This window comes from Ischnura elegans, chromosome 8 (assembly GCF_921293095.1).
Source record: "Ischnura elegans chromosome 8, ioIscEleg1.1, whole genome shotgun sequence".
In the NCBI taxonomy this organism is placed as follows: Eukaryota; Metazoa; Arthropoda; class Insecta; order Odonata; family Coenagrionidae; genus Ischnura; species Ischnura elegans.
The window spans coordinates 27,007,170-27,295,527 of record NC_060253.1 but is presented as its reverse complement, the minus strand read 5'-3'; the positions used below and the strand labels follow the sequence as shown (position 1 = coordinate 27,295,527).

Here is a 288,358-nt window from a genome sequence, read left to right as displayed (position 1 = left end):
TTACCTTCCAAGTCTCCGTGCACGTAACACATCATGATGTCCACAAGGTTCGTGCCGATCTCAGATCCGATGGAATCCTGATTCACGTTCGTAGACACAAGGAAAAACACGAGCAAGAACTAGGCCATGGAGTACACACGATATTAATCATAAACTAGACGTTTGAGCTCAAGGCAGTAGAATAACACGACAACACAATGGCGGACCTAGCGGAAAGTGGAAGTGTCAGCTTATTTAATAGAATCGGAGGGAGAAGTTTACGAACCCATCTCTTAATATAAAGAGTTAATTGAAGGAAGAAAAAATATTATACACGCAGAAATATATAATTACGATTGAAATTATAATTCATTAACATATACATGACTTGATTTTTCAGGCCTCATGTGTGTGTGATCTTGAAGACCCCATGAAGTGTGAGGTCTTCAAGACTTCATGAAGTATGCGGTCTTAAAGACATCATTTATGTGACCTCATGAAGTGTGAGGTCTTAAAGGCCCTTTCATGTCTCTTAATGTGGAATCTCAAAGGAGTCCAACGTATGAGTTCATATAAGACCTCATTACGAATACTGTGTTGACTGGGGTAAGTTACCCTTATCCAGGGCATGGATGTTTGTGATTGTTAAATGTTATCAACCCCGATGTAAAGGCGGAACAGTGCTGTTTTTGGTGGCGTGTGAAATAAATAAAAATAAAATAAATGTGATGGTGGTTGGCGTAACATGGTGAAACTCCTTCATGATGCACAAAATAAAATAGCAAGGCAACCTGTAATCAAGCTTCCCACACAGCACACTCAATACTAATACAGTAAAACTTCGATTTTACGCACTTTGATTTTACATCAAGTCTCGTTTTTACGCAGCGACACTCAAGTCCGGCCGGAAAGCATAGGGAATTCCAATGGTGAAACTTCGATTTTACATCTTTTCTTAATTTTACGCAGTTTTTTCGATTTTGCGCAGCATAACCCTAGCCCCAAAGAGGCAGCTAATCTTGATTTTACGCAGTTGTCTTTCGACACGTTTTGAAAATCCCGACTGGAGCAATATGAAGTTAGGTTATTTATTCGTCTAAATGAGTTACAAAAATGAATACAAGAACGGTTGAAATGACGTCGCGCTGTTGATCGTGAAACTAAAAACATCGCGAATCTAATTATTGCTTCCCCCTACGACCTCTCATTAATATTTCAGGCTCCTTTACGAACGCGAATATCGCTCTTAGTTAAAATTTGCCGTAGAAGGATATCGAAACCTAAAATATACGGCAATCGCCGTGTAAGCGTGATCAAGACAAATGATCGCCGGAGATATTAACATTACCACCTTTCGTTTATTATTCGACTTATTGATCGACGCTTTTTATAACATACATATTGTAATTACAGTAGATGGTCGTTAATCCGGAATTATGAACTATGGAATATCTATCCCTAACGGAAGGTTTTCTAGAATTTTGCGAACGCTATGTTTTCCTTCGCCCCAGCGAAATATGACGGCGAAATTAGCCGTTAAAAATCCTCCCGTGCCAACATTTTGGCTTCCAAGGTGATCCAAAAAAGATAGTCGTACTTCTAGTATGGACGTAAGTCGATGGTGATTCAACACGATGGTAAAAGCATATGTTGTCTCATTCCGCGGGCTAACCCCACATCTGCGGGACGAATGGAGGCGAGGGAAAGTTGATTGCGCGGCGCGCTTATTAGAGCTGATTCAACTTGTATCTCATTTTCAGTGGGTTTAAATGAAACATGGTTGGAACTTCAATAGCTAATAGCTTAACTCCGCTAGGTGGCAAGCGTTTATTTTTAACGGAACGGGAGTTAATGCACTCGGGGAATAACTCGCGTCGTCAATCGTCATGCAATCATTGAAGTCAAATCAAGACGTGAGTGATAAGGCAGTCCCTTTAAACTCAGGAATGGCTTAGTACCATTAAATCGAAATACAAAAAGTGTCCGGTGTCGTTATCAGACAAGGGGAAGCAAAATATTACGTTAAGATGAGTCACACGGCTTGTGAGCCGAACATCCCGGCGCTGAATTCGCGGAAGAATTCCGACAGAGAAGCTATACCCGGTAGATTCTATCTACTTATGCTAAATTTTCATGGGAAAATGGTTTTTTAATATGTAAAAATTATAAAGAAGGAAGATTGTTCCGGACTATTAATAATTTTTGACGGTAGTTGCGCGGTTATTTAAATAGCTCACTTTAAAAAAGTGATCTAAACACCGGAAAAATCTGATTTTCCGAATATCCCGGGTCCTATGTGCTCCGTATTATTCTTGGTATGCTATTTGGAAGGAGGATACTGATAGCTGGGGTCATTAGTGCCATGAAGTAAGGGCTGGGGGAATAGGAACCCTATATTGGCATTAGCCAGGCTGTAATGATAGGCCTTAAAGGGCTTAACGTCCCATCTGCTGGACAGAGTGGTGCACTGGAAGTGTCCTCCACATTACTCTCAAGTAGGGATAGGGCCATCTCTGATAACAATTTCTCCATGTTTCCGGTGCAACCGCGTAGGTTTGTTGGTGATGGCAACAGTTTCGCTGGCACTGCTGCCAGCGTCCTCAGGTCGAAGATGAAGATGCCATCTCTGATAAGTTTCTGCTACTGCCAGGACTTGAACCCAGGCCCACAGGGTGTAAAGCCTTTGTGATGTATTAGCAAAATTTTGCTCCCTGTTAATGGGATTAATTTGGACGACTATCCTCAGATATCTCATTTCTTCAATCCCCAATCTTAGTTCGTTCGCAGGTGGTTAAACGGATTTCCTGAAAACTGCTTTTAATGAGAATATTTTCGAAAATTAGCTTCTCTGCGAGCATTTAGTATCACCATTGCAACATTTCTCCTGGGTAACAGAAGTAATCTTAGCGCCAGAAATACTAGCAACTCTACCATGTTATTCAACAATGGGAAACATTGTTCAGGAATGCAACGTTGTTTTCTCAAGGTAACACGTCATCTGTGGTGTTGCTTGTGAGTAAATAAGATTATTAGGCTTCATTTTCTTGCCCCCAAATGAGTAATTGAATCCAGGAAACATATATCTGATACAACTGAAAAGGATTTCATGCTCTTTTACCGTAAAGGCACACATATGAGACTTTTTCTGGATCCGGTTCTGGTTCAAATCAGAACTATACAAGTGTATGACTAAGGGTTCTAAAAATAATGAGCAAGAGTTATCCTGAAAACTATACTCCTCCTCATTACCAACTCTTGATTTTACACACTTTGATTTTACACAGTGCCCATATTTCGGTCCCTCCAACTGCGTAAAATCAAAGTTTTACTGTACTATAATAAAGTTGTATTAATGGATTCGCATAAATTGCGAATACTATTCTGTGATTCAGATGAGTATGATTAAATCGATAATCATTGGGCTTAACGAAATTTTGGGAATTAATACCGATGCTGTGCGATTGAAAGAGTTGGTATTGAGTTTGAAGAGGGCAGAGGAGGAGTTAGAAAAGTGGGCCGAAACTGGTCGGAGATTACCGATGCCATCAGCATCGGGGTATGGTTGTGAGTATACCTCAGAGGAAAGTGCCATGGAGGAAAACTTAAATGCTCTAGGTTCTACCCCAACGTTGAAGGAAAATAGAAAACTATTGCCTCCTTCGAAAAAATTTTGGCCTGCTCCATAGGTAGCAGAGAAGAGGTATTTGGAGAATGATAGCTTTTATGGATAGACAAATAGATTTAGAGCCTCGAAATTTATTTTTGTGACCAAGTTTAAAGCACCATATTTGATAAGCAGTTTTTTTTCAGGTAATGAAAGGAGCTCGGAGAAAAGGAAGGCAGATAGGTAAATTACCGATGATAAGTTCCATAAGTATAAACTCATACACATTACTAATCTGAAGTCTGTTTAATCTTCCCTTTGTGCCAAGTTGACTGCATTCTTGCCAAGACATCCTTTCAAATTCCCAGATGACAGCCCTGAGGAAAGGCCTGAACAGGGAAAAATTACAGGTAATGAGCACAATGATTCATATCAATGATAAATGAAGAGCAAAAGCCGAGCACCGTTGAATACATTCATATCAATGAATTACAGGGTCAATACATAGTTACATAGAGACTTTGATGTTAGATAGTATCATAGAATAAGTACCTATATACATGGAAATATATAGTATGATACGAATATTAGCAGACAAATTTTCAATGTACCTTGCAAAATTCCAAATTTTTTATTGAAAATATATGTAAAAAACGTTACAACGTTAAAACTGAGTTGAGAACAAATTAAGGTTCACCAGCATTGAAAAATGTACAATAAACATTTCCTGCAAGTTTCAACTAAATACTAAGAACAATCTGCCAGCAACTGGATTAGGAATATAAACTCGGAAAAGCCACCCCTATGAAAAAATTTTATAAACCTGTATAAAATTTGTATACATTCTTATACAATTGTCACGACAGGTTTATACAATTTTTTCAGTGGGGCAGTCCCAAGCTGAAATTCAAGGAAATATTTTTATAAACAATTGTTACGAAAAATCGACTAACTATGTATATTGTCATCACTAAATGTAGGGACCGTTTCTGCTTCAGAATATATTTAATAAACGCATGGTCAACAATTGTGGCCACAATATGTGGCCATACTGTGGTCATAGTGGGTTGGCATTAGGGCCGGCCTCATAATGGGTTTGACCCTTGACCATTGTGGGGCGTGGCATTATGTGGCTCAAGTATCGATAGCACACTTTCTTTGTTTCAATAGAATCAACCAACTTCCATTTTAATATATAACTCACCAACAAACATGTATCAATAGCAACCGTAATATACTTATGTTTACAAATGCTTGGTTTGCCAATCTTAGGCCTTCCTGAGACGATCCTAAGTGTGGCCATAGTTGCGCATGTGTTTGGCAAGCCAAAGCACAGCTTGCCGGATGGCACCCTCAGTCGGGACATAGTACGGCAAGCTGTGGCTAGCCATAGTTGCCACAGGTAAACCACAATTCGGCCACAATATGGCCATAATTGTTGTGTTTACTGGGATATTAATTTAAATTTTAATTTTGTTTGCTTAAGACGGTGTATCTTATGCTGTTAAAATAAGGCATCGTTGAAATCAAGTTAACTGCTCAATGCTGGTATTTGTGACTGTAAAATTTGTCAGTTTTGGAACTGGAGGGTGCAAAAGATTTCCAGGTTGGAGGGTGCACCGGGACACGTCCCAGTGTCCCGGCAGCCCAGCACGGGCCTGAGGTTGTCCTCCCGTCTCCTTCACTTTCGACCTTGCGTTGCTTTTTTCCTTTAGTTCACTTAGGAGGACCATCTTGTGTGTGGAAATATGTATCTGATTTGTTTCTCATCCCTTTCTGAACTTTGATTATAGGGTTGTTTCCTTGTATTTTTTATTGCCTAAATCGAAAGATTATTATTCCTGCAGTATGCATTTCACACTTTTAGATTTTTAAATGACGATATCTATTTTTCACGATTAAATGAAAAGTGAAAAATTTCAAGCGCGCAAAAATGCGATGGCTAAGTATGAATGCTGGGAAAAGCCAGTGTGATGTCATTCTGGTTTGGGGCGAGGACATGTGCACCGCTAGGCGCAGGCTGCTGATGCAGGCTGCTAGCAGGTAGCGCTTGGCTTAATTATGGATTATTAATACCTTATCAAACGAAGGAAAATTTCTGACCATAGCCAGTTTTAAAAGGTGATTATTAAGACATGTTTCCCTGAGCTCTGTGTCTCATGCATGCATTGGTAATCTCAGACGATGTAAAACTCCTATCTACTCATATAGAAACTAGGTCCCTGTGACGTCATGTGGAGTGGCATCGCATGGGTGCCAATCTGGCCTTTTTCAAATGCAGTTAAAATTTACCATTGCCATTCGCCTAAACTGGGATTTCTGAAACCAAATAATTAGTATAATATGAATGCACTTTTGGTGGGTAATGAATCGCATTCATAGCCATTCATTTTCTTTGATGAAGGAAACTACCCTATACTCTGTTTTGAGCACATTTCTCCTAGATAGTTGATGCCATCCATGGGTGAGTGAATGTGGGTGTGATTGTTTTCTGAGTAACTGTGTATGTACATCGACGCACAACCAGGCATCCTTAGCAGGGTCTTTCCTGTCCTGTGAAGAATCTCGAGTTGTAAACCAAGAAGCCTCAGCTTGGATCCTTACAGCCCTACAAAGGATCTTGTTTTGGTTCGATTGTCTGTGTGTACAAGTGTTGGCTATTCCGGTTGAGAGGCTGGGGTTTGGTCCCTGCAGTGATACTCTTCCCTTTCCCTGCTGGGTTCACTCATCCATGCTTTTCCAGCATTACCTGGTTGAGTCTAAAGATTTCCTCTAAAAAACCAGACAATTGTGTTATCATGAACTCCGGTGAAATCATTGTTGCGAATTTTATAGAGAATTTCAATGCTAAGCTAATGCTTCTTGGGTCGTCGCACTCTAAATTCACTGGAATCTTCCTAGTTAAAAAATTAGACACCAGAAATAGAAAGTGGTTATTTAAAGAGGTGCAGTGCAAAGCTTTAATGCTACCATTGAGTGACAGTGAGTTTTCAGAAAATCATAAGCACTATACTGCTGAATATCTTTATTAATGATTTCTTTTCCGAGGTAAGGTTTTAATTCTGATGGCATATTAATTTCTGTTTTCTTGATTCATGTGGAAAACATTGGTGAGTGATGACTTTCCTTCAAGGACCATTTATTTGTCACCAAAGGCAATTATATCTCTCATATTTTCAGGACTTGGTTTGTTGGTGAATGCTTGGACCAAGATGAGGGGATAATTTTTAACATTGGCCCAAGTAATTGGCTGGAGCTTGAGCGTGAGCAGGAGTTTGTGTTGTGGCCCAGTAGCAACAACATTGAAAAACTTATAAAGGAACGTAAAGCTCCAGATGAGTCTTGGGAATCTCATATTTTTTAAAAAGGAAAAAAAGATATTGAATGCTATGATGTGGCCAAACTTTTACGTTCAATCCATTTTACTTAATTTGATTTATATACTTATAGAATAGTGCAAGGATTAATAAAATATCCCTCAGAAAGCCATAAAACTCACCATTCTTAACCATTTTTTCTTAAAAAAATTTCTGGGGGAGAGCCCCCACTCCACCCACTTATCCTGGCAGGTATACCACACAACCCAGGTCAAGTTGTGCCTAAAACCCCCCCTAGCCTTAATTCCTAGCTGCACCCTTGGAGCAGGTTGACAGGGGGCAAAAAAGAGAGATGCCCTCTTGCTCGGGAACGTTTCACCTGAGGAAAAAGGGGCGTAAATGTTATGTCAGAAAACTCTGATTGGGACACTCAAGTGGATGTGCTTGGTTCGAAGGGTAAGTTCAACTTTACAAGCACCTTTCACCTTTATAGCATTACTTCTTATTGTTGCAGTCTTTTCCCCAAGGGTAAAATTCACTTTAGGATGCAGTGGCGTATCCAGGAATTTCGTTTGGGGGGAGGGGGGGGGGGTCCAAAACCAGGTGGGAAAATGTTTTACAAAGAGGGCACTAAGTAATGGGTTTTTAATTAATTTTAGCTCTTTTCACGATCAAAAAAACTTCGTATGTTAAAAAAATACTTTGTAAATTAATGATTTTTCAATATTTTGTTTCCTTTGGTGAAGGAAAATAACTGTGCTTTTATATTTCGGGGGAGGGGTCCGGACCCCCCGCACCTCCCCCTGGCTACGCCACTGTTAGGATAGCATAAAACATTTCTATTGCAAAGGCTCTGGACATTTATTTTGATCGACAAAGTTTCAGGTCTTATTGCATAGCAATTTCGGCATTACTATTTTATTGTATCACCATTAAACATGCTAAATTTAGATTGCTAAAAAAAGAAAAGTATTAATTATCTCTGGCAATTACCGTATGTCCATGTCATGGAAAGTGCTGTAAGTCAACATTGAATTGATGGGATAAAATTTGGATTTTTTTTGCATTTGAATGCAATTTCAATGAACAAAGAAATTACTAGCAAAAATTTTTATTGCAGTATTTTGAGTAGCTAACCTAAAAATTTATATTGCTAAGAAAGAGAAGTAATAATTAGCTCTCAAATATATTGTATGTCCATGTTGTGAAAAGTGCTACACATGTATCTCCATTGAAATAATGGAATTAAATTTTTGGATTTTTTTGCATTTGGATGCAATTTCAGTAAACAAATAAATTACAAACAACATTTTTATTACAGAATTTAGAGTAGCTAACCTGAAAATTTTAACTGCTTAAAAAGAAAAATAATTTCTCCTAAAAGAAAATATACTGCTGAAAGAACTTTCTCATTTTTTTTTGTTGCTACTTACCTATCCTAACGAAAACACCTGAGAATAAATTTAAGGCATATATTTCCTTTTAATTCTCGTTTTATGTAATGATGTTGTACCTATTACATGATATAATGAATTTGAAACTAATTAAAAAAATTTTAATGAAAGAATTTGTACAGTTCTTGTAATATTTAATGATGCATAAATTGTAAATGTAAATGCTAGTTGGTAAAGGAGAAAGTATGTATAATTCTTGTAATATTAAATGATGTTTAAAGTGTAATGGTAATTTTTAAATGAAAGAATTTATGTAATTTTTGTAATGTGTTTTTCTTGACATATGTATTTATGTATTGATGTATAAATTGTATATTAAATGATAATTTTTAAATGAAAGAATTTTGTTATGGATTTTTTTGTCTTTACTATATTCTTAATACGTATTAGGGATGCATTCCTTTCCCATGAAATTCAGGCTTCCCAGCATGACAGATTCACTTTAGTCAATAGTCAAGAAATACTAGTGTGGCATTTTTTAGTGAAACCCGCCCCAATAGGTAGGTAGGTAGATAGGTACCCCAGAGATCCCTCTGAAATCCTCCGAACTTATCGGCAGAACTTCTCCTACTAAGGACTTTTCACGCTAAGGTTCATTGCACCAAGGCCCTTCGACTCAAAGGCTGGGAGAGACTAAGTCTCGGAACACCTGTCTTCAAACTCTGCCCTTCGAACCAGCCCTCCGAACCAGCCCACCTGGAGATCAAGACTTATATAGCAAGAACGGGGGAGGAATACCTCCACCTGGCAATCCAGGGAAGTGGGTGCTGCAGCATAAGAATCCAGTCTGGAGTGAGAAGTACTCCACTTTGTCCTATCATAACTCTCTCTCCCTCCAAGACCTCATCCTACCATGTCATTCCCCTCCTTGACTTCCAATGGCTTGCCTGAATCGTACATCACACCAGTTGGGTGTGTCTCCAACCCAGAAGATAGAGGAGAGAAAACCCTGAGGTACACTCAACTCTCCCTCAACCTGTGGTTGGATGACGAGAAGTGTTCCAGAGGTTCCAGTCAAAACCGGTGCCTTCCAGGAGATTTCGACTGATGAGGCTGACTTGGACATCACAGTAATCCCCCACTCCACTGTTCCTGGTTCCGGTAGCTCTCTTGCCCACGGGTCTTCGTTGCTGTGGCATCAGTCAACTTGAGAGATTGATTCTAAAATCATTTTTGGTGCTGACAGGCAAACACAGCTTAGTACTTAGCTTTTCAAATTATTGGTAATTTCGTTATGAGATTATTAGTTATCATCGTTGAGTTTTGCAATACTTTTGATTTTGTATATGACTACTTGGAATACATTTTGATTGAACATTACTTGTAATTTAGTCACCATTGTTTCCCTGAATGCTGATGATTCTTGTTTTGTTGAGTCTTTCCCTCATCCAGTTATTGACAGATGATCGGAGTTCCCTGTGTCTGGGCTTATGTTACGAATCTCCAAGGTTTAAACACATAACACCACACTAAGATTCATTCATTCATTGCCCTACCCTCCACTCTTCCCTGTGCTAGAGTCCTCTCTGCTTGATAACTCTTCCTATGTCCTTTCCCTATATTTTATCCATGAACTTCATCATGGGTCTTCCATCGTGAACTGCTCTAATTTACCTTCTATCTTGTTCTTCACGCACACATTGTGCCTCAGGGTTTTTCCAATCCATTTGATTCCTCTCTGATATCCATACATGGTCCTCCTCTTCTACTACTCTATTAATTTCATGGTTTCTTATTCTGTCTGTTCATACTATCTTCTCTATGAAATTCGATCTTCAGGTTTTAAGGGCCATTATCACATTAAAATTAATTGTTTGAGGCGTAACTTGGTGAAAGCGATTCATAATTAAATTAAGAAAAAGGAACTTTGTACTTTCACATTAATATTTATTCATGATGATGATGATGATGATGACGTCTAACGTTGAAACCATGGTCGTGAATAAATATTAATGTGAAAGTACAAAGTTCCTTTTTCTTAATTTAATGGCCATTATCACGTTTTGGCTAGGGAAATTGAGGACCACAGCATTTGAAGTCACAAAGCTGCTATTTAGAGTAGCTATGGTAAGAGGATGTGTGATCAAGTGAAATTAGAATTACAGAATGTAAGTATGATTTAGTCAGATTAGTATTTTTTCTATTGACTTCCCCTATAAGTCAGAGAACATTCTTCTATTAATTTCACTCAGCAGCTAATATTAGAGGAATTTTAAGATGATTTTTAACTAGGGATGGACGGATTCAGGATTTTTTTCGGATCCGAATTCGGATCGGATCCTTGATTTTCGGAGCCGGTTCTTTCGGGTTGGATATTTTCGGATCCAAATGCATTTTCAAATTCCTGACATTGAGATTCCCCCGATGATTGTTCAATCTCTTGGGAAGAGTCACACTATGTGCCAGTCGTATTTGGCCTTTTTTATTCTCCACGGCTGAAATTCTCCTACGTAACCTCTGCGAGAGCTTTCAAACAAAACGGTTCATGAGTAGGACAAGAATCACATGCGACGGGGCATTTGAAGATAGAATCGGAACTCTTTCCACCCTTATTTCACGTTGCATTCACTGAAGCTATTATTTAAAATTTCGGATCCAGATCCGATGTCTTCTGCGACTTTGGATCCGATGTATCCGATGAAGGGCAATATCCACAGATATTTGGATCCGAGGTATCCGATCCGATCATCCCTATTTTTAAGATTTTGAATGTATTTTTTTAGATGATTATGAGCTCATCCTAATGAATGCTATTGAGCAAGAAACATAACCCTGGCCCGGTTGGAAACCTGAGAAGCTTTCATCCAACATAATTTAGATGTATCCATTCATAGGATATGCAGATGGAAATGCACTGTAATACAGCTGTATACATGTGTATACCCTTTGTATATTAGCTGTGTATGTAGTGTAATACACGTGTAAATCCCATGCATTTTCCAGAAAAATACAGCTGTATTACATGTGTATGGCAAGACTTTTTAGCTACTTTTACACGTAATAAACATCTGTATTACATATGAATACATCAGGCATACATCATGTACAATGCATGGAATATAGCTGTATTACAGGGTTATTACATTTTTTCCGCTACCTGGGTCATTGCTGGTTATTTCTGAAGGACAAAATTCTTCCTCTGTAAATCATGGTGTATCAGATATGATAAACCCCGTCATTATACCATGGAAGAAGGAGGAGGACTATGTGATTCATATTAAAAATTTTCCGTAAAAATAAAAAAATAGTGAAAAAAGTTTCAAATGTCTCCATTCTTCCGGAGCTATCATGGCGGTTGTTGGTTTAAGACAACAGTTACAACTTAAACCAACAACTAATGTGGTCGCACCGGAAGAATGAAGACATTGGAACCTCGACACTACGGAAACCTATGTAGTCACAGTGAAAAAGTTATTAAAATGTAGTCAATAAAGCATTTCTGGATATTTTTATAGAGAAATGTTTTTGCCACGTATTAGATATTAATTTAGTTAACGGCTAAGATGTCGTCTCAAAAACTCGTCAAATTCGAACCTTTTCCCGAGAATTTCGCATTTTTATAGGCATATAACAGCAATGCGATAGGTGTAAAATAGTATTGTCCTATTGTATTGAAGGACCTTGAAAATTTTCAAATTATTTGGGCAGCTAATTAATTTTGAACGAACGCCGTATGGTTTTCATTTCCGTGAGTCTTATGGTGCACCCACAAAACCCCATCAACTTCAGAAACTTCAATTGGAGTCCAAAATTATCCTTCTGAATATGCAACCTGACGAACAATTTTTTGTAATAAATTTTTACCGCTGTAAATCGAATTTCAGTCTTGAAATTCGGCAGATCAAAACCAAATTCGATGTGCTTAAACGAAAATATAAAAAAATCTAATGTTTTCACCTTCAAGCCCAAAAATAGTTCGAAGTATCGTTAAATTAGTTTTTGACGGCGCGCGCCTTGGGTTGTCGTCTGTTATTACCAGGCATGATATTCATTCCGATGTTCTCATGTTTTTGAGTTTTTTGTACGCCGCATTTAGGTGTAATGTAAAATTTCATTATTGATGCTGACCGTGCACCCGATAAAATCTCAGTAACTTCGGGCGTCACTTTGCGGAAGTCCAAACCATTTGAAAAAACAAACTTCGTGCTTCTCCACGATAATTTTATTTGCCCAACCATTTTCTGCACTATCTCAAGGGACTAACAATTCAGTGGGTAGAAAAAGGGGATGGAGAAGTGATTCATTGTTGGAGCGAACTTTTGATTTTCCTTTCCAACAATGAATGACCTATCGGAAACCCCCTCATTAATTTATTTAATACCCTCAGTTTATCCCGTTTAATTCCAGTGCACTTTATAAGGTTGGTCCTAAACTCTGAATGGTAAGTCCACCTTGTTTGAATAGTACCATGGTCTAAATTGTTTGAGAATGGCACAGGAGTACTGAAACAGGTTAGCCGAATGATATTATTGAGGAAAAGAAAATTGAAATTTATTTTACGTATTTAGCGAGAAAAGTATCCCTTTTATAAAAAAATTACAAAGGTTTACATGATTTGACAAAAAAAGACTTAAAAAAACATAGTTTCTCCTATGATATGAGTTACTAAAACATATATTTTATCAAATAAAATATTCACATTAGAATTCCAGAAAATTATTTGTAATACGTGAAAAATAGAATATGCAAACACAAAAATAAAACTGAGAGATTGGTGGCTCAAGTTTAGTTTATACTTTTAGTAGAGTACAAAGTTTATGTTTGATTTTTTACCCTATGTTTATTTACCCTCACTAGAGTTCATGGGAACAGGGTCCCGGCGCTCACTGGCCCCATATCGAAAAGCCTGATCGGAAGTCATTTTTTAAACTTTTTTGTCGAGGTATTTTTGAAAGTTCTATTCGTATTCTACACTATATGGTCTATGACATAGGCTAGTACAATGCCTATTTCATTGCTCGTTGTAGTCTGTGAAACTTGGCAAACATAGGTCTTTCGCGGCAGTGACGCAGCGAGGGTGGGGTTTTGGGGGATAAAACCCCCCCCTAGAGCTCAGAGAAATTTTTAAAGTTTAATCCATTTTACATAATTGGATTTATATTACTAAAGAATAGTGTAAGGACGAATAAACCATCCCTCAGAAAGCCGTAAAACTCACTATTTTGAACCATATATCTTTAAAATTCTGCAATTTATTAATCTCGCAACTACTGCTTATCCTGGTGGGTGTACTATACCCCCACACACCCCGGTATTAATTGCACCTAAACCCTCCCCCCAGCCTTAATTTTTAGCTGCGCCCCTGTTTCGCGGTAAAAACGCCTATTGAGTTAAATCGCGTATTTTCAGAGAAGTTCACCTTCATAAAAAAATAGCTTTCGGGCAATTTTGGTGGGACAGTCTGGAGGGAAGTCCGCGTTCTCTCAGAATACTGGCTACACATTCGCTTAAAATATTTCAAGTCGTTTTAAATAATATCCCTCGTCCCTTCTCGGATTTTCCCCGCTTCCGTTTTGAAACTTCGTGCGTGCTCGAATTCCAATCAGATGCCGGTCGCTGCCGCTGGATCTTTCCGACTGCGTCATCAAGAGAAGTAGGAGCATCAACGATGACGTCTTTGCCTCAAGGCGGAACCGGTTCCACGAGGAAGAAAACACGACTATCTTCTCCTGGCCCCGCATCAGCCAACGCATGTTGTCCGTGAGATCAAGATACGATTCACCTGATTCCCTTCGGCAAAAGATGGGGGCGCAGGATGGAGGGGGAGGGGGTATTGGGACTTCAGTCCCCAACCCATCCGAATTTTTTTTTCAGACTACACGCAATGCACCTTCTGAGGAGAGACCACTATCCTAGGAGCACCTATCCTTCGAAGGCCTTTTTACACTGTACGTTCACACACACGAGTTACTGTTTGTTTTCTAGGGATGGTAAGTGAAACGAAACGAAAATGTTTCTTTTCCACCCGGAGGGAAACGAAAATACGAAGCCAAGGTTTAGTTTCGTTCTCGTACGAAGTTAAAATCCTCAAGGAGTTTGGTTTCGACCCAGGACGAAACTTTACTCCCAGGAACGAATCTAAATTAATCGATACTCCGCTGCTCATAGTTACGTTTCGTTCCCAGAAGTTGAGGGGAGGGGGATATGAGGGATTAATTCGGCCCATTACGTTTGACATACGTGTAGAGAGGTCAAAACATTGAGCTTAAAAATCGAATGGACAGTTTGCGTTCACCGTTCTCCTGTTTGTCGTAAAAATATGGCCGCCCCGTACATTTAATGGCGGTAGGCCGAACTTCAACTTCATTCAACCATACATCGTACTCGGTATGTAGATCAAAACTAAACTGTTCTAAGGTGAAGCACGTGATCCCTCCGGTGCAAAACATTATCTGTGTTTCCTTTCGTCCCAGAGGTTTAGTTAAGTTTCAACCCAAAGTAGTTTTGATTCCGATTTCGTTTTGACGCTGAGTTTAGCTCCCTTAGGTTTAAATCCATTTCGTTTCGTTTCCACGTTACGCTCCCAGGAACGGAACTATTGAAATTTACTGATTCTGACTTTCGTTTAGTTTCAATTACCATCCCTGCTGTTGGCATGAACGATCTTTTGGACCGTAACTGAATATGTACGCATGCATGAAATAAATTAGAACAGGTTCTATTTTCTGTGCATGTATTCGCACAAGTTGAGTGGTTACACGGTACATTTCGTGTTCATTCGCACGGTTATTATTAGACATTATCTCGCACGGATACCGTGTAAACAGGCCTTTAAAGTTTTTATGTTTTTATTTTTCGAATTTTTCGTCTCAAACAGTTGTTTTTTACGTTGTTAATAAATTGCAATAAGTGCGCCCATAGTCACTCGACAAATGTCCGAAAGATACTCAACTTATGTCCAAGCATTAGTTGACATTAGGAGGAAAAAGAAATGAAATTTGTGTGTTTACGACTAGGTCAATTATTTTCCTGTTTTATTCGGTTATGGTATTGCATTTGGAGTAGGCGACCGACAGCTGAATTCATTTGCGCCATGAGGGAGGGGAATGGAAGGAAGGGTTTTTGACGAACCGCGAACTTTTCACTTTTCAGCATTCTGAACCACCGTGCAGAGTTGATGGACGCGTCTGTATTCCACACTAAAATATGTTTTATCTGGAAAAGGTTGCTTTGACGTAAGGATGGACTGGAATGGAGTAACCTTTTGATTTACTGCTCTCATACTTAGCATGCTATGGGCGTAATATTACGCCACGTGAAATATTTCGGTTTTTCTCCGAGCGTAATATTACGCCATCCGTCCTTTGAAAAATCGTAGTTTGTCATATTTTGACAAAATATTACTAACCTCTAAATAATCAAATGAAAAAACACAAAAGCCAAATTAATTTTTTTAATGATACCAAACACCTATTTCTCGCATCAAAGTTTGGTTGATAAGAAGGAACACATAAATGTATTATATTGGAACACTTATATGTATTGTATTGGAACAATTATAAGTATTGAAAATGGCCAGCGCCAGGGTACAGATCTTTAGTTCTCAGGTCAGCACGGTAAAGTAGCATGCGGTACCATGCGTAGGAGATGAAGTATACTCACTTGTCGATTTAAAAAATTAATTTTTGTTTCATTTATTAAATTAAGGAATCTCTACATTTTAAACGATTGAGCTGATGTACTTAGCGTATCGATTCTACTCCCCATTTCACACTTCTAGAGATCGACGTCGATAATCCGATATAAATGAAAAAATGAGCCACAGCCCACCGCCATATTCTATCATGTGTCCCCAGGTGTCACATTTCTACTTTAAGAGTGGCCAGAAACAAATGCACGTCTGGTTCCCCGAATTTTTTTTCGTGGAGGTAATACGAGACAAAGGAGAGGAAAATCCTGGATGCGCGAGGAGCAGGCGAATACACCGGTTGGTTCGGCTGTGGCGATCCGTCGTCCTTGAACTTCACAGCCTCCGTGAGATGAATGCCTGGAATCGCAAGACAGAATGGAAGCATGAAGGCACGAAGCAAGGAATTTGCTTCAGAGGGGGAGCTTGAGTAGCATGCGGGTTGTTGTTTTGATGGTTTTTTTGTCGATTCGATTCACATCAGGAAACCATACATTTAATGAAATCAGCTACATAGAGTGGAGGAAAATTGTGTGACGAAATTTTAAACCTGGATAGGTGATTCCAATATGAATCAAAATTACTAACGAAGTCGAAAAATACACAATTTTTAAACTGCAGGAAAATGAACCAAGCGCTTCGATTGGCCGTGAGTTTGTTGTCGGATGCTCTGGACAAGTCATAGCTTCGAATGATTTGTCCTTTGGGTCCTTTGCCTGCCGGGGATCGTGGGGTATCCAAGGCATCCGGCAATAGGGTAAACTCGCTGCTAATCAGAGCGTTTGGCTCAAAGTTTTTGTAGTTTAACACGTTTCGTACCGGGGTATTTAAATTCCTAGGAACGCCGATTCTGGGTGGAGGTGTTGAGATTGGAAATATGTGCCTATTAGGGCGTAATGCCTTTGGTTTAAACGTGGTTTAAAAGCTAATGTTTAGAATATAATTTTACCCAATCAAACGTTCTGATGCATCAATTCATTATGAATAACGAACAACAAATGAAAACGTACTAACGAATACGCATTGTACGCTTTAAAATTGTTTAGGTTGACGCGCCTAAATGACGAGAATCTTCGTCATCCGTCCGGAACGTTCGGGAAAAAATGACGAGAATTCTCGCCATCCGTACGAAAAAATGTCGCGTTTTCGACTTAAACATCATTGATAATTTTGATTTCTGTTACTTTTACCAAACAAGTTTGATAAATATTAAATGAAAATTAAACTATCATCCTCAGGCCACGCAGTGTGTTGAAACCACGGTAGTGATCCAATAAATATTTTATGTGGAAAAACGTAGATTAATTTTCAATCAATATGAATAAATGCCACAAAGTAACGCCTCAAACCATCAACTTCATTAAGTTTGATAAATGTAGTTTGATAAATATTATCAATATGGCACCCATCCGTTCGATAAAACAACTAAGATCAAACGCATAATAAACCCAATGTCGCGAGAGCATAGGAAAGATCAGGAAAGATTTTCCACCCAGAAAACAGTGTTCTGATTGAAAATCATAAAATTTTTAACTTCAATTTAGGTTTCCTCAAAATAAATACAAAGGAGCAGAGAAGAAATGTGCCTGCTTAGGGCATTGAAAACGGGCCCCCACGCGTAATAAAAAAGGCTCTATAGACCAGGCTAGTAAAGAACACGTTTATTAATTATTTTTCACATTAATCAACCAAATTTTGATACATGAATATGGCGACAAACATCTCCTTACAGCTTTAACATCCAATATAATGCGTAATAAAATCATCTGGTGAGTAGCAGATGACACGTCGCGTCGTCTCGTTCACCCCAAACATTTTGTATGAGTGAGTGAGTGGTTGTAACTGGTCTTTACAGTATATAGATATAGATTACTGATTATTTTAACTTTAAAAAATATAATTTTTAGTTCGTTTTTAATTTCCAAGATATACATTTTAAGAAATTTCTTTAATGTTTACGTCCATTTAGCGTTTTTCGCGGTATAAATTTAATTCTATAATCACACAGAAATTATTCCTCAAGAACTGTTACGACCGAACGGAGGGCGTCACACAGCTGTCACCCGGGATGTGAGCCGCAAGGGACTCGGAGGCTACGTCCTAGTATTAGGTTGCTTGAACTTTTAAGATCAGATATATTTCATAGGGGCGTGGAGATCATCATCACGGGACAATCACCTATATTTTTTATTGAAAAAGCAGTTGAGCGAGACATGGGCATATCTATCGGGGGGGAGGGAGGGGGCAGCTGCCCACCCCCTAGTAGTGAAAATAAATTTAGTGAAAAACGAAAGTTTCCAACAATTTTCTTTGAAAGAAAAATTATATAATTGTATAAGCCGGGGAAATAAAATAAAAATAATTATTTTTTTAAAAACAAATAATTATAAACACTAATAAATTGCTGTCATAATTTTCTTAAAATTTGGTTTCATTAGCCCTTTCTGTGCTAAACTGTTACAACTTGAACGACCACGGCTTGCCCCCCCAGTTTTGATCCTGGGTACGTTCTTGAAGTGAGAGAGTGGTTGAAAATTGCAGGTCAAGAGACTAAGACGGGAGTAAAGAAGACTGTACCCCCAGAACATTAGAGGGAGGTTTGGAACAGTGGCGTAAATGAGCATATGATTTGGGGGGAGGGGGGAATGGAATGGCCTGGGGTGGCAACACAACAGGCAAGGCAGCAGGGGCTCTAGGAAAATTTTTGAAAAACGACAATCCTGGGAATACATTTTATATAATTTTGGCGCTTAATATTTAACTCTAAGCAGATGCCGTTATTATATGTCGAAACTAAACTATGGAAGTAAATAATTTGTTCATTTGTGTGAGGCTTTGGAGGGGATCTATCCTCTCATCCCCCCCATAGTTACGCCACTGGTTTGGAACGCCATAAACCCCCACCCCCGCTCGCTACGTTAGGTATTTAGTTTGGGTATAAGAACATTAAGAAAAAATCGGGAAATTCCGTACAAATGTCGAGCACACGGATATACTCATTGCGAGGAGGGGGAGAGAGACTTCATCTCCCCTCTAATTGATGAAAATAAAGAAAATTTTCAATTAAATATGAAATCACTGTGATCTGAATTAGTTAAATGAATCAAACGGGAGGGCTGAAGCGCGTGACGTCATAAACGTGTCTGCGGAAAGATCACGGCCGTTGATTTTTCGCCGGAAATTACGAGCGAGAGAGAGATGACGGATGGGAAAACGGAAAAATACGTGTATCTTTATTTATTTTAAAACCCTGTCGACAGTTTAAAAAATTAATAAGTCCATTCAAGACTCAGAGATCCAAGCAGTAGGGCTATCAATGCTAGTTGAATAATTAGAATATGAATAATATCTTTTAATCGAAAAAATGCCAGTTTCTTATGCTCAATTTATGTATGAAACACTAAAAAATAGATGGAATTGGTGAATAAATATTTTTAAAGAATCTAAATTCTGAATCCATCAAATAGTAAAATACATAAACGGATTCTTCAGAATACATTTTTAAAACTCAATCAAAATCCGACACCAATAAAGAATTTATTACCCCGGAATACTACGAGAATCCATTGAACATGGCCGTACAACCGTTACCTTCGACCTCAAGAAACTATTGTCATCGCCGCAGCAACCGACGCGGTAGTAACCGGAAATCTACATCTACAAACTACTCCGCAAGTCGCCTAAAAAGTCGCCTTGCAGCTGGTTTTAGGACACCAACCGTTCACATATGAAAAGCAAATGCTCAAACAAAATTACGATTAGAATTTATAAAACTTGTATAACTTCTTAGTGCGGGGGTAAACTTCGAATACATGATTGAGAGTTACCATGGTCATCTTACGGAATTGTTTTTCCATTCTTTTACATTTTTATCCTGCTTTTTCCAGGACGTTCTCCTTGTTATTAATTATTGGAAAGATATAAGGGTTATAAAACATTTTTTACTATAATACGTACCGTTTTAATGAATTTTGACGTCAACTTTGCGGGATTATTGAGAAATCCTTCGTTGAGAAATTTTAAGGATGTGAGTGTTTGGGTGCATTATACTTATTTTATGCCATTTATGTTTTATAATTTTAAAACTAGACGTGATAATAGAGTTAATGGTTATTAAAACTTGAAATTGGAATATTATCTATACCCCGGTGAAAGTTGGGAAAGTGAAAAAATGTTGGTTCACAAATTTTGTCAATCACGAAAGTAGAGAATCCCGAATGATTTTTTCTTAGCGGACGCAAGTAAATATTCTTCTACATCTACATACTGCCCCGCAAGCCGCTTAAAAGGCGTGTGGCGGGGGGTTGTTAGGACACCAGACGTTTACACATAAAAAGGAAATGTGGAATCACGATAAGTATATTGAAGTCATTTATGGTTCGGGGAAAAAGGAATTTCCATATCTATCCGTTCGGCAAAATATCTCTCTCAGTTCATCACTTATGTCGGACCTGGAAATATAGTGATGTTATACAGTGGCGCAGCGAGGGGGGGTTTTGGGGAATAAAACCCCCCCAGAGCTCAGAAAATTTTTAAGTTTAATCCATTTCACTGAATTGGATTAATATTACTTATAGAAAACTGTAAACTTTAATAAAATATCCCTCAGAAGGCCGTAAAACTCACCATTTTCAACCATTTATCTGAAAATTTTTCGAGGGGAGGGCCCCCGCACCTCCCGCTTACCCTGGAGGGTATTCCACACCCTCAGACACCCCAGTGTTTTGCGCCTAACCCCCCCCCCCCCCCCCCCCTAGCCTTATTTCCTAGCTGCGCCCCTGGTGTTATAATATGATGGTCTCCGTTTCGTTCTAAAATATATGTATCTATTCTCAATTGCTAAGCAATCAAAGCCTAGCGAAATAAAGAATTTAATCTCACATCGCGGAAATCTCTGTTCTTATAAAGAATTTATGAACGAGCCCATGCCATAAATTAATGGCTCGAGATAATACATCCAGCAAAGTCGATCGGAGAAGAGGGAGGAAAAGAGACAGAGGAGTTGAAAAACTCGTATTTTTGAGAAAATTTCAAGGGAGATTGCGAGATGCTAGAAATGAATTCGATCGAGTCACGCATTCGCCAATTCGAAGGCCTCCGTTAAGTGGCCAGCCGACTCAAGCGCCGTATGCATGCCCACCTATTCACCACGGGGCATTTCCGTTTGCGCCATCGGGTTCGAGGCCATGCGATGATACACTTACTTTGTTGCGGCTGAGATTTTCGTGCATACAGGCGCGGGCGTTAATGCTAAAGGAAAGGCTATAAGAAAATGATGAGGCTAATTGCTACCTAGGTACCCAGGAGCTTCCGTGAAAGTTATTTTAGGACCAAGGTTTTTATCTTTAGATTGGTGCATACCCACACATATATTCGAAAGTAACGTTTTTATTGCGCTACCTACTATCAACTTGGCCGATTTTATGAAGGGCATAAGAGAAAGCCCCAAGGCCGTTATTGTTTACGTCGAACTTTGGGTTAACATGACAACATCAACGAACAGAAAGCATTTCGCTACCACCTCTATAATTAGGATTGTTTCCAATGAGCGCAAGTTTGTTGTAATCGGAGAAATTTTATCATATGATTTATAAAAAATTTTGATTTTTCTAAGGCCATATAATCAAAATATCAGTTATGATTAAAAAATCAGATTAGATAATATAATATTGCAGTTAAATTGAGCACCAATGCTAAAGTTGATGAGGGCACTAAATGTTTAAAATAAAATAAGTAGGACAAAAGTAATATATGATTATGATAATAATGTTTATTGCTTTACAAAAGCAGATTTCAAATTCCATCGATCTTTCCAACATGAGTAACTAACATGAGTAGGATAAGAGGACATGTATATGGTCTAAGATAAGTTCTTAATTAGTAATGCATTCTACTGCATATAAAACATAATTGGACATAAATAGGCACAAAAATTTACATAAATATATCAGTAAGTTCGCAGAATTAACAATATTAGCTTATATAGGTAAGGTAAGGAATCCTCTACACTTCCTGTATAGGTAGCAGACAAGAATGTACATTACTTGATATTCTATTCAGAGAATTAGTTAATTCATAAATCAGTCAATGAATTGAACACTTCAATTCGTGTAAATTAAAAGATCGTTTAAATGAAATAAGGTTTGTTTTCGGCAAGTTCACACGATTTTTTTAGGTTGAAGGGAGAAGGCCAATACGAAGATAACCCAGAATTTCCACTTATTATACAGAAACGCGGTAGGACATTTTAATGCCTCGATGGAAGCAACAGTAGTTGAAGAAAAAAAGAAAATAAATATTATTACGAAACTGCACGTTTTCAGAGTGGCTGATTAATATTTTTTGCTGAAATAGAAGCTGGATTTTAAAGAGTTCGAATATGCTTCACCAGAATGAAATGGAGTTATTACAGCGTGAATGGATGAAAAATTCAAAATTCAGTCAAATTCGTCATTCCGTACCAATTTCGTTAATTAAGATTCCGCAAGTTGCAAGAAGTACACAATCATTGTTATCATTAACATGCCTGGCGCACTTCTCTAAAAAAGAGATGATATCTAGCGCAAACATTTTTGCCTGACTTATCGGTCAAAATTTTCCTTTGTTGTCTAGTGAAACTGACTTAAATGCGCTTTATTTTCTTGAAAAGCAAATTGAATATTTATGCAGATTCATCGAGTCAGTGAGGTGATTTGTGTCACTTTTGACCTCATCACGTGCAGAAAAAATGACCTCAGTTTCCTCGAACGAGGGGAATCCAGGAAAAAATCTATTGCCTGTCATCTGTGACGCGAGCATCCGGTGATTTAAAAAATCAATGCGCCTACGTCTTCAAAATACGGTAATATGCTATCAAGAAAAATTAACAGAGGAATAGATGAGCATATTCATTATTTTAATCTGTCAGTAAGAGCGGGATTACCTATTACGAAAGATTCTATTGGGCTAAAAATGTTTTTTTTTTACATTTACATACTAACCAGTTGTGTCACAGTGCAGGCACTACTTACCAAAAAACATAATAATCAAGCAACACTTTTATCAATTTTGTTGCCTAAAAATTTCTAATACATACATTCGTAACCAAAACAAACAATTCTGTAATAAAATGTAAATAGTAACTTGTAATAAAAAAACTCTCTGTAATATTTCATCTTAAACAATTAAGGGAGGTGCGTTCCGGCACTGCTAATTTATCCATGACGCCACTGACACTAAACCCCAATAGACTCAAAACATTCGATCTACTCTGTGCAAAAATTGGTGATCGCTGTAGTTTATAGAATAGGAACAATGGGCCCAAAATATCGATTAACGACAATTAAAATATCAAAGAGAAATTCTTCTAAAATGCATCGAAATGTAAAATAGGTGTGTGTATGCTTAATTTTAACGATAAATCCTCCGCCATTTCACACTACGTTGTCTCGCAGTGTATTATTAACTATCTTCTTTCAGTCACTGACACTAAACCCCAATAGACTCAAAACATTCGATCTACTCTGTGCAAAAATCGGTGATCGCTGTAGTTTATAGAATTGGAACAATGGGCCCAAAATATCGATTAACGTTAGTTAAAATATCAAAGAGAAATTCTTCTAAAATGCATCGAAATGTAAAATAGGTGTGTATATGCTTAATTTTAACGATAAATCCTCCGCCATTTCACACTACGTTGTCTCGCAGTGTATTATTAACTATCTTCTTTCAGTCATCCAATCCGAAAGTTGGCTTGGTTAGGTGAAGGTAGATGTTGCACCTCCGGCTTGTCAACATAAATAAAACGTCGTAGATTAAAAATGGACTGTATTTTAGTTTTTTATATCGTTGTTACAGCTGTTTTGGAATCGTTAGTACATCCATGGAGTAGGCACCGTACACCGACCGTCGCTCTGTTGTGACTTTTGCTTGTCCCGTCATCTCTTCGAGTACCTTCACACACTATTGTCTCTTCTCCCTTCCCCTTCCGAAGCACCCTTAACAATGCAACCCCATGCCCGGGCAACTTAAACATGGTCCATCCCCTTCTGGGGTACCACTCAGTCACTCATGTCTCTCCAGGCATCTGTATGCCATCTTTCGCCCCAAAGACCAACTTTTTCATTGCCGTAACAGTAGAGCTCATCCCGAACTAAGGTTAAGGTGTGTGAATAACACGCATTCATTTCCCTAGGCCACCTCGCACTTCGAGGATTTGTTTCGGGGTATCCTAGGAGTTTACCCCAGGATCCTTCGGTTATCAGCCAAGCGCTCTACCCACTAGACTACTACGCCTCACGTCATGGTAGTACATGTGTCACAGAATAATGACTGAAAATATAACCTCGATATTAACTCAGACGCTAATATTTTATACTTGAAACCTTCGTTAAAATATGACTCCAGTCAGGCAAAATTATCCTCATCCACTGGAGTAAATTTTTGGTAGAACGTTCATTTTAATTCTTAAAGTATACATGTGAAAAAAAATTAATTATAATTGAGCTGTAACTGCAGTGACTAACGTGACTGAAGGTCTACTAAGGTCTACTCTCGATATGAATTTTTCAAGATAATAGCACAAGTTTAGTGAGGGAGTGATGGGTCTTCTCAAATTCATTTACAGAAGAAATTCCTCAAGTTTTCTCTCCGTCTTCGGGTATAGGAGATACCATGTGGTTTTTTTGAAGTCCGTTTCCAGTACAGAAGCCATGCTTGTTCATGGCGAATAACCAAACTTGTTATTCCAACTGCAGATTTCATCAAAACGTATCAGATTCTCTTACGCTGATGAGTCATGGAATTATATGAGTTTCCTGGAACTTCGCGCGAAACGAGACATTTATTTAGTCAAAGCCGCGGTCCGCCGGACAATAAGGTCAAGATGGAGAAGAATGGATTTTTAAGTAACTTCAGACGCTAATGAATCGTTTTATACAATACAAGGACACGTCTAAAATCTCTTCGAATGCTATTATTTCTCAAGGCTACTACTTCTCCGTAACCGTATACATTTTTTTGCTGGAATATAGACGAGGCTCTAAAGCGCTCTCAAATAGGGCGATGCCTCAACAAGTGATCATTTCAAGCGGCAGCGATTCGGAACATGGGTTCGCATATTCCTTTCCCGCACGAAAATTTAAATAAATTATTCTTCAGTTGGCCAGTTACCAGTGGTGGGAAAATTATTGAACAAATTGAGCTCAATTACGGTATCAGTATTAAAAGTAGTTGTAATCCTGGGGATTACAATTAATTTTACTTTTGCTTATGTATATGATGCAATTGCTGTCAATATTTTCTCCAGTACTAGCATGCAAGCCAGAGTTTTAATTATTATTTAATGCAATGGAATGGAAGGTGAGGTGAAAGGGATGAAAGAGTTTTATCACCTGGGAAGACGAATTACCAATGACGGACGAAGCAAGAAAGAAATAGTCAGCAGAATAGCGCAGGCGAAGAGGGCTTTCTACATAAAGAAGAATCTTCGTACAGCTGAGAATACAAGCGTAGAAGTGAGGAAACAATTCCTCAGATGATACATATCGATGGCTAAGTTCTAACAACACGTATCTCAAATTCGGCCGGTTTGAGACTGGTATCTTAAACAACGTGTAATAACATTTTAAAAAATAAAATACAATAAAAAAACTCTTTGTTTGCAAATGAATGCTTCTTTTTCAGTTTTATGAACTTTTGGTTTTTAATTTCAGTGTACAAGTAAAAAATATTAATCGTTTTTTTTTTTGTTGCTATTTTTGAGATACGTGTTGTTAGAACTTAGCCATCGATATGGATCGTGAAGCTATGGAAGCGAGGCTTGGACGTTGACAGCAGCAGAGAAGTCAAGAGTGGAGGCATTCGAAATGTGGTGCTACTGAAGAATGATGAAGATGAAAATGGATCGAACGAGGAAGTAATGAGGAAGTGCTAAGAAGAGTGGATAACAGGACTTCTGGGACAGACCCTGAAAAATAATTGAGGAGCATGATCAAATTTAAAAGGTTAAATGGGCTCTATAAATAGGTAAGTTTTAATAGTATTTGTTTCTTATTTCTGAGGCAATTAGGTAATTTATTTCATTAAACAAACCAAAAACCTATCTATTACGGCTTATACCCCGCCGTAAATGAGTTAACTGAGCCATAATGACTTCAATAAGGAAATCTCAATTTCCTAGGAAATCATACGTCAAGTTAACCTTATATGACATAACTCACAATAAAAGGCATTACTGCAATACCATGCATCTTATCCTGCGGACATGTTTTGCATCGCGAGAGATAGGCGGATTTCATCAACTGAACTCATTAGAAATGCGCCTTGAGAAACGTGTGGTAATTGTCCTTTACTGAAAATGCATGGGAGTGAATACTTTCCTTCGATGCGATCAGTATTATTTTTAATCATTAAGCCTCATGTTAAGGAAATAAAAGTTTTCAAACTCAGCACATTCCGGGAAGCTTAAAGGCTTGCAAAATCGACATAAAATGCGCAGGTGGTTGGACTTCCAATGACTGAAATTTTCAAACGATACGCGCCGAACTATTTCCTTGAAATAACGAAACCTTGATGACATCCTGTTCTTTATACCATTATTCTTCTCGCCAAACGATGACTGTAAAAATGGTTGGCTGTTCAAATAACCTCCGAATTTATTTTTTATGTAAAAAGGTATCCAAAATTGGGTCATTGTCAATAATATGCCTGACTGGGTGGCGGCAGGGTTAATTCCTTGCCAGCCAAACAAGAATTCGCGGGTTCGAATCCCGCCTGGATAGGTTACCCCTATCGAAGGCATACTATATTTTTTCATATTTTTACTACTAGCAGATGAACGGTGAACGCAAACTGGCCATTCGATTTTGAAGCTCAGCGTTTTAACCTCTCTAAACGTATGTCAAACGTAATGGGTCTAAACTATTCCCTCTTATCCCCCTCCACTCAACTTCTGGGATCGAAACTTAACTATGAGCAGCGGAGTTTCGATTTATTTAGTTTCGTTCCCGTGAGTAAAATTTCGTCCCGGGTCTAAACTAAACTTCTTGGTGATTTTAATTTCGTGCGGAAACGAAACTAAACCTAGGCCTTATATTTTCGTTTCGTTTCACTTGCCATCCCCGTCTAACCCTCGCCTCTTCGTCGTTCCCAAGGGTGGCCGCTTGCCACTGCGGTCACTTACAGTCTTTTTATAACTTTTTACTCAAAATTTTATAATCTGAGGTAGCGAAAGAACAGCATTTGACGAGCTGATAAAAATGGTCTTTGAATTAAATCTGTAAGCTTCCTCATAACATTGAGATATCTTTGGGGTATGTATCCTTCATAAACCTTCTCTCCCTTAGAAACCATGTAAACAAATACCCCTAAGAAAGTTTTTATATTCATTAGTTTTCGGAAAAACGGAGATCCCGCGGACTTTGGGATATGATGGTTAAATATGACAGGCACACAGTGTATTCTTCCCGAGGAGATGGATCTGCCATAGGAAGAAACTCAACGCCGTGCGATGGTAACTACCTATGTCGCTTATTTCCCAAAATCCGCTATCCCCCTCCCATCAGCCCATAGCCCACCTCTCTGACACTTTCCTTCTCTCCGAGACCGTCAATTTTTCGCTGTGATTAGCAGGAAAAGCAGGCGATGGATCTATAAAACGAAAGGCATTTAACAAAAATCTTAAGATCCATAAGGATGATAAATATAGCTCGAGAAGGAGAAAAATTACTCGCAAGCATGCACAAAGATATTCCAGAAATTATGATAAATCTACATTAAAATTCGAGCGACTAATGATACTTATTAGCTAACCTAACACCTTAAAGCATATAGATCCTATGAGGGAGCTTGAACTTAAACTAAAAACATACCAATTAGAGGAATATCTTCTGGGTGATTTTATGTAAAATGACTGCATGCATATGTTAATTTTTGTGTATGTGTATATTTCTATGAAACTGAAGGGATATTTTCATAAAATATACTGTCTATTTATTTTTCGAACTCCATCACAATCTACAATGTAAAAGAAATGGTGAAGGAGACCATTGGGTGATAAAGCCTGCACATCTAGTCCGAGGAATCTTAAGTTGAGGAAAAAGAAGGGGATGAGAAATGCATTTGGATATTGGTAGGCTACGAAAGAGCTAATGAAGGAACAAATGGGTTTGGGAGACGCAAAGATAGATAATAATATCGCTACCCTGTTCCCAGGATAGAAAATGCACCCTATCACATGAGCCATTAGACGACGGAAGGCATTTATCATAAATGTGCCACTCCTATCCCTATTTTTTTGGACAGAGCTCTCAATGACGACATACATACATGACAAACTACTTTCTCCACTCTCAGGCCTTGTCAATTATCCTGGGCACTCCGTGTTTCAACGAATCGGAAAATTTTATGAATTCTCTCCTTGTGCACAAGATGACATTAACAATGCTTACTGGTGATTGACTGATGCGTAACAGATATCGAATTTGCGAAAACTGGGCACATGGCTTTCATATTGAGATTTTACCGCTTTTTCAACCATAACTGATGTATTTTTACCTATAAATATTGTCTCTGTTACGGAAATAATGAATAACCATTTTAGAATAAAATAAAATTACTTTGTTCTATTACACACTTTATTTTAAATAGCACGACCCGGGTTTCAGCATCTAATGCTATCATCATGTGATAGCATTAGATGCTGAAACCCGGGCCGTGCTATTAAAAATAAAGTGTAGAATAGAACAAAGTAATTTTATTTTATTTTATTCTATGATGAAGCAGTTCCACAAAGTAACGCCTGAGACCGTGTTTTATAATAACCATTTTGTCATGATTTCGAATTTTTTGGGAAAAAATTATTTCAAAAGGGGTTGGTCAGTTTAGTTGATATTATTTTGAGGAATTTATTCAGGAGAAAATTATTTTATCTCCTTATTTATTATTTCATCTTTAGTAACGATTGGGTGAGGCAACTTTTGTTGAGTGTCACTATTCGTTCAGAGAAAAAACAAGGTACTTATTTGATAAAAATCTTGCGATCCATATGGATCATAAACATACCACGATAAAGAGAAATACTGCTAATAATATCGACAAAGATATTTAAACAATTGTGGTAAATATGTAGTAATAGTGCAGCTATCAATGCTACATATTGAATTGCCTAATACCTTTAAGCATTCAGAACCTATAAGGAAGCTAAACCTTTGACTAAAACATGCCTAATGATTATAAGAATATCTTCTGTGTGATTTAATGTAGAAATGACCATGTATAACATGTTTATTTTTTATATGTGCATATTTCTTTTATTCTGAAAGGATAATATAAAAAATTTGATATAATTTTTATTATCTGAATAAAATAATGTTTTTTGCATAAATTTAAGTTTGATGCATTGGAATTTTTTTATTTATTAGCATTGTAATCATAAACAAGTTTTGGTATGTGTAGTAATTCATTGGAACCTGCTGACAAGCAAACATGCTGGACCATCCGGGAGAAAATTAAAGAAAGAAATGATAGAAAAATATTTTAAGTTTCAACGGTGAAAATGTAATACCTATTATAGAGTTTATCGTATCGCATATATTATTTTAATAATTCTCTACATTAAATTGTTTTGAATGGAAGTCCTTTATTGCTCGGGGGGAAATCGAATTTTCACAGTACTTATCCTTTTAGCCAAATATTTCTCTTATTTTATCATTTCAGTCGGACCTGGAAATACAATGCACTTCAAAGATGATGTTATTCAAGTCGCTCATGATGATGATACATGCGATATAAATGCTAGGCAGAACTCAGTAGTCAAATATCTTAAATGCGCACGCCCTTCTCTTTCCTATTTATTTGCACGGTTGGTTACACCCCTGCCACACGCCTATTGTGGTGTCTTTCGGGGTAGTATGCAGGTATAAATTGTCTTTTCAACACATAATTATTATTTGGAAAAATTAATTCCAATCTCACTGAGAGATTTAAAGGACGAAGCAGCTAATATATTCTCTTTTTATTTTCTTGCTTTTCTTTTAGCATTTTAACATAATTTTAAAGGCGTCAGTGCATTGATTTTCTTTAATCACCGGAAGATCACGTCACCAATCGAAAGACCGTAGATTTTTTCCAGGATTCCCCTTGTTCGAGGAAACTGACGCCGTTTTTTTCTGCCGTGATGAGTATGCTTGAATTTCATGGGCAATTGAGAACATAAATCCTCCAGAGGGACACGGAAAACATCAGCTTAGATCACCACTCTTTTTACAGGTCCAACAGAAACCATAAAATAAGATATGTATTTGCCGAACGCATTCGGTTTTATCCCAAAAATGAAGAATTTATGATATCTTAATGACTGGGAGGGGAATATAACGGCATTTCACCTAAAAATTAAATATTAGGTGAAAATCCGCGGTTAAAACACTCTAACTGAAGTTTTATTTTTAAACGATTGGTGTACTAACACCCTCTGCCGCACGCCTACAATTAATATTCAAATTTGTGATGTTGCACAATCCTATTGCTGATACGCGCTGAAAGCTCTCGTTTAATTAAACTCAAATATTAATCGTAAAATATAATTATAATCACATATTTTCGTATTACCTTAATATTTAATGTCCTTAAAAAATCTAGAGTATTAAATAATATTTCGAAAAGGCTGGTTATCCAAGAAAAACCGTTTTCATGGTAACTGAAAAGTGCAACCAAAAAAACTTTTGCGTTGCCATTGCTCAGTAACTAAGGAGTTGTAGCCCATGTTTATGGATTAATATGTATAAAATTTTCTCCCCTACCACCTCCAAAAGTATTGCAGATTCCTCCTGAAACACCCTGTAAAGCCCGACCCGAAGTAGTTTTGACTACGATTTCTTTTTGATTCTCCCCGGGTTTAATCTATTTTATTTCGTATCTAAATTGCGCACCTTGGAATGAAACAATTGAAATATTACTGGTTTTGACTTTCGTTTAGTTTCTATTGCTATTCACGACGAAAAGTCGACGGCCATTAACTTTTTGCGTGTAAGTAGATGACGTCATGAACTAGTGCTGAGAGGGTCACCGCCTCTACGCATTACCTCCCTTCCTCGCATCGGTGTCGCGCGGTTCCTTGTAGATTGCTCCTGAAACATCCAGTAAAGCCCCTTCCGGGCACTTCTTTGAGCCAAATAATGGAGTGGAGGAGTAAATGTGAATAGTATTATAATGCCTTAATATCACAGTATTGTTGCATATCGAGTTGCATAAATATGGGCGTTTAAATGGCATTTAATATCGATAATATACCAATCAGTGGCGCAGCAAGGGGGGGTTTTGGGGGATAACCCCCCCCCCACCCCCCGAGCTCAGAATTTTTTTAAAGTTCAATCCATTTAACTTAATGGATTAGTATTACTTATAGAATAGTGTTAGGGTTAATCAAATATCTCTCATAAAGCGGTAAATCTAGTCATTTTGAACCATTAATATTAAAATTTTTCTGGTGGAGGGCCCTCATAACTCTCACTTACCCTGGCGGGTATGCAATACCACCATACCCCAAAGTATTAGTTGCGCCTAAAAACCCCCCTAGCCTTTGTTCCTAGCTGCGCCCTTGATACCAATAACTAAGATCCATTGGGTGCTTGACCAAACACTATTAATATCTTAAAGTTCCACTTTTCCATCACACTTCGAAATTTGAACGCGATCTGGTGCTGACACTTTGGTACTTACCCTTGTGAGGAGATTTTAACGGCCGTATCTGTGGCAACAGCGAGACTTGACGTAAGGACACGAGGCAGGGAAGGGATCCAGCGTGAGCAATAAAAGAGGAAATAATTGCGAGAGGGAGGTAAAAACTTGCTCGCTGGATCAACGCGCCACCTCTCCATGTTCAGGGAAAAAACGATTGTTACAAACTGCCAATTGAGAGAGCAACGATTGTCTGCGGCGGAGAAGGCCATCTTCAGAATCTGCTATCCAGATCAGCTTCGAAGAGTTTTGCTTCTCAACACAAGGCAGAAGCGCACCAATTGTGAAGTTCTCGATGAAATAAAAACATTGTACTTGGCCGGGATTAGAACCCGGATCTCCCGAGAGCTGATCAGGTATTCTACTAGTTGCACCTAATTTTCTCTCTATTTTTTCCGGCAAATACCTTACCTCATGCTATTAGAGTGCCTCATTTCAGCAATAAACGTACGCATGATTTAATTTCTCTCAATCTTGCTGACTGTACAAACATTAAAGGCCCTTGAATGAAGAATTAATTTGAGGAAATTACTATATGTTGCCAAATATGTTCGAAAATGCCAACCTATAAACCCGAAAGCATATTTACACTAGTGAATATATTATTAAATCGCATTCATAATATTTTTGTACATATCTTGCTATGAAGATTATAATTTTATGCTTGATAGCATAACATTTGGAGTAACTCATGATAAAGATATTATTGACAGAAATACGCCATTAATTGTTTCATCCTTAATAGATAACCCAAATAAATATAACTCTAACCCTGATGAAAAAACGATAGCATCCGTCTCTGGTTTCAGTTCATAGGCACTGAAATTAGTCAACTTACCGTTTAATTCGCCTCTGATTCGTGTTTTGCGATGTAATGACGATTAAATTATAATTGCATTGATATAAAACTAATAACTGTCGGTTTACTAGCTCCTTATCCTACCAAGTAATTTTCTTATTATCAATTGGCTAGCAATTTCCCATTCCACCTTCGAAGAATTACTGTTGCAATTGCTTTGGGGAGGTCTTATGTAACTTAAGTCAAGAAATTTGAACTCGGATTAGAATTGATCTCCATCTACTTAGCACCAAGTCTGAGAGTGAGATAACCGAAGAAATTTTCCACGAAAAATGTTCACCTCAGGCTTCTGAAGTTGTTAGGGCTGGTTTCCTAGGCAGGATATTGACAGCCTTAGCTGTTAGCACCAATCAACATAGGAAAGACGATTGGTAAGTATGATGCAAGGGAATGGGGAAAGAGAAGAGGGAAACCCGGTGTCATGGTTACCTACTCAATCAAATGCACCAACAGGAATACATGTTCTGTTCCAGGCATCACTTTGAATGATTCCTTTACATTTATATAGAACTACTTTTTTTAAGAAATAAGAATTTACTAGGACTAATCATCGTTATTGTACAATCCTAAGATTGGTATGGAGCAACTGCCCATTCCTCTCTCCTGTCCGCTAGCCTTTTCATAGCGACGTGTTTCTTTAATTTTACATTCTTAATAACCTGTCCTATGTATCTCATTCGGGGCCGTCCCTTGCCCTTCTTCCCTTCCACTTGTCCTTCTACGATTGTTTACGTCAGGCCACCATGCTTCATAATATGGCCAACTATGTTGTCACGTTTTCTCCTTAAGGTTTTTAGAAGGCTTCTCTTTTCTCCCATGTCGTCTTAGAATTTCCTCATTACTTACTCGGTCGATCCATTATATCTTCATCATTATACGGTATCACCAAATTTCTAATGCTTCCACTCTTGACTTATCTGCTGCTGCTAATGCCCAAACCTCGCTTTTTAGGATTACAAAAAAAAATACTTTGCTTCTACTCACTCATATTTTATGCACCAAGCATTCAGTTTAGTAACTGTTAATAATTTTCAGAATATCCGCTCAAAACGATTCAAATTCCTTAAAACTGATACTATATAAATGATTAATAAATAAAGAACAAAGCCTAGACAAGTATCCTTTCATACATAAAATTTGTGTTGATTAACGCATTTAAAAAAAATTTATTCTTAAACTCATTTCTTCCTGATACATTTTTTGAGCCATTCGGATCTAAACCTTGGCTTTTATTCCGGGAAGGTCGGGTCATTAGGTATGTGTTACCCTCAAAGTCACCCTTAATAAAGATTAAGGAATTTTTAAATCACGCCGACTGCTCTTCAGTTTTTCTTCTGTGAGATCATTCATCGATAATGAATCAGAAAGCAGTTATAGTAAGAGCAGAGTATAAGTTTCACGATTTTTAAGCTCGGAAAAAAACTATTATTGACTCTTTTGTCAAAATAAATTTTAGAATACCGGGACTAGCCACAGTGATATCTTTACGGAGCCACCCGCAATGCACAAATTGTGCGAGAAATCCACAGAGGATAAAATCATTCGCCTTGACCAGGATACGAACCCGGATCCCCCGATTTACGGTCGAGTGCTTTAGCCAGTTAAGCTACCGAGGCGTCATTCCCCTCTGTGGAAATATGAGGGCTATACCGGACAATGTGGTATGGACTGCTGAGCATAGTGGCGCAGCGAGGGGGGATGAGTATTGGGGGATAAAACCCCCCCAGAGCTGAGAGAAATTTTTAAATTTACTTATTTGGATTGATATTTCTAATAGAATACTGTAAGGGTTAATTAAATATCCCTCAGAAAGCCGTAAAACTCACCATTTTGAACCATTTATCTTAAAATTCCGCAATTTATTAATCTCGCACCTACCGCTTATCCTGGTGGGTATTCCAAACCGCACACACCCCGGTATTATTATTAAAACTAGTTTTCCATGTGGAAATTTAGTCAAACAACTAGAAATAATAAAAAATATCGATGAAACTTACATAAGAAGCAAGTTAAGAGAGAGCGTGTAAAAAGAGTCGAAATATAAAAATAAGTGGAAGAAGTTCTTCTCTCTATAATGTGGCTTTCATAAAGAGGAACAAAATAAAACAGATAAAACGGGAGCAACACGTCCTCTGTATAGTGACAACCACTCCAAGCCAATATCCATCAAAACCTTTCATCGGGGACTGCGATAGTCTTTTGTGCTGAAAGCAAGGGGTCTACATAGTGGCGGCCCCTGTCTGTTCCGTAGAAGTATGATTAATGTTCCCACCTGGGGGACGTTTTTATCGATTTTCAAAAATGTTCGCTGCGCTATCCCTTTTGTTTTCAATATTTTCAATAGATTATTTTCCCTTGCGAGGAAAAATAAAATTTATAAAAAAATTGATAGAATAATTTGTCATGAAGATCATTATGATAATCGTAATGCCAGTTTTAAGCCCTTTAATCCCTCCTGTAATAATAGCATAGATAATAAATTATATGTTCTTGAGATGAATAGTATTAAAAAGTTATTTTTTCAGTGGATTATATCATTAAGAATATGAATTTAACTAAACAGCCCAAATTATAAAAGATGTAATTTTCCGCCGTAATTCGGTGGAAATCCGTGATATTTAACATAAAGGAAGTAATTGTCTATTTCCACACTTTTTTCTTTCTACCGAACCAGGCACATAATGCCATTATCAATAGAGTATTTGCACTCACGAGAAAAAGTGAAGTTAAAAAATTTAGTCGTTCATATTTTCACAAATATCGTGATGAGAATCGCAATTTGAGTTTACAACCTCAATTATACCTTGAAAATGGCAATATACGCCGAAACTTGGGTCGATAGTAATAAAGAATTGTGCAAATAGAAAACGTTTTCATCATGTTAAGCCCAAATTATGGCTGAATATCCCGTGAAAGTCGGTTCGCTGTGCCGTTTGTGATGCGAGCGGTGGTTTATGTAAACGCACCTAGTGGCGGTCAGGAGAATCATCCATTGTAACAATCGTTGTTGCTAGCGAAAGAAAACTATCTCGTTTGGCGCGAGCGATGGGCGCCTTTGTCTCTACGGCCAGGTCCATTTCCTTGACCTCGGGTGGCTGGCCGATCTACTAAGGGCGCTCCACCCAAGCCGAAGTCTGCGAGATGAGTTAAGAAAGGAGTCGAAATAATAAGAAAAAAGAAATAAGCGGGATGGGTTCTCTAATGTACTGGGGCTTCCCCGGCAGGTCGAAAGGAACGAGGAAAAGACGAGTTCCCCTACTCGCACGAAAAGGAAGGATTGGATCCGCTTCCCCTCTTTTGAAGGAGCTGGAGGGTGGCGCAAACTTTGGTATATAAAGGCGGTCTCCACATCCTATCTTCACACTCCCTCAACTTCCAGTGAGACAGAGAAAGACGACGTAACGAAGCACCATGTTTGGACTCAAGGTGAGTTGAAAGCTTTTTCGTCCTCCTCCGATAAACCCTTTCGCCCTTGAACCTGACGAATTCAACTGTCATGGCTGAAGGATACGCCAGTTTGTTTATTTTTTCTCAAGGGCTCTGTTCCCTTGGCAACCGAGCTCACGATGAGGCTCTTACATTCTGAACCTTTTTCTCTATCGCGAAGATTACTTTCCTGAGCGATAAATATCCCCTAGATAGTTTTAGGACTAGTAAATATGTAAAATATGCTTATGTCTCATGGATAAACGCCCTCTTGAGAGGCATGATATCTACTACCCAAGCAAAGTTCAGATAGAGAAAGGATAACACATCTCTTAATATGGAACATAGCTATGGAATCCAAGTACACTCTACATATACTGTATTTCTTGTGCTAACCGGGTAATTGGATTCGCATTAGATAACTAGAAATTACGACTAGAAATCATGTGGTCATATAAAGGATTTTAGAGGCTCTTTTACAATAAAGCTACGGAAATAAACTTTAACATCGCAATTCTTTTTAGCGTAATGTTTTTCCATGATCTTTGCATTTATAATTTTTCTTCCGCTCGTCGCGACAAAACTATTTGCCAAATTAACCGATTACTTTGATATATCAAAAATTATATTTTCATATTTCACCTGGAGAGTTTACGATGAAACTCGAACGGCATAACGGCCAGTCATACCCGAAGCTGCGATGTACTTTAATATTCTCGTTTCCGTCTCAAACAAAATTTGTTATTTCTGAACGAGTTATGGAGCATTTAAATATTATTATAGTAAAGACAATCTTGAAAAAAAGTTTGGTTTATCATAAAAATGTATTCTTTCAGCCATTGCAAAGGTTGAAAGGCCGCTTCGAAGCTATATCATCCTTTTTAAATCTTACTGTGGCCCGCAAGGGATTGCATCCAATATATTTCAGTAAAAGTTAAGCATTTCGCATTCCTTTATTGCTACTTTTCGTTTGAATGGCAGAATAGAAAAAAATAATACCGTTTAAATAATTTGAAGCATTATTATGTGATATTGATGTGTGTTTATATCAAATTAATATTAAAATGAATAATAATTAGGGTAAACATTTAGATTTACTTTTACATATTGAAATATTACCGCGCACATTGCATATTGAAATAGTTTAATGAAAAGATTTGAAAGCATTCCTTAATATGGAGAATTACATATTGTCAACTGTATTTTTTCGTCATTTTACTGTGGAAGTTTTTTAAAGTTTCCGAATTGTCAAGTTTTACGGATACTGAAAGTGAAATAAACTTTTCCTTCAAATACCAAAAACACATTTTTGAGAATAAAATACGGCTATCACTTTAGAGACCGATATAAAAATCCTCTTTTAAGCCAGCTAAGTCCATTTTCTGCCTGTTATTCATTGACTTTATGGAGAAGACAAGAGGGCCTGGATGGCGTGAGTTCAAAGCGGGGAGGGAATGCTAAAATCCGTGTTTGAGGGAAGATTGTTGGGTTGGCGGCGGGGAAAGGAAAGGAACAGAATAGGATTTATTGATAGAATTAAAGGGAGTAGGCCTTGTTATGAATTTCTGCGGGAAGTCCGAACTAGAAGGGGTGTATAAATTGGATAATTTTCAAAATGCCGAATATAATCCTACCTATGACGCATTAAACCCTCTTTACTGGTCGTATTTTGTCTTTATAGGTAACACGTTTCTCTTCAAAAACTTCCAAGCATTAAGGAATTTTCAGGGAATACGTAGAAAACTCTTGTCAGCATTTGCCTACATGTTGAAAAATTTCATCTGAGAAAAAAAAACATTTTTTAGTTGATATTACCAACATTCAAATAATAATAATATTTAACGAGTGCAGATATTTTTGATTGCACATGCTATGTACATATTTTACGCACTGAAAGATAAACATTTTTAAAAACAAGGATGTGATGCAGAATTAAAAATCATTTTTACCGTGAAAATATTTACTCTCTTTCCTTGGTTCATTCGTAATGTTGAATTTTATTCTGCTCAGGCAGTAACAGAGGTTCAATTCAATTTAGTGTCTGCTATAGTTTTCAACTCAGCCATACATTAATGTTTCAACGTGTTTATATGTTTTTTTAAACACAGAACTTGTTTTGATGCATCATAAAAATCTAGATGGGATCGTTACCGTAAATCGTTTTCATCTCATGAATACAATATTTCGAAGCTCGACTTTCCTATACGGCACAAGGGAGTGATTGAAAATGGCATTAATTACGAATTACACTTTCCTGCCTCGGTCCGAAACTGTACGTAATGGGGTAATTTCGTGACTCACACGGTCGGTAACTTTGTCACAGCGGTCAGTTTTGAGTCTTGCAGGGCCCAGAACTTTACCATGACGGGTATTTTTACACCTTCAAGGCCCGTAAAAATACGTCGGTAAACTTTTCTCGAGATTCCCACCAGGTTAAAAACTCTAAAATGTTTGCCGACGTTCGGAACCCCGAGGCGGAGGTCGAAACGTCGGCAACATAGGAGTTTTTAACCCAGCGGAAATCCGGAGAAGTATTCACCCCCGTAATTCGCCTGGAAAACATAAAATCTTATTTCACCGTAATAATGCGCTTTGTTTCGCACCGGTTCACATCCCTGGTTCAATTTCCGGATTGTCCAAAAGATTTTTTCAATGAAAATTTCATATTTGGCGTAAATCAACATGTGGACAGAGTTGGTAAAAGTACTGAGCAAAAGTCGTCGTTTTGGTAGTACTCGAAGTTATCTGGAGGCTTAGGTAAATCAGTGAAATCAGTAAAGTAATCGTCGATTACGAACAAGTAACGATTGCAAAGAAAGTAACGGTTCCTCTTCCACCGTAAGGAGAAAATTACAATTAAAAATTAAATTTCGTAAACAGTTATCGTTTTTAGTAAAGATTACTGCAAAAGTAATCGTTACAAGTAGATACTACTGCAATAGTAGTCGTTGCATGTATAAATTACTTCAAAGATAATCGTTAAAAGTAAAAATTACTGAAAAAGTAATCAACACAAGAAGGGGCGGATCAAGGGATTTTTTTCTGGGGGGGGGGGGGCATAAGGATCTGACAGGTAAAAGTACTTATATACATATTTGAGGTTAAAAACAAAACACAACAATTAGGTACTGTAGAAAATTTCTCTTTACTTTGATGAAAAAAATTATTAGTATTGAATTTAATGATTAAGGCTCCGTAATACACAAAATAAAAACGAACGTAATGACAACTGTATTAGAAATATTGTCTAGTTTTTAGCGTCTGGGGGGTGGCACGTCCCCCCGTGCTTCCCCCCCTAAATCCGCCGATGAGCACAAGTAAAAATTACTGCAAAAGTAATTGTTACATTACATCCGATTACTTATACTATATTTCTTACCGACACTGCATATGGAAGTGCACGCTATGATTAACAAAAAAAAACTGAATTACCGTCTTTTGTTTTCAGCACTTGCTCATCCTAGTGGTGGCCGTCCTGGCCGTGGCCTACGCTGATCTGGAGACCGCCGAGGGCCGACACTACGGAGGAGGGTACGGCGGCTACGGCGGCGGAGGCTACGGCGGAGGCTACGGAGGCTACGGTGGACACGGAGGTTACGGAGGCTACGGAGGACATGGAGGTTATGGTGGAGGTTACGGAGGATATGGTGGATATGGCGGCGGTTATGGAGGACATCACGGACACCACTTCGGTTGATTCCCAACAAACTGCATCATCATTCCGGGACCAATGGAGACAACGCCGAAACCACCGCAAAAATGAAATTGGAGTCATAGAGAGAGAGAATGACACCCACCTGGTTCTCCTCGCACTGAAAACGACCGTCCACCGTGTCGAAATGAACGCATTCTGACGCGAGGAGAAGAGAATGCGATGTAAATTTTTTTTTAATGCTCAAAAAGGAAAAGTCAATAAAAAATTCACATAAAAGCCAATTTCCCTCTATTGTTTATTTTTTAAATTTAACCTCACCATTCACTCCCTAATGTCATTATAAGGACTTTGGCTGAATGCATAATATAAATTTAAATACGATCGTTACCGTGTGTCATGAACACAATATTTCGAAGTTCGAATTCTTCTATGCATCAAAAAAAGTGATTAAAAATGGTATTCATTACGGATTATTGCAGCGAAAATATTAATATAGGGAAAATTGTTTTTTTTCGCATGCGCAGGATTAAAAATGCAATGCCTCGTGATCTACTTTAATGTTGACATTGTATATAATCCTTAAGTATTCCCAGTGGAATAGCATTAAGTCTCGCGAGACACATCTATGATTTATGTTCGTCTTCCACAAAGTTTTATTGCTCTGTACGGACGTAGTTCGGATTGATGTATCAAAATTTTAACTAGGACCAAATCTTTAGCGAGGATTTTGTCCAGTAATTATTTTAATAGTAATATTATTATGGCGCATGAACGTATGAATGAAAGTAAATGATTATTGCCCTTAACAACAAAACAAATTATTATACCAATCCATGACAGTTACGACTGGTAGGATTTCTTGACTCCCACGATCACCTCATTCCGGAACCATGGAGACAATGCTGTACCGCCACAACTAAAATGGTAGTCAGAGAACGAAATGAAGAAAATTAGTTTTCTTCTTCCTGGGGGATTATTCTGCATTTCCAAAAATAGGGCCAAATTCGGATGAAGTCACAGAATAATCCAAATACAGGCATTGTTAGGAATTCCAATTAGTGACTGCCCACAGGAGTTTTTTTTTCAATATCACATTCATTTTAAATGTAAAATATAACTGCGGGTTTTTGTTTTAAATTATTTAACATTGAATTGTTTTCTGTCGTTGATTTGTGCCCCGAAAATATATTCCGAATACATCACCGATTCTAAGCTATTTCTTTGCATAGAGGATGATAGTACTGAAAAAAATCACAGCATAGGTCTAAAGCCTAAATCACACGATCATTTTTTTTCGTCGCGGAAGTGATCACTATCGCGATCACTAGGCGAAATGATCGTCGCCGGCAATTGTTTTTCGCGTTCGCGATCGCGATGAGGATTCCCATCGCGATTTTTCATCACTAGTCCGGTCGCTTTCTCCGTCGCTAAAACCGTCACTAAAACCCCATATCAGCCAATCGGAACGCATGCCCGTATGGAGCGATTGCAGCGCAACGTTTGACAATTGTGGGAACAACATAGATAAACAAACACGCTATATATTTTCGTGATGCGGGTCCTATGACAGCGAGGTGTGATATCGGAAATGATGCGAAAAGCGACGGCGAGAGTGACCGTGTGATTCAGAAAAATGATCACTAGAGCGATCGCTTTTCGCGCTGGAAAAGTGATCGCGATAGTGATTCCTTTCGCGACGAAAAAAAATGGTATTGTGTGATTCAGGCTTAAGACATTAACTTTATTTTCTTCCTTTAATAGAAATTTCGTGTCAGTCGAATTGAAAAAAGTAAACAGAATTCAGAGCATGATATTGATTCACTGATGTTTCAATAAAAAGTTTATTCGTTGTCATCGTCGTGTGCAGGATTTTTTCGCGTGGGATTTCAAAATGGACAATATTTCGCAATCGTATTGTTGGTACTCGCTCAAAGCTCTCTTTGATTAAGCCCAAAGATTGTTCCATAAAATTATAATGGCATATTTTCGTCTAACCTTAATTATTTAATATCCCTAAAAATCCAAAGTACTAAAATATGTCGAAAAGGCTGGATACCCAAGAAAAACCGTTTTCATGGTAACCATGGTAACTGTAAAGTGCATCCAAAACTGTTTGCGTTTCCATATCTCAGTAACTAAACAGTGGTGACCCCATGTTTATGGACGAAAAATCGTCTCCCTTAGCATCTCCTGGAGTATTGCGGATTCCTCCTCAGACATCCTGTATAGCCAATTTAATGAAATTGCTAGTTTTCCGATACGCTCGAATTGACAACGAAGTATTAGTATAGGCAATCCGCATATCACCCAAGCTCTCCCCGAAGCAGATGTCTGGCTACGCGCCTGACGCAAAATGTTGTCAGCAATTATATATATTTTTGGTCATACTTCCCACGGGTCTTACATTAATCCCGATCGAATTTCATTCAAACCAGGGAATGAAGAATTTAAAATGATGACTCAGCAAAATTTCCGCTCGATGACTATAGCGCCATTCATATAGCAGATGTGATTGGCACTTTTCATTACTATCGAAAGAAACCGGTCATTCTTCCTTATACCTACCCTAATAGATTGGCGGTTTTCTGCTCATCACTGACTTGTCTGGAAGCGGCAAAGGCAAAAAGTTATCCTGATTGATAACCCGAAATTTTGATCATTATTCAAAAGGGGCAAGACAACAATTTATTCAAAATGGATGCAGGGAAGATCTCTTTTTTTTCGAACTCAGGTACCAAGTGAAGCTGCAAACGAAAAATGATAACTTCAAGGCGATGGTCAGGGGAAAGGTTTTATGTTCCACAATCTAATGTACGAAAAATAAAACAAATAATCGATGCACTGCGTGATGGTATACTAATGGCAGTTACGATTAGGTATCATTCACTACTACTTTGCTCGAGCTATGTGCTCAACTATAAGTAGAAATGTTTACCCAATATATAATTAATACGAAGCTAGTTGAGGATTAATGTGATAAAGGTCATCTCAGTTTCCTGAGAATTCATTTCACCTGTTTGCTTGCAAGATTTAACATCCGAACACGATGACGATTTATCGAATAAAGCCACGAATACGTAGACTGGAATAAAGATCTACCCCGAAAGCCTCACGAATAGAGGTGTGGCAGGAGGTTTTAGGACATCAGTCGTAGGCAAATAAAAAGGAAATGCCCTAACGAAATTACGCCTTGAATAAGGTAGTTTCCTTCATCAAAGAAAACGAAAGGCATTGATTACGATTTGTCACCCACCATTAGTGTATTCATAGTATACATATTATTTGGTTTTAGAAATCCAAGTTTAGACGAATGGCAATGGTCAATTTTAACCTCATTTGAAAAAGGCCAGATTGGCGCAGACGATTCCACTCCACATGACGTCACAGGGACCTAGTTTCTATACGAGTAGAGAGGAGTTTTACATTGTCTGAGATTACCAATGCATGCATGAGGCACAGAGCTCAGGTCACCTCACACGGCGACAGCGGGAACCAGAATGACGTCACACGGGGTTTTCCCAGCATTTACTCTTTGCCGTCGCGTTTTCGCGCGCTTGAAAATTTTCTTTTATCATTTAATCGCGAAAAATAGATATCGTAATTTAAAAATCTAAAAGCGTGAAATGCGTACTCCAGGAGTAATAATCTTTCGATTTAGGCAATAAAAAAAATAGGAAACCACCCTATTTTTTAAATCCCATTATTGTTCGGGAGAAAAACGAATCCCCATACCTAACAGTTTGCCAAAATATCTCTCTCAATATATTCCTTCTGTCGGACCTGGAAATGTAGTGGTGTTTGAATATTATGTTCTCCATGTCGCTCTGTTCTGAAATGCTCAACTAATTTAAGCCTTGCGCGCAGCCTCCGTCTCTCTAGCGGCTCCCAGCCTGATTCGTTTAACATTTGTGCAATTCTATCTGTATCGGCCCTATTAGCTTCACCACTTTCACTCTTTTGCAAGCTTTATTTAAATCTTTTTTTAAGTAAATAAATTCGCAATGCATCACATCCATCGCACCAGTTGGTGCTTCATAATGCCGTTTGCAGAAAAAGAAAAGAAAGTGACTGTTGGTGTGATTTGAAAGCTTGAGTCCCAACTACCATTTATGTTAGTCCCTTATTGTTCGGTGGACTAATTCCTATGCCTGTGGCAGTGGCGTAGCCAGGAATTTCGTTCGGGGGGGGGGAGTCCAAAACCATGGGGGAAAATGTGTGAAAAACAGGGTACAAATTAAAGGTTTTTAAACTAGTTTTATCACTTTTAACAATCGAAAAAACTTCATTTGTTAATGAAATATGTTTAAATTCATTATTTTTCAATATTTAGTTTTCTTTAATGAAGAAAAATAATTGTGTTTTTAAATTTCGGGGGGGGGAGGGGTCCGGACCCCACGGAACACCCCCCTGGCTACGCTACTGACCTATGGGTTCGGAAAAATATCTCATTTTATCGTTTCTGTCGGACCCAGAAACTTAGTGAGAAATTAAGATGGTGTTCTCCGCTCCGCTCTATCCTTTCCCTTAATATCAAGTAGGTATTCTAAGCGTAGTACGTATCCTCCAAGACTCTAACGGCTCCCAGCCTAACTCCTTTAATATCTGCATAACGCTATGCGAACGCCTAACGCAGTTTTTGGCGAGGCTACCTCAGCATTCGCGATTTGTGGATGCATCCACTTCAACTGATGATTCCTTATATTGGCGAGTACTTTCAACACGATAAATTAGTTTTGTATTGTGGAGGCATTGTATATTGGCGTTTCTAGTGAGAGTTAGTAGGGGGCAGCTGACCCCCCCCCCCTAGAAGCAAAATTAAATTTAGTTAAAAGAAAGTTTTGAAAATTTTTCTTCAAATCCAAGAAATGTGATATAAGCATAAAACAAGTAATAAAAATAAAAATATTTTTTCCGAGCAAATTATTTTTTTAAATAATACAGCGCTGTTACAATTTTTTGAAATTTTGATTTCATAACCTTTTCTGTGTTACAACCTGAACGACCTCGCCTTGCCTCCCACTAGTTTTGATCCTGGATACGCCCTTGTGTCGAGATACTGTACATCTGAAACAAATGAGTACCGATTCCTTTGTAGCGATGACAGATGAATGGACATATACCTATATAAAATGAACACTGCCGGTTGAAATGAACTTTGCGAACGTTCTGAACGGAAGATGACACGTACCTTTTCGCAGATCGAATTGCGAGAGCAGGTTATATAACCCCCACTCTTCTCTGCGAAACGACGTCTCGCGGTCAGGTGGGCAATTTCCCAAACCCCACTCAAGGTTACATGATCTTCCAGCCCCTATAGTGACCGGGCGAAAAACATACAGAGCAGCGGTGGAAAAATTCCTACCACACAAACAAAAAGCGAGGGTATATTTTTTGAAAGACAAAATCAGCGATGTACAGGATCTTTGTAAAATATAGGACAATTGAAAAGATACCTACAGAAAAATACAACATAGTAATATATTTATCAAAGAAAACTGCTTTAATGTAACTCAAGAATAATCAATTATTTTCCTTTCTGTTAATTTAGTGTTTCCTTCTACTGAAATATTTAATTTGAAAAAAATAAACCCTGTACATTAATACACAAAGAAGGAGCACAGAGTATATTAAACTAACAATAAGTGAAAGACATACAGTTTTTTTGAGAGATCAATTTATCTGTCGTAGTTTTCTAAAGTTGGTGTGTACCGAGGAATTCGTTTCCCCGAAAGTACACATTGAATCTTTGATTTGGAAAAAGTGAAGAGGAAATCTCTCCGACTAAAATTTGTTATTCTCTAGATAAATCTTTCATTAAAACTGAGAAATTTTGTTTTCTTATTCATTACAAAATGGTCTCATCTGGGAACATACATCATTATAAATTTTAACATAAAAAAGGAATTAAAAAGACGTCGATTTTACTTTTTAGCGGCGAGAAATTCTTGCAATGCCTGTCCGAAAAGGGGAACCCGAAAAACACGCCGATCTAAGTTGTAAAGAAACCTGAGGTAGATTAAAATTGATCTTTTGTTGGATAGATCTTTTGTTTATCATAACTTACCGTATGAATATCTACTATTCTTTCAAATTTTTAAACAGGCTTCAAGGAAAATATTAGAGACACTATCGTAATTTTTAGCATCACGGTTTTTTTAAAAAAGAACAGTAATTTTGATGCAGTAGAATTTATTTTTATAATTAATTCACAAACGGTTTAAACGAGGTCAGTACCTGAATTATTATTTTGCGGTAAATTATAAAACTGTCTTCGTTGATGTGAAACCTGCACAACCCTCAAAAGCACTTAAAATACTGAACAGTAATAGCTTTAACCTTATAGGGATTAGGGAGGGATCAAATATGCCCACCACACTTCTAATTCAATATTTTAAGAACTTTTGAAGGGAATAAAGTTTTAAAATTCATTAAATCGCCAATTACTATTGTTGGTACTTGGAGGAGGTGTCCGACAGCCCACGTCATTTGTGCCAAGACGGAACTGTAGGGAAGGAATGATGGATGGAAACCCAGCGCCTGCATAAGCCTGTTATTTACAAAAGGTGACTAGGGGACCAAGTCAACGTCCCATCCGACGGACGGAGAGCTGAACGAGGTGTGTTCCGGTAATAAAGGGAACTAATTGTAAGTTTTTAAATTTCTCTCGAGTTAGGAGAGTCCGATCTCATTTTTTCTATTATGTTGGTATACATGCCCTTGAAGTATGAAGAAAATGTCAGCTACATTCATTGCTTACTTTGTCTGTGGCAGCTAAGGTTAGACGTGTTTTTGTAATGAGTTCAGCGATTTTCAGCTCACACTTCATTGCCTATTCGTGAATTTTTACCCAAAAACGATAGTGTAACGATGCCTCAACCTCCACATTTTCCAGAAAAGGCTCCGATTGATTTCTTCATTCTTCCACATATATGTATATTGAGGTGTTGTTTTACAACCATAGATGACATAAAAATAAATCGCTGACAGGGGTTGAGGCTATCACAAAGATCGAGTTTGAGAAGTGTTTAGAGGATTGGAAGAAGCGCTAGCTAAAGTGCATAATGTACAATGGGTGGTATTTTGAAGGCAAGATCATGGACGTAGACGAATAAATATTTTTTTTTTTCAAAAAACCAAAGCTCATGTTATTTTTTGCACACACCTCGTATTTTAAATGAGTGGTTTGGAAGCCAAGGGTTACAAGTGATTTCTTTCCTGGATATAGACAGTTACTTATATAGTTGGTATAAGTAACTGTCTATATCCAGGAAATAATGGAATACCACATAGTTAACCAAGAGTTAGTGAATTTTGTACAAGTGATTTCTTTTTTCTACACAGACATGGGCGTACCCAGCGGGTTAGGTGGGGGCAACTGCCCCCCCCCCCCCCCAGAAGCGAAAATAAGTTTAGTTCAAAACAGAAGTTATGAACAAATTTTCCTTTCGAAGAAAAAGGATATTAGTATAAGACACGGAACTAAAAAAAAAAACATTATTTTTTCAATCAAATAATTCTAAAAATTAAGAAATTGCTGTCATAATATCCTTAAAATTTTGGTTTCATCAACCTTTTCTGTGCAAAAAAGGTACAACTTGAACTAACGCAGCTATGTTTAGCCCCCCCTCTAGTTTTAATTCTTGGTACTCCAATGTATACAGTGTTAGGTACAGAAATTAGGTATAGAAATCAAACGAGATCAATTAGATACCTAGTAAAGCATTTGATTTTCCACTCGACGTCAGCACAGAACAGAGACTCACTCGTATCCATGGCAACCAATTTTTGTGTATTTATTATAACAATTAACTTTACCTAACTCTGTTGAGAAAAAAGTCACTTGTACCCCTTGGATTCTCACCCCCTCATATGCCCAAAGCACTCAAATAGGAATGGGGCAGTCTGTAAAAAAAATATTTCCACCGCCAGGATATGAACCCGTACCCACAGGATGGTAAGCCATTACTCTACCCATCATAGCAGCCCTATACCCACACTTGCAAACATACAATATTTAATTTTGGGGAATTTTATGCAGTTTTTTTGTTAATATATATATGGAAGGTGATTCGCGAGCGAAATCAAGTCACATTTTCGAGTCGATCCTTGGGATATCCGCCCGAGCACGGCCAACAGGACGTGATTTTCCGAAAAGACCTTGGCATTAGATAAGCTCCTCGTCTCTTCCATCCTATTCCGAGAGCAAAGCGATTCTTTTCCCCTCCCCGCAAAATTGCTGCGAACCGGTTTCACGATTTTCCACCAAACCTCGAGGGCTCTCCGAACCCACGGATCTAGCAAATTCTCATGCACCAGCAGGCAAACTATCATCTTGAAATTGACCTCTCCCAACCTCTCATAACGTCGAGACTCCAATTTACGGCATAATGAAGAACCGACTGCGGCGATCGACATTTTAAATTGTTCTCTGAGTCTATTTTCCGTCATAACCTGATCCAGGCGAGAGGAAATGAATCACCGATGTAAGTATTACCCGTATCCGGTAATGAGTAGTTTGGCCTTTGGCGTCCGTTGAGGACTTTCGCTGTTCGGTTGTGGTGGTATATTCATGTATTTCTGGTAACGAGACGCCGTAGAGTATATTCACGTACATGCTATACCGTAAACCGCATCCAAGGGGTTAGGGTAACAGCCATTTAAAGAAAAAAAAACTGCTCTTTGGAATAATTTGATTACTGATACAACCACAATTTATTTTTCGAGGAAGAAATTAATAAAGATCTGAGGTTTTCCCGGCGTATGATGATGTTGAAGTTGTTTCGGGTTTCCCACCGGGTGAGGTTCTCCATCTCTGCCGACGTTTCGATGGCCGTGTCTCATTGTCATATTCGAAGTCGCAATTAATAAATAGAAATCGATAGATGGAAGGTAAAAATAGCATACCTCGAATCGCAAATGAAAAATAAGTAAACACCAAAGTCATCGCTCGTTTTTCATGAGTTGGTGACGTCGTCAGAGTTTCAGATCGTGAAATCATTCACAGAGATAGAGTGAAAAAACAGCGAACTACTCGTGGATGACGCGCGAGGATGAAGAGTAGCTGAGAATCGGTGATCTCGCTCGGAGGGAGCTTGTGACGTCATCAACTTTTCTGCGAAAGGGAGAAAGGCGGATGATTTTTCGCTGCGAATTGCTCGGAACGGAAGAAACGGATCGAAAAACGGAAATCTTGTTGTTGTTCAATGTAAAATTATAATTTATATTTTCTTTATCAACACCTTAAATAACATGATAAAATGGGGACAGGAAGGCATTAGAAGCCAATGGAGACTTTTTACGGTCTCTTTTTCGGGCTGCCAAGTCCTCCATGAGAAAAATGTTGTTCAATGTCATATGAACGGGGCATGTGGACAAAATACCCGACATTGCGCCCAGTACACCTGAAAAGTTCCAAATTTTATCGCCCCAATTACCAGATCGACCATTCCCTTGAGTTCAACCCACGTTCGCCCGTCACCACTGAAATATATGTCCCCTCCCCATCTCTCCTTCAGTTCCCTTCTCATTCTGACCTTCAGAATGTATTCACATGTCTCTCCTCTCCACTTCCTACCTCTTATTTTCCGACTCTTCCTCATCATGCCAGACTTAAATCCGTGAACTAAATAAAATATAAAGGACACCTGCGTGATTCAACAAAAACTACTACGAGCGTACAGAGTGCACGAATTATGTTATTCGCCACTAGGGACTCGGAGAAGGGGCGCAGCTAAGAATTAAGGCTTGGGGGGGGGGGGTTTCTGGCGCAACTAATACTTAGGGGGGTTGGGGGTAAGCGGGATTTGCGGGGGCCGTCCTCCAGAAAATTTAAAGATTAATGGTTCAAAATGTCGAGTTTTACGTCTTTCTGAGGGATATTAGATTAATACTAATAGCATTCCATAAGTAATCCTAATACAATTGAATAAAATGGATTAAATTTATATATTTCTCGGAACTCCGGGGGTTGGGGGCGTTATCCCTCAAAACCCCCCCCCATCGCTGCGCCACTAACTCGGAGGCTTCGTGCCAGGCTTAGATAACATGGCATAGCTTAAGTTCCTTGAGCTAATAAGAACAGAAATATCTTTCAGAGAGATACAAAGAAAATTACTCAGAACCTCTCTGTATTTCTAGGCCCGACAGAAACGAAATAAAATTCACTAACTCTTGGTTAACCTTGTGGTATTCCATTATAAGTTTTTCCTGGATATACACAATTACTTATACAACTTTTTTATATTTATAGAAGAGCGCGACCCGGGTTTCAATTAATAATCATCATCATCAGGCGCTAATTAAAAAAATATTAAAATTATTATAGTATTATCATAATATTATTATTATTATTATATTATTATATAAATATAAAAAAGTGGTATAAGTGATTGTGCATATCCAGGAAAAACTGATAAGAAACGGTGAAGTCCATCGTAAAATGGGTTTTGTTAAAAGAATATTGGGAAAGTGCGACGACAAAGTGAAGGAAATTAGCTACTTTTCCCTCGTTAGACCACATTTAGAAAACGGTGCCAGTGTTTGGGACCCTCATGAAAAAGGCTTAATAACAGAGTTAGAACGCGTGCAAAGAAGAGCTGCGAGGTATGTGAGAGGTCGTTACGATAGTCTTGTTAGTGTAACTGACCTCTTAGATAAACTCGGATGGGAATCTCTGTCGGACCGTAGATTGAAAAATAGACTAAACCTTTTAGATAAATTCAAAAGCAGTGTCTTTTCTAACGAAGTTAACCATATCTTACGGAGGCCAACATACTATGGAAGATCAGATCATGAAAATAAAATAAGAGAGATAGATTCAGATAGAGACAGATTTAGAATGTCTTTTTTTCCACGATCAATAAGAGTTTACAACGGCAGCGATAAAACTTATATGTAGATTGCATGACTTGTGGTGTAGCCTACTAACCTGTGTAAGGCTTGATGCATGTTTCTTAATTTTTTTATTGTTCCTAACAGCATTTGGTAGTATAATTTATTAGTATACGTGACGTTTTTTGGACCGTGTGGTGTGCATGTGGGAGTCCAATTGCATGCTGCATGCTGGTGATTGATCACCCCCTGCCAAACACCCTAGAGGTGGCTCTAAGGGCATTATGTAGGTATAGATGATTACTTAAGAGAGATATTTTGCCAAACTGATAGGTGTAGGAATTAGTTTTTTCCCCGAAAAATGAAGTACTTCAACAGTGTTGCTAGCCGGACGCAGTTCTCCAGTGATTAAATCGTTGAATGCCATCACGGCGCTTTCTCCGGAGGTCACCAGTACTACCGACGGAGGCGAGGAATGGGCAAGATGGGGACGATGAGGTAACCGGGGGAACCAGAGGTTTTCGAGGATAAGGAGGTTTTTCGGAGCGGTGAGTCAAACATGACTGCCTGCGCCGAGTCCCAAGATCGCGTTATGATATAGATTCGACGTTTTTTCTGCAAACTGCGTATGCTAGACATAAAACCCTTTTGTATGCATATATTCATTTTCATAAAAAAAAATTAAAATAAATATTTACTGGCAAGAATAAATAAAAAAAGACATACTTCCAAAATTCACCTATGAAATTAAAGAATTGAAGCAAATTTTGACTCTATTTGTTTAGTTTTTCAGATTTTCCATGAATGAAATCTGTATTTGTATACCGATTATTTCTCAGTCTATCTCGATCAGCATAGGCATTGGAAAAGAGCCGTAACGACATCAAACAGTCACAACTAGCTTATGCCAATCACCACCAAAATTAACAAATGATAAAAACTTATTACTACTCATGACATCTCCCTATAGGGTGGTTTCCTATTATTTTTCATTGCCTAATACGAAAGATTATTACTCCTGGAGCACGTATTTCACGCTTTTCGATTTTTAAATGACGATATCTATTTTTCGCGACTAAATGAAAAGTGAAAAATTACAAGCGCGCGAAAACGCGACGGCTAAGTATGAATGCTGGGAAAAGCCCTTGTTAAGTCACTCTGGTTCCGGCTGCCGCCGTGTGAGGCCACCTTGGTGCGAGGCTTTGAGCGCTGATACGACGCAGGCTGCTAGCAGATAGCTGAGTACCCTACTGGCTGGTAGCGCTTGGCTTAAATAAGGATTATTAATACCTTATCAAACGAAGGAAACTTTCTGACCTTAGCCAATTTTAATAGGTGATTATTAAGAGATGTTTCCCTGAGCTCTGTGCCTCATGCATGCATTGGTAATCTCAGACGATGTATAACTCTTATCTACTCGTATAGCATCTAGGTTCCTGTGACGTAACGTGGAGTGGCATCGCATGGGCGCCAATTTGGACTTTTTCAAATGAGGTTAAAATTGACCATTAACATTCGTCTAAACTGGGATTTCTAAAACCAAATAATTTTTATATTAACAATATACTAATGGTGGGTAAGGAATCGCAATCAATGCCTTTCGTTTTCTTTGACGAAGGAAACTACCCTGAAATCCAAGCATACTCATCACGGCAGAAAAAACGGCGTCAGTTTCCTCGAACAAGGGGAATCCTGGAAAAATTCTTCGCGCCAATCAATGCGCTGACGCCTTTAAAAACTAATGGTAAAGTGCTAACTAAAAGAAAAGCAAGACAATAAAGAGAGAAGATATTAGCTGTGTCGTCACGTGGAGTGGCATCGCATGGGCGCCAATCTGGCCTTTTTCAAAAGAGGTTAAAATTGACCAATAACATTCGTCTAAACTGGGATTTCTAAAACCAAATAATTTATATATTTACTGAGCTATGGCAACGTAAAAATTTGCATACACCATGAAAGCGGTTTTCCTTGAGTATCTTGCCTTTTCAACATTTTATTTAATGCTCTGACTTTTAAGTACGTAAAATAATTAAGGCTGGACGAAAATTTGCGATTATTATTGGCTGAAAGAATGAATATTTGAGTTTAATTATACGAAGCATATTTTCATGCTTGCATGAAAATATGCTTCGTATAATTGCAGCAGCAAATAATGCTTGCAGCAAAATTAGGGGAATTTATCGATAGTTGATTAAAAACCGATCATTTTAAGTATAAAATTATTTAGTATGCAGTAAAGAACACTCCATTGAATAAATTCATCTGTTGAAACATAAGCAAAACCGCATCTCTTGTTCCGGCACGAAAAATCATACAACATCCTTGAGATTAGGCAACCATGCGTGCAAAACGAAGGCTATTGAGAAGCTTTTTTATTTTCTTAAAATCCCGATAACATGCAAATAATTCGCCGGGAAAGAAGCACGCCATTGAGAAGCTGTTCCAATTAACAGGCTGAGGGAACAAAATCTTTGAAACAAGTTACCTTTATCAATATCTCTATAATGTTAAAATACGTCGTAGTAGGACAAAAACAATTTGTATATTCAAAATATAATGTGTGCTGCACAAGAGTGGAATAAAGAAAAGAAAATTCAAGAATTATAAATTACAACCATGCAAATACAAAATAAATCATGAATTTAAAGAAGAAAAGAAAAAAAAACTAGAAAAACTTGTAAGAATAACAACTTTTAACAATGAAAATACGAAAGATTTAATTCACAATATTATTCGATTCGAGTGAACAAAAAAGGTTTATAAAAACTTTTTAAATTATTAAAATGTTTTTTTTTTCTCGATTTGCCCAACTCCAACTCTTTCCTACTCACTGTCAGTGAAGTAAAAAAATGAGTCAGCAGTCAATGCGACGCTGCAGCAATCAATCGCGTAAGACTTCAACTGCATTGTCGCACCGCGAATTCTCTCACAAGTGTTTTTGGGAGGACTGAAAATTATATAAAAAGAGAAAAAAATACTACGCTAAAGCTTATGAAAGTTTAAACGGAGTCAGAATACGGAATTATAAGCAATTTAAATTTTAAGGCAATAGGCAATCCTCTGCTTAGCCGACAACAGCAGCATCTAATTATCTGAAGAAACTTCCCTAAGCATAGAAATATCAATTCGTCAATATAGTAAGCTTAAAAAATTACATAGCCTTTTAAAATTGTGTTATTAATAGAGAGGTACTACATTCTTTATAATCCATGGAGGAAATGGCTTATAAAGAATGAGAAAAGAAAAAATGGAATCCTGGACACCGATGCACTATATTACAAATACCATCCTCCTGATGTTAGGAAAAACGTTAAGTGAAATATATAATGTATATAATGCTTGAATCGGAACTGACCGAGTATTTCAAAACAATAGACCGGACGTAGTCAAAATACAACGACACAGTACCCTAATAGACGTAACAATCCCATTAAACCATAATGTACAGAAAAATAACACTCCGCTAAAATTCATAGTTGCAAAACTTGCTGCAGAAATCAAAGGAATACGGAAAATGCGTTCAGTGGATGAATTCCCTAGAGTAATAACAACAACAATAGGAATCACACCATGTGAAATGTTCCATCAGTTAAAAAAACTAAACCTGGAAAGCATACTACCAAAAATACAAAAATCAGTCATCCTGGACACCTGTCACATTGTCCGTCGGTTCCTTTCCGTAAAATAACTGTACAAAACATAGTGTAATTTAACCTGGTTCGTTCAATGTGAAGAAAGCTTGCAAGATAGCAAGAGGGAAAAAGAGGATGATGACGATAATAATTATAGTAATAATAATAATAATACATACTTGTTACATAGCTGATATTGCTGTACCATTATCGCATAACATCGAAAATACAATAGCCGGAAAGATAAATAAGTACCAAGAATTGGCAACAGTGGCGCCGACTCCATGGGGCCTGAGGGGGCCCGAGCCCCCTCAAAGTTTCGTTAAGGGGGGCGGAGCCCCCTCAATAATTCATGATAATAATTAAGTTATATTTTGCTTGGTGAAATCACAAAAATATATTGGTATTTTTTATTTCCCATGTTTGACGATAGTGACCTTTTAAGATACATTCAACAATGTGCTAAAAGTAATAATTATAAGACAGTAAGCAGGTTAACTGAAAACAAGTGGTGTGAATTATGATAGTGTTACGGTGCTGCGACACACTTTGAATATAAACTCTTCCCGGGGCAAGACCCCCGATATGGGCCCCCCCAATATTTTTTATAAGTCGGCGCCCGTGATTGGCAACAGAAATATAAAAAATATGAAACAGGTTTTTCTAGCTCCAATTGTTATCTCTGCTACCGGAATCATCCCAAAACATATACAAAATAATTTCAAAATACTCAACCTTCATCTAAATACATTCATCAAATTGCAAAAGGCTGTAATAATTTCAACCTGCTATATCACGAGAAAATTTCTCAACGCAATGAAACTGTAAAGAGCTACCTTTGTGAAAACCCGTGCTCTTAACAAAAAAACAACTCAGTGAAAACTGATTAAAATTTAAGGAAAAAGATAATAATAAAAATAATAATAATTATAATAATAAAAACTTGTCACATCGTTGATATTGCTGTACGACTCTCACATAACATCGATATGACAATAGTCGAAAAAAAAATAAACGAGTACCAAGAAAATGTCAATAGAAATAAAAAGAATATGGAATGTAGAACATGTTTTATAGCGCCTATTGTCATCTCTGCCACCAGTATCATCCCAAAACAAATACAAAAAGGTTTTACAATACTCAATCTTAATCAAAATATGTACAGCGAACTGCAAAAGGCCATGATAAATTCAACTTGCCACATCACGAGAACATTTCTCAAATCTAAAAAACAGAGTTACTTAAGTGAGAACCCGTACTCTTTACAAAGAAAAATCTCGGTGAAAACTGAAAAAATTTCAATGAAAAAGATAAATCCAAATTGACGTTAACCATGATATTTCACTAGCTTAGTAAAAATTGATGAACAAAGTGCAAATAAGGTATGCCAAAATTCTTGTCTTTTCTTGGTCATTTATGTACAATAGAATTCTTTTTTATTTTATTATTGTAAAAAAAACATTGTAAAAATCAACCATGTTTTATTGTATTTATTGTAACATTATTCATACCCCTGATGAAGATATAATGTAATATCGAAACGTTGACAAACATTTTGGCATCTCATTTCCCTGACCTATACTAACAATAAGAGACTGTATTAAATACTATGGCAATAATAATAATGTTATGCTTTTAACGACCAATTCTTTTCTATAAAGAAATATCCAATTCTGGTCGCTGAAAACTTGTTCCGCTTCCTCATCCCGTGCATCAGAAGAGAAACGTGACGAGCTTTAAGCACCTCAAACTGGATCGCAGCAGATACAAAGTCAAGGTCGAGATCCATTTAAAAAAAACACCCCGAACCTTAACTTTGATTCCTATCCGCCCCACCCTTAAGACGGCAAGGTGAAATATTTCCGGCAGCGAAAAGTTAAAATTCATTGTCCCTTTGGAAACCATTTTAATTTTACGTATGATATAAAAACAGGGGGATATCGCCTGAACTATAAACTGCTTCCCTCTATCAGTGCCTGTTCCACAGCCAGATTGACTCTGCTGCGCTACTGGTCGTTCACTTGTCGCCTATCGCTGTGGCGCTGTTGCCCGTCATAGTGCTGCACCTGTTGCTGGTTACAGTGGCGTAACTAGGAAGATGCTTTGGGGGGGGGGCATGGGAGGAGGACCACCCCCCCAAGCAACGGAGGTTCCGGGAAAAGTTTTTGAAACATGACATGCCTGGAAATACATTTTACATGATTTTGGCACTTAAAATTTAATTTTAAACAGATGCAGTTATAATGCGTCAAAAATAGACAATAGTTTTAAGCATTTTTATTTTATTTGTCTGAGGCTTTGGGGGGGATCTATCCCCTCATAACCCCTATAGTTACACCACTGGGTGGTTGACAGTTTTGCAAAGGAGATCCACTACTGTGGAGAGACAGGAATGAATTTTTGGCTTGCCAATGTTTGTCTCCCGTTTTGTGGGCAGGCTGTTTTTGGTCCGTTTTTATCGCTACCCAGCAAGTTGACGCAATGTCGAGCAACAACGCTGGGATCAAGTCTATACAATGTGAGTGCTGAGATTCTGCGTCAAACGCACCAAACCCCATACCTGTAGCATTGAGATAGACCCTATAAAAACTGATTCCCACTTAGAATTAGTCAAAGGTTGGTAATATAATATATTTATTGCTCCTAAAAGAATTTTAACATTTAAACATCAAAACCAATTTTAGCGCTCAAGGAGACCCCGTAGACTGTTGCCTGTTGGAGGGATCGCCTTCAGAAATATTATACAATCGTAATAATGTCCATATGTTGGGTAACAAATAATGTCTTACAGGTGTAGGTACTTTTGACACATGAATAATAAGCAATAAAGATACACTTAAGAATAAACAATGGAATTGAAGTTAACATAACAAAATTCAGAAAGGAATATGGTTTGAAAAATGACATGCCTGGAAATACATTTTACATCATTTTGGCACTTAAAATTTAATTTTAAGCAGATGCAGTTATTATACGTCAATAATAGACAATAGTTTTAAATATTTTTGCCTGAGGTTTTGGGGAGATCTATCTCCTCATCCCCCCATGAGAAATCCCTACAATATTTTTGTTGCAAATTAACCAGGTTTTCTCATGCTTTGGGAAGGTATATATGTTGTAACTATCTTTCATTGTTTTTGGCGAACGGTTTTAAGTTTTTAGTTCGAAGATAAGAAGATAAGCTTCGTTTAAACAATATAACATTTGGTTTGGGTAATTGTTAAGAGGAGAAACGAATTCCATTACCTAGCCGTTCCGAAAAATATCTCTCTTATTTTATCGTTTCTTTCGGATTAGGAAAGATGTTTTGCAGGTTCTTAGATGATGTTCCCCGTATCTCTTTTAAAGATACAAAGTCTTGATTGCTTTAGCGATATAAGTTTAGCATGTAGCCTCCGAGTCTTCACGTCTATGCTGCCAAGTTTTGGAAACTTGTTACTAGACGACGTCACCAACTCATAAAAAGGTGGGCGGCAACTTTCGCGTAGTTTTTATAATTTAAACTTTAGATAAGAATCGCTTAATGAAGAAGACATTTTCATCTTAACACCTATCCCTGCCATCTACCTCAGTGGCGCAGCGAGGGTGGGGGGTGTTTGGGGGATAAACCCCCCAGAGCTCAAAGAAATTTTTAAGTTTAATGCATTTTACTTGATGGATTGATATTACTAATAGAATAGTGTAAGGATTAATAAAATATCCCTCAGAAAGCCGTAAAACTCACCATTTTCAACCATTCATCTTAAAATTCTGCAATTTATTAATCTCGCACCTACCGCTTATCCTGGTGGGTAATCATACCTCCACACACCATGGTATTAGTTACACCTAAACCCCCCCCCCCCCCCCAGCCTTAATGCCTAGCTGCGCCCCTGATCTACCTAATCATTTCTATTGATTGAGATATCTGTTCTTAATGAAGGACACTATTTTGCTACACCGCTTAACGAAATGGAGGTAGAAAAGAGTGAGTGTAGCGTAAGGGGACGTGGAAGCTTACATGGTTAGAGCGCTTGCTTGACGATCGAATCGGGTATGAATCTCGGGTGGAGACTTCGGACACCTTCTACAAACAAATTTCCTCGAAGTTCAAGGTGGAAAAGGGAAAACAAACTGGCTCCCACTACCCTGACCTATTCCAACTAACCTTGGAGATGAATCACTGATTGAATGTAATTAGAGTCACAAGGTCAAGACGATCAGAAATCACAGCACGTCATCAAAATGCAGGTGTAAAGGCCGTTTTAAACGGGTCACGTAAATGCGCAAGTTAGCAGGGGCGCAGCTAGGAATTAAGGCTAGGGGGGTTTTAGGCACAACTAAAACTGGGGGGATTGGGGGTATGGCATACCCGCCAGGGTAAGCGGAAGGTGCGGAGGCCTTCCGCCGAAATAAATTAGGATAAATGGTTCAAAATGGTGATTTTTACGGCCTCCTGAGGGATATTTTATTAATCCTCACACTATTCTATAAGCAATATTAATCCAATCAAGTAAAATAGATTTAACTTAAAAATTTATGTGAGCTCTGGAGGGGGGTTACTGCAAGTTAGAACTGCATTTATTACTCTTTGTCGCGTGAAATTGTGCGAATACGCGAAAGAAATAAGAACAGGGGCTACTTGTTATCCCCATCAAAGCATTCTCGCGAGCGTTCTAGAAATTCACCGCTTTAAGGCCGTTTTACACGGCACACTGAATTGCGCAATCTGACGCACGTGCGAAGGCGCAATCGAAATTGCGTCGTGTGAAGCGGTGAATTTCTAGAACACATGCGAGAATGCGTGGATGCCAGACGGCAAAATAGTCCCTGTTCCAATTTCGTTCATGCATTCGCGCAATTCCACGCCATTTTAGAAATAAATGCAGCTCTAACCTGCGCAATTCCGTGCCCCGTGTAAAACGACCTTTACACGACGCAGTTTTGACTGCGCCTTGGTGCAGACGTCAGATTGTGCTAGTACGCGCTTCGCGTAAAACGGCCTTTAGGGAAAGTCGTGAATAAAGCCTAGTCCATCAATCAGCATGAGTTGACAAAAACTCAACATTTGCCAATTGCACGGAAGATATGCCTAGTTATGCCCTACGAGACAGCCACCTTCACGTAGATATGAATGTGAAAACCGAAAACCATGGTCAGTAAAAGTGGGGAACGTGCAATGAAATATTCCTTGGTTCAACACAGTAAAGCCGCAAACTTTAAATTGGAACCACTGTATCAAGCAAGTAACTTTGTATGCAGTCACGCGCATGTGTGCAAAGATATATATACACCAAGCAAGAAATTCATTTAAATTAGCTGGGGTTCGAACCCGGATCTCCAGATCCATGACATTGTGAGATTCGCCTTAGAAGAAGATGGGTTTATGTTGTAATTGGAAGCACACTTGACCGGCAATCAAGAGATCCGGATTCGACTCCCGGCTAAGACACATGTTTTTTTATGTCGAATTTCATCTATGCTGTCAAATTGGAAGTTTTTTATCGCCAATTTTTCCACATCTTAAAACGTTTATGTTTTTAATGATTAATGGAAATAATATTGTCACCGAAACTTCACAGTAGTTCTCTACTCATCTTGAGGTATCTTCCACCGATATGCGTGAAAAATAAAAAATGCCAGTGGCGCCGACTCCATGGCGCCTGAGGGGGCCCGAGCCCCACCAAAAATTCGTTACAGATGTGAGGAAAAAATGTGTAAGGCTTGTCGATTTTCCCCGGAGTGTTCAGATATCGAGATTCGAGTGATCAGGGTTCCAATGTTGATCATATGACTCCTCTAAAATGCTAAAAAACTTAAAATTCACTACTTATAAAATTTACCGGGGCAAGGTCCCCGGTTTGGGCCCCCCCAATATTTTTTGTAAGTCGGCACTCCTGCACATGAAAACATCTGAACCAATACACACTTGAGGGTAGGTAAGCGGGGTTGAACTTATTAGCTGCACGAACTCCAACTGAATTGCAATTATGAAGTGGTTTATTTTCGAAAATTCCAATTTGAAGAGCTCACGTACCTATCTGCTGCTGACAGTCGTGCCTGGAACCCTGTAATAACAGCCCAGACCAGTCGGAAATCAGAAAAACCTCATCTCTGAGCGCGGTGAGTCATCTTATTCTTGGTGCAAAAGTCGATCACCTTGAACAAGAGGGTGGAAATTGTAGGAAATTCATCTCAGAAGCGATATGTTTTTTTTCCATCTCAAAACTCGACGCAAACCTCTCCTCCTCTATTAAAGTACTCGCCCAACTTGGGCCATGCCAAGTATCAAAGCAAGATTATTATGAGAGTGAATATAAAGGGTGGAGAAAAATTGCCAAGAAATTTGAATCCTGGTTACATACCGGTCGAAAACGCATCGTTTTTTAACTACAGAAACTTTGAGCCAAGCACTCCGATTGACTGATAGTTTGCTCATGACTCATGACTGAGTACTTTGCCTGAATTTGGCGATGTCCAGAGCATCCGGCAACAGGCCAAACTCGCGGCCAATCGGAGCACTTGGCTCTTAAGCTTCTGTAGTTTAAATATGGTGTATTTTCGATCTACACGTCATCAGTAATTTTGGTTCATATTGGCATAAGCTATCCAGGATTAAAATTTCGTGACTCAAGTTTTCTTCACACTGTACAATTGGCAGGCGAACGTAAGTATTTACTACGAGAATGTGCTTTTCGTCGCTAAAATAAAATGTTACTTCTCGGCATTAATTCAACAAATTATTACGAAAAGTTCAGGTGGTCAATGACTAAGCTTTTACACCTATACACATGTTGCTGTTAATGACGTGATTTCATGCGCGAATATTAATATTACCGTGATTTTATTCATTTCTGGTGATTATTACATAATTGCAATTACTGATTTCAGTTGCAGTGAAATCGAGAAATTTCCCTCGAAATTACGGCAGCAACCTTCTTGGTACTGCGAAGTAGGTAAATGGAATTTTCTTTTATGACCGTGGTAAACTATACTGGACGCGTTCACATGTAAAAATTGCCGATACGATAACCAAGGAATAAAATTAAACGAAAGAGGACACAGGAAAACTACTAGCGAATAAGCCCACGGAGTTCCGGCAAATTTTAAAAGACGGCGAAAAATCGAACCCTGCCCCAAGGAAGTTGATGACGTCAAAAACTCGTGCCAGGAAGGTCATTGCTCTTCCTCCACCACACACATCAGCCTCACTCGGTTCGTTATTGTACGTTCCCTGTCGTGATTTCCAAAACCGTGCAATTTTTCTATGACCCATATGGGTCATAGAAATATTGCACTTGCAATATATAATTTATAAAAACTTTGACATTTGAGGATTTTAATAACCTCTATTAATGGGTGCTTTCCAATCGCGTATCTGCGCTGATCTGTTTTAAACTGTTTAGCTCAGAGCGTGTTTCAATCGCAGGTGTGACGTCATCTGCGCTAAACAGATGGGAACACATCTTGCACCATTGTTCGTCTGCGCTAGTGTGTTTCAATCTGTTGCGATGTGAGCTAATCTGCGCAAGGTGATTGGAAAGCACCCAGTGTTGCCAAACGGGGCTGCACGGGGCTAGTGCCGGTTACCAGGAAGCAAAGTTTCGCACGCAAGACTTGGCAACGCAGCATTCGTTCGCTCCGGCGTATTTTTCTAATGCTCATGGATAATCTATACCAAATAAAAATAATGTATTTTCGAATCATGGAAAAATTGCAAATAAATTAAGAAGTGTTTCTATCAATTTTCTTTTTTATTTTGGGGTAAACTGTAGGACTCGATAATGTTTAAACATTTTCATTACTTTAAAACAAAATATGCGTTCCAAAAATACGCAAAAGCCATTTTATTAATATAAATCAATTTTTGCAACTTATTGTGGAAGATGAATGCTGTAGACGTAGTAGTTTTCCCTAGGCTGAGTTACAAAGTTCATGGAGTTGACAAAACGGCTAATTTTATGGTGCGCGGAGTCATTTGTTGCACTCGCGTCTCGAGTTTTGAATTTTTCATAGAAAATAATAAATCAGATTTTAGAATAAAATTGACTTTAAAATTACGCATAATTCATTATTATGGTATGTACTGAAGTCCAGGTATAATTTTTTTTAAATACAGCGGCACATCATTTTGACGCCGACAGCAGAAAGATGCAGTGACAATATTCAGAAAATAATAAATATTTAAATTCTCTATCACTAACAAAATGAATCAATGCATTTCAACTTCACGAAACTTAAAATAAAATGAAGGAATATAGTGCAGTGCAATTAATACTGAATTGTTATGATTTTGGAGATTTCTATGGTTGATCTTCAAACATTTTGAAGGATGAAGCAAGTCAGGAGCATCACTAAACATTTTCCAATGTTTAACTCCATCTTCCAGGATAACGCACTGCATTTCAAATTAGTCTTGAAAAATAGGTATTCACATGCGTCATTCTGAACATGGTTGTCCGAAGAGAGGATTTTCTGCCATTAGTCTCGGATTCAGAGGGAGCCTTAGAAGGGACCTAAAATGTTTTACTATAGCACACCGACCTCATGTGAAATCAAATTGTGGAAATCATCTTAACCCACGTTTACTAAATTAGAGGTCCAGCAACGTTAATATTTAACCATACAGCAAGACACATCAATCACTAAAGGATGATTTTTGATTGAAATGATAAAATTATTACTAAGAGCCATTGAATATTAACTCCAATGCAACTCAAGCAAAATCTTTGCATGAATTAGTTTTTAACACACCAAGCCTTGCTGAAATGAAATATTGGGGTTCGCATGCACACATAAGATATTCCCATGCGTCAGGGGCACAGCTAGGAATTAAGGCTGGGGGGGGGGGGGGTTTAGGTGCAACTAATACCGGGGTGCGTGAGAGTATGGAATACCCAACAGGATAGGCGGTATGTGCGAGATCAATAAATTGCAGAATCTTTAGATAAACGGTTCAAAATGTCGAGTTTTACGGCTTTCTGAGGGGTACTTTATTAATCCTGACACTATTATATTAGTAATACCAATGCAATTAATGAAAATGGATTAAATTTAAAAAATTCTCTGAGCTCTGGGGGGTGGGGGGTTTATCCCCCAAAACCCCCCCTCGCTGCGCCACTACCATGCGTAGGAGACTGGGGGTATCACCATAAGTGAAATCTACGAAAAAGGTAATTTCTCTACCTCCAATTATAATTTTCCTTGAAATTCCATTACTCTCCAGAAGTAAATTTGAATTTACCAAAATTCATGGTTTTACAGAATAGAGATCAGACGGCTAAGCCAGAACACACTTTTTTCATCATGATGTTAAGACCAGTATAAAAGACGATGCATTTGTCTGTCTGCTATACATTTTCACCCAGCATTACAGATTGCAACCAAGTACAAACGCAGACTTCATGCTCCCAAAGCTCATGGTGCTACTTCTGGTTGTGTCTGACATGTCCTTTTCTCTTTACCGTTCGTTTGATCACGTAATTCAACTTCCGTCATCGGACATCCTGCCTGGTAGGCAAACCTCTTGACGCGCTCAAAGGTACAACAAAACTCAAAGGATTCAATACTACTAGAAAACTATTAATCCTCTCAGTGCAAACCATTTTACTGAGGTAAGAGGTCACATGACACTTTTGGCCCATGCACGTGTGGACACACACAATGTTTAATGTTGCTGAGCGGGATAAAAGCTGATCCTGTTCGCGTTGAATGGAAAGATTTTTCCCTTGATTGCTCTTCCTAATGTATACCATCATCAGACCTGCTTTGTTCCTTCACTTAAAAAAAACCCTGCCATGTGACCATGAGCTCCAAGTTCTAAGTTTCCCACTTCTCAGGGTACATATCCTTCCTGAGCAATGCTGGGTGGCCTGCTGGTCAGTAATGAAGGGGTCCATAATAAATAATTACGGAGAATGGTGAATTCTCCTAAGGACTACATAAAACTTTGTACTCAGTTATGCACACAAGTACACAGTTATTCATGTGAATTTCATATTTAGTGAATATTATCTCCAAAGGAGTCGGATAAATAAAATTAGCACAGCAGAAAAATGCATTCACAAATGATTGAAAGTATTATGAAAAACCTTACTTTTTTGATTCCAACTGCCATAATTAAGACAAAAAATATGAAAATGATTGTCACCATGGGGAGTTACATAGTAGCAGGTAGCAGTGGTGCAGCGAGGGGGGTATTGGGGGATAAACACCCCCCCCCCCCCCAGAGCTCAGAAATTTTAAAAGTTCAATCCATTATACTTAATTGGATTAATATTACTTACAGAATAGTTTAAATGTTAAAAAAAAATACCCCTCCGAAGCCGTAAAACTCACAATTTTGAACCATTTATCTTGAAATTTTTCTGAAGGAGTGCCCCACACCTCCCGCTTACCCTGGTGGGTATTCCACACCCCCAGACACCACAATATTAGTTGTGCCTAAAACCCCCCCAGCCTTAATTCCTAGCTGTGCCCCTGGCAGGTACATAGTAATGAAGTTAATGATTTTTATCATGCGGGTCCTAATGAGTGCTTATATGAGCACCCTCCTTCCCTGAGAATGAAGTATTCTATGGAATACAAAATAAACATAAAAAACTAAACAAAATTTTCCGATAATTTTTTATGAAATTGAACTGCATGGCATAATGAATCAAGAAAATATCTTACCTTGGGTTTTCACAATGGAAAATTGTACACTGGACTGTTTGTTCCCTACACTAATTTTGAACCCCAAGAAGATTATATGATGCCCACTGTTGGTTAGACTGTGAAAGTAAGTCCAGAAAAAGCCCTAATGACCTCCAAAGTAATCAAAAATATTGTCAAGCAAAAGAAGGCACTCTGGAATGATCAAGATGTCTGATGAAAAACATTCATTTTGAGGTCTTCAACACCATTATCTAGACAATAAAAAATGATTTTCACTTTTATCTAAAAACTATTTTCTACAGGAGAAAATGCTTTCTACTTTCTATTTAGTAAGGTATTAAATTCGTGAGAGGATTGTGATATTTTTCATTAAATCATAACTGTAACTCTTTACACATTTGACTAGCAAGAAGACCATTCTACATCATTCCAAACATTATAAGGACAATTACAGCATGTTTCAATAACTGGTAGTCACCCAGTAGAAGTTATGCTTTAAGCTTCATTTAGCTGGATTGAACAAGTTAATGACATTACCTCTGCCAAATATGATAACATTATCAGCACATAATCATGAAAACCCATAAGCTAATAACATATTGCTTATCAATGGTATCAAGAAATGTTACTATTGCATGGCAAAGGTACATGTGTGATGTGTTCACACTATTTTTTTCCAGAAATTCAATGTATAAACTAGTAACCCTACACTAATATAAGCTTTCAGAGGCAAAGAACTAGCCTCAATGTTAAAAATAATGGCATATATAAATCAGGTGAAAATATTGGAACAATACATACAGAATAAAATGAAAGCCCAACTCTCCCAAATAATAAATTTGAGAATTGCATAATTAAATAAAGTATAAACAATATATGAATTTATGTTTATTCATACAATTTTGCTGGCTAAATGTAGGCTATGTGGCCTGAACCTACAGATATTACAATTCAAGACATAACTAGCATTTGTGTTTATGTATTCACTTAAATCAAATTACTTAGCTTGGACAACACAACTCTGTTGGAGTAATTAAACCCATAATCCCATACTAAAATTATACCAGCCTATTCCAAAGTACAAATTAATAATTATATCAACAGCACTGTCCAGTCAACTAATAGACTATAAAAAGTGCAGTTAGTGAAAAAAAACAACTCTTTGTTGGAGAAATTTAACCCATAATCCCATTCTAAAATTATACCAGCCTATTTCAAATTAATAATCATAGTAACAGCACAGTCCAGTAAACCACTAGGCTAAGAAAGCACAGTTAGTGAAAAAATATAAGTTTCAGACTCTCTTTTCCCTGATTACGAATAAGTGAAAATTCTGCTTAAGGTTTAGTATGCATCGAAAATAAATCTCAATCTACTTAGGTACTGTTTGTTTAAATCTCAATTTTAGAGAGCAGAAAAGTTCAATACTTTACATTCCATGAATGAATTGATTCTTTTCTGATGAACAAAAGATGGAAATGAGCCTCTGAAATGAATGAAGGTAGACATGGATCAGTTAAGGGAGCTTTTTTGCGTAGTGAAAGTCAAGTCAAAATCACCAAAGCCAAGGTGACATCATAATACGATGACATCAGATTGCTGTCACAAGGAAAGAACATAATGGTAAAGAAGAAAACAATGGGAGGATGTAGATGCATATGCACACACTTTCCTCCCTAATTACTTTCCTATGCCCTTTACAGAAAATCCAATTATCCATGTAGCTCCCATTCTAACTCACTTCAACGACCATCAGAAGTACATGGCTTATCACGATCACCATTGCACACAGAGAATAATTCATCAAATACAGCACTCAGGCCTTCTCTGAACAGTCACTGATGGTACCCCTAAGTTCATGGAAGAGCCCAGTACCATGACGGAAGTCAAACCCACACAGCACGAACAGAATAACTTAAAGTTAAACCTAACCAACTCTAACAAAGAATATTTTACACAAAAACTGATAACACTCCTCACAACATTGACAGAATGTAAGCTCTTAAAACTTCCGCAACTGGAAATTCTGGACAGGAGTAGTAATGACCAAATCCATAGAGAATAAAGCAACAACACTAATTTCCTTGCCTTAGATGACAGGATGTAAGTGGTAAATAATGATGCACAACCATTCCCATGAATGGCAGCATTCAAGGGTACTAGATATCAACCGACTACAAAGATTGATGACACAAACCTTTGATAACCTCATCTTAGTAGACATATCTTCCATCTTTGGTTTGCCCTCGAAGGTCTTCACCCTCAAGGCCACAAGCACAATACAGATGAACAAGATGATCTTGATAATTTTATCCATAGACTTCTCTCTTTACCCAGCCTCGAATTGCTTCACTACTTTTCAGAGACCTAATTTGTTGTCGCTTCCAATTTACATCACCTACCCAACAATTTAACCATCATCTGAACGATCCAAGTTAAACCACACACATTTCAGGGGCATTGTTAGGATCATGATCGTCTCATTAAAAGTCATGCCACCCAACAAAGCTTATCTCAACCATCTGGAGTGAGGTAAATTGTACATTTATAACAGAAATATAACTTCACAATTGATGAAAACTATTACAGAATGAGAAAAAGTTAGAAAAAAAAACAGACAAAAATTTTTGCTCAAGAAAAAGAACCGAAACCAGAGTGTTCCAGCATCCAATCTTTCTGACAATGTAATTTATTTGCAAAAAAATATATCATCGAAATAACATTAAAGACACAGCAGAAAGAATGGTACATTGGACCTGGACATCTGATAGAGAGCTGGCACTCGTAAACAAATTCCCAATATTAAGGCTTGCATAGCCACAAATATGATTCCACTAAGATTAGAAACTCATTCAAAATTCTTAAATGAGTAATATGCATCGTTTCCATTACTAACGCTTACACCATCAACCAATACCAGCAATTCAGAGGAAACGGATCGCTCACTTAACCCAGAAGCATCACTACGAAGATAATGCAGGAAATAGAAACACCTTAGCAGTAATGAATGGATTAGAATTTACCAATGCACGGTAATAAGAGTGCTAGAATAGTTCCATGCAACCCAGCGCTGACTTGAAGAGATTTTAGCAAAGAGAAATTCTCACTCACAAAAAGCCAAGTCATCCCATTATGTCATAGAATAAAATTTAAGGTTAGATGACTATTCTCTAGGTTAAAGGGAGGCGTGTTAAGGCACATTACTGCTGTTGATCCCCATTTTCTGTCGGGAGTGGTCACTGTTATTAAGGGGGCATTGGCTATGACCCATCTCCTGAGGAATGGATTTATTACCCAAAAAAATCTTTGGCTGAATCAAGAAACAATCACATAAGATATCACCCCATAAGTCCAATTTTTCCCCCAGACTTTATATCAATTGCATAGCACTCACATTCACAGTAACTTTACAGAAAAAATCAAAAAGGTACATTTTACTGCCGGAGAGTGACATTCCAGCCAAAATTCTGGAACTAAACAAAGCATAAAAGCAAAGCAGTTTCTGCTGAAAAATCGGAGAATATTAAAAATCACTCATATTATTAAAAAAAGAAACTCATTATTGAATTGACATTCAAGTAACAATCTGGTCTCAGTTTCCACTAGCTTCTCCAGCATTTTCCGTTGAAAACTGCCCTATTGGACTTCAGAAGAGCCAAATTTTATGCCAATCTTTGCCTTCTCTCTCTCTCTCTTTCTGAATGCAATACTCGAATGAATGAGCCTCGAATCTTTCCCTGACCAGAAACTAATTTCCCCGGCTGGTAAGAGCCCAGTTATTTACAAGAATGTTGAGCTCATTTTAAGTTTAAAAGTTGGTACCAATGAACATTCCTGGTAAATGACTCGATGGTAAGTTGAACATGCTTTTGAAAAAAGGAATGAGCTCCAAGTAAAATCATTAAACAAAGTTCCTACTTTCAGGATTCCCTCGGAAACCTAAAACCTATTTTTTTATGGGCAATACATTTTTTTCCTTTAGTATTCAAGAGTTTGCAATTTGGGTACGGATTTAGGTTTTCTAGACATTATCTTAGACATCAATAAAATCAATCAATAGATGCTGCACCATGTCAGATAACTATCTATATTTCTTCTCTCTGATCAATCACTAGGATACCAGGAATAATTTTAATTATTTAGATGTTAGAAATACCAAAAATGTAGCTTTCATTAAAAAAATTTATAACCCCATACATGAAAATAATTGACAAGGCTTCTAAAAATCTTATCTATCAGTGAATTCACGCTCTCTAAAAAAAATGGGAATACCTGACAGGACAAAGTAGGTAGGTAAACACAAATTCTTCCAACAATCCATTCCCAGAGCTACTACCACCTCCTCTAATATTCCTCCCTCTATCACCTACCACTGCTTTGTGTATCTGCAATACCAGTTATTTCAATGTTCACAAAATTGATCCGTTCACCAAAACACAAGGTTTCCATGTAGGGGATTACTAAATTACGCATATGACACTTGTGGTGGCTCTCCAGAACCTTTGCAGGTGTTTGGGCAAGGTAGCTTATATGTATTGCTTCAACAGCCATTTACCATGTGTCCGTGAGTGAGGATTAGGACAAAATTAAAAATCAAGAATGTCAAATGCTTCAATAAATAGGTGTTAGGATAGCTCAAGGGAGTAGAGGATTACCAAAATAGGATGGTAGGGAAAGTTATGGCAGACCCTGGCACAGGCAAAGAAGTTGATTAAACAGTTTTAAAGCATACGTTAAAGGAAAAGGTAAACTTTTGGTAACTTAAGACTTGAAAATGCATGGCTTTTTTTCTTTTCCAATCAAATTATGTACAAAAGCAGATGGTACAAAAAATGAGCTGGTAAAGGAAAAGTAGGCATTAATAATGAAACGTTAGTAATACTCTTTACTTTAACGTACATTAACTGACCCAGGCATTGACAGCAGTGAGACCTAGAAAATGGAGTATTGCCACCATGTTTAACTATGAATATTAGTGAATACAACGAAGTCAAGCCTGAAACCTTTTCTTAGATTAACAAATTAGTTAGATATGGACTCGCAAGCTATATTTGTGAGGCTGAATATTGACCATATCCTCAATGAGACTTTGAAGGTCATAATAATTCTCTTTAATGATATCCCATAAATAAAGCCGAATTTACCATTTAGCTTCATGTTTCACATTGCATGACCAGATAAATCTACATAAATATATTGCAACTTCTTCAAAACAACTATATAGTAGCTTAGAAGAAGTTCCAATGAAACACATGGTATTAACCACTGCCCCATGCACGAGCCATTTTTTTGTTTCCTCAACTAAATAATTGCATCCAGACCTGTTCCAAGGGTGAGTAAACTCCTGCTGAAAGGAACAGACCAAGTGGGTTTTCGCCCAACCCCATGCACTGTCAACTACAAATTCAGTAGCCTGAGGAGCCTTGTTCTGAGTGCATCTTGGAAAGTTTCTTGTTGTTTGCATTTTAAAAAGGTCTCTTAGTTTTTAAAGTAATGGCAGTAAACGTTGAAAAGTTTATTCTGCTTTCTCAGAAGCGGCCAGAGCTATACATACATGTCTCAAGGAATATGGAGATAAAAAAATTTGTGAGTGTTAGTGTGCGAGGAGTTACAGAAAACTAAATGGATCCACGGGATAAGTAAAGAATTAAAAAGGTTTTTCGCTGTCTCAAATTGTGCGCTAAAAAAGTAGCATCCACGAGATCCATTGTATACTGAGGTGAGAAGAGGCAACTACGTATTTAATTGCAGGTGTGCGGTAGCGAGTAACTCTTGGGTGAGTTAACAATTTAGTTGCCGGTAATTGCCAGTCCACGGGCACCCTAAACACTCATTGTTGCCGGGGTGACCATAGCTGATTTGACCCCACTTTCCCCAACGAGGATATCACGGCTCATTGAGTGCATGCCTTGAAGGGCCTGAGTGGATCTGAGACACTTCACACGACCCCTGCACCCTAATGTTAGGAAGTTTTTCAACACAGCACCAATTAATACAGAGAATTATTAGCAAGTATGACTGTTTCAGCAACTGCATATCATATCATTCCACAGACTTCCTGCCAATTCCTTTGTTTATGGGTATATGTTACTACATGGCAACAATAGGCGATAGGGCTATGAGCACAATTAAATGAGGATCAAAAGCTTAAATTCCTTGGAAGTCAGTAAGATGAACTTTTACCCACGTAGGATGACCCATGAGTACCCATCAGGCCATTATTCTCCAGACTTTAGCCTAAGTTCTTTCTCAATAATACAATTTTTACCATCTCCTAAGAATTGAATGGAGCAGAAATGAGAACATAAGATAAAAAGGTATGATAAATTACAAATTAATAACATGTAAGTGAGTGGGGGATTCCTATTTATCAATTTTAATAGCCATCCTGCCACAGGTATATGAAGTTGTTCAATAAACTGCCAGTAAGTGTGTCAAACTTTACACTGGAAAAATAATAAATTTCATGCAGAGTTATGAATTTCCCAAGCCAAGTCTAGAAAAATATTTATTGTTTTAATATTTTAGGTGACTGGTTAAAGAAAATTGAGCCATGGCCTTTAAAATAAAATAAGAGACCATAGCACTGTCTACATAGATAGGAAGAATTTCAACACAACCAACACAAATTTAGCTTCAGACAGAAAATAATTGAACAACAGCATAAAATCATCACAAATATGCACAATGGAAACAGCAATAAATTCCATTATAGTACATAGAAGAGAAAATGAATACACAGTAATAGTGATCATCGTTTCCCATACGTCACAAAATATGGATTTAATAGCCAAGAGAATTTAAACGATAAAGTTGAAGAAAAGCATAAAAAATGACCGAGACGAAACTAATTCAAATAAAAAATCAAACTAAAATTCTTCATGAAATGTGACACTCAAATGGCTGACAATAAAATTTCAAAAATATCAGCAAGTAAAACATTGTACTCTCGTTGAATTTGACGTAATTTTCCATCCCATGAAAAGAGCACTAAAAATAGATACCACTACATGGTATTCAAAAACGTACGGGTGCTATGAACTTCATAGCACATGGGAAATAGTACTTATTACTGTTTTGAGGCACATTTGTTTTCCAAAATTCAACTTAATATCTCAAGGAATAACCTAAAATAAATTGCCTCCAATCAAGATTAATACGGATAACGAATATGGTAGAAACTATGAATAATAGCTGCCTTTTTTCTACCATGCACTCTTCATCCCATCCAATGCCCCTTGATGGAATGATGATGGTTAAGTAATAATTACTTTGGGATTATTTGAAAAATGATGATATTGGAAGCTTGTCATTGTGTTAAAAAGATGCATATCACAGTTCATCCAATTACATGCTGATTCTTGAGATTATCAGCAGGAAATCAGACCTGTAAAGAAAAAGAAATATTTTTTTATAATATACGTCTGTAAGAAAACGCAAAGTGAATGATTACCATTAATGCCTGGCTTTCAAGAAACTAGAATGAAAGGCTGAATTACAATCCATGTACACCAACTTAGGATAAACTAACCGGCAATACTTGGTTGGTGCAAGTGTGAACAGTGGCCTACTTAATTTTGTACCACATCAAACAAATTTTATATAACTACAGAAAATTGTAAACCTTTGATGCTCCTTTCCAAATACAAGAATTTGATTGTCTTTTATCCATTTGCATTTTATCTCGACTTTAGCCATGCAATTGTTATTACTGCCAATGGTGAAATAAGTTTTCTGATATAATTATCGTGTATTAACTCAATTACGTCCCTGGGATGAGCTAAAAGACCATAATATACATACATATGTTCTCCACTGATTTGCCCGTCAACAAACTCTTATAAAAAATATAACACATTGCTGCATCGTGTCTGTATTACAATACATGTAGGCATCAAATATAGGAATACTACAGGCTACCAGCCATATTAGTTGATTTGAGGGTAACTTAGAGAATCATTGAATTTTCTGGTAGTTGCAGGAATGTGGAAATGTGATGAAGAATGAAATGTATCCATGAATACCTTCAATTTTGGTGTATTATATACATATTGAATTACATACCTCAGGACCTCAATTGAATCTCTAAAAGTTGAGACACACACAGCTCTAGATGCCGATAATTAACATACATATTGTAGCATTGTCAACAATCTAAGCTGGAAAATTACACATTATCATCTTATAGAGACATTATTTGAAAATGAGTATGTACATACAGGCTCACCTTATTCCACTTCTGTTCTTTAAAAATTCCTCCCTTTGGCCAAAGACCTGTTGCTCTGAGCTGAAGCACCTCTCTGGAGAAAGAAATATAATAATTATGATAAGAATAGCAACTAGCATCCAATTGAAAATAGGTTCAATAAACGAATGTAACAAAGGTTCTTGTGCACTGATATGTTGCAGAGTTCAAAAAAGAGAATCAAAAAACACTTTCCAAGCAAAAAAGAACATGGATTGTGGTGAATATGGACACCAATAAAACCACTGATGATATGATTGTTAACTAATTTATCTTAAAACCACGATTAAAATTGACAGGCTTCATTGATGGCAAAGTAAAGTCATCAACTACCAAATCTAGGGCTGCTCCTTCCCATTCAATTTTATCTAATAAAATTTTTCAAAACCACAAATTCTAGTAATTTGTTTTCCTTAGGTGCACTTTTTCTAATATATCATTCCTAATGCGTTCTTTCTAATTGTATTTCTTAGATAAATACATTTTTCTAATACCTACCTATACCTATTATTGAGTTATATATTCACATTTGTTATATCACAACAGAATAATTTAAAAAGAAAAGCTGATGAGCCCGATTCACATTCACCACAGATATGACAAATATGTTGCTATAGAAACTAAATTTGCAGCGAATAGTCTACATTAAAATATGAGAATAATACACAAGTTGGAGGTTGGAAGATATAAAGATGGCCATAATTTCTTTATAAAAGAGGAAATAATTCCCCAAGGGACCAAAAATAGTTTGCAATAAAGAGGATTTTGCATCATCTGAACATAACACATGGGGAAATTAACATTGGCAATCATAAGGAATTCCGGAAGACCAGGAACCCACCTCGCTATAGGCAGGATTTTGTTAGATGGGTAATCATTATAAATGAGTTTACTGTATTAGAAAAACTGAATCAGAAATTTTGATTTGGAACCAAGGTTGGTGCTAGTCCTCGGCCTCCCAGCATGGCACTTCTTAAGATTTGTAAGTCATGAAAAAAATTTCCTGCTTGCAGTTTTTTTCTGATTCTTCTGAAATATTTCTAATCCCCTGACTTTTCCCTGATTTCCAAGATCTGTAACTACCCAGTAATACCTAACCTTTATTGGTTCATAGAGAATGAAGTCTCAAAGCTAAAATTAGTTCAATTGGTTCATAATAAATAATGAAAATCATGAAGTAAGATAACTTTTAAGGGGCCACATGCTCCGGTTTGCCCAGGACAGTCCCAGATCAGACCACGTTTGAGAGCATCTCATCGGTTGCAAAAATTCTCCACAATGTCACAGTTTCGTGAAAAAATTATTGGAATTATATTTGTATAAAACAGTTTATAACAGAAAGCATAACACAATAGGGCAATAAGAGTTTCAAATAAAAAAGTTATCTCAGCAACTTCACTGTACCAGCAGCACACTCTCCCTTCCCATCTCTCAGACCCCCTCCCCACTCACTTCCCCTCCACATATCCTACCCTGTAATACATCTAATCTAAAAAGTTTGAATCTAAAGGCCTGCTTACACGGTACAATAACATGTACGGGTTAATGTCTGAATGCATGAACACGAGAATGAACACCAAAATGCATCGTGTAACCACCCAACTAGTGCGAATGCATGCACAGAAAATAGAACCTGTTCTAATTTGGTTCATGCATTCGTACATGCTCCGTTCCGGTCCACAAAAATCATTCACACAAACAGACATTAACTCATACGTGTTAGTGTATCGTGTAAACAGGCCTTTAGTTTTGATTTCCATGGAGTAAGGCTATAGGTTTTAGACTACACTGAGAACCTCCCCTGTTTTTCCTTCCCCTCCCCCCAGAACTAAGCATCCTGGCCTAGGCCGAAATATTTATGAAAACTTAGTTAACTTACAACTATGATATTTCAAAAATCACACAAAATCCTTTTAACTACACGTATTTTGAACCTTACATTTCAACAGAAAAGGAGACTTTTCCATTGTGAGGCTAATCATGAATGGTTTTATCACACAGAAATCCCCACCCCCAACAACAGAAACAAAACCCCCAGGCAACAGAAACCATATGAATGGAAAAGAAATGTGCACTTACGTTAACCCTTCCACGTCGTCCCTGAACCTGCCATTCCTCATCAAGGTACGTGAAGTTTCGGGCCCGGTCATCATCATCAAGAATGTTCTCACCAACTGCAAGACCCATGCGTGCAGCAAGCTTGGACTCTTTCACCTTCTGCTTGTACTCTTCCAAGTTGACTGTGCTGCCACCAGATTTGTTTGATGTATTATTATTTTGATTCCACCAATCTTGGGCTAGGGGAGACTTTTTGTCATTGTCGTTGAAGACTGCCTTTGGCTCAACTATTTTGCCACGTCCAGCGCCTCTAGCCACACCATCCCCGGCAGCATGATCTATCTGGCTGCTCTGGCCAATTGCACTGTGTGACGACACCACTTCTTCTTCACCCAAATGTGATGAATCTCCATCAGCCACTGACAAGGAAAAAAAAGAGGCACTCATGACTGCTACAAACTGCAAAACTGCTGACCATTAATATTATAATTGCTAAATACAACGAATGCTACATCAAAACTAGTTAACTGTGCGAATTAATCACATTGTTGACCGAAACATTTCAAATCCCTGAAAAGTTTGACATTACCATGCCTAAATATTTATTGAATGCAATTGAAGTAAGTCAAAAGTAAAAACTTCTCTGGTAACAAATTAGTTGAGAATCGAGAGGCAATTACCCTGGGATTTAGTTTGCGGCACAGAATGGAAAAATTAATAGCTTAACGATGTTCATTCCAAGTCTGTAGTTAAGAATTGCCCATTAATTGACTGTTAACAATGGCACAGAAGGTAACACTATGGAAGAAGATGGTAACACCCAAGGACTCTTGTATTTACAACTGTAATACAGTTATATTACAATAGAAATACAATTTGTAATTCAGCTTTGTATTACAATCATAACACATTTCTTTTCAAGGACTTTTGACTCAGCCATACAAATGTTATACAACATACTTCATTTTGAAAAACCTTTGTAATATGATTGTGTTAAAAATGTATTACCTAAATTGTGCTGATTGGGATGCTACATTTGGTTACTATCTCAATTATCTCCCCTTTTCTAGCGTATGAGTTGAATGCTTTGCCTAAAGATGGTCATAGGTTCCACTAGGTCACATAGCCCTGATGACAATGGATGACACCACCATTGAAACGTCAGCAGAGATGGAGAACCTCACCCGGTTGGAAACCCGAAACTACTTCAACATCATCTTATGTCGGGAAAACCTCAGATCGATCTTCAGGTCACCTTCGAGTCATTCCATGTGAATTCAACACACCACTCAACCGGACCACTTCAGATTTCTTTCAAATTTGGTGTATTCAATGGTACTGATAAGTACTGATAAGTGATGGAAAAATACCAGTTTGTAGAGGTAAATGATGATTTTGGCAAAAGTTACAGGCCTGCAAATGTTGGGAATTTGTCGAAATTTCAGCATGTCTCTCTAAAGGTAAATGATTATAATTCCGGTTCTATTCAAGGTAGAAAAATGAAACTTATGTGTTTGGAAAGGCAATATGTATGGCTTTACATTGATATGCAGCATGGCCTATTTATAAGAATTTCAATACTCGAGGTCATTGACCTTGACTTTTGACCTTGAATGTCTCTAAACACCCCACTTCAATTTTTTTTATAAAAATATATGTTATTGCTCATACGTTTTACCACACGCATGCAAAATATCAAGATGGCACACTTTGGGCATCATGCCCAAAAAATTATTTGTCTACAGAACTACACAAGCAAAATGCAAGAAGTACCACTTAAATATGTATGAAATTCCCATTGTTGAACGGTATAGGTCATGGCTATATCATTACAGTGTTACAGAAAACAATGTGATGGGTAGCTTTCAACTCACCTCATAAGTTTCCAATTAAATTTTTGATGTTCACCAGGTCTGATCCAGGGAGACTGTATGTCCCACCAGTTTGTGTCAAAGGATTAAGCCTTGTGAGAATGTCATGTCTTTTGGTGATATGATTGTCTGGTTTGGTAGGGAACACAAACGATGGAGATGGTCCAAGTAGGTGCAAGAATCGGGTCTATACTTCATCTGTCTGGGTATATGTGTTCGACATATGCAACCCACCAGTGATTATTGTATTAACAGGCAACGAATCCATGTATGTCTGTAAACAGCATTTCTCTCACCATAGCTGGCACTCACTCTTCTCTACACTCTGATGAGATGGAATATGCCTTTGTCTTCACTATACTTTTTTTAATAGGTATTACACAATGAAGTTTATGGGAACCTGGGATCGTCCTAGTATTCTCGAAACGTTGCTTTAGCTTGGCCATGCCTTCATTGTGATGGGAAGTCGGTGTATAGTTGAAGATACATGAAGGGATATTTACTTTGCTCCACTGAAACAACTCTCGTGCTGTCAACATATGGTTATCGATAGGTCTCTTGAGGCTTGCAAGTGTGGCTAGTCTTTTTACAGTCCCGACAATCCCATCACAAGGTCCTTTGCCATGAGCTGTTGTAAAAAAATTCCATTGTGCTGTGAAATCAAAGTCTTTCTGATGGTAGCTCAGATTGATGAAATTAAATCTGTTTTTGCATTGGGCAGCACATCCGTCCGAAAAATAATAAATGTGCTTCGGAGTTGAAAAGTGGGAGGAAATCGATGAAATTGCGCTGGAAACAATAAACACAAACAGTATCATGGTGAAGGCAGTCAGATATTTCTACATATGACACATGTTGTATTTTGTTAGATTTAACGTCTCAATAGTAAGCCAGAATGGATGAATTGTGGCCTGTGAGTTATTCCAGTGAAATCCTTGAACTTCATCTTGAATGATGAAGGAGTAATTCTCAGCAAAATCACAAACCACAAGATATTCATTCACTTTGAGTTCTTCTTTCATGGTTTTAAAGAATTGTGACTGCTGTTGTGTTATGAATGAATGTGGTATTAGCTGCTTTAAACTGGATGAAAATGCTTCTAGGAAATCATTCGTTGATTTTGCTTAAGTCTCTAAAACTTTTTCAATTTTTCTTTTGAGTAATTTTTCTCATTTTGAAGTCTCTTTTTTTTCACAGGAGATTCACCTAAACACTGAAGGCTACTACAGTAGAACCTCGGTTATACGACCCTCAGTTATACGATGACCTCACTTATACGCCGATTTTTTTTGGTCCGGTGAATAACCCCATATGAACCCATGTATTTCCAACCTCAGTTATGAAACTCTTCACCTATACGACGACCTCGGTTATGAAACGTATTTTTCCAGTCCAATGTGATAAAATACCTCACTTATACGACTTGTCAGAGAACTGATCTACGAGAAGATTGTGGTAGGCGCGCCGATTTTAGTCACAGGAGCGGGGGTAGTATGCGCTCATTACATAGATATGTCAATGAAGAATAATAAGTTTTAATTATGAGCGATGCTGTTTATTAGATATTAATTTTAACTGCAGTAGATGATCGTTAATCCGGAACATCTATCTCTAACGGAAGATTGTGTAGAATTTTCCAAGGTTATGCTTCCCGTCGCCCAGAGAAATAACACCTAAATGAGCCGTTAAAAATCCTCGCGTATCAAAATTTTGGCTTCCAAGGTCATCCAAAAAAGATTATCGACTTTGTAGTATGGACGTAAGCCATTGGTGATTCAACACGATGGCGAAAACAGCATGCGTGGACTCATTCCGCGGGCTAATCCCTCATCCGCGGGACGAATTGAGCCGGAGGAAAGTTGCTTACGCGGCGCGCAGAACTAAACTGACCCAACTTGTATCTGCGGGTTTAAATGAAATATAGTTTGACCTTGACTGCCTGGTGGCAAGCGTTTATTTTGTAACTGAACAAGAGTTAGTACGAAAGCCCTCGGAGAATAACTCGCGTCGTCAGTAGTAACGTAATCATTAAAGTCAAATTCAAAACGCGAGAGATAAGGCAGTTCCTTTCGACTCAGGAATGACTTATAAGCATTATATTGAAGTACAAAAACAGTCTGGTGTTGTTTTCAGATATGGGGAAGCAAAATATTACGTGAAGATGAGTCACACGGCTTGTGAGTCGAAGTTCCCGGTGCTGAATTCGCGGAAGAATGCCGGCAGAGAAGCTATACCTGGTAGATTCAATCTATTATTACTAAAATTTCATGGGAAAATTCTTTTTTAGTGCGTAAACATTATTGAGAGGGGAGATTTTTCCGGGCTCTTAATCTATTTTTGTCCATTCATCACTGACAGCAGTTGCGCGATTATTTCAAATGCTCACTTAAAAGTTTTCTAAGCACCGGAAAAGTGAACTTAGTCATGGAATATCCGGGGTACCAGTGGCGTAACTAGGAATATGCTTTGGGGGTGACGGTAGTACCTGGGGGGCGGCTTCACCCCCCACCCCTCGGAGGCAATGGGGATTCCCGTAAAATTTAAAAAAATGGCATGCCTGTAAATATGTTCTACATCATTTTGGCACATAAAATAACTTTAAGTAGATGCAGTTGCTGTTTATCAAAGCTAGACTTGTGTTTAAATTTTTTTTAAATTTCTCTGAGGCTTTGGAGTGGGATCCATCCCCTCATCCCCCAACCATAATTACGCCACTGCCAGGTGCTCCATATTATCTATGGCATGGTATTTAGAGGGAGAAAACTGACAGTTGGGGTCATTTGCGCCATGAGGTAAGAGAGGGAGTATAGAAACCCTGTGTTGGAATTAGCCAGGTTGTAACGATAGGCTTAACCAGGGCTTAATGTCCCATCTGCCGGACAGTGTGTTGCACTGGAAGTTCCGTCCACACTACTCTCAAGCAGGGATAGAGCCATCTCTGAAAACTTTCTGCCTCTGCCATTAACCCGGGTCCATAGGGTGTGAAGCCTTCGTGATGCATTAGTGAAATTTTGCTCCCTATACCATTTTTCCGAACTGACGGCGGCTGGGTGGAAAATAGAAACTAGCCAATGAGAAGCGCTGCCCCTTCCACCCCCCCATCCCCTTCCCTTTTCCCCTCCATCCGGCCGACCGGCATTGCCATCCTTGGGAATAACGGTACTTTTGGGGGCGGCGGAACGAGTGCTGTGCGATCTCCAAAGATTCGGCTTGGCAACACTGCTAGCTGGAGAGCGATGTGCACTGCTCGGAGTTCGGAGAGAGACTGCGGGCTTTTCCACACTTTCTCCTGTCGCTCTTCTGTGATTGGCTAGAAGTGTGGGTGGGTTTCGAGCACGCTCAAGGTCAGCCGCCGTCAGTTCAGAAAAATGGTATAATTACGGGGTTAATTTGGATGACTTTCCTCAGGTATTTCATTTCTTCAATCTCCAATCTGGGGTTTGCCTATAGGTGGTAAAATGAATTTCCTGAAAACCGCTTATTATGAGTCAACTTTTTTAAAAAATTGGCTTCTCTGTGAACATTTAGTGTTATCATTCCAAAATCTCTCCAGTGTGATAGCCTTGCAGCTTAGTACCAGAAATGCTAGTTGTTCAACCGTCGGTAAAGTTGTTCAGGAATGTAAAATTATATTTCTCTTAAAGTAACACATCATCTCGGGTGTTACTTTTGAGAAAATAAGATCATTAGGCTTCAATTTCTTGCCTCCAAATGAGTAATTGAATCCTGGAGACAAACCAGCCCCAATAGGAAAGGATTTCATGCTAAATACAGTGGAACTTGGTTAGTACGTTCCTCCTTAGTACGTTTTCCTCCTTAGTACGGCGATTTCCCTCGGTCCCGGTACCATCCGAACAAAATACAGGTAAAAGAATTTGGTTAGTACGTTTGAAAAAATTGCGCTTTCCTGGTTAGTACGCTCAATTGCTTGCCGTGACGCAACCCGCAATTCGTTCTCTAGTGTCTTCTTAAGGGTCGCAAACGTCTGAATTCATGATTTAATTTATTATCATTAGTCATTAACATTCTTCCATTCATTCCACATCTCTTTCTTCTACCGTAATTTATCCAAATGCATTTCTGAATTCTTGTGACGTGATGAAAAATAAAATGTGGCCATTTTTCGGGAATGTCTGACTATGAAAAACTACAACCAATAAGAAGCCCCAATTTTCCCCACCCCGAGCTCCTCACCTTCTGTTGCCTTTGGAGCGCTTGGGAGTGCCCACTGTTGCGCACAAAGTTCGTGAGTGAGCAATTGTTGCTATTGCACGAGTTATCATGATGAAGAAATGAGTCAGACAATTTCCACATTATCTAAAGCAGTACTGTTCCATAAACTCGACGTCGTGCGTATTTACTTGACTACTGTTGCGGGAGCAGGCGATCCTCAGGATCTCCACGCGAAGCTTAGCTTAAAAATGATTGATCTCGGAACGAAAGCAGACGACATTAGACAAATTTTGAAAGTAAATTTCAACTGTTTAATATAAAATTTTCTTGTAATTACGTTGTAATCTAATAATCTTGCGTGTCATCAGTCGATATATCGATCGATTTTACAATCGAAATGGTATCATTCCAGAAGCGAATGTCTACGGCTGTTGCCGTAATTTGAAAGTCAATATAATTTTGCCCAATTTTTATGATGTTTAAAAAACCAGTTGACTTACTACGGGTTGTTGTTATATTCTCCGAGTACGCTGTGAGAAAGAAAAATGACTTGTCTTCGCTTGTCTGAGCTTCACTCGTCCTCGTTCTGTAAATATATATAGGATAAATCACGGGAGATAGACGCCGTAATCATGAAATCGTCTCCGGGATGTCCATGAAAAATTGCGATTTTTATTCACATGGTATTGTTTTTCATGGTAGCGCTCATTTTCTTGATTTTAAATGTGAAAAGAGTTCAGGAAGGCGATCCTATGAGAACTACCGATAGTAATTGTAATTATGACGACTTTTTCACTGATTGCAATAACCCCGACTGCTATCATTTACTTTCCTCGTTAGTACGTTTTCCTGGTTAGTACATTCATTTTTCGTGGTCCCTTCAGAAACGTACTAACCAAGTTCCACTGTACCAAAAAACCTCACATATGAAACTTCCTCACTTATGAGACTTTTTTTGGTTTTCCGCTGAAAGTTTCATAAGTGAGGTTCTACTGTATTTAAATAATCCAGGGCAATAGCAGGTGCTATTTCATCTTCACTTACATCATCTTTGGAAGTCCCCGGCATAGCAGAGGCTACTTCAGCATGTTCTGATAAATTCTATGATAATTTTTTTCGGCATTTACTACAAATTTTCCCACCTATCAATACATTAGGTGTTTCATTTGCCATCCACTCCTGAACATCTCTCAAATTTTTCTTTACTCTTGCATGGCCTTCTTCTTTAAATGGAATGCAACAGTACATTTTTGACTTGAAAGCCATTTCTCACAAACTACTGCTTCGCATAAAAGAAATAGTGCTAAAAATCACTTATGCACATCACTGTAGTTCCAACTGAAGTCACATCCTGGGACAAGCAACAGATAATTAGCTTCAATGACTGTCTGATTCTCACTGATACACTTCATTGTAGTTCCAATTGAAGTGACATCCATGGGACAAGCAACAGATAAGTAGCTTAAATGAGTCTGATTCTCACTCTAAATTAAACTCTCTGAATCTAATCAGATTAGTCTCTCACAGCTTCATTCAATAATGTAAATATGTAATTAGGTTAACTGCAAATTAGTCTTAATTAGATTAACCCCTCAAGCATGACTTTATATGCCCATAGTCCCTCTCTCAGCGTTGGCAACGCACTGTATGTGTCTTCTAAATGCCGTGCCTAAAGCGTGCACGATACACCGAAGGTTTCCGAATCTTTCATTAAGAATTCCTACCTCTTAAGCTTCTATTTATGTACTTTTAGTGAGTATAAATGAGACATATCTGCCTGCTTGCATAGTTCTGTAGACAAATAATGTTTTGGGCATGATGCCTAAAGTGTGCCATCTTGATATTTTGCATGCGTGTAGTAAAACGCACGAGCAATAACATATTTTTATAAAAAAATTTAAGGGGGGCATTTAGAGTTATTCAAGGTCAAAAGTCAAGGTCAATGACCTCGAGTATTGAAATTCTTATAAATACACCATGTTGCATATCAATGTAAAGCCCTACATATTACCTTTCCAAAAACATAAGTTTCATTTTTCTACCTTGAATAGAACCGGTTGGGTTGAAAATGTCACTTTTTTGGGTTGAATAGACATGGAATTACCCCTTCGTCAAACCAAATGTTGTATCGATCCCCTTGAGCAATATTGCTGATCCAATATTAACCAAAAGATTTAAATGACAATCTCTCATCTGACTACTTTGCAGGAAATTTCAACCACCTAACAATCATAAGCAACAATAGGCTGTTTCCACTATTCTGTTGATGTGATATCAGAATAACTAAAACAGGCAGGGGGTGATGATGAATTAAGTAACTTATTTATACTGGGAATGAGAACCTTAATAAAAATAAATGCACTCACACTCACTTAATGTAACTTCTATGAAAGAAGGAGGGAATCCTTGTTTTACGCCAAACGTACAAGGAGTCAACCATAACAGTATGAAAATAGTATACAACTTACAGCTACATTTTGCCAATCTCAAAGCAATTGACTCTTGCTTTGGAGGGCGAAGAGGTCCTACTTCCACAGGAAGAGTACGACCAACCCCATCACCAACAAGCCGCTCCAAATCCATTTGGGTTTTGGCTGGACCTAAACCCTCCTGGCCCAATGGTTTTAGTCCTCGTCCACGCCCAAGAAACTTCCCATTAGCAATTGTCACACCCACAGCTGCAGCAGCTTCATCAGTATTCATGGGCCTGTGGATCGAAGGCAACAAAAGAAAAATATCAAAATAGACATTAACGCAACCATTCCATTTCCTTATAAAACAAGTGTTTGACAACTGGCATTTTTCAATTATGGTAAACAATGAGAAAGAACTTGAACCAACTCTCATCCAACTAAAACTAGACATGTTGGCTCAGTTTGAAAAAGTCCATGAAACCACTGCACTGAAATCTCGCAAATAGAGTGAGTGACAGCCCAACAGAAACCCCAAAAAATCACCATAAAAATGAAAATTGACTTCACAACTAACTCAAATACTATTATATATAAGTACATACATCATAAATGTATGAAATACCAATCTATCAATACTTACAAACCAGAGTGGAATTGTATCATTTTCATCCTCTCCACTTGACGAAAGGCCTTCCTCTCCGATTTGGTTGCTCCATGTTTTGTTCTTTAGGAAGAATTTGGAAATTAATACATTAAAACATTCCCAGATTTATAAAAAAACATTGGAATAAACTGACACTTATCGTACTACCTCAAAATTGGTTGATTTTCTAAGTGGGGTCTTGGATCGTAAGTATACGTTGGCTCAGATGGGTCATCCCAATTTTCTTCACATGGAGGCATATCCGGCAGCTTGTATGAGGATGCAGGCTCAGATGCTTCAGTTTCAACTACGACAGGACGAAAAAAAATTAATAGATAATAAAAATCAAGTAGTGTATCCCGCCATTAGGGTAGTTTCCTTCATCAAAGAAAATGAAAAGCATTGATTGCGATTCGTTGCCCAGCATTAGTGTATTCATAATATACAAATTATTTGGTTTTATAAATCAGTTTAGACGAATGGCAATGGTCAATTTTAACTGCATTTGAAAAAGGCCAGATTGGCGCCCATGCGATGCCACTCCTCGTGACGTTACAGGGACTTAGTTTCTATACAAGTAGATAGGAGTTTTACATCGTCTGAGATTACCAATGCATGCATAAGGCACAGACTTCAGGAAACATATCTTAATAATCACCTATTAAAACTGCCTAGAGTCGGAGAGTTTCCTTCGTTTGATAAGATATTAATAATCCTTATTTAAGCCAAGCGCTACCTGCTAGCAGCCTGCATCGTATCAGCGCTCAAAGCCTCGCCCCAAGGTCACCTCACAATTCGGCCGCGGGAAGCAGACTGACGTCACACGGGCTTTTCCTATCATTCATTCTTAGCCGTCGCGTTTTCAAGCGCTTGAAATTTTTCACTTTTCATTTAATCGCGAAAAATAAATATCGTCATTTAAAAATCTAAGAGCGTGAAATGCAAACTCCAGGAGTAATAATCTCTCGATTTAGGAAATTAAAAAATAATAGGAAACCACCCTATTACCTAGCCCATTGAGTACAAACGTTATCATGTAAACTTACTTAAATATCTTTCAGAGTCGACAATTTTTCGGTTGGGGCAAATTTTCATATGCTCAGCCAACTCTTCCTTATTCACATGATGGGTGGCATCCAAGGGGCAGATAACTTTCTCTTCCTCTGGTTTCTCCTGAAATAGTGATAAAATAATAAAATAAATCTGACGGTAAATGTATACAGTTGCCAACTCATACAGAGGTATATACACTTGGAATTGAGTAAAATCATTGAATGTCAAGGAGATCCACGAAGAGCTAAATATCTGTCCTCAGGAAGTAACGATAACATAATGGCTGAAGAGTAAATCAAAATAAAATGGAACACCTAACCCAAAAAAAAACCTTACATACCTTAAAATTTTTTCTACATTTCACTAAGTGATACTGCAGGCGAGCACGCAATATTCTGTGACTAGCATTGTATGGGCATGTGACATATAACGTCTCCGGATTCAAAGCATCCGTCTTCAATTTCCCAAATGAATCCATCCTTGTTCCCTGGGTAAAGAATTTTACAATTCAAAGGTAAAAGTTTTTACCCTAGGGCTTCTTTCAACGCAACACAGCTAACCAGACGACAAGCAACACCTATCAAGCACTTCCAAATTCCATAAACAAAACACAATCAAGACGACGACGGTGTTCGTGTTCTGCGCATGCTCCGTTGCTGCGACCAATCCGATCCATCGCAATACAACGGACTCGACAGATTTTCTAAAAAAAGAAAAAAATACGTTAACCTATATAATATATAATCATTTAATAAGAAATTTACTTTGTGAAAACATAGAAATAATTATTTTGTCATTAAAAAAATACAATTTCGTGTTTTTTCTTCCATAAATAAAAAGAAATATGGCATGCCCTCGTCTTTAAAATAAGCGCGCGAAGATCATAAAGACGCAATCCATGCAGTAGACATTGTATGCAACCGTCACTGAACATTTATTTCCCCGCTAAGGTGACTTAATTGATGATTGAGGTTTCTGAACTTACAGCACCATAAATTATTCTCAGAAGTTTAACTTAATTTTTTAGGGAGTGATGAGTGAGTGAGTTATAATTTAATTATCTACAAAGATACAGTATTTACCTAGAAAGAAATCAGAAATTAATTTAAAATACAATTAAGATTCTTGGAAATGTGTTTAAATACCCTAGTTAAAATTATCTTGACTTTGAATTTTTTTATTGAAAGAGTAGCAAGCAACTATTGCGATCAAACGCTTACATTGTGATCAATGTAAGCAAATAGGAATGGGAGGGTGGGAGACCAACTGAATACCCGTCATTTTTTGAAAGTTTATCGAGAAATTCAGTGAACAGTCAACTAATATGAAATTACATCAAGCAAAGATTTCCCCCGCTTCTAACAACCGCCTTAACTGGTGGCATTCAACATTTATCGATTTGCTCGCATGCAGCATATTGCCATTTTACATCGACATAGTACCAATATGCAAAATATTAGATAAATCAAAATGATACACAGCAATAAAATCATAGTAAAAATTCAAACATTATGTTTATTTTAAGTAGACAGGGGAGCACTAAGGAAAAGATCATTTGGGAAGTGAAATGTTTAATTTTTTTGGAAATGGGGAAATGCTAGCGCGATAAATAGTCTGGGGAAAGAATAAGTGGATCAATATTGTCAAGCGGAGAATCAAATCAGTCAGGCGGCAGTCAAGCGAGCACTTGACAAGGAATAATGTTGGAATAGGCCAAATTCGTTCCCAGGATCAAAACTAAAGGGGGGCAAGCCATGGTCGTTCACGTTGTAACACAGGAAAGGTTAATGGCCATGGCCTCCCTAACAAAGAAGGTCATGGATAGACGTAATAATTAATTAATGTAGATCTACAGGGAACTCTGAAATTAATTAGGAAAGGCAGTCCAAACTAGTAAATGAGAGAGTTCTATGCGGTTTTGTTAAATTTTAAGTCTGATTCTCCTCCTTGATGACTGAGGAAAGAAAAAGGATGACATCAAATCAGTAGACTTTTGGGGTAGTGAAAAACTAGCCGTGCCTGACAACTTTGGCGAAGACGCTACAGGCACGTCTAAACAGCAGTCTCTATTTTAGATGGTGCTATAGATATAAACTACAGAAGGAAGTGAGGTTTGTTGGAACTGCGATGGACCATATGGGAGATTATAGGCCTGTTATTGAAAGCAAGGCGGATCCAGGATTTTTTATGGGGGGGGGGGGGGGGGGGGGGGGGACAAGGGCCTGGCAGGCAAACGGTCTTCTCATATTTGAATTAAAAAACAACATGCAACCATTACTGTACGAAATATTCTCTATTTTAATATGAAACTTATTGATATGAAATTAAATGATTGAGGCTCCGTGGGAGTCTCATTCTGTACAGTTTTACGCAGGGGGTCCGACTAACAAGAAATATTGGGGGCCCCAAACCGGGGATCTTGCCCCGGGAAATTTTATAAGTAGTGAGTTGAAAGTTTTTTAAGCATTTTAGAAGAGTCATGTGATCAACATTAGAACCCTGATAACTCGACTCTCGCTATCTGGACACTCCTGGGAAAATCGACACATTTTTTCCTCACGCCCATTACGAATTTTTGAGGGGGATCGGGCCCCCTCAGACCCCATGGAGTCGGCGCCACTGGTTTTACGCTAGTTGCCTCACCACAATTGGCTATTTATTTACACATAGTTAATCATTTCAAGTACTTTGCCAGGGGCACATTGGAGAATGATTCTTCAATATACCAATACCAATGCATTCATGCGGCACAGAGCTCAAGGAAACATAATCACTGTTAAAACTGTCTAAGGTCGGAAAGTTTCCTTCGTTTGATAAGGTAGTAATAATCCATATTTAACAACACCACGTATTTACGACTCTACGATCTCTTTCCTAACCCTCACATACCCACTTGCTTTTAGCATACCTGTCAGCTGTGGTAAACGGATCGTTCTTACTAAGGATGCCAGTACCCCAACAACACACATTTGGATATACATATGTATATATATTGTATTTTCATGGGTCACATACATATATATTTTTGTTATGTATTACATCTGTAGTACATATGTATTATTGAATGTATTTCCTTTGTATTCATACATATGTAAAAGTGGCACTTGTTACACGATAAATACATTTGTATTTTTTGTGTATTTTGAAATTTGGATACTTATGTAAATGTGGTCAAAAATACACAAAAATACAAATGTATTTATCGTGTAACACGTACCACTTTTACAAATGTATGAATACAGAGGAAATACATATGTAAAAGTGGTCAAAAATACACAAAATATACATTATGTATATTTCCTGTAATACTTGGGAGGTAGATTTTCGTGGCGTCTTGCGAAACGTTCATAAACATTTTTTCCAGAGATAATATGTTCACAGCAAACGCCAGATTTCCCTATTTTAATGATCATTCATCCATTCGAATTTATACCCAGAAAGCTTAAAAATAAATCATATACTGGTCGATGTGAGCAAGGGTAGTAAATATGGCGGCTATTTATGTTAATTTGTAAATGCACGCGAAATACAGACGTATTACATATGTAAAATTCAGTTTCTATCCGCGAAATATACACATGGAAAAATGGTTCACAATACATGAAAAATACAAAACATAGTACTAGCACAGATCAAAAGTAAAAGCGAAGTTTGATTTTTTAAACAATATTTTAATGTAACTGTTTAGACAAAAAATTAAATTCTCAATTCCGCGGCTCACTGTCGCTAGGGAAGTGAGTGGGAGTGATACAGTTATAATCTCGTTGACAGTAAACCTCGGCCTCGGCATTTCGTTCGAGACTACGAGAACGTGCTGTAGGAGGAACTCCGGCATCTACGCTAATAAACAAAAGGAAATCCGTTATGAACTAGCTACTGATGTATAGTTAATTTTATATTTGTTTGTATTATTATACTTATTGGAAGAATTGACATAGTGTTTTAATCCTTGATAACCGGTGCGTGTGGATGGTGTGCTCAACCCGAAGCTATGTTTTGCTGGAAATGTGCTTCAATCCCACACGTTATTGCGATTCGTGCAAACCAGCTCCAGCAGTTTCCTGTCACTGGATTATTAAGGTAAGGTATGATTTATCTTTTATTGTATTGTACGCCTACATAGACTACATTAATTATGTTATTTGAGTATATTTGGATACAACTATTGGCGCAATGTGTTGACCACATTGCGCCAATAGAGGTAATTATTTTGTTTATGTTTGGCTATTGTTTTCCTTTTTTGTTGAGTTATGTATCGAGGAGACTGGTCTCTATTGAAGTTATATGGTAAAACATAGTAATGTCAATCTTGTACGTATAAATTAATAGATTATGCGTCGTATAGTAATTCCGTGCTTCGCTTTCGTTCACGTGTAAGTTGTTTTATCGCTGTTTATTACCACAACCTACTGTATTGTAGTTCTTGCATTCCTAGTTATCCTATGCTTTAGTCATAACATCTTTGACCGTAGACTTATCAGCGTAGCCTTGTCACTAATAGATTCCTCGAGGTTCCGAGCGGTTTTGCCCTCTACTTCTAATTATTTAACGAACAAGAAGTATTGATCGTGTAATATCGGTTCCCTTAAAGCAAAATGTAATATTTCTTTCATCTTGAAATGCAGTCAATCAAGGTGCATTTCGTCATTATTATTAACACAAGATAAATACGTAATTTTCATGCGAAAGTTTGTCATTATATGTAAGAAAAAAGTGCGTACGGGCCAAATTAATTAATTATAATTTTCTTTTCATGCTCTTTCGCGCATACCAGCAGGCGACGATGTAAATAGCTTGGCCTGGACAAGAGGAGAATGGATTACGGAAAAGACGACGTAGCGAAGCCAGAAGACCAGGTGGAATTGTTAATACCGAGGTAAGCTTTGAGGGAAATTTTTTTTTACCATAATGGAGAGGTTTCTTAAAGTTAAGCCTGAAACTATCGGTTATGTATGAAATTTATTTGTTTGAAAATTTGATATCACAAGTTTATATTTTTTCTGTGTGAGTCATCCGCTACTAAATCATGGTAGTAATATATTAGTATCATGTAATAAATAAGCATACCAATGGATTCACGTTTTCCTAGTTAATTTATATTTAAAAGTAGTCATATGATCTTTTCTCATATTTCTCATTCTTCTTAAGAAAAAGGCTATTAATTTTGTAAAATGAAAGCATATCCCCAAAATATATGATTTCTCAAAGGACAAGGTCAAATCTGTGCTAGTTGGGACCTCGACATAATTGGTAAATGAAAAAATTTAAAACTTATGTCTGGAATCTATCAGAAAAGCCAAACTTTCATTTGCATTCAGAATACAGAATTAGTACTAAAATTACAGACTTCACAGAATACTGACTGCCTATATGAATTGATAAAAATAAAATTGAAAGGCCTTGAGCTCCTATTCAGATCTTACAAAAAGATATATTTTTGCATGACTTTTAAACTTAACTTCTTCTTTTCTCCTTTCAGAAAGTGGCTAATTGTGCAGAGTTGGTTTCCTGAATTCAGGTTTCTTCTTGTGCAATGGGTTACAACGCTTGTTCGGTGCTAACATTTTTTTCTATTTTCCAACTCAAACCATTGTTTGTACTTGATTTATCTTTGTGCCATTTTTTTAAACTAAGTTTCACCTACTGTTTGCTGGCCCTTAATGCTTGTTAGCAATATTCATGGCCACACTTGTTATTTGTGTGTATTATTTTTATTTTTCTCTTTGAATAAATGTTTTATTATCTGTACGTTCTGGTTTCCTTATATTTATTCATCCGTTTGATCCATATTGATATTAAGTGGATGTGGGTCAGAAAATCAATATGTATAATTCGTGTACCAGGGCCTGCAGATACATATGTATATTACATGTAAGGATATTCAGATTTCCAATTTGTAATACGCATGTATACATACATCCTGAGGGACTTTTGAGCCACTTTTACGTGAAATATACAGACGTAATACGATTGTATTCCATTGTATACATATGTATAATTCATGTATGGGTATTCGGATTTCCAATTTGTAATACGCACGAATACATACATCCATAGGGACTTTTGAACCACTTCTACGTGAAATATACCGATGTAATACGATCGTATTCCATCTTATACATATGTATTTGGTCACGTTTTTTTTGTGTATTATTGATGTAATACAAATGCCGTGTTATCTGGGTATATCTTGGAATTGCAGACGCTTACAGAAATCATTGTATTTTCTGGACAACTTTATGGCAAAGTTTGTATGCATCTTTTAAGTTAAGGTCACAGTAAATTCCCGCTATAGCGTGAGTAAACGCTGATTTAATCTTGCTCGATACGTGAAGTTAAAAATATCAAACACAATCACAACTCGATGAAAACTCACCACCTGCCAAATATCCTTGTAGAGACACTTCAGCACTTTTGTAATTATAAATGTAGGACTACAATATTGTACAATTAGCTGAAATTAGTGTTTCAACATAAAAACGTAACATCATCTTGAAAAGCTCTTTATTTTTCAGGCACCTAAGGAAATACCCGGCGCGGCGCGCCGTTGCCCTGAATTACTGGAGTCCTCCCAATATTGCGTGAACGCAACACTTCGTTTATTCTTAAATAATTTGAGAACTACTTTATCAGATTTGCCCAATTTGTTGCAGAGACCAAAAATTCAAATACATAATTGCATTTGCAGAGAGATATAATCATAGAGTGCCTCAGATTTTGCATAATACTATGTAAACTTAGAAGATAACCTAAAATAACGACTTGCCAATAAATGATAAGGTCATAGTGAAAACAAAAGTTATCAATTTTTTTCTATAGAAAAATTCATAACATTTTATAAAACGGATCCCTCGATTTCCGGCCGAGTGCTTTAGCCAGTTAAGGTACCGAGGCGTCATTCATCCTTATGGAAATGACGCCTCGGTAGCTTAACTGGCTAAAGCACTCGGCCGGAAATCGAGGGATCCGGGTTCAAATCCCGGTCAAGGCGAATGATTTTTTCTCTGTGGATTTTTCGCACAAATGTGCATTGCGGGTGACTCCCGTAAAAGTTATCACTGTGGCTAGTCCCGGTATACTTAAATTTTATTAAACGTTATACTACCTATGTTAAACATATGAACTACGTATCAACAACAAATGTGGAGAAAAAAATCGCAAAGTTTGCGCGTTCACGCAACGTTGGCAACAAATGGGTTAAGGATGGATTATGATTGTATTATCTCTTTAGTGACTTTTTTCCTTGAAACTGCCACTGAAATCTGAAAAACCTTAGATTCCTAGATATCAAATATACTTTTCGAAAAAGCCTTCGCTTCTGTTACCTTCATTTTTCATTACAAAGAATGTGACCAATAGAAGGAGTTGAAATCGGAAAAGGTTCTACATCTACATAATACCCCGCAAGCTGCCTTAAAGGCGTGTGGCAGGGGGTGTTAGGACACCAGCCGTTTACAAATAAAAAGGAAGTGCTCTAAGGAAATTACGAATAGCATTTATTGAAGTAGTTTATGGTTCGGGGGAAAAACGAATTCCCATGTCTATCCGTTCAGAAAAACATCTCTCTTCATTTTTAGCTGCTGTCGGACCTGGAAATATAGTGGGGCTCTAATATTATGTTCTACGTGTCGCTCTTAAAGATTTCCATTTTCATTTGTTCAAGCAATCTAAGCCTAGCGCGCAGCCTCAGAGAATTGGGAATACCGGGAAGTTGGGCAAGGAAGGAGTTTATTTCATCACCTTTTGGGAAAAAGAACCGTCCAGTCTCCATTTTTTACTAGTTGCTTAACTCTAGAATCCTTCAAGCGGATATTCGATTCAACGGCTTAAACATTGTAGTGCCACATTGAATGGAATAATTACCACCTTGGGTTCGTAAACGTTTCATCTAATCAGAATTTCCCAGAGCATTTCGTAGAAAGGGAAGAATTGTTCTCAGAAGACTTTCATTGTCGCTTGAATTCTATTAGCAGGTTACATTTGACGCGTGAGACATTGTTGAGTCACATGTTCCAACGCTTGCTGTCCACAATTGTGTCAATTAATCGAAATCCACAATATGAAAAATTACCATGAAAACGCTGAATAACGTAATGTGGAGTGATGGGAGGGATCTATCAAGTTTATGCTGATTGTGCTTGAGATATGTTTCTTTCATTTTATGCCATCCGCAAAGGTAACGGTAGCAGGGGCGGTCTGGCCCGGTCGGCTAGTCGGCAATCGCCGAGGGCCCCGAGCTTCTACATCTACATAATACCCTGCGAGCCACCTCTAGGGTGTTTGGCAGGGGGTGACCAATCACCAACATGCACACCGCACGGTCATAGAAATATTATGTATACTAACAAAATATACATGCTTATTCATTAAAAAAACTTAGGTTAGGGGGGCCCCACAACGCTCGCGACTATCGTGAAGCGTACATGAAAGGTGTAATATAGAGGACTCAGATAAGTTAAACCAGTTTTTTGTTGTTATAAAATTCTATGTTTTCATTAGTACCTTTATTTACAGCATACTGAGTGTAAGAAGATCATAAGAAAAATAAATAAAATAATGTTGTTAGAAGATAAAAGAGAACCTGATGCTATTTCGAAAACGTTATTGGAAAAGGTTATTTTGGAGTTTTTTTTATATTTGAGCGCAGTTTCAAAGGATAAGTTCACTAAATAATATATGATAGAACCATAATACATTATTAAAGTTTATAAGATGTGAAATTCTGACTATTTATAGTATTTTTCTTACGAAATTGCAATTTATTATTAACTTTTATCTGGTTCTTAAGAGCAAGAATTACGTCAAAATACATTTCCGGGTTTGCAGTTTCCTAAAATTTTGCGGGGGAGGACCCTCGAATCCCTCGGTAAGGGGGACCTCATAATCGGCCTCAACCGAGGGCCCCCAATCACCTCAGACTGCCCCTGAATGATAGCTTATTTTTTCAATGGCCTCTGAATGATCGTAGGCATTTCAACTAACGCGGCAATTAGCTACAAGTATGGAAGATCGACGCTGGAGGCACTGAAGATGAATGAATTAACCGCAATGTTCGGGTTTACCGCATAGCACAAATAAGCAACCATTCGGATACCTTTCATCGCAGCACATAACGTTATTTTTTAAGTTTCTATGGTAACTACAGAGTACATCCAAACAAATGTTTGCGTTGCCATAGCTCAGTAACTGAGGAGTTACGACCCCATTTTTATAGTTAAAAAAATGTTTAAAATTTTCTCCCCTACCACATCCTGAAATTCCTCCTGAAAAGTCCTGTAAGTCGATAGGTTTTCAATATTAACCACGCATTTAATGTGGCAATTGTCAAAAATGAAGCCAAGAAGATATCCTGAAACATCAAAGCAAATCGATTTCAAAACTCTAGACGAAATTCGAGAGCATTGAGTCAGGAAGAAGTAGTTTTCATCACATTGGTTCCTCCTTACTTGTCTTTCAATTTATGGCACGGTCTGTATCTTGAATAATTTCCTGGAGACAATATATTTACTATTCACGGTCTGTAATATACCAGAAGACGTGGTAATAAATAAAATGTGCTGAAAGAGAGAGTTACTCGGCAACTTAAACATTTTTGGGCCACTTATTTTCAATCATGCCTCATTGCATCGTTTGAATCTGAAGTAAGTAATTATAAATTAAAATCTAATCGATAAGAATTACGTTCAACAACATAGAATTACGTTCTCATCCTTTCTCATTATTTTATTTATAAAAATATATTTTTGCTCACATCTTATGATTACCTTCCATTGATTACAATATTTTAACTGAAAGGTACCCCTCTGGGTGCTCCTTTCTTCAGATTGTGAGAATATGTATTTTATTTCATCACCTTTCATGCAACATATGTGGACCGCAATGAAACGCTTGCTGCTCACACAGAAGATTACGCGGGGGATGATATTGACTGTCGAATAAGGGCATGAGTTGAGAAGCCTAAAAGACACAAGGGGGTGGGGGGCAGAATTATATAAGGTGAATGGAAGATGGAGGACATAAAAATGGAAGCCAGAAGGTTGTTTTTAGATTCATTTGTTTTTGTGTATTTCTCATAATCATTTCGGCGGCGCCCATTTTTCTTAACCATGACGTCACTACCCAACCTACCGATATAAGTCAGTCCCAGTAAGATTGTTGTTAAGTATGTTTGTTTTTGTGCATTTTTCATCGATATCATTGTTGGGGATATGTGCATCCATTTACAAATGACATATACTTTCAGGGATGCCGACTTACAAAAAATATTGGGGGGGGGGGGCAAACAGGGGATCTTGCCCCGGGAAATTTTATAAGTTTTAAGTTTTTTAAGCATTTTTAGTAGAGTCATATGATCAAAATAAGAACCCTGATAACTCGAATATCGATATCTGGACACTCCGGGAAAAATCGACAAGCCTGGCACATTTTTCCTCACATCCATAACAAATTTTTGAGAGGGCTCGGGCCCCCTCAGGCCCCGTGGAGTCGGCGCCACTGTATACTTTTCCAGAAAATCTAAATATTGCTGTAAACTTAATAGTATCTTCACGAGCTGTAAGTTTTTATTTACTAGGTAATCCAAAACATCCGGCACAGGAGTTTCACTAATTCGCTCTGTTATGCGATCACCATATTTGTTCTGGTTGGACTAATTTATCGAGAAACGGAGAAACGCACGTGGCCGGTTCATTTTTCGACGCGACCTCTTTCGAAATCCTTTCCCGACAGTGAAGACTCCTAACGTCAAGGCGGGCGTGAGATGCCGTCCTTCCTATATAACGACTTGACAGCGCTCGACAACTTGGATGATATCAACGGGGCTCTTGGAAAAGGAAATTCCAGGCGGTGTCGCCTTTTGTCTCAAAAGAATCAAAGGATCGCTTTCAGCTGATAAGTTCAGGAAAAACGGCTATGTAAACATTACGGCTCCCATTTTTCCTAACCATGACGTCACTTCCCAAACCACCAATATAAATCAGTTCCAAACAGTGGCAGATTAAGGTGTATTTTCTGGAAGTATCGAAAATATGGTAATATTTTTGGTAGATCTCCGATGAAAGTTTTCATTTTACCACCTTAACAGTCAATATTTAAATTACTAATGAGTATCTAAAAGTCACTTCTCTGTGCCTGTCAGACCTCTTGAGACAGACCTCGAAAAAAAACGGAACGTTCTATGCGATTAAAACATTTGAAACAAAAGTTTTTTCCCTTTGGCTCGAAAATAACGGGATATAAATATTGTTTTCAATAACTTGACTGAAGGCACTTTTCATTGTACACTATCAATTTAGTACAATGAATCTAATTATCATATTTTTATTACCATTAATATGAAATTAGCTTCTTCCTTTAATTTCTTCACTAGTTTCTTACTAACGACTATGGGTAGTGGAGGATCCAGGATGGGGACAAAGGAGGGGCTAAGTGGGAGTTAAAATTCCAGCAGTAGAGGGGATCGGAAAAATTACCTTTCTATCTCGTGTTAATTGCATATCCAATCCGTCACTGACTATGGGCACAATTTGAGCGAGGAGGAGCCTGTCCCCCCTCCAACTTGGAGGTATTCCATAATCCCTAGACCTCAGGCAGAATTGCTGCAACCCCCCCCCCCCCCCCCAAACATAAAACTCAGAACGTCGCCCATAATAATGGCTCCAAATAATATACTGGTCGATAAGTGTTGAAATGTGATTTTAAAGACTCCATATATTTAATATGAAAATACGTTTCTTAAGAATTTCACATTTTATGTTTAAAACATGTTTTCTACATTTCTCCGGAATAGTATTTTTAAAATGGTTAGTGTACATGCCACTCAAGGTAAAAATTTAATAAAAGTTAGGAAAAAATGTCTAATAAAAAAGCAATAAAAATATTCCGAACATCTATACCAAAAGTTATTTTGTTACACATAGCAGCATAATGACTCAATTAATCATTAAGTTAATTTAGCATAGATTGACTGCATATTCGGCAATTGATGATTGATTTCGGCATATTCGGCAGATGATGAAAAGTAATTGAATTTTTATGTCTCGGGAAGGGGGGTCCTAAACCCCCAACCAACGCTACACCGCTGGTCGCCCCTGGTTCTATGCAAAAGCATGAAGAGGATTTACCCATAAGACTCAGTATAAAAATGAAAACTTGGAATGCACTACAGAGGATCGAAGAAAGGGTTCTTTTGTGACGTCTCCAGAAGGGATCATTTCCATCTGGAGGGAATGTGACAGGAGACGAAGTTCTTTGCTGGCTCTTTTTCCTCCGTTCGAGGGATGAGATGACGGACGTATAAACTCTAGCTCTCGGAGACCCGAGGAGGTTGATGGGTACAGGGCATCGTATCGTAAACAACTCCAGACATGATCGTCATCCGCGCTTTTTCAATTTCGTTGCTGCTGCTGGTGTTAGGGGTATCTACTTCAATTCTCGCGGCGGCGGAGGGTCCGAGTTCGGCTCCGCAGTGCGTGGAAGTTCCCGGAAAATCCTTCCGGCTCATCGTGGAGAGCAAGAGGAACCATTCGGGAGCCTGGGAGACCAAGTTCAGAGCCTTGAGGGACCAGTCAAATGCCTCTTCGTCCACGGATGCAGCCGTTTTAGATATCAAGCACTCCGTCGAGGACTGTGACGGTCGGCATGTGTTGCACATAAGCGGCCTCTTCGCTGGTAACGAGTTTTTCACCTTTTCACACGATTTTTCTCAACTTGCTTCAAAAGACGGATGGTTAGGGTGGAGAGTAGAGAGTTTGGTTTCCTTGGCTTATCTGTCCTATATTACCGAGGCAGTGTCGGCAGGAAGCGGTCGTTTAGGATAAGATAAAGCATTGGCGGTGACGCGGAGACAGAAGTGATACGTTTTTTCTCGCCTCTACCTTTGTAAAAAAAAAGACTTATGCGAGTGCTATCAGCTCTGTCTCATCGGAGCACATTTGATTTTCGTGATATTTTTCGGTGTCCGTTAAGATTGCGAGAAAATTTTATCAATATTTCATGACGGTTGCGACGGTTGTAGTAATGTTGCATTAGATATGGCATTGCATATGAAGAAGAGGTGCTTCTATCTCCCCAGCTAGTTAGGAAGCATACTACCTACTATTTTGGCGGCATCCCGTCGCAATTAATAATCAGCCACTATCAACATTAATGAAATTCCATGATTTTCCTTACTGCGATCCAAGCATGGTGCGATACGTGGCAGCTATGTTATGTGAATAATAAACAGATATGAAAAATGCGTAGTGATGAGATTCTGAAAAAAATAACTCCCCGCAACGTAGCCGTTTCATTCAAGATACACAATTAGAGACTGTAGAATCCGTAAAATGTCTCGGAGGAAGACTTACATCTACATCTACATAATACCCAGCGAGCAACCTCTAGGGTGTTTGGCAGGGGGTGATCAATCACCAGCATGCAACATGCGATTAGAACATGCATGCCGCACGGTCCAAAAAAAGGTTACGCATACTTAAAAATTATACTACCACATGCTGTTATAAATAATAATAAAATTAAGAAACATGCATTAAGTTCTCCATAGGTTAGAAGACTAAACTACAAGTCATCTAATCTATTTATGAGTTTTATCGCTGCCGTTATAATCCCTTAAAGCTTTGATAGCTTAAATCAATCGCGTACAGTGGAGGGACCTTACACTGGAGGGTGGCCAGATTCGTGAAGAGTTGTTACGATAAATAGTTCACCGTTTCCTGTATGTCACACGAATAAGGATTGGAATCACTACAGGAGCGTAGATTGCTGTATAGGCTAATATACTTGGTAAATTTGAAGAAGATATTTTATCAGACGACATAAAACATATCTCTCCCTTACCTCGTACTATGGTAGAAGTGATCACACTTACTGTTGATCTATCGTGGAATAAACGTATTCGGGAAAAAGGGGCCAAGCTAATCGTTAATTGGGGTTTGTTGAAAGAATAACAGTAAAGTGCGTCGACAATGTGAGAGAAATTAACTAATTCTCCCTCGCTAGACCTCTTTTGGAATACGCTGCCAGTGTTTGGTATCCTCATGAAATAGGCTTAAAAGCGCGTCAGAACTTGTACAGAGAAGAGCTGCCCGGTTCGTGAAAAGCCGTTACGTTAGTCATGTTTGTATTGCTGACCTATTAAAACAACTCGGATGGGAATCACAGTCAGGCTATAGATTGAAAACTAGACTAAACCTATTATGTAAATTCAAGAGCAGCTTATTTTCCGACGAAGCTAACCATGTCTTACGAAAGCCAACGTACTACGATAGATCAAATCATACAAATAAAATAAGAGGGATAGGCTGTAGAACAGATAGATTTAAATTTTCGTTTTTTTCCGCGGTCGATGAGAGACTATTATGGCAGTGCTAGGACTTAGAAATAGGTAGCTCACTAACTTATGGTTTCTTAATTTATGTTTCTGAATTTTCTTGGTATTCCCTACAGCATGTTCTAGCTTCATAGGCAGATTGCTTTCATAAGCAGGATATGGTAGCATAGACATGGGCTATAACGCGAGCAAAGAAGAGCTGCCAGGTACGTGAAAAATCGTTACGATAGCCTTGTTAGTGTAAGTGACCTGTTACATAAACTCGGATGGGAATCTAGTTCAGAATATAGATTGAAAAATAGACTAAACCATTAAGATAGATTCAAGAGCGGTGTCTTCTCTGACTAAGTTAACAATATCATACGAACGCCAACATACTACGGTAGATAAGATCATGCAAATAAAATAAGAGAGAAGGACTGTAGAACAGACAGATTCAGAATGTCTTTTTTCCGCGATCAATGAGATTATAACGGCAGCGTTAGAACTCGCAAATAAATTAGATGAATTTGTAGTGTAGCCTACTAACTTATGTATACTTTAATGGATGTTTCTTAATTTTATTATCATTTCTAAGAGCATGTGGTAGAATGATTTTTAAGTATGCGTAACCTTTTTTTGGACCGTGTGGCATGCATGTGGGAATCTAATTGCATGCTGCATGCTGGTGATTGATCGACCCCTGCCAAACATCCTAGAGGTGGCTCGCAGGGTATTATGTAAATGTGTGTGGTGCGCATATGGGGATTCTCTATCATGCTGTGTGCTGGTTATTGATCAATCCCTACCAAACACCGTAGAGGCGATTCGCAGGGTGTCATGTAGATGTAGATTTTATTTGTGTGCATTTAAAAAATTGTGCATGCAAAATTCAGAGCAAATCTTATTTTTTCTATGGACCAGGAAAACAGTTCGCAAGAATGCTTAAATAAGTAAAAGTACAAAATTAACTTTGTTTTTTTCCGACGTCCAGAAATAATGATTTAAAATTTTAAAATTCGATTCGTTCAAATTGTCTTATTGAAAAATAATTTGGCTGTCACTATTGTAAAAATAATGAATTTTGAAAAATTAAGAAAAATAAAAGGTTTAGAAAACTTGATATCGGAGTTGATATAAGCGGTCGGTATCATTCACATCGTCCATAGGTTTGACCGATAATCCTCTTGATAATGACGTCACTTTTTTCTACGAATGCTTATTCGACGTGTAAACATGCTTATCTCTAAATGTTGAAGTTGACCCACCATCCGAAAGCCGATGTATGCACTCGGTGGCTTTAAGCTTAACCGCCAGAAAAATATACCCATGCCGGGAATGAAACAGAATACTTCTGAGTGAAAGCTAGATACATAACCAGGATAATTTATGATGATACACCAAAAATGATATGTTTTTATTCTAGATTCTGCAGGGGAGAGTAACATTCCAGCCCTTAGATTTCATCCCAGGTGCGGATCAAACATAGCAATCACCAACGAAGGACGAACCGTTCAAAAACTCAAGTAAGACTTATAAGAAGTAAAATAATATCCTGTTGTACAATTCAGCTACCTAATACAATGTTCATCACCATTATCTGTTAATATTCTTCAAATTGGTTTGAAGCAGGTTATCAATTATTGTCTTTAGTCTAGTATTAATTATTTCTCCTCTCCGATGAATTTATTTGAATTTGATCATTTCGGGTCATACATTTACAGTTTTATTTCACGATTTTTCTTAACTTCTTTCGTCTGTTTCATCGATGGAATCTTGTGATTGAATGTTAAAATGTTTACCCACTTCTCGCTGTCGGATCGGCTTGAAATTTTGCGCAATTTGTTTGCTACTAAGGGGAACACAATATTCTATAATCAGACATTTGAATTGTATTTCGGTAGTGGTACTTTGGTGGGGCCAAGAAATATCCAGGTATACTGGATCGAAGGGCGACCCTTTTTCGAACCCTTTTTCGGGATATCAGAGATAATCCGGGTCCTCGGGAGACGGGTGTCATAGCATGCGGTAACCGCTGCTGATATGACCTGTCGTAGTGCATTTTTTAATTTACTAATTCCAATAATTAGAGGTAAATAAATACTCCTATCGTATTCATTGAGCGATTAAATGCGACGTTCATCGACGTTCCACGATGAGAAATAAGGATTTTTCGAAATGTGATCAAAGTTACGCTAATTGTCTCCACTGAATTGGCAGCGCCGGAAGGGGAGGGGGAAACGCAAAATCTTCTTTTTCTTCCCCCACTCCACTTTATAGCTTGTCCACGTGTATGGGTGTATCCGGCATTCTGGTGACGAGGTTTCGCAAAGGTGTTTGGCAGGGTGTGAGTTTTCACTGACCTTTACTACGCTTTCGCTACGCCCGTCTCCCGAGGACCCGCATACTGTTTTGATACTGTTTTGCCTACTCTTTCTATATCTGCTTTTACAAATTTAATGCAAAAATCCGAATTAAAACTAATACATAGAAATCTAAACTCTGCTATAGACTGTCCCGATCTCATCTCCAATTTAACCTTTAAACTTCTATGCAGAGTGCAGACCCACTCGAACGCATTCGCTCCTCCATATGCCCATTCCCAGATGGTCAATGACCAAACGCTCCATCCTCTCCCGCCTCTCTTCCCTCTCCACTTCCAGATCACATTGACCCCATTCTATTTTCCTAAACACACTTTCACGAACCGCGCTCTTTCCTATCGTAATTCTTCTTCTTCTAAGTAGTCAACCGTTGGGTTGGTTTGCAGCAGTCATCCATCTCCGTTTGTCCTCCGCCAGCCTCTTCAGTTCCAGGTAGCTGTTGCAGCCCCTGTCCTTCATTACTTGTATAATGTAACTCAACCTCGGCCTTCCTCTGCCGCTCTTCCCCTCCACGGTGCCCTCTAAAACTGCCTTTACCAATCCATCATGTCTCAGTAAATGACCAACCCATTTATTTCTCCTTGCAGTTAAAATATTCCACAGGTCTGCTTTCACTCCCAGTGTGTCCAGTATTTCTTCATTCGTAACCCGGTCTACCCATGAGACTTTTAACATTCTACGGTAGCACCATAGTTCAAAAGCATCAATTCTTTTTTTCTCTGCTGCTCCTATTGTCCAAGTTTCACTACCATAAAGCATTATGCTCCATACAAAAGTTTTGAGTAGATTCATCCTAATCTTGATACTCATGTTTTTTGAAACGTATATCTTTCTATTCTTGTTGAAAGCTATTTTTGCCTGTTGTATTCTACTGCTAATTTCCCTTTTGCTTCTGGCATCCGTGGTGATCTTGCTTCCTAAATACGTGAATTCTTCTACATTGTTCAGCTGTGTATTACCCAAGGTTATATGTGCTGGTATTCCTGTTTTGCTTACAACGAGTGTCTTGGTTTTGGTCCTGCTTAACTTTAGATTGTATCTAGCCAGCGTGACTTCCATCTCCCTAAGCACTTCTTGTAGTTGGTCTTCACTTTCTGCCAAGACTGCTAAGTCGTCCGCAAAACATAGCTTATATATCCTCTGCCCATGGACCTTAATTCCTGCTTCCGGTAACTTGCTCTCTGCCTCGTCCAGTGCTCTTTGTAGGTTTAAGTTAAATAGCGCTGGTGACCTATCTTAATAGAAACTCTAAAATGGAAAGCTCAATATGACTACATTCAACGCGTTGTTATTTATTTAAATTTATTATGTTTTAATATGTTTGTACTCTTTATGTTTGTTATACTGTGCCACTGTAAACTGGCAAATATGCTGTATGTGAACAAATTGATAAATAAATATATATGAACCCGGACTCATCACTATAGCCAGGGGCGGATCAAGGATTTCTTTCTGGGGGGGGGGGGGACACAAGCAAGGCTGTAACCAGGATTTTATTCTGGGGGGGGGGGGGGGGCCAAGGATACCTCATAATACAAAATGAATGCAATCATAATGGGACCGTATTAAAAATCATGCACATTTTTAAGGGTCTGGGGGGGAGCACGTGCCCCCGTGCCCCCCCCCCCCCCCTAGATCCGCCTATTACAATAGCACTCTAGTCGCGAGGCTCCCACACTAGGCCGGCGCTTATTTTTTCAAAATGGACCGATTTAAATTTCGTGGTCTCAAAATGTGCGAAACGGTGAGAGTAAAATTATAAAAAAGTTTCAGGTTCGTGCGACGTCGCATAGCATTGCCTGAGGCGCCAATAAGGCCTTAATGTAGTTATTTTGAATGTTGAGTTTTTCGACCCGGATGAAACGTTTTCTTAAGTAAACACGATATCATATAGTTCTTTGGGCAAATATTCCAACCGTTTAGTCTTATTTCGATCCCTTCATGCCGAAACACTCCATTTTAAGGTTCTCGCCGCACGCCCCCGCCTCCCTGCTGCGAGGCGAACAAAATTTGTTGGTGGTTAATGGCCATGCCGAGCGAGGCGTAAAACTCTTGACATGAAAAGTAACGAGATCTCATACACAGTGGCGGCTTGCACATAAGGACTCTCGGACGCCGCCCCTCCCGAAGATTTGAAAATGGAAAAAAATTAAATGCCCATGTAATTATATTTATACATCTAATTAACCAAAGTGTTTTTTTCAATCGAAAACGTAGGAAAAACACGCAAAAATAGCGCTAGAAGTCCGCATTTGTAGCCACGGCGACGCTGGCCAGAACGTCCCAATCCATCGCCATGCAGTTATATGAACAGCGGTAGTGGTGGGGGCCAGTGGGGCAGCGAGTGGGGGTTTTTTGGGGGATAAAGCCCCCCCAGAGGCAGTGCTCTAGAGGGAAATGGATATGGGGGGGTTTTGGGGGGTAAACCCCCCCCCCAGAGCTCAGAAAATTTTTAAAAGTTTAAGCCATTTTACTTAATTGGATTGAAATTAATAATAGAATAGTGTAAGGATTAATTAAATATCCCTCAGAAAGCCGTAAAACTCACCATTTTGAACCATTTATCTTAAAATTCCGCAATTTATTAATCTCGCACCTGCCGCTTATCCTGGTGGGTATTCCATACCCCCACACACCCCGGTATTAGTTACACCTGGTTACACCTAAACCCCCCCAGCCTTGATTCCCAGCTGCGCCCCTGGTGGGGGCTACTGGTGCTATGACGCCTTTAAGCTTGTGCCTTATGGAAGTCTTGGAACGCCGCCCGAGCATGCGCAGAGCGACGTATCTAGTGAGATGACATCGCCGCTACGGCTGGCGGCATTATAATTTGGTGATTACTTGGTGCTGCAGGGTTGCAGAGCACCTTGTTTTGGTTTAAATTTTATTATTATAAAATTTTAAATTGTATTGATTGAAATTAAACAAATTTAATACCTTGATAGCCTTAAAAACTCACTAAATTACACAAAATATAAAAAACTTTGACCCCCCGGTGAAGTGTGACCGCCCAGCATTTGACTCACGACCCGCCACTGCTCATACAATTATTTCAACGTATTTACCTCGTGAAAATCCTAGTTTTCCTACTTGCCTCCACCCAATAGGGTTGTTTCCTAATTTTTTTAAATTGCCTAAATGGATTTCACGCTTTTAGATTTTTAAATGACGATATCTATTTTCCGCGATTAAATGAAAAGTGAAAATTTTCAAGCGCGCGAAAACGGGACGGCTAAGTATGAATGCTGTGAAAATCCCGTGTGACGTCATTCTGGTTCCGGCTGCCGCTGTGTGAGGCCACCTAGGTGTGAGAATAGGGACCTTGCATATATTTCAGATATAATCAAGAGCCCCAAAATTATATAAAAATATATGTTTGCATACCACGGTGAAAGTTATTTTATTATTTTATGACGTGGTTTGCGATATTTAATGCATCAAAGTTCGCGAGAATTTTCAAATACAAGTGATGATCGAAAACGCCCGATGATTGGCAGGTAGATAAGTGACGTCATTATTCAGTACGAGGAGGCACGGCCATAGTAGAGGTTGCATACTTGAATACAAGCGACGGCGTGGTTATGATTCATTTATTGAAGTGCAGACGTATCGGAGTCGTTCATTGTGACTTCAGGGCTATTATTTGATCTATTTCTCCTCCATTGAAAGCGATAGATTGCGTAAAGATGAAGGAATATGGTTATTCTTAGGCTGATCCTAGCAAGCTTCCTGTTACTAATTCCATCATGATACCAGGGTATTTTAGTGAAACTGTAGACTTCGTCGGCGCCGGAAGCCAATGCCGAGAAATGGAAAGGTAGCTGATGTGCATCTGAAATGTTTTATAGTTCACAACAAAGTGAGACTTACATGAAATCGGCGAAAGCGTATACTCATGTGAAATGTGTATTCTCTTGGTAGTCCGGTAGAGAGTCTTATGGTGAACTTATTTTCCACCTCGAAGCTGTCGATGATACTTTCAACTTAAAAATACCTTGCCTGGAAGGCGACAGGAAGCTCTTCAAGACTGGAATCTGAGGAAGCCAGACTATTAATTGTTTTAATTTAGTAGCGGTAATATGTACGAATTTCCAACACTATTTGGTTTTAACTGGGGAAAGAGCAACATATGAGAGAACTGCACATTCTTTGGGCAACTTTGGGTTTGACTTTCCCTCAAACATCCCATTTCCCCTGTGGTGCACATCAGTCCTATCTTTATACGATGACCTGACAACCTTTACATGGATCCTTGGTTTATCCTGACAACCAACTAAATGGAAATTGCTGATCCACACATGTCTTCTTCTTATCTCCACAGTTTCCTAATCAAGGGCCGCGGAACATTCCTCTTGTGACTCAACTTTTTCTGAAAAGCAAGCAACAGCGTAGAATAAAATCAAAGAATGCTGCGATTCATTTTTTGTGACCACCTCCATAGTGGATTCCATTCTTTTTCCATCTACTACTTCCTTTATAATGCGTCTCCTATACCCCTATACATTCTCACAGCAGCTGCTTGTTTACCCGGCGCGGCCCCGTTTGGCAACATAGCGTTAAAGATATTTGAGTTCATTTGGAGTTGATTAACATTCACAAATATCAATATTTTTATAGATTATGGATCATAGAGAAATTACAAATAAATTGAAAGTGTTACTATTAGTTTTATTTTACCTTTCGGGGTAAACCATGGGAGAAGTTAATGTTTAAATATTTTCATAAATTTATTACAAAACATAAGTTCTAAAAATACCCAAAAGCCATTTTATTAATCCGCACTGATGAGTGTAAATTATTGTGGAAGATGAATGCTGTAGACGTAGTAGTTTTCCCTAGGTTGAGTTACAAAGCTCATGAAGTTGACAAAACGGCAAATTTTTCGGTGCGCGGAGTCATTTATTGCACTGGTTTGTCTACATTTTTGAATTTTTTGTAATAAAATACATCAGAATATAGGATAAAATTTCCTTTAAAATTACGTATAGTTCATTATTATAGCATGCAGTGAAGCCAGTATATAAATTTGCAAAGAACAGTGGCACATCATTTTGACCCCGACAGTAGAAGAAAACAGTCTTTTTGGCTTGCACTCGAATGCATGAGGATCAACGTTGCTCTATATTTTCATTTTCCCTCTTAATTTTAAACATCATGGAATTTTCTATGCCCTTCCGTAACTGAAATGGAACAAGTGCCATAAATAATTCAGGTCTATCGTACCCATCGAGAAACAAGTATCTCGCTTTTCGGTGAGAAGTTGAGTTTTTATTCTACGGCGGCCGAATTATAGAAAAATCTCAGTTTCAAGTTATTCTGTCATGTTAAATATGGAAATATTATTTATATTAAACTTATCATCGCTCACATAGCACACGGGTTTATCATTCCGTTTATTATACTCTTATTTGTCCTAAACGCTCATCCCGACAGACGGCATGCATCGAGGCTTATCTTCTAATTTCCTCCGTGGGAATGCAGACGAAATTTTTTCTGCGGTGTTATTGAACAGAGGAACAATGCACCACTTGCAATTTTTCCTTATTTCAACCATGTTCTCCGTTAAACACAACGTGGCTCTTCCAAACCTGCAGCTACTGGGCTTGGATCTTGGACTCCTAGTGAATTATGACGTCACGGCATAAGATTAGTGGGGGCGGTATTTTTTTGCCCGCGAAACTCGGGAGACTTTTGGGAGTCATTTTCTAGTGTATAAACTGAATTTTAAGCGGAAAAAAGTATATTGCGGTACTAAATGTTTACTGTAGTATATCAGCATACTGTTTATAAAAAGTATGCAATTTCCCTATATGAGCGCCGCTACGATGCAGGCTGCTAGCAGGTAGCGCTTGGCTTAAATAAGGATTATTAATACCTTATTAAACGAAGGAAACTTTCCGACTTTAGGCAATTTTAATACGTGATTATTAAGACATGTTTCCCTGAGGTCTGTGCCTCACGCATGCATTGGTAATCTCAGACGATGTAAAACTCCTACCTACTCGTATAGGAACTAGGTCCCTGTGACGTCACGTGGAGTGGCATCGCATGGGCGCCAATGTGGCCTTTTTCAAATGCGGTTAAAATTGACCATTAACATTCGTCTAAACTGGGATTTCTACAACCAAATAATTTCTATATCATGACTACACTAATGGTGGGTAACGAATCGCAATCAATTCCTTTCGTTTTCTTTGATGAACGAAACTACCCTATCATGTGCAAAAAGCTACTCATGATTTTTGTTAGAGCAAATCAATTAAAGATAAAACTGTTTTATTTCAGTGCGGAAGATAAAATTAATGCGGTTTCATTGACAAACCGTCCACTGAGGCCGAACGAAATCTTCGAAGTGAAGCTGGACAAGAAGGTTCACAAAGAAGGATATTTCATGGGAATTGGCCTGACCACATTGTCTCCCGATTCAGATACCATACCGGCACATCTAAATGGTTTAAAGTAAGTACCTAACACATAATGATTCCACTAGCATTCCAGGATTCACTATGGAATTAATCATAAATGTATAGATGTATAGGCCCTTCACCCGTCTGGCTGGTAGAAAACTTGAGTGAATGAGTTTTTTAACTATTTACGGGCATATACCTAATACGCCAATAGAGCGTACAATCTTGCCCGTAAATAATGTAATTATCAAATGTAAAATAAAATTAGAAAAAAACTTTGAATCACGAATCAAAAACTATCTATCACAAGCCAAATCAGCTCCAAACAATAAATGTAAAAGCACACACCACATTAAATACAATATCAAAATGAACTCAATGGATCACAACTTTGTCACTTCATTATATAATTTTAATCATTAAAAATAGAGTAATGGAAAATAAACAATGCTTGTATGAACTTAAGTGCTATATTGTAACTTTTATACCCATTCCGTTCTCATTAATACACATAAAGTTAGCTGTACAAAACAATATAAAAATAATTTCAAATATTTTATGAAAATGCTTCCATTTATATTTTCCAGAGCTGGGACGTGGATGTACTACCACAACCACATTTTCAACAACGGGTCGTATTTGGTAAAAGCATACACGAGGAGTTTGGATCAAACTCAGGTAAATTCATAATCAGAGTTATTGAGAAAAAGTGACTCAGTTTCCGGTAACGACTACACTTTAGGCATAATTACTTGTCATCGTAACGTTTGAAAAAATGCAACAATTACTTCTCGTAATTTACTCATCGTTTTCTGTAAGTAATTGTTACTTTCCCATCATGACTGCTCCAACAGGCGTGAGCCAAGAACTTAGTCTGAAGTTCAGACTCAGAACAGAGAAATTCCTACGCGCGTAACTCTGCCAAAATATCAACTAAAATCAAAATGCTGAACTTATATTTTAAGGAAATATTCAATAGATCCTCCTGTATGAATATCGCAGTCAGTTTTCAAAAAGTTTTAAGAAAAGTGACAGTGACTTTACCTAGTAAAAGCCGAATCTATTGTAATGAAACACTGACTTGCAATTTTCCACAAAAATAAAATTTAATTCGACTCGAGTTTCGATGTTACTACATCATTTTCAAGGTACAACTGAGAGAGGAGAAATGGGGTGGAAAGTGCTCAAGGAGGTAGCTGGAATGGGTAGAAGTGCAAGGCGTGGGGGGGGGGGGGGAGGGGAGAGTGGAAAAACCAGAGGAGGTAAAAAGGTTGGAAATTAAAGGTTTTTTTTCCAGGGTTAACAAACTTTGAACTTAGAAATGCACGCATTTGAATATACGTGGCGGTCTTCTTATCTTCGGGTGTTGTTTCCGAGGGCCATCGGTGAATGGTGTGGAAGGGGGGGGGGGGGGGGGGGAAAGACGTCTTCTGTGCCCGTAGGCTGCCGTGCGGATTAGTAGGGTCCTCGAAGACGCGTTCTTCTGAGGGTGCGTAAGTGGGGGTGGGGAGCGGGGGGTCGGCGGTTAACATTCATTGTATGGTTCTTGTGGAATCTCATTCACGTCGAGTGGGCGACAGGAGGGGGGGGGGAGAAGGGATTGTAACACTTCTGGGAAACGCACTATTGGAACTCAATGGAAAGCAAGGGCGATTTTGAAAGGTAGAGGTTGTCGTTGAGAAGGTAAACCTGGGAATGTTTACGTTGGTGGATCTCTAATTGTTCCAAGGCGTCTAATTTCCTCCCTTTATGGAGAACTTTGGTTGTGAAGTTTGGATTGTGGCCACTCTCAATGATGTGTTTGGCCACCATCGAAGTTGGGTTACTATGGGCGATGCACTTCCTATGTTCATTGAATCTCGTGTTGAAATTTCTTCCTGTCTGACCTATATATTGCGCATGGCACTCGCAACACTTAATCTCGTAGACCGCCACGTATATTTAAAAGCTTTCATTTCTATGTTCAAAGTTTGTTAACCGTGTAAAAAACCCTTTAATTTCCAACCTTTTTACCTCCTCTGGTTTTTCCACTCTCCTCTCCCCCCCCCCCCCACGCCTTGCACTTCTACCCATTCCAGCTACCTCCTTGAGCACTTTCCACCCCATTTCTCCTCTCTCAGTTGTACCTTGAAAATGATGTAGTAACATCGAAACTCGAGTCGAATTAAATTTTATTTTTGTGGAAAATTGCAAGTCAGTGTTTCATTATGAATCAATTCCACTCCATCTCGCTTGATTCTTCGAATTTTACACCAAATCTATTGAATCCAAAGTGACTGTGACTTTACCTGCAACTGCAAATTAGTAATTAGGAGGGCTGGGCAAAATACAGGCTGAGGAGTGTAAAATATTTTGGTATAAAATATTTTAGCTGAGGATTGCAAGGTATTTAGTATTTTGCCTTTTAAATTCAAAATACAAAATACCTTGGACTTCGGTACTTGAAAAAGAACTAAAAAGTGTAGTATGAATACCTTTTAAAATACATTTGTATGGGAAGTATGAGATATTAAAATAATATTACCTGCATTGGCATGTTATGGATAGTTGCAAACATGAAGAGAAAACGAAGTAATCTCTGAAGTATAATATTACAGAAGTGTTAACAGAGCTACCGTGTATTTGAAATATCAAATATAAATTACAAATGTATTTCAAAAAGTATTTTAAAACACTTGCATTTGAAATACTGCCAGGCCATGATAATTAGTTTTTGATAGTGTAACGAAAATAACTTCAACAGAGCCCAGTTACTTTTTTGGCACTTGAATTATCTCCGCTCGTTGTGTAATAACGAAGTAACATATGCCAGAATTCGAACGGTAAATGCAGTCTGACCACTTGACATAGGTCTCATTTATAATGAAATAACATTCCGAAATCATTCACCAAGATTGTTTAATGCGGCTATCTTTCGTAGAAATATGAAGTAGGAACACAAAATTGGTCCATTCCACACGGACTATATCCGATAATGCTATTGATACTCGTAGCCATCACGTTGATAACCAAGGAAGTACCCAGGATCATAACTGGGGGGGGGGGTTAAGCCATGGTTTGAGAGGGGGGCAAGCCATGGTCTAGAGGGGGAGGGCAAGCCAAGTTGTGACATTATAGCATGCAAAAGGTGAATGAAACCAATATTTTAAGAAAATTATGACAGCGCTTTATTAGTTTATGAGATTATTTCTTTAAAAAAATAGTTTTATTTTAATTACATATCTTAAACTAATGCATATTATTTTTCGTGGGTTTAAAGAAAATTTTTTGAAAACTTCGTTTCGATTCAGTACTGATTTTGCTGAAAGACTTATGCGATTTTTGCTTCTAGAGGGGAGGGGGCAGCTACGCTCGCTGGGTACGCCCATGTTGACAACAACATAATTGTGTCGAAAATATGGTCGAATTTGAAGACGACCGACAGGTTTTCATTACAGGGGAAGTATTCACATTAACAGCTGGATGTTTCAAGCCAATGTGTCTCTTCAAGTTAGATATTGACCCAGAATAGCTCAACTCTTTCCCGCTTAAATCGCACTTAGCTTTTCTTAAATTTTGGTCAAAATCTGAAAAATAGCACCACAAATCACTAGGGCGTTATCTTTTACTCATCATGACTCGGCGAAACTTGAACTAAGGACAAAATGCCCTGTGGAAGAACACAACTCCAAGGAATGGAAATATACTTTTGGCAATACGGGCGGCCCCCTTTGCGGGGCCGCCCGTATTTGCCAAACATTGCAGAACCACAATTATAACTTTTTTTTATATCATAAAATGACATTGTCTGGCATGTGTTTATAATCTCTAAAATCAAAATTTTCTTAAACTCTGCATGTGACATGATTATTTTTTGTTACGATAAAAGTATGATTATAAAAATATACAAAAGTATGATTTGCCGGCCTCGTTGGCGGCGGCGTAACGTTCTCACCTGCCAAACAAGAGGTCGCGGGTTCGAATACCGCCTGGGTAATTTTCCCCGGTCCAGGGCATGGCTGTTTGTGTACGTTTACTTGTTACATTTGTTGAATACCCCGGTATAAAATGGCCAATAAGAACAGTATCCGGTGGTTTGAGAATAAAAAAAAGTAAAGGCAACTCAAAATGTCTTTTGCGCCCCCCTTGAGTTTTTTCTGTATCAGCTACTGCCTCACGGTCAAGTTTGATACACACTGCTCAGTTAAAAGGAATTTGCTAAGACCTCTTTCCCGAGGGGTTAGTGCAGGGGTGTGGGTGTGGGCCTTGTTATTGCTTGGGACCCGAATGACGAAAGCTCTCCTATTGCTGCGAACTTGAAAGGGCCGACACCCACACTCACTTCCCTGCACCCACCTCTCCGAGATGCTGCCATAGTGAAGTTATAATCCTTGGCAGCGAAGTGTTACGAAGGGGGGAAACGTCCTTTTTTTGTTGACAAACGAAGTCTCCTTCTAGGCACGAGCCAATAGCTGGTTTTGCACGGTCTCCATTCCCCAGCCCCCCGTAACTATTTAAAGGACTGCCGACAAGGGTCGTTTTATGGCACTGCGGTACTCCCAGGTGGTTTTTTGCTGATATTTTCGCAGACATATTCTCTTTTTTCTAACAAAATGCGGAGAAGGACTTGGATCTGTAGAAATGCACATCCGCAATTCGCATTTGTTGGAAGAATAGAGAATATGCCAGCGAAAATATCGGCAAAAAAACCACACGGGAGTTCCGCAGTTCCATAAAACGACCCTTGTCGGCAGTCCTTTAAATCGGTACGGGGGGCTGAGGAGTGGAGACCATGCAACACCAGCTGATGGCTCGTGCTTAGAAGTGGTCCAGTGGACCAATTTTTGGTCATAACTCGTTAATACATTAAAATAACTTACCGAGCACTTAACCTGGCTGGTTTCCAGGAAGTCTCGTGCCTTTCTCCCTTACCCCTCAAAAAACTTGGCCCTGCCTTTCAGTTGCAAAGGTGTTTGAAATGAACTTCTACACCACATCAACCCGATCCTCTTGGAAAAAGTGTCTCTGTAGAATGTACCAAGTTGACTTAATTTTTCTAACGAAGAAATAATTTTCAAATGAAAAAAATGTCAGACTTCCCTTTTCAGAACTCACAGCGAGTTTTACTTTGCATATTATTCAGGTTGGCGAAAGAATCGGCGTGATGAGAAGCGACATGGGTACCCTGCACTATTTCCACAATGGCGTTGACCTGGGCCCAGCTGCTTCCAACCTACCTCCCAATCTTTATGCAGGACTCGAACTGTACGGAGACATGGCGCAAATGACGATCACGAAGTGATTTGTCCGTCATATCCATTCTCTACCCACATATGACAATTATCGAATGCCGGAAGATTAAAATATCATGATGAGTTTCTTTTCATAGTGACGAAGAAATCTTCCATCCTCTATATCTATCTATACTCAAACAAGGCAAATGTCATATATATGTGAAAATAAGAAAAATATACTCTTCAAAACGGTAATTTGTATTACTATTTAAATATCATTCCCTGTATAACCCGATGTATATATAACCCGACGCCTAACAGCAAAAGGGGAAAGAGAAAGAAGAGGAAGATTCAAATATCATTCCATTGTTTAGTGCAGTGGTGTATACAGATACATACTGATTTCGGGTTGGAGAGGGGAGGGCTGGCCCCTCCCATACATTAATCCCTGGGGAAACAGCAATTCTTAAGATTGGCGTCTCCCCAATTTAGACGGTTACCTGGGTGACGACAGGCGATGGATGTCATTGGCTGACTACGACGATAGTGTTTGTTTTCATGCTGTTTATTTTCATTGGACATTTTATTTCCAATGAAGGAATGAGAACCCCCATGAAAAAATGGTACAAACCTGTATAAAATACTTTCCCCTATGAAATAATTGTATAAACCTGTATAAAATTTGTATACATTCTTATATAATCGTAAAAGAAAGGTGCTATTTCGCACTCGTCCGACCGCACCTTAAATATGCAGCGAGCGTATGGGATCCGGTGCAGAAACACTTAATCCGAGAAAAGAAAGAAAATACAAAGGAAGGCTGCGCGGTTCTTCAAAAACTGCTACGGGCGTACAGAGGGCGTTACCCAGATGTTAAACGAATTAGGCTGGGAGCCGCTGGCGACTCGGAGGCTGCGCGATAGGCTTAGATTGCCTGAACAATTGAGAATGGATATCTTAAAGAGCGACACGGAGAACAAAATATTAGAGCCACACTATTTTTCCAGGTCCGATAGAAACGATAAATTAAGAGAAATGCTTTACCGAACGGATAGATATGGGAATTCGTTTTTCCCCCGAACCATAAAGGACTTAGTAAATGCCAGTCCTAACTTCGTTAGAGAACTTCATTTTTATGTGTAAACGGCTGGTGTACTAACACCCCCTGCCACACCTCTTTTAGGCGGCTTGCGGGGTATTATGTAGATGCAGATGTAGAAGTGTCTGACAGGCTATCAATCTTCTCATACTTGAGATTAAAGACAAGATACAAAGATTATTGTGCGAAATATTCTCTTTGTTTTTCAACATGAAAGTTATTGCTATGGAATTAAATGATAGGAGCACCGTAATACTCAAAACTATACGAACATAATGATAACAGTATAAAAAAAATAGTATATTATTTAAGCATATGGGGAGGGGCACATGCCCCCCCCCTCCCCTAAATCCGCCCATGGTTACAGATTTTAAACGAATTAGGCTGGGAACCGCTATAGACTCATAATCTGCGCACTGGGCCTAGATTGCTTGAGGAATTGAAAATCGATATCTTTCAGGGCATCTTGTATGATGTTGGGCAGGATATGGTGGAAGTTCTTAATATTAGTAAAATAAGACATTGCAATATTTCCACTAAGTTTTATTATGACACTACGCACTACATTATTATGACCCCTATTCACACCATAGAAGAGCAATAGAAGGACACGGGGTCAACTACCCAAGAGAAGAAGATCATCTGGACAAGGATTCCATCCGGACCACAACGCGAAAGAAGACAGTGAAGGCGTGCGTGGTACCATCACCCATCCTGGAACCTTTCTTTCCTCCCCCCCCCCCCGCCCTGCTCCTCTTCCGAGACCCTAAAAAACGACCCTTCTCCCCCACAACGTTCAATATCCCCACTTCTCGTCACCCAAACCCCATCCTCCACCTTACCCCCTCCCTTCAAGCACCAAGACATACATAAGGAGGCAGGGGCGCAGCTAGGAATTAAGGCTGGGGGCAGTGGCGCCGACTCCATGGGGCCTGAGGTGGCCCGAGCCCCCTCAAAGTTTCGTTTGGGGGGGGGGGGTGCAGAGCCCCCTCATTAATTCAAGATAATAATTAAGTTATATTATGCTTTGTGAAATCACATTTTACTTACATAAATTATTTTTTATTTCCCATGTTTGACGATAGGTACCTTTTAAAATACATTCAACAATGTGTTAAAACAATAGTTATAAGGTAGTAAGCAGGTTAACTGAAAACAAGTGGTGTGAATTATGATAGTGTTACGGTGCTAATACACACTTTGAATTTAACCTCTTTCCGGGGCAAGACCCCCGATATGGGCCCCCCAATATTTTTTATAAGTCGGCGCCCCTGGCTGGGGGGGGGGGGTTAAGGTGCAACTAATACTGGGGTGTGTGGGGGTATGGAATACCCACCAGGATAAGCGGTAGGCACGAGATTACTAAATTGCGGAATTTTAAGATAAATGGTTCAAAATGGTCAGTTTTTTTACGGGTTTCTGAGGGATATTTCATTAATCCTTACACTATTCTATTAGTAATATCAATCCAATTAAGTAAAATGGATTAAACTTAAAATTTCCCTGAGCTCTGGGGGGGGGGTTTATCCCCCGAAACCCCCCCCCCTCACTACGCCACTGTAAGGAGGAACTCTTTAAGACTTGTTACACTTGATAGTGTTGTTTGTAACGACGAAACGCGTAGCGCCATAATAAAACTCAGTGAAAATATTCTGTCTTATTTGACTAAAATCTTACAGGGCGACGCGGAGAGCATCATATTATAACCCCACTATATTTCCAGATCTGACAGAAACGATAAATTAAGAGAGATATTTTGCCGAACGGATATTAATAGGAATTCGTCTTCCCCCAAACAATAATGGACTTTCAACTTCGTAAGACCATTTTCTCTTTAATAGTAAACGTCTGGTGTCCTAGCACCCCCCCACCAAACGCCTATCGATGCAGCTTGCGGGGTAGTATGAATATATGGATGAATACTAGGAATAATAAATAACGTAAATGGAATTGGATACAAATGGAATCTGAGGAATTGTCAGTGGGAGTAGATACAGCTAAGAATCGCGAGCATGAAGTAATCAGTACTCGATATTGAAATTTACCAGGATCTGCTACTTGCATTCGATGCCGGGAAATAATCTTTTAGCTCACTTCTAACTTGGTCCCTTTCTTTCATTGCCTTCAATTTCAACGATTTAAGGAACGATTCATTATTATAATCCAGGTCGCATGGCTCGAATCACCGAAATGAAACGGGAAAGCCACTCTTGCTTCTCACCACATGCCCGACCCCAGTCTTGTCCATACCACACTATACGATCCCGAAAGAGCAACAGCTGTCATCGATTTATATCTCGCCTCCCCTCGACTTCCCCGCCATTATCGCCGCTGTGATAAGGACATATCTTAAGCTGTGGAGGCGGTTGATGTCTTCTAGGGTACTGCTGAGTCGTGTGTTTTTGTTCTTTCGTCTACGTGGCAGGTGACATCATCAAGGCACGCACGTAGCCAGATAATTGCCTTGGGGGGAGCTTGGGTGGTCTGAAATAGTGTTGGGCACTGTACGAGTGAGTCAGCTCAAATGTGCGACTCTGCAGATAGAGCTGTGAGGCAGTGGCGTAGCCAGGAGGGGTCCAGGGGGTCTGGACCCCCCCCCCCCCCCCGAAATAAAAAAAACAACACTTATTTCACTTCGTAAAAGAAAACAAAATATAGAAAATCATGAATTTACAAAATATTTCTTTAACAAATGAAGTTTTTTTGAAAAGTTTTCAAATTAGTTTAAAAGCCATTACATAATACCCTGTCTTTCAAAAATTTCCCCCCTGGTTTTGGAACCCCCTCCCCCAGAACGAAATTCCTGGCTACGCCACTGCTGTGAGGCGAGAGAGTCTTATTTGGTGAGTCGCGACTAGTGATGGCCTAAACGACTCTTTTAGTGGAGCTGCCTCACCGCTCATAGCACACTCCAGAGAGCCGCTCGCACAGTGCCAATTAACAAAGCGTTTCTGAGTTGAGGGGAGGGGGGAGTGGAATAAAGGGGAAGAGGGGATGGTGGTGAGGAGAGGATTTCTGAACGAACATTTAAAATGCAACATTTCCTGGATCACAATTTGAAAATTTCATTTCAAATCAATCACGTATTGCGTAGTCACAATGTTTAACAGGTGATATAACTAAGGAACCATTTCTGCCGATACGTTATATCTTTCATGGAAGACGGAAAATGTATTCCGTCTCCTGTGCCTAGAGATGACGACAATTTAAAAAATTCTGTTGTAACAAAATATTCTCTCCGAAACTACGTGATCATGTCAAACATTCATAATTATTTTTTCCTCGATTAATCTTAGTTGTTAGTGTTAGAATAAATTTTCATTTTTGTCTCGTATTATTTTCATAAATTTGCCGTTGCCGAAAAGAATAAAATAAAATGGTAAACTTACACACAAGAGTGGAAGTTTACCATTTTATTTTATTCTCATGGATATAAAACATTTCCTCCAGATATCGCCGGACACTGTGAATTATGTACGTTGCCGAAAACTTTTACATGAGCAGATTTCACCATTTTTCTTTCACGATGCATGGAACGTGCAGGAGAGAGAATTACGATAAGGGTCACGTGAGATTCTTTAGAGTAATACCCACAAAATGAATCAGGAGAATCTTCCATGCGGCGTGAAAAGGTGAGCAGTGGGCTACCCGCGATAAGTGCCATGTGCTCCCTTTGACCCGCCGAACGAGCGATTAGCCTCATACGGAAAATGTTTGTGGAAGGAGTAGTGTGTGCATGGTGTGGCATTTTTTAGTGTACCCCCCCCCCAAAATTTCTGGTACCCCCCAGAAATTCCTCCGAACTTGGCGCGAAAAGTTCTGAACGGTTTTTTCGCGCAAAGGATTTTTGCCAAAGGACCTTCGACTCAAAGGGGAGGAGACTCTAAGGGCCGTATTCATAGTCGCGTCTTGATTGTTTACTTGAGACCGTCTTCATGAAGACCGCCTTATTGGTCAAGGCGAGCTTATTTGGTTGCCGCTTTCATAGTCAACAAATAAGCTCGCCTTGACGAAGCTGGTCTTGATCAAGCTCGCCTTATTTGAAACAAGGCGATCTTCATCAAGCAAATGCTCAAGACGCGACTATGAATACGGGCCTAAGTCTCGGAACTCTTGTCTCCCAACTCTGCCATCCGCTGGAGATCAAGACTTATATAGGTAGTACGGCGGAGGAATACCTATTCCTGGCAATCAAGGGGAAATGGGTGGTGAGGCATAAGAATGCAGTTTGGAGTGAGAAGTACTCTACTTTGTCCTATCACAACTCTATCTCCCTCCAACACCTCATCCTACCATGTCTTTCCCCTCCTTGAATTCCAATGGCTTGCCTCTACCAGCTATCACACCACTGGCCATGTCTCCAACCCAGGAGATAGAGGATAGGAAACCCGGCGGTACGCTGTTCCCCCCCAAACTCGGCTTGGATGACGAGACGTTTTCCAGAGGTTCCAGTCAACACGGGCGCCTACCGGGAGATTTAAATAGATGCAGCTAACTTGGACATCGCTGTATTCCCCCCCACTCCTTTACAAAATCCTCCCCTCCACTATGGCACTGCTCGTGGGTCGGTCAGTCATCTTTCTTCTCGGCGCTCGCAGAAAACACATCGGTCGGCTGAGAGAGTGATTTCTTAATTTTCATTTTTGGTGCTGGCAGGCAAACACAGCTTTGTACCTAGTTTTTGGTAATGTTTATTATGAGATTATTAGTTATCATCGTAGTTTTCTGTAATAATTTTGATTTTGAATATTTCTACTTGTATTAGATTTTGATTGAAAATGACTCGTAATTTTCTGGCAATAGGGTGGTTTCCTATTATTTTTTATTGCCTAAATCGAAAGATTATTACACCTGGAGTACGTATTTCACGCTTTTAGATTTTTAAATGACGATATCTATTTTTCGCGATTAAATGAAAAGTGAAAATTTTCAAGCGCGCGAAAACGCGACGCGTAAGTATGAATGCCGGGAAATCTTTCCGTGTGGCGTATTTCTGGTTCCCGCTGCCGCCCTGTGAGGTGACCTTGAGGCGAGTTGAGCGCTGATACGACGCAGGCTGCTAGCGGGTAGCTGAGTACCCTGCTGGCTGGTAGCGCTTGGCTTAAATAAGGATTATTAATACCTTATCAAATGAAGAAAACTTTCCGACCTTAGCCAGTTTTAATAAGTGATTATTAAGACATGTTTCCCTGAGCTCTGTGCCTCTTGCATGCATTGGTAATCTCAGACGATGTAAAACTCCTATTTACTCATATAGAAACTAGGTCCCTGTGACGTCACGTGGAGTGGCATCGCATGGGCGCCAATCTGGATCTTTTCAAATGAGGATAAAAATGGACCATTGCCATTCGTCTAAACCGGTATTTCTAAAACGAAATAATTTGTATATCATGAATACAGTAATGGTGGGTAACGAATCGCAATAAATGCCTTTCGTTTTCTTTGATGAAGGAAACTACCCTATTGTTTCTTTGATTGCTGATTATTCTTGTTTGTGGAGTCTTTCCTTCATCCAGCTAGTGACAGACGATCGGAGTTTCCTGTGTCTTGACATCGCCCTGCGCAATTCCAGCGCACAGTGTGCGCGAAAGAAGTCGTGTGCGCATGGAGTCTGAATCCCACCGCACCGCACACGACTGCAACGCGCACATAGTGCGCTGAGGGAGTCGTGAGCGCTGGAAGTCTTGACTTCGCCACTTCGCCTCGCACAATTCCAGCGCACACTGTGCGCGAAGGGAGTCGTTTGCGCATGGAGCCAACTTATGCTCACGACCAGGGGCGCAGCTAGGAATTATGGCTAGGGGGGGTTTCAGGCGCAACTAACTACTGGGGGGCTAGGGGAATTGCATACCCGCCAGGGTGAGCGGGAGGTGCGGAGAGGCCTTCCGCCGGAAAAAATTCAGATAAATGGTTCTTAAAGGTGATTTTTACGGCCTTCTGAGGGATATTTTATTAATCCGCACACTATTCTTTAAACAATATTAATCCAATTAAGTAAAATAGATTAAACTTAAAAATTTATGTGAGCTCCGGGGTGGGGGTTTATCCCCCAAAACCCCCCCTTGCTGTGCCACTGCTCACGACTCCATCACGCGCAGTGTGCGCGGAGGGAGTCATGTGCTGACTGCAGAGGGAGGAGAGTCCCAACTCACCAAATAAGACTCCGATCTCTGCATTTCTTCAGGGTTTTCTTCCGCATCAGCTTGTTTATAGACAACAATTTCGCTGGCTATCCTGCCCAGTGGCACAGCGAGGGGGGGGGGGGGTTTGGGGGTTAAAATCCCCAGAGTTCAGATAAATTTTTCAGTTTAATCCATTTTACTTCATTGGATTGATATTACTAATAGAATAGTGTAAGAATTAATAAAATATCCCTCAGAAAGCCGTAAAACTCACCATTTTGAACCGTGTATCTTAAAATTCCGCAATTTATTAATCTCGCACCTACCGCTTATCCTGGTGGATATTCCACACCCCGGTAATAGTTGCACCTAGACGTCCCCCAGACTTAATTCCTAGCTGTGCCCCTGATCCTGCCAGCGTCTTCAGGTCGGAGGTGTTGGCTGCCTTGCTTGTATACCGTAGGCTGGATGGGAGCTGCTCTGTGATTGGCTGTCTGACTGGGCACTTCTCTCTGATTGGCTCTCTCTTTGATGACTCTTTCCCAGGCACTGTGAAGGAAATATCCATCTTCTCTTATGAAATTCAACGGCATTTGTTTAATTTCTATTGCTTCCCTGATTTGTCTGGGGAAGTATTGACACTCCTTAACTAAAAGTTTCTTTTCCTAAAATAGGATGTCATGGCCAGATTCCGACCATGCATGTTCGGTGATGGCGGAGAGTTGAAACTGTTTGTTCTAGGTTGCTCTTTGTGTTCTTTAATCCTTACATGCATGGAGCAGCAAGTTTCCCCAAGGTAGGATTTTCCGCAGGAGCAAGGCACCTTGTATACCCCCTCATGTAGTTCTTGAGGAATGATGTCCTTGAGCCTGGGGAGGAAGTCCCTTATCTTGGTCACACAGTTCTATCTGGTGACCATGTCATGTTTTTTTAATATTCTAGTGATCCTATCTGACGTTCCAGCAATGAAAGGGATGGTGACGTAAAGCTTCCTTGACGATTCTGCCTCTCCATCGTCATCACTGTGGTTTTCTATGGGGGCCTTACCTTACTTTTCCTCTTCCTTCATCACCACGGAATCCTACTTTCTAACAAATAAGACTCTCTCGCCTCATAGCTCAATCTGATGTGCGACCCTCCAGGTAGAGCTGTGAGGCGAGAGTCTTATTTGGTGAGTCCCGACTCCCTCTGCACCAGGGATGGCAACTGCAAAAAATCGAAAATGTTTCGTATCGACCCAGGCGAAACGAAAATACAAGACCTAGGTTTAGTTTCGTTCCCGCACGAGAGAGGTTAAAACATTGACCTTAAAAATCGAATGGCCAGTTTGCGTTCTCCGTTCTTCTGTTAGTGGTAAAAATATGAGTGCCCCACTGCATCTTATGGCAGTAGGCCGTAGTGGCGGCTCATGAGTCAAATGCTGGGAGGGGCACACTCTACCGGGGGTTCAAAATTTTTGAATATTTTTTGTATTTTAGTGAGTTTTTCAAGCAATCAAGAGACCACTAATGCACAAAACTATGTGCGAAAGTTCCACAGAGAAAAAATCATTCGCCTTGACCGGGATTCAAACCCGGATCCCCCGATTTCCGATCGAGTGCTTTAGCCAGTTAAGCTACCAAGCTTGTGCATTGCAGGTGACTCCCATAAAAGTTATCACCGCAGCTAGTCCCGGTATACTTTAAACACAAAACTATCACTAAAATTAAAACACTAACAATACTAATTCGATTAACTCAATTACAACTAGGCGTAATCAGTGGCGGCTGGTGGTAATTTATCTAGGGTGTGCATTAGAGCAGATATAGGATGATTTAATTATATTATGTTAATCCTAATCCATGAGCGTCATATTTCGTCGTAATAGAATACATAGCAAGCAAAACATATCACTGGTACACTCTACCCTTAAAATTGCATGAACAGAAATAATATTAGCATGTATGAAAATAATTATTCTCAACACACCTTTACAAGTGACGGTAGTTGAAATTCATTTTCTTTTCCTTACACCCTATGAGACAGTAGTGTAGAAAACGGCTATACAGATGGCTCTGTAGACGGACTAGGATCCTGGGCGCAGGTAGTGTAGGTGGCGGCTACACCACTACACTACCTGCTAGTCAGTCACCAAAAACATGCGCGTGCGCATTCGCATGGTTTTGAGTCTGCTCCCATCGCCCCTTTGAACAGCACATACCCCCCCGCTTACCTCGTCCCGCCAGAGCTCCCTCAAGCGATCGCACAGACCGAAAATGCGCCCGGCATGATGCCACGGGATCGCACAATAGTAGAGCGGTGAATTCGAAAGGGAGATAGCTGTAGCGTTCGGAGGCTCATGTTTCTTGCATATGCAGACGTACTTTTATCCTTCGCGTTGCAAAGGAATAGTTTTCTTATATAATTTATTCATCTTTGGGTGTGCACTTGCTAACATGCGTATGCGCACGCGCCGCCACTGGGCGTAATTACTTGAAAACAATTTACACATTAGAAGCCAACTGGTCACCAAAACAAGGTATTCTGCAACAAAGCAACGCCAAGATTATATGGCTGCCGGCCGGCGCGGTGATGTCATCTCACTAGATACGTCACTCTCCGCATGCTCGGGCAGCATCCCAAGACTTCCATAAGGCACAAGCTTGGAAGCGTCACATCACCAGCAGCCCCCACCACTACCACTCTCCATATAACTGCATAGTGATGGATTGGGACGTTCTGGCCAGCACCCCGCAGCTACAAATGCGAACTTCTCGCGCTATTTTTGTGTGTTTTACCTACATTGTCGATGTATGCGATTGAAAAAACATCTTGGTTAATAGATGTATAATTACAATTGAATGGGTATTTAATTTTTTCTCCTTTTTCAAATCTTTGGGAGGGGTGGCGTCCGAGAGTCCTTATGGGCAAGCCGCCACTCGTAGGCCAATTCTCTACTTCATTCAACCATACTTCGTACTCGGTGTGTGGGTCGAAACTAAACTGTTTGAAGGTGAAGCACAGTAATGTAAAAATTGTCATTGGCGAGTTTGCCTCCGTTACTCACCGTAGAGTTGACATTTCACACTTTCAGCAATAGATGTTGCCTCTCATTTTTCCAAGTGCAGCATTCACATTATTGATTTTAATCTCAAGATGCAGAGTTCCAGGGACAAACATATATCACTTCAGATACAGAATAAATTCTTTAATTAAACAGTACAACTTGACTACTTTGTTTGTATCAGTTTTAAAAACAGTCACTTTAATTATATATAATATAAAACATAGAAATGCAACTTTATAAAAATATGACAGTATGTGTGTAAAAAATATGATAATGGAATGAGGAGAAAGATTAGTGTGAATGAAATGTTTCTCTATACTGCTCCAATGCACATTTTATGATTATGTCAATTATTATGCATTCCATAATTCTTTTCGTGAGCCTTATTCTTACCCCTTATCACATAAGCAACTGGCCTCTCTTCATTCTTAATAACAGAGAAGTTTTACCTTCAATCCCATCACGTAAATCATTCAAACACTTTCCATATGCCAATCGAAGCCACAATAATGACAACAATGTCCTTTCCTTCCCCTCTAAATGTGCGCTGATGATTAATAAATAGGTAGGTTCGTCCAACAACCTTTTAACAGTTCCCTATGCATGAATCAGACTGGATTGTCTTGAGCCACATAAGAATGTGTAATTTAATAAGTGTCTTTTATGAAAAGTCTTATCCTCCAAACCATGAGAACTAGTTGATCTTCTTCTCAAGATGAATGTCATCACTCGTCTTGCTTGACCAAGATCTTCCATAAGAAGAGAACATTTTTCCATACTCAGGCAAGTGACTGACGCAGCTTCTGAACTCCTCTGCAAAGGAAAAGGTATTGGTCTTATCAGTACAAGGATATAAAACTTTTAATTTCAATGAGTGATCACTGAAAAAACTTAATTGAAGAAGAATCTCAAATGAAAACTCCAGAAAAATGGTGAATTGTTGGCAAGCCAATCCAACTTAGATGGAAGGTATTGTGGAATTAAGAAAAATAAATAATATTTTCAAATAATAAATCAGTTTTAGGTTGGCTGTAGTGGGTTCGCTCACTAAGACATGAACTCTAGATTCCTTAAAGGAATTTGGATGGTGGAAGAGAAAGACAAGCAGAGATTGGGAGGAACTGAGTATAAGTAATCCAGTAACGATTGAGTTTTAGGCATATTTTACTATCAATGGTTACATTTGAGTACATATTACTATTACTTGTAATCTACTCATTGCTTTCTTAAAGTAATCTTCACTTTCCCAAAATAACAGCACCAACTAGTGCTCGCCAAAAACTGTGTGTGAAGTTAAACAATCCCATCCATGTAGCACTGGTAGAGAACCAGCCAAAAGCAAAGTGTTAAATAAATTAAGGATTACGATACGTCCATTCATCATAATTTTAAAGCAATAACTGAAGCGTTCTGCTAAATACCTATTGTATGCTTTACAATTGTTTCACTTAACATGCCAAAATGATGATAATCTTTGTTATTCGTTAGGAAAAAAATGACGAGAATTCTCGCCATCCATATGCAACATGTTAAACTAATTTTAAAACTTTTCATAATAAAGAAAAAACCTCATTTGCCAAATAAATCTTTAGACAAATCATAATTTTTCAATACATATTTTTTTTTCTTTAATGAAACAAATTATGTACTTGTGTTTTTATATTTTGGGGGGGTCGGGGATTTTAAAGTAATTGGGTGTTTATATTTTGGGGGACCCCCCAGACCTTTCCCCTGGCTACGCCACTGCTGGGAGTTAAGCTTTAGCATCCACGGCTAATGCCTAAAAAATGCATCTGCATTCTTGGTATTGAGCTTTTACAGAGACTGTGTTCAAAATAATCTATTAAAATTTTTACATACCATAAGTGACGAATCCTTTCCCCCTCGCATCAGCCATTTGAAATAATCGCATTGCCTCATGCCTTGGGAAGCAGAGAGACATGGCTGACGTGGCATCTTCAACTGATATACCTCCTCTGTGATCTCGGAACACCTAGAATGTTACAAATGAATAGAATTTGCTCAGCAAAAAATTCTATGGTTGGCATGATACATAAATCTAAGCCGTAAGAGTCAAATGAACAAGATGTTAAGCCATAGCTGAACAACTTAGGCTCCGTTCTAGTATTCATTTCATATTTGTAAATTTATAAAATGTTGGTCCAATTTTTTATCCTAGATACTGTGAAAATTGCACTCATTATTGCAAGAATCTTGGAATGTTTCTTGAAGATAACCGAAAAATGATTCCAATTTCAATGAAAGGGAATCTTATTCAATGTAAATTGAAGTAAAAATACCATGATTCCATGAAAACCATGACACAATTTCCTGTAATACTGTGAGATTTGAAGTCATTGGACCAGCTTGTCCTGGCTTAATTTGAACATCTGGCAGCACAAATAATTTCAAATAACAAACAAACATTTTGAACCACTCACCTGAAAGGCCAGCTGTACTATATCCTCTGCTGTACTGGCTTTTGAAATAGCAAGAACTCCTAGTAAATATTCTCGGAGATCTATTTTTCCAGTAGACTCCTGAAATGATGGGAGTAATCATACATTCGTTTTATCAGTGAAGAGATTATAGCTATCACAGATGAAAACTAATTCGAGTAAACTTTGGACTTCTGAGAAAATCGACTTTTGGATGCACATCCATAGGCAGATTTAGAGAGGGGGGCACAAGCCCCACCAGATGCTTAATAAATAAACAAGTTTTTTAATACGGTTATCATTACATTCAATTTATTTTGCGTATTTCGGAGCCTCAATCATTTAATTTAATATTAATAACTTTCATATCAAAACAAAGAGAACATTTTCTACAGTAATTGTTGTCCTTTTTTTTTACTGGCCGAGTACCTCGTGTTTGCTTTTCTTGAATGGCCTTGTGTATTCTTACAATTTCATTTTGACTGTCTATGCAGTGAGTTTTTAAAGCACAAAGTATTGTAACAAATTTTTTTTAGGTCGCCAAGAAGAATCCGACACCCATGGCATATAAATTAACACTTTCGCTGCGGCGGACGCACCGGTGCGTCCTGCGCAAACTATTATGCTGAGCGGAGGACGCACCCGTGCGTCCTGCTTCGACCCGTTTTCAAATGCCCATAGAATCAGCCGAGAACGTCTTGGGCGCTCCAAATTACCTCTCGCTGCTCTATTACATTCCGTACTATTCAGTGTTGGCCGTCGTTTCTAGGAATCACCTTTCATTATTTAGGTAAATACTTTTTCATCTTTTTTCCATTTTTTTCGTAATTTTTATGATATTTTAATTTTTCTGAACTTAATTGTCTCGGAACCGGAGATAAATGGGTTTCGTATGCATTATAAACTCTTCTAAATATTATTTATGTCCAATAAAGTTTTATATTCAGTTTATCCGAATATGTGGAAATGTGTCGATATATCCGAAGATTGCAAAAATATGTGAACACATTGGTTTGGACAATTGTCATGGCTGCTTCTTTTGTACATAAAAGATATTACGTTTAGCTATAATAAATCCTTTGAAAAAGTAATACGCGTGATTGAGCCAGGTTCGATGCCAGAATTTTCTATACATGTCCCTTTATCGTGCATAACGTGGAAAAAGTTAGCTCTAAGAAATTATCACCATAAGGCATATCGAGGGACATTATAACATTATGTGTATTTTATTCCTTGTTATATATTATTTATTATCTTATTATTGCGCCACTGTAAATTGGCAATAATTGCTGTACAGGCATCCCCCGAGTTACGTAAGAGATGCGTTCCGGCAGACTCTGCGTAAGTCGAAATTTACGTAAGTCGAACCTTTGCGTAAGTGCTTCAGAGATTGCGATCGGCGCGGTGAAATTCTCAGCGGAGAAATGCGCGGTAAATTCTCGGTGAAGTTTCATTCAATTCACTGCGATATTCATGAACTCTACCGCGTATTCTTACGTTATTAGATACAAAATCGATAAACATTAATATAGTCTGGGAGTTGCATCTCGAGCATTGCCAATCAAAATGCTTAATATTATTCCCAGAGTTGACCGATCGCGTGGATTTGGGAAAATTAACGTAATCATTTGAAATACGGTTATCGCTTACGTAAGTACGGATTTACGTAAGTCGAGACATACGTAACTCGGGGGATGCCTGTATGTGGGCTTTTGAAATAAATAAATAAATTATGTAATACCATTCGATAATAATGAATTATAATCCATTGCACTCTTCTTTTATTATTCCATATAGCCTATTGATTATGTAAACATGCCGTAATGTTGCCGAATTTTGCTATAATATAAAGAAAATTTGTTGAACATTCAATCACTTGTTCCACAAAACCCCGAAACACAATATTATAAACAAGTGTCTCGTTATATTACGGTTCAATCGCAAAGGCTATGTACTTTGTTAAACTGACAGATAGGTATATAATTACCACTCTGCGTATACATTACACACGGAACTGAAATCGACCACCATTTCAAGATAAAATATTTTACACAGGATCCATTAGCATTGACCTTGAGAATGAAATTCAATGCCGGTATGACGGAAATGTCACACCGGGAATTCCAAGACGATCACGATAATGTGTGAAATAAAAGGGTAATATTTCGTTTCATTTCATGCGGATATCGTTTCGTATGGCCTATAAAAACAAAGTCGTCGAGGCATTCCTTTCACTCTCATCCCTCCACGCCCTCTGGCCGAAATATCATTGCAAGTACGACGCTGCCACAGGAAAGTACTAGGTGCTCGGGGCCTTCGGAATAGATTGATATGCTCGATTTTCGGAGATATCTATCCTCTGAAGTATCATTGAAGGTGTCACCGGTTACCTGAATATCTTGATTTTTTCCCATTACATTAGATGGCTGAGGAGCCAGTGGCATCAACGTCTGGTTCAGCGGGAACGCGATGAAAAAAGAGATGAATATCCTTAGAGAATTTTGAAGAAAAAGACTAATTAAGAGTTTATGGATATCCTTATGCAGTTTGATGAGGAGATGGACAGCAAGGAAGATAATGCATCCCAGGAAGGAATTCCAGAGGAGTCGTCCAAAGAGAGTCAGGAAGAAAACGCCCATGCTTCTTCATCAAAACTGTTCCGAAAGCACTCAAATAACTTCGATTTATGGTACAAAGATGAACTCCAAGTAACAGATATCCTTTTTTCTGGCACCTCAGGACAAAAATTAAATGTTCCCAGCGGGAATCCTTACGACTTACGACTCATTGCCAATGATGTTTTTTGAGTTGCAACAGAAACGAATATCAATGCTGAATATGTGGTTCGAAATAATGCTTCTCCAAATTCGAATATCGTCTTGGAATAAGTCTTGAGTCGAAGATAATTGGAAACTTTTTTGACCTTCTATTTCCGATGGGTTTTATTTCTCTTAGTAGATTATAATATTATTGGAAAAAATCTGAAATACATTATCTCCCTGTTTTTTCCATATACATGTCTCGAGATAGCTTTTGAAAATACAGTGTGTCCTCGTTTAACGTCGTCCCGTTTAACGTTGTTTCACGATAACGTTGTCCAAAAATTGAAACCCTTGATCATTTAACGTCGTTATTGCTTCGCGATAACGTTGTTCAAATTATGCGCGACGAAAAAAAATGAATGGCGAATAGGACGCAAGCGCATCTGATGTATAGTAAATATTACTATCATTACTATATTAATGCGATTGGTAATTTTCGTTCGACAGAAAAGGTTGGCGTGGGTAGCGTATGTTAAATATGCATCTAAGCGAATAATTATCGCTTAATTTACCCATTATCCGCATATTTTTCTGATGCCAACCGAAAAAAATGCCCACGAAGAAGTGTGGCTATCCTGGTGGTTCTTCAGACGTGACGAAAAAACGGCGATATTAGAACAAAAACTAGGTATTATTAAAAGAATTGAAGAAGGTGCAACTGCTGGAGAGATCGGTCAAGTTTTAAGTTTGCAGGTCGAATTATTACAATTAAAATTTCATCTGTTACTGAAAATATCGATGTTTCGCCATTAAAATACTTTCTTTTTAGTTTTTATATTTCATTTAATAATGCCTACTTCCCAACCTTTTCGTTATGGAAATTCGTTTCGTTTCGAATGAATCGTAATCATGCTGAAGTGAATAATCGGTAATGAATATTTCTCGCGATTTCCGCCGTGTTAAAGAATTCATATCATCACGAAAATTGACTCGCCCTTCATCCTCGTGCTTCCGAGTGTCAGATTCAGATTTTTTTCATTTTGGCCTGATTCAGGTGTCTCCCGATTGGTCACGAAGTCTGCTTAAAGTTACGGCTCCGATAATTGGCCTCCTTGGATTCTCGCCCGGGAAATTCTGGATTCTTTACGAAGAAATGGATTGCTAGGAACCAATTTAAATTTTTTACATTGTTTCTTATGGGAAACACTGCATCGTTTAACGTTGTTTCGCTTAACGTCGAGTTTTTCAGGAACGAATCAACAACGTTAAACGAGGACTCACTGTATTGCGCGCTATGCACTAAGATAGAAATGTGGTTGAATGCGAACACTTACCCAGTGATCCATTTTACAATATATGACCCTTGCATGATACATTCTATGCAAGTATGAGTGAATTGTACCACGTGGAAAGGGCTGTGAGTCTAGAAGAATCCATGGTTCTATGGAGTTGACGTTATCCACAGTTACTATTAAAACAAGTCATTCCTTACAAACGTCACAAATATGAAATAAAATTGTACATGATCACTGAACCACGCGGTTTGGATATGGATTGCTTGATATATTGTGGCACCGAGGGTAAAAAAGTGGGGGGAGCATGGAACGCAGAGAAAGTCACTCATAAATTGTTGGCAAATTTAAAAAATAAGGGGCACGCTGTGTACAGGGATAACTTTTACGACAGCGTGAACCTTTTCCATTGTCTGCAAAAACATGCTGTACAGAGAAAACATACTGTACAGTCATTCTGATAATGAAGAGATGTGAAGATGATTTCCTCCGAGTATGGACACGATTTTGCGGGCAGGCGGGGAAGGGTTTCAACTAAGCCCAGTATGGTGGACGATTACAATAAACATTTTGGAGGCAAAGACAAGACCGATCAATTGTTGTCATATTATCTTTACGAAACAAAAACTCGCCGTTGGTACCTAAAGCTGAGAATATACTTAACTCAGATAATAATGATTCATTCTTTCATTCTATACCAAAGATTTAGTGGGAAACGTGTAAATTTGTTAGAATACCGCGATGAATTAATAAACTATACTATAAACATTGCTAAATGTCCAACCTGAGGTAATGCCTTCAATGAGTTCCCCTAAACATGGTCACTCACCACATAATTTGGAAATGAAAAGAAAAGGAAGAAAGAAGTGCCGAGTATGAGCCAAAAATAGAGTGAGGAAATATGTTAGCACTTACAATCCAGGCTGCCCGTAAAAACACGGTTTTATGCTTTAGGATATTTTCTAACATCTTATATTTAAATAGCACTCTTCATTCTAGTGTTTTTTTCAGGATGATTCTTGAAAGTTATCCCAAAACCATGAGTAAATTATGAGTTTGTAATTATTTTACGAGAAAATTATATTTTCATTAAAAACATTATCATTTTCGAATACTCCAAATTTTTAAAACATCTATTTATTTGCAAAATCAGTCGAATAATAAGAACGTTAGATGAGAATTAAGGGAGATAAAAATATTTGTGTAGCGGGTTACATAACGCATGTGACACGGGTTGCATAGCTTTGGCAATGCTGTGAGCGGCAGACGCACCGGTGCGTCCTTCGTTTTATTTGTTTAAAACAATCATAGGATTTTTATTATTATTTTTTACGGTATCCATAGAGACATATCTACTTGGTTATGCAGAAAAACCACTGCCGCTCACAGCGATATTTTTCATCAAAATGGCCAGCAGCGAAAGTGTTAAGCTGCGCAACAGGCCGTGTACCACCTGTGTACCTTTATATCTGTATCGCCAATAAATGTACAAGCTTTAACTAATTTCTAGAAATAAAGATAAATTTGAACAAAAATTGAGTGTTATCATATAAATGCATATATCGTGGACAAAGTGCTGTGTACGCCCGGTCATGTAAAAATATCAGGCATGCCTGCTCGAAGGTTAATTAGGTAGATTAGTATTTTTTCTTCTGATGGGGCATAAAATTGGGTAAAAATTTTTTAAAATAACAATTTCTATGATTAATATTTATTATTTCTGAGGGAGGGCTTCTCTCCACTGGGAGGTATTCCATACCCCCAAGAGCTCTGGTAGCCCGTCCCCCAAAAAGTTTTACTGCAGTCGATGCCAATGTTTGATACTAACCTTGTCAAATAGGTGAAAAAGTTGGTGGACGGCTGAGTCAGAAGGAGACACATTGAGGTAGCTTGCAAACCCATTGATGTCCACGCGCCAAGCAGAAGAATCATATGACATACCATTAAGGCTTTTTATCAAATCTTCGGTGCCATTCTGGAGTCTGAAATGATAATACATACAGTAATTTAACAACTTCTTTCATATTTGTGAAATTCAGAGGAAGGAGCCTAAGTGTGGGTTTACAGCTCCCCATTACACCCTTAGATTTAGGGAACTTGAAGGCTCCAGAACCAACTATTTGAACCAAAAAATATTGTAATAAGTTTATCCAAGGATTGAAAAAACCACAGGATAAGAGAATTAAAAAAAAAAAGTATAGAATCAACATGATATTCATCAAGACTTCTCCCTCAATTACTCCAATTTATGGAATTTTAGCCTTGCTATATGTGCCTTAGTAAAGCCTGAATCACACGATCATTTTTTTTCTTCGCGAAAGTGATCACTATCACGATCACTAGAAATGATCATCGCCGGCAATTGTTTTTCGCGTTCGCGATCGCGATAAGGATTCCCATCGCTATTTTTCATCACTAGTCCGGTTGCTTTTTCCGTCGCTAAAACCGTCACTAAAACCCCATAACAGCCTATCAGAACGCATGCCCGTATGGAGCGATTGCAGTGCAACGTTTGACAATTGTGGGAACGACATAGATAAACAAACATGCTATACATTTTTGTGATGCGGGTCCTATGATAACGAGCTGTGATATTGGAAATGATGCGAAAAGTGACGGCGGGACTGACCGTGTGATTCAGAAATATGATCACTCGAGCGATCACTTTTTGCGACGGGAAAAGTGATCGCGATAGTGATTACTTTCGCGACGAAAAAAAAATGATCGTGTGATTCAGGCTTAAGTTATAATGTAATAACATGATGAATATATTTACCCAAGCCGATGCCGTAGCCTCTGTATCTCTACCAAGAGACCCCCGACGTAATTTGGGATAAGCATCCTTCGTGCCCTTCTCATGAGACGGCAGTCATCATACGTGTAATCAGACACAGGAACACCAAGGGCCCTGAAGTATCATAAAAAAATTGTAAATTAAATCAAGGGCCAGTGGCATAGCCAGGGAGGCGGGGGGTTCCGACCGCCCCCCCCCCCCCAAAACATAGAAACACAACTATTTTCATTGATGAAAGAAAAAAATATTGAAAAATCATGAATTTACAAAATATTTAATCACCAATGATTTTTTTTCGAATATAGAAAGTGTTAAAATTAGTTGAAAACCCTCTACTTGGTACCCTGCTTTTAAAAAATTTTCTCCCTGTTTTTTGACCCCCCCAAACGAAATTCCTGGCTATGCCACAGTCAAGGGCAGAGAAATTTGAGATGCTATGCTTCAGAAGAATTAAATTAATCAAATGGATTGACTAAGTGAGTAATGATGAAGTCCTGAGTCCTGGAATAGGTAGGAGAGTAGAGGAGGCTGATTCATTAGAGAAGATAGGTCTTTATTCCAGGATTGACCACAAACTGGCAAGTAGTGTACCTTTTCGGAGTCACCATAATTGCACATATGGTGCAAAAATTCCACAGAGGAAAAATCATTCGCCTTAACCGGCATTCAAACCCTAGCGTTTCAAGTACCTGAAAACTATGCAGGGGAAGAACATGCCTTCTATAAGTAGATAATGTATAAGTAGTGATAGAGATAGATAAAGTGGTGAAACACCTAACGAGAATTCAGGAGATATTGTTAAAAATTCTGGTCAAGGCAAATGATTTTTCCTCTTTGGAATTTTCATAGTTATAGGTCAAGTCTCACCTGGGTAGATAGTCAGAATCCAGAGCATGCATGTTAGCGGTAGCCCATTATATATTATTTGCTTTAATCTTCAGCATAATATTAAATGCTCTATTGTACTGTTTTCTGGGCAATTGGATCAGGGAAAAGAACTTACTTTGCCATTACCATCCGGACGTTGTTTGCATACAGCTTAGGATCAGCCTTCTCTGCTGGACTTGGGTGGTAGACGGGAAGGAACTCAATTTCACATGTGCTCTGGATCTGAGTCAATGTCAGCCACAGCAACTTCAAGCTGAAAAGGACAGAGCGATGAAGATGCTTATTCAAGCCACTGCTTATGATACAAGAGGAATTCAGATGGATGTCCAAGTTAATTGCAAAGAAAACTTCATAATTAATAGTCAACACAAATTATTGTGACAACATTTTTCCATCACTTTAGATGGGATAGACTTGGGACAGACTATTTAGAGCCATAGAATGAAATGAAATCATGGGCAAGTTTTTTTTTAAATGAGCAAGATGTTCATGATATTCAAAATAATGAATGAAATAATCCACTAAATTGTCTTTACCATTGTACCACAATTTTACTAATATGTATTGAAATGTGTTAAAATACTATCAAAATATAGTTATGCGATAAATTGTGAATCATCCTTAACTCCATATCATTTTCATTCACCACTTCTGAACTCCTTGTGCCAGTGGAAAAAAACTGTCCTTGCCGTTCAGTGGTGGTGTGATCTTAACCCTTTCGCTGCAGCTCAATTTCCGAAAACCTACTCATCACATGTGACGAAAGTGCTGAGCTCATGGCAGGGAGGAAGAAAAGGTACATTCACATGCAGCCTGGCGTGCGAACGTACCAGGTACTTTCACAGCAGTGAAAGGGTTAACTAGTTTAAAGTATAGCGGGACTAGCCATGGTGATAACTTATACGGGAGTCACCTGCAATGCACAATCGTGTGAAAGATCCACATAGAAAAAATCATCCGCCTTGACCGGGATTCGGACCCGGATCCCCCGATTACTGGTCGATTGCTTTAGCCAGTTATCACCGTGGCAAGTGCCGGTATACTTTAAACTAGTCAAGAGCGAACACCTCTACGTGGTCTATGTCCTGGCTCTCCAGCTGTGGCGCTGTGGGCACGATATGGACTGCTTGTGGCATCATATGCTCAGCAGTCCAGCAACACCCTGTCCGGTAGTGTCCAAAAATATCCACAGGGAAGAATGATGCCTTGGAGCTTAACTGGCTAAAGCACTCGACTGGAAATCAGGGGATTCGGGTTCAAATCCCGGTCAAGGCGAATGATTTTTTCTCTGTGGATCTTTTGCACATGGGTTAACTGTCCTATTATGCCCCTCAAGTGTTAAAAAGCAAAGAAAATTTTTGGAATAATCAAGCACACGATTATCTTCCTCATCTCTTGTCTCCCAAATTGCATTACTTCCCTTTGGGAAGGTCCCAGCCAGCACAGCTGCCGTCACTATGTGCTCTCGCCATCTTGCCAAGAGTAGCCCCATGGCAGAAAATGGATGGAGAGTGCAGAACTTTGGAAGCTAATAAAATATTAGCTTCTTCGCACATGAAAATTCAAATTTGTGCTCTTGTTACCAAATACATGCTACCATCCCACCACGGGCGCAGCTAGGAATTAAGGCTGGGGGAGGTTTAGGTGCAACTAATACCGGTGTGTGTGGGGGTATGGTATACCCACCAGGATAAGAGGTTGGTGCGAGAATAATAAATAGCGGAATTTTAAGATAGATTGTTGAAAATTGTGAGTTTTATGGCTTTCTGAGGATTATTTTAATAATCCTTACACTATTTTATCAGTAATATCAATCCAATTAAGTGAAATGGATTAAACTTAATCATTTTTCTGAGCTCTGTGGGGGGTTTTATCCCCCAAACCACTGAATAGCCACTTAGGGCCGTATTTATAGTCCGCTTCTGGGAGCCTTCTATCGATAGAACGCTTCCACATGTCTTCCAAGTACGAAATCGGTATTTATAGACGCATAGTAACCTTCTGGAATACACCCATTGTCACAACAAGCTGGGTGAGGATTCAAGCTTGCCCTGCGACATAATCGCGAAGTGGTGGAAGCAGGAACTACATTAGTTTGAGATGAAGAAGAATCTCTGTGTTATTGTGTAATGTTTTTCAGGCTCAGTTGCTTCTGTAGTGCTCTCTTGAAGTTATGTATACTTATTTATACCTTATTAGCTATTATTATGATTCATATGATATCATATACTTAAGTATTCCTGCGATATAGTTTAAATGTTAATAGTAGTTTCTTCACGGTGTAAAAATTATTCTGTTTCTATCTTTAGGATGCAGATATATTCCCGCTCATGAAATCGGTCACCAAACAATTCCAGAAACCTCCGTTTACACTCTTTTGATACTCTTCAGGACGATGCAGTGTCGACGGAAGAATTTATTAGTTGTGTTGAGGGAATGAGTTGTGTCTTTACGCAGGATTGCAAGTTTATTTCCTTCTTGATGCTCATAATCCTTCCGAATTTATTCGTACGAGTTGTGATCACAAGTTTATGTAAAGGTACTAGTTTTCAACAGAAAATTTCGGTGGAATCGTGTTTGAAATAGTGCTACGTATCATGACTTTGGTGCATTAACGCATAGCAAGAACTACCCGACATCGCGAGTGTTATCTGTTATGAATTATTGACAGATTTAATAATAAATGGTGATAAAATACATGGCGAAAGTGTTTTCTTGTTTCTAATGACTACTATTTACGTTTGTTCTGTCAATTTGAATATATTGATTCACATTATTAAGTAATATGACATAAATCACAGCATCGAAGGCTTTGCATAAATCAAAAAAATATTCCCATTACCTTATTTTCACTATTCATCTCCTGTATAACATTGTCAATGGCATTAATTAAAGCCAACCCTGTTGATTTTCCATGCCGAAAACCGCATTGGTGAAGTGCTAATATGTTTTGTCTATAAAGTTGGTCAATGAGCCTTTTGCAGAATATACACTCCAATAATTTGCCAAATTGTGGTGGTATAGAAATGTACTGCGGTTTTGCAGGTTATTTCTGTCACCTTTATTCTTGCATACTGGGACAACCTTGGATGTCTTCAAGGAATCTGGATACATACCTTCCTCCAGGGACTGATAGTAAAGGTCTTAAATATGAGGGTCCCACATTCTTTAATTGTATTTCCCATTATTCCATCAAGTTCAGCAAAGTTTTTCTTGCTGGTAAAATAGGAGCACAGTTCACTCTCTAAGCACAGTTGAAGTACATGGGGCAACATATCTTTTGGTTTACCTGAGTAGCTCTTATTTGGGTGGAATGGGCTGCCTTGTAAAGGTGCAAGAACATGCAATTAAATGCATTGGATAGCACAACTGGGTTTGTTGTAGTTTTCTCTTGATTATCAGTGACTTGGTCAGGCAGTATGACGGTGTAATATGGGCAATAGTGTACTTTACAGCAGCACATTCAAAGAACAGTTAAGAATTTAGGTTTTTCACCAAATGTGACATGTTACTAAACACTGCTGAACATTTTACACCTATAAATATGCCATTACGATGATCCTTCCAACGAAAGGAATCACCAATAACATAGCCTGGTATTGTTATGGCTATTTCTTTCATCCAATGTTCACTTACACAGATAAATTCAGGTTTCTCCATCTCTGCTAGTACTTTTAATTCAATTAGCTTACTACTAAGGCACTCAATTTTTGAAACTAGTTTTTTAAGCTCTGAACGTCACTTTGAATGATTCGTGTCAATAGACCCTAGGTTGTGGACTAGTCAAGATTCATAAGTATCAATGGTTGCATCACTACTTCCTACAATATTTGACTTATTAACCACATTACCAAAGGTAAATCTCTCTAAACCTGTATCATCAGCCCATAAGGTTACATCATACAATTTATCTAAGGGCCACCTCAATTTTAAAAGAAGCAAACATATATTAACTTTGTTCATCGTGGGTCTATTTTTGAATGAAATTTTAATTATCTGACATAGGATCTCATTCATTGTATTAGGATGAATATGGGCCACATAATAATTTGCATGAATATGATAATATAATATAGGCAAAATAGCCACTTCACTCCCCCATAAATATTTACATTTTACCACCATTATCATGTCAATGATTTCCAAACTTATTGTTAGTGTCCTCATTATTTCACATAAGATATCCTCTGAATTGATGGAATAGGCAACCACAAATATTTAAATAATAGTTTATTGGAAAAAATGTGATATAAGAAAATAAATCAGGTATAGAATTCTCCCAACAGAAATATGAATTTGTGCTTTATCAAGCTCCTCACGCTTCTCGAATTTCTCTTGCTGCTGATTCCAATGTACTTGCTTTTGCACATGAGAATTCTGGATTGTCATTTCATTCAGTGAAAAGTTTCTCTTCTTCATTTAAGATAATCAGCATGTAAATTTGTATTGTGTCTTCCCTAATTTAGACCTTTCTTCCTAAACATTTCAGGCTGAAAATATCAGAAATGGATGAATATTAACACTGTTTATATAATAAGCAGCAAGCAATTAATCCTAAACCAAAATCGCATATTTCGATTGCTTTATTAATTCATACTCTTGCATTTACTATTAAAAAATTTAATTTCTTGCTTAATTTGGTAATTGCATCTTTATCATTTATTAATTTCCTTTTCAATTACTACACATTAAGCTGAAGGCTCAGTACATTAATGATGTAGATAGAATGCTAATTTACCTTACCTTCATGATTGGCATTCCATTCCAGATTATTATTAATGCTATCATGAACTTTTTTTCTCTCATGAATATTATTTATTCGCAAGGAAAATTTTTCATACAGAACAGGGTAGGCCAGTTATCGACTGTCCGTCAGAAGTGGCACTATTAAAAGCGATAGGGCCCTGATCGACATGAAATTGGTTGAGAAATATTTAACTAAAACGAAGATTTTGACTTGAGAATATTCCCGAATTTTGAAGGATTACAAGTTATAATGACTGGCATTTAAATCTACCACTTAATATTGACGTATGTCAAATAAAGAACTACTTAAGAGAAATAATAAATAAAAAACAAGCAGCTGACCATTGACTGTAATAGATTGGTATGTTGGAACATAAAATCAACAAGTAACGTGGTTCCAAATGACATTTCGATTCCTCACTCCTTAACTATCTCCCAGGGTTTATTCGCCAGTTGCTTTTTTCAGCACGCGAAACCACGTCGGTAATTTTTGTTGACACTACAATAAAATCAATACCGTAAAATGCTAACGAAATTGACGAATACATAATACCTACAAATATTTCCGCGATGTTTAACGAACAATAATATATTCGCTGCATATCTATTCAACTCAATCAATCACATTTCTCTTACCTTTATTTCAATTTATCCTTTATCGGCAATGATTTTCATCATGAAAAGAAACTTCGCGACTTCGCTGATTCAGTTGAATTTATTTCCCAAAACTATAATCGGATTTATTTTTCCTCGTGATACTGCTTCTTTCAAATATTTCCTGCAATTTTCCTGTGATCTCAAACAGTTTTCACCCACATCTAGTGAACTATTCTTTTCTATTTCCGAAAATAAACAACATTCGTTTGGCCATTTCCAGCGGTTGAGCTAGAAACAACCCCAATGAAAAAATTGTATAAACCTGTTTCAAAATTTTATACAATTTATACAATTACCATGGTAATTGTATAAATTGTATAAAATTTTGAAACAGGTTTATACAATTTTTTCATAGGGGAATGGAACGGCGAAAAACAAATCTCTATCCTGTCGTTGCCAACGTTGCCACGTATAACACCCACAAGCCACCCAGTCGGAAGTCTTCCAAAAGAGGTTTATAAATACCGATGTCGAGAAGTCGTCTGGAAGCCATCCGGATGGAAGACTTGTGGAAGTCTTCCATGGAAACGACTATAAATACGGCCCTTAATCCCACTAATTTTGATCAAAATCTACGGAGTACCCCTCGGGCGTGTCCCTTTTGAGTCATAGGGTGACTGACTTCGTTTTCTGCATAAAAACATTTTTTGAGTTGACCCGCGTTTCAAAGTAAGACTTTTATCTTGAGGAGGACAGATGGAAGTATCCAAAGATGAAGTCCTACTTTCAATCTCTGTGTCATTTCAATAATGGTTATTTGAGCGTAACAACAAAGTCAGTTTTACCAGTTACGTAATTTCAAAACTGTAAAAAATCATACTTAGAATTTATCATAGGTTAGGATTAGCATTTTTACAATAATTTTTGAATGACTTGAAACGTTGTTTTAAATGATTAAAAGAATATGCTGATTATGAGATTTTGCTCCTTGAGCAAGTATCCAAATTTTAAATTTTAGATCATAGCTTTTGAGTACAGAATTAAAATTCCACTTCCTATGATATTAGTGTACAAAATACGAAATCTGAAAAATACTAACGCTCCTGGTCCTTCCCATGTCCAGGTGACTGTGTCTAGCCTGTTTGGATAACGAATACACACAGGTTGGACTGGCACTCCAGGACAAAATGCTCCATGCTTGAAAGTGATGAGACATGTTCGATTGGTACATGTCCCCTCTGGGAAGATGAGTACCTGCAAATAAAATATTTATTAGTTAATGAAGAGGGATTGTGGATACCTTCCTGGCAAATAGAATGTGTGAACAGCTTTGGAGACTTCCATCGGGTCAAAAGCTGGAATGCTACCATTGTTTCGATGTCTGAGACAATGGAAAAGTAGGACATCAAAATATTGGCAGCGTTCCAGCTTCTGAACTGGTTGTAGTCCCCAGAGCTTTTCTCACAGATTATTATTTATGGGCATCTATCGAAAGCATGATTTTTATTTATGCGAGACTATAATAATCAGTTAATAAAATCTTTGTGGTAATTCCACAGAGTTAGGTTCACCCTTTTCACCAATATTTGATGCACAACTTGCAAATCTCCTTGTTACCGACCAATCATGGCATCAACTCTTGCACTGGAATAGGGATTATCTTATAAGCACTAAACAGCCTACCAAGATGACATGCTCCTGAAGACTATACACGAATTGTGAGTCAAAATATTGGTGAAAATGATTCTAACATGGTAGAAATCCTGATAAGATTTTATTATCATCTTGTTCTTTAAAATCACTAAATCATAATTGGATGAATATTATTGGATGATTAGCAATGGATCCTTGTATTTTAAAGCAATCAGTTGTTTCCTAAAGATGTGAGGGATAACATTGATTCAATTAAATGGACTTGGGAGGTTAAATAATCTCGCTTTCTAAGCATCGCACATATTGTCAGGTATGAGACTTAAAAATCTTCTATGAACCTCAGTGGAGAAGTTTAATAGTTTTCTGAGAGACTGAGAGGTACATAAATGATTTCAGCATAGCATCGATTCGGTGTATAAGATAAAACATACATTTTATTTTTCCGAGAATTTGGGGAAAAAATAAAATTTTTCACAAATTTACAAGGAGTGTTTTCTATGTTGACCAAGATGGCATTGAATGTGGGCCAGATGGGACTAACATCATTTGAATCCAGGCAACAGTGCCTGCTCACCCAGCACTGTCCAATTGCGGGCTGCCATTGCTTTTCCCATATTTACATTCAAAATGAGAGCCAATATTATTATAAAAGAGGCTACAGGGCTAGAATATCGCCTTAGATCCTTTCAGCTTCTCCAACGATCAACCTTTAGTTTCAAAAGAATGGTCATGAGTTAATAAACAATATTTGATAATATTACCATGTAATATGGAACCTATACTTGCCTGTGGCCAGTTAACTGACGAAGTGGTCCTCTGAACTATTTCCCGAATTGTTTCCTGCCTTGACTCTGGATCTAGCCTCCAAACATATATTGGCTGGGTATAGTTTATGAGTTCTAAGGGTAAAAAAAAGCAATGTAAATGAAATAATTTTATCAGAGGCAATTGTATGTAGTACATATTTCAAATCTGGTGCATGAACAGCAGGGAAATTCACATGAATTGCCAAAAGAAAAAAGTACTCTGGACTTGGGATTGAACCAGGGATCTTTGGATTTCAAGAAAATAAAATTATTATGGGAATCAAGGAACCTTGATGGTGTAGTGCTCTGCACAGAGGCGTAGAAAGATAAAGGTCTATGACTCGAGCGAGGGATTTTAGACATATAGAACACTAAATGTGGAAGATAATAAATAAAGGGCTACCGTGAAGACCACTTTCATTTAACATGGTGAAAGTAAGTACTCGTCTGTTTCCACACTTGCGAAATGCGAAAAGCGGAAGGCTGCATATGCATATAGCGTGCCAAAACAAACAGCTGCAATGCGTATAAAGGGTCTATGCCGTACCGATTGGCACGGAGAGGTGAAAAACCACTTGCGCTGAGCCTGTCAGATCCATTGCGCCCGACGTTAGGTTAACCAGTGACGTGCAATGCTTGTTACACTACCAGTGACGTGCGGTTTGGGAGACCGCAATAAATCAAAAATTCATAAAATATTGCTACGCCATTTTTATTGTTTTGTTTAATTTTTCTTTGAATGCTTGACTATTTTAAAACTTATATTAAAATTTTTACACTCCCAATATGAACCAATCATAAAAAATTGTGATTTGAAGTAGGATCAAAAAACTGATGCCAAAAACACTGGAGTTATAATTATTATATTTATGTATCAATATTTCGCCAGATTCAAAAAAGGCCTTAAATGTTAAAGTTGGAAGGCTAAGTAGTAAGTAGCCATGAAATTCATCCCGCTTATTCCTTTTCTTGATGCATTCTTAGTAAGTGACGTGCGGTCTCACAGACCGCTAATCGAGTTCAATTGCAAATTTACGTAAATTAATAAAAGGAACGTTAAATTTTAAGAGTGGGATGTCCTTGTTATGCAAAAATATGAAGCTAACGAGAATTATAGATATTTTGAAATGTTAATTTTGAAAATATTCATAACTTTAGAAACGCAGCGGTCTCTCAGACCACACGTCACCGGTTAAGGGTTAAAGCTTAACAATATGGCTATAAACAATAATTCTGATTAGTCTAAGTGTAATGGGCATTGTTTATGTTAATGTTTATTGTTAATCAATAATATTAGAAACTGATCAACAATCGTTGCTCTCAACAATCAAATCAAATATCCTCCTGGAATACATAGATGCAAAAGGCAGAAAGCAGTTATTCGTATTTTTGACCCCGTTCCACCGATTTTAAAAATCTGAAAAAAATTTAGGGAAGGGGTAACAACATATTTTTTTCGGCATGTCTTTTGTTTTCTAAATTTTTAAATTTAATTTTGAAAATTTCAAACTTATGTTAAAGTTTAGTTTTCGGTTCAAAAATTTTGAAAAAAATTAGGACGGTAGACCATAATAGTACACACAATTTAAAATCAAGAAAACGATTTTATAAAAATAAAAACTGAAGATATGGTCAAAAAACTAAAAATCGTGTTTCAAAATTTTCTGGGGTTATTTTCCATTGTTGAGGTTTGAAACTTTGGGAAAACACATAATTTTGGATGCACTTTAAGTGTATATTTTTTTTCTCAAAATATCGGGGGGCACTTTTCACCATCTTAACCTGCTATACCCTTTGGTTGAAAATTGAAGTGTGGAAATACAAGGGCATACCCAGGATCATAATTAGGGGGGGGGGGCAAGCCATTGTCTAGAGGGGGGCAAGCCATGGTCTACGAGGGAGCAAACCAAGCTGTGACATTAGTTTATGAGATATTTCGTTGAAAAAATAGTTTTATTTTACAAGGATCAAGAACTTTGCTATTTCCACATAATATTTTATTAGCACCGACAATGGTTTCGTTACAGAGTAACATTATCAAGGTGAAGATTGAGGTAGACTTGCCCTAATTGCGTTGCTGGCGCACTTAATATAATTATGGATTTCCACCAAGTTATGCCCTCTACGATTAATTATAAGTTTTATTTTAGTTACATATCTTATACTAATACATATCATTTTTCGTGGGTTTAAAGAAAATTTGTTGAATGCTTTCGTTTCAATTCTTTGACTTTTGCGATTTTTGCTTCTAGGAGGGGGCGGCTGCCCCCCCTGCCCCTCGCTTGGTACGCCCATGTGGAAATAGACAAATACCTTCTTTAATTACGTTAAACATCAAAGATTTTCACCTAATTACACCGGTAACTGTATCTTTTAATCACTTTCATTGCTATACTTTTCAATGTACCAGCCTTTCAAAGTTCAAAGTTCTTACTTCCGATGAAAGGGTTGAGTCCACTCTCTCGTCGCACGATGATCGATGGGTATCCGGTGAAGTAGACGATGACGGCGTCCAGGAACGTGGAGTGTGGCGCTATGACGAGGATTGGCGCCTCGGCGCGCGTCGCCTGGCGCCCTTTGAGCGTCACCTTCATCCCACCCACGCGATACGTCGTCTTGCTCACCAAACACAGCACCTTCGTCAGGGACCTGCCGGCCAAAGAATGAATAGGGTCATGACCAGAAAATACACCTACATACTAACCCCAAAGTAGCCTCAATGCAAGGGCGTACCCTGGATCATTTTAGCCATCATGCTCACCAAACACAGCACCTTCGTCAGGGATCTGCCGACCAAAGAATGAACAGGGTCAAGACCAGAAAATACACCTACATACTAACCCCAAAGTAGCCTCAATACAAGGGCGTAACCAGGATCATTTTAGCACAGGGAAGGATAATGAAACCAAAATTTTAAGAAAATTATGACAGCAGTTTATTAGTTATTATTATTATTTACTTGGATAAATACTGATTTTTATTTTAGATGTAGAAAGGAAAATACTCATTTACTCAATACTCAATACTAGGGATGGTCGGATCGGATACCTCGGATCCAAATATCCGCGGATACTGCCCTTCATCGGATACATCGGATCCAAAGTCGCGGAAGACATCGGATCTGGATCCGAAATTTTAAACAATAGCTTCAGTGAATGCGACGCCCCACAAGGGTGGAAAGAGTTCCGATTCTCTCTTCGAATGTGCCGTCGCATGCGATTCTTGTCATACGCCACTGGTCAGTGGTTTATCCGAAGATTTTTCCTATTTTCATTTCTAAACCCAAGCATAACAGTTAAGGTCCTGCGCATGTAAAGATGTTTATGAAAACAACTTGAAAGCCTATAAAAATGATTTTTAATTTTTAAAAATATTAAAATGTGTATGAAAGTATCAAAAGCATTCCTTCGATTGTACGCACCCATAATAAACTTGAATAATTAATTCGTTTAATAGCAGGAATTTGAAAATGCATTTGGATCCGAAAATATTCGAATCGAAAGATCCGGCTCCGAAAATCAAGGACCCGATCCGAATCCGGATCCGAAAAAAATCCTGGATCCGTTCATCCCTACTCAATACTGATTTTTATTTTAGATGTAGAAAGGAAAATTCTCTAATGGCCGTATAATTCTCCCACTGCTCGTCCACCTTGCAAGTCAGAAATGTTACTGCGTTGGTGTGCGGGAAGGGGGAGAAATTCCCCGCAGGGACCAAACACCAGCCTCTCAACCGGAAAGCCCAAAACTCTCACACACACATTCACTCACAACAAACATACACAACAAGATCCTTTGTGGGGGCTGTAGGCACCTCCACTAAGGATTCTCGCTCCGCAAAAAACCGGGAATCTTCACAACATGGGCCTGCTAGGGATAGCCAGTGATTTTGGAAACACACGTACTCAATAAGCAGTCACTCACACATTCACTCACCTGCTGATGGCTTCAATCTTCCGGGAGAAAAAAAATACAGTTCCGAGGCCGTAGAAGCTCAACCCCCATTTATGCATTTATTTTAGATCTCTGTCTTAAACTTATAATATTTTTCTTCACAAGAAAATTAGGTCAAAACTTTCGTTTTGAACTAAAATTATTTTCGCTTCTTAGGGGTGGAGGGGGCAGCTGCCCCCTCCTGCCCCCCCCCGCTGGGTACGCCCATGCCTCAATATGTGTGCTAGGACACCGGGCATGATAAATAAAAAAAGTGCGCGCATGAAAAATTTCGCTACTGAGTTCCACCCAGCATTGATTAAAGTTCTTTATTGTTTGGTGTAAAAACTAATTCCCATACCTATCCCACTGCCCTTTCAGAAAAATACCGCTCTTATCGTTTCAGTCGGACCCAGAAAAATAGTTATATTCTGAGCTGATGTTCGGTGTTCCCGTATTCACTTAAAGCCTGAATAACATGATCACTTTTTTCGTCCCTCTGAGTGATAGCTTCAGCGATAGGTTTTCAGGTAGGTACCAAAGAAATTATCAATTTAAGGTCGAACGATAATTGATAATTTCTTTGGTACCGGAAAACCTATCGCTGAAGCTATCACTCAGAGGGACGGAAAAAATGATCATGTTATTCACGCTTAAGCGAATACGGGAACAATGAGCATAAGCTCATTATCTAACTATTTTTCTGGGTCCGACAGAAACGATAAGAGCGATCTGAATCACTCGGTCATTTCCGCTGTCCCTTTTTCCATTGTTACTCCCGTCACTTGGCGTATTTAAACTGTCGTTCAATTAAAAACCAATCGTGGCGTTACAATCGCAGCTGGCGGCCGTGCGTTTTGAGTGGCTGAAGGACGTTGGCAGCGACGGTTTCAGCGACGGAAAAAGGGATGTGCCGAGTGATGAAAAAAGGGATTGGATTTCCATCAGTGGTGTCATTGTGCTGGAACGCCGTTCCGGTACTGCTTGACAAAAGACGTGAGAGTCAAATAACATTTTTATCAATTTTGTTGCCAAAAAATTTCCATTACAGGTGAAGTTGGATTATTCGAACTTCTTTAATTCGAATACTTCTCTTTCTCCCTCGCATTTTGTATTCAAACAATGCTAAAAAATCGTAGACATTTTGAATTTTATCTTGGATAATTCGAATTTTTACTTTGTCAAATTAACGTATAAACAGTGGCGTCGACTCCATTGGGCCTGAGGGGGCCCGAGACCCCTCGAAAATTCGTCATGGGTGTGAGGAAAAAATGTGTCAGGCTTGTCCATATTCCCCGGAGTGTCCAGATACTGAGATTCGAGTTATCAGGGTTCTAATGTTGATCACATGACTCTTATAAAATGCTTAACAAACTTAAAACTCACTACTTATAAAATTTCCCGGGGCTAGATCCCCGGTATGGGCCCCCCCAATATTTTTTGCAAGTCGGCATCCCTGGGTATAAATTATAATCTGCGACTCTAAATAGTTGTGGATCCATCGGAAAATACGCTTTACTAAAGCTATTGTCAAAAGTTATGTGTTAAACAAAATGCATGCCAGCGTAGAGTTTGATTGTGCGAAAAATCCACAGACGAAAAATCATTCGCCTTGACCGGGATTCGAACCCGGATCCCTCGATTTCGCACCATTTGTGCATTGCGGGTGACTCCGTAAAAGTTATCACCGTGGCTAGTCGCGATATACTTTAATAAGAAGAGTTTGATGACTCACCCTTCTCCTCCAACCCGCCGCGCCGACCGTTCGAGGAAACAGGGAAAAATATCATCCTTTTTTGAAAAAGCAGTAGGTTTTGTTTAATAGTTACCATCCCAGGAGATTTATGTTTATTTTTCAATATTCTGTTAGCCAATAAAGTACGTATTCAACGTTTTTAATCTCTTTGGTTATTATGATTTTATTGCAGTGTATTACGCTATGACATCTTGTCTAAACGTATACGATTACGAGATAAGTTAGTAGTGCACAGCAGTTCAGGTGTTTCAGAGGACATTTTAAGGTTAGAATAAAAATTTTACTTCACTTTATTTTGAAGTTTGGTTAAATAAATATTTCTATTTTAAGGTTACTTTAATCTTGTTAATAGGCGTTAGTCAAAGTGTTTATACTTCAAGAGCGGCAATTTAATAAAGAGTTTTGATTGGAAATATGAATTTTATTGTTTTGGACCTATTTATTAAGGACTTCTTCCCAATTTTTGGATAGTTCGAAGTTTTTAACCGGTCCCTTGATATTCGAATTATCCATGTTCCACTGTATATACATACATTGGTAACCAAAACAAAAGAAATTATAATAAAATGTGAATAATAACTTGAAAAAAAACACAACGAGCAGTATTTCACTTCTAAAAAAACTTTAAAAAAGTACGTTCCGGCACTGCTAACCTTTTCCATGACGTCACTGAATTTCCCATCCCTCTAGCCATCGCGTAAAATGATCGCGAGATCAGAGATAATGTTTTCCGCCATCCTCGGAGCGATCGTTTGAGCTGTCCCTCGCAAAGGATCGAAATATATGACCTAGTGATTCAGCCTTGAGGTCATTTCAGGGAAAGGTAGGGTGGAGAAAACCCCGGCGTTGGAATTAGCCTGCTAGAATGAATGAATTAGAATGCGGACACAGCGAACATCAACTTAGACCTTCAGGCTTAAACAGTGGTGTCACATTTGTTGTCACACTCACACTTGTTAACAAAAGACATAATAGTCATTCAGCCATAAGACAAAATAATCAATCATAATAGACAACTTTTATTAATTTTTTTGCCTCAATATTTCTAATACACACCTACCTACATTCGTAATCAAAACTAAAAGAATTGTAATAAAATATAAATAATAACCTGTAATAAAAACAAAAACAAACCTGTAATAAAAACAAACCTGTATTAAAAAACAAACCTGTAATAAAAACAAGCCTGTATTAAAAAACCTGCAATAAAAAACCAAACCTATAATAAAAAACAAACCCTTAATAAAAAACAGAGCAATATTTCACTTCTAAAGAAAGTTAAGGAAAATGCGTTCCGGCACTGCTAATTTTGCCATGACGTCACTGCGGCTTAAAACCTGAATCACAAGATCATACCTTCCATCCCTTTCGAGGGACAGCTCCAGCGATCGATTCAATGATGGCAGAATAAAATACCGTTTCACGCGATCATTGTCCGCGATAGTTGGAGGGATGGAAATCCCATCCCTTTTTCCAACACGTCCCTTTATCATCGCTGAAACCGTCTCTGTCCTTCTTCCTGAAGCCAATCAGAAGGCACGGCTGCTAAAAGCGATTGTAACGTCAGGATAGGGGTTTAATCGAATGACAGTTTTAAATACGGAAAGTGACGGAATAAGCGATAGAAAATGGGACCGTGGGAATGACTGTGTGATTCAGAAAATGTTGCTTCGAGGGATAATTTCTTTGGACCATGAAAATCTATCCCAAGAGATATAATTATAAGGGACAGAACAATGATTGCTAGATTCAGGCATTAAAACTCAACTTAAGAAATACCATTGAAGACAGAATTATGCAGTTTTTTTTAATGTGCGAAAATCCCACAGAAAAAAATCATTCGCCTTGACCGGGATTCGGACCCATATCTTCCGATTTCCGGTCAAGCGCTATAGCCAGTTAAGTTACCAAGGCGTCATAACCTTCTGTGGAAATTAATACGACCGGTAATCGCGGGATCCGTGTTCGAATCCCGTTCAAGGCGAACGATTTTTTTTCTCTGTAGGAGTTTCACACACTTGCGGGTGACTCTAAAGTTATTACCATGGTTAGTCCAGGTATACTTAAAACAGTTTGTTTTATATTATTAAAATATCATTTATATCACCTCTTGCAAAATATGGAATCACTTGTCATGCAATTAAAAAAATCTATAAATGTAAGTCAATTCAAAAAGAAATATTAGGAAATATTGCTACATGTAAATTGAATAATGTAACTTAACTGATTATTGTGCTAATGCTAAAGTTATCTGATTATTGTGCTGATGCTAAAGTCAATAAAATCAGATGTATTTATGAGTTCATACATTTGTCTTGCTGATAATGATATATACATATGTATTTTTTGTTCTACTCCGTCATATATTTAGTGGCATTCTGTGACATCGATGTATAATGTAAATCTACTTATTCTTGGAATATGTCTGACTCTATTATATTTATACTCATATATGTTCCTAAGGGACAAACTTGTCCCGGAACAATAAATCTCATTTTACATTCTATTCTATTCTAAAAATACACATATATTGTAACTGTGAGTAAAGAAAAATATTTTTATCTCATTTTATTTGGGAGATAACACAAATGGACCTACCTCCTCCATCCGGAGAGCGGCTTCTTCTGGAGGTCATCCTCGGACAAACCAAACAGTCCGATGACTGCAATACACCACGCCACCACCAGGAGGACGGCGATTATTAGCACCCTGAGAGGCAGCAACGCAACGGTCAGCACGGCCGTCTATAAAAATAAAGAAAATATAAAGAAATCATTAAATTCCATGAGACAAAAAAAGAGAATAAAAGTAAATAGGGAAACATTCCTATAGTAACTTATATTCATTAATGCAAATTACCAAAGAAAATTGCAATTTCAATGCCAAATAAGAATTCAATTTCAAGTTACTTTCGTAACTCTCTTAGTGGTATCATTATTCATAGGGTACTGCCGAGAAATGCGAAGGAAATATTTTCATAAAATGTAGCAACTAGGAAAAAAAACAATACAAAGCTATTTTGTTACATATCCATGCGCGGTTTTTTTTAATTGAAGAGGTTAAACTGATTAATATTGACAATAAATTTTTACATTTACTGAAATAAGTTATAGCAATGTAAAAAGTTATAGCAAATCAAATAATGGACAACGCAAGAGCCGATATATCGGCCCGCCGCACTAAAAGGGTTAAAATACATACTAAAATCTTCCTCTGCAATGTGAAACTCAAGTTTTTAAACGCCACTTACTATAATCCAAATATATTTCCATTGTGAACTTCACCCTTGGTGTATATAATATCTTTGGGCCCGTGCGCGTGACTGCGTACTAAGTCATTTGTTTCGTGCAGTGCATTAAAATGTATAAAAATTGCGCTCATTTCATTGTGAATAAAATGCAGTTTCTCAGTGCGACATATTTCTCCAATAAAGTTTACAGCACGAAAGAGCACGTAGTTAAAATATTTCCAGGATAGAACTGAAAATTGTATACATTTTTGATGCTACTTTGACTTTGACGCAAAATTGGGTAATAATGGGTCAATCCACACTATTTTACTGAACGTTACCTAGGTTTTGACGTATCATGTCATCCTATAACACTCACGTCAGATACAAACGCACAAATGCGAATGTTTTTAAACCGGTAGTAGCGATGACCAGTAACATCGAAACCTAGGGGACTCTAATCACACGATAATTTTTTCTTTCCTTCAGAGGGACAGCTCCAGCAATAATTCAAATTATGGCGGAAAAAATGACCGTTTCACACGATCATTTTCCGCGATGGCTCAAGGGATGGGAATCCCACCCCTTTTTCCCGAAGGCGCAAATGTTGTGCTGTACCGGAGAGCCTTGTCTCCCAACCAGCCAGTTTACAATAAAAAAATTAAAGAATAGCGTATGTGTATCTTTGTTGGAGTAAAGTTTGTCAGTGTGAAGTAGAAATTTAAAACTAGGATTTATTTAACATAAGTAGCGGTGATAAATTCAGGGCCCAGCTGTGAAGAAGCAAGAATTAGGAAAGGAGTGCGACAAGGCTGTACATTGTCACCCGTAATTTTCAACGTTTACATTGAGAAAGCCATTAATGAAATCAAAGAAAAGGCATTGGGAGTGAATATCCATGGAGAAAAAATTAGCATGCTAAGATTTGCCGATGACATAGCCGTTATAGCAGAAACAGAGACGGATTTGAAAAATATTCTGGTTAATATGGGTAGGGTAATGGGTAAATATCAACTGAAAATAAGCACGAAGAAAACCAAGATATTAATATGCAGCAGAAGAGAAGAAGTCGGAAATTAAAATAGGGAAGCAAAAACTGATAGAGGTGGATGAATTCGGCTATTTGGGAAGTAAGATAACTAGTGACGGGAGAAGCAAGAAAGAAATTATCAGCAGAATAGCCCAGGCGAAGAGAGCATTCCACCAAAAGAGAGACCTGCTTACAGCGGGAAACTTAAATATGGAATTAAAGAAACAATTTATAATAACCTACATTTGGAGTATGCTCCAATACAGGAAGTGAGTCATGGACAATGACCGCAGCGGAGAAAGCAAGGATAGAGGCCTTCGAAATGTGGTGCTACAGAAGAATGATGAAAATCAAATGGATCGACCGATTTAGTAACAAGGAAGTCCTAAGAAAAGTAGGAGAGAAGAGAAGCCTCATGAAAACCTTAACAGGAAGACGGAACAACCTTATAGGCCACATCTTGAGACATGATTGCCTGATGAAGACAATCGTCGAGGGACAAGTGGAAGGCAAGAACGAAAAAGGAAGACCTCGAACAAAATATATGGAAGAAATTAAGGAAGATGTGAAAGAGAAGAAATTCGTAGGTGTGAAAAGATTAGCTGATAGGAGAACTGAGTGGAGAGATGCGTCAAACCAATCCTACGATTGTTGACCAGTGATGATGATGATGAATAGAATAAGGGCCCCCGCGCACTGGCAACTTTTCAAAGCAACTATTTTGTTGCTAAAATCTACGTAGTCTATTCTTGCCGGCAACAGTTTACTCACCCTGGGAATAGGTCCGGACGTAATTATTTAGTTGCGGCAACTAAAAAGTCGCCCTTGCGCGGGGTACAAAATCAATGTCGTGTCTTTCATCGCGACTTCCTCAAAGCAACTAAACAGTTGCTTTTTAAAGATGCCAGTGCGCGGTGGCCCTAAAAGTTCAGAATAACATACAGTATATAAATATTTTTCTTTCTTTTTGTTGGATTATTTTATTAAAAATTACCATTCTGGTAAAAAGTAGTAATTTTTCTTTTTTAAATTTTTTCCTCTTTTTGATTCCAAGAATTATCAACAGTTTGTGTCCCCTTTTCCCTATTATTTCATGTAAAGTATTGTTATTTAATTATTTTTTAACGATTTTTTAATATTATTTAAATAATTGAATCAGAAAAACCTCTTATTAGAAGGAAGTAGAGGAATAGAAAAGACTAAAAAGAACTTGATGAGGCAGTGTATGTGTAGTTGGGATACTTGTATCGTAATCCCATATGTCTGTAAAAAGTGTTCTCAGAGCCCTTGTCCCTCTATCTGTCATTGAAACCATCGCTGGCACTCTTCTTCAGCCAATCACAACGCACGGCCGCTAACAGCGATTGTAACGCCACGCTTGGCTTTTAATTGAATGGTAGTTGTAAATGTGGAAAGTGACAGAATAAGCGATCGAAAAAGGAACTATGGGAATCACCGTGTGATTCAGAAAATGATGGGTCGTGCGATCATTTCTTTGGACCCTGAAAAGCTTTCGCTGGAGCCATCACTCTGACGGACGGAAAAAAAGTTTCATTTCATTCAGGTTTTACACATCAATGGGCTCGGGAATATTAAGCACATATCAAAACGAAATACAACATATTAAATTATTTTTAACTCAATTCACCAATGAGAGGTCACTGAGCTTCCCTTAAATCTTTTTTTTTTTGGTACCCGAATGCACAATTTCGCTAATCGTAGCCAAAAGCCACGTGACACAATACCCAGGTTACTATGGAGACGCTCGAGGTATATTGGAAACAAGGTAGTGACGTCACCCGCCCTCCACCAATCCTTACTCTACAGTCTGAGGAAACGACTCCATTGTAGGTAGTGTCAAACCTCAAAACCACTAACCTGTTAAGCAATTATTGAAAGTGGTTCACTTTCCTTCTCACTTTGAATAGTTGACTATGTTGATTTTCCAGCATTCAATTCTAATGAGGCGAGAATGGAGAGTAAGAGTGCAACTTCATTTGGACTCATTTACAAATGAATGTCAATGGGCCGATACGCCGTTGACAATGGCTCTCTCTAATTGCCGAGCGCGCGTTTTTTCACTGAGCGTTCGAAGAGCCCCGGAGTCCGTTAATGAGACGGGCCAAAAAAATCAGAAAAATAATAGCTTTCCCGACCTCTGTTTTTAACATGATTTAGTAATAATGGAGAATGCTAGTTCGGTAGCTAAAAAAACAGCAGAATTTATAAAAAGAGAGCAGGCATTGGGAATTAGAAAAAAATTGACTATAATTTATTCCATCTGCACTCATCGTATAGCAATGAAAGTATTAGCAACGAATTCGTAAACGAAGATTGCTAGAATTTGACTGATAATCAATTAATGGGGCAAGGTCTATAGAGCCTTCATATTTTTTATATTTTCCATGCACTGTTTTTTATACTTACTCTAAATTTTAACTTTTTATAACAACTGCTAAAATCATCTGGGGTGAGCTTTACCCTCACCTGCTCAAAACAACATTCTGATTTAACTCTGAGTGAGTGAGTATTTGTATCAATGACTTATCCAATGACCAGATAGGATTTCTGATACGCTGATTTCTCTAATAAATATTTTTCTATCATGTACATTCATATGATCATGTACCTTGGATATATTTAAGATAAAAATGCTAATTTCCCATCCAAACAATTTGATCCAAACAATGTTTTGGGAGGCGTCCATAAATCAAGCACCAAAAATTGGGAATAGGTTAATCTCATCCCAGATGATTTAAGTCGTAGACAAGAATCATTGAGATGTTTGCTTACTTGCGATGCAGAGAAAATATCAACACACCGTGAATATTCGCTGAGATAAGCACCGACCAACGAGATAGCCAATGAAAGCCCTCTACCAAATTATGAAAACTTTTTGTGCAAGCAATGAAATTGAAAGTGACGAAGATTATATTTACTTTTGACACCTATATTTGTTCTCTGAGCTGGATTGATGATTAAGTCAGGGTAGAAATGAACTGATAGGCATCCCAAAATAAGCTTGTACAGCTGAAGACCTCTTATCGCAAAGCAAAGAGACAAATTGCATGCCTAGTTAAGATGACGCATTACTTCCCCTCGAACGGTCGAATTCATCCTTTTCTCGGGGTTTATTACTCGCTTGAAACTTACGCGTGTCTCTAAAGGTGCGTTTACACTGTGTACATATAAAACAAGTTACATATGGGGATTTCCACGAAAACGTCAACTTTTTCTCTAAAATTAAAATTTAGGCTGGAAATAATTTATCTTGATAAATCAACAGTTAAGTGGTTGAATTTTATGAAATTAGTGTTGGATTTGCTCAAACAACTTAGTTACTCACTTGGTGATCGTTGGATTCAAGATGGCTGCCAGATATTTGTTATGAACTATTTCATTATAGTTTACAGAGTAATATTTATCAACAAACAACATAAGTATTATTCCATTGCATTGTGGGTCTTGTGTAGTATAGGTTTGGCAATGTTTTGAAACAAATATCAACTTTAATACATAATGTACACAGATTTTAAAATACGGATATAAGTGAACATGCAAAATTGGTAATTCCGTCACGAAAACTCTAAATTGTTTTTATTGTATCATAAATTTATAGCATGGTGATTTTATTTTCGTAAAACATGTTATATATAACATGTTTTACGAAAAAATTACAAGTCAGTGTAACATATTACATGTAACATTGTGTTATAAAACAAACCATATTATGATATAAAACACGGATTAGTAACATTTGGTAAAACATGTTATATGTAACTTGTTTTATATAACATATTACACAGTGTAAACGCACCTTAATAAAGAATCTCTCATGTATCCCATTATCAGTCCACAAATTTTCAAAAATCATTTACCGTTGTCGTCTCACAAACAATGATAAACCTTTCTAAACCAATCAAAGACTCTTCATCCCTTCAAAAAACCAGAAAACAATTATATCTACTCATTCCTCACTACCCCAGACTAATTGACCTTATGAACGCTGCATATTCATGCATGGCCTGCGTTTAATATATTTTCGTTTGTTAACGATCTTCAAATTGTTTCTATACTTAGACATCAAACTACAATGCATTTACTAATTTTCCAAAGAAGACACAGGGTCTAAAAAGCAAATGGTGATTTCTTTGTTGTATATTTCCATTTGTTAGCGATTCAATTTCGAAGTCCGGCTTTGTGAATCATTTCGTTTTTTTTAAGGTACTACAGCACTAAACAGCTCTTTCAGCTCTCAGGATATCATTCCTGGCCCTTGTTTTTGCAAACACTTATACCTATATTTTGGATGACAGTTTTTAAAATTCGCGACTTTCACGGTCAAATCGAAGGTTAAGCTAGTAAGTTAGAATGCGGCGATCCTTTCAAAATCTTTCAAGAGTGAAAAAAAGAGTTAACCTTCAGAGTTGAGGAGCAGGAGGGAGATGATTTATATCTACTTTTTCCTCTATCGTCGTCACACCTGAACAGTCACCGACGATCGGCGTCGATTTGCGCCCAAGTCTCGGTCAAAAGTTTTGGCGTTTCAAGGACCGGATGGCGACAGTTCACCAGAATTAGTTCGGTTTTTGGAGGAGGTTTAAGCAGCTTAACCCATAGAGTGCCAACCGATTTTCTAGACACTATGCCAAAAGTGCCGAGGCATTTTTGCTGATTTTGCAGTATGTTAGGGAAAAAAATTAGGTCTCAAAAACAAGTAAAGGTATATGTTCAAAAACTTTAGGAAATCTTTATAATATATGTGGTTTCACCTTTTTATTATATTATTTGACGAATTCTTGGTAATACGAGTTAATTTTTATAATTTGAATAAAATAGTTAATGTTAAAATAAAATGAATATTGAAAATTGTATGATTAGTTGATTATTAGCATTTAAGAGTGACATTGCACTTTACGTGAGAGATAGGAGGAGCGAGATAGCGCTCCCCGGCACTCTGAGGGTTAAGACGAAGTATACTCGACCGATCGTAAATTTTTTTGGTGACGTATAATCTTTTAAACTTTTTATATCATCACATTGAAATTATCGGAGTGCAGCGAATCCAACCCATACAGCACAGGGAGAAATTTACTCGTGTATATTGAGTCGAAATTTGGTGTAAGGAATAAGTCGAGAATTGGCCAATTTTACACGTGTAAATGCTGTGTAAATTTGGTCCAACTCCCTTGACCCTTATAAACAAAAAATATGAAGCAAAGTACATGTGTGAGCAGATGCTAAGATGAGCAGCAATCCGAACATGATTAAAGTTTAAGGACAGATGATTCAATAAAGTCGTCCACCTTAGTACCAGCAAAATTTTCCCAACGAAATCTAGTTAAATCATTTAACGAATCATCTTGCGGCATATATTTTATAGGTGTATATTTTATTACGATTACATATATGCTCCAGTCGAAATACAAACGAGTTAACCATTAATTGCAACTAGAATGATGCTGCTTGTTAATTTGAAATTCTCAGTAATTTCGAATTACTTCCGTCAATGCCTCGCATCACGCGAATTGAACGCTTGGAAAACAATCACGTAACGATATAACTTGTGTGACTCGAACTGGAAGCACGAGACAACAACGACGACATCAACAATTCGCTAATTCTCTTTATCCTGGTGTGCTTGTGCTCAGTGAAACTACTTGCGGTTTTACCAAGGTTTTGTGGTTTTTTAAACTATTTGGCAGTACTTTTAAGATCCATCCATCATATCGTATTCGCTGTTATCCTATCCATTATGTCATTCACATTATTTTTCACATCATCACCACTATTGTTTTGTCCTGTACTACGTACGTATTTCCTGATGAATTATTTTATACAGAGGAACCTTTTATTGACACAATAAATGAAATTTTTGAACGAATATGTTGACAATGTCTTATTACCTGTTTGTTATTAGTAATGTGCCACCGTTTGCCACCGTAAGGATTGATTCCCTGTAAATGTTCTTATTTTGTTGTTTAAATTAAAAATCCACTGGTTTTAACATTATACATGTTCTATCAAACAGTTTATTCTTGGAAAGTTTTCGATACGTGATATCTCTTGAAATAATGTATAATCCTTTGGATCCTTGTATAATCGCAGTGCCTTGTGATGTGGAACTAAACTTGTCGTTGGATTTGATGCTAGCCCTAGGCCTGTCGAGCCAGCCTCGACGTTGGACCGCAAAGGGTTAAATCAGGGTTAATTCAACAATTACACGTGCACGAACAACTATGTCCTGGATAAATAAACTAAAATAAGAGAGATAGACTGTAGAACAGACAGATTCAGAATGTCTTTTTTTCCACGATCAATAAGAGATTATGATGGCAGCGATAAAACTCATAAATATATATTAGATGACTTTTAGTGTAGCCTACTAACCTATGTAAAACTTAATACATGTTTCTTAATTTTATTATTATTTCTAACAGCATATGGTAGTACAATTTGTTAGTATGCGTGATGTATTTTGTACTGCGTGGTGTGCATGTTCTAATTGCATGCTGGTGATTGATCACCCCCTGCCAAACACCCTAGAGGTGGCTAGCAGGGTATTGCGTTGATGTAGATAGGGGCAATCCATGCAAGCGGGACTCGAACCCGCAACCTCTCGTACGGCAGGCGAGGACTTGACCCCGCCGCCACTGCTCCTCAAGTAACCAACCTTCGAGTTGAATCGCTGAGTGATACGTGTCAGGCAGTACCCCTTTCTTTTCAATGACATTACGTTTTAAGAAAAATGCGAGTGTCTCCCGCTCGTATAGAACTTGGCCCGCACTCATAGTGGGTTAAAGCGTGAAGAGACGCGAGTCACGTATTTCAAATGGCTCACGAATATCAATGCACGCCAAAGAAAGCCAAGGCACTGACCCACTGGGCGGACACTGTCATTGGGCCATGCCAAGCAAGGACGACTCGCTGAGCACTCTTCATTTCTTCGCTATGATAAGCAAATCGGCTACCTACATGCTACAGATGTGGCGCTTCTATGTAAAAAAAAATGCACGAATACATCGGAAACTGACACATTTTAAATGCACCAATAAAGCGATTATTATATCGCTAAAAATATACCGGTATATAAGTAATACGAGCGTGCTGCGCCCGATCCCAGCGGGCTTCCCCCGCTCTTTTCAATGCAGGTCCACAGAGGGATAAGCGAGTTTCTAATTTTAAAATGTAGAAAAAAAAGGCAGGGTCTTATGTACCAATTTAATTGGAATGTTCATGTGCAAATTGAGGTCAGAGGACCTCTTTAAACACAACATTGGAAGTAATTATACTATCCTCTGTTAAACGTACATGATGACTCATACTTACGTATCAACAGGAGACTTGAATGTGGAATCAGCCGCATTTTGATGAAAGTTATTTAAAGAATGCTAGATGTTGTTGCAAATGAACAAACGTATCAGTTTGTGGCCCGTTAACGTCAGGAATATTTACAGTTTTTTAAAATTATTTAAAACCCAATTTTAGGAAACAATATAAATATTTAGGAAGTAAGATATGCCGTCGCATGTTCTCTGATAAATTCTGTTCATTTTGGTACCTCATTTGTAGAGTTTGGTTGCGTATAAGTTGAGAAAAAGGTATCTATACAGTAGAAATAATATAGAAGATTTATACATCACATAATTCTTTTTTAGCCAGTGATCCAACCAAATGTATAGACAAAAATTCTACACCGATGATAATGAAATGTTTTGATTATAAAAGAGTTGTGTCCAATTTACATGCAGCTAATCTCTAAATCACCAAAACATAGGTCGTAATAAAGTATCATCTATTAAAAAATGCTCATCTTAAACAACCGAAATAATAAACCAAATCAATCGAATCTTCCAATTTAATTTAATTATCAAGCTTGCCAAGAAAAAAAGATATAAAGGCAACATAATCTTAACCCTTTCTGGACAGATTTGTTTTACCGATGGAAAAAATGTTTTCCTTCCAAATCTAAATCAAGGGGGTACATAGGAAACACATCGGCTCATTTTTATAACGTTTTTATCGACGGTGATGATTAATTAAGGCAATCGCCTAATCCGGTACATTGGGCATTCCCGTCACAATTAGGCTTTTAAAGAAGGTCGGAAAAACGCCACACACTTTTAAGATTATAAAGAAATAAATCCTTACTAACTGCCTATTTACAGAAGTTAGTCTTACAAACCAAACATTGGAACATCTCTCTCCAAATTTTACCTTCCATAATTTATTTCAACGCACGATGTGGAAATCATTATTAACGCTATTAGGATCAAACATCAAGTGGTAGCATAAAAAGAATATGCTAGGAAATAAGTAATTTTTTCCAAAATGCAAACGTCAATGTACCCATAAGAACAAATCGGATGAAATTAGGTTGCTTATTGCTAGTGAAAAAAAGTTGGAGAGAGTTACATATCATAAGCAAACACTTATTACAAAATGGATGCACTATATGCAGTCATCAGTCAGCAAAAAATGAAAATGAATGGGGATGGTTTTTTAAGAATTGCCGTAAATGGTTAATAATAAATAACAATAAAGCGAGTTATTTTAACGAAATTTAATGAAACAGCTGGAATTCGTATTCAAACACAATTGTACATTGGATTTTGTACACCTTTGAAAAACTTTTAAAGGCACTCTCGGAGTCATCAGGTGACTCTGATTCCAAATCTTCATTGCTCCAGATTTTAAAAGCATGAGAATCATCGATATCCTCTGGTGGCACAGTCACATTTTGAACAACATCCCTCCATTCCCACATCCTCACAAAAAGTTACGGTATTCATTTAAAAAATGCAAATGTCAAAAATAAATGTTAGGAATTAGCCATACTTTTTACTATATTATTATACTATACGATATTAGAGCTACTCTTTACTCTTAATTACATAAATACGACGACACCGTGAAGTATATATATGAAATATAAGACACCAGGTTACGATAATGATTCACTGTCTTACGTAGCTATATTGTTGTACGAGCCCAGAGGGACGAATTCGTCACATACCTATTCTTCCTTCAATTTCAAATGAACTGAAACATTAACATGTCTCTATTACATATTAAATTTTAGAAAACCAAAGGGGATACAAAATAAATTTTTTAAATTACCTATAATTGCCAGCAACTAAAAGAAAAACAATGCCAGTAGACGATCTTCCACATGGGTTTTCTTCGACTTTTTCCTATCGAAGTCGGAGTTCTACCTATCCTCGCTTGGTGTTAACCAGTGGTATCACGGCAAAATTAGTAGAGCCGGAACGCACTTTCCTTAACATTTTTTTTAGAAGTGAAGTACTACTCTATGTTTCTTTTAAATTAGATGTTACGTCTGCATATTTTAAAATGCATATGTAATTGTTTAATCAATATTAAAATGTTTGTTTTGGTTACGAATGTATATATTCGAAATGTTGAGGCAACAAAATTCATGAGAGTATTTCTTGAGCATTAAATATTTTCTTAACCAGTGCCGGAACGGCGTCCCTGCGCGTTCCGGCACCATGACACCACTGGTGTTAACACTTATCTCAGTCGGCAGATACTAACGTGCCGAAAACGTCACAATGAGAAAAAGGGGAACAACTTACTTGACTACTGCGGCAAAATGATTCTGGAGGTGTAGGTTCGAAGATTTTCGCGGCGTTGATTAGATGATCTTTCCATTCTATTCGGGTTTTTCACCGCGTTTGTTGTTTTTTTAATGACAACGGTTTCGCTGGCGTTACAGTCAGCGTCTTCAGGTCGAAGGTATGTGAAAAAATTTGATTTTTTTTAAGGGCTACCAAAAATAAGCAGCACCAACTCTCATTGTCAGCCATATCTGAGCATGCTTGGAGTGAACCTGGACATAACATCCTCTTTGAAGACGACAGGATAATAGCTGAAGAGAATAAATACTTCCCTCGCCTGATCAGAGAAGCTATTGAGATAGCGAAAACGCCCGCAAATTTCAACAGAGATCAAGGCTACAGTCTGCATATTGCATGGAAGAGGATTCTCCGACCACCAACAATGAGAGATGGACAACCGGCCAATGAGAGAGAAGCAACGGATCAGCAGCCGCCGCCGCCTATATAAGGCGGCAAAAATAAAATTTCCAATTTTTTCACATACCTTCGACCTGAAGACGCTGACTGTAACGCCAGCGAAACCGTTGTCATTAAAAAACAACAAACGCGGTGAAAAACCCGAATAGAATGGAAAGATCATCTGATTCTGGAGGTATGAGCCGAATTCGGCGCACCTGACGTTTAAGGGTTAAGGATTGTCGCATTCTCCCCTCTCGACCGATCGCATTCTTTCTTTTTCGGGGACATCTCAAAAAGTTTTAACCCTTATAGTGCGAGCGGGCCGATCCATCGGCCCAGGGGGTACGTGCGAAGAGTGACAAGGGCCGATCTATCGGCCGGATTGTTTTTGCACTCACGCCTTTTATTTTTTGTGTTTCACATAGCTTTGGTAATTATTGTTAGTGTCTGTCATGCTTTAACATACCCGTAAGTTTTGGGAGCAAATTAAAAAAAAAAATAGTTTCTGAAAATGCATATTCGGCTTTATGTAAATTTTTACGCGCAAACCTACAAATTCGCCAAAAAAAAGTCCTGGCATTCTTTAGCATACCGGGCAAAATAGGCTGTCACTAAAAGGGTTAAAATTTTCCTATAATCTTGATACTTTCAGGGTACACAGAGTAGAGCCTTTATATAATAAGACTGGATCTCCAAAACAAAAATATCACATTTTAGAAATTACTGAGGTAAAGATAAAAAAAATGATCGTTTGAAAATGACACAAAGTGTTGAAACCATGGTCGGTCGATAGGTGTTAAATTAAATAGTGAGGAAATTACCATTTGTGTTTTTATCATGGATATAGCAATATTCCACAAAATCAAACCTGAAACGATTTTATACTGGGGCAAAGGTTTGAGATAGAGGCATATGTCTCCAAGGGTTTGCTTTTACATGACAACTTCAAGATCGTAGGAAATTTTTAGCGAACATTCTACGATATCGTAAAAGAGGTAACGCGATGGAAATGGAATCATGGGTCCTCTTATATTCATTTAATGAAGAAAGCCACAAACTCCATCTCCATACTCCATATTCGAATATTAGATACTATGTGGTTCCTTTGAAATACATTTGCAGTCAGAAGCCTCTCCACACAAGTGATTATTCAAGGCAAATCATCATTATCATTAGTCAACAATCCTAATATTGGTTTGACGCAGCTCTCCATTTCTCTCTCCTATTAGCTAGCCTTTTCATGATGACGTATTTCTTCTCTTTTACTATTATGATCTGTACTATGTAACTCACAATCAGTCAAGGCCTTCCCTTGCCATTATTCCCTTCCACCTGTCCATCTACAATTGTTTTCATGACCTTATAATGTCTCATAATGTGGCAAACTAAGTTGTCCCGAGAAAAGAGAAACTATTATGTCCTGTTAAAGATAGTAGATATTCTAGAGACCATCTTACGTCATTTTCACCAGCTTGCAATGAAAGAGGGACATTAAAAAAATAATAAAGCAAGGATTTGCTTGCGCATTTCCATGCATCTACTATATTCCCTGACTTTATCGATTCGCTCTCGATTCCGAGGACAGGCAATAAATTTGTGACAGAATCACTCAACGTTTGCTTACTTATCCACGGACACGTAGCCCACGCATTGTCTCCCTTCAATTTTTCTCAACCGCTTTATATCCCAAGGGGGCGCGACTTCGTTCGATATCCTGTTTCCTTTCGCTGAACCATAATCCGTCCCGATTGTGTCTCTTTTGCAGCTCGAGAAATCCAGGTCTCGCCTACGCCCTCCGCTTAAAGCGTATTGAGCGTGAATTTCTAGGATAAAATTACCGTCTGTCAGGCGCAAAATCTGAGCATGCCTATCAACTACCTTACTACATGAGGGAACAGAAAGATAAGGTACTTTGGGGCATTAATCGAATGAATTTTTCTTCGATCTTCCATCGGGTGAGTTGCTACATTTCTATCGACGTTTCAACCACCCAGAAGTCGGTCGTCATCAGGATTTCTGAACAATAGAACAGAATTAGTTTTTTCTTCTTCATAGCAACTGGGAATGAGTGTTAACACCAGGTGTGGCAAGTCAGTGGCGCAGCGAGGGGGGGTTTTGGGGGTTAACCCCCCCCCCCAGAGCTCAGAGAAATGCTTAAGTTTAATCCATTTTACTTCATTGGATTGATATTACAAATAGAATAGCGTAAGGATAAGAAAAATATCCCTCAGAAAGCCGCAAAACTCACCATTTTGAACAATTTATCTTAAAATTCCGCAATTTTATAATCTCGCACCTACCGCTTATCCAGGTGAGTATTCCATACCCTCACAGGCCCCGGTATTGGTTGCACCTAAGCCCCCCCCCCCCCAGCCTTAATTCCTAGCTGCGCCCCTGTGGCAAGTTAAACGACACGAAAATATTACATTTCCACCCGGAGGGAAACGGAAATACGAAGCCTAGGTTTAGTTTCGTTCTCTTACGAAATTAAAATCACCAAGTAGTTTAGTTTCGACCCGGGACGAAACTTTACTCCCATGAATGAAACTAAATTATTCGAAACTCCGCTGCTATTAAGTTTCGATCCCAGAAGTTGAGTGGAGGGGGATTATTAGAGGGAATAGTTTCGACCCATTACGTTTGACATGCGTGAAGAGAGGTTAAAACATTCACCTTAAAAATAGAATGGACAATTTGCGCTCACCGTTCTTCTGTTTGTGGTAGAAATATGAGTGCCCCATGCATCTAATGGCGGTAGGCCAAACCTCTACTCCATTCAACCATATTTCATACTCGTTGAGTAGGTCGAAACTAAACTGTTCGAAGGTGAAGTACGTGGTACCTCCGGTGCGAAACATTATCTGCGTTTCGTTTCGTTCCAGAGTTTTATTTAAGTTTCAACCCGAAGTAGTTTTGACTCCGATTTCGTTTCGACCCTGAGTTTACATCCATTTCGTTTCGTTTCTACGTTACGCTCCCAGGAACGAAACTATTAAAAATGTTATTGGTTCTGACTTTCGTTTAGTTTCGATTGCCATCCATGGTTAAGACACGATTGCAGGCCATGGAATCTTCATTAGAAAACAACAGAAAATATATATACAACACTGCATTTTTTGAGATGTAGGTAAAACTGTAGGACTTGGTTATTATTGGGGTATGAAACTAGCATTGAAATGTTAGAAAAGGAATATTTTTAACCCAATCAGAGGCATTACTATAGAGATAATTCCAACTTCTCTATCCCAACTTCCCTGAATAAATTGGGCATATGCTTTCGTTCCGTGTATTTGCGTAATGTTTTCGTGAATTAAGAAAACACACAAATATATTTTTTAAAAGACGATTTAAATATAAGGTAAAACATACATTTAAAAAAGAAAAATAGATTAAGAGACATCGTTATTCCATTTTGAACATGAATTCTTTTTTAAACAATTTTCATAGGTCTTGCGAGCATATTTCCTATTTTTTCTATCCTTATGTTAAAAACAGAATAGCTTTTTTCAACAATCCAGCAATACTTCAGAAAACATAAGGGGCGCAAACCCTGCAAGACATAGTCGTAAGACTAATTATGCAGAAGCGTAAAGACTATTTTATTCACTTTACACCTTAGCTGAGACAACGTGTAAAGATTTGATTTCAGCACATCAAATCTCTATCCGTAAGCAAACAACTAACCCATCACATGTCCTGAACTGCCTTATTTCTCCGCCAATTCCATGGAATGCGCAGAGAGAAATAATTTCTGGCCGGATGCATTGTACAATGCATTCTGGAGAAGATGGGGCTGTCAACATTGCACTTCCTGGCGGCGAACCACGTCGAGCAATGGGGTACAAAGCGTTGCTATTTTGCAAGGGTTGGTTTGAATTTTCAAACTGATCGTTAACCGTAAGGAAATTCGTTACGACAAGTGGATTCCTGAATCGTCACGGTTAAGCGGGTCAAAGCTGAGAGGATACGTAATTGTTGAGCCTTCGCACGGGGAACAAAACGGCAGGTACGGCGAGTAATTCCTCCATAAACTTAAGTATCTTTCAACTGCATCGTCTCGCATCCGGCGTTCCGACATGGTCGCTTGCGCGGAAGAGGCTGCCACGAATATTACAAAAGATATTCTGGAGACCGCCACTAGATGTGGTGTCATCCACCGCGCATTTGAATGAGTTTACAAAATTCGCCACTTGCGTCGCTGACGGGCAAAGCGATACAAGTGTCACGGATAAATATGCTGTAATCAGATGGAGGCTTCCTCGAAGTGGTACAGTAGTCGCACCTATGTTTCCGGGTAGTCATCCACGTCGATTCATCTTCGTAAGGGATGGGCCAATGCACAATGTGGACTTCGAAAATGCAAGACTCATCGCTAGAGAGAAGGGTTACTTTGCGTGCGAGAGGCTATCGAAATGGCCGAAACATCTACAGTCAACGGGGAGGAGGGGGTGATAAGTGAAACGAAACGAAAATGTTTCGTTTCGACCGGGAGGGATACAAAAATACGGGGCCTAGGTTTAGTTTCGTTGTCGCATGAAATTAAAATCATCAAGGAGTTTAGTTTTGTTCCGGGGCGAAACTTTGCTTCGGGGAACGAAACTAAATTAATCGAAACTCCGCTGCTCATCGCTAAGTTTCGATCCCAAAAGTTTAGCGGAGGGGGATTCGAGGGAATGGTTTCGACGCATTACGTTTGAAATACGTGTGGAGAGGTTAAAACATTGAACTTAAAAAATCGAATGGCCAGTTTGCGTTCACTGTTTTTCTGTGAGATGTAAAAATATGAGTGCCCCATGCATTTCATGGCGGTAGGCCGAACCTCTACTCCATTCAAACATATTTCATACTCGGTGAGAGGGTCGAAACTAAACTGTTCGAAGGTGAAGCACGTGGTCTCTTCGGGGCGAAAAATTATCTACGATTCGTTTTGACCCAGGGTTTTATTTTAGTTGCGACCCGAAGTAATTTTGACTCCGTTTTAGTTTCGATACTGAGTTTAGATCTACGGGTTTACTGTTCATTGTAACAACTATTTTTGTGGTTTTGAAATATATTACATTTGTTTAAAAAATAATCTTTATGTTAAATTATTTTCAGCATCTCAATTTTGCTAAATTATTACCTAAAATTTTGGTATCTTCAATAAGGAAAGTATGGCTATTATCTAACCTGCGGTTTGCAAAGGCATATAGCTATCTTTTATTCTGTTCAAAAAATCAGGCATAGAGAATTCAATGAAAATATTATTATTTAATTAATAAAATTTGACGGATAACCATGAATTGTATTAGTTAATCAATATCATCATCATTGTATTAGCTAATCAAGCCACCAACAAACATAAAAAGGTTTGTCAAAATTATAGACTCTTATTATTTGTTAATTTATAACTGAATGTTTCTTGTCTTTTACTATATTACTGTAAAAACATCGTTGTAACCCATTATTTTCAAAATTATATAATAATTTTCGCTTCAAGGCTTGATGATGGTTTATAAATAAACGTAAGCAAAAATTGCATTTCAAATCAAAGACCTACACTACAAGATTCAAATTAAATATAGACAATTACTAAGATAATTATGAATATAATGTTTAAAAGTAGATGATGAGTATCCTTAAGCATCATTTCTAGGCTTATCAGATCTCAGACGAATTTTCACCTCAGACTTCTCCTGACCTCCATTAAAAAAATTTCGTTTTCTCCTCGTTGGCCATTAAAGGATGCGGTCCTCGAATTAGCCGATGGAAATCGGCCACGAATTACTGCCTCCGGCAGGTTTCCATCGAGTTAATTTGGCAACGGAAAGTGTCTTCTCCGTTGTCGATGGTGACCCACTGCCAATGGGGCCAGCAAGCGGAGCGCATTCTCATCACTCGTCAACAATCGGGGCGCCATGGGAAAAATGGCGACGCGGAAAAAAAAGAAAGCTGCTGAGATTTTCACTTTATTCCTGTAGGTATATGCATGCGTAGTTTTTTTCAATTCCAGCCCAGGCGAAATTCATAATGAATATCGAATAATTTATTAATCATAATTAAAGGTATACTTCTTGTCAATGTAGGCTTCTGTGTACCGTTTACCCTATCCCCAAATAGAACTAATTAGCCAAAATATCAACTTTCTGGGAGTTACGATAACTTCAAACCTCTCGTGGGGAACACATATAAGGAATATTTGCGGCATAGCCCTTAATAAATTAGGATTCGTCAAGCGTATGTATAGTGGGAAGATTTTCGGATGAGAAGGTAAAAGGTGGTATTTCGCACTCATCCGACCAAATCTTGAATATGCAGAGAGCATATGGAATCCGGTGCAGAAAGGCTTAATCCGTGAACTGAATGAAATACAAAGGGAAGCTGCACGATTCGTCACTGCTACGGACGTACAGAAAGCGTTGCTCACATGTTAAGCGAATTAGGCTGGGAGCCACTACAGACTCGGAGGCTTAGATTGTTAGTACAATAGGGTGGTTTCCTATTATTCTTTTATTGCCTAAATCGAAAGATTATTACTCCTGGAGTACGTATTTAACGCATTTAGATTTTTATATGACGATATCTATTTTTCGCGATTAAATGAAAAGTGAAAATTTTCAAGCGCGCGAAGACGCGACGGGTAAGTATGAATGCCGGGAAATCTCTCCGTGTGACGTATTTCTCGTTCCCGATGCCGCCCTGTGAGGTGACCTTGAGGGAGGCTTGAGCGCTGATAGGACGCAGGCTGCTAGCGGGTAGCTGAGTGCCCTCCTAGCTGGTAGCGCTTGGCTTAAATAAGGATTATTAATACCTTATCAAACGAAGAAAACTTTCTGACCTTAGCCAGTTTTAATAGGTGATTATTAAGACGTTTCCCTGAGCTCTGCGCCTCATGCATGCATTGGTAATCTCAGACGATGTATAACTCCTATCTACTCGTATAGAAACTAGGTCCCTGTGACGTCACGTGGAGTGGCATCGCATGGGCGCCAATCTGGCCTTTTTCAAATGAGGATAAAAATGGACCATTGCCATTCGTCTAAACCGGTATTTCTAAAACCAAATAATTGGTATATTATGAATACACTAATGATGGGTAACGAATCGCAATCAATGCCTTTCGTTTTCTTTGATGAAGGAAACTACCCTATTGAAAATAGATATATTTTTGAGCGACACAGAAAACATAATATTAGAGCCCCGCTATATTTCTAGGTCCGAGGGAAGCGATAAATTAAGAAAGATATTTTGCCGAACGGATATATTTAGTAATTCGTTTTTCCCCCGAACAATAACCGAATTGAATAAACGCTAGCCGTAATTTTGTTTGAGCATCTGATATTTATATCGGATGGTGTCCTAACACCCCCTGCTACACGCCTTTTTAGGCGGCTTGCGGGGTAGTATGTAAATGTAGATGAGCTCCTTCTTCAATTCACTATAATGATTATTCTCTTTCTTTGATTATACAGGGTGTTACAAGACTAATCAGCAATACTTCAGTAGGTGTAAGGGGAAACGATTTTAAGCATTATATGTCCTGTAAACATGGGGTCGAAACTCAATTAGGTACGTTAATACTTTTAATACGGTACTTTACTACGTTTGAACAATTTCAAAATGGATGAGATTGTGCAGACGTATTGTTTGTTCTCGCTCAAAGTTCTCGTTTAACTAAACTCAATGATTAATAATTTGATTAAACTCAATAATGACGATTATAATCGCACATTTTAGTCCATCCTTAATTTATTTAATGTCCTTAAAAATCAATAGTATTAAACATAACGACGAACAGGCTATACAGTCATTAAAAACCGTTTTCATAGTAACCACAATGGGCATCCAAAAAATGTTTGCGCTTCCATACCTACTAAGGAGTTGCGACCCCATGTTTATGGACAAAAAATGCTTAAAAATGTCTCCAATACCACCACCTGAAGTATTATAGATTCCTTCTGAATAACCCTATATATCATTCCTATTCTATTGTCTACTAAATCTTTCTTAGGTAACATCCTTGTCACGGTAGAAACACTTGCGCTTACTAACCCCAGGCGCTGTACTGGCGAGGGTGATTCTCAGTTAAATCAGGTAGTCTCCTAAGCCATCTGCAGCATACCAATCTCAGGATTGCAGTACTGTGATTTTATGTGGGGTCACGGATCGTGTAAGGAAAGCTAATTAAGCGGCAAGCACGACGCCAGAATTTTTCTCTCGGGAATGCTTGTATGAAGGTGGGTTGCCTACACTAATATTTAGTTTTGTGAATTCGAACGCATCGGTATATATTTTACTAAGTCAGCATAATTTGCAATTTGCGTTTGCATAATTCTGAAAGTTAAATTCACCTTGGTGTCACTTTTATTGACCAATATTGCTACAATTAAGTTCGTCCTGGAGTTTTGGTCGCTTTACGTCATGCATAATGAAAATTACTTTTTCTCTAAGACAACGTTTCCCAATTTATTATTAGCATCCTCTGGTCTTAAGGCCTGTATACACTATGCACAGAAACGCATGAGTTAATGCCTGTTTGCGTGAATGATTTTTGTGGATCGGAACGGAACATGTACGAATGCATGAAGAAAATTAGAACAGGCTCTATTTTTCGTTCATACATTCGTACAAGTTGAGTGGTTACACGGTGCATTTTCGTGTCAATTCTCGCGTTTATTCACTTAGAAATTAACTCGTACGGGTTAATGCACCTTGTAAACAGGCCTTCAAACAAACTTGGTGTGTTATCACAATTATATTTAAAAAAATTAATAAATATGAAATAGCATTTCGTGCCCTAACATCCTCCGCCACGAGCCTGGTGAGGCGGCTTGCGGTTTAACATGTAGTATTATATTATATATTATTGTACAAGTTACAAGTTGGCTATTTGCCAGGTGGTAACAGTTTATACAAAATTTAAAAAAAACAAAAATATTGGTAGTACATATTATTTGATCTGGTCATGTATCGAGTGAGGAAAGCGGATTAAGCACTAAATCGCTTGCCTAGAGGAGCGATTTATTTTTTTCTCCAAGACGACTTCCGAAAAAAAAAGAAAAGCATAAAAGTGAGCGAGTCCTCATCGAAGGAGTGGGGGATCGTATGATGCGAGTAGGAATACTAAAAAAGAGGATCCTCAAGTCAGCGTCTGAATGTCATGTCTCCTACCGCGTATTTAAATCGGTTTACTAAAGTCGCCACTCGTATCGCTGACGGACAAATTGATCCCAGTTTCACGGGGAAATAAGATATAATTAGAGAGTGTCAATCAAAAGTTATATACAGGTTTATATGATCGATATAATTCATAACTTTTCAATGTTATTCCTTTCAATTACAAAAAATATAATGCAAAATATTATAAAGTTTTCTATGTTTACATTCTATAAGATTTTGGATTTATTTTATTTAATTTTAAATAATTATGGATGTTGCATTTAAGCATTTTAAGTTCCATTAGTGCAGCCAAATGCAGAATGGCTATACAATGGTTTCCGGTGGTATGCTTTGAAATCTTCTATATTATTTCTACTGTAGAGATACCTTTTTCTCAACTTATACGCAACCAAACTCTACAAATGAGGTACCAAAATACACAGAATTTATCAGAGAACATGCGACGGCATACCTTACTTCCTAAATATTGCTATTGTTTCCTTAAATTGGTTTTTAAATAATAAAAAAAAAAACAAAAAAAAACAAAAACTGGTCAATATTCCTGACGTTAACGGCGCACAAACTGATACATTTGTTCATTTGCAAGAATATCTCGCATTCTTAAATAACTTTTATCAAAATGCGGCTGATTCCACATTCAAGTCTCCTGTCGATACGTAAGTATGAGTCATTATGTGCGTTTAACAGAGGATAGTGAAATTACTTCCAATGTTGTGTTTAAAGAGGTCCTCTGACCTCAATTTGTACATGAACATTCCAATTAAATTTGTACATAAGACCCTGCCTTTTTTTTCTACATTTTAAAATTAGAAACGCGCCTATCCCCCTGTTGACCTGCATTGAAAAGAGCGGGGGAAGCCCGCTGGGAGCGGGCGCAGCACGCTCGTATGAAAGTATTTGAAGTAGTGGATCGCACTGCAATCATCACCGCTCCGCGGACATTTTAGAAAACCGATTAAAATCCGACTGAAGTAGCAACAGATGTCAGCCTTCTATAGGATGGAATTGGGCCTCCTTTTTGCAATTCCTTTGGATGCGGGATGAAATAAAAAAAAGGTCGTTAAAAAGTGCCGAATATCCTAACGGGGAAGGATGGCGGGCCGTGGATGACCCGGAGGAAAAAAAATGAAGGCGGGAGAGCGCAGCAGAGCGAAGTGGAATACCTCCGGGGACGGAGTGAAAGGCTTCTTCTTCACAGAGGGCGAGAAAGGCGACGGTTTTGTAGCTAGGAAGTCTACCTGAGGATCCCTCTAGCCCTCTTCAACAAGCTTCCACCGATTAGGGCGTTATATAGCGGAAATTCGACACATTGAAATAAAAAGGCATATCTAAATTTCCACAAATATTTAACGAGCCGTACGCATTGTTTTATTTCAATCACTCGTCCACAAATATGATCTTAAGACAGTAAGAAGATTTTCTGTTCTTGAAAATCATATTAAAAATAACAAATTTATAAAAGTTCTAATGGCTAAAAAGATACGACAATTTTCTATAAGTTATAATTTCTAAAAAAAGCAATCTTTATTAAATAAGAAATAAAACTGATTAAAGTGGGTAATATGGTGTTAATTTTAAGTAAAAATCAATTTGTTTTCGTAGAGGCTCGTTTCGAGTCTTACGAGTAAAGAGATTTTTTTGTGCTTAGAATATTTTGTATTTTGAGTACTTATTAGTTATAATATTTATCCTGAAACAGCTTCTCACTGCCACCGGCGTAAAACCACAAAGAAGTGAGATCAATACCTTAAAGTAATGGGTTGAAGTTTTACTTGCTCTCATGGACGCGATTCCGCATTCAGGACGAAAAGCAAGCATTTAGTCATTTAAATATTGGACTCATTCATTATTCCTGTAGTTCGTCCACTTGCCATCTACTATTCACGGAGATAAGACTAATTAATAGTCAGGGCAAAACACACAGCGAAGGATAATGGCTGCATAAGTAACCAGAAACACAGCTGCGCAATTTACTCCCCTCAGTCTAACGATGAGCCGAGTGAATGCTATTAGCATCCTATTAGTGCAAACTAAATACAGTGCTTACTTCAGAGCCGAATTTCAAATGGTGATTAGTTTTACGTCACACAAGTCGCGGAACATAAACTTGAGATTCAACATTTCTATCAATTGTTTTAATTTCTTCACTATTTTAAAATAGAATAATAAAATCAATATTGCTTCAGCTAAGCCTCTAAAAATGGTCTTGACAGCTTGGGCCTCGTTACAAACTTCAAATAACATTACACACTTGTTTACAGATAAAACGTTTTAGAAAACCTTTTTAAGCATAGAAAATATCAGAAATGTTATAATACTGAAAATTACAGCAAATAATACGCCATAATATGATTTAAAAAACAAGATCATAGTGTCGCAATCCTATGAAAAATAGCACCTTATAAAATCTCTAAAAACCTATCTGCAATAGCATGGGCAGATACGTCGTTTCCTCATAAAATTCTGTTTTTATTCTTCTATTTGCATGATGTTTTCTTGTATTGACATTAATTTTTTAGGTCTTAAGCACAAGAGTAACTTCACGACTCTAATATGCCAGTTAATGAAAAAATACTTACATACCACCCCGCAATAGGCGCGGGGCGGAAGATGCTAGGGTACTAGCCGATAATCTATTAGACAGAGAAAAAACAGGCGCGCATTTGGATGGATTTGACTATCTGGCATAGAACTAGCCTTTATAAATACCATAATAATCCGAATAATTCCTTGATTCATCTGTCATAAAATATTTATGTTATTTTATCGGTAATTTCGGAAGTGGACGGTGAATTACGGTGCGGTTTTAAGATCTTCTGAAGCGTCGTCATCATTTAAGCTTTCGCTGATAGTATGTCCACCGATATTACCTAGATTTCATAAAATCATCCCCATCATCAATAAAAAATAAGAGGAATGCAATGAAATATGCCTGCTACAAATGAAAAGAGAGATTCATATAGCTTCCAAATATTAGGTTTGAAGTCGCTTGGGGATTGGCGGCTGCGGGCTAGACTAAAATTGCTAGAGCAATTCATGACAGATATTTTAACAAGAGGGGCACGCAATGCATCACGGGAGAACTGCACAATATTTCCAGCTCCGAAAGAAACAATAAAGTAAGATGAATATTTACATACCGGTATGGGTACCTATAGCAAGCCGTTAATAATTGAATCTGAACAGATACTATTAAGGCCAATAGGATTACATTTAATGCATTGTAATTTTTTAAAATTAATAATGTTTAGTTGTGTTTGTAATTTTTTTACGCTTGTTATATTGTCCCACTGTAAATTGATAAATATGCTGAATGTGGACAACTTAATAAATAAATAAATTCCTTGGGGCAACTCTGTAGCTAAATTACTTCAAGCTTTCAACTCTATTTTGTATTGCGATGTCGGATATGACTACGGCCCTACTACGAATAGTAACACTCACGCTTTCAGAATACTGAACTTTACAGTTATTCTAGTCTGCTAGGTTAAAAATTCTGTGCACTGTGCTAGGCGCACTGTGTCATGAACTTCTAGAAAACGCCAAAACCACTGATCGAGGCGCATCTATGGTGCACTAGAACGCTAGCCAGCTCATTTAAATGACCCCGACACACATAGGTTCGCATTTTACTTTCCCAAGTCCACCCGGCGTTGGCAAAATACGTGAATTATTAAGCACCATGGGACTCAGTAAACCACAGTTAAAGCTCATACTGGACGGCGGTGACATATTAACATATTAGGCCTTCATATATGGAACGATCCATAACTACAAGGCGTCGCGTCGTAAACATATCTCATAAAAATGAAACGTTTTCTCTCGATGCCGCTATTGCATGACTTTGATAGCAGAGCCAAAGATCGTTCGGTGTGGAGCCGAGTTAACTGTTTAAGTCCAAACCATTAAATGTAAGTAGGCGTGTCATTCCTTGACTAAGATAAATTTTACCATAAGGCACGGATTCAATTAAACGGATATTTATTTAACCTCTACTTTCCAATAATTTATCCAATCAAGCTAAAATGAAGTTCCGGACACATTTGAAAATCCCGGGATTAAAGAAATGAATCACCGTAATTACAATCAGTTGTCATGTAGACTATAATGACATGGATGGATAATAGTTATAAATTAGATCCTATCTAATGTCAGGATGCAGTGTCGGAGGAAATAAGCCGGTCGTTGAGGCCTAAATATTTGGAGACCAATATCATTCAAAATCTGATGGATGACTTACATGATCGAAATGAGATCCTAAATGGTTATTTAGGGAAACATTTCAAGAAAATGTACTAGTGATAGGAATGCGAACGTTAGTGTTTAACCTTACAAGATTAATAATAGCAATCTCAAGAAATACCCAAGTGGAAAATCATGAAGAATATTTATATCAGCCAGCTGCATTGATAGAAATATTCTCTATTGGTCGAGGTAATTTTTAATATTACGCACCTTATGTTAGCTTTTTCCGCAATTTTAAAAAGATAGTGATCAATTTCTTCTTCTCACAGGCTTAAAGACTTAATAAATTTCAAGAGTTTTAAACCTATACTTGCATTTTATGTACGCTACTTTTTCATACATGCAGTTTTCATGCAACATAACGATGAAAATCAAATATTAAAACGACCGTTAGAAGAGTACAAAATGAAAGAAAAATTAAAACAATTACAACCGGCCTCAGTGGCGGTGGGGTAAAGCCCTCGCCAGCCAAAACGTAGGTCACGGGTTCGAATCCCGCCTGGGTAGGTGCTCCTTATCTAGGGCATTAATGTTTGTGTCATGCTTTGTTAATTCCACCTATGTGCAGTTGACGTGGAAATTTACATAAATACATAAAATCTCCGCAAAGCTTAGCTACTATGCAATAAATTTTTCCTTGTACTTTTCTTTATCGTTATTCCATTGTATTGATTCCAGTATCGCCCTCCTACAAACAATTATAGATCCAAAAAGAACTATGCTGCGCGTCGGAGGGAATCAAGAGTAAGAGTAAGCGCTATATCGCATTCCATTGTTTGACGACTGCTTGACAAAACAAGAGCACTTAAGCGCAGTGGTTCGTGTTGCGGATTTCCGGCGGCCGCGAACTAGCGGCGATCGAGGGAGTAATTCACTCGGCAGTTCGCGGACTGTTTCACTTTTTCCGCCGAGGACATTCGTCCACGTCCTTGCGCGAAGTGATGATTGTCAAGTCCACCATTATCGTCGTCATTGTCTACTCTAACGTGGGATCGTGAGGTCGTGTCCCAGAAATCTACAGTAAATTCTTTTCGCGTGATTTATTTAAAAAAAGTTTTGCCATCATTGACGACGTTCATCGAAATCAAAAGGTAAAATATGGAACAAAGGTTGCGGATAATTGACTCATTATATTTATTGGATAATTCTTTCTCATGACTTGTCTCGCCGTTGGCGCGTGCAGAAGCTGTCCTGGTAAACCAAATGAATCCCCAACTAGGGAGACTTTAACCTGCTATTTGGATGATGAAGCATTTTCTCACCGAAACGATATCCCAAATAACGGACCAATCGGGGAACTGGGACTGGTATTTAACCGGCCAATAATATTAAAAAGTAAAGCTAGGGAACAAAGAATTTAATAATTATATTTTTAAGATAAGACTTTTACCAGCTGTTTGATTCATATTTGAGTGATGAAGCTATTTCGCACAGAAGCGATCACCCAGATAACGGACCAATTAGTGAACAGCCCGACGGGGATTAGTGATTAACGGGCCAATCAGGGACAGTGGATACGAAACCGTAGGACGGGGTCGCGGGGTTACTCTCCTGGGCCGAAGTCTGATGCTATAAGCTTATCACCTCTGCACCGCAGAAGGGGGAGGACAAGGAAGGAAAAAGGAAGGAGGCGCCGCCGCGATAGGAGCCCTACGACGCCTCCTGACACAGGATAGGGAAGGAAGGGAAGGGACGAGGAATACCGCACCGCCACAGAGGCGGGCGGGTCCTACTGTTGACGAAACCATAATTTAATGTTTCTACAAAAAAGAAATATTTTCCTATAAGGAAGGAAAATCCTGCGATTTTTCGTAAATGCCAATCAGGGGCAGCACTTACCAAAATAAAAGAACACGACCCCTGCGAAAATCACTTTGGCCTGAACACGCTTACTGGAAATATGAGAAAGTGCTTTCGCCAGCAACATCAACGTGGTGAATTCCCGGAAGAATGGGCCGGAATTCATACAGATTTGATATCGTCCCAAAGGGCAGTGTGGTCAAGAGGTCACGCTGTGCACGGAAATAGCTGAATTTTCATTTTTGCCTGATTTAAAGTGCTGTTCCTTAATTCGAGTTTCGATGGTACAGTCTGTTTCAACGATATAGGTATCGCCTCATTCCCTCGTGTCTTTATAGAGCCACGTGAATGAAAGGTCATTGAGAACACGACAGAGGCGACTGACGAAATCGACGATTTTCACAGTAATTACCACCGTTTAAGAGCGCTGACATATTCTTTTCGAAAAAAAAACAATTTTTTGCCAAAGCGTCGGAAACTGGACCATCGGACTCGGGGCGAAAAAAAAAACCCACAAAAATTGACCTACTTAGCCGAAATTACGATTCGTTGGTCGTTTCGGTGATGAATTCAGTGTTGACAAAATTACACTAAATTACACAAGCGAATTTGGATGGAGGGAGAAAGAAAAAAGAAAATACTAATGGGCACGATGATTGCACGCTATGAGGCAACGATTGAGTGTCCCCAGTAACCTCGTTAAATCGCCAAAGATTCGAAGAAAAATCGGTCGAGGCATCTGTTTAATCCAAAAATTTCAAACCCGCGAAACAAAAAAATAAGGTCTATTAAATAAATGAAAATTGTACAATTTCAGCATTGCGTCAATGGGTGCCAGCTGCTCAATTGGAATGAAAATCCCATAGCATGATATCATGAGGGAATATCAGTAGGAGGTGACCAACAGCTAAGGCCATTTGCGCTATGAGGGAAGGGTGGAGAGAAACCCGGTGTCCACGTCAGCCAGCTCTTGACGTAAGGGACCAAGGGGACAACGGCTTGACGACGGAGTGCAGAATTTAAAGTGCCTTCCATAATGCACGGGCATTCTTTGGAAAATCTCCGCCACCACCGGATTTTAACCCTTTTGAGTGCTTACCGATTTTCTAGGTACTATGCCAAAAGTGCCGAGGAATTTTTACTGATTTTGCAGTAGGTTAGGGAAAAAAATTAGGTTTCAAACACAAGTAAAGGTATACGTTCAAAAACTTTAAGAAATCTTTATTATATGTGGTTTCACCTTTTTGTTCTATTATTTGACAAATTTTTGGTAATTTGAGCTAATTTTTATAATTTGAAGAAATAGTTAATGATAAAGTAAAATGAATATTGACAATTGTATGATTAGTTAATTATCAGCATCTAAGAGTGGATTTCCATGACGAGCGCGAAAGCGCTTCTGGCACTTTTCGCGAGTGATAGGAGGAGCGCGATAGCACTCCCCGGCAGTCTAAGGGTTAAACCCGGACCCACAGAATATGAAGCCAGGACCACCACACTAACCCGATCCCCATTTAAATAGCGTTTTTAAAAGTGTACATGACAATAGGCTCGTTCATTGATGTTTCCAAGTTATCGATAGTGATAGAGTATAAAAAAGAATGTAGAGTGATACCCGTATTTAAAAAATATACCATTTTAGTTTTCTTCGCCTTCTTCTCGATCGTGCTATTCGCGGCGAAAAATTGACGGCCTCAATATTTTCACAAATTCATATTGTCACGAGCACATCCCGAGCGGTTCACCGCTTGTCAGCTAATCCTCTTCATCGCGCATCGATCTCGCGTGGCCGCTGTTGTTATCTTTTGGGCGATTTCTTTCATCATCGCAATTTTTTAAATTTAAACTTAAGAGGGATCGGTTGAATTAAGAAGGTTCGTTTTAAGTAGTAACATTTATTTCCATTCACCAAATTCTTTAAATGAATTGTGACATTTAGTCTAACTGAACGACCACTTTGATATGTTCGCGAAGGAAAAAAATAATCATTTGGCTTACGTGAGTTCGAATCCCGACTAAACCAAACGGCGATTTACATCCTTGCTGAATATAATTTTGCATTGCATAAAATTACACCCGTGCGCGTGACTGTACGCAAAGTTACTTGTTTCATGCAGTGCTTTGGACCTCATTGATTGATTTCCGATTTTTCCGTCCATTGTCGTGAACGCAAAACTAACATCCCCAGATTTTTCTTTATTCTGCGAACGCCCATATCCCCGGGGTCTTTTCTGGTAAACAATACCGTAAGATGCTTAGCGTGATACAATCACAGTTGCGGCTGACTGACCTAATTCATTTTATTTTCCTCTCATTGCCCTACTTGACCTTTATCCATTGTATTCTTCGGCACGTATGTCAATTCCACTCGTCCTCAGTTTTCGCCTATGGCATTAGGTTTCGAAATATCCCAACCGCAATGGTCAGCACCTTCCAGCAACACATACAGGCAAATATAGTAAGCAATACGGTTATAGTATATGGAGCTCGCCAGTCACAAAGTGCTTAACCTGATTCCATCACGTTCAGATTTACGAACGAAGGTGCTGCACAGGTAAATAGCTAAATTGCGCTCTTAAAGTACTGACCAATATCCATGCAAGCTAGAGGAAGACATAGTTAGAAATAGACATAGTCCTTAAAGAGGTTACCTCAGCCAGTTTTGATCTAAATTAACTATTATTCTCTAACAGATTCTTATTAAGCACGAACCCCGTATCAGTATTGTTTGTTATGGAATAACTCGCTTCAAACTAACGCCATCATAAGGTGTGGTCGGACGAGTGCGAAATAGTACCTTTCTTTTACTTTCTCATCCGAAAATCTTCTACATCTACATAATACCCTGCCAGCCACCTCTAGGTTGTTTGGCGGGGAGTGATCAATCACCATCATGCAGCATGCAATAGGATTCCCACATGCACATCACACGGTACAAAAAAAACGTTACGTATACTTAAAATATTTACATCCGCGTTCATTCTAAGGCAAAACTTTCCAACAATTCATTAAGGCTTTCTGCCAATAAGGCTAGAACACACAAAATATGCTGTTAGAAAGGACTTCCCAAATCTGTTTGATCTTCCAACAGTAACCTAACTTCTTCAGAGCTCTGCCACAAATATTCATTGAATGTGTTACCCACGTTAGGTTCGAAGTTGTCGTAACTACCAGATACTTCATTTCGCCTGTTGCCTTTTTGTAAATACCATCCATAGGTGGATTTAGGGGTTGGGCAAGGGGGCACATGCTCCCACCCCTCCAGACGCTAAAAAAACAGACAATATTTCAATACGGTTATCATTACGTTCGTTTTGTTTTGTGTACGATGGAGCCTCAATCGTTTCATTTCATTTTAATAGCTTTCACATTAAAATATAGAAAACATTTCGCACAGTAATTTTTGTATGCTGTTTGTGATCTCAAATATGAGAAATCCGTCTGCCTGTCCGACCCTTGTGCCCCCTCACCCTCAGAAAAAATCCTGGATCCGCCCTTGATACCATTCACAGCATAAACATGGTTATAGTAAGACGAACTCCGCAAGAAATGTACAGCTGTGAATTTGTTCAGATTAAGTTCGAATCCCCACTCTTTACTCCACACATGAACTTTGTTTAGACCCGATGATAGAATTTACGGGTAGAGCGGTAAAGTACACGATCGCGTCGCGAAGCAAATTTGAAGCATCCCGAGCCCGTGGTTTCAGAGCTAATAAACTGATGAACGAACCGGATCAGTCGAGGAGTTGCTCCGGAAGCGGCGCTGGCGACCGGCATGACTGGAAGGTCATGAACGTTCATACCACGCACTAAGCATTCGCTTGTATCTCGTGCGGGACGGCACGTAGGAATGTGGTCCAAGCGAGGAGAGCAGCAGGTCATTTTGCGGCGCGACCAGTGTACATACCTCCGTCACCACAGACGTTTAAGTAGGATGTTCCGTGACACGAGGCGTATGTCAGTTTCATGAAAATTTCAAAATGATACTCTTACGATTCGGTACCCTAATTCGTTCGCTCAGAACCCTAAATTGCATAAGTTACTGTGAAAAATATCATTCTCATTCAGTCATTCTCTGCGGAAAGTTTCAAGTACAAAAATTGCTGAGCCCCTTATTTTGTTTTTTAATTTCCATGGATGTTTCTTATGGTGGCAAAACATCTCTCATAACAAAAGTGAACAGTCTTTGCATTGAGTCGCGAAGTTGGGGACCAACGTCTCATGGAACAAAATTCCGAATTTGAGTTTTTTCTATAAATCAATATAAATCACCGATGAATTCATCTGAAATTACAATATTATATCCACAGAATCAATTGACAAGATTAACTACCATTACAATTCGAGTAATTCATTTATTTTCTACCTGAACGCCCAAAAGTCATCCCTTCAAATTTATGCAAAACAACGGATCAACATAAGTATTTGTTCACAGACATGGGCTTGGATGCAGAGATATAAACAGTGAAGGATGAAATTTGATGAAAATAAATCATCGGACGAAAACGTGAAAGAGAGGCGCCTTTACACTCTCGTCAGGCCACACCACGAATGTGTGGCAAGCATATGGGACTCGGCGCACAACCATTTAACGCATAATTCAATACAACACAAAGCAGCAATAAACGTCCACAAACCGCTACGAGCAAACACAGAGCGTTACACAGCTTTTACACCAACCAGGCTGGGAGCCGCTAGAGACTCGGAAACTGCTCGCTAGGCTTGGATTGCTTAAGCAATTAAGACCAGATATCTTCCAGAAGGACCCGGAGAACATAATTTTGAAACCGTACAGTAGTTTTAGGTCCGACGCAAACGAGCAAATAAAAGGAATTCCTATCCTAAGAGTTACCTAGGCGAAGAGGGCACTCTACTAAAAGAAGAATATCCTTACAGCTGAAAATATAAATACAGAAGTAAGGAAACAATATGGTAGTTTCCTTCATCAAAGAAAACGAAAGGCATTGATGGAGAAAATCGAAGGACAAATGGAAGGGGAGAAGGGCAAAGGACGGGGGCAGGATATTAAGGATGTAAAATAGAAGAAATACGTCACTTTAAAATACTAGCAGATAGGAGATTGGAATACGTCAAACCAATATCACGTTATGATAATTATGATGAATTGTTGAATAGAGGATTTGTTATTTTCCTCGAACAATGAGGAAATTAAATAAGTGCTGGGTCTAACTCAGGCGTTAAAATCTCTCACAACATGCTGTGTAGGTATTTTCTTACAGATTAACGGCCACCCGAGTATAGATCCCCATTCCAGGGGATAGGGACTTCTAGTAGTGATCATTGTTGTATAGGTATAGGCATTCGGGCTACTAGAGCTTCGAATTAACTTAAACCGATAGGTAGATAATAATACAGGAAGGTCATGAACATATTAAGGCCAGGTTGACTCATTTTTTAAAGCACAGCATGGTTTTCTATATTAAAAAAACACATATATTTTAATAGAAATATGAAGTTGTATCCATTTAAGCCGTGCCCTTGCCTTCATTGAACTAAGACAGACTATGGTACGTACTTAATTATCATGTATTTTCCTTGTTTCGGGCGGGGGAGATGGGTCCGTATTCATATACGTATCTGAGTATGTGCATGGACGAAGTCCGGGACGTACTTCGGCGGTGCCATGGCGCGGGGTAGCTTTCTGGAGATTAAAATATCTACATCTATATAATACCCTGCAAGCCACCTCTAGGATGTTTGGCAGGAGGTGACCAGTATGCAGCGAGGAACGAATTGCGAGGAAGATACGTCAAAACAAACGAAATTTCGGATCTTAAGGAGTTTAATTCCACCGTGAACAAGTCTTTCCAGTCCCAAAAAGTCAAATTTTAGGTCCTTAGTACTTAGAGCCCTTGGAGCATGGGTTTCCGTAAGTTTTTAAAGTAACAATATTTTATCACATGGATATGAACTTCATTTAAGTCATTTTGAGGACAAGAATACTTAACTTTTCCAAATTCTGAAAAAATAAGGGCCGGCCTAACTTAGCTGCACGGAACTTTATTCGGAAGAAAATGAATTCGTTTTGGTGGATTTAAAAGTATCGGCGACTCTTTCAAGCCGCCCGAGATATGTGCACTGTCTCAGACCATATACAGGTTTTCGCCCTTTTTAGGTTGAGGCTCACAGACGCGAGGTCTTGAGACGCTTCCTGGGAAAAAATAAAAACAAGCCGGCCGACCGCATGGCGGGCCACTGACCCAGGACGGAGTCGAGAAGTGAAATAAGAAACAATAAAATATCGGGGACCGCAATCTGCACCCTTTTGGACGGAGAATTATTTGAAAGCATGGAGTCACCGTTGCGTGCAATTGAAATAACAAATCTACGAGCAGGTTTTTTCGGAAGGGAAGGATAATTTTAATTACAGTCCAGCCGGCGAGAGTTGTCCGATGACAGTTCTAAAAGAGGGGCGGAGAACGTTGATGCAGAAGGTTTACAGCCAATCGCTGTCCCCCAAACGCACCTCACACCCTCGCCTAGTCATACAACGTTGCCACATGCATATGGAGCACCGAAACAAGCCTGAACCACCAAAGCAAGCACTTTTTAGAATCACCAAAGCAGGGGATTCTTACTTTGGGTCCTTCACGCTCGTCGTCCCTTCTGGCTCCTTTCTTAAGGGAAGCCTTTTGTTTAAATGTGAGGTGGGCGTTTCCTTTTTACCTGGCAACCTTGCCCCCTACCCCTTCTGCCTGTCATCGGACTACTCTAGGCGGCCGGACTGTAAGAGATGGAAGGGAGAAAAAATTGAAAGCAGCAAAGGCCAAAATTAAAATTTGAAATTTGGTATTATTTATAAATGAGCGAATGCAACCCTAAAACGAGGCGAAAGTCTCAAAGAATGTCTAAATCCTAATCTTTGTTTATACCTACATATTTATTGTATTATCTATATAAAAAAATTATAAAGCTTAAATTAATCTGCCATTAATTTAAGAATTCAGGGACTAGCCACGGTGATATCTTTACGGAGTCACCCGCAATGCTCAAATTGTGCGAAAAATCCACAGAGAAAAAGTCATTCCCCTTGAACACGATAACCTTGATTAGGCGAATGATTTTTTCTCTGTGGATTTGTCGCATAATCTGCCGTTATCTACCCATTAGAACTTGTTGATAAATTTTATGGCCGGCTCAGGTTTTCAATCATGTGTTAATTTAACCAAAAATTAGAAAATCTGCTCGTTGAAAAATTCTCGATGCACCAAATGGTCCAGGGAAAAGAAACCTAAGCCTGAATAAATAAATTACGCATGCCAGGCCTAGCCTTGGTAACCTCTATCCCCAACTAATCACAGTAACCATCAGGTTGAATCACTAAGAGAATAGAATTTGGGAATGACAACTATTTCTTAAAATTCTGCCACTATTTCCTCATCCTCAGTTTCATAAATTAAAACGAATGCAACTGGCGGGTTATTCCAAATTTAGGATCAAATTCGGATGACATCACATATTTTACCAAATGCTGGTACATTTTTTGGAAGTTCAACAAGTGACTGCCGACAGCGTTCGAGTGATGGCTCACTTTAACGGCTCATTTCCAAGGGAACGGTTCAATTCCACTGCATCATCTTTGTTGAGCCTCGAGCAATGAATGACAAGTTCTGAACGATTTGTTCAAAGATCCAACAGCTCTCCGAATGTGGCCATATTCATTTGGAAATATAGAATAACACGCACGTAATGACCATCATTAAAACTTCAGACCCTTCTACGTACCACTCGCACGTGTCGAATTCTTGAGATGCTCATTCAGTCCCGAATGCGGCAGGAAGCACGCCTGCAATTATGATTAAGTTACTTTCTACGATGAGCGTGAGGGCATTGACGTGGGGCATCGCAGGTTGAGAACCGGTTGGTCGCTGCCACTCCTCCCCGCGGAGACCTTGAGCCACATTGGCCGCTCTTTGTGGGTCAAGCGACCATCGCCACCTCCTCCTCTTCCGACTCGTCTTTCGGGGAACGGAAGGGGGCATTAAACACAACAGTCGGGCGCCGCTCACACATTGGTCGATATCCAGGGTCGATTTATATCGAATTGGTCGTTCGATCGATATTTAATCACCCGATTGTGCCTCGTTCACATTACGATTGTCCGAGCGATCGTCCTAACGATAGTTGGCCGAACTAGCCGTTTGAATGCATGTCCTGACAATAGTTCACGCAGTTCCGAACGTTGCCACTTTACGATGATTAGGCGCTGGGAGACCGGAAACGGAAGCGACAGGAGAAAGACGAAAAGCTCGTGAAGCTCTATTTTTTTCATGGATTTGTCCTAGGAAGGAAGAATATGGGCGGAAGAAAAATTGTTCGTTAAATACACGTTGAACACAGTAATATCTTGGCCCTGCATACCTCAACAACTTTGCTAACCGTTATTTTCTCGTTCACTTTATATGCCAGCACTATAGGGCAGCAGAGATTTTAACCATCGTTGAGTGAATGCACGATAGTTCCAACGATTGCTGGAACAATCGTAATCTGAACGAGGCATAAGATGCTCGCGGGCTGGGGCAAACGATAAGTAGATATCACTAAAGGTCGTTCGCTATCTCGATCATTCGATATTCGACAGGAACTCAGAACGATTTTCGTAATGGAATAAAGGGCCAACACCGTTTCTGCGATTGAGTCACATAATCTGCTATAGCACAAATCCGGAATAATAATGACGACACTCGGTGGTCAACGGGCGCATAGAAACACTGCGCAACACTTATTTGCAGAGATGTATCAGATAATCAACGTGGTTTTAATTTCGCGATTGACCGGAACTTGAAAAAAATATATACCTGGAATTCGCTGTAAAATAAATACAATTCTAAAAAAAAGAAAAGATGATAAAACGTTCACATAAATGTAAATTAGTCTTCAGTAATATGAAAAAGCCACGAATAGTACAACATTGGATTCTATTCTCAACCAATAAATGCAATAACTGTACAGTCGTTGCACAATGAACGGTGCTTCCTTGATAAGACGCTGCAACATATTAGCGTGCGTCTTTGTGGTAACACCGACAGGTAACTAAGATGAAATTTGGGGAGAATATTTCTCATTCCTGCAAAGCAGCCTGGTTGTTTTGAGCAAAAAAAAGGTAGTCTTAGCATATTAACCTGAATTTTCATACAATGTGGCATCATGAGATATCGCTATCGAGAACGCCAGGATTCTTACCTGGAGAATATAAAAAAATAGCCCCTGACATACGCTAAAAATAACGAAAGATGAATCAGCAAATTTTTTGCATGAGTTCATTTAGAACTCTAGTGGCCAAGGGGTAGAACTGCAAGTTTTATAATTTGGAGAATAAGTGTAGATAATGGTTAGTGGGGTACACAATAAAATACGCGATAACCGTGACAGCATTTTGGCTTGACAAAAAAGTGAATCTCCGACTCTATATAAATATTGTAATCAGTGATTCGCTTGTTTCCCCTTGCCACAACAATATTGTGTACCCCACCAACCATTATCTGCGCTTACATCCAAAACTATTACATAAAAATTGCACATTGCTTTCCGGCAGAGTGCTTTAGCCAGTTAAGCTATCGAGGCGTCATTCTTCCCAGTAGAAATTTGTGCTGTGGCGCCGTGCGCACGACTTGGAGTGCTAGTCGCATAATATGCTCAGCAGTCCATACCACATTGTCCGGCGTAGTCCACAAATTTCCACAGGGGTGAATGACGCCTCGGTATCTTAACTGGCTAAAGCAATTGGCCGGAAATCGAGGGATCGGGGTTCGAATCCCGATCAAGGCGAATGATTTTTCCTCTGTGGATTTTTCGCACAATTTGTGCATTGCGGGTGACTCCGTAAAAGTTATCACCGTGGCTAGTCCCGGTATACTTAAAAATGCACTTTGCTTTGTTCCTAGGGGCCCTCATTTGGAGACATCAACGACCGAAATGTTCCGCCCAAGATTTTGAGAATGGGAATAGCTTTCAAGGTTGACGCTCAGCTGAAAAAGATATCTCCACGCGTGATGAAAAGCGACAAGATCAAGGCTAGAAAACAATTAGTGCACATTCCCTTGTCCTTCTTCCAGCTGGCCAAAGTCCTCGACTTTGAAAGTGCACACGAATCCGGAGAGTTATGTATCATAACACGGCTTCAACCGCGACCGTGAAGGTCAACGCATAACAATCACAATCATTTTTTGATTACTGATATAAAATACTTTCAATGAACAGCCTTTTGATTTTTAAGACAAAAATTTACACCTTTTATATTTTTCCCCAAATCGATTCAATTAACATACTTTCCTTCGGGTTGTCAACTTATTTTTCAATTGAATAATCAATCAATATGTTAAGACACCGTAGTATCTCACTTTTATAATTTCATTCAATGCAACACTAGACACTCATTATTTCTCGCGCAACTAGTTTTTGCAGTGCATATGCATCCAGCGATGTTCTTTTTCCATTAACCCGCACCACATTTTAAAAACACGCACCAACGTCGTCGCACTCACGCACTAACGTAGAGCCGATCCACTGCTGGAGACTTTCTCGCGGTAATTACATGATTATAAATAACTATTTCTTTCTATCCCACCCCTACCTCTCTGAGAATATAAAAAAGTTTACGTGGCATAAAGATGTCAGATGTCATTGCTCTGAAGCAGTCCCCAGCAGCAGTGACGAAATGTGGTGAGCATTTAAGATAACGTAATTAAGGTATACAAAAAAAGGACATCGCTGAATACTATGGAAGGCGATGAAAAGAGATTTATAAAGTTCCAAGTGTAGTGTGATGCAGAAGGAATCTACAATACTTCAAGAGGTGGTAGGGGACACAATATCAGCATTTTTTGTCCATAAACACGAGGTCGCAAGTCCTTAGTTATAGAGCTATGGCAACACAAACATTTTTAGATGTACTTCGCAATTGTCATGATAACTTGTGGCTTTTCTTGTGTATCCAGCCTTTTCGACATTTTACTTTAAACTCTGTATCATTAAGGACATTAAATAACTAAGTTTGGAGAAAAATGTGCGATTATAATTTCCTGAAACAATCATCTAAAAATGGGCAAGATTGCGCAATTGTATAGCTCTCGTTTAATTAAGCTCTAAGATTAATTATTTCAGTCTATTTTCAATGAAAGATGACTACCTTAACCTTTTTTTTTAATGTTAGGTCATTTGTTTCTTGTAGTTTCTATGATCTATTAATGTTCAACAAAAATATCCTCTAATTATGCTTCAAGTATCGCAGATTAAAGAATAACTATGGTGTTTTATATAATTTTTAAATTATTCAACGAAAGACCGTTTTTACTTTAAATCCCCCCCCCCCCCGAAGCTTGCATAGTAGCGAGGTGAAACTTTTGATGATGGAAAAATATTCATCATAGATTCTAATCATAAAAACCCTAATTAAACCCTCGCCAATGAATTAGATTATATGGTCATTTAAACGTCCAACCAATGGAAAGTGCTGGTTCTTGAGCCCCTTCGGTTGAGGAAGATTGGGGCACTAAAGAGATGTTCACTGATGAAGAGATGAAGATTATCAATTGTTCCTCATATATTCACTAAAAACGGGTGCACTGATGAAACAATAACACGCTTTAACGTTTCTGATATAATCTGCGTTGCGAAAAAGGAATTCGTTTCTCTATCCACGAGTATTACAAAAGAGGAATCCGAAGTCGGCCTTTAAAAGAACAGTCAACCACCGCGCATTTAAATGGGTTTACCAAAGTCGCCGCTCGTGTCGCTGACGGACAAGGTGACCCGAATTTCACGGGGAAATAAGGCATAATTAGTGGTATTAACTGAAATTTATACACATGATGATGTGATTTAGTTCAAGTTCATTACTTTTCAATCCTATCTCTCGCAATTACTAACATTATAATGCAAAATATTGGAAAACAGTGGATCGCATTGCACTCATCACCGCGCCGCGGACAGTTTTGAAAACCGATTAAAATGCGACCGAAGTGGCAACAGAAATCAGCCTTCTATGGGATGGAATTGGGGCTCCTCCATGCAATCCCCCTGTTTGCATCGTATTGAAAACAAATGATATATGGTCATGGACGAAGTTCATGAGAATGTTTATGTTATACTCTATGGTTTATGTCCAGCCGCGAGTTAATAATGCTAAGAACCTTGTTATGTTTTAGATCTTCAAAGTTCTAAACTAATAATTATTCTCTGTGCAAAAAGTGCACATCCCGCGAAGTATTTCTCATATTCATTTACCACTCGATTTTATCGTTCTTCGCGGTCATCGTCACCTAGATTGAAAGTCTAAAATTCTCATCTGACATCGTTTCGCAGAATATACGCGTATCACTACATTAATCACTTCGCTATCCTTTAATATGCAACTTAAGGTATTTAATGTTACTGATTACCAATGGCGGATCTATAGGATGGGGCAGTGGCGGATACAGAAAAAACTCAAGGGGAGGGCGCAACATATCTTGAGTTGTCTTTACTTTTATCGTAATAAAAGATGATCAAGTCACAGGCAAAGTATATGAACATTTTATTTAAAGTGATTATAAACATGTAAAAGACAATGCCATTTTATGATATAAAAAAGTTACAATTGTGGTTTTGCAATGTTCGGCAATACAAGCGGACCCGCAAGGGGGGGCGCGCGCCCCCTGCGCCCCCCATCTGTATCCGCCACTGGGATGGGGGGCTGAGGGGATAAATAGTATTTTTTGGCTGGGATTATTTTTCCTGAGTAGAGTCATATTTGACCCCAGATGGAGAATGCGTAGGTATTACATTTTGATGCGTTAATATAAGTAAGTATAATTGATAAAAGGTGTTGAAACGTAATCCTTGTGTTGGCTTTCATGGTGGGATGGAGATTCAGGTTCGAAGTTTCCGGGATATACACCACGTGTGTCTTTTTTTCGAATACAACAGTTTCACCGTCACTGAAGCTGGCATATAGTATACCCCCCTATGTGGTCGAAACACACATAATTGATGAAATAGGAATTTTGGGAGGATGCCACTTTGTACATAAGTATTTAGTTATATTTTACGATATATTCACCTACTTAAACGAATTGAAATATAAATTAGCGGTAAACTTAGGGCCTATTTTACACGCTTTTGGCTTGTTAAAGCCAGTGGCAGACCCAGAGATGGGCTAGGGGGTCTATAGCCCCCCACACCTTGGGTATCCAATTTACACTAGATAGAATGGTAATTTTTTCGGACCCCCACTACTACTGAGACGTTACCCCACACTTAGCCCTCCCCTAGTCCCTATCCTGGATCCGCCAGTGCTGATGACCGTCGTCAACAAAATGTCAAGTTCTGTAATTTGTGAACCCTATCATCCGGCCGTGATTTTTCTGAGGGACAAAATAGAACAGCAAACTGAATCACAACCAACGCAATAAATTATGTGAATTGCACATAGTTAACACAGTTATACGCCTCATATTTAGACGGGAATCACTCCGTTATCATATCAAAATAATGACTAACACCTTAGGCTAATGCTGCAGTTGAAACTTATGGATTAAGAGTGGTCATCTTTTTCACCCAAGCTTCTACGGTAGATCGCCTTTTTCAAGCGACAAGCGAGGCGAACAATAGCGTAGCACCACTACATATAGGTCCATTTGTGTGACAATTGAACAAAAAAAAGATTTTATTTCACCACCATGATGGAAAAGTTACACAATGTGAAACTTGATTTGACTTTTATTCATTAAAGAATTACCTTTGAGCAAGAATTGTTTTCCATGAAAACCGCGGACTGCCATAATTACCTGGAAAGGAAGAGAAAACATAGTTATTACTCAAGTTGTGAAAATAAATTCCTCAGTATACTCCAATTTTTAAATTTAACGTGAGGTACCTCGATAACTAGAGAAAAGTGATATTTTCAAGGCCTACAGAAGGGACGAGTGAGTCACCCCAAGTGATTACTCGCCACCGCCTTTTGTTACTTCACTTGCGGGTAACCGCCAGATTTTCGCCCCTGATTCGATTTTAAGCTAGTCAGAGAAACCAGCACAAAGATAAATAGTCTATTCTCTAATTATATACGCCAAGGATGAATTTCGCCACGTATACTACCAGCTACACCACCAAGAAATCCTCTTTCCAGGCGAATCTCAGACTAGCTGAACCGAACAACTAGACTGGGTTAACCGAATCTCAGACTGGATTGAACCAGTCTGAGATTCGCCTCTCGGATTCGAATCCCGGATAAACAAAATGATTTTTCCATGGTAAATTTAATCCTTAGTGTATGTGACTTTGAGGAAATGCGCGAGTCTGCGTACAAAGTCACTTGTTCTATGCAGTGCTTTGTATTATTCTTCAACTGTTTGTTTACTCTGCATTACAAATCAGATAATTTGAGGGGTCGGAAGAATAAGAAAGATATCTATTTCGATATTTTAAATATATGTTCATTGAAATATCAATAAAATAAAAGTTATTGACGATTTCCTGCGGGTATTTTAATATCGCGATCGGTTTAAATACATTTTGTATCATCTTTAGAACCTGAAGATGATGCATGACGATTTAAAATCAGTTATGCAATATAAGTAGCCGAGGAAAATATTCATTTTGTATTATCATCAGGAGAAAAAGGTCGTGCAACTGAAGTGTCCGTGGAAAATTGCCAGTAACTTTTAATTTATTAATACTTTGTGTGTCTTAAGAATTCCACGAGTATAAGCCTGAAAAAAACAATCAGTACTTACATTTGAAACTCTCGAAATATGTCTATCTCCACCAACGTGAAACAAGAAAAACATAAACTTGAAGAGGCAAAGGAGCTTTCAAGTTCGTATAGAAAAAAATATTGAAAAGAATTGGCAAGGATTCCCGAAGTGTAGTGAGTGATAGAATGTGTCGACGTAGAAATATTAAATCATAAGATAATACCAATGGCGAAGAGCTTTTTAAAGGACATGCCTTTTTAATTATTTCCAGTGATAATCAATAGAAGATCGTCTTAGTGGTTAAACTGTTCGCATAATCTTAATAATTAATCACCAATAGGACAGAGTGGAAATGGAAAAAAAATCTCCATAAAAATAAATCATAATTTTTCATCTCTTTTTCTACTCTCGCTGTGAGAAAAAAAAACACATATTCCATCATATACTTTAGCTATTTTGACTCGTGGTCTCCTAAATAACTTTTTTTTACAATTTTCGGCAGTAACCATAGCTATTAAGACAACAGTCGAATGACAAGTAAATGGGAAGGCAATCAAAGGCAACCCCAGGATGAGTTTCATAGGACAGGTTTATAAGGATGGAAAAGAGAATAAATAAGTTAATATTAAAAGGCCAGCTCGTAAGAGAGAGGAGTGGAAAACTGCGTCAAACCAACCTTTGGAGTCCCTAGATAATGGTTCTATAGCGTTGAAACCGATTGGGTTAAAATATAATTATGGATTAATATATAGTCTATCCTTTCAAGTGCAATGGACTACCATAAAGTTACGGCCGAGGTTATTTACATAGCCTTAAGATGACTATTCTTGATAATGATAGATTAGGTGTGTTTTAGACCCTATTCGTAATCGATATTAATTCCGACAATCAAGATGAATGGCTTTCACACCTTCAGGGGTTCATGAAACAGATTCAAGTCCTAGCGGGTGGTTTTTCTCCAAGGAAGTTTTGTTTTTCAGGTAAACTTGCGGATTGCTCCGAAAAAGCTCCGCTAGATCGTTCGCTGCCAATTTCCAGTATAAACGGTGTGAAATTCTCCATTACCATTAACGCTGTTTATTTTTCTTCAACGTGCCACTTATCAAAGATAAGTTTCACCTTTTAATTTTGATAAAGATTTTTCGGACATGGAGGCCAGCTTTATTTGGCCGAATGTACACTGTCACATTAAATCGCCATATAAAATGTAAGTATGTTTTATCTTTAATCTATTGAATGAGATTAAATCGTACCATTAAATAGTATAGTTGTGATACCTCGTAACAAATTTACTTGATTCAATTGCAATAGAAAGCAGTTATGAAAATTGTATTTAAATTTTATACAGTGAGTAAGGAGAAAATGAAATAAAGCGTAATGCGAAAGGCATAGATGAAACACCGACTTAATGCATAATATACAATAGAATCACGTGCATTACAATTTTTGTGCTTCGCATCCCTCATCAATTTCTTTCAGGAAATATCAGTAATACGTTATGGTAGATCAGATCATCGATCTGAAAAGACTATCTTTATTTACGCTAGGTCTTTCCATGTCACCTCTTACGAAGTATGGAATCAATTTTCATACGGTGTAAAAAAATCTAAAAATTCTAGTCTATTAAAAAATAATTACTATGAAATATTGCAACTTGTGAATTCGAATATTGTAAGTTAACTGAATATTGTGCTGAAGTTAACAAAATCAGATGTATTTATGAGTATTCATACGTTTGACTTTCTGATAATTATATATACGTTAATTATATATACTATTTTGTCATATATTAAGTCGCATTCTGTGACATATATTTTTTAATGTAAATCTACATATTGCTTACAATATTTTGACTCTATTATATTTACAATCACATTTTCTATTCTATTCTTTTCTAAAAGACTAGATAGAACGCTGGAGACTGCTGTCACCAATCAATAATAAGGCAAAGGTATCCCATGGAGAGCAAAGATAGATGTAGAAACGTCGCGGAAGCGTTTGAACCATCGCGATTCGATTACCAATTAACCCTTTCTAACCCAGAACAGCTTTTGGGAGAAATCAAATATCAAGATTTCTCATTTTGAAAACTTGAAATTTTTTGCACACAATAGGGTGGTTTCCTATTATTTTTTTATTGCCTAAATCGAAAGATTATTACTCCTGGAGTACGTATTTCACGCTTTTAGAATTTTAAATGACGATATCTATTTTTCGCGATTAAATGAAATGTGAAACATTTCAAGCGCGCGAAAACGCGACGCGTAAGTAGGAATGATGGGAAAAAGTCCGTGCGACGCATTTCTGGTTCCCCCTCCCGCCTTGTGAGGTGACCTTGATCGAGGTTCTGAGCGCTGATAGGACGCAGGATGCTAGCGGGTAGCTGAGTACCTTGCTGGCTGGTAGCGCTTGGCTTAAAAAAGGTTTATTAATACCTTATCAAACGAAGAAAACTTTCCGACCTTAGCCAGTTTTAATAGGTGATTATTAAGACATGTTTCCCTGAGCTCTGTGCCTCATGCATGCATTGGTAACCTCAGACGATGTATAACTACTATCCTCTCGTGTAGAAACTAGGCCCCTGTGACGTCACGTGGAGTGGAATCGCATGGGCGCCAATCTGGCCTTTTTCAAATGAGGATAAAATTTGACCCTTGCCATTCGTCTAAACCGGTATTTCAAAAACCATATAATTTGTGTATTATGAATACAGTAATGGTGGGTAACGAATCGCAATCAATGCCTTTCGTTTTCTTTGATGAAGGAAACTACCCTATTATAATTACCGTGGCAGCCAAATATTTCGAAATTACAATTTACGCCACAAAATAATGTGTAGTTTAGATATTTTCTAAATAGAGCAGAAAATTTATATTTTTTTGATGTTAGAAACAACATTAGGTTATAATGGGTTAATAACTCGTAACATTCCAACATTATTTGCCGGAAGGGTAGTGTCCTCGCCTGCCAAAGAAGAGGTCGCGAGTTTGAGTCCCGCTATATAGTTTGCCCCCATGCATGGCATGATTGTTCGTGTACGTGTAATTGTTAAATTCTTACACCTCGATGTAAAATGAAAATGTGCAGTATTAGGCGTTATGGTGATAGATAAAAAAATAATAATCATAATAATAATAATAATAATTTCGTTTATTTTCGAGAGCACTGAGGCCTATTAGAAAATCAATGTACAACTTTTTACATTGTCAGCATTGGTACATTCATAGAAGAAAAGAATTGACGATATAGAATTTCAGACAAATGCATCCTGTGCAGATCGCCAATAGCATGAAAATAAATCGACAAAACAATATTTTCAACAAAAGAAAAAAATCACACCGTGATTTAACAGAGTAATTACAAGAATCTAAGGTGATAATTCATTATGAAAATAGTGTCAAAAAGCAATATATTAGTTTTTATTTTAATTCTAATCTCAGTAAACCAAAATTAAAATTAATAAATTAGCATAATTCTTATCAAGGAAACGGACTAATTAATATATAAATTAAATATCTCCGAATAAAGTAGATTCAGTGGTCGTTGGGACTTTTAAAGAAATTAGCGATCGTTCTTGGCGTCCATGTCCTCCTATAGAAAACACACTCATTGACACACGAAGCACTGTTCATTGGACGATGGAGAAAATGTAAGTCAAGGTGCGGATACTTTCATGCAGTTGGAGGGTTTTCAAAACAAAAGACAGGAGCGGCATTGAAATCGCCTCAACCGATTGAAATAGATCTTAAGTAATGCCAAGAGAAGCATGAATTCCCACTATTTACTTTAAATTACTAACTTTCTAGTTGCGCATGTTGCATTTGCGGGAAACAGCCTCTTATTGTGTTCAGCGGCGAGACAAATTTTCACAGATTTATAACGCAAGCTTTAACGTCTAATTCGGCCAGAAGATGGGGTAACTTTAAGAAAAGGGGGTGGGGTTGGTGTGGTAGCTAGAGTGTTGGCTAACCTCCATGTAGGCCTAGCTTCCATTCCCTGCGGTGACAGAGATATTTCAGATATTTGAGTGCTTTCTTGCACCACGACCGATCAATTCGACATGAATCCTAGGCGCCTTTCCTAACGAGCAGGGTAATGTCGACACCTTGTTTCTCTCCACCCTTCTTTCCTTACCCTTTCCTATAGCGAAAATTAAATGTTGGTCGCCTTCTTCAATTACCACATCAAACCACTGAAGGACATACGGAAGGCTATAAAGGTAGTTCCCTTCATCAAAGAAAACGAAAGGAATCGATTGCGATTCGTTACCCACCATCAGTGTATTCATAATATACAAATTATTTGGTTTTAGAAATCCCTGTTTAGATGAATGCTAATGGTCAATTTTAACCTCATTTGAAAAAGGCCAGATGGTGCCCATGCGATGTCACTCCGCGTGACGTCACAGGGACTTAGATGCTATACGAGTAGCCAGGAGTTTTACATCGTCTGAGATTACCAATACATGCATGAGGCACAGAGCTCAGGGAAACATCTCTTAATAATCACCCATTAAAATTTCCTATGGTCGGAAAGTTTCCTTCGTTTGATAGGGTATTAATAATACTTATTTAAACCAAGCGCTAACTGCTATCACGATACTCACCTACCTGCTAACAGCCTGCATCGTAGCGCGCTCATAGCCTCGCACCTAGGTGGCCTCACACGGCGGCAGCCGGAACCAGAATGACGTCACACGGAGTTTTCCCAGCATTCATACTTAGCCGTCGCGTTTTCGCGCGCTTGAAAATTTTCACTTTTCTTTAATCGCGAAAAATAGATATAGCCATTCAAAAATCTAAAATCGTGAAATATGTACTCAAGGAGTAATACTCTTTCGATTTAGGCAATAAAAAATAACACCCTATTGCCATTAAATTGTTCTATCAATTTACATGCGAGTTACCCCGGAACGGCTTATGAAGTGAAGTATCTAAAGGTTACGGTAACTTCGAACCTACCGCGGGGAAATATTTGTGGCAGAGCCCCAAAGAAGCTAGCATTCGTCAAGTGTGTTAAGGAAGGATTTTCGGACGAGAAAGTAAAATGGAGGTGATATTTCCACCTTGTAAAAACTCATGCTTGAGTAAGCTGTTATAATTTCATCTACCATAATGTGGAATAAATATATTATTATTATTATTTCGAATTCGCCCGGCCACATGGGATCCAGTGCATTACGATTTAATTTGTGAACCAAATAAAATAAGAAGGAAAGCGGCGTCATTCGGTAAGAACTGCTGCAAACGAGAAGAGAGCGTAACTCATCTTTTACATAAATTATGCTAGGAGCCGCTGGAGACCTGGAGGCTATACGCTAGGCAGTGGTGTAGCCAGGACTTCCGTTCGTGGGGGGAAGTTTTTGAAAAACAGGGTCTAAGTAATGGGTTTTAAACTAATTTAACACTTTCCATAATCGAAAAAACTTCATTTGTTAAAGAAATATTTTGTAAATTCATGATTTCTCAATATTTTGTTTTCGTTTAAGATGGAAAGAAATTGTGTCTTTATATTTCGGGTTGGGGGGGGGGGTCTGAACCCCTTGATTCCCTCCCCCTGGCTACGCCACTGGTGCTTGGCATAGATTGCTTGAGGAATTGAGAGGAGATATCTCTAAGAGCGACAGGGAAAGCATCACATTAGAGCCCCATTTAATTTCCAGGTCCGGCAGAAACAATAAATTAAGAGAGATATTTATCCGAACGGGTAGGTATGGGGATTCGTTTTCCCCCGAATAGTAAAGGGCTCTAATAAATGGTAGTCGTAATTTCGTTAGAAAAATTTCCCTTTCATTGCTAACAGCTGATTTCATTACGACCCCTGCCACTTGCCAGTTGAGTCAGCTTGCGGGACAGTGTGGAGATGAAGATGACATCTCTCCTCCAGATTTGGACTTCGCAACTCAATCGCCGCTACTTACTGAAGGAGGGCTTAAATAGAAAAGATAGGAATAATTTATCCGCAGTGAGGCTCCATCAAACAAGAGAGAGAAAAAATTGCCCAGAACTTTTAATTATCGCATCTTCGAAAATTAGTTTTGGGATTCGGTGTATTTTGAATTAGGATGTAATTTTTTGTATGCGAAGAGTCCGAGTCATTTGTTTTACGCGCTTCTCTTCCATGATTGTTTTTAAACTCATAACTTGAATCACAAATATTACAACAGAGGATTATACAATCGGCCTGTTTGGGTTTCCATAAGTCGACACTCATGCCGCTAACGGGCAAAGCGAACCGAATCTCACGGAGAAACAAGCTGTACCTTGGGTCGTTAGCCAAAATTTACATTCGTGATGATGTGATCCATCAAATTCATAAATTCTTCTCAAAATCGACACCAAAGTTATGGCGGGTTATATCTTTTACAGCTATATCAGTCAAACGTTTCAAGCAATGTTATTGTACTTAATTTTGATAGCTCATGAATTAGGCCATGATACAAATTAATATTAATTTTTGTTCCATCTCTGCCACCATAACGATCACGTAAAATTTTTTAGAAGGGGTTTATGCCCTTTTATCTGCATAAATAAAATAGTTGGTACTAGCAGTCGATATATATGAACGTAGCTTTTCATGCATGCCCTTTTATTTGTGATTCATGTAGACCTGGGTCTAAATACAGCCCTTGCACCACGGATGGGAATTATTCATTGTTGCTACGGTACAACCAGTGTTATAAGTATAATATTGTAAATATTGAGAACAAATGGCTCGCTCTGCATTCAAAGTCGTGCTGGGAATATTTTTTTACGATTAAAATGCGCCCAAAATCGGCAACATAAATCAATCTTCTACGGGACGCACTAGGGCCCTCCTATTTGTAGTCCCCTACAATTGAATCATGAGAGATATCATTTCAGGGAGCAAAATAACTCGAATAAAATAATTGAACGGCGAATAAAGCTCCGAAAAAGACATCGAGGCAGCTAACGAGAAACTCGTCTCAATTTTAATAGTGAGTGCGGCAGTTTGCTTGGTAGTTCTTCAGAAGAATGTTGGATGGCGTTAAGTGCGCGTTGATGTTTTTATAATCTCCCCAAGTTATGAAGCTAGTGTTCTGTACACCGTTTACGAATGTTACAAAAGAGGATCCCTTAGTGTGACCCCAGATGTGTTGTCAAACACCGCGCATTTAAATGGGTTACAAAAGTCGCCACTCACGTCTCTGACGAGCAAAGCGATCCGAATTCCACGGATAAATAAGCTTTAATTAGGACTGTTAACCAAAATTTAAATATTCCTTTCGATGTGACCTACCAAATTTATGACTTTCCCGTGCAATTGGTCGTAATTTCAAGTACTACACTCGGAAAAAATGTGTATCGCCCTGAATTCGTAGCCGCGCTAAGGATATTTTTTAAAACAGATTTAAAAGCGATAAAATGGCAACGGAAAACAAGCTAATGCGTGACAGACTGGGTCCTCCTCTATGCAGTCCCCTCGACACCGGGCGTGACTGATGAATGCCAATCGAAGTCCTACCTCGAACAACATCTGAAAAAGGAGATCATCGGGGCTACAAGATTCAGCGATCGCGTGGGGGCAGTAGCCACAAAACAGAACAAAGAATTTTGGGGGCCGATGGGTGGTATGGCGTTGGGTAACATGGCGAGACAAGATAGCGGTAAGTTGAACCAAGTTGATACTCCAGTGATTTTATGAGCCGCAAGGAATCCTCGAGCATGACGAAATCTTCAGTCATGTTATTTTTTTATTCTAGAACTTCATCGTCCACAGTTGTACATATCGGATTAAAAATATCTTTAAATACCTTTGGCTCCTTTATATATTATTATCATGCTCAATTTAGGATAGAGATGCTCACGTTAAAGCAATAATTCTTCCATAATTACTGGCGATTAAAACAGGCTCGTATAATTGATTGATTGAATTTGGTTGTTTGACGCTAAAAGAATCATTTTTGCAAGCGATAACAAAACCTAACATGATTTGATATCAAATAAAAAATACAGCTGATATAAGTGTCACACATAATTTAAAAAATAATTTAATACGAAGAAATATTTACGTTCCGAGTTTAAGGAAACGACCGCTACTAACTGAAAAAAATGACTTACTAATATAAAAATTGAACTGAGAGAATGATGATACAAGTAATCATAGTATTACTAGAAATTTATCTCATAAGGCACAAAGATGTGCGTTGAAAATGTATTTTTCAGATGAAAGGTTTATGGAGAAGAAATATGTGTAGTTGTGAGAGAGGTGCAGCACTGAAATAGGTAGGTAGAAATGTGCTTAGAGTTATGTCATTCGATTAAGCTGCATCATCGTAAGTGATTTGGATGAGAATATATTGCGCATGCAAGTCTTGGTAGTAATTTTCAGAAAAAAATCAACAGAGATTATTACAAAAAAAAAGTTAACGAGCTGGTGGCGAGGCCGATATCATATCGATCCGATATTTTGGATATACGCGCGCGACTACCAGCAACGTGATAAATTCTGAGCAAAAAAAGCTATTGAAAAAGGTACGGTGGGAATGACCGTATGATTCAGAAAATGATGGGTCGAATAAGTTCAAAAGATGCATGCGTTATGTGGTGGAAGTTCGACATATTTAAGTAAAAGATGGTAGCACTTTTCCACAATAATCTAATACTTAAGACGCGTTTCTTCTCACAGAGCCATCTTCTGGTACAATACACTGTCTTACATTTAAGCATCACCTTTATACCTTTGAAAAAGGATGGTGAGGGAGGATGTCATTGAAGAAGGTGTTGGAAACAGGCGCACAGAGTGGAGACAGTGAGGAAAGATACAACTAAAGAGATACGGGAAAACCCAAGGTGGAAGGGGGTTTCTAGGTATAATTAGTGATCACTCTTGGGTGCCTGAAAACCTATCGCTAGAGCCATCATTCTGAGGAACAAAAAATTGATCCTGTAATTCAAGTTTAATTGTATTTCCAAGCTTATTTCCTTAAGTCCAGTAAAAAAATCCTACAAGTAAATAGAATAATTAATTTCAAAGTGAACATATTTAATCACATAAATACCGATACTCGGGTGCTTGATTACTCGTCTTTACTCACTGCCGGACACTTACTAATAATTTTTGCTTTTGGGGAAAATGATCTTGTGGTTAATTCTCAAGTGCCCCTGGGCTAGTTGTCTTCCTAGGGAATTCATCGCTGGCAGTCGTCAGAAGGGGAATAATTTCGCGGAGTGCTGAATTCCCCAAATCCTGTCAACTTGTGTGCCGACCATCTATCATGATGAGCTCTTGTTGGGTGTATCTGCGCTTCCTACCCAAAATCGGGGATGCGTTCCCGCGGTGTCTTAAACCGTAGACTGAAACCGGTGAATTTTCGGAGGCACGGTGAGGCGTTTGGAGGTGCGGGCCATGAAATTGCTAGGCGATGAAAAGGACTTGGCATCCGTTACAATGAGCACCTGGGCGAAGAGTATCCAGTGCCCGCGGCCACGCGCTCCGACAATGGAACAGTTTCGAGGCAACCAAGATGAACCAAGGGGACCGACTAAAAATAAATTCCTTTCCGTAAAAGCTTTATTTTCCTCATGAGAAATTCAATCGACCTTACCGTAATCATTTTTCAATGGCAAATTTTATCTCTTCACACGTGCACGTGACTGCATTCAGAGTTACTCGCGACGAGCAGTTTTTTCTATGAGTACTTTCTTTTTTTTTGTTAATTGCATTTGAAAATGACAATTTTTACGTAAGCCCTTCCGGCAATGCAGGTCTAACCTGAGGATGATGCGAGGAGTAGCATGGTTATATTATTTTTAAAGTATTCTACCGATTAAGGAAGGCTTCCATGGAGTATTTCAGAATGAAAAATGAAAAAGAATGGCATATTTAATACTTTAAGATTTATTCAATGAAAATGCTGACACTTCTTTTCCTTCGTTGATATAAAATGCACGGGAAATAAAGTTTCCAATTTAAAGAAACAACATTTAAACAAATCCTATCGTCGCAATCAAACAATGCGACTCTTACATTCAATTCTGTGCAAACTTACAGCGTAGAAATTTCTCTTATTTAATTAAATGCGTAAGATCATTTAGTCTACTCCATGCATTTTTCTTGGTGCACCTAGACCGGTGTCAACTCTCCTGCGTCATTTTCTTGAGGATTTCCTCTAGAAAATGATGCGAGAATATTGAAACTGATCGAGGTTAACCAATAAATGTGTGAGGAATAGAAAAAAATATCAACATTTTTTATGTACATAATTATCAATAAAACCCGTCAATTTTTCCCTAGGCCAACTTTTCGCCATATATTTTGATGGTTTAATAGATACGTAACATTAGGTATTGTACACACAAATAATTGTGCAGGCTTTATAAAAAATACGTATATTACGTGAAAAATATTCGATACCTCAGAAAATTAACTTATTAATAAGCTTCTTACAGACTTCCTCCCTTGTTCAGTACGATTTCGTTCTAACTACCCTTCTCTAGACCTCTCTACGCCCTTCAGATTATTCAAGACGCATCTTCGATACGCCGCGCCGTATTCCCCTGAATCTTTATTTTTTTTTAATTTCCACAGTTTATATTTGCTAAAGCTGCATATTATAAGTTTTATATTCGATGACGCAGTGGATCCAGGATAGGTAAAAAGAGGGTTAGGTCTCTCCTCTCCAGTATATATTCGACAACCGAACAAAATTTCCATTTTCAGGGTTCCCACTGTAACTAAATTATAAAATTTCCGTTTTTTTTACAGGTTTTCACGGTCTAAATTGCGTCAAATTCACGGTCTGTTGATAAGCCATTTTAGGAGGAAATATTGATCACATAACTGGCCGCACGTTAACTAAAAATATAGCAAACGCCACAAACGCCAGGAATGCAAACGCAGCAATGAAAGTGCTATCTCTTATGACGTCACCTATCGTTAGCAAAATTTTAGGGCCGGCTAAATGTTGTGAGTGGGAAAATGGAGGGTGACAGGGAAGTGGTGTCTGATTTCTCGCCAGGGCTAATGATCACTTTGTTTAACGTTCTTCCAAACACAGCCTTAAGGACTGTGTGTCGTCATGATAGTCGTGTAGTGTCAATACGCTATCCTAGGGAGGACTATAACCCCCAACCCCCTCTCTGGATCCGCCACCGATTCATGTAAGGACCACATCGGTCTTCTTTGAATAAATAAATAAATGCACAAGCAAAAAAATAAATTAATATTTATATTATTTTTACACAATTTTCGTATTTTAAAAATACATATATATATTCATACATAACTTTAGAATATGAGATGCAGGCAAATGCTGGCCAGGGTATAATTTACATGCCCCAATAATTCCAAGATTATAGTATTAGTTTTCAACGAGTCATGCGCCGTAAAAGAAATACCGGCCGAGTGGGAGGGGGACGTCTTTTTAAACGGAAAGATTTTCGTGCGGCAGACGGAGGAGACTGGCCGAAGTGGGACAAACTTCCGAGGGGAGGGGAGGCGGAAGGAGGGGCGGGCGATGATTTTAGGAGATGAGACCGTTACGCGTCTTTTCGGGCAGCCGCCTCCTCTCTTCCAAGGGAATATAATATCGTATGGGATGGGGAGGAGGCCGACTCCAGCGTTGAACTCACTTGCCACGAACAATGCACGGAACCGATTTCGACCACGATGACTCGCGCAAAGGCCGACGGGAAGGCTAAGCATTAATCTTCATCCCGACACATGCTGCAGTCGAAAAAGTAGGTGGCGTTTGGAAGTGCGTTTACAATCGCGATGTGGAGAGAATGGTTACATTTCAGGTCAAGTCGATAAACATTCATTTCCCGGTGGTGTTAGTGTGCACGGATAAATCTATAGAAAAATCTGTGGAGGTTTAGGTTGAACTTTTTCTCGCTTAAATAGAATAGTGACTGGCGCCAACACAAAAGGCGTGATGCAGGGATGTTGTGAAGTGTGTTAATATTTCTTTTCTTTCTTTGCGCACTTAATTTCCATTTTGGAAACTATTTTCTCTATGTGTCATATTTGTCTATATTGTATATTTTGTCTTTGCACTCCAACGGTTGGGTGAAAGTTTAAAAAAGAGAAAAATGATGTAGTTCTGCAGCATGGGCCAAATTAAAACGAGTTTTATCTCATTCAACTATATAGAGTAGGAGCTGACGGCAACACACAAGGATGTTGCGAAGTGTTGTAATTTTTTTCATTCTTTGCGAATTCTATTTCCATTTTGGACATTATTTTCTCTATTGACATAGGCGGATTTAAGGGGGGGGGGGGGTTACGAGGGAACATGCCTCTCCAAGATACTTAAAAAATAGATAAAATTTTAAACACGGTTATCGTTACTTTCGTTTTCTTTAGTGTATGACGGAGCCTCAATCATTTAATATCGTATTAATAACTTTCATATCAAAATAAAGAGAAAATTACTACAGTAATTTTTGTATTTTCTTTTTCATCTCAAATATGAGAACACCTGTCAGACCCTTTGTGTCCCCCCAAGAAAAAATCCTGGATCTGCCCCTGTCTTTTGATATTTATGTCTATTATATTAATTTTGTCTTTGCACTCCAGCGGTTGGGTGAAAGTTCAAAAATGGGTAAAATAATGTGTGAAGCATGGGTCAAATTAAAATTTGAAATTTGGGATTCGCTAATAAATGATTGAGTAGGCAACCCTTAAGTGAGGGGATAATCTCAGAGCCTGTCCAAATTCCAAATATTTGTTTATGCATATTTCATGGGTACATTAGTAATGACGAAGTCCCAAGAAGAGTAGGGGAGAAGAGAAGCCTCATGAAAACCTAAATAAGAAGATGGAACAACCATATACACCACATCTTGATACATGATGGTCTGGTGAAGACACTCGTCGAGGGATAAGTGGATGGCAAGAACGGAAAAGGAAGACCTCGAAAGAAATATTTAAAACAGGTAAAGAAGGATATGAAAGAGAAGAAATACGTGGGTGTGAAAATTTACTCGATAAGAGAATTCAGTTGAGAGCTGCGTCAAACCAATCTTAAGATTGTTGACCAGTGATGATGATGACATATTTCATGCGGAGGGAATGTTGAAAACAGTGTTATAGGGTAGAATGTAAGGTAAACGAGAGAGGGGAAGGAAGAGAATATGATTTTTAGATGGATTGAAAGGGAGTAGGCCTTACAGTGAATTGAAGAGGGCAGTGCTGGAAGGAAAGGGAGGCTCCCAGATCACTTCTTTAGCACTCCATGTAAAAAACCTACCTTAATCGGTAGAAAACTATTATAATCATAATGTGTATAATAATCTCTGGGTCATTCTCTTGAGAGGATGATCTACCATTTCTCTAATAACAGTAAAATTCGGTTTCGTTGGTGGTACGCCGCGTCTCCCCGATGATGGATTGAGATTCTTTCATCCTTTCCCTGCCGCACCTATCCCAATCCCCAGAGGCGTCGGCGAGCTCCCATCGCTTCTATTTCTTTATCCTTCCACTTTACCTTACACCTCTCGATGTCCGGGCGTTAAAATCACTGACTTGTGAGCGTGGCCGTAAAGATTGTTTCCAAGTGAGTCTACCATGGGTATGTATGTAGATTTTATACATATTTAAAGCAAGGGTCTTGTTTACGAAATATTCGTCTTAATGAAAAATTTCTCGGGTGTGGTATTGGCTGATTTCTCCCAACGCTTCAACGGCTGAATCTGCCATCGTCTTCGGGGGCACACTCCGATACCTCCACAGCAAAAAAGGCCAAAAATCGCCCACCGAATCAAATCCGCTCATTTCGTAGCCCAACAATACGAATCCGCCCAGCTGGCGGTTTCCTGAGCATAAACGCTCATCTTCTATTCTCCAACTTGGAGGTGAGCATTAATGCTCCGGACACTGCCAGCTGAGCGGATTCATATTGTTGGGCTACTAGATGAGCGGATTTGATTCGGTGGGCGATTTTTGACCGTTTTTGCGGTGGAGGTATCGACTCTTTACGGTATTTATTTATTTATATCCTTGGTTTCCCTTATTGTTGTTTACGGATGTTGCGATTAATTATGACATTCCAGGTACTGCTTATTGTTAGTTGGACGCCTTTATCTCTATTTATGCTCTTCTCCTCCAGGTTAATTTCAATCGCCTCCTTCACAATTCGATTCCGAATTCTACTTCGTCTTAATATTATTCACGCCAAGGGCATGGATCATAAGTGCAAGTTTTACGTATAAGCTGCACAAGCTATAAGTCGAAAGAGTACCGGAAATGATGATACATACTTTCAAGGCGTGTTCAGAAAACAACCGGAACTAAATTTTTAAAGTTCTATTGAGTTTTGAGATTCCAATTGTCATTTCTTTTATTATAAGTGCCCCTGAAGTGTGGTATCAACTCCAGCTGTATTCAGCTGTTTACTTTGTCCGTAGCAGCCGCTAAGATTACAGTGCTTTCATGAGCTCGGCGATTTTCGGCTTACACTTAATTGCTTGTTCGTTAATTTTTGGCCAAAAACCATTCTGAAACGATGACCCATCCTCCATATTCGCCAGGCAAGGCTCGATGTAACTTTTCGTTATTCCCAAAAATAAAGAGAACCTTGGAGGGCCGTCGTTTTACAAATAAAGATGATATTAAAAGAAATAGCTGAGAGAGCTAAGGGCTTTCCAAAAGATCGAGTTTGAGAAGTGTTTCGAGGATTGGAAGAAGCGCTGTCTAAAGGCCTGTTTACACGGTACATTTACACGTACGAGTTAATGTACGTTTGCGTGAATGATTTTGGTCGACCGGAACGGAACATGTACGAATGCTTGAACCAAATTAGAACAGGTTTTATTTTCTGTGCATGAATTCGCACAAGTTGGGTGGTTACACGGTGCATTTTGGCGTTCATTCTCGCGTTCATGCATTTAGACATTAACCCGTACGTGTTAACGTATCGTGTAACCAGGCCTTAATGGGAACTAATTTGAAAGCTACAACATCAATGTAGACCAATGAACAAATATTTTTTCAGAAAAATGAAAATTATAGAGTTATTTTATGAACACACCTCGTATGTTTATAACTTCTCTGCTATTACCTACATTACGAGTGTAAAGGCCTGGTTACACGGTACATTAACACGTACAAGTTAATGTTCGTTTGCGTGAATGATTTTTGTGGACCGGAACGGAACATGTACGAATGCATGAACCAAATTAGAACAGGTTTTATTTCCTATAGATGAATGCGCTCAAGTTGGGTGGTTACACGGTGCATTTTGGCGTTCATTCTCGCGTTCATACATTTAGATATTAACACGCACGTGATAATGTATCGTGTAACCAGGCCTTATTACCCGACTCGCACTGTTTAAACTCAATGCGGTAAAAGGTTAATCCGTATCTTCACTTTCATATGGTAATATATTTAGCTGGTCACACATCGGACCCGAAATATTAAGAAATTTTTAAAATCCTGGACTGTATCACTTTTCTCTGCTAAAATTCCGCAATCGTTTGTGAAACTTTTCAGAATTATTATAAGATGAAATCGAAGATTACAGGGAAAATTTTCGAATGATAATTTAAGCACACTATTTCGAATTGATGACGTTGGTTCCATCATTACTTAGACCACCATTTAAAAAGGTCATCCAAAAGATTTCAGGTTAATAAAAAATTTGATGTTTCTTGACCAACAACAATTAAGAGTGAAAAAGTGAAAATTTTGAAGGATGTGCCCATAATATTTTTTAGAAGTTCCATTCACCCCATAACCAGTATCAGAGCTTTCACAAAAAAGAATATTTGCGAATTTTATCACTCATCTCCACAGATTATCCCGCTTAATAGCCGTGATGTTTTGCCACGCGTGCTAACGGGGCCAAGAATCGTGATTGTAGCGTGCATAAAAAAATGTTCACAAGATTTGACCACTTACCAACACGGAGGATTTCAAAAGTCAAAAGCGGGGAGATCAAGAGGTTATAAACGATGTGAACTAGAACAATTATGCATTTTCGTTACGGCATTAAATATATTGTGACATAATATAACTTCGCTATCGTAAAAATGTGGTCTGTCGACCCATATTTGTAAATTATTCGAGAGGTGGGTGGCGTATATGAACCCTCACAGTGGCGCCGACTCCATGGGGCCTGAGGGGGCCCGAGCCCCCTCAAAAATTCGTTATGGGTGAGAGGAAAAAATGTGACAGGCTTGTCGATTTTCCCGGAGTGTCCAGATATCGACATTCGAGTTATCAGGGTTCTAATGTTGATCATATGACTCTTCTAAAATGCTTAAAAGCTTAAAACTCACTACTTATAAAATTTACAAGGGCAAGATCCCCGGTTTGGGCCCCCCAATATTTTCTGAAAGTCGGCGTCCCTAATGCCGGGTCTACACTAGTAACTTAAGAGACTACTTAAGTTGGCTCTCTATTTAAGGTGTTAGTGTAGGTGTCACCAGCTTCATTTAAGTACACCTCCACTTAAGTCATCTTTGAACCCAACTTAAATTGCGTAGGAAACTGATTCCGCACGGTTGAAGCTCTTCAAGTGTTGTAAATGGCACATAATACCCTGTAATACACATCTCACTCCTGAATCATCCCGTTGATTATGTTCTAAGTTGTGCCTTATTCTATGATGTGGATATTGAGCGTTCTATTTCGTTAGTTTCTAGTGTTGGGGAATTAAATCGACGAATTTATTTTGTGGAGTTTCTCATCTCATTGTTGGTTTTATTTCTGTGAAAACTAATTGCTATACCTGTTGCTCACGGTGAAACTCGATTTATAAAACTTAGAAACGTGTTAAGGAATTTTAAGACTGACAATGAGACGACGGCAGAGGATCCGGTGAAACAGTTAATTTTCCATGGTGTCATAATCGAAAATAACTTGCACACAATATCGAAAATAACGAATGCACTCCTTATCATCCCACACACTGTTATTGAAACCGTTGCATGGGGCTTCAATTTTAGTCCTAGGGATGCCGAGGGGGATAACATATGGCGATTTCATTGGACGTGGGAGGAATTAAAGGTTGAAATTTAACATCAATGGTTTTAATAGAGCAGTGGAATTTGACTAACAATAAGTGTTTTCGTAATTCTAAATTCCTCTGGCTCCATCACCACTCGCCATATAGCGTTCCCTCAGGAACTGAAATCGGTCTTTCCTTTTAACCTTCTAAATCCAAAATGGTTAATTCACGGAGTTTGGAAGTTTATTTCAAATAACAGTCGCTTTGGATCAAAGAATCACTAATTGCTCTCCTAGACCTTCATCTGTCAACATAACTGTTTCCCGATATAGACAATCACGGTGCTGAAGTCGACTTAAAGCTGAAGTGTAGCTACCGCACCACATTTAAGATTATATTTAAGTGAAGTCACTTAAGTTAAGTCTGTAGTGTAGACAAGGCATATACCCTCATTTCTGAGTGGGGTTTTTCTCCTGATGGGGTATCGGCAAACCATTAGCAACTCTAAACATTGACTTAGCTGGAATACAAAGCGTAGGCATAAACTTGATGACAAGAGGCGATCAATGAGCCTTGCACACCCTCCGTGCTTACCCGGGGTTGCCGACTCATAAGAAATATTGGGGCGTATACCAGGGATCTTGCCCCGGTAAATTTTATAAATAGCTTGTGTGTTTTAAAGTTTTAAAAAGAATTTTAGAAGAGTTATATGATCAACATTAGACCCCTGAAAACTCGACTCTCGATAACTGGACACTCCGGGGAAAATAGACAAATATGACAAAAATTTTTCTCACCCTCCCATGACGAGTTTTTGAGGGGATCGGGCCCCCTCAAGCCCCATGGAGTCGGCGCCACTGTGCCTAGCTACCTTGAAATCATGAAATGCACATGCCTTACGCTAAAACCTGAATCACAAGATTATTTTTTCCCTCCATTATAATGATAGCTTCAGCGATAGGTTTTCAGGGACCAAAACAGTGATCGCTCGACCCTTCATTTTTTTTAATCACACGGTCATTCCCGCCGTCCCCTTACCATCACTGTTTCCATCACTTTCTGCATTCAAAAGTGTCATTCAATTAAAAGCCAAGCGTGGCGTTACAGTTGCTGGCGGCCGTTTGTTATGATTTGCTGGAGTACGGTACAATCGATGGTTTCAGCGACGGAAAAAGGGATGTACCGAGCGATGAAAAAAGGGATGGGATTTTCATCCCTTGAGCCATCGTTGAAAATGGTCGCGTGAAACGGTCATATTTTGGCCATCATTGGTGCGATCGCTGAAGCTGTCCCTAGAAAGGGACGAAAAAAATGATCGTGTAATTCAGGCTATAAATTTAGAGCGAGCTCTACAACCTTTTATTCAAACTTCAGGTTGAATCGCTTCATGGGTAATTTAGTTAATCACATGGTAACGGTCATTCAAATCGTTTCCAAGGTTTCGCGATTTAATTTGGAGCGAGCTCTAGCCTCAACTTTAAAAAAATTCGGGTTGAATCGCTGACCGAGGAATTGAATAGATCGCTCGTTCACGGTGATTGAAATCAATGCTTAGGTTTGGGGTGAGCTCTAGACTCAACAATCAAAACAAGAAATCGCTTACAGAGGCATTGGTTAGATCGCTCATTCCCGTTTAGGTTTGGGGCGAATTCTACCCTCACCGATCCAAACTAGCATTCAGGATGAATGCTGACTGAGCGACTGAATACTGATCGGAACTAAAATTCGGGTTGAATTGCTGACCGAGGGAAAATAAATCGATCGTTCACATCGTTTCTTACGATCCCCGCTTAAGTTCGGGGGCGAGCTCTAGCCTCATCAGTCATCAAACCAAACTTCGGTTTGGATCACTGGACGAGTGGTTGAAGAGATACCTTCGTCACGGTCGTTTAAATCGTCGCTAAGGTTTCCGTTTCTTTAGGCCGCTCTTTCTACCCAATAAGACGACCTCAAAATAAGGGATGCTGGACTCGTTACATTACCCCCTCCACCCGAAACATGTTCAAAAATAAAATGGCGTATAACTGTTCGCAGATTCAGCGACCCAGCTTCTAGGTGTCACCCAAGAACCCGTTACGCTCTCACCCTCGCACCAACATTTTCGAAAATATTTTCCAAAAATGAAAACCTCCGATAAGGGTAAGGATGCGATTAGAGTTCAACATTCACGCTTTCTAGCCAAAATAACTTGACCTGTTAGCCTTATAAAACATAAAAAATGGTTCCACAAGACTCAAGATTCCCCGAAATATTATCGGAACTCGATCATGTGCAGATGAAGACCACGAAATCATTCTCTTTGAAAGAGAATATTCAGAATTTTAAAATTTTTATTATTTTATTTTAATACCAAACCACCGAATATGGCTCTAAATGGCCATTCTATATCGGGGTTTTCAAGAAATTTAACAATTAAACGTAAACGGACAACAATGCCCTGGATAGGAGAAACCTACCCAGACGGGTCTCGAACCCGCAACCTCTGGCTGGCATGCGAGGACTTCACCCCGCCGCCACCGAGGGCCGGCAAATGCTTTTATTTGTGCAAAATAAGTGCCAATTAAATATTTATTATAGAAGATACTCAGTTGTATTCATAGCGCTAGCTAACATTTAAAAAAACTGGCATGAAATTTTTAATACTTAAACATAAAAAAATTGATACCAACTTCGAAAATCCAGAAAAAAATTCAAGAAAAAAAACTAATACGAAGGTTTCCATATGTATTTTGCGGGCGCACGAGGAAACTGAAAGACGTAGGACTTAACGATTTCCTTCATTTCCCAGCAATGCCAAGTAGCAAATGCTGGAGCACGCTAATAATTAATAAAAGGAAAAATTTCCCAGAAAACGAACAAAAAATGAATTACAAGTAAGAAGATGCACCACGGGGATGGTCCTTACTTAGCGTTCTGCTGTTACCAAACATTAATGTTTCTAACGAAAGAAAATACAATAGTTTTCGATTATCTTTGAGAACATTATTCAAGATAACGACACACTAAGCAAACGCAATCATTCCCATGATTACATCTGGCTATTGTGCACTTGCTTGACTACTGGAATGAATGTGCGATTTATGGCAAGCAAACGGGGAAAAAGAGGGCAGATGTAAAAAATACCAAGTGCACAGATATATAAACGGGAGGGGAAACGACAGTGGCAATGAGTAGGCAGAAAATCACAATGGAAATTTCAGTTAGACGAAGCATTGAAGAGATCTAGGAACACATACAAACGACGAGGCTCAATATCGTCCATGAATCACCACAGTCTCGGCTAAATTATACACGTATTAGCAAAATGAAGAAGGTCAAAGAATTAGAATAAATATAAATTGAATTAATAAAAGAATGCTACCAAATGAAAGATGAAAACAAGAAGTTGACAGCAAGACATATCGGCCAAAGGTATACAATCCACGGCAAATCCTTTTGACGAAAGTGAACTTCGCCAACGTTTGAATAGATGTTGAAACAAATATACAGCAATTTTCCACGATTATAAAATCTATTACGACCCAGATTTCAATGTCACCACATAAACCGGAATGTAGAAGATTGAAGATGATGTAGTGACATTGAAATCTAGGTCGTAATAAACTTTATGACCGCGGAAAATTGCTAGTACTCATTTATTTAAACATGGAAAAATTCCACTCCACCACGCTTGAACCTTTTGGATTTTATTCGTTTGGATAAATATTTCCATAGCAGCGAAAGAATGAAATATAGCTGTAAAAAACAACTTAGTCACACTATTTCCCCACCAGATCTTAAATGAGCTGGAGAGACAATATATTTCACCCACATTACTACGATACGTAAACATTCTCAAACGACAATGCTATATTTCCATCCAGGACAAGGGTGCTAGGGATTTCTCCGAAATAAGGATTACACAAAAATAGGAAATTAAGATGATAATCACCATGAATCATGTGCGAAATTATGGTCGGTACACGCGATGATTTATGCAGGCACGGCTAAATATATATTTATTCACATAGGTATGTTTAATTTTAAAATATCACGAGGTTCTCTCGATCAAAATGAGTTAACCTTAAGTTATAATTGGTCTTGGTTAAATGCTCCACTGCTATCACTCTATGATATTTAGTTATTGCTAAGCACTATAATCTCGGTTACGCGCTAAAGATAAAGAGAGAGAGAGAGAGAGAGAGGAAAACCCGATGTGCTGATACCGTCCGATTTTTGACCAATATTCCTGAGATGCCCTCACAAGCGTAATCGCTTCTCGTCACCAGGGTTACGATCTGCACTGGGGCCAAACCAAAATTTAAGAGTTCCTATGCTTCAGTAGCTATTTGATAATTTCAGTAGGTGCCCAAACGTTTTTGCTGAGTAATTGAATCGGTCAGATGGTGGTTACCAATGGGTTTTAATTTTGGCTTTAAGTTTTTGCATAAAAATGTAACTCATTACCACCGGCAGAACTATACTTTTTTCTGAGTACGAATAAAATCAATCTCTAACGGGCTAGCAAAATGGAATTTATAAAAAGTTACTGGGAATTTTCCACGGATACCATAATTTCACTTCACTCTCGGTTTAAATACATTTTGTATTACCTTTAAGATCATACATTTAAACGGGCATTAAAGTGAAATCAAAGTATTTGTGGAACATTCCCAGTAAATTTAATTTGATTATTCGATTTGAAGACGCCTTCAGTAGTTACAGAGAAACTGTTGTTTCGCCGCAGCAACTGACACGATAGTGAGCGAAAATGAAGAATTGCAAATTTTAATTTAGTTAGAAATCCACCTGATTAAGCCAAAAACACTTATCTATAAAATGTGTGGGACAGAAACATGCAATAAATACAAGGGGAAAAAACTAAGGAAAAGCTACCGAGTTATATTCTCTCCCCAGTAGTTGAGATGGAGAGAAGATACAATTCACCAAAATTTTGTGATCTCGCACTTAATCTGATCACGTTCAAAGAAAATGCTAAATAATCCATCCTGAATTGGTCTCTACAAGTGAAATCCTACAGCCACCAGTCACCAAAATTGACAACCCAGGGAATCTATATCCGCAACGGTGACTTACTTGTGGCCAAAATTTCGAACTGTGTCAAATTTCGGCCATGAAATCGCTTGTCACGCCAATGGCCCACATACCTAACTGTTCACTGCATTTATTCGCTAGGCGGGTGAATGGGTTGGGGGACCTAAATGTATGGCCCCCATAACAGCAGCACTTTCAATGTAACTGTGCTTGCAGGGAAGTTTATGTTGCCGGGAGAAATTTTTTGACACTCACCCGAAGTGTACTAAGCGTCAAGACACCTGTTGCCATGAATTTCAGCGCCCTAAAATCACACGAAAGACGAAAGCCACTCTCAGTGTTTGCCTCAAACATTTGGTGTGCAAAGACAGAGGCTCGGTCAACGCGTTTCCCAAACTCAATACACAAAGGTATACCAACACTTTGAAAAGCTCTTCCCAAAATTGAGAGTGTCAGAAAAATTCAACTTTCAAAACAAGCACAGAACGAAGAAAGATAAAATCCGCATACGAACACAATGATGAAATAATAAAATGGCGTTTACATAAAAATATATCAAACTTCACGACATCTGTGCGTCCTCATTTTGGAAAAAAGTGTCCTTTTAGCTCGTCATAAAAGTAAATTTTTATTTCCTTCTGGCATTCTGTTATCATGCTAATACGTCTATTGACATAAAGTGAAAGAAATTGCGATAAAAATTTTTAATTATGCTACTCCAATGCCAAAATTTGATTGATGATATTTCGAGAATAAGATAGCCATCATTTATGGACGTAAAATCTATATATTCTTCTCTATAGCGACGACAAACCACCCTCAAATGCGTACTTATGGGGGTTGTAATGATTTTCGGTTACCATCTTACACGCCATGTTCAAATGAAAACGACTCGTGAATTTCACACGAATGTAAGTAGTTAACCGATCAAAGTTAAAGCTACTAGTGTCATTATCAATGCCATGGCAAGAGGTGTGGAATAACTAAGTTTGGTTTGACGCCACCCTCACTCAATAAGGCGGTTTCCTATTTTTTTATTGACTAAATCGAAAGAGTCTTACTCCAGGAGTACATATTTCACGCTTTTATATTTTTAAATGACGATATCTATTTTTCGCGATTAAATGAAAAGTGAAAATTTTCAAGCGCGCGAAAACGCGACTGTTAGGTATAAATGTGGGAAAAGCCCATGTGACGTCATTCTGGTTCCGGCTGCCGCCGTGTGAGGCTACCTTGGTCTGATGCTATGAGCGCCGCTACGATGCAGGCTGCTAGCAGGTAGCAGAGTTCCCTGCAAGCAGGTATCGCTTGGCTTAAATAAGGATTATTAATACCTTATCAAGCGTAGAAAACTTTCCGACCATAGACAGTTTTAATAAGTGATTGTTAAGAAATATTTCCCTGATCTCTGTGCCAAATGCATGCATTGGTAATTTCAGACGATGTAACACTCCGGACTACTCATGTAGCATCTAGGTCCCTGTGACTTCACTTGGAGTGGCATCGCATGGCCGCCTTACTGTCCTTTTTCGAATGAGGTTAAAATTGACCATTAACATTAATCTGAACTGGGATTTCTAAAACCAAATAATTTGTATTGTATGAATACACTAATGGTGGGTAACGATTCGCAATCAATGCATTTCGTTTTCTTTAGTGAAGGAAATTACCTCATTCTCAAGTCACCCAATCTTATCACACCTAGGCATCTCTTCATTGTCACATTCTTCTATACCAATTCCATATATTTTATTCGAGGCCATTTTATTCCATATATTTTATTATTTTCTCGTTCTTGCCGTCTAATTGTCTCCCGACGATTGTCATCATCAGGACTTTAAGCCCCAAGATTTGGTCAATTAAGTTTTCCCAACTTCCCTCCTACTCCCCTCAGGATTTTTTCATTGCTCACTCAGTCGATCTATTTTATTTCCCATGCGGATTATCAAAAATATTTTATATGATTCAGCTCTGTAGCGTAGAAATGGCAGTAACCACTGGGTCCACATTGACTCCCTTGGGCGGTAGCTTCCATGTTTATCAACACACTGTAACCAAGAAATTATTCCATGAAATGCCGGTTCGAATCAGAGTGCGCTAATGACCAGGGTGAGTAACGTACCGACATCGGAAAAAATTACATGTTTTTCGACCTCGGTGGCGGCGGGGTTTAGTCCTCGCCTGCGACATAAGAGGTCGCGGGTTCGAGTCCCGCCTGGGTAGGTTGCCCCAATAGAGAGCATGGTTGTTCGTGCTAGTGTAATAGGGTAGTTTCCTTCATCAAAGAAAACGAAAGGCACTGATTGCGATTCGTTACCCACCATTAGTGTATTCATAATATACAAATTATTTGGTTTTATAATTCCCAGTTTAGACGAATGTCAATGGTCAATATTACTGCATTTGAAAAAGACCAGATTGGCGCCCATGCGATGCCACTCCACGTGACGTCACAGGGACCTAGTTTCTATACGAATAGATAGGAGTTTTACATTGTCTGAGATTACCAATGCATGCATGAGGTAGAGAGCTCAGGGAAACATGTCTTAATAATCACCTATTAAAATTGCCTATGGTCGGAAAGTTTCCTTCGTTTGATAAGTTATTAGTAACCCTTATTTAAGCCAAGCGCTACCTGCTAGCAGGGTACTCTGCTACCTGTTGGCAGCGAGCATTGCAGCGGCGCACAATATCTCCTCCTCCTGCGGGCGGTAGCTGCGATGTTTATCAACACTCCGTAACCGAAGAATTGTCGGTTCACATCAGATTGCGACCACGATCAGTGCGAGTTACGTAACGACATCAGGAAAAGTTCCTGGTGGACGTCAGGTTGTGAGTGAGCGAGGTCGTCAGAGGGGAGGGAGTTGGTGTTCTCCAATTGGAGACCTACTTTGAGGCACACGCGTCGACCGAGATGTGTTCGAGAGCGCGCAAGAGAAGGCCCCGGAAAAGCGAGACCGGGAGAAATGCGCGAGATTATGAATCGGGAGAGAGTCCAAGAGCTAGAAAGAGGAGGAAACCAAACGATCTACCGGTGCCCATCGTGATGACCATTAACCCTTAGTGACCGAGGGTCGTTTCTGGGAAAATTAAACTTGAAGATTTTCCATTTAGAAAATACTAGCAGGCGCCACTAATCACAACTGTGCGCCATCGGCTGAACATCAGAGGAACAGTGGCGCCGACTCCATGGGGCCTGAGGGGGCCCAAGCCCCCTCCAAAATTCGTAATGGGTGTGAGAAAGAAATGTGTCAGGCTTGTCGATTTGCCCCGGAGTGTCCAGATATCGAGATTAAAGTTATCAGAGTTCTAATGTTGGTCATAGGACTCTTATAAATGCTTAAAAAACTTAAAACTCAATACTTATAAAATTTCCCGGGGCAAGACCCCTGGTTTGGGCCCCTACAATATTTTTTCTAAGTCGCGGAACCCCTGCAGAGGAGACCTAGGGCACATCCTAGGACACGACCCTGATAATGTCAGCCGAGTCATAAAGTTTTTAATAGAGACCGGGCTTATTAACAGTGTTTAAATTCCGACCTTTTTACCATCTGACTACCCCTTTTATTTCGAAATTTTTATGAATGTTTAAATGCCATTTTAATGTATCTTTTAAAATTTTGATTTTACAGATTGTCAGTGGTGCAAATGACCTTAGTTGTCGAGGCACCCTAAAAACAAAATAATACTACTACTAATACTAGCAGGCTACCCGGCGATACTCGGGCAGGATAGTACCCAGAGAAGTGGGAAACTTGGAATGGGTAAAATGCACAATTTTTTAAAAGTACGATAATAAGAAGGTCCCTACCTCAAATGTACACTCCGATAATATGGCAGATGAATAATGTTTTTTTCAAGCTGAGTTATGAGTCTTTAAAAATTAATCTTTATCGGCTGCTTGAAATCACGACGTCATCGCAGCGTGACGTCACGGTACGGTATTCAGTGATGACAGACTGAGGAAGTGGATAGAAAATCGGTCAATGCAGGGTTTCAAACGCAAATTTGGCGAAAATAACTGCTATTTCCACTTCGATATATTGCATTCAAAGCTCTACCGCTCTACTCTCTCAGCGAAGTTAATGGTGTACCGTCCGATGACGTCAGAAGGCGTTTAAGGTCACGTGGCTTTAAGCGATATTTCAGCACTTTTAATTAGCATTTAATGACGTTTGTGGAATACTAGGAGAGTTTTGGCTTATACATCTGGACTCGTGAGAAAATTGTCTATTCAGTGAGACTTACTAGCATGATGAACATATTTCATGCATGTTCCCCAAGTGCCTACCCTGCGGGAAGACCAAATTCAGAATTTGTATGACGGAACATAACAAACGGTAATGGGAAAACAAAGTAAAGGACGCTTTGGACTCAACCAAAAGTAGCACCAAGGGGTTGAGGAGCATGAGATGCACCTATGTACTAATTTTGGTTGTAATCTGTGCAACCGCATGAAAATGCATAGCGGACATATATATACAGACATCTTCTTTTTATATATATACACGAACATTTCCAGGCCATTCACGATTTTCATTAGCTTTGTATTTGACCATGCCCTTTTTCAAATATTCCATCCAGAATATGATTACTAGGGATTTATCCGAAATTAGGAAAATATAAAAACAGGAAATGAAGATAATATTATCACCATGAATCATGTGCGAGATTATGGTCGGTACACGCGATGATTTATGCACGCACGCACGGCTAAATATATATATTTATTCACATATATTTAATTTTAAAATATCACGAAGTGCTCTCGATCAAAATGAGTTAACCTTAAGTTATATTGGTCTTGGTTAAATCCCCCACTACTATCACTCTAAGATCCTTAGTCATTGCTAAGCACTATTATCTCGGTTATGCGCAAAATTTGGAGAGAGGAAAACCCGATGTGCTTATACCATCCTATTAAATTTGACGAATATTCCTGAGATGTCCTCAAAGGCGTGTCCGCTTCTCGTCACCAGGGACACAAAATGCGCTGGGGCCAAATCGATGTATAAGCGTTCCAACGTTTCAGAGCTCCTATGCCATAAAATTACCAGTAGTTCATATCTATCTTTCGTAGTGCATTTGGTAATGCAAAGTGCACGCATTTGTAGATGATATGATGTAGATTTTTTCTTCATTTTGCTCACAAGCAACAATGGGTTTGAAAGTTTTAAATCGTGAAACAAACACTTTCGAGGGAATCCACCCAATTGACGTCACCAGATCGAGTTCAAATTTAGCAGTGCGATAGAAAATGCAATTTTAATAGATACATTTTTAAAAGATAAGCTCCAGCGTTTAATTGGCATTGGTTTTCGAGATATTGCCGAGAGAAAATCAATAGTAAAGCGACAGAGTAAAGTTATAGCAATACCTTAATTTAACGACAGTTTGGAAGGATCTATTTTTCAAAAATATATATTGGTATTGCAGTATCGCTGGTTTAGCACATTTAGAAGTTTTACTTGTACTTTCCATTCTTAATATGTCGATAACCAAAGACCATTGGACGCTTGGACGAAAAAAATATGCCTTAAAATTTCCTTTCATATCAAACAGCCACGTTTGAACGCAATATTGTGGTTAAACTTGAGTACCTTCCCTCGTCAGTGTAAACGTAAAACTGTTGTGAGAGTAAATAAATGAACAAAAGCGCTCGAGGTTGTGCTATAACAGCCAAGACTGATGAAACTATTTTCTACTTTCTAAAGCTCTAAATTGAATATCTATGACATAGAATATTAGAATACCTTTGATGGTAATTTTAACATTTCATTGTATGACCTCCTTATTTATATTTCCTGAATGGTAAAATAACAAGAAAACACCACAAGGTAATAGTAAAAATATGCATAAAATAAAACCATAGTAATGATTAATACCGAGGATGTAAATTCTGACTTATCCTTATAATAGCAGTATTTTTCGCTCGTACATAGTCACGCATTAAACTAACAATAGTTTCTATAATTCTTTATTGTTGAAAAACTTATCATAGTGATGCATTCACAACAAGAAACGTGAGACACTCAGAAAGCACGGCTTGGAAACGAAAATTATTTCTTCTATGCCCTGATTTCTCGAAGAAGGCAACAGTGAAAGCTAACACAAACAATAAAATTACTCAAATAATGATCAAGGATAGTATAACAGACTAAGTTTCAAGAACTCAGGACTGCGTCGGTTGTAATCCGGAGAGAAACTTTAGATGCGAGGGAGAAAAAAACGAGAAGGCTGCGTTACATCCTCGAAGAGAGTTTCATAGCGCGAGACCGTCGTCACTCGAGTGAGGTTATACGCCGGAGAAAGCGACGTAATGAACGTATATCTCTCCCCAGAGTGATCCTGCACTTTTCTTTCAAATGCCCGCGGCCGGTCTCACTTCATACGCGGCGGTCTAAACGTAACTATGATATACGGGGGAAGTCGAGGACCAAACACACAACTTGCAATCCCTTGTACCTACCCATGATCGGCATCCCACGGCTCGCCAAACTAATGGAATCGTTCGCAAAAAGGCGAAATTACTAAAATAAATAATTAACAAAGAAGAAAGAATTAAAGTTTTCAGTGACTTACGTTCTACGCTGAGAAACTCAAGTAAGCTCAATATTTCACAGGGTTTTCTTTCAGGGATTGTATTTCTACTATGCGTTTTTCGACTATAAAGAAATGTACATGATAAATTGGTAGCACCAAGCTATAGCATATCGATGGCTACGTTCTAACAACACGGATCTCAAAAATAGCAATTAAAAACTAAATTTTCTGACTGAAATTAAAAACAAAAAATTTATAAAACTGAAAAAGGAGAATACATTTGCAAACAAAGAGTTGTTTTTCGCTTCAATTTTATTTTAAAAATGTCATTGCACTTTGTTTAAGATGCCTGTCTCAAACCGGCCAAATTTGAGATACGTGTTGTTAGAACTCAGCCATCGATATGCAACTTAAACGCAAATACTGCTCTGACGAGCCACGCTGACACCCTCAGCGTAAATGTCTATACAAAGTGCTTGAGGAAGAATCTGCAATATTTCAGGAAGTGGTGGGAGAGAAAATTTTGAGCATTTTTTGTCCATGAACATGGGGTCGCAACTCCTTAGTTACTGAGCTATGGCAACGCAAACTGTTTTTGGATGCATTTTGCAGTTACCATGGAAGCGGTTTCCTTGGGTTTCCAGCCTTTTCGATACTATCTGCCATACTATGGATTTTCTAGGACATTAAGGGTCCCCGCACACTGGCAACTTTTTCAAAGCAACTATTTAGTTGCTAAAAACCCATGTGGTCTATTTCTGCCAAAGGCAACAGTTTACTCACCCTCGGAATAGGTTCGGAGGCAATTATTTCGTTGCGACAACGAAAAATTCGCCCGTGCGCGAGGCCACAGTCAATTCCATGCGTTTCATTTGAACTTCCACAAAGTAACTAAATACATAGTTGCTTTACAAAAGTTGCCAGTGCGCGGGGGGCCTAAATGGTTGAGTTTGGACGAAAATGCGCGATTATAATTATCTGAAACACTTAATCTCAAAATGCGTGAGATCGCGCAATCATATTGTTGACACTCGCTCAAAAATCTCGCTTAATTAAGCTCAAAAATAGTTAGGTTTAACTTCTAGCAAAAAGAAATTTTATAATTTGAGTGGATACAAATAAAATAAAATATTGGTGCGTGAAACGGAGAAATTAGCGCGTAAAGACACTCGTCAGCCGCGTTTGCCGCTCTGACGATTGGCTCATGGAATCGTAAGTCACCGATGCAACCAGATAATTCAAGGGCTGATACCACCGAACATTTTTTCCACCGGACCGGGAATCAAACCTCAACACTTAAGCTTTCCGTGCCACAACGTATGCTGCTTCGCTATTCACTCACTCACACTCACTCCAATGGCCAATTATTCCCAAAATGGTATTTAGACTCGCCAACTGTCTGCCTTCAACTCTTACTAACTTCTGCATCCGCCTCTCTGACTCCCATTTTCCCCATATCAATAAGCACCTCATCATTCCATTTCTTTCTCGGTTTCCCTTGAGGTCGTCTTCCATCAGGGTTTTCTTCCCAGACTTGTTTTACTAGGGTATCTTGCTGTCTTCGTATTACGTGCCCTGCCCATCGCAATCTGCGGCTTTTTGCTTCAGCTGCGACGTCTGGCGAGTTTGAAAAGGTCCCTGATTTCCCTGTTGTGTTTTCTTCTCCAGCTTCCATTGCCTTTTATTGGTCCAAAAACGTTCCTTAACACTTTATTTTCGAAGATAAATAAATTTATTTTCCGTTCTTTTGTCGATAACCCATGATTCATCTCCATATAGAAGGATGGGCTTTATTACGGTTTTATAAATTCTACGTTTGGTTCTGATGAATAAAATTTTTAATGTTAGCAGTTTTTTATATAGTAATAGTACGACGTTCACTCAATTTCTTCATAGCAATAGTACGACATCGCATAACTCACCTTAGACTCTCTTCACGTGCCGAAATACTTCGCTCACTTGGATTATTACACCCCACCCACCTAAATCCGACATCAAATTTCTTCACTGCATCATGAATGGGTCCTTCAGATGCATTGATCTCTTAACATTCTTTTCACTACGCATTCCAGCTCGCAAAACCCGCAATACTGAAGCTCTACACCAGCCCAATTTCCGTCTGGCAATATCTCATAGATCCCTCTTTCACCGCTTACCTTCCATTTTCAATTCAATCTCAAATACTTATTCTTCCCTTGACCTCTTAGCCTCCCGCACCAATTTTAATAATCAATTGAAAAGACTATCTTTTTGATACCCACCCTTTGTATATATTGTAAATGGTTGTTATATATGAGGTTATTTTTACACTTTTTTACTATATTTACATAATTTATTTTGTTTATAAAACCCAATTTAAAGGCCTTAGTGCTGTTTTTGGTGTTAAATAAATTTATAAATGCTCTGAACAAACTGGTAACTGCTACGCTATTCAGGTTCCGTAATTCCGGTGGACATTTTTGTGATGGTATTACTATTTTGGTGCATAGTTTGGGATAAAAATGCATGCTGCTGCATATTAATACATCACTATATAATTTAAATTATAATAAATTCATGCACTCACATTATGCTTCACCTGGAGGTTAGTTAGTATAAGCAAGTGTAAATATTAAATATTGGCTTTTCGTTGATCTCTCATAAGGTATTAATTGAAATAAAAGCAAATTGTAAAAATATTTCCAGCTTTCGCAGTTAAATAAACGTTTTCCGTCTGCCGATGTATCCATAGTCATCGATATTTATATCGATCTTAACAGGTGGAACTTCTTCAACTTTATTAATAGATCAAAACAAGAACGACCACGTCTGCAATCCATTCTTAATCTCTTCGTAGAGATTCTCAGTTACTTTCCACACGATCGAGTTTAGCGTGAATGTTAACTGCGATAGCAGTTGACTCTGACGAGGAAACAGGGCTTATGGCAAAAAAGGAATGAGAGTCGCTATTGTAGTTACGACGAGATGAAATCCAAGGGTAGAAACGATACAAATGAATCGTTCGAGAGAGAAAAGGATGTTAAGGTATTCCGGTGAGCGGCAACAAAAGAAGGCATAGGAATTCAATTGCTCTCAATAAAATTCCCCTGATATATATGCCAGGCCTTACTGCAGCTTCATCTACGTCGAAAACAATCTCACAAAAAGTTCAACTATGACTGGACGTACAGGTTGAATTACAATAATTGGCTTATTACCCAGACAACGATCCTCTTCCGTGTCCGGTCCTACCGCGTGGAACTAAAATAACTTTGAGTAATTAACTAACTAGAACGCTCAAGGCGCCAAGGCAGTAAGTAGCCGAAAGCTGAGACAAGCATTGGAAATTCAATGCTACCATCGAAAAAAGAAAAAAATGTGAATTATGTACTCTTTAATTTATTTTATGAAACTCAGCTGATACTTCTTCTCCAAGTGCGTCCAAATCTTGGAAGAAAATAATTCAATCGAAATAAAAGACCATGTAAACATGCGTCTATAACTCTCAGAACCAGTGGTGTAACTATGGGGGGAAGAGGGGATATATCACCCCCAAAGCCTCAGAGAAATTAAAAAAAATATTTAAAAATCTTGTCTGGATTTGATGCATAATTACTGCATCTAATTAAAGTTAAATTTTAAGAGCGAAAATTATGTAAAATGCATTTTCAGGTATTTTATTTTTCAAAATTTTTCCTGAACAAAATTTTTCTAAAATTTTCCCGTTTCCTGGGGGGCTAGCCCCCACTACCCCTCTCACTCCCCCCAAAGCATATTCTTAGTTACGCCACTGCTCGGAACTACAATGGATTCGTATCAAAAATTCATTGAACTCACATCCTTTAGATGATAAAGTTTACAATCGATTTTAATCACGTGTAAACAAATAGTATTGTCGGTATCAGCCAGATAGACCGATCAAGTATTTCATGATTAGGGAATTTTCTGTTTCTATCTTGATCGAATGCGTAGAAAACTAAAACCGCTCTTTAATCAATTTTCCCCGATTTCAGCAACACATGGGGTTATGGGGTACTTGCAAGCAAGATGAACCTAGACACCGACTCGACCATCACCTTTTTTGTCCAATGCACGTGGAAAAAATATAATTAACAGCTTCTGATATAATGGGAGGAAAGAGAACTGGGCCACACACCACGTTTTTATATACCCAACTGGTTTCGACGTCGACCTCGCCATTTTCAAAGGTGCAACTCCATAACTTTTCGGGAGTGACAGCTGGTATGGAAAATTCAAGGGGGTAAGACCATTACCGAAAAAATACCCGATTATTTATTCCTTACAATAAATGCGTGTGAGAAAATCCATGTACGTAGCATACTCTTTACTTACGTCATATCCATCCTCATGTTCGGGAAACTTAGTGATGATCATTTTTCTTCAAGATTACTCCATAAATAGCATCAAAAATTAGTCATCACTTCAATTACTCTTTCCTAGGGTATATTTTCATGTGGCTTAAGATACTTTGGTCGATGCAATTGAACTATCTCATCACATACTGGTGATTGAAATGCAAATTTTCACTTTTTTCAAGCAGTGTTTTGAGACGCCTATATCTGAAACTCTGTGTCATTTTCACGCCTCTCAGTCTTGGGCTTTGGTGTGTATGATGTGGTGAGGAGTAAGGTGAGATACGGAAAAAATTAAGGTGGGAATAGATATTGAGTTTTTTCCACCCTAATTTTTATCCTATCTCACCTCACTATTCACCGTTTCAAACACATCAATGCAAAAGACAGATTACCAGACTAGAACACGACACAGTGTATCGAAGCTTGTCGTATAGTAAAAGTGATGGGTGCTTGATGGATTTGAAGCAGGTTCACACATGTTCCACTTCCTGTCTATGACCGCCTTAGACGATGAATGGGAGCCCAAGGTGGGCCCTTAGAAGGATACAACACACCGGGGCCGGGACCCAATAATTCAATTTATACGCCCAGTCACCCAAGGAGGGGTTGAAATGGGAAGGAAAAAGGAAGGAGGCACCGCACACTGGGCTGAAATCGAAAAAAGCTGGACAAAACTTCAAAACTGATTTTTTGGAGTGCGGAATTTGAAACTTTGAACAGTTATTGTCTACACATTAGTGCACTTTTTGACGCAAACTGTTTTTCATAGGTTACTTTTTAAACAAATTACTTCGCCTTAAAGTTGAACAAATTTCGCCAAAATTGCCGCACTGAATTTTTTTCGGAATTCAGCATCTTTAAACTAATGCTACACCTTCTGTAGTAATTAAACATCCTCAAAAAATTACAATGTTATAAAGCGGTTTATTATCGTTAATTATTCTCATTTTCACCACTTAGTTATAGTATTTGTGGCCGATACGAATGAATGGTGAATAGTGAGGTGAGATAGGATAAAATAATAATTAAAATATTAAAAATTAAAACAATATCTATTTCCACCTTAATTTTTCCGTATCTCACCTTACTCCTCACCACATCATTCACATCAAAGCGCAAGATTGAGAAGCTCAAAAAATGATATATAGTTTCGGATATAGTCGTCTCAAAACACTGCTTGAAAAAAGTGAAAATTTGCATTTCAATCAACAGTATATGATGAGATAGTTCAACTGCATCGATCGAAGCACCTTAAGCCACATGAAAATATGCCCTCGGACAAGAGTAATGGGAGTAATGACTAATTTTTTATGCTATTTATGGAGTAATCTTGAAGACAAATAATCACCGCTAAGCGTCCCGAACATGAGGATGGATATGACAATGATAAAAGAGTATGATATGCACGTGAATTTTACAAACGCATTTATTATAAGGAATAAATTATCGGGTATTTTTCGGTAATGGTCTTATCCCCTGTAGAATATTCCATACCAGCTGTCACTCCCGAAAAGTTATGGAGTTGCACCTTTGAAAATTGCAAAGTCGACGTCGAAACCAGTTGGGTATATAAATATGTGGAGTATGGCTCAATTCCCTTTCCTCCCATTATATCAGACGCTGTTAATTATATTTTTTCCACGTGCATTGGACAAAAAAGGTGATGGTCGAGTCGGTGTCTTGGTTCATTTTGCTTGCAAGTACCCCATGACCCCATGTGTTGATGAAATCGGGGAAAATTGAATAAAGAGCGATTTTAGCCTCCTTCCTTTTTTATTCCATTCCAACCCATCCCTGGGTGACTGGGTGAGCCCGTCGACGCCTCCGGGGAGACGATAGGAGTAGATATGAGGAGAAAAATCCAACGATCATTTCGTAGGATAAAGATAATCGAAAAGCAATCTAAAAACCAGACTCGGTGATATTTCTCTTTCCGATTATAATTGGAGTTTAGAATTTTTGTCTAGGGACATATTCACTAATGCCAATTAGCATTTCATTAATCATTATTTCGTCTCATAAAATTGTTAAAAAAAGTATAAATTCGCATTTCAATCAAAAGTACACGATGAGATTTCATGATTAAGTTAAATAGATGAAATTTTCAAAGTTCCACCAAATCGAACTTAGAACCTTAAGTCATATGAAAGTATTTGTCTGAGGACTAGAGTAATGGGTGTGATGATTTATTTTTTATGCCACTTATAGAGTAATCATGAAGAAAAATGAAGACCATAGTCGCCAAGGGATGCAAGCGCAGCTGTACAATTTTAGAGATAAGAGCAGATAATGGTTGGTGGTCTATACAACAGTATTGTGAATCCCACCAACCACTTATCTGCACATAAAATAGCATTTCATTCAACAGTACAAAATTATATCATCCTCAGCGCACTTACTGTAGCGCACCGAAAGGAAATTGATGGAAAGAGTCCCGTATGAGCATAACATCATGCGGCAATATGGCTTACAGAGAATATGGCTCCATTACGCGCTCTACGGGGTTTTTGAGGTCACGCGACCATATGGGAAGGCATTGCAATGCTGTTCAACGGCACCTGGCAGAAGAATAGAGTCTCATAGAGCTTGTCTCCGGTAGATTGCCTGGATGAGTGATACCGATACCTTAGCCTTAAATTCTATGCACGAGACAAATGTGATGGGGACTATTAATCTGAAGACAGCAACTACTATTTACTCGCACAAAGTCAATATTTGTACGCAAATAATGCATTTATGGTGGTCTATACACAACAACATTCTGAATCCCACTAACCACTTCTCTGCACATAAAATAGCATTTGATTCAACAGTACAGATTATTATTAAAGTATTATCACCCTCAGCGCACTAACAGTGGCGTATCGAAAGGGAATTGACCCAAAGAGTCCCATTCGAGCATAAAATCTTAGAGTAGATTGCCGGAGGAGAGATACCGATACCTTGGCCTTCAATTTCAATGCTTGAGACGAATTGTGACGGGGACTATTAATTTGCAGATTGAAACTACTATTTACTCGCACCAAATCAATATTTGTGCGCAAATGAGGCATTTACAAGTACTAGGCTGCATTTTGATTGTAAAAATCACTTCCAATTTGTTGGACACAGATTATATATTCTACTCATTCATGAGATCAATACGAAATAAGAAGCATCAATAAAATTAAGGAATAAGCAGATTTTAAAGAGGGAAAACGGAAGAACAATATTATATGTAGCCTTAAATAATGGTTGAAGCATTATATTTAGAACTGCCGCATTGAACTAATGAATATTTTCATGAATTTAATTGAATATAGGTGGCAATTTTCGTTATGTATGAAGCAAGTAGACATTGGAATTAATATTGAGCTAAAATGTTTCACCTCAAGTACTCTAATGTATCAATATTAAATTTATAATAATATTTTCGCTTTGAGTAAGGCACGGAAACTTTCCTCAGGTTATATGTTCCCAAAATTAATCTTTTCAGCATAGGCTGTTTTTCAACTCCTATATGCACAATCCCATTATATATCTGCGAGATTGTCTTTTTATCTCCCTAAAACTATGCCATTGTGTCAGGCTAATAATACTTCCCGAAATTTTACCACCCGATATATTTTTGCAGCTACTCCATAAATTAAAAATGATTCATAAAAGTATTTACAGTGGCCACTGACAAATAAACATCACGCCAAAAATTAATACTGACGTAAAGTTCCGCTAAAGTATTTTAAAAGAGCCAAAGTAATTCACTGCCATTGAATCTCACGTATTTTTCAGGAGGCATACAGAACTAAACCTACGGTATAACTGGATAAAGGATTACCATTTACGAGGCATATTCGTAAAGTGAGGGCCGTTTGGTCACAAGAAAAAATATACTCACATGAAACACATTTTAATGGCACTTTTAGTTAGCTAGAAAACTACTTCACTTCCCTACATAATCGCCGTTCACTTCTAACCATTTTTCGTACCGCTGCACCAGCTTCTTCAACCCTTCTGCATAGAAGCTCGCCGCCTTAGAGCTGAACCAATTGACAACGGCATTGAGTTCCTCTCCGGTTTCGAAATGTTGTCCACCGAATCACTGTTTCAAGTGCAAGAAGAGGAAGTAGTCACCAGGTGCAAGGTAAGGACTACAAGGTGGTTGGTCAAAGAGTTCCCAAAGAGAATCATGAATTCTCTATGATAAATGAAAATAAAAACTTTGTGTGTGTCCACAGTATTTATTATCGAACGACGCGTTTCAGCGAATCACCTTCGCCATCATCAGGTACAAATGCACGGGCAGTTGTACCTGATACTGGCATTTATACCGGATGATGGCGAAGGTGATTATCTGAAACGCGTCGTACGATAATAAATACTGTGGACATAAACAAAGTCTTTCATTTTCATTTGTCATTTCAATATGTTCCACAACATCTCGCCGAACACCGTTGAATACATTTGAATTCTCTAATTGGTTTTGACAGCAGTGTGACTTAATCCCATTGGATAAACTCTTCGGCGGTGAACTTCTATTCAGAGGGGCTAAAGAAGCTGGTGCAGCTGTACGAAAAATGCTTAAAAGTGAATGGCGATTATGTAGAGAATTGAAGTAAGTTCCTAACTAACTAAAAGTGCCAATAATATGTATTATTAAGAATGAGTATATTTTTTCCTGTGACGAAACGGCTCTTAAGGCCTGTTTACACGATACAATAACACGTACGAGTTAATGTCTGTTTGCATGAATGATTTTTGTGGACCGGAACGGAACATGTACGAATGCATGAACCAAATTAGAACAGGTTCTACTTTCTGTGCATGAATTCGCACAAGTTGGGTGGTTACACGGTGTATTTTGACGTTCATTCTCGCGTTCATACATTTAGACATTAACCAGTACGTGTTAATGTTCCGTGTAAACAGGCCTTTACTTTATGAATTAGCCTCGTATTTTAAAAATAAGCCACCGAAAATTAGAATCTCTTGAAGAGCAAATAGCGGTTTTACAATGATAAAGAATTTGTCAGGGATAAGGTGAATGCACACTAAGAATAAATCAACACTTCGCACGCCTGTTCACCACAGAAAAGCATTCTGAGAAGCACTGATGACATGCAAAAGGGATAGATTTGTATTTCACGGGAGAAATAAATACGCACCTCAAGTTTCGACACGAAAATTATCTTAATATTTATCCTCGCACCGAGAAAATAACTTCACTGTATTTATACCAATTCTGCCACACTTAACCCGTCGAACGAATATCTGGCTTACCATTTTATTTACCTAATTCTTCCCATGTTTCCGCAAACGCGTGGGCTGGGCCGAAAGGCCTTTCCAATTTGTCCCATTTACCCGCTGTCTCTATTGATACCTCTTGATAGCATGGAAATACAGCCGACCTTAAAGCCACCCCATTCCATTAAATACGTCTTATTTTCTAATGTGGGTTTTAAAGAATGGTAACGGATCTCATCAAGATCCGTCATCATTGTCCCGTAATTTTATTGACCAGGCACTGAAACTTTCACCGAGAGGAGATATTTTTCATGACGGCTATTAGTAATCCCTGTGTATATTGACTTTGAAAAAGTTGAGATGCATAATAAAGAATTAACTGCAAAAGACACAGATTCATCCCCATTACAGCAAAAAAAACTTCAAAACATAATGCCGCTTAAACATTTGACTTATGGATGAATAGAAGGAAAATTCAAAGAAAATTAGGGGAAATTAAAATCATTATTAAATGTTTTACGCTGAAAATATCAATGGAGTGAGAAAAATCTTTATTCTGAAATGAAAGGGGGTTGAAAAGATTGGCTTAGCAGTAAGGAGATGACCAAGATTTTAAGTACGCATGCAAATTGAAAGACGACTTTGTTGTTCTATTTTAATGAGTGTAAACCAGGACCAGACAAGGAGTTCTTTGAACTCCTGAATTTGATTTCCTGGTCCTGGTTTCGGTTATTAACACTTCTCCACTTTCTCTAGTCCCTTGATAGCAATGCTGTGTCATCGTTACGAGTAGCAATGTATAGACTCGGCTCCACCAGGAAGACAGTCTTTGTAGTAGGAAAAAAATGTTTTAAGATCATTCGAGCCTTATCATTTGAATCTTGAGTTAAAATTATTGACCCTCAAGTGTTCTAATGCATTAATATTAAATTTACAAGCATCTCTTACCTCTGAACCAGGCGTGAGAGTATTTTAACCAACCATACCTGCCCAAAATAATCCCTTTCCAGCATAGATTAAAAAAAAAATTCCTATCCACAAACTCCCATTATACGTGCGCGGTGATCTTTTCATCTCCCTCCAACATTATCATTTGCACAACACTAATAATTTTTCCCAAATTTTTACCAGCCGATTTATTTTACGTTGATTATTAAAAATGATTTTTATGAGACTTTTTCACCTAACACTAGCGTCAAAACCTCACGACAAAAAGTTATGCAGACTATTTACGTAAAAGTGCTCTAAAAGAAACAAGAAAAATACTTCCGCTGCCATTGAAAACAATGCATTTTTCAATAAACATACGTTTAGCAGGGCTCGTTACGTTTCCTTCCCTGATTTGAGGTTCTCTCTGAATGAATAATTTATCCATAATTGTAATGGTGCTAAAAAAACGAAAAGTGAGCGACGAATCGAGTGTTTTCTTTTTTTAAACTTACGAGAGAATGGCTGAATGGCGACGATTGTTTATTTTCGCAGTCTTATGTTTCTCTTCCATGTAGGAAATTCTGTTTACGATACGATAAATTACGATTTTTGTTCTCAATGAACGAACCCATTTTGTGTCTTCGTTACAAAAGGTGTTTCAGGAGGAATATGCAATACTTCAAGAGGTGAAAGCGGAGACAATTTTAAGAATGTTATTTCCATAAGCGTGGGGTCACAATTTCTAAGTAACTATGGCAACGCGACCATTTTTTGAGTGCACTTCGTATTTACAATGAAAATGGTGTTTCTTGGGTATCCAGTCTTTTCGATATTTTATTTAATACTCTGGATTTTTGAGGACATCACATAACTACGGTTGGCCGTAAACAAAACGGGTGGAATGCGCAATCGTATTGTTGACAATCACTCAAAGCTCTCGCTTAATTCAGCAAGAAGATTGGTTGTCTAAACTCACAGGAGTTGCGAACCCATGTTTATGGACAAAAACGCTTAAAAACATCTATGATAATGGTGATTACCTATTCTGGAATTGGAGAATCTGCGGATGCCGGTCGAAGAGTTCTCTTTGAACGAATTAATCGATGACGGGAAAACAAAGGCAGTGCTCAAAAGAGGATAATTGTGCCTCTTAACCCCATGCATGAGGCAGCAAAAGAAATAGAAGGAGAAAGTGTATTGCGCAACACTTGCAAACGTGAGACAAAAGATTTTTTTGGTGCCTCCGATGAAGTCTATCGATTAACAAGTAGCGGACAGCAGTGTTTAAATCCCTCGTTCCCCTCTGTACCGGCAGATAATTAAACCTTAGCACTTAAATATGCACTTCTCTTTAGAGAGCGATTTTTTCCAATTCCGTGATAATTTTTAACGCAATTTTTTGTGCTTACTCAGGAATAATATTAGTAAACCTTTTTGGTGTGATGGGATGCCTGAAAGTAGCAACTTCAAACGTGACTTTATTTCAAAAAAGCCGTAAATTATTATGGCATTTTATAAGTGTGCAATTCATGCAAAATTTTATTATTAATGATAGTTTCCCGTTATACATGAACTAAATAAAAATAATTACATTGGATTGGCAAAATAAAAGGAGTAGTAGAGCAGTAAAAACGAGAATTCTCGTTATTTGTCCTTAACGCCTCCAACAATAAGTGAAATACCTAGGAGTTACGATAACCTCAAACCTCTCGTGGGGAACATATATGAGAAATATTTGCGGCATCGCTCTGAAGAAATTAGCGTATCGTTAAGCGTATAGTGGGAAGATTTTCGGATGAGAAAGTAAAAGAAAGGTGCTATTTCGCACTCGTCCGCACCTTGAATCTGCAGCAAGCGTATGGGACCCGGTGAAGAAAGACTTAATCCGCGAACTGAATAAAATACAAAGGAAGGCTACGCGGTTCATTAAAAACTGCTACGAGCGTACAGACAGCGTTACCCAGATGTTAAGCGAATTAGGCTGGCAGCCGCTGGAGACTCGGAGGCTGCGCGCAAGGCTTAGCTTGTTTGAACAATTGAGAATGGATAACTTTAAGAGCGACGCGGAGAACGTAATATAAGAGCCACACTATATTTCCAGGTCCAACAGAAGCGATAAACAAAAGCCACCACATATCATACAAGACATTACGATCTTATTTGCACCCCAACATCGGATTTATATTTTTCGTATGTCTTAAGGTGCGTTTACACTGTGTAACATGTTATATAAAACAAGTTACATATAGCATGTTTTACGAAAAAGTTACAAATCCGTGTAACATATTTCATATAACATAGCGATATAAAAGACGAGTTATATCGTGTTATACAAAAAGTTTCGGTTTCCCACACCTAGCGGGAAAACAAAAACTTATTGTATAACACGATATTTTGTTTCACAACACAATGTTAGTACATGTAAAATGTTACAGGGTTTTGTAACTTTTTCGCAAAACATGTTATACATCGATGGCTAAGTTCTAACAACACGTATCTCAAAAACAGCAACTTTTCAGGAGAGCAAAAGAAACAATTAATTTTTACTAATTGTACGTTATAATTTGAAACCAAAAATTCATAAAAGTGAAAAAGAAGCAAGCATTTGCCAACAAAGAGTTGTTTTTGCTTAAATTTTATTTTTTAATGTTATTACACTTTGTTTAAGATACCTTTGTCAAACCGGCCAAATTTTGAGATACGTGTTGTTAGAGCTTACCCGTCGATATGTTATATGCAACTTGTTTTATATATCATTTTACACAGTGTAAACGCACCTTTTCGCATCATCATGCCAGTGAAGAGCAATGGGTGATCAGTGATAGGACTACTTAATTTGATAAAAATTCAAAGGGAGAATTTTTTCACGAAATATGAGAACTGAAGGATGTGTTGCAATGGCGGATACAAATGGGGGGCACAGAGGGCCCCCCCCTTTGCGGGCCCGACCGCATTGCCTAACTTTGCAGAATCACAATAATAACTTTTTTATACCATATGATGGAATTACCTTGTATATACGTACTATCAGTTTAAATAAAACGTTGTGAAACTTCGCATGTGACTTAATTATTTGTAATTACGACAAAGGTAAAAGTCAAAAACAAAATTCACTAACTCCTGGTTAACTATGTGGTATTCCATTATTTCCTGGATATAGAGAGTTACTTATACCACTTATTTTATAAGAGCGCGACCCGGGTTTCAATGAGTAATCATCATCATTTATTAGCGCCTGATGATGATGATTACTCATTGAAACCCGGGTCGCGCTCTTATAAAATAAGTGGAAAAAAGGAAAGGTAAAAGTAGCTAAAGATTCTTTTTGTGCCTCCCCCTTGAGGGTACTGATGATGCCCTACTGATGTGTTGTAGAGGCGATCGGCATCATGCTTGTAGAAAAACACCCGGAAATATGAATTCCTCGAAAGTGCAGAAGGTACAATTTGCAGCTCAAGGGCCACTGCCTGAGCGCAGCCAAATGATACGGAAGTGAGCATGGCAATGGCCGAAAAGCTCAGCGGGCTGAAACGGAGTCAAAATTCTTGGACGACCCAAAAAAATACGTTCCCGAATCCTCCGGCACCATTTGCCGTCGAAAAAGAAGTGAGTTTGGAAGAAAGCCTGATATCTTGAACGAAATAAGTACAAAAAAAGCGGTGAGATTTTTAAAAAACTGCTATGAGTGAACAAACATAGGGTACCACAGCTTTTGCACAAATCCGGCTGGGAGCCGCTAGAGACTTGGGTGGCCACGCGGTAGGCTTTCATTGATTGAGCAGTTAGGAACAGACTTCATATGTTTCCGCCGCCATCCGTGTAGGATGCGTTTACACTGAGTAACTTGTTAAATAAACAAGTTAGATATTTGTATACCACGAATTTTTCTTTTATATCGCTATGTTACATGAAATATGTTACACGGATTTGTAACTTTTTCGTAAAACATATTACATGTAACTTATTTGTATAACATGTTACTCAGCATAAACGCACCTTTAGAAATAGCTTGAAAAAACTGCTGAAGAGACACTGATGAACGTTTGGGAAGGATTCGCATATCGTCTTGGCGTGAGACGAATGACGAATTGTGCTCACAAAAAATACTTGTAGGTTTTTATGCAAAATCGTTTGAGATTCTCTTTAATTTGATGCATGATTTATAGCTGTAAGTTTAGTGATAAATATAAGAAAGTGTTAAATCCCCGCTATTCATTTTGATAAACCTGGTGTTTAATGACAAAATGATTTCATGTGACACCATGCGACATTAGTCCTCACATCAATCTTGCGTCAACGAAGCAACGAAGTTTTTCTCTTCTCGTCATTTCCGGCGGATTGAATTTCATTTTTTCCCTCCCAATGGCGACCTTTACCATTGAAAATAATGTTCCATTGATAGGAAGAGAAAAAAGTAAAGGATATTGCTATGTTTTTCGATCCGTTTCATGTTTCTCGCAGGAAAAAAATGGACATACCCTTTCACAGGAGCAGATAACTAGATTAGGCTTACGTTTTACCGCAAAGCCGGCCTCAGTGGCGCCTGGGTAAAGTCCCCGACTGCTAACCTAGAGGTCGCGGGTTCGAATCCCGCCTGGGTGGTTTGACCAGTTGAAAGAAAATTAATTCCCTGGGCATGGATGTATGGATGGAAAATTAACCATCCAGGGCATGGATGTATGTGATGCCAAACAAGTTAATTGTAAGAGAGGACTACCTAGTCCTAAATTCGCTTGTGAAATAAAGACGACATTATTGTTATTATTGAATTGAGGTGGAGTTAGAGAGTAATGTGACCTGAACTGCACTTCTTTGCTCCGTCACCTATTTCTCAAGCTATTCGCGAAGAACAATTGTCAGTCTTAACCCTTGTGCAAATAAGTTGATTACGCCACGAACTCATACCGAGCAGGTATGGCATACTTCTAAGCTACTCGACCTCGCGTGGTTACATATTGTTCACACTCTAATGAGCGATTCCTTCCGTCACTGAGTGGTTTTCTTGGAACGAGCTAATGTGCCGAAACTCTTATGACGTCAGCAACTCAGTGAAAAGTAGACGCCAACATTCACGTAATTATATTTTGAAATTACAATAGCATGGCCGAATAAAGAACATTTTTTGGACGTGATTCACCTTTCCATTCCATTCACCGAATTATTTCGATGAATTGCAATTTTTGATCTGAGTGAACGACCTCATTTAGTCACAAGATAACTCAGGCATGAGCTAAAAATGACCAAATGATCATTGAACGAATAATTTTTTGTACCAATCGTAAAGGTAATTATTTCCGCTAAAAACCTCAATGGCCTGGATATTCTGTGCGGCCCATAGTAAATTAATATGAGGGAACCGTAACAAGGTTCATTCACATCACATAAAACCATTGCGGACGCACTTGGTACAAGTTTTATGCTTCGGTGTCATTCGACATCAAATTTGGGGGGAAGGTCATTGAATGGGTCCGGGGAGTATGGAATACCCCCGGAAGAGAGGGGCGATCTTCCGTTTAATGCTATTTGATAAAGACATCTCAAAATTATCCCACGTTTGGGAATTGTAGCCATATATTTGCATAATCTCTCCCTCCACTTCTTTAAAACGTTACAAAGACTATTAGAATAATAAAACTTAAAAATATTTTATAAAATTTGAGGGGATGGGTGGGTCATGAGCCATAACCCCCTTAACCCCCCTCTAAATACGCCACTGCTCGAAACATTTCAATAAAAAAATCACTCCAGATAGGGCATTTTTCTATGATAATATATGTACTTTCACAATTGGCTTGAGAGACGTTCAGTAATTTAAAGAGGTTAACGCCATCAGCGATTTTTTTAAAACAACCACAAAAGAAATTAATTCCAATTTTTAGAGTCTGGACTGTGAAATTCAAAGAAGGAACACTATTATTCAATCTGTAAGAGCTGAAAAAACTGTTACTTGGCTATTCGATTTTGAGATTTCATTGACATCGATTACAACTTCATTACAGAATAACATCATCAAAGTGATTACCTCACCAATGAAAACCTCATGAGGAAATAACCAAGTTAAAATTTTATCAGCTCCTAATATAAGGGATTTCCAAAAATTCACGCCCGCTTCCATTGTTTATAATTCGATTAAATTATTATCTTAACGATTCGCGAAATATATGATAGAACCACTTTGCCGAGTTAGAAAAAAGAACTGGTTGAGCCATAGCACAAATAGTTCATTCACCCTGTGTTCCACCAAACATGACTGAGCCATCAGGAAAGATCTTCGAGGGTAATGAGCCGAGGCGATCAGGTGTGAAGCTTGTCTCTTCACGTATACCAATGTTATGCGCGGCTGCCAACCTAAGAAATAAATCAATTCAATCTTCCTAACATTGATTCATTTAGCAGTGATTAGATGATGTTCCGGAAAAAAGGATATAATGCCTAAATATACGAGAGCAAAGTCTCCCAGACTTAGTCAGCACAAATAGTTCAAAAGACAAATATATAATTCTCACTTTTTTTCAAGCCAGTGTGGCTGTGTTCTTGCTGTCAATATATGCTCTCTATTCATTAGCACTAGCCTTGGGTAGAACCGGATTAGAAATTTCAGCGGAATACTGGGATATGATTAGCCAATCCTCCTGCTCTTTCGTGTGCAATCGGGGGTCAATTATTTGCAAAACAGTCCAGGGGTCTTCCTAATTCGAAGGTCAATGAAGTACGTGTCACGAAAATATAATTATTATTAGAATCAAGAGGGCAAAGAATTTACCGCCCCAGTGAAATGTGAAGCGGGTGGACTAATCAAGTTTACTGGACTTATAATTTTTGTTTCCAATTTCAATACGATAGATGATGAGGCGTCACGCAACGGGTTACAATTCGTTTATGCCGAAGCGCCGTATTGGACGCAGGAGGTATTCTACCAATTTAGGTAGGTTTTCATGGAGTACTTGAGAAGCATTTTGGAAAAATCCCCTTTCTTCAAGCACTTCCCTCTTTATTGCAGGATAAGGCCTACCCCTTTCATCCTATCTAAAAATCCTATTTTTTTCCTTCCTCTCCCTCGTTTCCCTAACATTCTACCCTCTAACATTGTTTTCAACATCCCCTCCTCGCGATGTACTCGCTCCAACCTAACCTTCTGTCTCCTCCGTATCTCATCTAAAAGCTGCCCCTCCTCACCCACAATGTCCAGCACTTCTTCGTTCCTCTTCCTTTCCGTTCCGTCCACTTCAAGAAAATATAATAGAAATGAAATTTTATTCCTAAATAGCAAGCGGTACGCGTCTGATAAATTGAGTATCGAGAAAGGTTTTCACTTTTGGGTCACTTTTGCGCATTCAAGGCACATAATATAACACACAAGATAATATGCAAGTTGAGTAGACACATCGTATAAATTAAACATACAAAACCAAATTATTTCAATAGGAAATGATTAAGGCAATTTAGCAAAGTAACAATCATGCAACAAAGCTATCGTTTAATAGATGAATTTCCAATTATTTCATAGCAATAAAGAAATCCAACCTTAAGTACTGAAGAACCATTCATCAACTATTTTAAGGTTTGATTGAAAAAAAAAGCGAGAGCACACAAAATAAAATTAATTTTTTTGCGCGGGCCGACGGAAAATTTTCGATGGATATTAATGATATGAAAAATGATACGCTCGATATTACAAAGAGGAGAAAAAACATGTAATTTTCAATTAAATGCATTTCCACTTCCTGCTGGCACAGTTTTTTTCTGATAGGCACACTTCTAGGCCCTGCATCCGTATAAGTCACCCCCGGGGCGCTACGTAGCCCTCTCACACGTTAGCCGAAAAGATAAAGCCATGAAATTGGGACGATCCAGACAATGGGTGAGTGGGAAAAAAGAAATTCTAGCGTAAGAAAGTGATGACACGGACGTTCCTTGACACCAAGCACTATTCTCTTCACAAACCGCCGTCGGCTTAGCGGTACGATGCTTACCTCAGCGCGATTCATTGCCCTAAACATATTTTTCTCGCCCCGTGAAGCGGTCCTCAATCCTTGGCAATGTTTATGGCGGCGAGAGAAGTCGCGAGCCACTACAGGAAAATAAATTACGCAAAAATTGGCCTAAAAGAATGCGAAAGTCGACAATTGTTTCTTTTGGGGCTAATAACCTGGCACCTTTTTTCATGGAATGGCGAAAGAAATACGGGGTTCATTTGTTAATGATTTTGTGCTTAGTGTTTCTGAATAGTAGGAGGGTTAATAGCACGAAGAAGAGAAGTAGTGGACTGTATTGCTTTTTACTAATGATTGCACACTCATAGGTATTTCCAAAAATATGCCGATTTGACAAATCGTATTTCGGAAAGACATTACGAGTGAATCTAAAATATTCTTTAAAAGTAGTGTTTCTGAATAGTAAGAGGGTTAATAACACAAAGAAGAGAAGTAGATGACTTTATTGCTTTTCACTAATGATTGCACACTCATCGTAAGTATTTCCAAAAAGAAGCCGACATGAGTTATCGTATTTGGGAAAGCCATTACAGGTGAATCTAAAATATTCTTCCATTAATTTCAACTAACTTTTCAGCACGCGTTTTCAACGTAGTGGGAGGTTATTTAACACGAGAAGGTAATTACATGGTTTCAACAGTTTTTCTTTTCTATAAATAGGAAAATCGTTAGTACAGTCACATCGGAGCCGCTTCAATTTGTTGTGCCATGTTAGCATGTTCGTGTCTAGTGAAATAGACTGCAGAACAGATAGGTTTAAGATGTAGTTTTTCCGCGTACAATAAGGGGCCATAATAGCCGCGATAGTTTCACTCTACGATGGCTTGATTCGGACTAGGTAATATAAGTGAAATTTAGGATAGAGACATTTATAGGTAATAACTTACTATAATTGCCAATACTATGTATCTGAATGCATTTATTGGCATGTTATACTTATGCATGAACAACTTACTACGCTAACTTTTCGCTATATATTACTAAACAATAGTTTTATTTGCATGGCAGCATGTTCGTGTGCTTAGCACTCTCCTAGTTTTGATCTTGGGCTGTAATCAGCAAATGAGCGCGTTTCTGATTAAGGCTAGGATGAGTGCTGCATGCCTGGTGTGCGAACACCCTGGTGGCGGCTAGCACAGTACCTCGCAGATAATAATAATATAATAATAATAATAGTAATAATTTTATTACTCCACACTCAATGTACATAACAATAGCAAAATTGAGTAATTTTAGGTAGCCTCGAAGGATAACCTGTTTGAGGCTACCATCCAAAATAATAATATATATGTATTATGCTTTACATATAGTGTAGCTCATTTTGTTTTACTTAGGTAATCTATGTTAACTACGCTTAAGTGCGAACATGAAAAATAACAACAACATAGTATTTATATTTCATTTACCTACGTCAATATTTTATAACAACATTAGTTCTACACTTTCTTTAGTGAGAAGCCAAGAATGTGCATTTTGCAAAAACTTTTTCAAAGACTTAAAAATAAAGCATGACTGAGGTAACAAATTAAAAACCTTTGGTCCTACATACAAAAAACATCTTTTAAACAAAGTCGAATTTAGTTGTGGCAAGGGCACATTTCTTTTACGCAGGATAAAGGGAGAAGGCAGGGACTGAAATATTTCACAGTTACTACTTCTAGCATAAAAACATCGATGTAGAAGTAATTTGTCTTATTCATCAATCTGAATGAAAACATCGAAAATGTACCTCAATTAATCTTCCAATATACGCTGAGGGCGAAATCCACATTGAATAATCACTTGACCCAGCCGGGATAGCTACATACTATTACCATAGCTATAGCTACTACCATATATTCCATATATATATATGCATATCCCGTAAACTAGAAACCCTTCCACTACAGCCGCAAGCATGACCAGCCCCCTTCTTTACCGGTTCCAGCCTCATCCTCTGCCTTCCTACTTCCTCAACCCATCACTCATCTTCATATACTATATCTAAGAATTCCATCTACAAATTCCTTCCCATTCACCGCACTTTCTCCATTACAATCCGCAGCCACACCATTACGGATTAAAGGCCTCGCTAACTTCCCAAGTTCTCACGAGGTCGTCCCACTGATTACCAGTGCCAGCTTACAATTAGTACGGATGGCCAAAATCGCTGAATAAAACCAGGATGAGTGCAGTGACGGTCGCTACGTCAATCAGTGTACCCCGAAGATTGCTTTAGATAAACGAGGGCATTCATTATTATTTTTATTTACCATGCGACCGTAAACATCACTATATTGACCTCTTACATGGTACTTCTTATGTCGCGTTGAGCACTTTGTAGATGGGTAAAAGACATTGGACTCGCGTCACCGTCACCGCTACTATATATATGTATAATTATGTATATTCTGTATGTGCACAGTATACTCGCTATATATACAGTACTTGTGGAGGGGTACAAACCATTGAACTCGCATCACTGTTACCGTCACGGCTACTAAATATATGTGTAATTGTATATTCTGTATATACACTTTTGTAGATGGGTAAAAGTGAAAACTTCTTAAGTCGCGTTGAGCACTTTTGTAGATGGGTAAAAGACATTGGACTCGCGTCACCGTCACCGTGTGTACTCCAGGCAAGAATAGTGAAGGTTAGTACCTGCAATATAACTCAATTTCTTTTAATACGTTCAATTGGAGTAGGTACCTTATTTAATAAAACACTTTATTAGAAATTATTCCCTACACTCAAAAATGCTCACGTTATTTTCAAGTTTTCACTTCTATCGGCACTCCCGGGGTGCAGCTTTTTTTTATTTTCAACAAGTTAACAGTACACCAAGGACAGTGCCCAGGGTAGTGGCAACCTACCCAGGCGGGACTTGAAATCGCGACGTCTTATTTGGCAGGCAAGGACTTTACCCCGCCGCCACCAAGGCCGACAGTACACCCCGGCCTAAGTCACAGGCATGTTAATTTCACACTTTGAGGTCACAAGAGCCAGTTTTTTTTCCTGGACCGCCTCCCACTCCGAGTGCTTTATTTGGGGGTACTAAAGGTCGCCATCCGGGACATGAATCCGAGACCCCTGGATCAGCTGCCGAGCGCTCTACCTGCTACACCTCAGTAGGTAACAACGCTACACCACAATATATTGTCGAAAAATGATGCGTGTAGCACATAATAATAAAACAATAGCGAGTCACTAGCACTGAATAAAAAAACATAAAAAGAGACACTCACTCAGGAAAAACTGACACAGGAGCTTTCTAAGCCAATAGCTTCTTTCTCAAAACAGTAAAGTTAGCTCTTCAGCGAAGTCCAAAGATAGAGGAGAAAGACAGACTCAAAGAAAAACTTTTCCCAAAACAATGTTCGCGATTGCTGCGTCACGGTTGAAATTGCATCCTGTCCGTCACTTTTCCGTTGGGCTTAAGGCCGGCTGAGCGATAACGCATTCCGAGCACGCCCAAATGCTGATAGATGCGCGCTTTCGATCGTGATTTGGACGTGGTCCCAATGGGCCAAGGCATTGTAATTCATACTATGCGGTGCGGCGGAGACATCGACGCATCACGATCAAGAAGGCTCAACCTTATTCCCTGCAATGTAGGTCGCACACACCGAATAGCAGAACGCAACGAAAATGAAAGTCTTATCTAGTACCGAAGAAACGCAAGCACTTTCGAATGTCACTGCAAACATTTCTACCTTTCGCCGCTGCTGGTACTATTTCAATTAAAACTTGGAACTTGAGTGTATTTTGATGCCTAATATGTAAGTTTCTGCTAACACAAACAACACACTACCCTGACAACATATACAACTGCGCCAAAAAATTATTGTATTGTACACTGGCTGGTAGGGGTAAACATGGCTATACCGGAACGGCTTTACACGCGCCTTCGGCGCGCCAACTAATGACTGGAAAGAAATATTTTTTTTTATTATTGGTTTCCCGGAGTGTGGATCATTTACAAATTAATGGGCCAACTACTAAGCCGAAGCTACGAACACATAATTTTCCGGCCATAAGCCTTTTAACCTTCGTTATAATTAAGTGGAGCAGCTAACTGCCAAGAGTAAAAATGTACAAAGACTAGAACATATAAGCGCCGATTAGTGTTGGATTGTCTCCGAAAATGGTTTTACGATTGATTGATTATTCGACGACAATCTTTAAAGCAAAAATAGGCAGTTGGAGTTTTTATTCGGATATTTAAACATTTGTTTTGTTTACCATACATTACTAATCAGTTTATTCTATTTGAATACATTTGATAAATAACAAAAAATCCTAAGTAAGGAATAATATATTTTCAAGACGCCGCTCAATAATTAGACAATCACTTTAATGAGTTCTACACCACTGAAAACCAGCTAGTTGACCTCAGAAGATATCTCAAATACTGAAAACGAAACGAAACTTGAAAAACTTTTTAAATTATTTTCCACTGTGTTTTTGTGTACACTTTATAGAGCCTTGGCAATGAGTCCAAAAGTTGCTTGAAAGTGGGAAAAACAGTATTTAGTAAAATCAGTTTACCGGTGAAAACTTTGTGAAAAAGTGCAAATTGTATTTTTATTGTGCAATGGAATTCGATAAATCGACTACCGCTATTGTCAACATAACAAAAAACCAAAATCTTCTTCATAAAATAATGATTTTGATATTTCTATTAGTTACCCTAATTCATTTGCAGCAGAAAAATGTGCCACTCATTGAAATCACCTAATCATCGAGAGACAGGAAAATTAACCTTGGAGATAAAAAAAATAATTTTGCGAGAGGCAAGAAGAAATAAAATATCCTCAAATCATTTGCCTGAGCAAGAATGGCAGCACTTACCCAGAAATTCCGAGCAATTGATGCAAAGTAGAACATAGTACTTGCTAGGCTAAAAATGTTTCGTTCATTTTATGCGATCATGTTCGTAATGCCACGAGCAAATAAATTTGGTACCAATATCTTGCGATTAAAAGTTAAATAAGTTATGGGTATTTTGAACGATTACGAAGCGTCGATATCATATAGGGAGTCAAGGTTGATCAATTATATTTAAAAATCCGCTTAAGAATTATTGCGATCGTTTCTGATCTTAGTCTAATATTCGTATTTCACCAACGTTTACTTGAAGTGGGAGGTTTTCTTTTGTTACGTGACATTAACTGCTACAATGCATTGGGCAAATGCTTATAATAAGAGTTACTCGCTCCGGAAGGTTGGTACCGGATGTAATTACAGCTCCTCAGAATTACAGAACTCGGTCTGCTCAAAAATACAATGAATATAAAGTCTCCCGAAATAAAGTGAAGCAAATGCAGCATAATGCAAAAGTTAACTACTTCTTTTCTTGCTTATCAGATAAAAATGATGCTCGTTCTCTGTGGCAAGAAATTAAAAGATTGGGTCTGGGAAATTCCAGAAATGAACCCACCAATATTAATTTCCCCCTCAATGAGCTTAATACCTATTTTCTAAATGGTTCCACATCGTCTGATTGTATAGACGAGGAAGAGCGTCTCGATGTCAATACTTGCATTGAGCGTGAATTTAGCGATGAAAATCTTTATTTCCCTCATTTTACCCCCGATCTACTATGGAAATCTGCTCTTATTCAACCAATTAAAAAGAAGCCAAATCCTGTAGAAATGTCTGACTACCGCCCTATTGCAATACTGTGTGCCTTATCAAAACCTCTTGAAAGATTCGTGTTTAATTATGTTACTGAACATCTGTCTAAAAATAATTTTTTAAATAATTTTCAATCTGGGTTTCGTAAAGGTTATAGTACTCAAACAGCATTGATTAAAATAACAGATGACATTAGACTTTCAATGGATAAGCAGAAAATAACAATATTGGTACTCTTCGACTTTAGTAAAGCTTTTGATTGTGTTAACCATAGTATACTTTTAAAAAGATTATCTAATTTGAAAATATCTACTTCTGTTTTACAATGGTTCCGTTCTTACTTGAGTCAACGTTTCCAGGCGGTGAATGATCGGAAAAACAATGTACATTCTGAATTACTCCCTGTCGAACATGGGGTCCCCCAAGGGTCAATACTGGGGCCATTGCTCTTTGTCATTTACATTCAGGACCTCCCAAATAAGATACGTCATTGTAAGTACCATTTATACGCTGATGACTTGCAGATCTATATTGACTGCGATCGCAATGCGATCTCTAGCGCCATTGCTCAAGTCAACGAAGATATCTCAATTATATGTGAATGGGCGTCTAAAAATTGTCTGAAACTAAACTCACAGAAAACAAAGAGCATTATAATAGGCAGCGCCAAGGTCTTGTCTTCCATAAACATCGGCTCACTGCCTAAAATTCAAGTTAATGACGTAGAAATAGATTATTCTGAAAAGGTTAAAAATTTAGGCGTTATTCTAAATAAAACACTAACTTGGGACGAACACATAGCATGCATCTCTAATAAGGTAATTAAATCTTTGCACCAGTTAAAATGCTTCCGTAACCTAATGCCAATACCATTGAGACTCAAACTAGCGAATGCTTTGTTGATTCCTCATATTGATTACTGTTCTTTGGTGATGTCGAACATTAACAAATGTCAGATATCTAAATTACAGAAAATACAAAATTGTATCTTGCGTTATGTGTGTAACATTGGATATTATGAGCATGTCACTCCATATTATAAGGAATTAAAAATTTTAAAAATTGAAAAAAGAAGAAAATTTCAAATGGGTCTCTTTATGTATAAACTTTTAAAAACTGAAACTCCTTGTTACATTTTCCAGCCTTACATAGATAACTTAATGAAAAAAACAAGATTAACAAGAAATAAAAATAAATTAATTGTACCTATTCATAAAACAACGATGTACCAAAATTCATTTTATATTAATTCATGCCATGTATGGAATTCGATTCCCCAAGAATTAAAAAATATCTCAGGATTCAATAATTTCAAAAAGTCTTTGTTTTCTTTTTATTTTTATGATAACTGAATTTATATAAGCGTCTGCAACTTGCAATTTTTGGTTTGTATGTTTTTTGTATGGTTTTTGATTTTGTTTCATGTTATTGGAAATCTGTATAAAGGTGGTTGTTTGAGTTGGTTGGTTTAGTGTTTGATGATTTCTTCTTTTTTTATGTTAACCTTCTCAGTCTGAGTGTTTATTATTATGTATTTATTTAGGCTCCAAAGGAAAGGATTCCTAGAGCCAATAAAGTTTATTTATTTATTTATTTATTTACTCCTCGAATTTCACGTGAAAGCAGGCAGGTGCGGTGAGCTGTTCTGTGTATGATATTGTCCGCTGCACAAGAAAACCGGTATTAATAATAAAAGGAAATTTGAAGTCGATAATTCAAATGGAGATTTCATTTAGAATATTTGGATGAAAGCTTCTAACTGAATGAATGAATGCTATTCACCGGGAAAAGCTCAGATTCTTCATTTAGAATATTTGATTTGTCTTTAAAACAACCGTTTCCAAAAAATTTTATTTTCATTAAATTATACAGATTTATTGTGACTACTCTTCTCCATGTCTACTCTTAAGAATGCTGGAGAAGCATTGCATACGGCTCATGGATAGAATTAGGTTAATAGGCCTGAATACGAAATGAAGAAGGAAATTCAATGCCAGAATGGATACAGGGATTTTATCAACAAATATTGATGTAATTGCGGCGCTTTACGTAAACCTACATTTAGTGGTATATTACCGATAACTACATACAGAATTTAATTATTGGACTAAAATACAAAATGATAAGTAAATAACTATAGAACAAATATTTTCCAGCAGCCCACTATTTAAGCGTGGATAACGCGCGACGTAGAGTTGAATTATCTGGTCTTTGGGGTATCTTGCGGTTTTCAATTGGAGCAAAACGACTGGGGTCCGCTATATACCATTATAATGCACACCACTCCTGGGAAAAATAAATATTTTAAGTTACATGAACGTTCTTCATTGTTTGGATCTTTGACCTTCCTCATTTAGGGTTTTCACGTCCAACTAAAGGAAAAGATGCGCTAGATTCACCTTTCGTTTATAAAATAAGTAAGACCTCTGTAAACTCTTCGTCACTTCAAGGCAACAAGTAAAAGTAATCACTCTTGCCTTGAACTAGTTTGGTGGCTCGGCATTTGACTCGATTTTAAACTTCTTCGGCGACTTTTCTTTTATCCCCTCCCTCTGGTTTGCATATGGCTTACATAATTTTGCAAATAATGCGACTTGGATTCAAAGGCCGTATTAATATTATCCGGAATCCCTGTATCATTTTTACAAACTGGTATCATCATTTGCAGCCATTCATTGATTGTTATTTTGTCTCGAGATAACGAGTTTAGTCCCAAGCAGGGGCGAAGCTAGGTATTAAGGCTGGAGGCTGGGGGGGTTTAGGTGCAACTAATACCGGGGTGTGTGGGGTATGGAATACCCACCAGGATAAGTGGTTTGTGCGAGATTAATAAATTGCGGAATTTTAAGATAAATGGTTCATAATGGTGAGCTTTACGGCTTTCTGAGGGATATTTTATTAATCCATCACTATTCTATTTAGTAATATCAATCCATCTAAGTCAAATGAGCTCTGGGGGGGGGGGGGGTTATCCCACAAAAATCCCCTCGCTGCGCCACTGGATTCAAGATCTTCTAAGCAACGCACTGTGGATTTTATTTGTGACTAGATTTCAAGCTCGCCATTCAACCTAAAATTATAAAATTATAAGTATGAATGCATTAAAAATATATTACATTGCTTTAAAGTAGGGTTTTTATGTTTGTTTACGCCTGAAAACTACAATCGATTTCTATAAATAACATGGAAGATGAATTGAGTAATGTAGATATACCATACGAATAATATAGAAAAGCCAAAACAATAATCAAATGCAGCATATGTTTTCCTGCGCCACGATAAATAAATTACTACGAATGGAAGTAATTACAGAGAGCAAAAGAATGAAGGTCTTCCCCGAATTCAGCGCTTTGCAAATTAATTAATTCAGTGTTTTTCAGATATTATTTAGGTGAGAACTGCCCTAAAAATTGTTTTTCGGAAAAATTCTTCCTTGGTGCGAAAACGCATGTAACAAATAAACATGTCTAAAGTTCGATTGAGTAATCTGGAATGTGGGTTGATCAGCAAATGAATCGTCAATCTGGACAACTTGCTCTGTGTTTGAGAAGAAGATAAAGCTGGAAATAATAAATTTGCGAGAGCAAATGAAAATCGATTAAGTCTCCTCCAGAGGTGGATTCATTCTGTGCTTGAATAGCGAATTCGGTGAAATAAATAGTCGGCATCACCCTATTTTTTTGAAGGATGACTAATTATCATAGATATTCCACGGAGGATACAAAATATGATCCTAAAGTGCCCTTTTAGGGATAAATACAATATACAGTCTTAATCAATGCCTCGTCCAGGTTCGAACTTGGGTCCTTGTTCCAACTTCATTATATGTTTTCCTCTTCTCCTGGAGTTAAGGTTTTTTCCAAGCCTAAATATTAATAATGAAATCTATTTTTATGTTGAAAAAGTGATTTAATACCGGTGGCGGATACATATGGGGGCGTAGGGGGCGCGCGCCCCCTTGCGAGGCCGCCTTCAATGCCGAACATTGTACAACTTACAATTGTAACTTTTTTATCATAAGATGGAATTGTCTTGTATATGTGCATAATCAATTTAAATGATACTTTTTTAAACTTAGCATGTAACTTGATTATTTTCTTTCCGATAAAAATGTAGGTAGCTCGGAATATCTTTTGCGCCCCCCTTGAGAGTTATCTGTATCCCCTACTGTTTAATACGTTTCAGTAACCAATGATAACTTTAACCCACAGTATTTTAAAGCGTGAACAAGAATTTGAACTCAATCATTTCACAAAATCAATGACTCTTCGCCTTATTTGTTGGAAATGATTTAAATTCACGATGAAAGAGCGAATTCAGTGATTTACTCCGAAATTTTATTTCAAAGCAACGATACAATTCATTTCACCCCAGTGGCATTGTCACGTGCACTGTCGAGTAATATTTATACGAGGACATTGGTGGAAAAGGGAGTGAGTGGGGGAAAGTGGGGCAAAACCGACCGGTTAACCTTTTTTCATTTTAAAATTGACCTTCTGCTGCCATTATTCTTTAAAATGTGGTTAATAGCAACATTTATACATATAGGGTGCAGAATATTAATGTAAATGCATTTTATGATAGTGATTACATATATTTATTTAGATTTATAGATTTTTTTTTCAAACATTGGCAAAATGACGATTTTGCCCCATAGGTGGGGCAAATCTGACACCCTTTGAATTTGCATTTACAAAACCTTTACTGTACAATTTTGGAAGATTTATTTTACAAACACACTTTTAACACGTGTGTGATATTTCTCAACATGAAATAGTAAATTAACAATATGTGAGGTTGGATATGAACTTATGTACAGAAATTACAAATGAAATTGTCATCTTCTTCTTCACAATTTGAACATGCCTCGTGAGCCCGCCCTTTGCAGTTCAAACATTGTATCCAACCCGCTTTATTCTTGGAACTGGAATACTACTCACTGCAAAATATGCAAGCCTCCATGTTTCCTTCGTCACAATCATCCTTATCTTTAAGAGCATCCAACCTCTGTCGGTCCTGCCTAACTCTCCGGCGACAGTTTTGCCCCTCGAGACACAGCATAAGAAATATGGCAATACAAGCGTATCCATAACCAATTACTTAGCTACACGTGCTTAAAACACAACTAAAAACCCTAAATTATCATATTAACTTACCGTTGGTAAATCAGATTGGCATAATAGCTACCAGATCCAAAAAAACGTAATAAAAATCCTAAAGAAATCTGTCTAAAACTTGAAAAATTCACAGAAACCAAACGGCGGCCCCTACACAAGCGAAAACAAGCTCGATCTGCCGGTAATGGCGGCCACTTCAACTAGTTTATAATGTTGCTGCTTGAAAGCAACAACTACCGGGTGATCTTTACGGGGTCAATTTGACCCGCCCAGTCGGTTTTAATTCCATTCTCCCTTACGGAGATATAATTTGAATTTAGCTTCACTGCTCATGCTCTTCATCATGCCAAAAACGTGCGTGCGGTTTAAAATCTAACTAGCTATTTATTTCGTTGAGAATCCACTTTTTCGCTCATCCCGACGCATCAATTTCGGTACCTTGTGGCGATGAATTCGACGTATATTTCGGATGCTTAATACACTTCGATTGATCGATATCTGTTTTCCGCAAAACAACAAAGGAGATTTTTTCACCGCGCGTTGAAATCTCTCTTCGTTTCCGCTCGGAATTTGTCCGACGGTGGCGCTCGGAAAGGAAGAGTAGTTGCTTGCAGTCGCTTGAACTCTTGTAACCCATAAATCTTGCAGCGATGCATGAGCGCATTGCTCACTTCACAGCCAAACGCACCTGCCTAGTTGTGTCCCCATGGTCTTGGAATCATCAGACCGCTTCGATACCTTCAAATAAGCATTTTTAAAGAGTTTTTTTTCAAAATAGGAAAAAATATTTAGGCTGTTCCCTAAAGATTAACGGATCTCCACTACGTATACAGATTCTTCACTATGACAAAATCACGTCAAAACAGAAACAACTTTAGGTGGAAGTTATTTTAAACAAGGACCCCACTGATACTTTAAAATTAAAACGAATGTGAAATGTTAAAGTAAGGTACCAGCAGATGGATTGGAAGTGCTACGATTGCTGTAAGCGGCGGTTGGTACTGAGCTCAAACGCAAAAAATAACCACATTTCGGAATGTAGGGGGACCTGCGTGCTCCCCTCGCCCCAAGTTCATTACGAGAATTCGGTTAAGTCCAAAATACGGCGACGTTAGCATTCCCGATTAACTTAACCATGATACGTCCCACATATATTGGCTGACAATCCAATAAATGACGGCGGAATATGATTATTTCTTTTTAATTGAATAAGACAACAATGGACTGCAACAGTGCGACAAAACCGCAACACTAAAGCTGGGACAATGGCATGCATATATCCTCTTTTCTGGCGGGGGCTAGGACTTCTCGGCCCCCTCCCTATATCCACCCGGTAATGTTTTATATTTAAACCCATAAGAATAATATTATAAATAAAGTGGTATCACCGCATACCGCGGCCATACCGTCGCATAAGACTTATTAATCTAATCAGCTACGAACGAGATCTTAATCCGTATTCCAACGATAGAATAACCCGTGAAAATACATGGCAGGACTAATTCTCGGAAGATTTCACGAAATTAGAGCAGGGGTCTATTTCCTGGATGGTGAATGTGTCGACGCACCTACCGGCGCGGTTTAATGCATAGAACAAACACGGCTTCACGCCCAATGCGCGGGATAGACTATTCTTTCCGCTAACAAACGCTACGCCAATAGGTACATATTTAAATGAAAATAGCCCAAAACTAACTAGCCGTGCCCTTGCGCTAGTTTTTCTTCAACTTTCGAAAAAAATGTATCAATGCCACCGTGAGAGCGCCTTGAAAATCAGACAGAGGACGCGCTCCTCACTCTATGTGCATAGCGACGCAGACACAATGTACGGGGAACACGCGGATAACCCGAATAAAAATAAAATAACTCCTCAAGGCTCTTGAGAACTGCTCTTCCTCAATGAAACGGTGCCCAGCCTGACCTCTTTCAATCCTGTTCCTGTAGGTGCAAGCGTCATTCTCTCAAATATATATCCATCGGCATGTTTAGAATGGGTGCAGTGGCATCCACGCGCGAATTTTAAGGGGCTCAAAACATAGCACTGGAAAATAATCAAAATCAAGGATTAAAAGTAAAATTTAATTATTAATGAACACAAGATAAGAAATAGGCTAAAGTTATAGCTTACTAAATCGTATGAGGCAAAATTTTATCTTTTATAGTTATAATACTTAAAATAATGTTCGTGCGCACTTTAGGAACCCACGCGAAACAATCATAAACACCCCGGTGCATATTTCATAAAAGTCGCTCGGCAATTCGATGCGAAGGTATGATTGGATGAGTTAGGGTAGAGCTCACCATAGACTAACCCACAGGCATACAATTTTCACAATAAATACAGGAATACGAAGACGAATGTCACACATGCAGAGCGATGGGACCAAATTTTTTTCCCGCCTAATACGCTTTCTTTTAAAAAAGGATGTGCGAAGTCTTCACCTGGAATTGAACTCGAGACTCCTCAATCAGTCTCTCGCTCGCTCTCTACCCACTAGATGACAACGCAAATCATTATGTCATTAAATACCCAACAACAGACACTAAATAGATGCAACGGAAATAAAACTGCGACATGCTATGGACGACGCACTAACCCAGACCCCTTACCGAAAGGTTTCTTTGGGTAGGTAAGGGTAGAGCTCGTCTCGAACCAGGCCTTAAGCATTTAATACCACTTATTAGTTATTGGTGTAGTCACCGCCTCGGAGCGCAAGTATTTCGAGATTTTAAAACACTTTACCCGGACTTGAACTCGGTACTTGCTATCGGTAGCCCAACGCCATCCGCGCTAGACGACAACGCAACAATAACTGAATCCACAATGCATATCAACGACGGAAAATAATGTAAGCCTCTTTCATAAAACTGTCAGTCAAAAGGATTGCATTTCTTCCAATCGAGATTTTTTTTAAATATCAATTTCCTGTAAGTACAAAGTATAGAATGCAGATCCATCACCCCGCTCCCTCAGCAATTTTTAGTATTCAACAAATATCACCCCTTAATGACAAATAAGTTAAATTCCAAAATTAAAATGAAAACAAGGGTCCTTGCTTAAAAGTGCGGACGAAACGGCGAAGTTCGGGGAGTACGCACCATTAGTCTGCTGAAATCACACTAGACAACAGAGTTCAGTCAATTGGAATGCAACGACGGCAAAATTCTACAACGGAGAGATTGTGAAAAACATGACAGTGGCAATGACCAGCAGGCGATGAAATTGAGTTGATCAGTAACAGCTAGCAGTAGGGTTTTGGAAAGTGTCCCCAATATCAAGCAAGTGTGTCAGGCTTTTGACTCCACGCTAATAAAACCTACATTTTCTCAGCAATTCAGGAACCGAAGATGTTACGATGGACCAACTTATTTATCTATCTCCTAGGATGACATACTGAAGGGCATATCTTCGACAAAAGAAATGCAACTTCTACAGGCCGCAACTAATGTATCAACCAGATATTTATCATCTTTAATTAGGAGAAATCTAGGGGATGAAAAATTTACCTTTATCTTTTCGTAGGCGCCCGAAAGTTCCAGGTGGTGGACGAAGGGATTTGTTAAATCACCGCCGAAACCTGGCTCCTCTTCCGCTGTCGGCTTCCCGTCCATGCTTCTTCTCTCTTTAAGAAATGATCACTTCACATAACGGTTACAGGTGCTCACCTTCGGAGTACGAACCTAACCTAACTGGCGGAGAATCGTTCTGCTGGGAGAGTCTGTTATCCCGCGCGGGTAATGTCCTCTAGTTTCACTCATCAACACTCGTGGCGCTATGAGTTGACTCGAGGAATGACTGTCGAAATGCGCCAAATTCAAGACCATGCGTGTTTATCGTGTGTATTGTAAACATTCACTCCATTTCGACTCCTTAAAAGATATACATTTTTGTTTCTATACCATTGACACCACAGCTACTTGCACGTTTTAATGCTTAAAACTTAAGGAATATATATCGCAAGTCATTATTTGTCCATTCATGGAACTTCTTCTGAAATCGTTGAAGGAATATTTTGACTATCTTGGCAAGCATGATATTCTTATGGATCAACTCATCAAAACCACTGCAAAGCCTATTGATTCGCTGAAAAGTCTCGCAGAGCAGCATAGATCTGTGTCTAAGTATGTTTTTAAATACTTGAAATCCTTGTATTGTTGAACGTTTTCACACGGCTCGTATTTTTCTTCAGAGCGGAACTGGGGACATTGCCCATAGCAAGAATTTCCGGAATCAAGGAAAACCTTTTATTCAAAATAGAAAATGCTATGGATGAAGAAGTGGTGGACATACAAAATATTATGTGAGTTTACCTTAATCACTGTTTCGATCTTAAGTCGGAAGAAGGGAACATTTTCTATATACATTTTCATTGAACAATTTAGGTCCTGAATACGATGTTTGTTGAAAGGTACTCATATAATTCATGCAATGACGTTAATGTGTTCAATTAAAAATTTTCAGAGAAGATTGTAAGGCGAAAAACTTAGCTCTTGATAAGAAGCGTGCAAATGTAATGAAGTGTCTTGAAAAAATGGGGGACTTGAGAAAGATAGAAGATCGGAATCCTCTTTGTTGTGGCACCCCTAGGTATCCATCAGTACTGGAAATGGTGGAATGGGTGGATGATTGTTCAGCGTTTTATAATGCATTGTATCCTTTAATTATCGAACCAAGCTTACTCTAATCATGTTTATATTGATGCTGGTGCGCTGATAACTGCTTTCACTGCTCATGTCGACGTTTTTATTCCTTTTAAAACAAAAAATGTGACTTTCTTAATTATGTGAACAGACACTTAAAATTTTCCACTATCATCATGCTAATTCAATCTGAAGATGATAAGAGGGTAGCTTCTGAGCTCAGCAAAAATTACTTACATTCCGAAGATAGGGAGCTGTTTATTGCAAGTAAGTGCTGTTGTTTTAATCTTCGATTGAATTTAATTATTGGATGTAATTTACCTATTGTCGCTTTATTTACAGGAGTCCTAGCCATGACTAAGAAATTTGTAGATGACTCTTGACGAAACGTTCAGGAATGCATCAATATTTTTATCACTGGTATGTTGTTTATTAAATATGAAAAAAACTAGAATACGGTGGAGTTATTCTTTCTTTACCAGTACTGCTCTATGTAAGGGGGTGTTACACAATTTCATGATTATCCTATGAGAAAACTTATTCTGGAAAAATTTCTGTTGGCAATTTATTTGTCTGCTGGTAATTTGCCAATATGCCTTCATCAATTTTTACGAGCTGTTATCACGGTCACCTTGGTAATGACTTATGAAGTGTGATCCTAGTTCTTTCAGAGCTTTATGAAGTATCAATCTGGAACTAAAGAAAAAGTTATAATATTTGTCTGCTCATGTTGTATGTCATTGCTGGATTGATAAAAGCCTGTATTGATGGAGCGTGTTCTAAGATGATAATAGTAATAATACTAGAGGCTATAATAATGGAAAGAATGTTTGATAAAAAAAGACGGGATGGGATGAGAGACAGAATCTTGGGGGTAACGGAGTATAGGTATATCAAGAGTTAAAGAAAAGTAGGCATGAGTATTATAATATGCAACTCATGCTCAATCGAAACCTGCCTTGAAAAAGTTAAACGGTATTTACTGATATAAATCAGTAGTAGCTTTTTTAGATGTCATGCTTATGACTAATTCCTATCTCCTTACCTGTCTTACGTTAGTTCAAAACAGACTAATTAAATTATATTGTGGTAATAATAGTGGATGTATGTGGAATTATGAAGTGATTACTGGCTCTGATAGGAATTCTGTTACATTTGAATAGTTTTGGCCGTTCTTTTTGGATTATAATTTTTTTTAAATCCTTGTTTAAATTCGATTGTGTTTATGTCAATAGGTGCTAATTTAGTTTATACTGGAATATTAATGTTTTTCTCGGGTAGGTATACTTGTGAAGCGTTAATTGAATCTTGGAAATGCCAAATTCATTCATATCTTCTTTATTTTGTATTTAGTGTCTCAGGGTATTAACAAAACTGCAGCTCTGCAGAAGACTGTTTTTGGGGAATCTCTGCTGTCTACACTTTTTGATATTTTTTTTTGTTTGGAAGGAATTTGTTATGCTATGAATAGATGTTTGAAGCTAGAACTGTGAAGATAGGTTATTGTATTTCCAATGTAAAAGGTAATGATCTGTTTGGTAAGGCCTTCCCAAACTGGAAATTTTGCTGGAGTGAAGAAAGAATTTTTTTTAACCATAAAGGCTTTCTTATTTTCAGACAATCCAATTTATATTACAGGTATCTATGGTGAAGTATTGAGAATCATTGATTTTGTGCAGACATGAAAGATAATGGCCTCTGTTTAGAAAACTGCAAATGGCAAATGAGTTAGGCATCCAAAATATGACCCTCCCATTATAATTTCAAGTTTTACATAAAAAAGGTTTGTTTCCTATGAAAAGTTCTCCCTGATTCAGCCACTTTCTCATGAGTTTAAAGCACAAAAAGCTCAAAAGTTTTCACCTGCAAGTTGAGTGGGTTGGTGTGGTCATTAGAGTTTTGGCTCAATGACTAATTCATGAAGAATATTTCATTGATATGATATATATCAATATTTTATTCAGTCGCCGATAAGAGTGTAAATAACAACGAACCACTAACGGGCTATGAGTAAGACAGGAGAATAAGAGATATGGTGACTCCAGCAAGAGTTCGTAACATCATCAACTTACCTGTGAAAGGGTTTTGTCTTTCAATTGTTTTTACCAATAATACCTCCAGAAGCAGCATGGATTGGCGATGGAGCTAGTAATGGAAAAGTATGGGCCAATCTGTATCCTAATCAACAATGAAACACATTGGAGAGTAAACCTATTGTTCTATTTTAAATTTTCCATGAGGAAAGAGCAAAGTGTTGATCGTTCATGTGCTGTTTTGTCTCCTTCATCTGTGTGGAGAGGGTATAGTAAAGTTCCATATCGAGGATAAGGGGGTCATTTGCATTCATTCTCTTTTTCTTTCCTTACTCTGTAAATTACAATTATATTTTCTGAAAGGTAAACTCCTTATGAACGGAATTGGTGTGATTTTTGTAAGAGCATTGTGTTTTTTTCTGTATTAACATATTTCATCCAAATTATCTTGAAAAGAGACCATACATGTTCCACCTCAATTTTGTTGAACCTTTCTATTAGAGGTGGGATTTTCGGTTCATTTCCGTGATTCGATTCATTCGGTTCTATTCATGTGAATGAACTGTTCTTTCATGTCGTTCATAAAGAATCACATGAACCAAATGAACACCGCGAACCGAATGAACAACGTGAACTAAATGAACTCTGCGAACCGAATGAACAACGTGAACAAAATGAACTCTGCGAACTAAATGAACAACGTGAACTGAAGGAACTCTGCGAGCTAAACGAACAATGTGAATCAAATGATTGCAATGAAGCGAAATAATCCAGATTTAACCGAAAACATTGAAGGCTGTACGCATGAACTTACATAATTATGTATGTAATTATTAGTAAGAATATCTTCATGAATATATGCATATAAAAATTTAAGGTAATAATCGAGAAATACGACTAAACATGTTTCCTTCATATTCGGTGATTCATTATTAAATTAGATTCTATTAATTGGCGTTACACCATAAAGAAATTTTCCCTAAAAACAGACAGACTTATCGGGAGCAAAGTGGTCATGAAATTATTCCGGGTAACTCACGCAACACCTCTGACAGCGGTGTTAGCAATATTGTTAGGCATCATGGCGCACGAGACCCCTACAACATACGGGTAAAACGGCATAACTTTTGTCATATTAACTCTAGGAAAAGTGTGATTTTATGAAAATTCAGCGACGAACCTTAAGCTGCTCAAAGAAAGAATTAAAGCCCGAGCCACCTGACATTATGTGTCAGTCTCTCAGAGGGCTTTTAACCTTTTAGCATCAAAAGAGAATGATCATGATGCTACCGCAATGAAATCAATTATGCTACAAAAAATTAGTTAATGAAACCATAGTGACAGAAAAAAAATGTTTCACGAAGTAATTCAAGAAGAGGCAATTAAGATTTAACCTCTCAAGCGAGTATACGTCCTAGATATTCCGTTCTTATACAAAACATTTAATAAGGAATATTGCTATTCTTGTCTCATTGAATTTAAGTAATTCCTATTTTTCAGTATATTCCTATTGATGTGTTTTCTTATTTATCAACTGTCGGAGGACGAAGAACGTTAAGTCCCATAGGTTCCATATAATAAGCGAGAAATTCATGGAATATTCACTCTCAACCAGTGCAGGTGGATTCAAGATTGTGACAAGAAGGGGGCTAGGTACCTGGGGTAACCTAGGTAACGTGGGGGGGATTGGGAGTAAACCTTCCCCGACAACTGAACAAAATTATTATTTTCTTTAACTCTATATATATTAGTGCATTAAAAAACTCAAGATATAATGGTAATATTTAGAGGCTCTCTGGATCCGCCACTGCTCTTAAATGACTAGAAAGACCTATTGTCATCCGCGGCCCGCGAAGTAATTCAAGACCTTTATACTTCTACTACTCCGACACGGCGAGTAGACTTGTAGGTGAGGGGGGGAGAAATTCGCGGCGAAGCGGGGTTGCGCCGCTACCCCGGCCACCGTGGCGTGGCAATCGCGTGACGTCAGGATAACAGCCAATCGGCAACGACTAGCAGACAACAGCAAACCGTTTGTAATCGTTTGAATCTAAACATGCCTTCGTCTCAACGTTGTCATGCTTTTGGATACGGCGCGCGGAAAACTCCTGATAGCCCTATCAAATTGCATTCATTTCCTCGGAATGAACGTCTGTAAGTACAAAGTGAAAGAATCTTGTAGTATAAGTTGGCCATTAATGCACTGAAAGCCAGTAGGTGAGTCCGGCGGTTCCGCTGTATATCTCTGTTCTTCCAATTCACTTTCAAAATTAATGAAACAATCTGTTTTTATGTGACATATCGTACTTAGCGTATAATATTTTTATGTCCTTGGAGTATCTGTGGATTTTTTTCATTAGTGTCATGCTATATATGTGCTGTAAATGGTGTTATGACGGGGTTAATGCAAGTGCAAAGGGTGGGGACTTAAGTACTATTAGGGCATTATTTTCTTCCATGCGAGAGACAGTCATTCACTATAAGATAATTTTCCACGGGAGTACCCTTATATTAGGGAAGCTGGCGTGATGAGTAATCCCTATGAAGATAGTCCTTTCTACTCCTCCAACACTTTGGCAAAGATATCCTATCTTTATTTCAGATTTGCGGGTGAAAAAATGTTCACCATCGATGACCCTCCATATCTCCTGAAGTGCCCACGAAACATGTTCATGGAATATGACAATAAAGAAGAGGTATAAACATTAGCAAATACTTCAAAATTGTCAGTATTATGTAAATAACCATAATTAATTATAAATTTTGTTGTAGATGACAGTTGGTGGTGTAGCTATTACAAGGGTTGGAAAATAGACCCACAATGAGGAGACTAAAGAATCTGAGTAGAAGACACTGGGAATATCGTTCACTTCCCCAAGATATCCACCTCTACTTTTAATCCTAGGTGAAGAGAGAAAATGAAAGGGAGCCTTGCCGCCCATGCATTCTGTCGATTACTGTCTTCTCCATTTGGACATTTTTGTTCGGTTAGGTGAGTATGATTTCATACAGATTTGAGAAACTGTAAATAGATAAATTTAGTAAGGGAGACATCCATGTTATTTTTACTGTCTATTGCAGGGTGGATTGATTAAGGTGTGAGTGTGACTGCAGAAATCGTTCAATTCATAAAGCAGTTTTGCAGCTTTAATGGAAGTGCCCAACAGAAGAACTCGAATGGAAATCTTGTGGCCTCTTGCATGATAAATGTCAGCATCTGGAATTTTAGGAAGAAGGTATTGAAAAAGTTTATATATTTGTGATTCGCCAATTCTGTGCAGTCTCTATAGTGGGTATTTCTATATTATGTTATATATTTTATTTATCAAATTGCATTTCTCTGACAATTTGCATTTCTCTGACCAAGCATTAGCCTGTACCTCTCCTGATGTTTTCACAAAGTTGTATGGTATGGTTTTTTGGAAAGTATCTTTCCCTGTTACTCATTTAGTCTGTTTAATTGCTCATGCACCAAGATTCAATAGAACACATCAGTCAGATTACACAACATAGCCAACATTCTTAGCACACCTTACAAAATTATTCGGTACATATAATGGCCTGATTTATTTCAACAATCAACGATGGGAATACCATTCAAGATATGTATAAACATACTGTTTTCTGTGTAAGATGAAGGAGATATTATTTCTTTGTATCATATGAGACATTCTTTTCTCTGTCTTTTAGGGAAGTGTAATGAAACTTTGTCTTAAGGCCTCACCCTTAGTGAGCAAGATATGAGAAATATTAGTGAAAACAGTAGTTACAGTTTTTGCTACCAACTTTAATAAAATAACCATTACTTAAAGACAACGAGTACCAAAACCTCTAATTTTTGCATGGCAGTGGTAATACAGCCAACTTTTTGAACAGAGGACAGTAAAGGGCATCATGTTTTTTAAAAATTCATAGCCTAAATGCCTCTTTTTTTGATCTATAAAAATGGCCATTGTCTGAGACGAGGAACTCCAATGTATTCAATGAGATAGGTAGAGAAAGTATGACTCACTTTTTGCATTTTTCTTTCAATTCTCCAAAATTATTGTTGCTGTGAGAACAATATTGGTGTCAACAGCTTAGGGAATGGATTGGAACCATTTATTTGTAGAAAACTATTTATATGATCATTTATGTCTGAAAGTGATAGGATAGGCACCGGGAAGGAGCTTAATGGAACTCCTTGCTTCAGGCCTGTACCCAGGCAAATGAAAGTTACACCATTTCCTGATGTAATGACAAATTGAATATGGTCCGACAAGTAGGTTTCAATCAAAATTAGCTATGACACAAAAACCATCAAGTCAAGTTTATTGAGTATCAATTGGTGGTCCACAGTGTTAAAAACTTTTGAGAAATCAAAAAATATTGTAGCAACTTCCATTTTATTATCTAGTGCATTGATAATCTGGTTTTCTAAGTGATGGATTTCAGAAGATGAGATTACTGTTTCCTGCCCTTGGTATTTATGGTTAGGAAGTAAATACCTATGTCCTTATTGATGTTGGGGGAATATGAATTATTTAATCAGTATAACTGCATTTATCAAGGGAGATATTATCGTGGGAAGAAATGGATTGCTAGACAAGTGAATCTCATCTATTTGTCAGCATAAATGTGAAAATTATAACTTCATATCTCAAATGAAACTTGCCTAAAGGAGGTAGTAAAGAAATGCTGCCTTCGATTTTTGGTAACCAAAACGGTTGTTCCATAAGAAATGCACAAGGATAAATGTTTTACCACCCTAAACACTTGAGGTCACTCAAAAACATTTTTCAAACAAAGGAGTGGATACTGCTTTGGCAAATCTGGACAGCTTTTAATGGAAATTTTGAAGCATGTAGTAGGGCATTTGCAATTTTCTGACATTTTCCGACCTTGAGTTTTACATGATTTCAATGTGGATTGTACGCCCCTAAAATTGATTAATTTGGAAATTCCTAGTAAGTTTACATGGAGACTACTGTTCATTATTCCAGACTTAGGATTCTTTTGAATGCAAAAGTGTATTTTTTCCATCCTTTGAAATAAATAAATATTTAAGGCTGGGTAAATTAATCAAATTTCAAAGTAAGACAGAGAGTCGGGTTTTTCTGTAATCAGAAAAATCTTTCCCATTCCCACCTCATTGTTTTGTTTGCTTTTATTTAATAGTTCAGTCAGACTGTTGAAAAGTTACTGCAGTCAACATTTTTAAATACACGAGTGTTCCTACTGCTAATTTGCTTTGAGTTGTATTCTCACGTGTAAAGATTTTTTAGATTAATTCATTTAGTCATTCATTTTACATAACAAATGAGGACCATAGAAGCCTAGGGGGACTAGTGCAATTTTTTTACATAATAGCTGATAATTCTTGGTAATTAATTGCACTTATCTTTCTTGGTTTCTAAGATCCTCAATTATTCAGTAAAACCTCTTTACATCGCAATGGAGGGGACCAAAATATGGGCAATTTGATGTTTGGAGGTAGTTAGGCTGTCTCGGGAGTATCTCCTTGGTATGATAAGTATTTTATGAGATTCACTACAAAGAGGTTTGCCTATAAATTTACATGTAAAACTGACCGCAGGGGTGGTATGAAGTGTGGAGGTTTATGATGTAAAGAGGTTCACTGCATAGAGGTTTTACTGCATATGTACATAATCCTAACAGCAAAAAACATTTGAATTTGTAAGGGAGTCTTAAATCATATGACATTATTGACAATGGTAAGATATTTTCATAATAATATGTTTTGTACCTTGGCTTTACTTCAACTCCAAAAGTCACCTCAATTCAAGTGATATGTAATAACATCCCTTTCACTACAGTAATTTCTCCTGTGTTTAGAAATTTTGATTTCATTACTAATTTTGTGCAATATGGATTAAAAACTGGAATGAGATACCATGGATTAGTAGTGGTTTTCTGTTCATCGTACTCTACACTGTACAGTGCAGTATAATCTCCTAAGTTTGATGAATGATAAGTACATTTGAGAGATTCAGCCATAATAGTGTGTGTGGAAACCAAATTGGAAATAGGAAAGATTCACTTTGTTACTTTTCATTGATACGAATGCACTTTGAGATATGAATGGATAACTGCAGCTGAAAATTTTTCCAACCGGTTACAGTAGGCTATATGCTTTTTGAAACATCCTACTATGTTTGGTAGGTAGGCAACTAAAAATCGTCAGTAACAATCCCGATTTGGTTGACAACCAAACATCATCTGTAGCCGACCGGGTTCAGTAGGCTACCGAGAATCATTTGCCTGAGTGAATTCTTCCCATTTCCAATTTGATTTCCACCCTTACCAATATGTCTGAAGCCTTCTCATTTAAACTCAACTGATTTGGGCGTTACTTAGTAGAATGATGAAATATTCATGGTGAAACAAAAACCAAGTACTGTTCCAAAAACTTTTTATTTGGTATCAACTATCTTGTATGATGTTGGGCACGATATGGTGGAAGTTTTAATATTAGTAAAATAAGACATTGCAATATTTCCACTGACTTTTATTATGACACTAACATTTCGTCATTACAAACAACATTATCAGGTGTTGCTTGGCCATACTTGTTAACGTTGTTTGTAACGACGGAACACGTAGTGTCATAATAAAACTCAGTGGAAATATTGCAATGTCTTATTTTACTAATGCTATCAACTAGTTTCAACGTCATTACCAAGACAATTTGTCTTGATAGCAAATAAAAAGTTTGTGAAACAGTATTTGGTTTTCGTTTCAACTTCTAATTTAATTATATTGCATCAAACGTAGGACATTATACTGTAGTACACATTATGGTATATAGCCTGATATTTACAATACAATTTTGTACATTAATTGTTATGGTGGAAGCTTATTTGTTAATATAATGACTACATTTTCAATGTATAAATATTATTTTAATGTGTGTTGGTTGTAACCCATGTTTATTGATTTGAGCGTTCCTAACTTTTTACAATGTTAGTTTAGACTGGTAGAACGTACGAGTGGTACGTGGGAGTTTCGTTCCAATTAATTCTTACAAACTAATCCTTATCCGCTTTACGTGTGAATTTTGTGGACTCCTGTCCTGCTTGTTAAAGAATAATTTCTGTTGTAATAACGATTTTTCATGTACAGACACCAGCTCAAAATAAAGGCTTTTGAAGCGTAATTGGATTTTTTACTTATTTGAAGCAGTAATACCCCTATCCTTATAAGATCCCTACAAAATCCTGTCCCTAAATTCGCGCTGGTTAAAGGAAATAAGAAAAAATATTAAGTAATACGTAAATACAGCAATATATGCAGACGACATTGGCAGTCAATTCCGATTGGCTGTTAGCCTGACGTCACGCGATTGCCACGCCACGGTGGCCGGGGTAGCGGCGCAACCCCGCTTCGCCGCGAATTTCTCCCCCCCTCACCTACAAGTCTACTCGCCGTGACTCCGACGATTGTTCAAATGATTCTTCGATTCTTACATGATTCTTCAATTCTTATGATTCTTCGGTTCTTAAACGAATCTGCGATTCTTAAATGATTCTTCGATTCTAAATGATTCTTCGATTCTAAATGATTCTTCGATTCTAAATGATTCTTCGATTCTAAATGATTCTTTGATTCTTCATGAACCACACGATTCTTTATGAACCCTTTGAACGAGGAGCGTATTTCGATTCATTCGGTTCATGCCAATGAACCGTTCAAAATGAACGATTCATTCATGAACGACACAGCTCTACTTTCTATAGAGTCATTATGAAGAAGAGACCGAGAAAGAGGGAGTAAAACTTTATTGTCACTTCCTAAGATGATATTACGTGGTTCTTATGGGTGAGGGAAAAGTAGAGTATTTGAAATGGATCAGGGAAATAGGAAAACTTTGTTGTGACTAGTCATGGGTACTATGTGATCAAGTTAGCACACTCCATAAAAAGAACGGATTGGTACACCAGTCATGTTCAAGGAGTTGTAAATGACCCTCCATGTGTGACTTCCCCTTTGAGCACAAATCACTCTTTGTGTGGCATGCCTCTGTGCGACTGTCATCCGTGGGCCTCTAGAACTCTGTTCCATAGAGAGCTCAGTTCAAAGAGAACACAGTATGTATTCTGAAGCTGGCCAAATTATCACTGAGCGGTGAGATAAAATTTCTGGAAATAAAGTACATATATCAAAGTAATATAAGTTACGGTAGGGGGCATGACTAGGTGGAATTCCTTCATTGTAGAAGTTTAAGGAATTAAAACTGCTATTTCCATGTGGTGTTTAATTCTTTCCGACCATTGTTTATGACAATATAGAAGTAAAGAGCTCTGGAGAATGGAGATGGATAATAGGGTGGATCCAGAATTTTTTTTTGGGGGGCAACAAGGGTCTGACAGGCAAATGGTCTTCCCATATTTGGGATTAAAACAATGTACAACAATTACTGTTCAATATATACTTGTTGTTATAATATAAAAGTTATTAATATGAAATTTTGAATAAGTTACCAACATAATGTGGACAGTTTTGCTATCTGCTTCCTACTAAAGATGTCCAATTCTTCACTAATGTTAATTTTTGATAAAATGTCTTGATGGATATGCATTGAAGCAAGTCTATTCAAATGATCATCTGTCATTTTTCATGCATGCAGTGGAAGGTAACAACCAGCAACGAATAGAATGTAACTGAGTTGTAAGGGATGGTTTGTTCTTGCAGGCCATTCATGATCGTCCTCCCATGAGCCCCTTTCCCACTTGGATGTTGTTTTTTTTCTAGTGCAGACTAGTAGTGAATAGGGTGGTTTCCTATTATTTTTTTATTGCCTATATTGGGAGATTATTACTCCTGGAGTACGTATTTCACGCTTTTAGATTTTTAAATGACGATATCTATTTTTCGCGATTAAATGAAAAGTGAAAATTTTCAAGCGCGCGAAAACGCGACGGGTAAGGAAATCTCTCCATGTGACGTATTTCTGGTTCCCCCTCCCGCCTTGTGAGGTGACCTTGATCGAGGCTCTGAGCGCTGATAGGACGCAGGATGCTAGAGGGTAGCTGAGTACCTTGCTGGCTGGTAGCGCTTGGCTTAAAAAAGGTTTATTAATACCTTATCAAACGAAGAAAACTTTCCAACCTTAGCCAGTTTTAATAGGTGATTATTAAGACATGTTTCCCTGAGCTCTGCGCCTCATGCATGCATTGGTAATCTCAGGCGATGTATAACTCCTATCATCTCCTATAGAAACTAGGTCCCTGTGACGTCACGTGGAGTGGCATCGCATGGGCGCCAATCTGGTCCTTTTCAAATGAGGATAAAAATAGACCTTTGCCATTCGTCTAAACCGGTATTTCTAAAACGAAATAATTTGTATATTATGAATACAGTAATTGTGGGTAACAAATCGCAATCAATGCCTTTCGGTTTCTTTGATGAAGGAAACTACCCTATTACCAATGACCGGCAAATCTGTTGTCTTGACTTGGGCTCAAGGCTCCAATGATTGAGGCTGCATAGTACACAAAATGAAATGCAAATAATGATACATGATGGGACCATATTAAAAATCTTGTTATTTAAGCATCTGGGGTCAGAGGGGGCACATACACTTGTGCCCCTCCCCTAAATCTGCATAAGGATACAGCATACTCCCGATTATCCGGCTGCAGTTTATCCAGGTTACGGATTATCCTTGCATAATTATCACTCTCGCTCAATTTTTTCCACAGTCTTTATTTAAAAAAATAAAATCAGATGCAAAATCATCGGAATTACTGCATTAATGCTAGGATACACTGGGCTTATTATTTCCGTTAGAATCACCTTCGTGAAACGGAAGCGATCTCGTGCCAGCTGCATTCATGGGAGCACTGTCTTTCTGTTTTCCAAGCTTTGCAGTGTGCAACCTTGCTCCGTGATCACGGATACACGTCCCGCAGCAGTTGCAACCTAGGCGACTTGTGCGAGATGCGACTACGTGGCGTGGTACTTGACAGTGTAGTTTCCGACGTTGAGCAGTGGTTTTGAAGCATTCGCGTAAACCACTTTTCTGTATCCGTGATCATACAGCCACGGATGTGTGGTTTTCGAAACCAGGCCTTACATGGAGCATTAATAATACGAGTACAACCATGAAGAAAGATTTGATGCTTTCCCGGCGAATGATGTGAGTAAACTTCTCTCGGGTTTCCCACCGGGTTAAAGGGTTCATAATGGCCGACGTTTCGAGCACCGAGTCGGAGCTCGAAACGTCCGCCATTATGAAGCCTTTAACCCGGTGGGAAACCTGAGAGAAGTTTACTCGCGAGTACAACCATGTTATCACCGCTAAAAAGATCACTAACTGGTGAGGAAAGCTCTCAATGAGTCCGGGAAGCACTCTAAAATAACAGAATAACTGCATAAATAATAGTTCAAAGTATACCGGGACTAGCCGCGGTGATAACTTTAACGGGAGTTACCCGCAATGCACAATTGTGCGAAAGATCCACAGAGAAAAAATCATTCGCCTTGACCGGGATACGAACCCGGATCCCCCGATTTCCGGTCGAGTGCTTTAGCCACTTAAGCCGTTAAGCTACCAAGGCGTCATTCTTCCCTGTGGATATTTTCGGACACTACCGGACAAGATCCCGGTCAAGGCGAATGATATTTTCTCTGTGGATCTTTCGTGCATAAATAATAATAAATTGTTTGTTTTAGGTAAGTTATGAACACTGCAAGACATTTAAGTGAAAATTTGGGTTATCCATGTTTTCCGATTATTTGTGCTGTCCCTCCCCATCATTACCCCAGATAATTGGAAGCTTATGAATCGTATTGGGTTAAAGTGGAGTGAGAGGGCATTGAAAATTTCAGGTACTGAGGGGGTAGTGGTTAAGGGCAGGTGGTGATTGGGATTGGTCCTTGGGTAGGCGTCACTCTGGGTGGGAGGAGAGGGTGGAGGGTTGAATCAACAAGTAGGAAAGTGGAGGAGGGGGGAGCAAGAAGGATATAGGTGGTCTTTAACGAGGTTTGATTCACAGTGGGTTAAAATTTCCAACTCCTCGAGGATATCCAATCTGCATCCTTTCTTTTCAAAGCGTAAAGGTCTTTTTACACAATACATTATCACGTACAGGTTAATACGTGAATGAACACGAAAATACACGCTGGTACCTCCCAACTTGCACGAGCGCATGAACAGAAAATAGAACATGTTCTACTGTAGTTCATGCATTCATACGCGTTCTTTTCCGTTCCACCAAAATCATTCATGAATTCATGCATTAACTTGTTAATGTTGACCCTTTGTTTTTTGATAGTGAAGTTATCTGAGCTTTAAGAGACTCTTCCATCCTCCCATTACACTGCATGTTTGTATGACATTTGCTAAGAAGGGTCTCAGAGGTAATCACACACTTTCATCTCCAACCTTGGTCGACCCTTCCTAGTGTGGACTCCGCTTTATCGTGGACTCCAACGGTAGTACGACTCCCACCTTTCTGGGTTATAACCCTACCAGCAGCATGGGTTTGCGGTCAAATTATGATTTGCTTATTAGCATTAGCTACATGGATTGTTGCTAGCACGTAAATTGAAGACTTTGAATAGAATGTGGAGGAGAGATTCAAAATGGATCAATATATTTTGGAGATTTTGACCTGGAACGAGAGTGAGGATGGAGACCTGTGCACGTCCAAAGCCCGGATGTGAAAGAAGAATGGGAAATATTATTTTATGGCGACAAAACAGGAAAATAAACTTTATAGGAAGTCAATCAAAAGAATATTTGAATTAAATTCAACAAATTTTACAGCAAAATATTGAATATACTATGCTTGGTATGCATTATCAAGTGTTGGTATTATAAGTTCAACAGATTCTGGCTTCAATTGGTGGAAGTTAAGCGTACTTAAATAAATAAGAGATCATAGCACTTTTCCACAAGATTCATGTGGAAAACTGCTACGATCTTTTATTTATTTAAGTGTGTTGGTATTATATTTATACTCGAATTGTGATATCAGTTAATATTTATGGTAGACTTAGTTTAAAAATTGCAAATGCTGCTCAGTAGACAAGGAATTCAATTCTTTGTTTATATTTTGTTTAGAAAGGACCAAATATTTATTTTGAAAAATGGCTGAATAAACAATTGTATAACTACAGTCCCTGACATCAAAGCAGGGTTACATAAAACAAGGGTCTGGATACTTACTCCAGGATTTCAGTGTCCTAAGGCCTAACTCCTGGTGTGTTAGTTTCCAAAACTAAGACTTTGCGTACACGCCACCGTCATAAAAGGGGGAGAGCAAGGAGCTGCATTGGTTTGCCTGCATAGGAAAATCTATGACGGATATTTCCAGCATTTGACTCCTGGGTAAAGAAACATACTGCTGAATATTTCCGGCGTTAGTAGCTTAATAGTTAATGTACCGTGTAACCAGGCCTTAAGATGGTAGGGATGAAGTCACTATTGTGGCCCATGTCAAGGAGATGTTTAGCAAAATGGAATTAATCTTTCCCATGGCACTCGTAAGTATATCAAATTTAGTTCTTTGACATTGCATAGTTTGAAAGAGAGATCAGTAAAACAGTTTTCAACTGCAAAATAGTTTACTTGCTCTTTCTTCTACCTTACATTCCGGTTCCTTTGTCTCCTCTATCCACTTATCCAGTACCCCTACTCCTTATATTCCCTGATTCCCCCTTTCATTTCTCCTTCCGTCCTTCCCCTCTTCCTGGGGTCTGATTGTGAAAATCTACCAGTGTAGTTGTGTGGCTTGTTCCTGATAAACAGGAGAACTGGAAATAGTTGGCGATTATTATTTTCCAACAATAACACACCCATGATCGTAAAGACCCATGGAGTCTTCTCGGTATTGGAGTGTGATCTGTTAAAAATTAAATATAAAATGTGTGCCGGGTATTAGTTGTTATTGGTTGTACCAATACCAACTAATGTTTAACAACTAATAGTTGTTTGTTTAAAAAGTATATTAGATGTGATTATTGTTGTTGTGGTAGCCATCTTAAGAGTAAAAAGAGCACCTAAGGCATTGAGATTTTTTAGAGGTGACGGGCCTCGATGCCAAGGATATGTAAAGTTACCTGTCCCAGAGATATAAAAGAAGACCATTGATGCAGGAAAAGGATTTGGAAACATTGGGAAGAAGTTGAAAGATATATAACATGGAAATGGCGATGATAAGAATGTAAAAATGGCTTATAAAAAGATGAAAATAAAATAGTGACAGATATACAAAATTCGGAAAGGATAATTATTTCACGTGGAAACTGTGTGTGCACTTCTCATTGATAAAACTTATTGGATGGGAATTGACTCCGGCTACTAATATATTCCTGAAGATGGTCTAAGTCAAGAACAGTGTGGCTTAAACTGGAAAGCGTTAAATTTGTTGGTCCAGAACATAAGTGGTACACACCGTGAAGATATCTGTGACTGCACTCGCATACTTGAAGCCTGGGAAGTATTGGAAGAAAAATATGTCACCTTTACTATTCTTCATAGTTTAAAAACTTAGAAATACAGTGAACACAGGAAAATGGACAACCTTTCAATGATAGAATACATGTAAAAGATTCAAGGTTTGAATAGGAAACTAGCGAATGGAAACATACATTTTTCTGACAAACATTTTGCAATGCTCTTTGTACTGGGTTTACCGTTAAGACAAATGTGATTGACTCTTTGATATCTTGAAGATGAAGAGAACCTCATCAGGGCTAATATTTGAGCTTAATTAAACGAGAGCTTTGAGCGAGTATCAACAACACGATTGTACAGTCTCACCCATTTTGAGATTAATTTTTTCAGACTATTATAATCACACATTTTTGTCCAAACTTTATTATTTTATGTCCTTGAAGATCGGGAGTATTAAATGAAATTTTGAAAAGGCTGCCACAGAGGACAGATACAAGGAGTAGAAAAGAGAGATGGCCTCTTAGCACAGAAACCGTTGGGTTAGCCCTCACAGGTCGTCCCAAAAAAACTGGAATCACCACGTCATGACTGCGATTGCCATCCCCTGAGTTCATTGCATTCAATACATAATATATGTACATAAGGTGGTAGCACATTGAACGAAGAAAGCTTGGGAACTTAAAGAAGCTTATTATTTCGTATTATATCTACATGGCAGTGTAGGAAATTTCTTTTTATTCCCTTTCATGTGAAAATCAGACTAATTGGGTTACTAGTAATATAGACCTACAATATATATAATAGGCCTGGGGGTTGATCATCATCTCTCAGGCAACAGGGGGTATGGGAGTTAGTCACTGGTCAGCATTCAGCGACTCGTCTCATTGCAATGACATTGATAAATGATCTTTAACTTTAAGCAGATGTGGTTATTATGTGCCAGAACTAGAGAATGGTTTTAAATATTTCTTTAATTTCTCTGAGGCTTTGGGGGGGGATCTATCACTCTCATCCCCCCCATAGTTAACCCCCTGCACCAGACCCTCAGAAATGTAATTAATTTCCTGTGACTAAAGTGTATTTTTCGATGACTGATCTCTTGTTACTTAGAGGCACATTCAGTTATTGATCTCCACACAGATTTTACTGTCTAGCGCTACTATATGATAATAGAGGGAGATACATTGACAATGGCATAGGAATCAACCCACGCGGTTGCAAGTTTCATTCACCAGACAAAGTGCGCGTGCAATAACCATTCCCTAGCCGCATACTCCCCATTAATGCTGTGTTGGGTGCATGCGAGCCACACTCATTGTCAGCTGATTGGTCCTGCATCCCCCATTACCCATGCTTCTCTCACGACCTTCATGGTCATCAAGAGCTATCTCTTTGGCAACAATTTCAGAATGTGAATTAGTAGCAAAACATTTCAAAACCCACAGCTTCAATTTACTCATGTGCTTATGAAAGTCATGGGCATTTAAAAATTTGCTATTGAGATAAATGCTCAGAATTATGTTATTCTGACTGGGAAATCACTGAGAAGCATATCCTATTCATTGAAGAACTTCCTTTGTTTCATTGAGCTGTGATAATTGCTTGTAGCCACAAGGATGAGATTGCATTTGTGGCAGAGTTATTTTGCCTGGTACAATTTTTTAAAAGCACAAGCAAGTGCTGAGATAGTACCTAATTTTGCATGGTCAACACTTTCAAACTGTGAATGATTCATTTAATCTTGCCAACCAAACAGGAAATACTAATAGCCCTTTTATGCATGCAAATGAGGCAATTGGTTAGGAAAATGCATTGTTGGTTTGTACTACTTCTTAAAATTCACACGAAGTGTATTAGATGCAAATTATTGATAGAAGAAAGACTACCATATTTTGGCTTTTGATGTTGATTATTACAAACTACAATTTGATAGACGTTTAAAAAGCTTCTTTAAAAATTTCGATGTTTCTGCATAGATTAGACTCGAGATTAGTACCTTCTCATTGCAACTAAATTGAAATATTCCATAATCAAGCGACATGAGTTGAGATATGGCTTAAATTGTCATTCTTGCATAGATGAACTACAATGTTTGTTACAAGGATAAAGTCTATTGGTATTCCATTAAGCATGGTAACTTGGAACTGTAGTCATTGATTTTTTCTCCAAGAAAAGCAATTCCCATTGAAGTATTCATGTATTAGGTAAAGACTTGAGTGTCAGAATCATGAAAATAGTAGATCTCTGCTCACATTATGGAGTCTGTGTGCCCGTAATGGTTATTTTTTGTAACCTTAAGGAATAGTACGAAGTGTAATCATTATTGAAATCAAAATTTCTACTGTTAATTGATGAAACTTCAGGAAAGTTCCAGTCAACAATTGCTAAATATTTTGGAGGAATATAAGAGATGAGTTTGCCCAGAAAAAATGCCAATAATTAATCTTGAAGTGCATACATTGGCTCAATCATCTTTAATGTCCCCTATGGATAATTGTCTAAAGTGGGTTCCTGTTCCCTTGTTGTCGGGAAGCGACCCACAAATACTTAAGGTCTTTACCCAAAGTTCATTCCCATTCCCAACAAATCATTTCAATGAACACAAATCAAATAATGAATATGTGCATCTAGAATGGCCAAAATTTATGATGCTACCACTGTCTCGGTCGGGAATGAGAGGAGCCACTGGTGATGGCATGGGTGGATGGTAGGTAGCGCTTAGGTAGCACTGGCTGTATGGCCCGCGCTTCAACTCCCACTGACGGCTACATTGTGACTGACCATTGATAAGAGACGAGTGGCCAGTGCCGAGTGATGATTGTGGTGTGTTGACTCATGACTGACACAGCATCTCAACTATGGCATTATATAGGAAAGATGAGAGCAGGATTTTATCGTCTAAGAGAAATGGTAATACAAAGTGCCATTCTCAAAAGCCATTGGTCAAAAGAATGAGGAAAGATGAGAGTAGGATTTTATCGTCTAAGAGAAATGGTAATACAAAGTGCCATTCTCAAAGTAGCCATTCTCAAAAGTGAAAGGTATAAATCCCAAGGCATAGTTTGACATAGCTGGCTGATCTCAGATTTACTACAACACATTTAAGCATATTTTGGGAAATCTTCCATTTTCCGAATCACTGCATTACTCTGGCTGCACGTGCATACTCTACATGCCCCTAGACCCGTCTTAGCGGCACCAGAGGAGGCGGAGTGGTGGCACCAGTGCATCTTGTAACCTTAGCCCCTGCAGAAGGTGAAGAAGATGCCTCATGAACCAGATAGCTCTCCTTTTACCACAGCAAGGAAGGATATTATGCCGATCATAAATATCCCCCCCCCATGACTTTACTAATTGAAGGGATATATTTTTTACCTTTCTTTTGGGATTGGGTTTTCAATAGGGTGGTTTCCTATTATTTTTTTATTGCCTAAATTGGAAGATTATTACTCCTGGAGTATGCATTTCACGCTCTTAGATTTTTGAATGACGATATCTATTTTTCGCGATTAAACGAAAAGTGAAAATTTTCAAGCTTGCAAAAACACGACGGCTAAGTAGGAATGCTGGGAAAAGCCCATGTGACGTATTTCTGGTTCCAGCTGTCGCTGCGTGAGGTGACCTTGGGGCGAGGCTTTGAGCGCTGATATGACGCAGGCTGCTAGCAGGTAGCCAAGTACCCAGAGGGCACGTAGCACTTGGCTTAAATAAGGATTATTAATACCCTATCAAACGAAGAAAACTTTCCGAACTTAGGCAATTTTAATAGATGATTATTAAAAGATGTTTCCCTGAGCTCTGTGCCTCATGCATGTATTGGAAATCACAGACGATGTAAAACTCCTATCTGCTCGTTTAGAAACTAGGTCCCTGCAGTGGCGGATACAGATGGGGGGCGCGCGCCCCCCCCCCTTGCGGGTCCGCCCATATTGCCGAACATTGCAAAACCATAATTGTAACTTTTTTATATCATAAGATGGCATTGTCTTTTACATGTTTATAATCACTTTAGATAAAATTTCCTTATACTTTGGGTGTGACTTGACTGTGATCTTTTATTACGATAAAAGTAAAGACAAGTCAAGATATGTAGATATGTTGCCCCCCCCCCCCCTTGAGTTTTTTCTATATCCGCCACTGGGTCCCTGTAACGTCACGTGGAGAGAGGCATCGCATGGGCACCAATCTGGACTTCTTCAAATGCGGTTAAAATTGACCATTGCCATTTGTCTAAACTGGGATTTCTTAAACCAAATAATTTGTATATTATGAATACACTAATGGTGGGTAAGGAATCGCAATCAATGCCTTTCGTTTTCTTTGATGAAGGAAACTACCATATTTTTCTTGTTTTGTTCTTTGTTCTTATCCCCCTCTCTTTCTCTTTTTTAGATTATTAAAAATGTGCTGGACATGGCAAACCCAGGTCTCTGGGCAGTAGCGGAGAGGTGGAAATAGTATTGGCTGATGGTGGATGGCCTGGAATGGGAAGCTGACCCGATCCTGTGGCTGGAGGATGTGCAATATGCAGGTCAGTCACTGGAGGAGCATAACTTTGGCAATGAGACGGGGATCCAAAAGTACATCTGCTTCAGCTCTTTCGAGGAGGAGGAGGCAGTCCTACCATTCAGGCAAACCCATCCCCCAAGCACCTCTCCTATCAATGGAGCTCTGCCACCTTCTGGCAGTTCACCCCAGCCATGGGGGGTGGCGCAGAAGCTCAGCGAAACCTGGTTTCATCCGGAAGCAGAAAGGATGACAATGCTATCATGTGGAAGTAAAAGAACAAAGAGGGAACAATAGTTTTATTGTGAGTGTAGCTTTCTAAGAAGTGGGTTTTTTGGTCTTTTTTAATCGTGGTAATTTTTAAAAGTTTACTTTGCATTTTGGAAAAAAATTTTCTAAAACGAGATGGTTAAACATATTGACAGAAAAAGAAACACCCACACTGAGGCCTCCTTCCTCAAAAAAATTCCTGCAAAATTGCTTACACCCTTAGATATTGACTTATTGTATCCTGCTGTGCATGCAATACGATAGTACAGTACACTCCCGATTATCCGGGCAAATGATGGGGAGAGACGGCACGAATAATCGGAAAACACGGATAATCCAAACTTTCACATAAATGTCTTGTAATACTCATAGTTTACGTAAAGAAAAACAATACATTATTATTTATGCAGTTATGATGTTATTTCAGAGTGCTTCCCGGGCTCATTGAGAGCTTTCTTCGTCAGTTCGCGATATTTTTAGCGGCGATAACATGGTTGCACTCGTATTATCAATGGTCCATGTAAGGCCTGGTTTCGAAAACCACACTGCCGTGGCTGTGAGATCACGTATACAGATGAGTGGTTTGCACGAATGCTTCAAAACCACTGCTCTGCGTCGGAAACTACACTGTCGGGCACCTGGCCACGTAGTCGCGTCTTTCATTAGTTGCCCGTGTTGCAACTGCTGCACGACGTGTATCCGTGATCAAGGAGCGCGGTCGCGCACTGCGAGGCTTGGAAAACAGGAACACGGTGCTCCCATGAATGCGCTAGCGCGTGATAACTTCCGTTTTACGAAGGGGATTCTAACGGAAATAATAAGTCCCGTGTATCCTAACATTAATGCCGTAATTCCGATGATTTTGCGTCCGATTTTTCTTATAAAGATCGTGGAAAAAATTGAGCAAAAGTGAAAATCATGCACGGATAATCCGCAACCCGGATAAACCGCAGCCGGATAATCGGGAGTCTGCTGTATTAATAGTGGACTGTATGTGTGCTGGGAGTCCCACACTATACAAATCATCATTCACCTGAATGTCAGGCTCCCGTTGATGGCTTCCTCAGGCAGTGTCGGCTTGAGACCTTTCCTGCACGACAACACATTCACAACTCCAACGTTCACAGCCAACAACAGCAAAACAATAACTTTAAACAATTACATACTCGCTGACACAGGCACGCAACAAATAACAAACCAAGCGAGTGGTGATTATCGTGTAGGACTCCCTATGGCGCGAAAACCCACTGATTTCAAAACACCTAAGTTTAATCTTCTCCCCAAAATTCATAAACCCAGCAGCCCAGGCCGACTCATCGTTTCCAGCCTCAATTTACTTACTGAAAGAATATCTGCCCCATTAGACTAATATCTTTAGCCTATTGCCACCTCCTTTCTTTCATCAATGACTCTTACCTCTTTCTTAATACATATTATAAACTCTACCCACATTTCCAGTGGGAGCGACATCCTTATGGCAACAATTGATGTGGTATCCCTTTACACATGAATCCTTCACAAAGCAGGCCTCAACTCTCTAGACTGTTTCCTTTTGTGGAGTCCTACAGAGCATTCCCCAACCACTAGCTTCATGACTGGACTGACCGAGCTTGTCCTAACTAAAACTGCCCCTCAGTTTGAAAACAGCACCTATGTGCAATGCTGAGGAGTGGCAATGGGTACAAGAATGGCCCCATCCTATGCCAATATTCTTATGGGTCACCTTGAAACTAGGGATGAGTCAATTCCACCCTTTTCAATTCCAACGGGAATTTGTCAACAACTTTTTCATTAAAATCAATATTTTATCACCAAATTTTTATCACCTTCAAAGTAATCCTCCTGAACTGCAACACATTTATCTAATTGTTTCTTCGACTGTTCAATCTGTATTTTTGAAATGCAAAAACCAGTCGTAGACACATGTTTGACTCAGAGCTCTATCCCCATAAGCAGTGTTAAACATCACTAGAGTTTCTGCGAGAGTTTTCCCTACCAAAAATCAAAACTTCACAGCCACGCGTTGCTCCCGGCAGTCAGCCATTACACGTTTTCGCTAAATCGGACAATGTTGGTTAACCGAAAAAAATCGATTATGTCGCGCACTGACTCAGGAAATATCATTGCTTAGTACCCTTTACGGGAAAACCAATCCCTCACTCAGACGCCCCCCCACAGCGATATTCCCATTACAATTGGGTCCCCCCTTGTAGATGCAGTATGGGTGTGCTGGCTGGGAAGTAATTACCTATTTACAGAGGAAGAAAATACTGTATTTATCTGAATATTGTCCCCCCTTTTTTCCAAAAATACCCATGGTAAATGTAAATGGGGTACCGTATTCAAACCCATTTTTAAATTTTTTCCTGAAACAACAAGTACTCACACAATCACTCACTCATGTGTGTATGCAAAAGACAGTCATCTTTGTGTGTTCAATCACGCACAAAAGCAGGGTTTATAAGGATTTCTCCAGTGCCAGTGACCCTTACGAAAAGAATAAAAGTAAAAGTGGGGGATAACAGGGAAAACAAATAACTAGAGTAAATAACATAAAATTGATAACAACATTCAAGCACTTATTCACCTGGGTTTGCATATACAGCCGCCCTCGTGATTGTCATTCGCACATTCACATATATGCAATGTTCAGAGATGCTTTTCGAGGGAGAGGAATTCAGAGGACTATTTTTTTGAAATATGACTTTGGAGATATTTATCTTCCTTTGTATTGCTTACATCCATGGAGACGTTCATTTCATTGATTTGTAAATGAAAAACTTTGCTGTTTCTACAATTTTGAACTTTAAAGTTCAAAATTGTAGAAACAGCAAAGTTTTTCATTTACAAATCAGTAAGATGGATTTCTACAACGTGAAGGCCTCTACTATTCAGTGCATGTTCATTTCATTGTTTAAGTCATTATTTGTGTCACGTAAAAATGACAACAATTTAGTCTTATATTGTTATATTTACTTACAGCTAGACCATTTACCAACCAGCAGGACAGTTCAGTTCTTACAGATGCAGAAAAGTATCAGTGGCTGAAAAATACTTGGCAAAGTACAACAGCCTTCAAATTTCCTCTGGTGAGTGAGGGGAAAATAAAGTGGTCTTTTAAAATGAGCTTGGTAAAAGGACGTGAATGACTGGCATATAGCAATATTGCTGGTGGAGGATTGTGAAAAGTGTGCATTATTTTTGGTTGGCATGAGGCAGTTACAAACGATGAGAAGCTGGGAAACTTGTCGTTGGAACCACTGAAATCATATTAGAAGGCCATTGAAACAATCAGACACCATGAGAGCACGAAATACCACCAGGCAAATATGATATCATTTCAAAATTTTTGTTTGGTAATGGAGGGAAAAATCAATGGACGTTATTGTCCAAATGAGAACCCAGGAAATGAAAACTATTGAAAAGAGGTGTAAAAAAACTTATATGTACCTATTTTAAAAATAATTATTTTATGTGGAATGCAAAACATACCATTAAGAGGTCATGGAGATGATGGTGATTTAGAATTGGAAAGTTCCAATGGAGAAGGCAATTTCAGAATGTTGTTGAATTTCCGCATTGATGGTGGAGATGACTTGGATCATAGGCTTTCGCAGCTAGAATCAGTGGTGTCAACGGCTTTCAGGAGCAGCTGCGTATTGCGCTTTGTCATGTGAGCTTTCATGGCTATTGCAGGTGGCCTCATCACGGGATGAATGAGAAATTGGAAATAGGTTGTCAATTAATGTACTTGTCAACCCTCCTCACTCCATCGGAGTAGTAGGGGAGAAGGGTGACACTGATGTTAGAAGAACTCTCAGCCCTGTCCTTGAGGGGCGAGCGGACTCTTCCCCGTTGTGGTGTGGCAGGCAGGTGAATCATAGCTAAAAAACCATACTGGAAACATTGTCACCGTTGTTTCTTTCTGAAGATTCTCTTCCACGTCTGGATGAGTTTAATGCCGTTCATTCAATTGAAAGTCTGGGGGCATTTCTCCATTTCAATTGCCTCCCGAAGTAGTCGTCTGTGATAAAATATTTCTTGGGCTAACACCTGCATTTTGTTGATGCATTTTGTTAAAATTTTATGTCCGTCTTCAGAGAAAACATACTCAGCTACAGCCGACTTCTCCATGTCAAGATGTAATATCGCCCATTTGTGTTCTTTTAAATGGGAAGAAATGGGATGCCCATCATAAGATTTCCAGCAAGAGCACAGGATTTTTTGGAGCATTGGAGATGAGATACTGCATCAATATGTAAAACCGTGTGCTAAAAATGCTTCCTACATAAGCAATTCGACTCAACATGGCTTGATTAAATGCTGTGGGGAATTTATCACCACCAAAACAGTTAACAAAATTCAAAAGGCCAAGTATTTTACTATTATAGCTGATGAGACCACAGATGTTTCTGTTTGTGAGCAACTGGCAATTTGTATTTGCTATTTTGGTGTAAATAAAAGTGAAATCCAGGAAGACTTTGTCATGTTTGATGAAGTAAATAAACATATTTTGAAGGTGATCGAAAACCTCAACCTAGATATGACATTGTGCCAGGGTCAAGCATAAGATGGAGGAACCAATATAAAAGGTGTTCAGGCATGCATATCTAACAGTCAGCCTTTAGCCTATTTTACTCATTGTACAAGCCACCAACTCAACTTAGCTATCAATTCTGCCTGCACTGAACTCATTGTAAGAAATGCTGTAGGAGTTATCTCTTTCTTGAGTTAGCTCAACGAATAAATCTCTTCAGGGTAGAGATGAAAGTTCATCTGCCTACGAAATGTGTGAGACCAGATGTGTCAAAAAACATGAAGCTCTTTCGACGTTTTTGGACATCTTGCCAAGTTTCTGGAATTTTGTAAGAAATGGCTGAATAAGGGGTTAGAAGTGCTACACCTCCATTTTGATCTGCTCCAAGGTATCATATCGTTGGAATTTCTTGTAAGCGTCTAACTAATTCTCGCTTATATTTTACGAATCACGCTAACTTGCATGGATGCATTTTAAAAATATTTCAATATGGCAGAGGCCCTTGCAAATGAAATGGGTACAGAAATCACGGCCCACATAATTACCGGCCATTAAAAAAATAGGCCAAATGTTCAGACTGAGTCTATTGAGGAGTACTACCAACTAATGATACATATTCCTTTTTTAGATTATTTTTTGAGGAAATATCATCCAGGTTCCCTAATACTGATGCAAAAAATCGGACAGTTGCAAAAGCTGCTGTTCCAGAAATTCAATTACCAAGATATTGAGGATGTTTTGAGGTGCTGATGTATAGAAGGGAGACCTTCCTTGTTTTTTTAGCTTTGAAGAGAGAGCTAAAGATTTGGCAAGAGATGAGAAGAATTACCAAGCCAAAGTCTCCAGCAGATACCTACCAAGTACATATGTAGCAACAGCACTACCAAATATGTATTGGAACCCTCTGTCAATTGTTGTGCACTTTTCCTGTGACAACTTGTATTGCCGAGTGATCTTTCTCCACCTTATGACAATTAAAAACATATCTTCGCAGCAGGGTTACAGAACATTATGTGAATGGACTTATAGCCCTTATGTACAACCATCAAGACAATGCATCAAAAATAGACGTTTATAAAGTACTCGACATCTTTTGTAGAAAACATAGGAGAAAACTTTCATTATTGTACATGTGAATTATTAATATTTTCATATTTAAAACTGTTGTATTAAAATAAAGGATTTTGTACAATAATTGTTGCAGTTTTTTTCAATCACAAATATGAGAAAACCATTTGCCGTCTGACTGTTTTCCTTGTGCCCCCCCAGAAAAAAATCCTGGATGCACCCTTGCCTGTACCTATTGTGTAGCTTGTATGTTACCCCAATACAGAAATTCCAAATTAATGGTTTTGCTGTGGGAGTGCCTCAACAATATTGCTTCTAAGATAATTGATGATTATCTATCTTCCTGCAATTTAGTGTGTGGAGAAAATTGCAGCTCAGCACCTTCTACTAGCAGGTTCACAACTTTCTATTGCCCCTCTTTCCTGCGTATTTACTTGGTTGTTGGCTGATTGGCTGTTACCCTATCTTTGTTTGTACTCCTCTTCATTATTGGTTGAGATGTTACGTCACCTCTTGATTCAAGAGTTGTGTGTTTTTACAATCTCATTTGCCTGATTTGCATGCCTCAATAATGTTTCACTTAGCTGCAAAAATCAAATCTTAAAAATAATTATTGCCATTCAGGGCCGATTCTAGACATTTTGCTAGTGTGAGTGAGCAACATTCCCCCCCTTCCCCCTTAAAAAACAACCTGAGAGATAATAGTGGTAGTAGTAGTTGGGATTCTCTCAGGATGCATTTTATAATAAATACCAATACTCTAGGAATAAGGATCGAGACTTAAATATCAGCATGAACTTATGACGTGCTTGCTCTTATACATTGAATGCGATATTTTTAGAGCTTAAATACCTATCATAAATACATCAGACCGACAATGAGTGCTCATGGACCCCCTTTTGCTTTACACCTTACATAGCTGCGTCCTTTGCTTACCTCTTAAACCGGCCCTGCTGTCACTAGCCTAATAGAGATTGGTCAAATTGGTCATAATTGGTCGAATTAACCCAAAAATAATAATTGGGCTAATTACACATGATTGGACTACTATAAATAAATTCCCAACAGTCTGAAAATTAACAGGAACGTTACTAATATCACTGTAATGATATCCTGAAAAGTCATTATCGATCCAAAAAATTTTGTTTAAGGTCAAAGGTCAAAAATATTTTTTTGCATTTTTTGGCCTAACGGTTAGTTTTAGAATAAAAATAGCTCAGACCAAAATTGTAGATAAGAAAATTATTTAAAAAATTGTCGAAGTACTTTTTCTCTAATATTAACTCCATTTTCTTTTTTCATTATTTCTCCATGGCGGTCTGACCATGTTGGCCCGTTGGCAGTCGCCGAGGGCCCTGAGCTTAGAGGGGGCCCCACAACGCTCGCGTCTATCGTGAAGTATATGTGAAAAGTGTTCTACAAAAAAACTTACTTGAACGGTGAACCAAATTTTTTTGGGCGTATAAAATTCTGTGTTTCCATTAGTTGCTTTGATTACTATATGTACTCATTGTCAGTATAAGAGATTATTTAAAAAATAAAAAAATAAGTCGTCAGAAAACAAAGCTTTTTATAAAGGGTTATTTGTAAAGTCTAGCAGAGTTTTTTTTCTAGATTTTAATGCAGTTTCAAGGAAAAAATACAATAAATAGATAATAGAACTATAACACTTAATTAAATTTTATAATCTTTGAAATTCATACTTTTTATATTATTTTTTCTAGCGATATTGCAATTTTTTATTCACTTTTATCTAGTGTTTGAGAGCTAGAATAGCATCAAAATCCATTCCCGGGGATGCAGTTTCCTAAAATTTCCCGTGGGAGGACCCCCGAATAAGGAGGGCCCCATCATGAGCCCCAACCTAGGGCTCCCAATCACCCCAGACCGCCCCTTAATTGTATGATCGTGGAAAATTGCGAGTATTCATTTCATTATGGAAACATTCCGCACCATCACGCTTCAATCTTCGAATTTCAATCATTCATTCGTTCTCTCGCACACGAAAACACGATTGATTAAAATAACTATGCAGTTGGAAGGGAAATATAAATTTAGACTGAGAGAAAAAACTGTTCTCAGGAAGCCATTATCTCCTAAGTTTGACATAAGGATACGCGAAAGCTGCCGCTCGATTTTTAGGAGTTGGTGACGTCCTTTGAGTTCTGATTCATTTACTCATGCAAGGAGAACCGCTCAAAAGACTGTGAATAACAACTTTAACACTCGAGACTAATCATGGAATGAGAGGAATAGTGGATATAGTTGAGAAGAGGTGACCCGCCAGGCTTGAGTTCGTGACGTCATGATCTATGAAAGGGCAAACGCCGTTGATTTTTGTCGCGAATGGCTCTGGAAAATACAAATCTCTTTATTTATGTAGCCCTATGCCAACCGGCTAGAAAATATAATAGTTGAACGAACCCATTTCATTCGCTTGTTGAGAAAACCGCTCTTTCGATCACTTTATTTTAATCCAGTCCGGACTGTAGGTAATCCTTTGGTTTGAGGCTAAAACATTTGGCATTGTATTAGGGCCGTTCCATAATTTTTCGAGGATTGGCATCGCATCTTGGTACAATTCCAATTCCGCGTGGTTTGAGCGTATTTGGGAAATCGGGCGGAGACTGCTTAAATCGTTGAAAATGTACTCTCTAAGAGTTTTTATGAGGCTTGTGCACATAAATATGTCTCCGGTAGATTTGCCCTTTGAAAATTACGTCCCTTGCAACTATAGTATAGATATATTTATCATGTGAGCGTTTTCTCTCTAGTTCCTCTAGGATATATTAATGAGTATCCGTATTTTCTTGTCTTCCACATTCTTCTCATCGCGGTAACGGTAACAAGAAGTAAGTAACAGGCGCATCAACAGTAACAAGACCAGTGATTGTAAGTAATAATGTATAAAAGGATAAATTAATAATGTAACGATAGAAAATAATAATTGATAATAGAATGATTTAAAAGATGATATTAAATCCTAGAAATATTTGCTTATTTTTCGATTGTTTAGTTTTTGGTAAATCTGTGATAAAGTCTTATCGACGTGCCAAGCTCTTAAGCGGGAAGAGATGAGGGAAATTTGTGGTTTTCTATCTTCTTCTCTCCCATCTTCTCGGGATCTTCTAGACATTTATCTTCCCTTGCCTTTGCTAAATTTTTGTATGCTCGAAGAATTGTGTATGAGGAGTGTGCTGAAAATTACACGGGAACTAAATTTTCGTTCGTGAAGATCGCTTGTGACAGTTTCAGAATTATTTCAAGATGAAATTGAAGATTACAGCGAGAATTTTCGGATGAAATTTTAAGCGTGATGTTTTGATTTGATGACGCTTGTTCCTCCATTACTCAGACCAGTGGCGCAGCGAGGTTTGGGGGATAAACCCCCCCCCCCCAGAGCTAAGAGAAATTTTTAAGTTTTATCCATTGTACTTAATTGGATTGATATTGCTAATGGAATAGTGTAAGAATAAATAAAATATCCCCCACAAAGCCGTAAAACTCACAATTTTGAACCATTTATCTTAAAATTCCGCAAGTTATTAATCTTGCACCTACCGCTTATCCTGGTGGGTATTCCATATCCCCACACACCCCGGTATTAGTTGCACCTAACCCCCCCCCCAGCTTAATTCCTAGCTGCGCCCCTGACTCAGACAACCATTTCAAAAGGCCCTTTAAATACCATGACTATTGGCCCATTTGCTAAAATTCCCGTTATTTTCTGCTCGCACCTCATAGTAATGCATAGGGGATAAAGATTTTACATTTTTTGCGTCTTCAGCACATTATATACCGAGTCCAGTAGGCTGCGATGATGTTTTTTTATAACCTACGTTTAAGGTGGCAATAGCACCCCTTCTGGTCCCAGTCCGGCTTATTCCCGAGGTCTGAGCAGTGGAGGATTTATAAGGAGATTCAGGAATCACTACCCACTTCCCCCAAATTTTATGAAAATTTTTTAATATTCATTAGATTAATAGTTTTTGTATCCTTGTAAAGGTGTAAAGGGAGCGTATATACATAAAAAAGCATGGCTACAAGTCCCTAACGTCGGAGGAATTTGAGTTTATATTTATCGTAGAGCGTTTAGCACTCTCTGCTGTAAAAAAAACAAGCTCAAAAATATAATAAGCTGTATCCCAACTCGATAGGAATTAGGGAGCATGTATTTGGGTGCCTAAAATTTAGCTGGCTATCCCAGGAGGGAGAATGAATCTGGATATCCTTACACAGATATTTCTCTCTGCTTTGATCGAAACCGATGAAAAACAAGAGAATGTGATTGATGGTTTCGGCTTAACTTTGAGAAAGCGATTCATTATGAAGAATGAAAAAGAAACTTTGTGCTTTCACGTAAAATATTTATTTACACGAACCTTCGTATTTTTGAAGTCGATGACTTTGAAGACTATGACCGAGGTCCAAGCAATGCTCCGCTACCGCCGACTTTTGCGGATAAAACAGGCGTATGCATCTTTCATGCTCCGTCAGACGTTTTTCGAAATGAAACGTTGGGAGAAATAACCCAATACCACACCCGGTGGGAATCCCGTGAAATTTTTCATCAATCTATACGCCGGGGAAACCTAAAATGTTTCATTGTTGTTGTTATACTTCTGTCTTACTTGACTAAAAAAACGGAAAGCTCAATACCTGAACCACAGTGGAAGTTTTGTTTTTATCCTGAAGTCCATAGATTCTACATCCCTAGACGCAGGTCATGAACCTTCCCGCCAAATCTGATGCTGAATCTTCTCCTGCTGTCGCCCACCTAACCCCCCATCGACCAGGGACTGAAGGTGGTGATAGGACCCCGAGCAATCACTATTTCTATCCTGGGAGTCATTGCTAAGCCAATCTCTTTCCCCGTCTTCTGCGCTCCCCAGAGAACCGCCTTTCGAGATTTCGCTCTCTGTGTCCAGCAATACGTATCTCCTCTCCTTCCGAAACTCCCTCCAACACTGCCTCCACAAATACAGTCCGCTCCTCGGTCACACATCGGCATCGGTTTACTCAGATCACAGCTCACTCATAGTGACAACGTTATAATCGGGGATGGCAAGTGATACGAAATGAAAATGTTTCGTTTCGACCCGGAGGGAAACCAAAATACGAGGCCTAGGTTTAGTTTCGTTCCCGCACGAAATTAAAATCACCAAGGAGTTTAGTTTTGTTCCGGGACGAAACTTTACTCACGGGAACGAAACTAAATTAATCGAAATTCCGCAGCTCATAGTTAAGTTTCGATCCCAGAGGTTGAGTGGAGTGGGATAAGAGGGAATATTTTCGACCCATTATGTTTTACATACGTGTGGAGAGGTTGAAACATTGAGCTTAAAAATCGAATGGCCAGTTGCCTTCACCGTTCTCCTGTGAGTGGTGAAAATATGATTGCCCCTAGCACATTATGGCGGTAGGCCGCACCTCTACTTCTTTCAACCATACTTCGCACGCGGTATGTGGGTCGAAGCTTAACTTTTCGAAGGCAAAGCACGTGGTCCCTCCGGTGCGAAACGTTATCTTCGTTTCGTTTCGTCCCAGGGTTTTAGTTAAGTTTCGACCCGAATTAGTTTTGACTCAGATTTCGCTTCGACCCTGAGTTTCGTTCCCCGGGTTTAAATCCATTTCGTTTCATTTCCACATTCCGCTCCTGGGAACGACACTATTGAAGTTTTACTGGGTCTGGCTTTCATTTAGTTTCGATTGCCATCTCTGGTAATAATGGCATGTCCACTATTAAGAAAATATTAGGGCCAAATGAGGAACCTAAGCAGTGGTCTCTATGGTGTTACCATTGTTGGAGAGGGCCATAGCCTAAAACATTGAATCCATGGTAACAAATGAACGGGACTTGATATCGATTTTTGCTTCTTGTATGATTTAGATGTTACGGCAATTTTAAGTTTAAAAGTATTGCATAGAAGATAAGACTGATATAATAGTATAACCAAGGGAATTAAGAAAAAATCGTTTTTAGTTCAGTTTAAACGATATTAACTGTTTATTTAAAGATTATTTTTTTTATTTAAGATACACTAATTTGGAACCAGCATTAGGCATCCGGATAGAGTTCATTTTACTTAGAATGTAGTTCATTTTTTTTACAAACTAAGGACAACGTTTAGTAGCGTACTTTCACACGCATGTTTTACTACTGAATACATTTATTAATATTAATAATTAGCGCAACAGGAAAAAATAAAATTATTAGACCTATTTTATAATAATAAAATGATAATTTTCCTTTAGAATTCTGCATTTAAGCCTAATTGATAGGGATATATTTTATTACTAAATTATACTATAAACGAACTTTTGAAATTTGAATTATGATTCGAAAAAGATCAAGTAGATGTATTTTTTAGATGACTAGACGGAATTTTGTTTTGGAAAAGACCAATTTTTACGCTCGATATGACCGACTTAAATTACGTGGATTACTTAAAGAATATTTCTCTTCACCTTTCTCACTCTCCCATACAGCGCTTGCCTTTAATTCTGTCCCCTGCGGGTCCCTTGAAGGTGCTAATGAAGTTATTCTCCGAGAGGTCGTCTGCGATGAAAGAAGTGTCCCTCTTTCTTTGGAGTGGGCGTCCGGCACTCTTAAATCAAAGGACACTTCTGACAGTGCCGCGACTCGCTAAATTGCATGTTTTATCCATCTTAAAGCACGTCTCACTCTTTACTTTTTCGAGATATTATTGCGTGGAATAGCACCATGCGTATTCCAACAAGTATTTATGCCCACGGTAATCTCTAAAATAGGATTCTTCTTCTTCTAAATTCAAGGGCCAAAAATCGATTTCACATTGACCGGAGGGCCTCAATGCTCCAAGTCAATTTACCACCACATAAAAAAATAAAATAAACATAAATTCAAATTTCAATAATCTTTATTAGTTCAAAAGTTCAATCAGTCAATGCGATTTTTGATATTGTTTATTTTTGACGAGTGCGTCGATCTATTTTTTATATTGTGTGGCGCAAAACTATATTTTTTTAGCTTCTAGGGGCCGCAAGAAATTTGGCGGCGGGCCGCATGCAGCCCGCGGACCGCGGTACCCTTGCTCAAATTTTACATCAGGTTACCTTTAAATAGAAGGTTTAGGCGAAGTGGAATGAATCAATTTGGTCTTCCGCGTTGTCTCGGGCGTACCTTCATCTGTGATGACGGCTTATTTAGCTGGTGCTATCATAGGCGGATTTAGGGGGGTACGTGCCCCCATCCAGACGCATAAAAAATAGATATGATTTTTAATACGATTATCATTACTTTCGTTTTATTTTGTGTATTACGGAGCCTCAATCATCTGATTCAATATTAATAACTTTTACATCAAAATACAGAGAATGTTTTCTACAGTAATTGTTGTATTTTAGTTTTAATCTCAAATATGAGAAGACCTGTCAGAATTTGTGTCCCCCTCCAAGAAAAAATCCTGGATTCGCACCTAAGTGTTATAGTCGTCATTATAGTAGAACGTGCGTGGAAATCACCCTGAGGATGAGGCCCGAGTCAGAGTTAGAAACGTCGGCAGAAATGGATTTTCTAACCCGAAGGGAATCCTGAAGAAGTTTACCCCAGTATTTAATAACTCTGTGATGTCTCCATGTTTCTGGGTTTCACCTGAAGACCCCGGTTGGAATACCGGAGAAACTGTCGTCACAAAGAAATTCCACGCGGTGAAACCCAGAAACATGGAGACATCATCTAGACAACGCCGCGGAAAACTACGCATCAATTAAATAACTCTTTCGATATTTCGGAGAGTGACCCTGTGATCCGTCAAATTATGCGACTCTTGCTGTATTCGATCAGAAATCACAATTTTACCATGAAGTCTGATCTCGACCATTTCTACAGCTATTTACCGACCATAGCTACAGCTACTTGTAAAAAATTATAAATTTTCTGTTCGGTTCGCTTCCCTTGAGTATTAGTAATTACGTGCGCCAGCAGTGCGGGTATTTTATAATGATTCGATTCGAGTTGGCCATTGATCTCTCGCGTTTTGGTGAACATTACTATTCATGTTTGTCTTCTGTAATTAAAAATACTTAATATTGCGTAAATAGAAAAGAGATGACGGCTATTTTCGATGCTGCGGTTTATCGCGAACACGATATTATCGACGCCACATTTTTCAGTAGGGATCAAGGTTAACAAATGTAAAGGATTGTAGCTATAAAAAATTAAAAATTACAACAAAATATTTTAATTGTTATTGTTTAAATAATTAAGTATTGTAATTCACCGTGGGTCTCTCGTCCTCATCCGCCGAAGAAGTAAAGGGAAAGTCGTGTAGAAAAAGGAAGATTAGTGTAGTTTCCTTCATCAAAGAAAACGAAATGCATTGATTGCGATTCCTTACTCACCATTGGTGTATTCATAATGTACAAATTATTTGGTTTTAGAAATCCCAGTTTAGACGAATGGCAGTAGTCAATTTTAACCTCATTTGAAAAAGGCTTGACTGGCGCCCATGCATTCCACTCCACGTGACGTCACAAGGACCTAGTTTCTATACGAGTAAA

General features: G+C 38.4%; 5 protein-coding genes and 1 long non-coding RNA gene across 11 annotated transcripts; 3 read left to right on the top strand and 3 right to left on the bottom strand.

Annotated features, from left to right (window-relative positions):
• Window positions 1-35,872: 35,872 nt before the first annotated feature.
• Window positions 35,873-39,916, top strand: LOC124164147 (neuropeptide-like protein 31). The gene is made up of 2 exons (XM_046541338.1): window positions 35,873-35,980; window positions 39,429-39,916. Exons 1-2 carry the CDS (start codon window positions 35,966-35,968, stop codon window positions 39,675-39,677), a joined length of 264 nt encoding a protein of 87 aa, XP_046397294.1. The 5' UTR covers window positions 35,873-35,965; the 3' UTR covers window positions 39,678-39,916.
• A 25,684-nt stretch (window positions 39,917-65,600) lies between these two features.
• On the bottom strand, window positions 65,601-85,808 carry LOC124164341. The gene is made up of 8 exons (XM_046541621.1): window positions 85,530-85,808; window positions 85,183-85,309; window positions 84,305-84,443; window positions 84,134-84,217; window positions 83,548-83,786; window positions 75,057-75,454; window positions 72,960-73,032; window positions 65,601-72,119 (listed from the first exon to the last, which is right to left on the bottom strand). Exons 1-7 carry the CDS (start codon window positions 85,665-85,667, stop codon window positions 72,979-72,981), a joined length of 1,179 nt encoding a protein of 392 aa, XP_046397577.1. The 5' UTR covers window positions 85,668-85,808; the 3' UTR covers window positions 65,601-72,119; window positions 72,960-72,978.
• Window positions 85,809-97,456: 11,648 nt separating this feature from the next.
• On the top strand, window positions 97,457-113,756 carry LOC124163528 (neuralized-like protein 4). Its single transcript, XM_046540499.1, has 5 exons — window positions 97,457-97,858; window positions 100,924-101,023; window positions 108,167-108,340; window positions 108,876-108,966; window positions 113,411-113,756. Exons 1-5 carry the CDS (start codon window positions 97,555-97,557, stop codon window positions 113,567-113,569), a joined length of 828 nt encoding a protein of 275 aa, XP_046396455.1. The 5' UTR covers window positions 97,457-97,554; the 3' UTR covers window positions 113,570-113,756.
• A 10,138-nt stretch (window positions 113,757-123,894) lies between these two features.
• LOC124163933 (lysophosphatidylcholine acyltransferase) lies at window positions 123,895-253,082 on the bottom strand. Of its 2 annotated transcripts, none has more exons than XM_046541047.1 (11): window positions 252,868-253,082; window positions 150,031-150,176; window positions 144,179-144,393; window positions 141,725-141,837; window positions 140,381-140,539; window positions 134,058-134,191; window positions 133,037-133,168; window positions 132,089-132,242; window positions 126,210-126,308; window positions 125,629-125,761; window positions 123,895-124,581 (listed from the first exon to the last, which is right to left on the bottom strand). In XM_046541047.1, exons 1-11 carry the CDS (start codon window positions 252,970-252,972, stop codon window positions 124,463-124,465), a joined length of 1,509 nt encoding a protein of 502 aa, XP_046397003.1. In that variant the 5' UTR covers window positions 252,973-253,082; the 3' UTR covers window positions 123,895-124,462. The 2 variants fall into 2 exon arrangements, with proteins under 2 accessions (XP_046397003.1, XP_046397002.1); XM_046541046.1 differs by having other exon boundaries at window positions 134,058-134,195; window positions 140,385-140,539; window positions 252,868-253,081.
• On the bottom strand, window positions 138,160-139,551 carry LOC124163934. Its single transcript, XR_006865882.1, has 2 exons — window positions 139,325-139,551; window positions 138,160-139,187 (listed from the first exon to the last, which is right to left on the bottom strand). It is a non-coding gene; the product is annotated as an uncharacterized LOC124163934 (long non-coding RNA).
• A 118-nt stretch (window positions 253,083-253,200) lies between the features above and the next one.
• Window positions 253,201-274,193, top strand: LOC124164025. 5 transcript variants are annotated; one of them, XM_046541177.1, is made up of 6 exons: window positions 253,201-253,482; window positions 253,551-253,661; window positions 253,823-254,011; window positions 254,153-254,268; window positions 254,344-254,421; window positions 273,878-274,193. In XM_046541177.1, the coding sequence occupies exons 1-5, from the start codon at window positions 253,340-253,342 to the stop codon at window positions 254,382-254,384; spliced, it is 600 nt and encodes a 199-aa protein (XP_046397133.1). In that variant the 5' UTR covers window positions 253,201-253,339; the 3' UTR covers window positions 254,385-254,421; window positions 273,878-274,193. The 5 variants fall into 5 exon arrangements, with proteins under 5 accessions (XP_046397133.1, XP_046397132.1, XP_046397134.1 ...); XM_046541176.1 differs by having other exon boundaries at window positions 273,875-274,193; XM_046541178.1 differs by lacking the exon at window positions 273,878-274,193 and adding an exon at window positions 273,829-273,847.
• Window positions 274,194-288,358: the final 14,165 nt, after the last annotated feature.

Coding starts and splice junctions, on each gene's coding strand:
- LOC124163528 (XM_046540499.1), top strand. CDS start 97,555: ATGATCGTCATCCGCGCTTTTTCAATTTCGTTGCTGCTGCTGGTGTTA. Junction 108,341..108,875: donor GCACATCTAAATGGTTTAAA/GTAAGTACCTAA, acceptor TATATTTTCCAG/AGCTGGGACGTGGATGTACT. Junction 108,967..113,410: donor GGAGTTTGGATCAAACTCAG/GTAAATTCATAA, acceptor CATATTATTCAG/GTTGGCGAAAGAATCGGCGT.
- LOC124164341 (XM_046541621.1), bottom strand. CDS start 85,667: ATGGATTCATTTGGGAAATTGAAGACGGATGCTTTGAATCCGGAGACG. Junction 85,310..85,529: donor AATGTAGAAAAAATTTTAAG/GTATGTAAGGTT, acceptor TCACTATTTCAG/GAGAAACCAGAGGAAGAGAA. Junction 73,033..75,056: donor GACGACGTGGAAGGGTTAAC/GTAAGTGCACAT, acceptor TTCTTTCTCCAG/AGAGGTGCTTCAGCTCAGAG.
- LOC124163933 (XM_046541047.1), bottom strand. CDS start 252,972: ATGGACGGGAAGCCGACAGCGGAAGAGGAGCCAGGTTTCGGCGGTGAT. Junction 133,169..134,057: donor GTCCGGATGGTAATGGCAAA/GTAAGTTCTTTT, acceptor ATGATACTTCAG/GGCCCTTGGTGTTCCTGTGT. Junction 126,309..132,088: donor TTTTTCACCTATTTGACAAG/GTTAGTATCAAA, acceptor CCATCATTTCAG/GAGTCTACTGGAAAAATAGA.
- LOC124164025 (XM_046541177.1), top strand. CDS start 253,340: ATGGAACTTCTTCTGAAATCGTTGAAGGAATATTTTGACTATCTTGGC. Junction 254,012..254,152: donor TCAGCGTTTTATAATGCATT/GTATCCTTTAAT, acceptor TTATGTGAACAG/ACACTTAAAATTTTCCACTA. Junction 254,269..254,343: donor TAGGGAGCTGTTTATTGCAA/GTAAGTGCTGTT, acceptor CTTTATTTACAG/GAGTCCTAGCCATGACTAAG.